The sequence below is a fragment of the Hippopotamus amphibius genome, chromosome 4 (genome assembly GCF_030028045.1).
Source record: "Hippopotamus amphibius kiboko isolate mHipAmp2 chromosome 4, mHipAmp2.hap2, whole genome shotgun sequence".
NCBI classification, from domain to species: Eukaryota; Metazoa; Chordata; class Mammalia; order Artiodactyla; family Hippopotamidae; genus Hippopotamus; species Hippopotamus amphibius.
This window is the reverse complement of record NC_080189.1, coordinates 14,978,199-15,248,001: the sequence shown is the minus strand read 5'-3', so window position 1 is coordinate 15,248,001 and position 269,803 is coordinate 14,978,199. Positions and strand designations below refer to the sequence as shown.

At 47.5% G+C, this 269,803-nt stretch overlaps 2 protein-coding genes, 1 non-coding gene and 1 pseudogene across 4 annotated transcripts; 3 read left to right on the top strand and 1 right to left on the bottom strand.

Moving 5' to 3' along the window:
* The first annotated feature begins 26,729 nt into the window (after positions 1 to 26,729).
* Positions 26,730 to 41,443, top strand: CLEC2L (C-type lectin domain family 2 member L). The gene is made up of 4 exons (XM_057733515.1): positions 26,730 to 26,919; positions 38,539 to 38,705; positions 39,573 to 39,673; positions 41,241 to 41,443. The coding sequence occupies exons 1-4, from the start codon at positions 26,730 to 26,732 to the stop codon at positions 41,350 to 41,352; spliced, it is 570 nt and encodes a 189-aa protein (XP_057589498.1). The 3' UTR covers positions 41,353 to 41,443.
* A 12,978-nt stretch (positions 41,444 to 54,421) lies between these two features.
* Positions 54,422 to 242,010, bottom strand: HIPK2 (homeodomain interacting protein kinase 2). 2 transcript variants are annotated; one of them, XM_057731960.1, is made up of 15 exons: positions 241,826 to 242,010; positions 183,171 to 184,254; positions 114,250 to 114,373; positions 113,851 to 113,970; positions 111,984 to 112,070; positions 109,704 to 109,888; positions 104,415 to 104,577; positions 100,767 to 100,974; positions 99,545 to 99,666; positions 91,280 to 91,422; positions 88,346 to 88,525; positions 84,427 to 84,708; positions 72,629 to 72,873; positions 67,615 to 67,775; positions 54,422 to 66,481 (listed from the first exon to the last, which is right to left on the bottom strand). In XM_057731960.1, the coding sequence occupies exons 1-15, from the start codon at positions 241,842 to 241,844 to the stop codon at positions 66,020 to 66,022; spliced, it is 3,585 nt and encodes a 1,194-aa protein (XP_057587943.1). In that variant the 5' UTR covers positions 241,845 to 242,010; the 3' UTR covers positions 54,422 to 66,019. The 2 variants fall into 2 exon arrangements, with proteins under 2 accessions (XP_057587943.1, XP_057587944.1); XM_057731961.1 differs by having other exon boundaries at positions 100,767 to 100,893.
* On the top strand, positions 130,672 to 131,132 carry LOC130851518 (cytochrome c oxidase subunit 5A, mitochondrial-like; annotated as a pseudogene).
* Positions 242,011 to 250,183: 8,173 nt separating the features above from the next.
* On the top strand, positions 250,184 to 250,256 carry TRNAW-CCA (transfer RNA tryptophan (anticodon CCA)). Its single transcript has one exon. It is a non-coding gene; the product is annotated as a tRNA-Trp (tRNA).
* Positions 250,257 to 269,803: the final 19,547 nt, after the last annotated feature.

Here is a 269,803-nt window from a genome sequence, read left to right as displayed (position 1 = left end):
CACAGGGGGTGGGGAGAGGGTTCTGCACGGCCAACTCCTTGGCACTGTCCATCCTCAGCTCACATTCCACCTGCTCAGAGGCTCGGGGGCACCCAAGCCAGTGTGGCTCTCCCACCCCAGGGTCCCCGGTCCCTCACCTGTTTTCATAGCACTCAGCACTGTCTTCGGCCTATGTGTTCACATATTTGTTTTGTTGTTTAACATTTGTCTCTGGCCCTCTAGCAACCATTGCTGTATCCCCAGAACGGTACCTGGCAGGCCCATCCCCAGTTCTTGGCCAGTGTCACCTTGGTGACATATTATGAATATTTATGAAATAAACATCGCCTAATGGGGCGCTGTGAGGGATGCTTGACATACCTTGTCTCATTTATTCTTTTTCTCCCCCAATATTTATTGGCAAATTTTCTTTCTCTTTCTTTCTCTCCCCTTCCTTCCTTCCTTCCTTCCTTCCTTCCTTCCTTCCTTCCTTCCTTCCTTCCACCCTTATTGGCTGTGTTGGGTCTTCACTGCTACAAGCGGGCTTTCTGTAGTTGTGGAGAGCAGGGGCTACTCTTCGTTGTGGTGCAGGCTTCTCACTGTGGTGGCTTCTCTTGTTGTGGAGCACGGGCTCTAGGTGCATGGGCTTCAGTAGTTGTGGCTCATGGGCTCTAGAGTGCAGGTTTAGTAGTTGTGGCACATGGGCTTAGTTGCTGCATGACATGTGGGATCTTCCTGGCCCAAGGATTGAACCTGTGTCCCCTGCATTGGCAGGTGGATTCTTAACCACTGCACCACCAGGGAAGTCCCTCTATTTGGCAAATTTTAAGCATTAGGAAAAATGGAAGGAATTCCCTGGTGGTCCAGTGGTTAGGACTCTGAGCTTCCACTGCAGGGGGCACGGGTTCAATCCCTGATCAGGGAACTAAGATCCCACAAGCTGTGCCATGGTTCGGCCAAGAAAAAAAAAAGAAAGAAAAATGGAAAGCACACACAGCAAACACTTCAAGACCCTCTGCCTAGACTCCACAGTCAGCATTTCATCACAGTTGCTGGGTCTTTCTCTCCTGCTAATGTACTTTTTGTTGTTGTTGAACCATTTGAATGCACTTCAGACCTCGCAAAACTTGTGCCTTAAATACACCAGCATGTATCGCCCACAAATATAGTATTCCGCAGAAGTCCACACCATCCTCACACCAAGAAATGAGCAAGTATCCATACTAGATGATATTAAATACAGAGACCATATTTAAATTCTCCCAATTTTTTTCAAACTAGGATCCAATCAAGTTTTATACAGTGCATTCGGCTGTTATATCTATTTACTCTTCACGATAACTCTGTGAGGAAGACACTAAAATTCCTACTTTACAGAAAACTGAGAGTGAGAGAGGTTGAGGAACTTGCCAGGGTCACAGGACTCCTAAGTGGGAGACTCACGATGCCATCATACATCTCTGACTCCCAAACATGTCTTTTCTCTCCATTTCCTACATCTTGCTCCCCTCATCCGCTGGGCTCTTGGAGGTGTCTTTCCCAGCCCCTGGAGGCTCTGGTCCATGCAAGTCACGGGCTGGGGCCACGGTGGAGGAGTTGACCCAGTTACTCAACAGATGGGGTCTTGCTTTTGAGTTTCTCCAGCCACCTCCTCACCCCAATCTTATATCTGTTGTGCTCTGAGACATTAGCTGTCGGCTGGGAGCGACAAGGCATCCTGTTTCTGCCTCAGTTATTTGGTGGAGGATCCACTTGCAGCTAGAGGAGAGACAAACGTGCATCCAGTGGAAAACAAATGGTGGCCTTCAGTCAGGTGTGCAGGTAAAGGTAAGGCTGCAACGGGGATGAGAAAACATTCCATCTGGATGCATGCAAACTCATCCAAGGAGACTTAGAAGTCATAAAAGGACAGGAAAACAGCTCCCTGAGTCATCGGCTGCTTGCTCCCAGCATGTCAAAACAAAGATCCTCCCTTGCTAGGAGCTCCACTCCTAGAATCTGTTCCTCTACAACCAGTGCACGGAATGCAGTGCACTCGGGCTTGTAAGTGACCCGTGTGAACAGACAGCCCTGATGAACAGACAATAGCATGTGGGGCAGGCCCAGCTCTCCTATGGATTAGTGTCTCCTCCTCTGCTGATCTCTCTGGGCCTGGGGCTCGACACCTGGAAAGACCTGGATGGGGGCAGGTACAGGGAACAGGAGACCAGGGGCAGAAACAGACAAGGAGGGGCAAAAGGACATGAGACCAGGAGAAGCAGCACCCACCACCTCACATCACTGGTATGGAAATGACTCTTCATCAGGCCGGGTGGGACCCCCATAGCCACAGTCTAAGAGCAGCAAAGGGAGAAGATACCAGCGCCCAGGAGCATCTCAGTGCGGAGGAGCCGCATGCGGAGGTAAAGTTACCTTCCTCCTCTCCGAGCCAAGTTATCCCCACTGTAAAGGAGATTTGCTAGTGGGTCCTCAGGCACCGGGTGTCTCCCAAGTCAACGCAGGCCTTGTGAAATCTAAATAAAGGCCTAGAGTACGTAACTAGGAAGCCTGACTAAATGTGGAAAACCACAGTCTAATCTAAGATACAGCTGCAGAATGTGTGTTTCAAGACAAAGGCAGTAACTAATTATATAATCAGAAAAAAAAAGCCATTTTCAGAGAAAAACAGAACATAAGAAAATGTCTCCCAAATATAAGAATTTGGCAAGTTTTTCCAGCATGGCTTGATATAGAGACACACCAGACATTCCTGTCCCTTGAGATTTGGGGTCCCCCTGCCTGCCCCATGCTACTTGCTGCCAATGGGGGTGAGAACCTATCACTGCTAGCCCCCCACCCCCAAACTGAGGCCTGGAATCAAGGTGGGGAGGCCCAGCTGGGAAGCATAAGGGGTCCCTCAACACTACTGTGCAGGCGGCTGGTAAGTCCGGGGCATGTCTCTCATTAGCCTCCCTGTCTGACCCCTGAGGACAGGGCTCTTCTGCACCCCTGGCCTTCTGCTCTGTTTCCCACTGAGACCCTTCTGAGGCCCTCAGCCTCACTCTCAAGCTTGGCCCAGCTGTCAGTGCCTCGATGGGACCTGTCCACCCACCCCCCTTATGGACTCAGACAGCTGAGCCCTTTAGCCTGTGATGAGAACTCACCATTGAAAACCATCTTGGGACTTCCCTGGTGGTCTAGTGGTTAAGCCTCCATGCTCCCAATGCAGGGGGCCTGGATTTGATCCCTGGTCAGGGAACTAGATCCCGCATGCATGCCACAACTGAAAGATCTTGCACACGGCAACAAAGATCCTCCGTGTCACAACTAAGACCCAGCACAGCCAAAAAAAAAATAAAGAAATAAACAAACAAATAAATAAATAATAAAGGACCTTATTAAAAAAGAAAAAGAAAACCATCTCACCCCCACTTAGATTGGATCCTGCCTGGTCTAGAGTTTACCATTCCCTTGTGGTCTGAGTGGCCCCATCACTAGGGCTCCATCATCCATCGGATGGCCCCAGCTCCTATTCTGCCTGTTCCTGGCTTCCTCCCTTCAAGGAGGTAGGAGGGGGGAGCCATGTCCACAGTACCTCCCTCACCGTGTGTGAACAGTCTTGAATTCTGGTATATGTGTGATTTGGTGATCGTCCGCCTGTTTTTTTCAGATGAGAGCTCAGAGAGCTCCAGGTTCGACCACTGTGTCTGGGGAAACACCATCTGTGATATTGCATTTTTTAAGAAATATATATTTGGTCTGTGTTCCCATTTCTAGCACATAGTTCCTAAAACCCTTGGAATTTCTTAAGTGATGAGAATGATAAAGGTGTCTTCCGTTACGTTTATAAGGTGACTTTTGGACCATACCAAAGGATGGGTCTGGTTGCCAGGAGAACCAACCTCATGATTGGGAGGCTGAAACTTTTTTTAAAGAATTTCAATTTTAAAAAAATTAATTAATTAATTAATTGGCTGCATTGGGTCTTCATTGCTGCATAAGCTTTCTCTACTTGCAGAGAGCAGGGGCTACTCTTTGTTGCAGTGCACAGGCTTCTCTTTGCAGTGACTTCTCTTGTTGCAGAGCACAGGCTCTAGGTGTGTGGGCTTCAGTAGTTGTGGCCCATGGGCTCAGCAGTTGTGGCCCACGGGCTCAGTAGTTGTGGCACATGGGCTTAGTTGCTCCATGGCATGTGGGATCTTCCCGGACCAGGGCTCAAACCCGTGTCCCTTGCGTTGGCAGGTGGATTCTCAACCACTGCGCCACCAGGGAAGTCCAGTATTTATTTATTTATGCTGCTCCAGGTCTTAGTTGCGGCATGAGGGTTCTTAGGTGTGGCATGCATGCAGAATCTAGTTCCCTGACCAGGGATCGAATCCAGGCCTCATGCATTGGGAGCGTAGAGTCTTACCCACTGCACCACCAGGGAAGTCCCCAGGGCTGAAATTCTCAGTCCCACCCTGACCTCTAGGGACGGGAAAAGAGCAGGAGGTTAAATGAGTCACGAATGGACAATGGTTTAATGAACCATGCCTGTGTAATGAAGCCTCCATCAAAACCCAAAAGGATAGAGCCTGGAGGACTTCTGGGCTGGTGAACACGTGGAGATGCAAGGAGAGTGGTGCCCTTGGAGAGAGGGGGCATGGAAGCTCTGAGTCCCTGCCCACATATCTTGCCCCGTGCATCTCTCCCACCTGGCTGTTCCTGAGTTATATCCTTTATAATAAACTGGTAATCTAGTAAGTAAACTGGTTTCTTGAGTCCTGTGAGCTGCTCCAGCAAATTAATTCAACACGAGGAGGGAGTCATGGGAACCTCTGATCTACAGCCAGTTTATTAGAAGCACAGGTGACAACCTGAACTTTCAATTGACACCTGAAGTGGTGGCAGTCTGGTGGGACTGAATCCTTAATCTGTGGGATCTATCTCCACGTAGACAGTGTCAGAATTGAGCTGAATTGTAGAATAGCTAGCTGGTATCTGAGGATTGCTTGGTTATGTGGGAAAACCCTCCCACATGGGAACTGATGACCAGAATCCTTACCATCCTTGACCTCTGTCTCATGTTCTATAAAATTCAACCCCTCACCTTAGGTAATAGCTGCAGAGATTAACTATTTGCTAGTTGAATTCTATCAACTTCCTTTCTTATTTCTGCATCATTTAAAAAATTTTTTATTTATTGGCTGTGTTGGGTCTTCATTGCTGCATGCGGGCTTTCTGTAGTTGTGGAGAGTGGGGGCTACTCTTCGTTGTGGTGCACAGGCTTCTCATTGAGGTGGCTTCTCTTGTTGTGGAGCACGGGCTCTAGGCGTGTGGGCTTCAGTAGTTCTAGCACGTGGGCTCAATAGTTGTGGCTCACGGGCTCTAGAGCACGAGCTCTATAGTTGTGACACACAGGCTTAGTAGCTCCGCGGCATGTGGGATCTTCCCGGACCAGGGCTTGAACCCACGTCCCCTGCATTGGCAGGCAGATTCTTAACCCCCATGCCACCTGGGAAGCCCTGCATCATTTTTTAAAAATTAATTAATTAATTAACTTATTGGCTGCGTTGGGTCTTCGTTGTTGCACGCGGGCTTTCTCCAGTTGCGGTGAGCGGAGGTTACTCTCTGTTGTGGTGCATGGGCTTCTCATTGCCGTGGCTTCTCTTGTTGTGGAGCACGGGCTCTAGGCACATGGGCTTCAGTAGTTGCCGCACATGGGCTCAGTAGCCGTGGAGCATGGGCTTAGTTGCTCCGTGGCATGTGGGATCTTCCTGGCCCAGGGCTTGAACCCATGTCCCTTGCATTGGCAGGTGGATTCTTAACCACTGCTCCACCAGGGAAGTCCCTGCATCACTGTTGTGATGGACAGGGCTCCTAAAAGTTCATAACGGGTAGTAATTGTGCTTCTCAACATTCAAGTACAAGAAATGTCACCTTTCTTTATTTTCCTAAGTTGCACTATATCCAATTCAAGCTGTCACTTATGAGGATACATGAGAACTTCACTATGAGTCAATTTCCAGGGCCTCCTCTCTCAAACAGATTAAAAAAGGACCCCAGGATTTATTGGTGCCTTGAAAGAGAAAGCCCATTCTTAGGTTTTGGGGCCTGATTGTAGCCTCCAGGTGCTGGTCTTCATCAGGCTTAACCCCACCCTTCTTTACAAGTGGGTGCAGGCAGCTGGGACACGGGTTTTCTCCTGCCCTCAGACTGGAACTACACCATCAGCTCTCATAAGTCTCCAGCCTGCCGACTACAGATCATGAGATTGCTTGGCCTCTATAATGGGGTGAGCCAGCTGCTAATTACACACATATGAAATACACACACACACACACACACACACATATCCTTGTTGGTTCTGTTTCTCTAAAGAACCCTGACAAATCCAGCCTTTGTGTTACAGATCCCCTCCTCCCTGACCGTCCATCCAGAGCTGCACCTCTCAGAGGCAGCCTCCACACACGTCTACTCATGCCTTCCCTGGGCTGAGGTCCTGCCCCCTTCTGGTCCCAGGGCAGGTCTCAGGCACTGTGAGCACACCTGTCCCTACCCAGTCTCTTCCATCCTTGACCTGTTCTTTGGACTCAGTCCACAGAGTCTTCCTCTATCCAAAACCTCCTGTGTTATGATTATTTTATGAGTCTAGGCTTTTAAAGACGAAAGCACTCAACTCTCCCCTGGGGCCAAGAACATTTCAGTTTCCAGGACAAAAAGTCCAACAGTCCTCTGAAGGGAAAGAAGCAGAAAATACCTCTCTTCTTGGGTAATGAGTCTATAGGAAACTGAGATGGCTAACTTCAAATCAGGCGATTCCTATGCATCAGCTGTGTCTCTTTACTGCCGTCAGGAGCAGAGGTGATGAGATGCACAACTCCAGGGATGCTCAACCTGCACTCACTTCAGAGTCCAGGGGAGGGGGACCCTGGGCTAAGCAGTTCACAGTCTGTGCTGTTGCATGCACATCCTGGCCAAGAGACCCTCTGTTAGACCCTGTGCCCAGGCCCCAGTGGGTGACTGACCATAGAGGAAGATGTGGGGTCTCTCCTCAGGACTCCAGCTACCCTCTCTAGGCCTGGCACTGCAGACTTCAGTGAGGTCAAAGAGCTTGCTCTTCCCAGGAAGGTGGTATTGGAGCCAGCAGGCAGCCCAAGGCTGCTCAGGACAAAAGGTCAGATGCAAAGACCCAGCAACCCCACAGCCCACTAGGGATCCCCTGGCAGTCTTTCAGGCCCTGGACTTGGCTCTATCAGGATTGCACTGACCTGGTGGATCGCCTGTCTGAGGCATGGAATCATCTGCCCTCCCAGGCCCTGGCTCATCTCAATTCTGTTCTCTGTGATGCTTCCCTCTCACCTGCCTCCACCTGTCCCCCGAGCTCCTTCAGCCACCTCGGGACAGGTGGGCCTGCTTCCTGAGACCTGTCTCAGATATTGGAAGGGCCCCAGACACTCAAGGACTTTCCATGTGAGAAAGAGGAGGGGTCTCACACAAACACTGAGATTCCCCCAAGGATACCCACCCCCATCAAGAGGGAGAATCCAGGGATTCTCCAAACGCTGCCCCCAGGCCCTGGCCATGCCTCCTCCCTGCCAGTCTGATGCCAGCGCACCTCATGGCCACAGAAGCAGGAGTTGTGAGGCTCTTCCTTGGCCCAGGTTAGTAACACTGCTAATGACCATGGCCTTTAAGGGAGACTAGGAGCACACGACACTGTGACACACTAGCACTAACACCTGTGCATGAGGCTGGGCTGGGGAGGCGGGTTTCATCAGGCTTCCCTCTCGATGACGTCGTACAGATGCTTTCCAAACAGTGAGCATATCTGTGCAGACCCTATCCAGTCCTGCACGGTAACGAGTGTAACATGACTGCCAGCCTGTCAAATACTAGGAGAAGGATGGGCAGAGAGTGATGGTCACAGCTCAGAGCAAGGTGGAGATATTCCCAGGTGCTGTCCATGTGCATCAAAACACCCCAGCTTTCTAGAAGACGTTAAAGCAAAAATGCAAGCAAGTAGAGAAAAAGAGGCTTCTTTCCCCCAAATAAAAGCTGAATTCATCAGTTGGTGAAGAATTGATGTCTGATGGGGAGGCTACTGAAGATCTCTAGCTGTGAAGGAAATCTATTTAAGAAAATAGTTTACATAGTTTGCTAAAATTTCTTTTAAAAATTTATTTATTTATTTATTTATTGGCTGTATTGGGTCTTCGTTGCTGCACACAGGCTTTGTCTAGTTGTGGCGAGCCAGGGCTACTCTTCTTTGCGGTGCGCGGGCTCCTCATTGCTGTGGCTTCTCTTGTTGCAGAGCACTGGCTCTACGTGCATGGGCTTCAATAGCTGAAGCACACAGGCTTAGTTGCTTTGCAGCATGTGGGATCTTCCTGGAGCTGCGCTTGAACCCATATACCCTCCACTGGCAGGTGGATTCTTAACCACTGCGCCACCTAGGAAGCCCTAAAATTTCTTGTTTTGTTTCTGTAAAAGTTGATATCTGGCTGTCCCTTTTGTAATAAAGCAGACTGAGAACTTTCCCTACCGTGTACCGTGAATGTACATGTATCTATCTAACATCTATCTGTCACCTCTCTATTTATCAGAGTAGAGTGGTGGACGCAGGTCAGACAAATGAGACAGAGAGTTGGACCAACTTCCATCTTAAATACAAACATCGTGAGTCCTTTGGTCAAGTAGGAGTTGTCTGCCACTCAGCTCTGGTTGATGTGAACAAAAACCCTCTAGAGAGGCTAACTTCTGAGGGAAGGGGTCTTACATCCCTAACAACATTGGGGCCAAGTTCATGGACTCCATCAAGGTCCACCCTTCTCCATAAAGGAATAGACACTTCTATTACTGGGGGCCCATCAGAGAGCCCAGGCCACAGGGGGCCACATTTTATGCCACTCTGTGACCACAGAACCTAGCCTGTACATTCCAAATTATAGATCCACATGCATAACCTTGGCGGGAACTTCAAGGTCCAGACTGGGAGATAACCATTGTCAAGTGTAAAGGTCTTGCTCCCATCGTTAACAATTCCAAATTTCATGATGAGCTTCTATGCTTTAGAGGAAAATCAAATTTACTCATTTACCATAAAGATGTGTGAGGGGATGGGAGTTTTTAGGACAGTACTTCTTAATTGGTTTATATAGAGATTCCTTTGAATCTCCAATGAATGCTGGGAACCCTCTCCCTAGTGAAATACATACATTTTACAGTTTTCAGCGTTAGTGGGTCACAGATTCCCTGGAGCCCACCCATGAGCAGCAATGTAAGGACCTCTGGTCTAGTCTACGGGCTGAAGCTCTAACCGGCTGGCTTACTGATTCCACTGCATTTTTGCCCATGAAGCTTTCACAGGCCATTGGAAGGCTGTTTTCCACCTGTCTCATCAGAGCCCCCAACTGGGATTATGTGGCTTTTATATGCGGCAGATTTAAATGCCATGATTCAGACAGCAAGAGAGCCAGTGGCCATGGTGCTTAAGAATTAGACGCTGTGATTTTGAGCCAGAACTATGCCATTTCTGCAAGCAAAATACAACAACTAAAACAGGCCTTTAAGCTGTTTTTAATTCTGAGGAGACCTTCACAGTGATGATTAAGACAATGTATAATTTCAAAAGGCTAAGGGGGAACTTCCCTGGTGGTGCAGTGGTTAAGAATCTGCCTGCCAATGCACGGGACACGGGTTTGATCCCTAGTCTGGGAGGATCCCACATGCCTCGGAGCAACTAAGCCTGTGCACCACAACTACTGAGACCACGTGCTCTAGGGCTTGCGAGCCGCAACTACTGAGCCCGTGTGCTACAACTACTGAAGCCTACACATCTAGAGACCGTGCTCCACAAGAGAAGCCACCGCAATGAAGAGTAGCCCCGTCTCGCCACAACTAGAGAAAGCCCATGCGCAGCAATGAAGACCCAACGCAGCCAAAAATTAAAAAAAAATTAAAAAAAAAAAAAGCCTAAGAGGCAGCTTCCTGCAAGGACGATGATGGCTCTGGCTGAGCAGGCCAGCCTTCCACAGACCTGCATTTCTCTGGCCGCTGAGACAGCTCAAGGTCTGTTTGGGCTACCAAAACTTCCCTCTCCTTTGTGGTCTGGAGATGCATAAATATGAGACCTTCTGGCTTGTCTTAGAGATTTTATCGGTTACCTGGGGATCAGACCAGCTCCTGATCCCCACCTGACAGAGATAGAAAAGCTTTCTTGTAGCTTTTCTGAGCTAAATTTCCCTGTCCCTCCAGGCTCCCCTCCTCCCATCACCACGGCAATGAGTAGAAGATGAGGGGTTTAGTGCTATCTTTCGGGAGGAATCTCAATGTCATCCATTGAATTGTGTCCTCCCAAATTCATATGTTGAATTCCTAACCCCCAGGACCTCAGAATGTGACTATGCAGAGATAAGGTCCTTGCAGATGAAATTAGTTAAGGTGAGGTCATTAGGGTGGGCCCTAATCCACTATAGAATGGGGAGATTTGGACACAGACACACATGCACGGAGAACGCCATGTGAACATGAAAGCAGACTGGGGTGATGTGTCTACAAGCCAAGGAACACCAAAAGTGGCCAGCAAACCACCAGAAGCTAGAAGAGAGGCAAGGTTCCCCCTGTAAGTCCTCAGAAGGAACCAACCCTGCCCGACGCCTTGATCTTAGACTTCTAAACTCCAGAACTGTGAGATAGTACATTTCTGTTTATGGTACTTTGTTACAGCAGCCCTAGGAAACAAACACACGGACCGGGGCCTTTGATAGGCCACAAGGAAATGCCTCACTGCCCCATTTCGAACATCAAAAAGTGCTAAACTACCCAGGTTTTATAGACCAGGTGGTAGAAGCATAAACCCACCCTTGGGCCCACCTAAATCTCTGTCCACTGGAACTGTAATGACCCTTCTGTCTATAGAGGTGTGTCTGTATCTGAGATGCTCTGGGAACAAGAGAAATGAAAGTGAGCCATTCACAGCTTGGCTTGAGGAACTAGGCTAGACTCAGCAGAACGATGTTTTCTGCCTGAAAAGCCTGTAATCAAATACCAAGCTTCTGCAAGAGTAGTACTGACCTTCCTCCCCAGCAGCGTCCCCTGATGGAGACCACAAGCACCAGTAAAGGTTTGCCACTCCAGCTAATACACTGAGCACCTCAGGGAGAATGTCTATCTGTAGGAGAACAGAGGTGAGTTGGGGCGCACAGAAGTCAAGGAGTCCTGGGGTGGGGCTCCATGTAGGAGCCTTGTGTCCAAAGAGAGTCCCCTAACTCCCCAAAAGCTGCAGCTGGCCCCTATCTGTAAGAATTAGGAAAACGGGCCCCTGTGGGCAGGTTCACCAAGGGCAGGGGAATTTGAAAAGTGCAACCCTTTCTCCAGGTGGCATGGCTTTGTTATGAGGTAACAGCTCAATTCCAGATTCTAATGGCCTTCCCAAGGCCAGGCACTATTGTGCAGTGTGCAACTTGCACAAATGTACATGGCAGCCTATGCACAGGGCTTGAGTGGTGCCTATCAAGAACTTTCCTTTCCCCTCTCCCCATCTCCCTCAATATAGGACAAGGAGGGAAACAGGTCAGCAGCCTTTGGGAGCATAGTGCTTGTGGAGAGAGGCTATTCTCTTAAAGAATGGTGGTTGGGGGGTGCTTTCCCTCCATGAAGCCAAGTTGGCAGCTACAAGAAAATCCCTAGTAAAGATAAGGGGGTGTTTAATAAAAGGAGACTGGAGTCTCTTTCCACCTGAATGTTTGCTGAGCTGCAGAAGGCACTTGCCCCCTGGGTCTGTGCTGGAGCAAGTGGGCACGGTAGCGGTGAGGTAGCTCAGAGCCAGACTGTTCCAGGAACCTAGGAGGTCGGCCCTCTCCCCTCCCCCATCTTCAGAGTCTCTAACTGGAGGTGCACGCAGGGAGGAGGGCATGAGGCAGGCCTCACTTGGCTGCATTCTCTCTGGTACCCTTGTCTCCCTGAACACCCTTTCCAGTGCTGAAAAATAGGCGGGTATCCTAGGCCAGAATTCTTCCAGACAGGTCTTATGCCGAGTGTGGCTCTCAGAGCCCGTGGGGCCACCCGCCTCCCCTTTTTGAAGAACAAGGCATTGTCAACACGAGGCCTGACAACGTTTGGAGCAGACCTGCTTCCCTCTGCGGAGACGGCCCCAGACCGCGTGTTGCAGGGCAGGGCAGGGCAGAGCGATCCCTCATCTCACCCCCCCACCCCCAACAAGGCCTGGAACTGGCTCCAGTCCCCACCACAGAACTTTCCCACACTCACCAGAACGTTCCACAGCTGTAGCATTAGCCATCCGAAGTCAGAACGTGGCAGTGTATCCTTGTTGTCACTAGATGGCGACGCTGTGTAAAGGGAAAGCAAAATGCCACTGGAAGCTGCTCCCCGCCGGGATGCCTCTTTCTGCCGAGGCGGGGTCCCTGGAAGGAAACAAGACAGCAGAGGCTGAGCATGGAAGGTGCTTGCTTTCGGGTCCGCCCAGGGGCTCGAGAGACGTGGCTCCAGAGGGCAACTCCTCCCCCAGCCCCGGGGATGGGGGTGGGGGTGGGGGAGGGAAGGGGGGTGGGGGGGTCCTTCCCCAGTAGGGGACCCAGGGGCCACCCCAGCTCCCCGGCGCTCCGGGAGCCGTGCGCGGACGCGAAGTGGCTCCTCGTTTCCGGGTTGGAACCTGCTTTGCCCCCTAAATGCTGTTTTCAGGTGAAGCGCTATCTCAGGGCGAGGACGTGAGCCCTGCGAGAGGGGGCGAGAACACGCAGCTGCTGAGCGGGGGCCTCCGAGACACCGACTCCGGGCTCCAGGCCACGGCGGAGGCGGCGCCCGCGCGCACGAGCAGCGCTCCAGCTGCAAGATCAGACCCCGGGCCGTTTCCTCGAGAAACCAGAGTGGGTCTGTGTGCTCGCAGCTGTACAATTTAAATAACAACAACAACAGTAAAAGCTCTGCAGTATGCTTAGAAGCTTGTGAAGTTGCTCCACAGTCACGCAGATCACGGCACCGAAATCACAGGGTTCGAGCATCCTTGAGTTTGTTAAGGCAGAAGAAACGGCCGTTGGGGGCGAATTTTCTGTGCGCGGATTAGACCTCACGATCGATGCGAATTCACTCAGCTCTGAGGAAATGCCGAAAATGCCGGGCTCAGGCGTTCTAGCACATGCCTGCCCAGGGCTTCAGGCTCGAGGCTCCGCGGGGCCAGCGATGTTCCCTGTGGGTAACAAATAAAACGAACGCGGGAGGGGGCGAGGCTTCAGAGAAACGTTCACTCGTCGTTTCCAAAGCCAAACCAGGGAACATAAAAATGTCTCAAAGGCTGTATTCTTACCGCGTTCCAAATGAAAAGTTTTAGTCTATAGGAAACAGGGTTTATTCTCACAACTTTGAATCCCTACTTAAGTGAATCGTAATATGTTTGTGAGAAGAAAGAAATGTACCTAACTTTTTTAGCCCCTAAAATGTACACTAATGTCTGGGCATAGTTGAAAAGTCACAACTGGAGGCCACTTTCTAATCTTCACCCTTTACATTAATTCACAATACTATATGCTATGTGTATGTTTCATTTCAGTCCTGAAACAGCTGCAGCAGGGAGATGGGGAACTGAGGCTTACAGCAAGGAGGTGATTGGCCCAAGCCCAGTAGTAAATTAACAGCCCAGCTAGGGCTGAAATTGGCCTGTGCCATCTTGTAAGAAGCATCTGCCAAGACTGCTTGTGTGCCAGGCACTGTGTAAGATTCAGGGAATCCAGGGCTAAGTGAGATGCTTGGTCCCTCACTTCTCTCAGGTTGAAAGTTATTCAGAGAGATGTTGGGCCCCCACCACCCCATCTAAAACAGCGCCCCCTACCTGCCAACAGTCATTACCTCTCTCCTTATGCCTCCTCATAGCAAACTACCCTACCTGATAAGGTTTATTGTCTATCTCCCTCCTGGCACTATAGCATCCATTCCAGGAGCACCTGTGCAATTAACACTTGGCAAGCACAGGAAGATGCCTACAATTCTCCAACCTGCCACCTCACCTGGGCTTTCTCGCTCAGCTCTCTCTGGGAGGGCAGGCCCAGAACTTCCAGTTTTCTAGAGGTGTTCCCTGCCACCACATGCTGTTGCTTCAGAAACCAAATTATGGGTTTCTTGTTTGGGGGTCTTCCAGCCCCCAGAAGACACTCCCCTTTCTTTTTTTTTTTTAAAGATTTATTTTATTATTTATTTATTTTATCTTTGGCTGCATTGGGTCTTCGTTGCTGCCCATGGGCTTTCTCTAGTTGTGGTGAGCAGGGGCTACTCTTCCTTTTGGTGTGCGGGCTTCTCATTGTGGTGGCTTCTCTTGTTGCAGAGTACTGGCTTTAGGGGCGTGGGCTTCAGTAGTTGCAGCTCGTGGGCTCAGTAGTTGTGGCTTGTGGGCTCTAGAGTGCAGGCTCAGTAGTTGTGGCACACAGGTTTAGTTGCTCTGTGGCATGTGGCATCTTCCCGGCACAGGGCTCAAACCCATGTCCCCTGCATTGGCAGGCGGATTCTTAACTACTGCGCCACCAGGGAAGGCCCACTTCCCTTTCTTGTTGACTACTCACTGTGCCGCATGGTGGCCGACTTCTGGCTTTGGTCTGGATGAGGGAAAACATCTCATAATAACTACCAAAAGTCCAAAGCAGTTCCCGTGGTTGGGGGCAGAGTTCACAGCAGCTGCTTAGTCTCGAAGAGAGATATTTACCAAGAGCTCCTTAAATCTTGAAGTGTTCAAACAAACATTAAATAAATTGGGAGTATGGGATTAACAGATACACACTACTATAAATAAAATAAACAACAAGCATTTACTGTATAACACAGGGAACAATAGTCAATGTCTTATAATAACCTATGATGGAAAATAATCTGAAAAAAAAATATATAATTGAATCACTTTGCTGTACACCTGAAACTAACACGATATTGTAAACCAGCTATACTTCAAAGAAAAACATTTCAATCCAGAGTGTTCTTGTGCTTATTCTCACACTACAAGTGAACCACTTGTTAACTTGTCTACTTGTTACTAATTTCTTTCTCACCTTGTGACCTTTTTTCAAATGATCATGCCAGTTCGTGTCACTAAATGTTCAGTGATGTAGGGACAACAGCAAAACTGCAGTGAGAGCTGGATGCTGGCTAGCCGGTGAGGCCCCCTTACTAGATAATAGTCTACACTTTTGTCTGAAGAACCAAACATGACTACGTATCACGGGCCTTTGGTCACACAAAATGAGAACACTAATACTTATTCAGACTCACTACAACTTACCCAGAGTTTTATTATGTTATATGGTATTAATTTCCTTTTTTTTTTTTTTTTGAGGGAGGTACTTTTTTTTTTTTTTAACAGACAATAAACAGAATATATTTAGAGTGTACAATTTGGTATCCCAATTCCCCCCCAACCCTCCCCGCTTTCCTCACTTGGTGTCCCTGTGTTTGTTCTCTACACCTGTGTCTCTATTCCTGCCTTGCATTTCCTCTTTCATAGTTGTTAGCATTTGCCTTATGTATGGAGGTGTTCCTATACTGGGTGCATATATATTTACAATTGTTATCTCCTTTTCTTGGATGGATCCCTTGATCTTTATGTAATGTCCGTTCTTGTCTCTTGTAATATTTTTCATTTTAAAGTCTATTTTATCTGATATGACTATTGCTACTCCAGCTTTCTTTTGATTTTCATTTGCATGGAATATCTTTTTCCATCCCCTCACCTTCTGCCTGTATGTGTGCCTAGGTCTGAAGTGGGTCTCTTGTAGACAGCATATATATGGGTCTTGTATTTGTATCCATTCAGCCAGTCTGTGTCTTTCAGTTGGTGCATTTTGTCCATTTACATTCAAGGTAATTATCGATATGTATGTTCCTATTACCATTTTCTTAATTGTTTTGTTTTTGTTTTTGTAGATCCTTTTCTTCTCTTATATTTCCCGCTTAGAGAAGTTCCTTTAGCATTTGTTGTAGGGCTGGTTTGGTGGTGCTGAATTCTCTTAGCTGTTGCTTGTCTGTAAAGCTTTTGATTTCTCCGTTGAATCTGAATGAGATCCTTGCTGGGTAGAGTATTCTTGGTTGTAGATTCTTCCCTTTCATCACTTGAAATATATCATGCCACTCCCTTCTGGCTTGCAGAGTTTCTGCTGAGAAATCAGCTGTTAACCTTACGGGAGTTCCCTTGTATGTTATTTGTCATTTTTCCCTTGTTGCTTTTAATAAGATTTCTCTGTCTTCAATTTTTGTCAATTAGACTACTATATGTCTTAGCGTGTTTCTCCGTGGTTTTATCCTGCCTGGGACTCTCTGTGCTTCCTGGACTTAGGGAGCTATTTCCTTTCCCATGTTAGGGAAATTTTCAACTATAATCTCTTCCAGTATTTTCTCTGGTCCTTTCTCTCTCGTCTCCTTCTGGGACCCCTATAATGCGAATGTTGGTGCGTTTAACGTTGTCCCAGAGGTCTCTTAGGCTGTCTTCAGTTCTTTTCATTCTTTTTTCTTTATTCTTTTCCACATCAGTGATTTTCACCATTCTGGCTTCCAGGTCACTTATTCGCCCTTCTGCCTCAGTTAATCTACTATTGGTTCCTTCTAGTGTGTTTTTCATTTCCGTTATTGTGTTGCATATCTCTGTTTGTTTGCTCTTTAACTCTTCTAGGTCTTTGGTAAACTTTTCGATCTTTGCATCCAGTCTTTTTTCAAAGTCCTGGATCATCTTCACCATCATTATTCTGAATTCTTTTCCTGGAAGGGTGCCTATCTCCTCTTCATTTAGTTGTTTTTCTGGGGTTTTATCCTATCCCTTCATCTGGTACAAAGTCCTCTGCTTTTTCATTTTCTCTATCTTTCCATGGCTGTGGTTTTCATTTCCACAAAACGAAATACTGCTGATACTGCTTGATACTGCTGTCTGCCCTCTTGTGGAGGAAGCTATCTAGGAGGCTCAGTGGGTGCTTCCTGATGGGAGGGACTGATGGTGGGTAGGGCTGGGTGGGCGAAGCTCAGTAAGGCTTTAATCTGATTTGGTGGGTGGAGCTCAGTGAAACTTTAATCTGCTTGTCTGCTAATGGGTGGGGCTGTGTTCACACCTTGTTGGTTGTTTGGCCTGAGGCCACCTAGCACTGGAGCCCACAGGCTCTTTGGTGGGGCTAATGGCGGACTCTGCGAGGGCTCACACCAATGAACACTTCCCAGAACCCCTGCTGCCAGAGCCCCTGTCTCCTTGGTGAGCCACAGCTGCCCCCCACCTCTGCAGGCAACCCTCCAACACCAGCAGGTAGGTCTGGTTCAGTCTCCTGTCGGGTCACTGCTCCTTCCCCCTGAGTCGTGGTGAGCACATTTTTTTGTGTGCCCTCCAAGAGTGGAGTCTCTGTTTCCCCCAGTCCTGTGGAGGTCCTGCAATCAAATCCCACTGGCTTTCAGAGTCTGATTCTCTGGGGATTCCTCCTCCCATTGCTGGACTCCCAGGTTGGGAAGCCTGACATGGGGCTCAGAACCCTCACTTTAGTGGGTGGACTTCTGCAGTATAACTGTTCTCCAGTTTGTGAGTCACCCACCCAGCATTTATGGGATTTGATTTTACCGCGATTGCGCCCCTCCTACCGTCTCATTGTGGCTTCTCCTTTGTCTCTGGATGTGGGGTGTCTTTTTTGGTGAGTTCCAGTGTCTTTCTGTCGATGATCGTTCAGCAGTTCGTTGTAATTCCGGTGTTCTTGCAAGAGGGAGTGAGCGCACGTCCTCCTACTTCGCCATCTTAATCCTATCTCCGGTATTAATTTTCTTTAAGAAGAGGTTTAGACAGCAAGTATTTACTGGGTGAGTTTAGAGTAAGTGAGAAACTGACTGGGGGCTTACTGTCTAAGCAGGAAGAGGACCAGCCCCGCTGTGTGAGGACAGGTGCTGACACCCAAACGCCTCTTGGCGGCGCTGTTTTCTCTTCAGAACAACACCTAGGAGTCTGAGGGCTCTCACGCTCACGTGTGATCCATTCCTGTGTGTGATTAACTGCTGTGTTCAGTCCAGGGATGATTCTGCTGCTGCCATCAAAACCCTTCCCACGTTCCTGTCAGGGGATCAGGGAGACCCTGGCTCAGGACTCCTGCTCTGCTCATTTTCTGTCCTCATGAGGAAACTGGAACATTTCTGACCGGGCTGCCCAAAGGCACAAAGTATATACCCTTTGGCACATTTCAAATTTCACTCTGAATAATTCATCTTGTGCAGTATTTTATAACTCTCTGCTCTGCAGAATGTTTACTTACACAGTGTTCTCCCCTCAAACTCGAGCTGAATCACTTCAGAGAACTTTTGACCTAGTAATAGAAACATTTGTACAGTATTTCTGTACAAGTGCTAGAATATTCATTGCAACTTTGCTTGTACTATTAAAAAATTAGAATCAATTTAAGTGTCCATCTACAGGAGAATAATAAAGTAATAATAATTATGGTATCTCCATACTGTGGAATTCTATGTAAGTGTTAAAAAGAAATGCAGTAGAGCTATATGATGTGATATGAGGCAGAATGTATTAACTTTTGTAAAAAATAATTATAAATATTTACTTTATATATATTAAAAAGTGCTTCAAAGCACATGTAGTATACCAAACTCAAGCGAAAGCTTAAAATTTAAACATTTATATATTGTTTGCTTGAAAACAGCTTATGTATTAGCTTTATAATTTTTTATTTTTTTTGGCCGCTCAGCTCTGCGTGCAGGATCTTAGTTCCCCAACCAGGGATCAAATTTGTGCTCCCTTCAGTAGAAGCACGGAGTCTTAACCACTGAACCATCAGTGAAGTCTCTAGCTTTATAATTTAAAAAATGTGGATGGTGGTTTCATCCTCAGCTGGTGTGAGTGTTTTGTGTCACTTGTGTGTTCCTGTTACCCTCCAGGAAGAGGGTTAGTGCATGAGACAGTGGTTTGGGGCTGGATTATTATTGAAGACATCATTCTCATCATAAAGTCAATCTCTTGGCCAGGAACAGCTTTTCTAGACTGCAGAGGTTGTCTCTATCTGGAAATGCTGAGCATAGTTGCCCTCTCACTCTCAGAGCTGGTACCCAGGGTGCTCACCAGCTGGCCCAGCTTCCGTCCACCGGTGAGGCCCTCATCATGAAGCTCCGAGGGCGGGACTGGGTGTGTCCTTGGCCTCTACATTCCCAGCACCTAGCAGTGTGCTCGGTGTGTATTTGATGCTCAATAAAAGAATTTGTTGGACTTCCCTGGTGGTCCAGTGGCTAAGACTCCGTGCTCCCAATGCAGGGGGCTGGGGTTTGATCCTTGGTCAGGGAACTAAATCCCGCATGCTGCAGCTGAGAGTTCACATGCCGCAGCTAAGAGTTCACATGCCACAGCTAAGAGTTTGCATGCCACAACTAAAAGATCCCGCATGTGCAACGAATATCCCACATGTGGCAACGAAGACCCTGTGTGCCACAACTAAGACCCAGCGCTGCCAAATAAATAAATAAATATTAGAAAAAAAAAGAATTTGTTGAAGGAAGAATTCTTGATCCCTGTCAGCTTGATTTTCAGGTCCTGGGGAAGTGGGATGTCTGTGAAGGTGGCTGGCAGTTCCTGGGTCACGGGTCTCGGGGTGTCTCCTGGGCTTCTGATTTTGTAAAGCTGTAAGCAGATGGCCCAGCCACCTGAGCAGCACCTGATGAAGTCAACATGCAGGAGCCGATGCTGTCCCTGGTCTCAGAAACATACTGCAGGGTTGATTCGACATGTTTTAGCAATTTGCAGAATGTTTCTGCCACACAATATCTAGATGTAAATGGTAATCACCTTTTATAAATAATGGTTTAAGTGGGTTCATGGCCAAAGCAAAATCAAGCACTTCTGGGGCATCTTTGGGGTCATGGTGCCAAAGAGGGGCCTAAGTGGACTTGTAGCTGCTCTGAGATCTTCCAAAGATGCTTTGGATCCCAAATCCAGGCCCACCCAGATGCTAGCGCTCTCTCTGTTTCTGAAAAAGGAAGACAGTCCTTAGCAGAGAGCTCTCAGAGCTGAGCCCCAAGCTCCCCTGTCCCTCTGAAGGGCTCCCCAGCCTCTGCCCTGACATAGAAAACATAACAGGTGGCTCTGCTTTGCCCAGCTCCTGGCCCAGGGCCCGGGGGCCTTGCTATCCCAGGCCCATTTCCTCTCAGTCAAAATCTCAGCCAGGCCACAGATTCCACACACCCAGTGATCTTGCCCAGTCTCTGTGAGGTAATAATTCTAACACAGATGCTCTGAATACAACTTAAAGGTGGGGCCTGGTAAGTTGATATTTACATGTATTCAGCTAAATATTCAGGACAGAAAACAAAAAATGAGTCTCCTTTCCCCCCCATGCCCCCCAGTTCCGCTGTACAGAGATGAATACCCATTAACGGTTTCTTGTGTGTTCTCACAAAAATCTTCATGCCTGAACAAGCACACATACACACACCCTCATACATGAACATACACACATCTTTTGGGGGCCAGAGATGGACATATACTCTGCTACTCTTCTGTACCTCGCTTTCTTCTAACTTAGCTTGGAGATTGTTCCAAATCAACAAATACAGATTTACCTTATGCTTTACAAAGGGTTTTACTATTCCACTGTCTATATGGCAAATATTTGCTGTTTTTTCCTGTCCAGCAGCCTGTCCCCTTTCTTCCTGTGACAGTAGCAGTTTCTTTGTCTCTTCCCCACTCTCAGTCCTGTGATTTGGGTGAGGATGACCCCAACCTTGGCTGTAGGCTTGGACATGCAACTCAGACCTTACCACAGAGATTGGTTCGGGGGTGGACACATGACCTGAGTGCAGGCGAGGTCAGTCAGGGCCAGGACTTTATCTGAATTATTAAGGGAAGAGAAGCTCTCTTTTTCCTGCTGACCTTGCATCTGGGAAGATGTAGTTCTGGAGCACTTTCCATTGTGTGGCGTCTGAGAATGAAGCCAATATAGAGGAGAATGGAGCCAAAACATGGAGCTGCTTGCCTTGATGACATCGTTTAAGAGTCTGGTTCAGGTTTACCTGGAGCCTTCCCTCTCCACCCTGAACTTTCAGTTACATGTGCCAAAGGATTTCTTTTTTGCCTAAGCCAGTTGGGCAGGGCTTTCTGTAGCTCACAGATGCTATAAGCTTTCTTGATGCTATAGAAACTGGCATCAAGAATAGGGGATGGGGACTTCCCTGGTGGCGCAGTGGTTAAGAATCCTCCTGCAGGGGACGTGGCTTCCATCCCTGGTCTGGGAAGATCCCACATGTCGTTGAGCAACTAAGCCCATACACCACAACTACTGTAGCCTGTGCACCCTAAAGGCTGCAAGCCACAGCTACTGAGCCCGCATGCTGCAACTACTGAAGCCCATGTGCCTAGAGCCCATGCTCCACAACAAGAGCAGCCACCACACTGAGAAGCTTGCACACCACAACGAAGAGTAGCCCCCGCTCACCACAACTAGAGGAAGCCTGTGCGCCACAATGAAGAACCAATGCAGAAGGAAAAAAAAAAAAAAAAAGACTGTGGGATGGCAAGCGACCCTGCGATATCTGACTGAGTCAAGGAAGGTGGAGATCCTTCTCTTTTTGGCAGCAAGTTGGCTGCTGTCATTACCCAGTAATGAAGCAACTAATTCCATTGTGGCCACTCAGACTAGGTGTGCTATTCTACTTATATGAGGTACCTAGGCTAGCCAAACTCATAGGGAGAGAGAGTAGAGCAGTGGTTGCCAGGGGCTGGGAGGAGATGGAAACAGAGAATTGTTTAGTAGGTACTGAGTTTCAGTTTTGCAGGATGAAAGGAGTTCAGGAGACGGGTGGTGGTGATAGTTGCACAAAATGAACATACTGAATGCCACTGAAAAATGGTTAAGACGGTAAATTTTACATTGTGTGTATTTTACTAGAGTTAAAACATATACAGAAGGAAGAAGATACAGCTTCATTATGAGAGGCCCTTTCTGCCTGTGACCCGCAATCTGATATGGCTGAGAGTCTGGTCAAGCTCTACTGGAAAAGCTGAATTTTCTGCAACAACCTGAGGGCACTGGGAGCACAGGCTGAGAGGCAGAAAACAGCAAGAGAGAAGGTCAGGACTTAGGAGGCTGATAACGTGACCTGACATTTAGGTGTCTCTTGGAATTGTTCGCATATATGAACTCATTACTCATAAGAACCCCCGGGGTAGGTGCTGATTTTCAGAGGAGGAAAATAAAGGAAGGAGGAAATTAAACAAATAGACCCCGACGAAGGAAGGGACAGAGTCAGGACTGCGACCTGGGCAGTCAGTGGCTCTGTTCCTACTTCACAGCACTGGGAAACAAATAGCCTGGAAGCCCCCTGAAATCCCAAGCAGATCATGTCAGAGAAACCCGCACTGGCTCACGAAGCCTTGGTCCCAGGGCCATCTCCAGGCCCCGCTGCACCAGCACAGTGCCTCTGACCCTGGGTGCAGAAAAGCCCAAGTGACGCCGCAGGGATTTCACAGCTGCCGCCTTGGCCACCGTCCCTTCACTTTCACGTGCTTTAACTTCTGTGGACTCTCCTCCTTCCCACGAACAATCTGTGGAGCAGCTTTGGGAATCCACTGGCCGTACAAAATTATTCGGTGCCTCTCAGATTTACTCACCACAATCCTCTTTTGATGTGCACATGTCCAGGAACTGACGCTCATTTCCTGGGCCACAGTACCACTGTTCAGAGTGTCTCACAGTTGGCTCTGGGATTGGAAAATCTCTTGGCCAAAGTCTTTTGACTCCCCTCACTACTTCTGCTTGAACAATCTATTTGTGTGCACCACTTGGGGTCGCACCCATAGGCTGTGTACTAGGGTGAGGTTGAGGATGCGACAGAGTCAGAGTCATCATCTGGCCTGACAGAAGCCAGCAGAGGACCTGGGAATCCCCTGGCAGGCCGGTGGTTAGGACTCTGCGTTTCCACTGCTGAGGGCATGGGTTCAATCCCTGGTCAGGGAACTAAGATCCTGCAAGCTGCACAGTGCAGCCAAAACAAAACAAAAGCCAGCAGAGGACAAATCACATCACTGGGGGCTTGTGACAAAGAAGGACAGGACAGGGGAGTGGAGATTTATTTCAGCAAGATGAGCCACGCTCCAGAGAGAAACAAAGGTCAATGTGACAGAGGGGAGGCTCTGCCCCAGTAGAGAGAAACTTCCTCAACAGAAGGATGTCTCCTCTGTACCACAAAAAGGACAGTGTCTTTCTGAACCCAAGGAAGAAGGACCTTGAAGACCCTGTGGCTCCAAGCAGCGTAGTGAGTCATATGGCAATACTCATACAGACTTGGCAATGAGAATGTGATTGTTGACAGCCAAGAATAGACTTTGTGAAGGAGACTATGCCAGAATACAGCCATGTAACAAAATATCTGCTACTACCAGGACTTAATTTGTCTTCTCCTTGCGTTAGTTTCACAATTTTTTCACTTTATTAACTTACAGACAGTAAAGTGAATTATTTATGTTTGTCATTATAAATGACCTGTTCCTACTCCTCTTACTGCCAAGAGCGAAAGACCTTCCTGGTGTCCCACAATAATATGTAGTCTGGTGGCAGACCTCAGGTCATTTCACTGACTTATGGGGAGAAGGCAGTGTGATTTCTCAAGCCCAGTCCAAAGGAATAAGCAGAAAAACCTATAACCAGTACATAGGTTCAGCCCTCATCCACATGGAAATACCTCTCCTAATATCCTCCCAGTTCAGCACCTGCTCGTAACCATAGGACTCACACCCTATCCTCACATAATAAGCAGTGAGGAAGTTTCCTTCCAGGTCGGGGAGACAGGCCAGCAAATGAGGCCCTTGCCTAATTAGAAGATACTTGTCTTTAGGGGTCTCATCCAGTGACCATTTTTCCTAAGGGTTTGTGATGTCTTTTGCTATATGGGGTCCCTGACATCAAGCGTATCCTTAAATCAGAGACCGTTAACTGGTAGCCCAGAGGCTGAATCAATCCTATAGATGTGTGTGTGTGTGTGTGGGGGGGGGGTGGTTGTTATTTTTTGGCTTATATGAGTTTCCTATTAAAATAGGAATTATATGCCAGAACTAAAAATTATGAATTTTCATATAACTACTCATATTTCCAAGCTCTTTGGAAAAATGCCAAAATGCTGGGAAGCACTGGTAACAGTAGAGCAGAATTCCCCCTTGGCAATGACCCACTGACCTGAGTGAGGGGGTCCTCCACAGCCCCCACTGGTAGGACTGACTTCTTCCTTCCTTCAAATGTCTGTCCCTGGACATTTGGGTTCACAACTCTGTGCCCTCCTGGTCTAGTAAACACCAACCTCAGAACTGCTCAGTGCACGTGGGGATGCAGGACAACCATCACACTCCGGCAGGTAGCAGGATAACCTCTTCTACTGAAATGTTTGTTTGGCTCTCTACATAGTTCCTAATTGTAAGCAGTTCGCCAAGCTTTTTATGTCCTTGCCTTAAGAACTGTGGTAGGGCAGAGAGCAAAGCAGCCTGGAAATGAAGCTGATCTGTACTGAAAACCTAAGGCCGCTGAAGGGATGAGGGAGTATCCTGGAGGGGGGTGGGCCTTGGAGAAGTGGTGAGGTGGGGAGGGCGGGCCTCTGCCCGGGAAGAGCAGAGAGGTCTGGGGGCTCCCCCAAGGCAGCAGGGCCACTACCACTCCATGAGAGCCTCTGGAGCCACATGGCGGGGTGGCCAGGAGAGGCAGCTCTGGCTCCAGAGTCCCAGCACCAGCAAAGAGTCTATATCCCAAGAAAGCCAGGAAGCAGGACCTGCTCAGCTTGGAGGACAGGTGTCAGCGAGGATTTCTCTCATAAGCCTTGGGGACTCTGATATAACCTTGGAAGGACAGCAGCCCTCAAAGCAGACTGAGATGAAAAGGAATGAAGGACTGATACACGCTAGAACATGGATGTCCCTCGAAAACATGCTAAGTGAGAGAAGCCACGCATGAAAGGCCACACAGTGTATGATTCCAGTGACATGAAACATCCACAATAGGCAAATTCATAGAGACAGAAAGCAGATTAGTGGTTGACAGGGACTGGGGGAGGGCGATGAGGACTGACTGCTTGATGGGTACCAGGTTTCTGTTTAGGGTGGTGAAAATGTTCTTGGAATTAGTGATGATGGTTGCATAATGTTGTGAATATATTGTGAATATACTAAAAGACACTGAATTGTAGACTTTAAACTGGTTAAGATGGTGAATTTTATATCAATTTAAAAAATGAGCTAGGGACTTCCCTGGTGGTGCATTGGTTAAGAATTCGCCTGCCAATGCAGGGCACATGGGTTCGATTCTTGGGCTGGGAAGATCCCACATGCCACGGAGCAACTAAGCCTGTGTGCCACGACTACTGAGCCTGTGCTGTAGAACCCATGAGCCACAACTATTGAGCCCACATGCCATAACTACTGAAGCCCACATGCCTGGAGCCCGTGCTCCACAACACGAGAAGCCATTGCAATGAGAGGCCCGTGCACCACAACGAAGAGTAGCTCTTGCTCGCTGCAACTGGAGAAAGCCTGTGCGCAGCAATGAAAACCCAATGCAGCCAAATAAAAAAGTAAATTTATAAAAAAATTAAAAATAAATGAGCTGGAATGTTCTACCTGGTGCTGAGACAGGGGCTGGATTGGAGGGCAAGAGTTGAGGGAGACCATAGGAGGCTGGGGCTGTGGTCAGACAAGAGATGAAATGGCCTTGTACTTGGCAAGTGGCTGAAGGAAGGGAGAAGAGTGGACAGACTGAGCCTCTGAAAGGGAGAATTCGTAGGAGTTGGTACCTGATTGGATGTGGTAGGGGGAGAGAGCAGGAAGGTTGAGGATGAGGAATCATGGACTGAGATAGGAAACAGACGTGGGATTGGGACTGGAGAAGGAAATGCAGGCCTGGGCGTGGAGTCTAAGGTGACCAGTCTTGGAAAGAGTACTGGAGTGAAGACCATGGAGGGGGCCGTGGCCTGGGAGTCAGAAAAGCGGCCAACAGCGGGCTTGCATGGTGCCGCCTTCAGCAATGCCCTTGACCTCTCTAATTCCAGCTCTCAACCTAAACTGGGGATGTTGTCAGTTACGGTTTGTGAAAACCCCTGGCATCCCCTGGGGATGCTCAGTCAACGTCAACTGAATCTTAAATGCTGCTCCACGCGTCCCCTTGGCCCTTTGCTCCCTCATGCTCACCGATTCTGTCCTTTCATCTGCCAAGAGTCTGGGCCGAGACATAGCCCTCACCCCTCTGCTGTGGCTCCAGGGTAGCCCAGAGGAAAGCCCCTCATCTTCCTTGAGCCTCACTGCGTCGTGTACGTGAACCTATTTCCAGTTTTAACAGAGGACAAGCAGGAGGCTGGCAGGTGGACCTGGATTAGAAGCCAGGTCTCCCGGCTCCAGGATCCGCGCTCCGCGCTCCGCAGCATCTGGACGCTTGCCGAGGGGGCGGGAGGCCGGCGGGCCAGGGTTGTGGGGCCGTCTGCGCGCCCGGCGCCTGCTCCATCCCTGCCCCCGCCCTGCCCCGGCTCCCGCGCCTCCCCGCGCTCCTCCCCCGCGCCCCGGCTCTGCACGGAGGCTGCGGCTCGGCCGGGCAGGCGCGGCGCGCGGGCACCCAGGTGGCGGCGGCCACCGGGCTCAGCGGGTCCGGCGCGGGGAGCCGGGCTCAGCCCCGGCCTGCGCGAGCCCCGGCCCTCGCCCGCCCGAGGCCGGCCTGGGGGGCCCGCAGGGCGCGCGGAGCGCCGAGTGCGCGTCGGGCTGGGCCGCGCATCCCGGCACAGGAGCGCGGGCGCGGCGCGGCGGAGCGCCGGGCATGGAGCCGGCCCGGGAGCCCCCCGCGCGAACCCGGCCGCCGCCGCCCCCCGCCGCCCGCCCCGCGCCCGCCCCCGCCGCGCCCAGGCCGCGCTCGCCCGCCGAGGCGGAGGGCCGCGGTCCCGAGGGGCTGCTGCGGCGATCCGGGTCGGGCTACGAGGGCAGCACCAGCTGGAAAGCGGCCTTGGAGGGTAAGCGCCGCGCGGCTCTCCATCCCCCGGCCCGGGAACCCGGGAGGCGGGACGGAGTCACCTTGGCCGGTCTCCCGGTGGGGAGAGCCGGGAGTACGACTCTGGAACCCGGAGGACTGATGTCAGGGCATCAGATGCCACGTTGTGGGGCAGTGGGGAAGAGGTAACTGGGGACCACCTATAGTACAGCCTTGACCCTATCTCTGCAGTAACTCACGCTTTGACCTTGGGAGCAGGTTTCAAGCTCTGAGCCTCAGTTTCATTGAGTGAAGGAGGACAGTTACTGTCCATCACTCACCTCATAGGCATATTGAGAGGATGGCTTGACTCTATAGCAGTGAAAATGCTTCGGGCAAAGTGACAAACTCTCTAGACCCCGGACATGGTGCTAATGCCCTGTGAGAAGCGGGGTGGGTGCCTGGTGGTGATGGGAGGGAGAAACTACCCCAGAGCCTTCCTTGCAAATCAGGGGTCCCGCCTACCTCTTCCAGTCAGAGGGGCTCAGGGCCTGACCCCTGACTGGCCAAGGGGGTGGTAACCAAAGTGGAAAATAGATTTCAAGCTCCTGAGTTCTTTCAGTCAACTGTGTGGCCACTGGTGGTGTGTGGTGTGGGAGGTGCTGGAGTTGGCCAGAGGGCTGGTCCTCTGAAGGTTTCTCGGTACTCTTGACACCCAGAGTCCAAAGGCCAAGGACCTGGACAGCATCAACTAGGGAAGCCCAGAACCTGGATCACCCAACCATTAGGGAAGGAGTGTCAGAACAGGAGGGCTTCCTGGAGTAGGTGACCTCTTAGGAGGTGTGGAAAGAGAAGGATGGGTGCACCAGGCTCGAGGAGTGACATGTTCAGGGATCAAGTGGCGAAAGCCAACCTGTCCCTTGTGGGGAACTGACCTCCAGAATACCAGGGTCAGGGAGGGGGTGAGAAGAGAGGAATCTGGAGGACCCAGACCGTGAATGGCCACCCAAGCCTTGCCAAAGAGTTTGGACTTTGTCTGAAGCAGCTGTTGAGAGATTGGAAGCATAGAATGAGACAGTGGGTGGTCCTTGGAAAAGTGGTGGTGGCCCAGAGGGGTCAGACCAAGGCCAGGTCAGTGAGGAAGGCGGGGCTGTCGTCAGGGGAGAGACATAACCAGCGCCAGCCAGGGCAGGTGCCTGGCCGAGGAGGGAGAGGTGGGGACAGTCGTGTCAGCTTTTGGCCCAAAGGCTGGTGGGCAGGGGACACGGATGGCCTGAGGAGGGGCTGTGCAGACTCTGAGGGGAAAGCTGGACACCTGGGTGATGATTTGGGACAAAGGAGGCAAAGATGTTGGAACTCAGAGTAGAAGAGCCGCTGCAGAGGAGCTTCGGGCTGAGAAGAGCCGAGCTGAATCAAGGTGGATAAAACCCTCTCTTTGACCCCCTGCTTCCCTCCCGCCCAAGTTATTTCTTGAAGTTGCTCATGCCTTTTGCCTGCATTTCTTCACTCATTCATTTGTAAGCATTTCTCCAGGAGCTGCCCTAAGCTCACTCTAACCCCCAGTGCTTAGGGCCACTTCAGGGGTGGTGCGGCCTCTTTCAGTGCCCCCGGCTTGCTGGCTCCTGTCTTACCTTCCATCCTGACCTTGGCCCCTTCTGCTTCCTACTCCCAACCCTGGCTGGGCTGACCCCCTGCAAGTTAGGCTGAAGAACAAGCCACACACCCGGCAGGAAATGGCCCGGGGGTCTCTCAGGACACTGGGTCTTCCAGGCCCTGTGGAGTCCAGCCCACTCTGCGCTCAGTGCCTACCTGTGGCCCAGCCTCGTCTCTCCTGTCTGGGCATGGCTTTCTGCCTGGCCTGGCTCTGTGTCCTGTGGCACCTCTGGCTCATGCCCTCATTCCCGTGGTCCACCAGGAGCAGCCTCACCCTGATGCCTGTGGACCTTGGAGGCTTAGCATCTGGGTCCTGTGGGTCTTTTCCCAAAGGAGTTTTAGGATGTGGGGTCTGTGTCCCTGCCAGGGGCCTCCTCTCCACTGGTCCCCTGAACATCTCCTGAGTGTTCCCTGGGTGCCGCGACTCCTGGGGGAGAGGACAGCTCTCAGACCGGGATGGTGCTCTCCAGGGTCCTGCCATGTGCTGGTCCTCCACATTCACTCATTCTTCCTCACCTCCCACAAACACTCCTGGAGGGCCCACTGTCCCAGCTTAGCTCTAGGTACTGGCAACATCCCTATCCTTGCAGAAATCACAGGACAGGGGCTGAAGCAGCCTGCTGAGGTGCAAAGAGCACGGATTCTGGAGTCAGGTAAGCCAGAGGCAGATCCTTTCACTGCCAGTGGGATGGCAGGTTTTTACACTTGTCTGAGCCTCAGTTTCCTCATCTGCTAAGCTAGATAAGGATTTCTGCCTCTCAGGGCTACACAGACAAAGGTGCTTGGGTGTAGGCTGTGTGCAGGTGATCCCTTTCCCCAGTCCCTAGAGCCCTGCATTCCTGATGGGGGAACCCAGGGAAAATGTGTGACGAACTACTTGATTGAAATACTTTGACTGCTGGTCTGCCTCCTGTGAGTCCACTCCCTGCCCTAAACTGAAGTCCACATAGCGAGCCCAGTCCACAGACCCTGAGAAACACCCGGGATGGGATGAAGGGTCTGCCAGGTCTGGGGACCAAGGGGTTTTGCAGCCCTTGCTTAGCTAAGCATCTGTCCTGAGACTTCTTGATTTGACCAAGTGGAGCCCTCAGGGAGCCTGTGCTCCTTCACTACCATGTGCTGAATATTTATCAAGCGCCTACTGTGTACCAGCCCTGTGCCGGGGCTTCCACACTAGCCATCTTGTGTAACCCTCACATCTACCCTTGCAGGGGCTTGGTGAGTGTTGTATCTAGTTTATACATGAGGAAACAGACTCAGAGAGGCTAAGTGTCTTGCTCAAGGGCACACGTTGCTCTCTCACACGTGAAACCCCATCGGGTTTGCCACGAGGCCTTCTGACGTGAAAGTTCTTACTCTGTCCTGAGCTGACCAAGGACATGGGGCTTGGTGAGGCTAATTGGGGAGAATCAAATTGTGCCTCTGACACAGGTAGCTCTCCTCCCTGTGCTCCTCAGACAACCCTGCCACCTCCAGCAGATATTTTTTCCTCTTCGCAGGTTAAGTGACGTGGAAAACATCTTAAATCTAAAGCTGGGATTAGAGCCCAGGTCTTTAAGACTTTCCTTCGATGAACAGTCAGCTTTATAAATAGGAAGCCAAACAGAAATTCTCCTAATCGAGTCCTCTCCCCGTGGATATTAACCTTTCCTTCCACCCTCAGCCTTGGGAGACAGGCTGGAAAAGTGATCTGAGCTCCCACCTGGGTTCTGGAAAGACTGGAGGTGACTGGAGATGGGAATATTTCAGGCACTGGGGGTGGGGGGGGGAGGGGAGGAAGAGCAGCCCGGGGGTACAGGAAGGGGGACAGTGATTCTGCAAATCTCAGGCTATGGATTTTTCAGGGCTCACCAATTCTGAATTTTTAATGTTGAGAGTTTCTTGATTAGGCATAAACCCACAACTTCCTGCTGAAAACCACACACACGCATTTAGCAAAGCCTCTTAAAAATTTAAAAATGACCGAACTCTACATTTGATAGTTTTTGACAGTCCAGAGTTTGCTTGCCAGGCTGTGGTCCTGGCATCTTAGAGACGTCAGCTATGAGTCTCTTTTGCTCTGTGGGTATGAGGGTGTTGGGAGATTTGTCTGGGCTTGAGAACCAGGTTTCTTTCCGTTGTTCCTTCTAACATTAGGCTAAGTCATATACATTTATAACATACATAAACTTCACCCTCAAACTCTATCTAATAAGGGCCATTGCACCGATGGAAGGATTGCTGAGTTAGACATTTTTATGGCTTGAATTGTAGCCCCCCAAAGAGATGTGTTGAAGTCCTAACTCCCCAGGACCTCAGACTATGCCCTTATTTGGAAATATGGTCACTGCAGATGTAATTAGTTCAGATGGGGGCATACTGGAGCAGGTGGGCTCCTAACCCAATATGACTGGTGTCCTTATAAGACGTGGTCACGTGAAGACAGAGACACACAGGGAGAAAGATGTGGCGAGGAAGGCAGGGACTGGCATGAGGCAGCTGCAAGCCAAGTAGTGCCTAAGACCCGCAGCCAACCAGCAGATGTGAGGACAAAGCAAGGAAGGACTTCCCTCAGGTCTCAGAGGGAGCACGGCCCTGCTGACACCTTGACTGTGGACTTCTGGCCTCCAGAACCGTGAGACAACACATTGCTGGTGTTTTAAGCCACCTAGTTTGTGGCGCTTTGTCACGTCAACCTAGGAAACTAACACAACATTGTTTTGGGTTGTCCAGCCCCACAGCCATCTTCAAGGGTGAACAAGGAGTTGGACTCTGCACTGTGTCCTCTCTCTGTCCACAGTGCAGCCCCCAGGGCAGTTATCTCCAAGAAACTATGAAGAGACTCCTCGGTTCTATGATGCTGGAGATGCAGGCACAATCTCCCCTTTCCCTGAGAGCAGGTGTATGCCCACGTGGCCAAGGGCATGGTCATTCAGGGGAGCTAGAGTCCGTTTGTGCTTTTAGTACCAGTGGGTGCTCTGTAACATGCAAGGCAATGTCTGAGCCCTGTTATAGGGAACCCAAAGGTGAGTAAAGCACAGCCCTTACCCTAAAGGAGCCCGTGGGCCCATAACCATCATGATGGCAATTGCTGACATTGAAGGAGAGCTTGCCATTCCAGGCACTGCTCTAAGCCCTATGCATTGAATTCTCATACAATTCTAAGAGGGAGACACTATAATGACTTCATTTGAAAGACAAGGAAAATGAAATAAAACAGAAGCTAAGTAACTTTGCCACTAGAAAGTGGCAGGGATGGGATTTGAACCCGGGTGAAGTGGTTTACGATGCTATACTCTTATTACGGTGCCAGGGTTATAGAAGTGGATTGAGAGACGTTCAAAGCAGGGAAAGGAGGGACTTACCTGGTGGTCCAGCAGTTAAGACACTGCATTCCCAATGCAGGGGGCCTGGGTTCGATCTCTGGTCGGGGAACTAAGATCTCACATGCTGCAACTAAGCCCACAAGCCGCAATTAGAGAGCCCACACACCACAATGAAGACCCAGCCCAGCCAAAATAAAAAAAGAAGGGAAAGGAAGGATTCATACAGTGTGCTTGCCACAGGCGGCCACCATGCAGCTCAAGGGGACCAGCCTTATAGCAAGCTGCCCCTGAGGACAGCAGAGCAGATACAGAAGGAGCCCAGCCCTCGAGGGCAGGTGTGAGCCTCTCTTCTTACCATGCCCAGAGCCACCTGCCTCTGGACTGCTGGTCGCTTGCCAGTAGAGACCGTGCTCAGAAGAAGGACTCCTGAATGTTTGTTGGACTTGCAAGTAAAGATAGCAGACTGATACATGCATTTATTTTCTTTCCCTTCTAAAACTCATTAATACAACAGTAAAGGGATTTTTAAAGGGCCACAAGGATAACAAGAACAGGAGACAACACAATAGCAACAAAATTGGGAGCTAGGGATCAATGATGATGTAACTGACACTGAATCCACTGGCCTGAGAAAGTTCGGGAAGCAGAGGAGCAACCTGAGTCACAAACAGGACCCCCACAGTGCAGAGACGGGGCACCAGTCAGCACGGCCGTGAGTGAAGAGAGAGCTGAAATCAGGAGGGCTGAAGGAACACGTGTTAGGAAGACTTCAGATCTCCAGATCCTCTTCCCGCTCTGTGAGCCTCTCCCCAGCCCTCTGCCCTGGGGAGAGAGGGCCTCCAGATACCAACACATTTGAGAGCAAGCAGTTAAAGCAACATTTACATATTGCGGGCTGAGGTTAACCTCCTAGCTTCTTCTCCAGGCCAAGCCTACACCCTTCAGGGGGGAAAACAGAAGAGCAGTCTCCAGGGATGCTGACCCAAGAGGAAAAACCCAAGGAAGTCACATCTTTGAGGACCAGCCCAGCCAGGTCACTCTGCCAAGCCCCCTTTATGGTCTCAGAGGCACCAATGAAGTCTTATTCCTCCTGCCTTAATCATGAACAAATAACCAAGGAGCTCCAGACATCTGAGGAGGTCTCTGACATGGAAGCCAGAGATCAAAACAAATGAACAGGAAAAAAAAAGCAGTTTGGAGAAAACATAGATTATACAGACTAAACTTTCTGCCCACCTCCCCGCTCCCCCCACCAAAAAAAAAAAAAACCCCACAACTAAAAAACTATCAGTAATATCCTCAGAGAGAAGAGAAAATTTCACATGGTTAAAATAAGAACAGGATGCTTTAAGAGGAAGTATTCAGGGAACAGCAAGCAACAAACCCAAAAAAACCTTAGCAGTTAAAAATAATTGTAGAAATGAAAGATTCAGTAGAGAGTGGGAAGACAAAGTTGAAAAAAATCCTCAGGAAACAGAGCAAAAAGGCAAAGAGATAGTGGATATGAGAGCTTCCTCTCTCCGCTCTGGTATCTCTTCCTCTCCTTATAAGGGCACTAATCCCATCATGGGGGCCCTCACCAAGAATGAATCTGCTGGTACCTTGATCTTGGACTTTCCAGCCTCCACAACTGTGAGAGAGAAGTGCCTGTTGTTTCAGCCACCCGGTCTATGGTTTTTGTTAGAGCAGCCTATGCAGACTGAGTCAGAGGTGAAGTAGGATTCCTGATTTTGCCTCATCAGCTTAAAGGAGTTTTAGAGTTGAAATAATGATGGGCACACAGAAGTGTAAGCAAAGGAAAAGGATTAATTATGGGAAATAAGAAGTTGTGTAGAAATAAAGATCATAGTACATTGTATAGCTTTGCTGGGAGCAGGATCTACATTGCTATAAGAAAAGAACACCAGATTATCAGTCTAACCAAACTATGATGTTGAGAGGGCAGGTAGTGTGTGACTGGTTGGGGCGGGGGGTACAGTGATGCAGAGAAGACTTCCTCGTAATTAAGGGAAGTTAATAAGTAATATCTTAAATAAAAAAGCCAAGAAGTATTGACGTACACAAAGCTTTTAGAGATTTGGAGGTAAAAATCAAAAGAATTAGCTAAGAGAGTTGGAAGTGCTTCCTCTGTGGAAGGGGCGATGTTCTTTGTTTTGTTGTTAGTTTGTTTAGTCAATCCTGGTAGAATTTCTTGACTTTAGATCTGTTGCTTTTCAGATCCTTGATAAGGGACCAGATTTCTTTTCCCAATCTGTGGTAAAGTATAATACAGATGAATTACCAGAAACAGTACCAGACATTGGGATGTCACAGCAATGCTGAATTGCTATAAAAGTTTCTAGATACTTCCTCTCGATTCTGGTACCTTAGCTCAGCATGGGTGAGTAAGGGTGGACAGCCCAGCACTGGGCTGTGGAGGTGCTTCTTTCATCTATGCACATATATAACTTTTAAAAGGTTTTAAAAAAGAACTTAAAAATAAAAAGGGAGTTCTCATCTACTAGGATGGCTATAACAAATAAAAATGGAAGCTAACAAGTGTTGGTGAGGAGATGGAGAAATTAGAATACTTGTGCATTGGCATTGCTGGTAGGATGCAAAATGGTGCAGCAGCAGTGGAGAACAGTTTCGTGATTCCTCAAGAAGTTAAATGTAGAACTACCATATGATCCAGCAATTCCACTTCTAGATAAATACCCAAAAGAATTGAAAACAGGCACTCGGATATTTGTTTGCCAATGTTCATAGCAGCATAATTCATAATAACCAAAAGATGGAAGCAGCTCAAGTGTCCATCAGTGGATGGATGGATAAACAAAATGTATATAATCATACAATGGAATATTATTCAGCCGTAAAAAGGAATGAAATTCTGATATGTGCTAGAACAGGGATGAAGCTTGAAAGCATTATGTGAAGCAAAAGAAGTCAGACCCGAGAGGACAGGTATTGTATAATTCCACTAACATGAGGTTCCTAGAACAGGCGAATTTATAGAGACAGAAAGTAGAATCGAGGTTCCCAGGGTCTAGAGGGAGGTAGGAATGAGGAATTAATGCTTAAATGGTATAGAATTTATGTTCGGGGTGATGGAAACGTTTTGCAAATAGACAGTGGGGATGGGTGCACACCATTGTGAATATAACGCCACAAATTGGAATTGCACGCTTGACCGTGGTTAAAATGGCAACTTTTATGTTATGTATATTTTATCACAATTAAAAAAGCTTTCAAAGACCCTATGTCTAAAGTCTAAAAGAGTTCTTTCGTTACATATCAAATTAAATGCCATTTGCAGCAACATGGATGGAGCTAGAGCTTGTTACACTGAGTGAAGTAAGTCAGACAGAGAAGGAGAAATTTCACATGATATCGCTTATATGTGGAATCTAAAAAAAAAGAGAGATATGAATGAACTCATTTACAAAACAGAAACAGACTCACAGACTTAGAGAACAAACATGGTTACTGGGGGGAAGAGGGGGAAGGGATAGTTAGGGAGTTTGGGATTGACATGTACGCACTGCTATATTTAAAATGGATAACCAACAAGGACCCACTGTATAGCACATGGAACTCTGTTCAATATTATGTAACAACCTAAATGCGGAAAAAAATTTGAAAAAGAATAGATACATATATATGTTTAACTGAATCACTTTGCTGTATACCTGAAACGGACACAATCTTGTTAATCAACTATACACAATATAAAATAAAAAGTTAAAAAGACTGCCATGTAGAATTCCATTGAATGAACGCCCAACCTTTTATCCATTCTCTGTTTGATGGACATTTGGCTTGTTTCCATTTTGGCATCATTATGAATAAACCTGCTATAAACATTAAAAAAAATCAAATTAAAATTTTAGAGAAGAATAATAAATAAATAAAAATTTAAAGGGAGAAGCCAGAGGACTGATGAAGCGGATGGAGGGTGTGGGGCAGGATTTCAAGAGGCAGCAGTGGAGGAGAAGAACTTTGGGAGCAAAGACCCAGCCGCAGGAGTGTGAGGGTGGACTGGGGTATTTCAAGAAGTCCGTCTGGCTCAAACCAGGGCTGAGGTAGAGAAGCAGCAGGAGATGAAAGAATGGAAAGCGCCGACAGCCACAGGAGTTCAAGTGCATAGCCCCGGAGGGAGGGTTTTTAAGCAGGGGACTTGCAGAGTCAGACAGAGGTGTGCTGTAGAATGATGCCTCAGACTTCGGCATCAGAATCCCTGGGAAGGGCTTGTTCAAACACAGCCCCAGGGGTTCTCACGAACGGGACTTGGGGCTGGCGGCGGGGATGGGCTGGGAATCAACCCCTTTCTCTCTCCTCAGACACCACCACGCGTCTCCTGCTGGGGTCCATCGCAGTGCTTCTGTTCGCCATCCTGGTGGTCATGAGCATCTTGGGTGAGTATGGATGTCAGAGCATTTATGCAATTCAGTTCCTACACACCATGTCAAAAGCATATCTAATTAGGTAAAGAAAGGTTCCAGACATACCACCAATTCTGTGGGGGTCAAAATAAATAGGAAATAGAGTGTTGGTTCTAGATGGCATTTTAGCCTAAAGTAATATATTCACACATCGACTGTACCCGTCCCCTTTACGAAGCCAGGCAGCAAAAGTGGAGATGTTACTTAGGTATGAATACAAAGATGCTTTGAGAATGCAGAGCAAACTTGGTGTGTGTTAGATTTCCTGAAGGAGATGATTTGGGGTTAAGGGGCTGAAAGATCTCATTCACTCACTCAGCCAAACATTTATTGAGCCCAGCTGTGTGTTAGGCCCTGGGCTAAGTGCTGGAGATTTTTTTTTTAAAGTTTTGTATGATATCAACTCCCCTGTCCAGTGATAGAGGTGTTACTGCCTGTGGGCTTCCTAGAGGGGGAACACATGTACTAAACCCTAAAGAATGAATAGTTTCCTAGTGACCAGGGGGTAGAGGGACCAGAACATTCCAAGGGGGAGAGGCCTGAAAAACACAGAGGGGCAGGTAGGACTGAAAGGGTTGAAGGAGGAATAAAAAAAGAGGAAACTGCTACTAAGTAAGGCAGGCGAGGCTATATGACCCAGGGATTTGCTACTTTTAATGGATTCAAGTTAAAGCACATCATGGGTTCTGAAGAGTTTGCAAAGTGTTTTCAGAACCTCTGTTTTTAATCTTTGAAAAGTGCCCTAAGACCTCAAAATGGGAGGAAAATCCACTGATAATATCAATTCCTACCAAACCCTCACTTGTAGGGCATTCAGGCTAAGCAGGGCATTGTGAGTGCTTAGAAAAGAATATGGTGACCACTGGGGTCAGCTTGGATTCACCTAGACTAATTGTTACTAATTAAATTGTTATTTTGCTAGGCTGGGAGGGCAGGGCAGTGTGTAAACATAGCCTGTTGTGATTACAGTAAAGCACAACAGAGTCTCTGGAGATCCTCGTGGGAAAGCATGGCCTGTACTTCTAAGTGGGTCTGCAGCGCATTGAGCAGGAATGCCAGAGTGCCCATTAATTAATTGGTGTTGGCGTGGCGGTCGCTCCCTTGGGGGCTTGAGTACCATGGGCCGTTCTTGGCTCTGTCCTGGTCTACATTTTAATCAATCTCTTGCATGAGAACAAACAAAAAATATGCTTTGGATTGTAGGTGGTACAATCCAAAGAGGGATGCTCAGTATGGCAGATGAAAAAGAAGTCAAGATTAAAATTTATCTTCAAAAACGCAAATGAACCAAGGTGAATGAGATGATTGTGGAAGAAATAAAACAGAAGATCCTGCATTTGGATTTAAATGTGATTTATACACGTTCTGGACAGGGGAGACCTGGCTTGGAAAGAGATCATAGGAAAATAGTTGAAGAGTATGGCTGAATTCCTTTTGGCAAGGAGGCCCTTAGAGAATCTCATGGAAGCTCCAGGCTTCCTTCCTTCCCAGAAGCATGCACGTAGACATATACCCGCAGATTCTTCTCATTGGAGCGTGTGCAGACTGGACAGCCCACGGCAGCTGGAAGGGGTATGGAAGTCACTGCTGGTGGTGGACCACAGAGGACATGTCCCAGTCTGTTCTGGTGGCAGCATTTTAGTAGCAATGTGGGCACACCACAGTGAGCCAGGCAGGATGGAGAAGGGTCTGGAGGGCACCCCCTGCAAGGGACTGTGGAAGAGGGGCAGCAGGGGTCCTTCTTCAAGTAGGCGATGGAAGACAGACCAGCTCTGCTCCTGGTCCCTCCAGAGGCAGATCCTGGACCTGCAGGCGGGCTGGGACTCAAAACTGAAAAGGAACTTTCTAGCCGTTCAGCCGCGTTAGCTGATGAGGATGTGGTCGAGGAGAGCGGGGCCATGCAGCCTGCTGGTGGTTCCCACCCTGGCTGGAGAGAGAGGCTGCGTGGCCCCCAGGTCCTTTCCAAGTCCCAGTTTCTCGGGTTCCACGCCTCGGGGAGTTCAGGGAGAGAGAGAGGAGAGCCTAACCCCAGGGCTAACCTGCTGTCACGTCCCTCTTGGTGCTGTCCCTGCCAGCCTCCCAGATTCCTTTCCCTTATTCATTTAGTCACCAGCCTTTTACCTGCCAGGCACTGTGACAGGCGCTCCCCCAAGGCGTGTGGCTGATGGGCACCAAAGTCGAGGCAGGTGGAGGGAATGGAGGGCGCTGCATGGGATTCTTGGGGGGCTGGGCAGAGGCCCACTGGGCTGGTGGACACTGAGCCCCTTGTCTTCCCTGCAGCTTCCAAGGGCTGCATCAAGTGTGAAGCGCCCTGCCCGGAGGACTGGCTGCTCTATGGAAGGAAATGCTACTTCTTTTCTGAGGAACCGAGAGACTGGAACACGGGCAGGCAGTACTGCCAAAGCCATGAGGCGGCGCTGGCTGTAATCCAGAGCCAGAAGGAGCTGGTACGTGCTGGGGGCGGGGGGGGGGGGGGGGGTGACCTCAGGGAGAGCCATGTCCCAAGGACCTGGTGTCCCCTGTGACCTGTTTCTGGGGCACAGCTCGGGGTGGGGTATGCAGGTAGGCTCCACGGGGTCTGAGTAGGTCCACGAGGGGCTCTTGTTTCCACTGCTATTGTCAAGGTCAACTATGTCCATCCAAGGCTGGTTTGCTGAGCTCAACTCAGTATTGGAATGTGAGCGTTACAAATTATACCCGTACTTTTGAAATGTAAGAAGATGCATGGGCATCTTCTACCAGCCCAAATCAGGGTCTGATCTCTTATTAAACACTCCATAGAAATGTGAAACACAGTTAATGGGTCTTTTGGCCATTTTGGATTTTGAAGTCAACAGTTCATGCAATCCAAAATAGCAGAAAATCTAAAAGTCACTTCTGTTTGTCTCTGATATGCGGTGCGATAGCTCCTTGCTGCAGAGGAAGGCCCAGCAATCCGTGGGTAGAAGGACATCCAGCCTGAGCTTTGAGATGTGTCCCAGGTAGTCCATCGAGTAGGCAACTCCAGGCTTCCTGAAAATCAGGAACACTGGCATGCTGGGCCACTGAGCTAGGAGATGAACCCTGTTCCAGGCGTCCTGACCCATTGGCACGCTCCCAGAGCCCGCGTCCCTTGGAGGTCATTGCGGGCAGCTCTGTGTGAATGCAGGGCTTCTATAACCCCAGCTCCTCACTCTTGGGATGCAGTGAAGGGTCCTTCTCTCCATGTCTACACATCTTGGGAGCCAGTCTTCCAAGCTGAGGTTAGTCTGGGAATGTGTGAGCAGTCAGGAGACCACACCTGACTCTGAGGTTTCCCTCTTTCCTTGGTGCAGGAATTCATGTTCAAGTTCACACGGAGGGAGCCCTGGATTGGCCTGCGCAGAGTGGGGGACGAATTCCACTGGGTCAATGGGGACCCGTTTGACCCGGACACGTGAGCTGAGGCTTCATCTTCTGGCCACCAAGCTTAGACCGGGGAAGCCCTAGCCTCCCAGAAGCACCTCCTGAGGGAGAACCTGGTTTTGTGCTAGCTAGAGCCACTCACCTCTAGGGTCAGGGGTGTGGGACAGCGACCCAGTCATGATAATGGCTTTCCTACGCTCTCCCCTGTACAGTCCAGCCTGGTTTGGTGGCCCCGCTCCATGTAGGCATCAGAGTCTCCTGCTGCTGGAAGGGGCCCGGGCTCTTTCCATCTTGTGACTCCCCAGTCCATGTGCACAGCTCAGTGTGGCTCAGAGGAAGGGAGGACGTGCCCTGCACATGCCTCTGCGTTGGCTGGAACTTAGCCGCACGACCACACCTGACTGCAAGGGAGGGTAGGAGGTGGGCCTCTGTTCTGGGCGGCTGTGGGCCACCTAAACACTGTTACTACGGGAGAAAGGGGAGCTGAGCCCTGAGCACCAGGATGGTTCTTAGAGAAAACACCTCTCGAGGGTGTTGGTGGCGTGTGGTGGTGGTATTATTTGTGTGGCCCACATGGTGTGGCAGTGAGTGTGTGATGGGGTGGCGGGCGTGCAAAGCCAGGACTGGTGTGTGGGGTGATGGTGGCAGCAGTCATGGGGGTGAGGGGCAGCTCATGCTTAGGGAGATGCAGAGCCGCCCACACAGCGGGATAAGAACCTCAGCAACTGATCTAGACTCTAAGGCAGTGAGGACGTCAGTGAGGACGAGGCCCGGGGAGCCAGGCAGGGGCACAGCTGCTGACCTGATGGGAACCTTGACCTGTGACAATGCCTTCCCTGTTCCTGCTTCTCCCTGCCTCCTGCACCTGTCTTTGTCCTCACTGCCTCTTCCTTTTTGCCCCATCCCTTGACCTGCCCTCGTCCCAGATCTGTTCTTAGAGCTGCTGAGAAAGTCTTGCCCTTGCTGCCCCTGCCTCTCCCCTTCTGGAAGTTTCCTGCTCCCGGAACCCAGGGAGCCCTGGAGGCTGGGGTCTCCAGAGTGCTGACCACCTGGCAACCAGTGGGTGTTGGGGCCACGCTTCTCTGACACTGAGGTGGTCCTGGCCCCCCTACTCCCTCTTGGGGTCCTTCTGATATCCTCACTTATGAGACCCGCATCTCCAGCCTCAGCAGGGGGCTCAGCTCAGGGTGACCAAACGAAGTTAAGAAGAAACGTGGAGATTCAAAAGGGATGATTTTAGGCAGGGAGAACCCCGCCCCCCGCCACACTGTGCTAGATACAGGAGGTGCAGGCAGGGGGCTGCGGGGAGGGTGGTCCTAGACAGGGCCCTGTGCTCCTGGGATGAGTGAGCTGAGCCCGGCAGGATGGGGAAGCCAGATGGGGGAGTGCAGGGTGTGTCCAGGAAAGATCTGTGGGCATCACCGGGGCGGCTGGAGCCGTGATGCAGTCGGGAGACAGTGGGAGCCACACTAGCAAGGTCTGTGGGGGCCGGCTGTCCTGGAAGGCAGCTCCAGAGGAAAGGACAAGTCACAGGGCCTCTGGGATTGCTCAGTGTCTGCCAGGTTGTGAATGCCTGGTCTCTTCTCTCCTGGCCACAGATTCCCCATCTCAGGCCCAGGGGAGTGTGTCTTCGTGGAGCCCACTAGGCTGGTTTCGACAGAGTGTCTGATGACCCGGCCCTGGGTGTGCAGCAAGATGGCCTACACGTGAGGTGGGTCGGGCCAGAGGTGGCCCTCCAGCCAGGCTGCAAGACCTGCCAGCCCCGGGCTCCTCTCCAAGGCAAAGCAGTGAGGAGGTGCCCTCTGCCCCTGGTCACTCTCTCAGGCTCCAGAGTCCTGGTCCTTGGTCTCCTTGGCCCCAGGCAGGTCCTGTGGCTCAGCAGTCAAACCCCATGAGCTAGTAGAATGGTAGGCACCTGTCCGCTGACGAACTCACACATGCACACGTGTGCTCACGGCCCCTGCTCAAGTTCAGAGCCCACCCGTACTTACCCCATCAAGTCCCTCCCTGGCCGCACCTGGAACTTTCCTTCCTCTGGAGGCCCTGGTGCTCTGAGGAAGGCTGGGGCCTGACAGGCTGTGGTACTGTCTGCACAGACAGGCTCCCTTCCCCAGGCATCTCTCTCCTGGCTGCTGGAGAGGCAGGAAGGGGAGCCCCGCCCCCCTCCCCTGGGCCCTGCATCCACCCGCCTTGCCTTGCCTGGGGTCTCAGGCAGGCCCCTGCTGTGTCCGTGGTACTGCTGTGTTGGTCACTGATGGAATAAAGAGATGACTGGTGTCCAGAGAAGTCGGCTGCCATTTGTTCTAGGATCATGGCTCAGGGGAGGGGCACGTCTCTGGGTGCCCGTCTGTGGAGGGACACCGACAAGGGGCACCCGGGAGGTAGGCGGCATGGGGAGGAACCAAGGCCAAAAACACACTCTGTGGCCTCAGGGCACCGTTTAGTGTTGCCAGGCCCCTGAGTTATTCTTAGATGCTTGAGGGGCGTGCTCCATCTGCCTCCTTCATTACTATTCACTCAACATGACAAACATTTATTCACACCTACCATGTGCCAGACACCACAGCAGGCGTGGGGATTAACAGCTTTATCCCCCAAGGAGCACACAGGGAGCAGAAGAAACTGCTTGGAAAGCACCAGAACATTCTGGAACCACAGTTGAGAGATGCTTATTTGGCCTGAGGGGAGGATGGGGTGAAGAAGGCGGGAGGATGAACCAAGGGGAAGAGATGGTGTCCACGGCGGGCTGGTTAAGAGTCTGTGCAGGCGCTAGGGCCCCTTCCCGTCCCCCTCGGCGTGCCTGGAGAGGAAGCGGGGGCGGAGGCTGGCAGTTCCCCTGGGCCTGCGGGGGCTGCGTGTGCCACCCTCGCCAGCGCACGCACACATGTGGAGCCCAGAGCAAGCTGCGGCGGGGCCGAGGCCTCCCCAGCCCCAGGCCGGGTGAGATACAGGCGGCCTGCCTGGGAGCGGCGTGTGTGCATCTGGGTCCTGGCCCATTTTTGGAAAGTAGCTCAGAGGAAAGCAGGGCCTACTCTGCTCTGCTCAGTCCTTTTACTGTCCGTTTTCAGACAGCACTGTCAGCTTGGTTTTGTTGACCTTTTGAAAGCTTTCCAGGTATTTACTGGTTTCATATTTTACCTTTATGGGGAAGCCAGTGTGGAACCTGAGTGTGCAATGAAGACGTTAAGGGAGTTCAGTGTGGCCTGTGGGGGTGGCGGAAGCCCACCGCCTTCCCAGCCCCTGCGGGAAGTGTGTAGGGGGGCTGAGGGTTGAGGACGTGGTCCACCGCCGCTGCTGCTCCTTGGGTAGGGCAGGGGTGGGGGGCGGGTCTCTCACACCGGCCGTGGTTCTCACCAGTATCCTCCCCGCAAAGATGGTCTGGTTGCTTTCCACGTGGCACCTCATTTAATTCTCTCAGAAAGACCCTGAAGCGGTTAATGCTGCCACAGGTGACAAAACTGGACCTGGGCAGGGGGGCAGGGGGAAGTGGGGCACGCTCTCATCCTGTCCTGTGGGTTGAGGTGGGGAGAAGGGAGCCACGAGGGCGGCCGGGAGGAAGCGCTGAGGGAGGGCAGGGAGCGAGGAGCCCGTGCCATCGGGAGCTTATTTCTCCGTCAACTATCCACAGCCTGCCACCTCAAAGCACACTGGCAGAGGAGCTCTCTGACCTTGGGTTTGCCCTCGGACGGTACAACAATTCTAAGTCAGTTCAGTAAAGCTAAAGGAACTCTGACCCAAGGTCATGTGATGCTTGAAGAGCTTTCGCATCTGTTCCTACCGAGGAAGGAACACAAGACCAAAACAAAACACTGGCACGCCAGACTTCAGAAGTGTTGAAAACCCTTTCAAAGGTTATCACATCAACCAGGCACCCACGTCTCCCACGCAGGCGGAGCCAGGCTGGGTGGGCGGAGCCAGGCTGGGTGGGCGGGGCCGCGGCACCGGGTGCAGTTGCTCCCTGCGGCTACAGGTGGCAGCACGGAGGCCGGACGCTCTGCTGGTCCCTGAGCTATGAGCTCAGAGCTGTGTCTCCCTCGGTGTGGGGGCGGGAGGAGGTGTGTGTGTTGGGGGGAGGTCCAAGGGACCGTTCTTCCTCCAGCCCCACTCCTCAGCCCTTTTCCAAGATTTTCCCTTCGGAGGCGACTCTCCTGGAGTTGAGAATGCGTTTAGCTAGGAGTCTAGGCGGCTGCGCCCCGGGTGGATTTGAACCCACACCGCAGCCCTGTCCTCTGCGTAGCCCCTGGAGCGGGCAGGATGTGGGTAGAAGGCTGGAGCACGCACACTAGGTCACCCTCAGACATCCTTTGTGAAGATGGACGGACGGGGGATTTTTTAAGGGGGGGCTCATTGGGAGGTAGCGTTTGTTGCTGTGCTGGTGGGTTTCACCAGTGTTTGCTTAGTAAATTCTCCTAACCTTGCAGATGAGGAAGCCATTTGAGGGAGGTTAAGGGATTTGCTCTATTGCTCTACATCACATGTCTAGAAGGTGGTGGAAGGGGTGGCGGGGAGGAAGGGGCCACCTTGGGAGAGGACGTGGGGTGTCCACAGGCGATTTTTCTCCTGTGTGCTTTGATCATCGTCATACGGTTTTCAGGTGAATCTCCCATAGAGAGAGTTACTGACTTCTGTCCTCTCCCTTCAAGGCCCAGCTCGAGCTTCCTGGGACTCCTTCCAGGATGGCAGTAGCCCCCAGTGACCACTCCCTCTCCCAACACCTCCAGCACTTAAGACTGAGCCTCTCACATGGCCCGAGTCTGTGGGAGCTTTTCATCTGTGACTCATCTCTTTAGTCATCTGACTGCTCTTGGCATCTGATTATAAGCCCCTGGATAGCAGGGATTATGTACCGTTGGCCTCTTTGTGCCACATAGCATGTGCTCAAAAAAAAAATCGTATAGGACAGTAAGATTGCCCCTAGATGTCATCTCTGAACTCTTTGCCACAGTGGGAGACAGCAGTGGCCGGCCATCAGAGGCTTGTCTTTTTGGCTTTGGTGGGTGTGGCATGACTTTAGAGGCCCGGCCAAGATGAGCTCTTTAATTTGTTTTGCTTCAGCTAAGCGAGCTCACTCACATTCCCTAAGCATATATACACTGGGCGGGCTGGGGGGGTGGGGGTGGCTTGGAGCACACGGGCCATGAGGGAGAGCTGCCTCTGCCTCCACAACACCCTTTGCATCACACACAGAGCCCAGCTGATGAGGGCGAGGAGATGGCTGGGTGGAAACCAGGCCCAGGGAGGGTTTCCATCAGTGACTGGGGTTGGCGGCTGAAGATTCCGGTGATCACTAGGATAATTATGTTAATATCACTGTGCTGTCTGTGCAAGACGACCTGGTTTTCAGAACTGCCCACTGTCTGCTGTGTACTTACACCAGAAAGGGGTGGAAGTGGAGGATGTAATTGCCTCTTTCCTTGGTCTGTAAAGAACTCCAAACTGGGAGCAAGTATGCGATTCAAACAGGGGCATCCAGAAAACCTCCTGCCACGCCCATCAGAGATCCCACCTCTCAGCCTGGAGTGGATACACACTCGGCCTGGCTCTGAAGACCTGCCTGAGTCTAGTCTGGGGCCAGCTCTACCAACAAGCAGGTGTGTAGCTCAGGCAGCTGTGCTCAACCTCCCTGACCCCAGGCTTCACCTCTAATAAAGTAGAAATCGTGCCTGCACTGCCTACCTCACAGGGTTTTGGGAACTGTAGATGTTAGAATTTCAGGGATTAGGAATTATCGACCCCATTCACACTATTCATGAGGCCCAAAGAGGTTAAGTAACACGTCCAAGGTCACACATCTAGTGGCAGAGCTAGACCTCAGGTCTTGTGGCTCCCGTGTTCCTTGTTGATCCTCTTATTATTGCATGTATCATGCTTTATTTGTTTACTTGCCCATCATCCACCCAGAAGTGTAAGCCCCTAGAGGGCAGGGATCCACGCTCACTCCTTTGTTTCTCTAGCGCCTGGTACATACTGAAGGTGCTCAATAAATGTGTGTTGACCTAAACTGACCTTGACTCCTAGTTCAAGTGCTTCTTCTTCTACACGATGTTGTCTCTGATCTCAGAAATCTGCACTGCCAGTCCAGCTGCCCACAAAAAGTATGAAAACTTGGAGATGTCTTAGAGAAAAAGATAAGATGCTCAACCGTCTTGCAATGTGCATTAGGGTCCTATAGTCTAGAGCACAGAATCCGTTTGAATAAAGACATACACATCTACGACAAAACTGAATAGCAATGAACACTAATTAAGAGCTTGTTAGGGCCAGCCATTGTGCTAAGCATTTCACATACAAAGTGCCTGGCCTATAGTAAGTGCTTAAAAATTATTATCTTGTTTCACTATGATGTAAGTTGAATAGGGTATTAGAGTATGCTAGCTTCTGTAATACCCGCATTTCAGAGGCTTACCCAAGTAAAGATCCCTTTCTGGCTCACACCACAGACTAATGCAGGTCAGTGACAGGGAAAAAAAAAAAATCGTTGCTCCATCCGGGGCCTTTGAACATAGAGGCTCACACAGGATGTGTTTTAGGGTATGTGGTAGATGCGGCTGTCATGCACTGAGAATTTTCCTTTCCTTCTGAGTACATGGTAGGATTGTATTTCCTGGTCTGTTTGAAGGTAGGTGTCAAGTGACACCAGAGCTTTAACTGTGGAAAAGTGACAGATGTCATTTCCAGGCGGAAACATTTAAGAATCAGGGCACACTTCTCCATATTCTCCCTCCCCCCAGTCATGATGTTTTGATTTGGAGGCTTCATAAGACTGAAGCATCTTGGGATGCTGAGTCAGTGTGTGGGGGACAAGTTTCCCAGAGAGAATGTCTGAATCTGCAGCAGACTGTGTAAGTGAGAAACAAAGCCTCTGAGATTTTGGGTTTGTTGTGATCATAGTATATCTTACCCTAGACTAGACAGGGGCTAGGCCTGGAGGTGGCACATATCCCATCCACAGTCCATTGGCCAGGATGGAAGGCTGAGAAATATCTTCCAGCTGTATGCTTGGATGCATGAGATTCTTGATTCTAAAAGTTGAGGATTTTCATCAATTTTGGAAGATTCATCACTTTTTTCTCTAAATATTTCACCTGCCTGACTCTTTTCTCTCCTTCCAGGACTCCAATTAAGGCTGTTTGAGATTGTCACACAGGTCTCTAATGCTCAAGTTTTTTTGTCTTTTGATCAATTTTACAAATCAATTTAATGAACTATGTGTTTTTAGCAATTTGACTCTTCCAACCAATGTCTGAGGTAGATCTCTCCATTTAATTTTTTAAAAATTTCAGCAACATTTTATGTTTTAAGGGTAGAGTTTTGCATATATTTTGTTAAATATTTTTATTTTTATGCTACAATAGATGAATTTTTAAAAAATTTCATAGTTTGTTGCTTAGTAAAAGAATATTGTTAAAATGACCACACTACCCAAGGCAATCTACAGATTCAGTGAAATCACTATCAAAATACCAATGGTATTTTTCACAGAACTAGAACAAATAACTTCAAAATTTATATGGAAACACAAAAGATCCCAAATAGCCAAAACAATTTTGAGGAAAAAGAACAGAGCCGGGGGAATCACACTACCTGACTTCAGACTATACTACAAAGGTACAGTAATCAAAGCAGTGTGGTACTGGCACAAAAACAGACATAAATCAATGGAACAGGATAGAGAACCCAGAAATAAACCTTTGCACTTATGGTCATATGGTCAAATAATCTACGACAAGAGAGGCAAGAATATACAATGGAGAAAAGACAGTCTCTTCAATAAGTGGTGCTGGGAAAACTGGACAGTTACATGTAAAAGTATGAAATTAGAACATTCTCTAACACCATGTACAAAAATAAACTCCAAATGGATTAAAGACCTAAATGTAAGATGGGATACTGTAAAACTCCTAGAGGAAAAACATTGGCAGAACACTCTTTGACATAAATAGCAGCGATATTTTTGGGATATAAAGTAAAGGAAATAAAAAATAAACAAACGGGGCCTAATTAAATTTAAAAGCTTTTGCACAGCATAGGAAACCATCAACCAAACAAAAAGACAACCCACCGAATGGGAGAAAATATGAAATGATATGACCAATAAGAGATTAATATCCAACATATATAAATAGCTCATAAATATCCAACATATATAAACAGTTCATAAGAAACAGCAACATCAAAAAAACCAAACAACCTGACTGAAAAAATGGGCAGAATAACTGAATAGACATTTCTCCGAAGAGTAAATGCGGATGATCAACAAGCACAGGAAAAGGTGCTTAACATTATTAGTCATCAGGGAAATGCAAATCAAAACTACAATAAGATATCACCTCACACCTGTCAGAATGGTTATCATCAAAAAAGAACAAAAACAACAAATGTTGGCAAGGAAGTGGTGAAAAGGGAACCGTCCTCATACACTGTTGTTGGGAATGTAAATTGGTGCAGCCGCTGTGCAAAACAGTATGGAGGTTCCTTAAACTAAAATAGAGCTACTATATGATCCAGCAATCCCACTCCTGGGTATGTATCCAACAAAAACAAAAACACTAATTCGAAAAGATAAGTGCACCCCAGTGTTAATAGCGGCACTATTTACAATAGCCAAGACATGGAAGCAACCTAAATGTCCATCAACAGATGAATGGGTAAAGAAGATGTGGTATATATATACAATGGAATAGTACACGGCCATAAAAAAAGAACGAAATTTTGCCATTTGCTGCCACGTGGATGGACTTGGAGGGCATTACGCTAAGCAAAGTAAGTCAGATAGAGAAATAAATACTGTATGATACTGTTTATATGTGGAATCTAAATACAACAAACTAGTGAATATAACAAAAAAGCAGCAGACTCACAGACAGACAACAAACTAATGGCTACCAGTGGGGAGAGGAGGGGGAGGGGCACCCTAGGGGTAGGGAAGTGGGAGGTACAAACTACTGGGTGTAAGATAGGCTACAGGGATGTATTTTAGGACATGGGGAATATAGCCAATATTTTGTAATAACTATAAATGGAATGTAACCTTTAAAAATTGTATTAAAGGAAACGATCAATTTTTGTACAATGATCTTTTATCCTGTAATCTTACAGATTGACTTGTTAGTTGCAGCTTTTTGTAGACTTAACAGGGATTTTAATTGCATGTGTATCCAATGTTTTTATTAAAGCATAACATGGGCCACCATGATTCCAGCTCCTGAAATCAATTTCCTTATTTCTCTGTCCAGCTGCTAAGCCAATGCCACGTATTTTATTCTAGCTGTTTACTACAACAGTACCTCACTTTCAGGAACCAAGGTCTATATTAGTCAGGATAGGCTAATTGCTGTGATAAACAATCCTAAAATTTCAGTGGCTTAAATATAATAAAAAGATTTCTTTCTTACTTTTTGTGGTTTTGTCCAATGTGGTTTTATTAGGAGGCCATAAAATCATTCAGTGACCTGGGCTCCTTCCATATGGTGGCCTCACGGTTCTCTAAGCCTTCAGAGTCCTTCATCAGCTCTCTCACACCTGGGCAGAAACTGAGGGGAAAGAGTGTGGATCAGGTCTGGCTCTATCTGCAAAGAAAGCTAGGAAATATAATCTAGCTCTGCGCTCAGCCAGAACAGGAAATGGCTTTGGGAAACATCCAGGCAGTCTTTGCAACATGTGGCAGTATTCCCATTTTACAGATAAGAAAACTGAGGCTTGAGAGGTTAAGTGATCTCCCAGCTTTTTACAGTCATAAACAACAAAGACTCAAATTGAACCCAATATGGCTGTCTCCAAAGCCATGCTCTGAATTGCTCTGCTATGGACAATGCCTTCTCTCCTACTGCCTCACTGGACTGTGCTATCTTAAGACCTGTAGCAATTTTTCCCCTTTAGAGGGGCTTCTTCCAAGGTTCAGGTTCTGACTTTTATTAATGGGTAATTTGTTCTCTTATAAGCATCCTGGTCCAAGGGCTTAGTCAGCAGCAGATAAACAGTCTGAGAGCCACTACAGTAAGACATAAGAAGACACCCAAACAGAATACAAAAAGACATAGAGGCAGATAACAAGCAGTTTATTGACAGGGTACCTGCCCTCCAGTGTTTTACAAGTGCTGTCAAATGCAAAGTGTCTCAGTAGAAGGGACCGGATCTATGCATCAGCGCGGGTAAAGAGAACAGTTGCAAACAGGAATTAGATGGTCTTCTTACCCAACCAACCTTGTCTTGCTGACTGATGCACAGTGAGCCAAAACTCTGAGATGTGGAAGCTCACAGCAGAGGCTTTTTCACAAGGCCGCCAAGCAGAGAACATGGGAGAAGAGTCTCAAATCTCAAACCTGCCTCAGGGAAGACGAGGGGCTTGGGATATTTTTGGGATGGCGAATAAAGAAGCACGGAGGTATGAGGCGTGGGTGCGTGGGGTTAGGTGATGGGGAAAAGGCGCAGGGCATCAGCATTCTGCGCAGGCGTAACTAAACTACAGGCCTCTGCAGGTGCCCAGCTGGAGCGTCCCTGGTCCTATCCAGTTTTAACCCGCTAAGTTGAACAAGACGCAGCTGCAGCTCTAAGTTCCTAGAAAACAACACTGACAAAAATCTTGCCGTTTAGGCTACGGATTGCTTGGAAGACATGCAAGCATTAAACGACCTTGATTAGGGAAGGCAGGTGGAATGGATTTGACTAATCATGGACGGTTTCAGTCTCACAAAACTGGAGGACTATCTGTCTCCTGGCTGTTTCTTTCCTGCAGGATGAGGATTAGGGTTGTTGCTGAACAGTGGGTTTTTTTTCCCCATCCTCAAGCAGTACCAGGCAGTGTAAGGAAAATGATCCTCTAAGGAAGAACTGTTAAAGGACGTTTGCATGCACCAACTTGGACATAAAGCGTGCCAGGTGGGGAGGGGGGGTCCAAGGCTCCTTCCTTAAAGCTGAGTACTGGCAGAAGGGAGGGACCGAACACCGTGAAGAGGTCATGAGGACACGCGCCCCCACCAGTGTTAACGTTTACACTTTGCTCTTAGTGTATTCTCTGCTTTTATACTTATTTGATATTTGCTTAAGCTTGGCTATTCCAGGGAAGAGTTAGAAAACATGTAAGTCAGACTCTCACAAAAAGTGTAGTACACCTGACTATTTGGAACAGGCTCTTGGGCACCATCCACTACCCAGCAACACGCCCCCAAAGCAAGGGGAGCTTGGTGACGTGGGAGTGCAATGGAGCAGGACTCTGTGGTCCTTGGCCCCCACCCCTGCCGTGTCCTCAGCCTGCCTTTCATCTGTGGGAAAACTTTAGCCAAAGAATACGTTTAATCAGAGAAATGAGAAAATGCAGAAACAAGGAAAACAATCAAAGGAGACCAAATAATCATAGTTTAGTCACTAAGCAGACTCAAGGACCTCTAGTTCCTCCTCAAGGGCTATAGATAATATTCTGAGCCACGTCCTGTGAGCTGTCTCATAGAGACCGAAACCCCCACCAGGTGGAAGACGTTAACCACATGATGACCAGGCTGTAGCCATGGCATAACCTGCCACAATTCCAAGGACTGGCCTCAGATAAATGGAAACAAACTGACCCCGGAGCTGAAGATTAACTGTACCTAAAACAATCAAGAGGAGGCTGGTCAGAGCACTGATGACCAATTTCAAGATGACCGTCAGAGCTGACTGTGCTGTTTCTGCATGCAGCCCCCTCCCTCTGTCTCTAAAAACCCTTGCCCCCTGATTGTCCAGGGGTGGGGTGGGGAGGTGGCCTTTGGACAGGCATGCCCCCCTCCGCCCCCTGCCCAACACACACACCAGTTGCTGGCATCCAAAATAAAGCAAACTTTCCTTTCCTCCAACCTGGCCTCTTTCATGGCTTGTGAGCTGCAAGCAGCCAGACCCCCCCCAACCTTTGGTTATAGGAGCCCCTCCCCCCAAAGCCGAAGCCCCCGTGCGCAGAGTCCTGAGCTGGCTGCGGGGGGAGAACACCATCTCTCTGTTGGCGTGGCCCTCCTCTAGGGGCTCTGCTGGGGAATAGTACTTGTTATGGGCGTCTGGAATTCGGCTTCCTGTTCATTATCAGTTCAAGCAAAGAAATTGTTTTTTTATTTCCCCAGTATTGAATATGCTTGGAGGAACATATTGACAGCAGTAAGTTTGTCTTTTCACTTTAGATTTAAATAACTTTCCAGAGACACTGGTGGTGAGATCCTTAAACATAGCTGCACTGCATTCCCCTGTTGACATGCTCTTGTCTTACTTGGAATATAGGGTCCACTTCTCCCTCCAATTCCATGGACTGGGATCCCTGGCAGTGAATTTCTAACTTAAAAAAAAAAAAGTATGTTGGAAGAGTTCTGAAGTTCTGTCAAAATCTTTTGCATGGATTTTTATGGAACTTGAATTTTGGCCGAGTTGCGTTTAACCTTGGCTGCATTTAGCGATTCTTACCTGAATTCTGGGAGACATGGAATTTGGAGGACGAGAAGGTCGGCTGATTGGATAATGAACACAGGCTGGTAGTTTGTTCATTTATCCAAATATTTCTTGACGTCTTACTCTGCCTGGCAGGGTAACAGATGCCCTAGACATAGAGATGAAAGACACATCCTTACCTGCAAGGATTTTATGGTTCCACGGGGAAGAAAAATCAGGAGAGAAAGGTTGACAGTATGGCACAGTGAGAATTACGCACAAGGGTTTGGGAACCTTGTGCCCAACCCTCCTGGGCAAGGGACAGATAACTCAGGCTGGTTCTTGGGGGCACAGGTGTGAGAAAAGCAGGAGGATCCCAAGTAGGGAGCGGATGCTTGACAAGAGGGAGCTCTGGATACAGGAAGGGGTGGGGTGGGTGGGCGCACGGCCCTACTTCCTCTGGGGCTGAAGGAAGAAAGATGTGCGAGGCACAGGTTTGTGGGAGGGGGTGGGGTTGAGGGAGCCTTGCGGTGACCTGGATTTCTCTAGGTTACTCTGGAGGGTAGGGGTTGGGGGTGGAGAGAGTGGTGCGTTTCCAATGAGCCACAGATGGAGCCGATGAGCACAGATGCTGGCCGGAGGCCCCTGCAGTTCTGGGAGTCTGGGTGGAGGAGCAGAGCCGTAGATGGTTGAAGTGGGTGCAGTAGGGAGCTGAGGGTACGGGTGAGAAGGTGGGTGGAGTTTAGGCTAGTTGGGGACCTTCTGAACCAGGAGGCACAGAAAATGGGGGCTCAGGAGCCTGGCAGTGCTCAGGCCCAGGCACACTGGCCATAGAAGCCAGGATAAGAGTGCAGGGTGAGGAAACTGGAGTTGCTGGGAGTGTAAAAGGGTGCAGCCGCTGTGGAAGAGTTTGGCAGGTCCTCAAAAAGTTAAGAATCAGCGTAGAATCCAGCAATTCCACTTTCAGGTGTATATCTTAAAGATTCAAAGCTGGGACATGGATGCTTACACACCAGTGTTCACAGCAGCATGACTCACAGAAGCCAAAAGGTGGAAACCACGGGCATATTCATCAACAGACGAATGGATAAACAAAATGTGGTATCTACATACCGTGGAATGTTATCAGTCTTAAAAAGGAACAAAATTCTGACACATGCTATAAAATAAATCGATGAACCTTGAAAACACTGTTGAGTAAAATAAGCCAGACATAAAAGGGTAAATAGTGTATGATTCTATTTACATGAGGTAGCTAGAAAAGGCAAATTCAGAGACAGAAAGTAGAAGGGGGGTTGCCAAGTAGAAGGGGAAATGCAGAGTTATGGTTTAATGGGTACAGAGTTTCTGTTTGGGGTGATGAGATTTCTAGAAAGAGCTAGTGGTGATGTTTTCACAATATTGTGAATCTAATTAATGCCACTAATGGTACACTTTAAGACATTTAAAAAATATTTATCTTTTTATTGAGGTATAGTTGATTTATTCATTTATTTGGCCATATAGTTGATTTATTCAATAATTTTTATTGAAGTATAGTTGATTTATTCACTTATTTGGCTTGTGGGATCTTAGTTCCCTGACCAGGCATTGAACCCATGTCTGGTGCATTGGGACTCAGAGCCTCAACCACTGGACTGCCAGGGAAGTCCCTCTAATGGTATACTTTGAAGTGGTTAAAGTGGTAAATCTTATGTACATTTTACCACAATATAAAAACTATTTTAAAAAATGATTGCTGGAAGGGTGAGGCCAGTGGGATGCGGAGTTCCTCATGGTGATGAAACTTCAGTGGGCAGTCCTGGGGAGGCCCTGGTGGGGAGGCTGGTGAGTGAGGGGCTGCCTCGCACTGAAGTCTGGGGAGAGGGCTGGGCCTGGGCGCAGAGGATGGTGACTCCACACCCAGGTCCGGGATGAACTTGGGACGCTCTTAGGATGGCAGGATGACAGCAACGCCTTAGGCCTCAGGGATGGAGTTGGGAAGCAGTGAGAGTTGGAACAGCTCAGAAGAGTCAGTGGAAGTGACTCCCCCCGGCCTTGGCCCAGCTGCCTGGGAGCAGGCAGTGAAATGACCTCAAGGCCGTCCCTCTATAGCCACACACAGTCACGTTGGCAAGTTTTAAATGTAGTGGTGGGTTGTGAATGTGTTCAGAGGTATTAAATACTTTCCGGAGGGCTAAATAACTCACAAGTGACCTGTAACAATGGCCTCTGTAACGATAACCAGCAACAGACCAGGGCTTCCATAGGGTGAGTGAGCTGAGATGACCCGGCAGAGAAAGATCTGGGTGAGAGGGCCCTGGGGAGGAGCCATGGTCCTTGGACCAGTGACTGAGCCTCACTGGGTCTTAGAACTTGTCTGGTTCTAGAATAAATAAGCGTGCCAGGCTGAGTGTACAGTGATTCCAAACAGTTTAATGTAATTCCAAGACAAAGTGTGATTACATTTCTACACATATACAATATGCATATGTGAGTTTACAAATTTTAATTAATAACTCGTTTCACCTCAGAGACCGAAAAAATGATCAAAAAGAAACTGTGAGTAACAAGCTATAACATAGTTCACCACAACGGGACCCCCCTTTCTCACCCTACAGTTAGTAATATTACAATTAAAATAACTATATTCTTCTATATTTTTTTCTGTTAAAATCATCTCATAAATTTACAATGCTATTATTAGTTTCCAAGACTAATATAAATTCACTCCATTTTTCTACAACGAAAATGATCATTAATGTAGAAGCACACGACGTCATGATGAAAACACAAGCATTTTAGTAGCAAGGACTTGATCAGTTAAGAATTATTTTTCTTGTAAAACATTCTAAAGCCAAGTAAAATATCCATTCTTATAACATACCTATAATATGAGACTAAGGAATAGGTTACATATAGGCCTACAACACATTGGTTTGTCTTTAAAAAAAGTAGACATTTATAAATAAAAAAGAAAAGAGGGACAATTCACATAGGAAAAAGAGGTACACGAGAAAATACTGTTGCACGCAATAATTTTCACAAAGATTAACATGGATTAACACTTTTTATTACAGAAACCGTACAGTGAAGGAACACAACAGACCAGGGCTTCCATAGGGTCATTGAGCTGAGATGACCTGGCAGAGAAAGATCTGGGTGAGACGGCCCTGGGGAGGGCCACGTTCCTTGGACCAGTGACCGAGCCTCACCAGGTCTCCTCTTCCCTGCTCTCGTTCTGGGGAGTGAGTCTTTCTATCCAGAGTGTCCTGAATTTGTGGGCAGTTGAAAGGTAAACATTTCTACAGATCCATTCTCTTTCCATCCTAATGGATACCATTTTTGGAAACGTGATATAATATCAGAGGCTGCAGCTCAATACATGTGGTCAAAGCAAAACGGGATGGAAAATTCCAGTCATTCTGATGTGTTGTCCCCCCTCACTCATCTATGCCCTTGTCTCTGGGGACCCAGAGAGAGCAGCGGCACCCTTCAGGGCCACCTGCCTCCACTGTGGCAGGGTGGTGCCCGGGGCCCGGCACCCTGCTCAGGCCCGCGTGCGAAGGTGCAGCCTGGGCTCTCCCCGGCTCCTCCGATACACCAACCAATGCTGACTCTGACTTCCAAAAGCTCCTCTCCCTCCTCATCCGTAAAGCTATACTTTTCCTATCAGAAATTTGGTTTGATATATATATACACAAACATATATATCAACATCTATATCTATACAGTGATTCTACTAGACTAGAAATTCTGCTGCCCCAAAATATGACGTCCTGGTCTACTTCATTTGGTTAAAGAAATGCACACAAAGAGGATGAGGAGATGCTTTGGGGGCCAGAAATGATTGTGCCCTGGAAAAGCCACGGAAGAAAGCTTTAAATGAGCAGTAACACAACAGTGAAAGGGTGAAAAGTGACGGGGAGAGTGAGACGGTGGGGAGAAACCATGCGCCGTGGACGCGGCCAACAAGAGTATCTGCAGGAAGGGAGGAGGGGGGATGGGGTGGCGGACGCTTTAGGTTCCATTCAGAAGTCCCAGAAAGCTACGAAAGATGGGCATGGTCAAGTCTCTTTCCATTTCCCAAGTTCTTCCTTATAACCTGAGCCAAACTATCAAAACAACAACAACAACAACAGTAATAATAAATCCATTGCCCCTTCAACCAAGCAGGCGAACATCTTAACAGGGAGGCAAGACCACCGCTCATGAGGCTAAGTGGGTCCTTCTTCCTGGCTCTTGAGAGCTTCCTGGGAGTCCTGGGTGCCTGGGCTGGGGCTGTGGTGACAGCAGGGTGGAGGCCAAGGTGGCCAAGGGGACAGTGACCCAACACAAGAAGGGGGAGGGGGCATCAGGAGGCTCGTGTGGAGGCTGGCTGAAGGGAAACTAGAGAGCAAAGGCAGAGCCCTTTTCAGATACAGCATATTTACTTTAAAAAAAAAAAGACAATTTCTATACCTCTATTTTTCAAAAATATGATGAAGCCCCAAAGACAATGACATAAAATTCATTTGGTTAATTAACGCAAAGGGAAAAAAACCAAACAGAGGAAAGCAGGGGTATAATTAGGAGGGGTAAGATGAAAAATATTTTACAATGACATTTCTAACCAAAAACTATGATAAGAACATACTGTCGACAGAGTTCACAGGGAAAAAGCAAATGCAATTCAAACCACCACCAGTTCCCTGGTCCCACGTGTTTTGCAGTTTTCAAGGTGTTATCTGCTAAAGGAATGCCCTTCAGATCACAGCAGCTTCTCTGTGCTAAGGTTGTGGCACGAAAGAAAAGAAGAAATGAACCAAAACTCTTAGGGAAACTGGCACCTTCCAGGCTGCTCCTGCATGATGATGGGCACTCTCAATTATGACCTCTACTTGGACACATCTCACTGTGTCCCCCCAACCTCTGCCCCCGGCTGCCCCTCAGTCCCCAGCCCCTCCTCCCGCTCAGCAGCACGTACAATCTCTAGAAAAAAATCTAGATCCCACCTCCTCATGACCTAGGGTTCAAAACGAAGTTTGACAAAGAGTAAAAAAGTAAACACATCCTTTTACACTGTCTTTGTTTTAAAGGAGAAAAGGAATAAATGACAGCAGATATACGGAAAATCCAACCAATAAATATGGGCACGGGGTGTATGACTCTCCCCTGCAAAACACCAATCAGAATATCGCTGGGGGCCCAGAAATAGCAGCTGTACCTTCGGGGCCACCTGAATCCCAGTGTCTTCTACTGCCTGGCGACTGGAATTCAGTGGACCGATTAATAAATTAAACATTCAAATCAAGACAAAATCAATGAACCAGGTATCTGTTCTCTCTGCCTCTTCCCAGATGTCAAAGAGAAGGCCTTGACAACCAGTGTGGATACAACATGGCACGAGATCTTCGCATCTGGCCCAGGCTGTGGACTCACCCTCTTCCCACTTGACCTGGAAATCCTTTCACATGCTCTTGCGTTCCCATGGAAACCAGTAATATGGAGGGCTACACAACAGTGTGGGTAGAATACACCTGCCTTGGGGGAACGTGACCTCCAACTAAAGGGGCAAAATTGCTGGGGTCTGAAGATGTCAGTTATAAACAGAAACTTTCTTTAAAAAGTACCAGTTTAAATGTAAACTATAAAACACTTTAACTATAAAATGTAGCCAGAAATATGCTTAAGTATCCACAGTCAATTATTTTAGTTTATGCATTTTAAAATGTGACTCTCTTGAAGTCATATCTTAGAAGGCTAACAGCATTTTACAGTAGCTAAAAACATATATAATTAACATGTGCATTTGAAAATCACATTTGATTACAAAATACAAAGAATAATCTCATCCTTGGTTTAATTTTTGTTGTAAAGATTACCTGTTTTCAGAGTTCACTTAAGTAACAAGGACCAGGGTGTGCACTAATTGCTATTTTCAGCCCACACAGAATTCATAGTCTTTTAACTCCCAAGATCAAGCTGGCTACATGATTTCAAAAAAGGCTAAAACCAGGATGAATGCCCACATTTGAGGTAATTATTGCCATCAGGTCACAGTTTGTGTAAGATAATGTATCTAAAACCTTCTAAAAAAAAAAATCTTCAGGTGTTCTGTCAGAATTCCAGAATACCTATTGAAACCAACCAGGATCTCAAATTCTGATTAGTTGGGTTTGCTTGCAATGGAATTAAAGTTCTAGAAGATTCTAGAACTTGTGTAAACTACCTAAGAATTTAGGCAAACATGCCTGGAGCCAGTCAATAAAGTCTTTTTAAAGTAAAAAAGAAACGAAAACCCCACCCCAAACAACCGAGGAGATGTTTCATAACAAATGGTAATAGTTTTCTAAAAAATTAAAAATCTAGTCCTAAAGCATTCCTAAATTCTTGCCACCTTTCAACCGAAGTCAAAATCTTCTGCGATACTAATTAATCTCATACCTTGGCAAGAGACTCTCCTTCCTTATATCCTGAAGGTTGGCTAGTTTTTCTCAGTTTACACAACTGTTGCTTTCCACTTCTTTGAGATGACTATCTCGAAAGAAAACTTTGTCCCTCTTTCTAAAAGTCATCTTGTCTTTCTCCTTCTTTTTTTTTTTTTTTTTATTTTTAGAGAAATTTTTAAACACAAAGAAAACAGTTCCTGGACACCAGACCCACACACGGTATTTACAAATTTGGTGTGAATCCCGCATCTGGTTCTACCCAGAGCTGAAGAGTGGATCAACTACAGAGACCAGAGATGTCATGATGTTTACCAGTGCAGTAAAAAATAGCATTTTGAAAAAAATATATACCTTTAGTATTGCCTTTCTAGAATTAACTATAAGCAAGAAAAAAAATTATTTTTTTTAAAAAGAAAACACTTTTTTTTTCTTCACTCTTATAAGAGTTTGTTGTAGCAGCAGCACTACTAAAGCTAGTTGGTACACTGGAAAGGAATTGAAAATGAACTCTACTATGATTCAAAAGAAACTCCTCTAAGATTTTCTCTAAAAGTCAAACTAATTCTACCCCTGCTGCTTGGGTCCAATTCAGGATTCCCTCCACACACAGACCTTCTGCAGAGTTCCACGCACGGGGCAGGGGTGGCGCAGGGCGACGCTCCTTCGAGGACTTTCTTCGCATGTACACCCAGGAGACAGCTGAGGCTGGTGTCTGTGAGCTTGACTCTGGAGCCAGGCAGGCCCAGGTTTAAGGCCGGGCTCCCCTGCTAGCTGTGTGACCCTGGTCTGGTTACCAGCTCGCCGAGCCAGCTGCCTCACGGGTAAAGGGACTAGTACTGCCGATTTCACAGGGTTGTTATGAAGGTGGAATGGAACAGGATGAAGATGAGCGACCTTCAACACATTGGCGCAGTCAATGGGAGCATCATTAGATGGTTCATCAGAAACGTGAGGCCACTCCCTGATGCTAATTTAGGAAGTGAAACAAATTCAAATTTTAATAAAGGTCTGATTAACAAAAAACTTCACTAGAACCTTGGGGATTTCGGGTCACCACTGTATTTTCTTTCCTTTAACACATGCTACTTTCTTAGGGGGTCAGCTGTCTCATCACCTCCCTCCTCTGTAAACTGGGGGGAGGGCAGGGGGGAGGATGTTGTAAATGGGATGGATCTGAGGGCGCCTGAGGTCATGCTCACAGAGGGCTTGGGATGAGCCTGGCGTGCTGAAAGCATGCGACAAATACTGGCTCTTACTCGAGGGACACGGCAAGTTTTAACAAAGAAGGGACAGTCGACGTGAGGTTCTAATGCAAGGGGTCTGCAATTAGGGGCTCTCAGAGGCTCGCGACAGTCAAGCTGGGGCATCGGGATGCTCCCTTCTGGTAGAGGTACCCTGAGCAAGCGTGCCCTGCAGGAGGGTCGCCTCTCTGTAAATTCTCACTGTGTCTTAAGGGAAAAAGTGGTTTGGAACTGGCTCTCCTGGACTTCTGGAAGCTGCAAGAAGGATGTGTGAAGCCTCTCCTAGGATGCGTCGCTCTAGTGAGCGAGGGCGCCAAAAGCCTTCAAAAGGTTTCTACTGTGTTTAAATGTCATTTTGCCACCTCCAATTCTCCACTGAGTCCAGTCTGTGGAGATCAGAAGTGAGGGTCCTAAGGCATCAAAGCAGAAAAGTACCGACACCCCGAGCCCAGCCCCAGTGTGCACCTTAGCCCGACGCAGCCACACCCCTGGCATGTCTGCTTTGGCCAATATCCGAGGTAACAGGAGGCTCGTTAAGCCCACAGAACCGTGCGGTGCCTCCAGTCTCCCAACAGCAGCAGCATTTAGGGTTACGAACCTCCACGCCTCTTACAAGATGAGCACAGTTTTAAAATAAATGAAAAAAAAAAAAAATCCAAGTCAGGATAGAGGGGAAGGAGAAAGACAAATGGGATCGCATCTCTGACAAGTCGTTATTGCCGGGAGAGGAAGGAGAGGAATGCCATTCTGTCTGTATCTGGGGGTGCCTTTGAGAAGGGTTCTTTGGCTAAAGAAAGGAACACTTTCACTTTCCTTTCCAATTTGGTTCGGACAGCTCTGACCTGCTCAACTCTGAGGCTTCCGCATCTGAAATCTTTAAGACACACCAGAAAGAAAAGACAGAGACAGGGAGAGAAGCAGGTGCGGTCCCTGGGCCTGGAATATTTCATGGCAGAATCGCTCAGGCTGGCGTTCAGCAGAGCCCGGAGAGACCTGCGACCTGCGGGAGGAGTCCCCGCCTCTCTGCTGCGTCCTCTCCGCTGCGTGAGGGCACCTTGCTTTTCTCTTCTGCTTTCTGTCTCAGCAGCTACTGAACAGGCCAGCGAGGGTCCCGCATCCCACCCCGCCCCCAGCTTCAGAGAACCCGGGATGGAAGCTGGGGCTAGCCCGTCCCCGCACCGCGTCTCATCAACCACAGCCCATCAGCAATAGCGCCTTAAGCCTCCTCTCCTTCCTCCAGTTTCCAAGAAAGTCTGCTCCACTCACTCACACACACTCACACGACCCAAATCCTCCACTGCAAGCTTGTTCAAAAATGAGTGTTTGCAATTCCAAAGATCTGGTCAAGGGAAATCCGCCTGTTAGCAGCTGGGCCGATCTCACCTTCCCTTCCTTACATCTGACAATCTGGTGTTCAGGCAGCTTGAGTCTTCCAGGGTGAAGAGGACAGAGCCAGCTGGCTCCCACAGCCCGCCAGCCACTCACTGCCAGTAAGGCCAGAATGCAAATGCAGTCCAGGACACAACCGCCAGTTTGCCCCAACTCTTCTTTTCCCTCTGAACTCGATCACCCACATGCTCCACTTCACAGTATTAGCTGGCACCAAGCCTCAGACTCTCTCACCCATCAGCCTGCTCACCCCTTGCCTTGGAAACCACCGAAACATCACGAAAGAGGCACTAAGCGCAGAGATACAGGTGCAGACACCCAGGTGGGTCTGCAAGATCCACCGAGCAGAAGCAAATCCACCTGCGGGTCCTAAGGCTCCAGGTATGAGGTTCTCCTTGACCTGTCCTTTCAATCTTCCTGTCTTAGCCTTAACCACGTTTCTTCAGTAAAGGAGGATGGAACTAATTCCAGAGCAGAGGATGTTCTAGCTTATTTGTGGTCTAAGTAAGTACTAGGTTGGCATCCCTCTACTTGAGAGCTGAGTCTTAGGGACGGGCAGCCTTTATTTCTCCTATTTGCCAGGGCGGCTCAAAGTTGGAGGGCGGGGTGGGAATTCAGAAAGGCTCTACGGAGCCCATGCAGGAGCTGGCCTCTCCCACTGCGGTCTTCTGCTAGGGCTTCCAACCCACAGCTCTTGTGCTTGGCTGGAAGAGGAAGGCAGGTGGGGACTCGGGGAGGGCGCTCACGTTTGCTGAGCGGCTCTGGGCTGGGCATGGCCTGGCATCTCCTTTCATTAGCTTCAGTGAAGCCTGTCATGCCAGACCTTCCTTCACCTGTCCGGGGCCCAGTAGTTTCTGGGTTTGGTGGGCAGTGTGTGGGTACCTCAAGCTGATTAAAAAAGGCCATGGCACATGGCACTGTGCCCTGAGGGGCACAGTCGGAACCCAGTGGGGCTGGCTGCAAGGTCCAACTGTGCCCCTCCGTTGGCCAACAAATTTCAGGGGGGCAGTAGCTGGCAACCTCCGAGGAGCTGCTGGACTTGGCGTTCCTCTGGCCTCCTACTATCCCTCCATCTTTTTTTTTTTTTTTTTGGCTCCACAGTTTGTCCCTAGAACTGTGTGCTGAGAAGATGTACTGGGGGCGGGGGGAGATGGGGGACTGAAGAGGTGGGCAGTGCGGTTAGTGAGGGGAAGGGATGCTGACATTTCCCAGGGGAAGGTACCACCTGCCTAGCACCTTCCATCAACTCATTACCTCCAGTGGCTTCTAGGAGGGGACAATTATCTCTGCACCGAAGGATGTAAGCCACACTCCTGGTGTGCTGATGGGAAAGGGGGGAGGCATTTGGGAAAGGGGCTGAGTCAGCTCTGGGAAGAGGGGTTTTTGTTTTTGTTTTTCGCTTGACAGTTCAGTATCAGATGCGAGATAAGGCCAGGATCTCTGTAGCAGGTTTCAGAAGCGCAGGGAAGGTGGGAGAGGACCACGGCTAAGGGTTTAGCCCATGAGATGCCTCCTCAGATCTCCTCCCAGGCCACTAAGAATCTAGAAAATGCAGTAATGATGGTGATCATGGACCATGCTGTCCAAAGCCCAATTTGGCCTGTACAGAGATAAAGGCTTTGATTCTTCTTCAAACTTTTGTTCTGTGGTGGATCTTTCTCGACAGGTTTTTCCTAATTCCTGGATCCTTCTTTCCTTTCTTTTTTTTTTGTTTTTTTTGGTCTGACAAAACTGGACATCTGGATGTCCCTCCTGTCTACTCAGATACTCACAGATATAATAAAATAAATTTAAATATTAAAGAGAAAACACAAAGATACTGGGAATAAATGTGCATTCTAAAACCCCAACTAAAATATCAAAATGATGATTAGGATAATAATTACACTGGTAATAACCAAAATAATTAGTACAATAATATTATCTTTATGAGCAGCATGAAACTTTCATTCCTGATCTGGAAGAAAAGGGAAGAAAATGTCAGGTGAAAGAGCAATTTCTAACGTAAGTAGACAAAGTAATTTCCTTACAATGGAAGGCTATGTTGTCTTTTCCTGTAAAAGAGCAGATCTAGAAAGGGCTGGAAGTGAATTGTACAGGGGGTCCAGGATGCTACCCAATAAGGCAAAAATGCTGGCTTGTCTGCCGTCAAGAATTCTGTAACTGGGCACGGGAAGATGGCACGGGGCACTGCTGCCCTCTGGGTGCCGACAGTCCAGAGCAGAGCTGGTTCTCCAGGCTGGCGCGGCTCTGGGAGCCCTCCGGCTCACGAGGCCTCCAAAAACCTTCCTCCCCCCACCCTCTCTGGATGGGCCATTTTCCTGTTTTCTCAGGACGACGGTACTTCCCCACGGCCGGATAAAGATGTATTGATCGTGGCACCACGAGGACAGCATCTTGTCCTGCTGGACACGGCTCCCCGGTGGGCCCATTGGGTACCTGGGGCTCTGCCCAAGGCTGCCCCGCCTCGAATGGGACACGGTGTCCTTTCCTCCTTCCGGCCTAAGGCCGGGACTAGGCTGGCTCCAACCTGGGGACTGATTTCTTTGTAGGATAAGTAGAATTTACGCTTGGAGGGCGGAAACTTCCAGAGTGATTTCACATTTCACAGCTAAGAGCTAAGGTAAGGGCTTGGCTTCGTTACTGAATTAGGTTGGGTATCACAATAAAGACGCCTTTCACAGTAGATCTTTAAGGGAAACCGTAGAGAGAGGGAAGAAAGTGAGGGAGGATGAGGACGGACTGCTGTCCGAAACTGGGAACGATCTCTCTGCACCTTGGAAACTTGGCTTTGGGGTCAGTTAAGGACGCAGCATCAAGAATCAAACAATTAGGACCACCCTTTCAAGTTCCATCTATGACCGGAGAGCGTCTCCCAACATTCACGTGTTTAAGAGTAATTTGCTCTGGGTGGACACCCCTCCACCCCCACCCCCATCAGTGTTCAAAGCCTGAGAAAATTTCCAGAATGTATCAAAGGTGCAAAGAGGGCAAAGGGCAAATTTCCTTGGAAACTTAACTGCCCATGGGAGCATTTTCCAAAGTGCCGTATAAGATCACCTGGTTACCCTCACGGGTGTCCCTCCAGCCTTCTGCCCACCAGACCCCTCAAAAACCAAAACCGAAGGTGTGCCTTGGGTAGGCCTGGGTAACGCGAGGAAAGATTCAGCAGCAAACAACGGCCGATGGTTGTCTCCAGAGGGAAGGACCTGGCAAAACCGTCAGAGCAAAATACAGCTGGTGGGGCCAGAGGAGAGGGCGCAGGGCTATGAGAGTGAATCGTGGGGTGAGTCTGAGAACACGGGGCTGGGCCGGGCGCCTGGCCTCCTCTCCACCCCACGGACGGCGACAGGAAGGCTGTGCCAGGCCTGGGGGCTGAGGGCGGCTCCTCTCCTTTGCTCCTTCCACATCAGGAAGGAGGCGGCGGCTGCCCGGCAAGGCCGACGCTCCTAAAACAGAGATGGGGCCTCTGGTCCCAATAAATGGCAGAGCTGGTCCCCCCAGGGGCAGGGCTGGGTGAGGGTGCAGGATGGGGAGTCTGTCCTGCTCTGTCTCCAAAGGAAAAGTCATCCGAAGCCATCACCACCGTCAGATGCACCCACCACCATCCGTCTCCCACACGTCTCTCCAGACCCGCGGGCACTCCCAGCCCCTGCCAGCTCCCTGGCACCCACCCCTCTGCTAGCAAACAGCCCAAGAAAGACAACAGGTATTAACATAACATAGAAATTAAAAAAAAAAAAAAAAGAGGAAAGACCAGAGCAAAATGTTGCAACGGCACAGAGGAAGGGCTGAGATGACGTGACCCGCCTCGGCCGGCTTCTTGGAGTACCGTGGAAGGAAACCCTCAACCGCGTCCCCGGTCGCTAAGGCACTAGGAGGGAAGGATGTAAAACCAAGTCTGCGAGAGCCGGTGGCGCTGCTGGGGACAGGAGGGCGGCACCACTGGCACCGCGCGTGCACCTGGACCACCGCGCGGGGGACGTGCCTACGTGAGATCACTTTTCTTGTGCAATTACGTTGAGGAAGAGTCTATTGGCATCGTTGGGGGTGAACACTAAGTAGCACAGACGGGTGCAGACTGCTACATCCACCAGGGTGTCGGCGACGCCGTGAGCGCTACGCTATGTGAGGAGGGGTGGGCTCAAAGAGAAAAGAGGTCTTCAGAAAAGAAAAAAAGCTAGCGTTTGCAACACACATCATGAATGACGTCTGAGGAATATCACTGCCTAGGGATTTATCCAGAGGGCTCAGAAAGAGAAGACACGCCCTCTCCCAGGGGTCCTCCTTCAGCCCGGCCGCCCCCATCAGTCCCGGCAAGCGGGCCAGAACCAGGCTTCGCCAACCCCGGACCCACCCCCAGAGACCTGCCTCCTCCGGCCACGGCCTGACCTTTCTAGAGGGCTGCTGACCCTTTAGAGTTCTGGAAAAGTCCCTCATTCTTACGTTCCATCATTAAAAATCTACTGGATTTCCGTATCAGGTGTCCCCGACAGCAAATTCTTCAACGTCACTTGCTGCCATATGAAAATAATCTTTGAAAAGTTCATAAAGTTCTTCAAAAACCGAGGCCCCCCCCCCACTTCTGGAATCTTCCATGGCTCTCTTCTTCTTCTTCTCCTTTCCAGTTTGGTGCAGAATGGATTCGTGAGCTGTGGTTTTTTTTTTTTGCTACTGACGTTTTCTTTTTTTTTCTTTTTCTTTTTTAAAATAAAAAGCATAGATTTCCCCCCCTCCTTAAATCCCTTCCTTTTTAAAATGTTCTCTTCTCCGCTCTCCGTCCTCCTACTTCCTAGTTCAAGTTTCATTTGTGTCCCGTCCCTGCCCCCGCCCGCCTCCCCTGCCCCGTTTGCATTGTTTCTGTGCGGCATCTTCAGTATAAAAAGCCCAGCTCCCCCCTCGTCCCTCCTCCCTTCTGGCCGTCCTCCCTCCCCTCCCCTCCCCTTCCAGTGTTTATATGTAAGGGTACTGGTTGACCTTGGCAGGGCTCAGTGGGTATCCAGTGTAGACGGTGGAGGCTGGAGAGGCGCTGATGTAGGTCTGGTGGGCGAACTGGGCTGGATACTGACTCGGGTGGATGGTGGGCGAAGGCAGGACCCGGGGGCCCATGCTCACGGGGACCTGGTGGACGATGCTGGCCGGGTAGGCAGGGTGCTGCACGGTGTGACGCGCCGAGCCTTGGGAGGCCACCAGGTGGGCCACGGTGCCGGTGGAGCCCAGGGCCGCAGGCGCCGTGTAGGTGTAGAGGTGGGGCTGGGCGGGGAGGTGGGCGGCGGCGGCCAGGTGGGGGTGCACAGTGCCGTGGCTGGGGCTGTTGTGCGGGAAGGAGTATGGAGCCTGGGCCATCGTGGGGGTGATGTAGGCCTGCTGCCGGCGGTGGCTCCCGGTGCGGTCAGTGGTGATGTGCTGCTGAGCCTGGAGGAGGAGAAGCACCGGGAGAGGGTGCGTCGGGGGCTGGACTCACACATGGGAGAGGACGGGGAGGAGGGAGAGGAGAGGGAGGAGAGGAGGGAGAAGTGGGGAGTGGGGCATGGGGAGGAGGGAAGGGAGAAGAAGAGGAGGGAGAGGAGGGAAGGGGGGGAAGGAGCAGGGAGAGGAAGCCAGAGCAGCAGGAGTAACGGAAGACGCCTCCCTCGTGAGCTCGGAAAGTATAAAGTAGCCTGGGCTGAGAAGGCAGGCCATGCCCTGCTGTTCTCCGCGCTGGGTGACACAGGGACAGAGCCAGCTGCAAAGGGAACAGGAGATAGGACGTCTCCCAAGGACATCCCGCAGCTGTGAAGTGTCAAAAGGAGCCCCTCTTTGAGTGTGGACTGCTTTCTCTCTCACTGTGAAGTCCTGCCCCCTGAATAGCAGGCTCTCAGAAACGTCGCTGCCTGAAGTCACAGGTACAAGTGAAACGGCCCTCTCCACCCGGAGAACCCAAGTCACGACACAGATGCGGCCCGGTTTACAGTCCGGGGCACTGCTTCAGGTGAGGGGCTTCTCAACACAAATTCCCCCTTATCTTACCTCCGAGCTTCTAAGGAAACAGGGCCCGAGTCCGCTTTGCAATTCAGACCCGAGTGACCTTCTACACACACGCCAAGCGCTGTCCCTGGAGACTCTGCCTCGTTCACGGCCCCCCTGAACCTCACCCACCTTCTCCGAATCCCCCGGTTCGTTTCCTGGATGTGGAGTCCCTGTGTGAGGTCTCTTCACTGTAATGACTCGCTAGGTCTGGCCTGGTTGGACCTGGTGTCCCAGCCCAACTGGGCCCGGACGCAGCGTTTTATCCTTTGCTGGGCTGAAACAGCAAGACGTGGGCCAGCCTATTTTTAAGCTCTGGCACTACGTCACTAAGTGCTTCGGGACATCAGACACGTCACTTTGCTTTGGGTTGGCTCTCTGTGACTTGGGGCTCCGCCTTCCCCGAGGTGACCCACAGCAGAATGAGAACACTAGAGGTCACTCAGGGCGCCTCCTGCCGCCACTGGAGGGGCAGAGGCTCTGGGAGGCGGGCAAGGGTGCACCCCGGTGCCCCTGGCGAGCGGCCGTCGGCTGGGGCTTACCTGGCTGAGATTGAGCGGCTGCTGCTGCTGGAAGTGTGGCCCTGGTCGCTGCTGCCGGTAGGCGATGGCTCCAGACGAGCTCCCTGAAGAGTGACCGCTGGTGGAGGTCACGTTGCTGGAGGACTTGGACTTGTAGGAGGACGCGTGGTGACTGGTGTTGACTGGGTCGGGAAGAGGAAAAGGCCACAGGTCAGTCGCAGGTCCTCAGCTGCCCGGAAGGCCCTATCCCTTGGGGGACAACGGTGGTCTTCCAAGAACACTTTCCCGAGACTGTACGATCACTCCCAGACCCGGTGACGACGCTGACTCTGGACGGGCACCCGGGCTGCAGCTTATCCCACTGGTCAGGAGCAAGCCCTGCTGGACTTTAAATGACTATCTGATGACACTGAAAAGCATAAGGAGAGTCTAAGAGACGGAAGGAGAGCTCTCTGCAGCTTCTCGTGTCCCAGCCAGGGGTGCAGTGGGGGGGCCATGTGCCAAGACACAGAGACACACCGTCAGATGCAACAGGATACAGGAAACCGAGTCTCCAAAAAGGGGCTACACGTCCCAGGGCGGAAAACCACTGGAATAAAATGAACAGGGCGAGGAGGTTTATATTAAAGAAACCATTTTAGTCAGTTTCGGTGCTGAGTGGTCTGTGAACACCAACTCCCAGTGGAGTGGGACTCGAGTCCCCAGAGGGCAAAGTCAGAGGACCGCACGCCCGGGTACAGGACGTGCGGAATCAAGTGAGACAGCTCGCCTGCCTCTCAGTGTCTCTCTTGACGTCAGACAGAAGCTTTGTCTAGATCGAGAGGAAGTGATCCACACTGAATGCCAAGAAGCCTTTGGCAGAAGGAATCCAGACATCTGCCCAAACCTGCGCTGTCCCCTGCAGACTCCCCAACCCTAAAACTGCCCACCTTTGAGGGAGCTGCCCAGAGTGGAGAGTTCAAGAGAAGACCCTGGTAGTTAAGGGAGAACCAGCAAGACATACACAGGACCCCAGAAGGTACGTCTATTTCTCCTGCCGTTCAGCAGCAAGAATTCAGAAGATTTATTGGGGCTGAGCATTTTTGGGAAACACAAAAGCTTAATATGGTGTCAATTAGGTACCCCAGGGTTGCGCGGGTAAAATGGGTACATCTGACAGTTCTTGGGGGTGAAGGATGCTAAGAATTAACAAAGCACACACAGTAAGAATCAGGCCCTTGATGTAACTGGGTTGGACCAATTCCATTACAAATCCCAAGGTGATGAGATCAAAGTCAAAGAGGAGATGCCTGAGGCTGGGGCCGGCAAGAGAGAATGCTGATTAATTGCTGATGGAGAGAAAGCTGAGGAGTGAAGGCAAACCAGCAACCTGGGGACAGGAGGCTGGGGAGCACACTGAAGTCATGGGGTGCCTCCTTCCCCCCGAGGCAACAGCCCCCTCGAGTAAAGGGAGAGCTACCTCACTGGGAAGGGGGCAGAGGGCCCTAACAGAGACCCCAAACCCAGCAGCCTTCCCATCTCACCCACTGAAGCATAACCCCTGTGGGGGGTGACCAGGAGCCAGCCAGGCCCTGGTAGTCACAGCCGACCTACATTGTGGAATCAGGACCAAGCTTGGTTAGACTCTCAAAGGCCCTCCAAAACCTGGGGGGTGGAGGGAGGGGTTCAGGGGACCCGCGGTAGGGAGAAGGATGGAAAGCTGCACATGTTGGCTATCAGGGGAACTTCGTCTCCGTCAGTCAGCCACGGTGCCACTGCGCTGGCGTCCAACTCCTAGTGCCCCGCAGCGGATCACCAGCTGTGCCTCTGCCTGGGCCCAACTGTGGATGGCATCTCTCTGCTCCTATTTCTACTCTCTGGGCATTTTGTGGTAATTATACTTGAGGGAGAAACTCTGGGTGCAAGGGATCCACAGCTCGACTCTGCAAGTGAAAAGGTTAGAGAGCTTCAGACAAAGTGGATGTGACAGAGCAGGCCAGCACCACTGTGAGGACGGGACATGGGGGCTGGGTCAGAGCTTGTCAAGTCACCAGAGCAGGGGATCCCAGAATCAGGGAGGGGGTCCTGAAAGGGACCAAGAGATTAAAATAGTAATTTCCTCCTGCAGAGAAGAATAAAGTGACCATGGAGTGGAGAAGACAAGTGTTGACGGTCAAGTTCCGGAGGCGTATTTTGGAGCTGGGAGGACAGTACAGAGCTCTCTGCCCGAGCCTTGCCTAGCTGCTCTCATAGTTCCACGGCCCGGGAACAGCCCTGGCTTCACGGGTGGCCCCTGGTGGCCCTGTCTGCACGAGGTGGGTGGGAGAGTGCTTCGGATCCCGACTGAGCCCTGGAGGGCCAGCCTCATGGCTGTGGTGGAGTTAACCTCTCTTATCTGGAAAGCTGGGCGAGTGATGGTAACTACATGTAGGTCACTGTGGGGATGACATGAGTTAATGCTCGTAGAATGTTTAGTCTCTGGCTCATGTTGAGCTCTTAAAGGTGTTAACCGTGTTAGCTATGGTTGATGTCTTTATTACTGAGCCCTGTCCCCTGGCTAAAGTGGATGCTCAAGGAACAGGTGTCTGCCCCAAGCTGGGACCCGCACGTCCTGTCTCCTGGAATTGGGAAACTGGGAGTTGCTGGGTCAAGGTGAAGTCGTGTCCAGAGAGCAGGTGTCGGGCCTCCAGTGGCTCAGATCAAGGAGTTCTGGCAACCATCCTGCCTGGGACTTAGGCGTTGAACTTTCCCTCAGCCCTGCACCCTTCCAATAAATTCTTTATTTGCAGAGCTCATTCTGTTGCCTTCCAGAAGAACCCTGACTAACCCAAGAGGCCTGAGGAGGCTATATGAGAAACAGGGATCCTTCCTGAGCGGAGACCCACTGAGGCGATGGGCGCTGAGAGAAAATGGGCTGTCACCTGCACAGCCTCCATCCTGACCTGAGGGGGCTCAGGGAACCCTGGGACCCCAGCGGAGGTGGCTGAAATGGTTTGCACCTTGGCCATAAATGGGACAACTGGGCCCTAAGAGGCTAAGGAAGGTCGCTTTCCTGATTCTTCCGAGCCTTGGACGACTGTGCAGCTACCGGGGGAGAGCAGTGTTGAGAAACACCCTAGTCTGGGGGCGGACAGGCACCAGAATGAAGCTCCTTCCTGCCTCCCGCCTGTCACCAGAAAGACCATGCAGCGTGTCCTTCGGGCGAACATAAGTCTCTCTTTACATCAGGAAATGACACCACGGGCTTCCCCAGAGACAGTGGCACTAGGTGCTTCAGAACCAGCAGACTTGCTGAGAATAACCTCTCTCTCTCTCTCTCTCTTCTATTCTGGTCAAAAACATCCCTGGGAGATTCTCGGCCCTTCAGCTGTAAGAGTCCTTGCGGAAATGCAGCGGGGTGAGCGCTCAAAACCGCCGCGGGCGGCCCACAGCGCGACGGACGATGGTGGAAACGGGCAACGGGACAGGAAAGGCGCGACCTGTGGGCTCCACAGAGCTGCCTCCCTCCACCTCGCCGTCGTGGTGCCCGACAGAAAACTGCTGTGTCATGCGGGGCAAAGCTGGCCCTGAGTCTCCCCACCTGTCTCAACTAGGGGTTGCACCACCTAGTCTTAAAGTTTCGGTAACTCTCGATTTTGTCACCTTCCACAGAGTGGAGCCAGCACCAGGGCCCACAAAGCTCCGAGCTGGAAGACGTCTAACCTGCGACCATCTGGCCACTCTCTCACCTGCATCCTCCACCGTGTTTAAAAGGCCGAGGGAAGTTCAGCACCAGCTATATTTTTTCCCCCTTTATCAATTCCTAGAGGACCTGCGTCAGGTCTGTCCTGAGCCAATTCTTATAGACCGTTGTCCTGACTTGTAAAGGGACTGTTACTGCCACAGAGTTCCCCTGAGACGTTCTGGAACACGCGCATCCTCCATTCACAACACGCATCGTCCCATCCTGCAGGTCTACAATCTCTGATCTGAAATCCCTAGGGTCAGACACTCTTGAAATCAAGAATTTCGGATATTAGAAGTTAATCTGGTACATATTCAATCTATTAGGTTATCCCCAGTGGACCCCTGGGCACTACCATGTAATAGAAAAAAGTGAGTATCTCTGCTACAAAATACTGGGACATTTCACTAAGTGGCACAAATATGACTCTGACACAAACAGGCATATGATAAAGGGACTACAAATAGCCTCTGGGTAGTTCAGGTCACGTTTTACCAATTGAGTTTGCTATGAACTTAAAATCTGGTTTCCAGGGCTTTTTGGATTTTGCATTACAGATGAAAATGAATTTTTCTCTCTTTCTGCTCAGTAAAAAGGCCGGTCTTAAGGTTTTCAACAACACAGTCTTGAGACCTTCAATGGACCGCCCTTCACACCAAACTGTGTGCATTTAGGGCTGCGATCTTTATAACCGGGGTGGGGTGACCCAAGGACTTGAGGGTATGCGAAGGCAGAGATTTGAGGGGTCAATGTCCTGATTCTCACCTTTCAGATGTGTCTTTTCCTAAACGGATGCACCATGCCCTGGCCCTGGGACCCACCGGTTCCCTTACCAGCCTTCTCTCTCACATCACCCTTCTCCCATTTTACAAAAGAAAAGCTCCTTTCTCCTGAATGTTAAAATGGTGCCTTGCCTGCAGGTGTGAGAACCCTAAGGGACGCCCAAATGGGCTAATTCCGGAACACATGGCTCCTGAGGGACAGTCCCTAGAGGGCAAAGATAAGCCACCTTCAGCAGGAAACACTGAGGGCTCACCAGGCTTGTTTTCACTAAGGTGACAACCTCTTTGCAAACTCCCTACCCCATCCATCCACACATTCATGAGATAGAAGTGAGGCACCCGTCACAGGGAGGTCTTTTTGTGACAGATGTGAGGTCAGCTCTGGCCGCCTGGGCTGACAACAAGGAGTCTTCTTGAACAGGATCCTCGCGTGAGGATCTGCTACCACCCTGGGCTTACGAGCTCTCCCAAAACAAGATGGCGGGCCAGCAGCCGGGAACCAGAAAACCAGCCTCCAGAGATGCTCCTGGCTGCCCCGGCCCCAAATTACCTGGCCCCAGGCTGTCACACTCCACCAGCACCTCGCTGGCCTGGGTTTTCAGGGGGGGCACGATGATGGTCCGGGGGTTTCCAGGGCAGTGCGACTCCAGGCTCCCCTTGGTGTCGAAGGTGGTGGCGTTGTGCCCAGCACGGCGCTGCACGGAGTAGGGGCTGGTGTCGCTGGAGGAGTCGGAGTAGGGGGAGTCGTGGACCGTGACACAGCTGATGACGTTTTTTCTCTGCTTGGAGACGGTGCTGGAAACAGAAAGGGAGAAAACAGGATTGTGAGAGGCTGTGAAGTGAGACACCAAACTGACAGGGAAGAGCCCCTCTGTGCCGCGGGGCAAGGGCAGGCAAAGCCGGAGAGAGGGTGGGAGTGGGCCTTCTGCCTTCCAGAACCCCAGTGGGGAGGCACACGCATCACCAGTCTAACCAGTGGGGGTGGGGGTGGGGGACACGTGTGGACGGGAGAAGGGCTGGTGTGGGGCCCACCGGAGCTTCTGGAAACAGGGGCGAGGAAAGCTTCTGGGCAGGCCTGGGCTCTGCCTGTGCAGCAGGGCTCAGCACACCTGCAGGCGAGGCACCTGCAGCCCAGAGCTGTGTGGCAGCGCCCTGAGCCACCACACGCACGTGGACGCCAACAGAGAACCCGGCCAGACCCGGGGGACCTGAGGCCCTGGCGTGGGAGAAAAACACATCCAAGAGGAACCGGGTCGCCGTGAGAGGGCTGGGAGAGTGAGGCTCTGAGGATGCTGATCCCACACACAGCAGCGGAGACAGAGGCACTGGAGCTGGACTCCCCAGCCCCGGCCACCTCTTTGCTGTGGGGGTGGTAGCGGGGATGGTGGCGCGGTGCAGACCACCCAAGACCTCTGAGTCCGCTTCTCCAGGGAGGCCTGGCCCTCCTGCAGCTTCCCCACTGCCTGGCCGAGGACGGGCTGGGGCCGGCACCCCGTGCGGGTGAGGGCAGACATGCCGCTGAGGGCGTTGCTCCGCATCCCCAGTCTTCACCCTATAACTGAGACGTAATACACTGATAGGGAGGAACTGGCATTGGATGGCTCTGGGCCAGCACATTTTTTTCCTGAGATATTTATGTTTGGTACTTTGGGAACCAATTCTGTCTGCCTCCAAGCTCAGTGAGAGGCTGGTGGGATGACGGATATGGAATTTGTTGCTTATTGTGAAGGTTTTAAAAATGGATTTTCATCTATTTTTGTATATTGATCATCTATTTTTAAGAAATACCGATTGCCTAAGTAAGATGGTCAGTTTCCAACTACTTTGCTAAGAGAAGAAGCTGGTATTTATAGAGCGTCTCATGGAGCCACAACACCCCCTCCAGGTGTCTTGCCCAAGGTTACATAGCCAGTCACAGGCCAGATTCCAAGATTCATCTCTACCCCCAGGAAGGGCAGCAGAGAAGTGAGGGAACTCAAGCCCCAGGCAGTGGGAGGACAGCAGCACTGCTAGCCTACAGAAGGTTGAGGGGCTGGGAGCCGGCCCGCAGGAGGCCTGAGGCCCTGCTCCCTGAAGCCTGCCCTGCTGACCTCTGGGCCGGATAATTCCAGAGGCTGCACATTCTGTCCTCCTTGGTTCAGGGTAGAAGGGACCCTCCCTAGCTATGTCTGTGGGTAAGGACACAGGCGCGGCAGACAGAGGTCTAACTTCAGCATGTGCTGGTGGTGTGGCCTTGGGTAGCTGTTCAATCTCTGAGTAATTCAGTCTCCTTATCAGTGGGATGTATAATAACAGTACCTACATCACAGGCTCGTTTTGAGAATTAAGTGAACAAATACATGGAAAGTGCTTTGAATGGTGCCGGACACACAGTAAGTATTCTATAAAAGCTAGTTTCTATCATTATTATTACTATTAGCGTTACCTCATTTAAAAACAGGTATAAACAGGTTTGCAAAAAACATCTCTAGGCAAAATGAGTTCTATGAAAGTACAGACCTGCTGGAAGTTTCTAGTCTAGGAATAAACCAGAAGATTGATATGAAAGAAGTTAAAACTCATCAGTTAGATACCTTAGAGATCTATGCTAGGTGCTATGGGGAATTTCTGTACAAAGAAATATAACACATGTCTCTGCCCTTGGAGGAGATTAAAATCTCAGTGGGGGACTGTATAAAAACATGACAAGTTAAACAGTAAAAGCTTTAAAATAATGAGTTACAGAGAAAGGATGTCATAATGCCTTCCACGGTGAACTGTCAAATGAGCCGTGCAGATGATAAGAGCTCGAAAGAAGGTGAGGAATGAATGGATTGCATATACTTATAGTTCTTCACGCTAACGTTGATGAAATGGATATATCTTGATTAATAAAGAACTATACTTCCTACTTATAACAGTTTAAATGCAAAAAGCCCATATGCTTGTTGCTCAGAGTTTGAGGTAAACAGTTAGCATATGACCCAGCAATTCTGCTCTAGGTAAGTACGAAAGGGAGTTGAAAGCAGAAACTAGCAGATGCTTGGATGCTAACGTTCACTGCAGCATTATTCACAATAGCCAAAAGGTGGAAATAACCTCAGTGCCCATCAACTGATCAATGGATAAATGAAACATGATCTATCCACACGATGGAATACTATTCAGCCGTAAAAACGAATAAAGTTCTGATACATGCTACAATATGGGTGAACCTTGAAAATCTTATGCTGAGTGAAATAAGCCAGACACAAAAGGACAGATATTGTGCAACTCCACTTATATGAGGTTCCTAGAACAGGCAAATTCACAGAGGCAGAACGTAGATCAGAGATTACCAGGGGCTGGGGGAAGAGGAGTTTGGGGAATTACTGCTTAATGGATAGTGAATTTCTGTTTGAGGTGAACGAAACATTTTGGAAATAGTGGTGATGGCTGCACACACTGTGAGTGTATTTAATGTCACTGAATTGTACACCTAAAAATGGTTAAAATGGCAAATTTTATTACATACATAGTACCACAACTTAAAAAATTAATGTAATAGGCCAAAACCCACTTAATCGTACACTTTAAATGGGTGAATTGTATGGTACGCAAATTCTGTCTCAACTTTTAAAAAGTCCATCTGCTTATTCAGAAACAAGAAAGCAAATGGGACTATCGGGGAGGGGACAACTGAGATGTGGCAGAAGAACTGGAAAGTGGGGCACCAGGGAAAGGTGTCCATGCCTGGAAAGTAGGGACACGGGGTCCGAGGGCAGCTAGAGTTGTGAAAAGCTGTGGGATTGGGAGGGAGCACTGGGAGGAAGGAGAGCCGCCTTGAAAAAACCCAGACAGGAGAACCCTGCAGCTGCTTTCTGTGGGGGGTGGGGCTGGTCTGCGAGCAGTCTGTTGTGTAATAAGATGTTATTAAAGGGAACGCCCAGCCCTCTACCCCCACCCCCGGCACCATCACAAAGTGCTCCCAGGACCAGAGTGAGAGCCGGGAGGCCATGAGCACGCAGCTCCCAGCGGCCTGCCCTTCACTCTCAGCTTCGGTCACAGTTCTCCCTGATTAAATGACACACACATACAGGGACTCATCTGGTCATCTCACAGGACACAGCGATGCTCTGCTGCAGGTGCACGGTCTGTGGGTGGCGGGCCCCACATGAAGAACAGAGGCTGGCTGCTGCCAAGTGTGTCCTGGGAGCTGGTGCTCTAGTCCTTGCGCTGCTGTCCATTTACTGGTGTGACCTCAGGCAGTAGCCTGGATATTGGCGATGTCCCTCCAGCTCTAACCTGCTTTGAAATCCGCCAGGGAGAGTGGCCTTAAAGGAGCCATTGTGATGGCCCCTTAAAGATTTATTATTAAAGACATTTAAAACAGGATTTGCTTTACTCCTAATTTGGAGAGAAAATAAATCCTTTTAGTAAGCATACCTTACATGTAGACCCAGACCCAGACAATTCCTGCTGACTATATATCCTCCTTAGGTTCTGAATAGTTTAGAAAATGAGCAAATAAAACACCCCCCCCCCCCCCCCACTAATTTTGGCCAAGCTGCAATAAAAGTCAAGTTGGGACATATTTGGAATTCTTCACTCAATTTTAGACATTGTGGAGAAGCTTCAGCTCAATACGAGTAGGAATTTTCTGACAACTGGAATTATCTGAACATACAATAGGCCACTTCATGAGTCAGTGAGCTTCTTGTCACCGCAGGAAGGCTTTCTGGCGAGAGTCTTATGACAGCTGACCCCCTCAGAATTGAGAGCCATCTCCCTGTGGAAACCCAAAAGGTAGTGAGCCTTTCCACCTTGAAGAATTCTGTGTGTCAGTTCCTTGACATCTACACCAAGGAGTGTGGAGAAAACCTCTCTGAACTTTTCACGGGTCCCATCCCTTTTTTCTGAGCTGGAAGTCTCAATGCCTGGTGAGCAAATAGGTACAACACGGTCTAATGCTGATTTACCTATCTTTTTGGATTTACATGTGACAGGCTTGGAAAAGGTGAATTAATTTGATAGCTCTGTTTTTAATCTTTTCTATTGCTAGAAATCTCTGTGCTCTACCTGATGTACTATACAGATTAGAGAACAAACGGGAAGCTGTTAAATGAGTCAGTTTAAAAATGAGCACACATTTGACATTACTACTACAGATTCTTTTGGCTCCTACGTATTGATTCTACTGGGATTCATTCCACTATAGTGTCTAATTATTATTGATAGCTTGTCAATCCCATTATGAATTGGTTAATGGAAGTGAGAGAGACAGTGATAAGAGCAGAATGAGAAATACTTGCTTAAATGGCGTTGACAGAACACCACTTCGGAATAAAGAACAAAGCTGCCAGAGTTCACGATTGCATTGTGTTGTCATGGCAATAGATGATTTTCATCATTTTAAAATGATGAAAAGAAATAAGGAGCTAAAGAAGTAAGGAAATCAGCCCCAATGGTGAAAACTCTGCTGGAGGATCAGACACAAATCTGTGACTCCCTTCTCTACCTGGAATGTGCTTCTGATTTCTATTTGCCAATCGCAGTCAACACCATCCTCTAAGACCAGAGTCAAAACTTATCTCCGCTAATGAACTTTCCATGACGTGTTTCACTCCTCTGACGCCATAGTCAATGCTATATGTGAAAAATACTGCTCTTCTAGTACTACGACGTTGATTACGAAATATAGGTAATGTTTATTGAATGCACTCCTGTTCAAAGCTCTTTACATGTTTCATCCCCTCTAATGCTCACAGCAAGACTATGAGGTGAAGAATATCACCGCTTTCATTTAAAAAAAAATTTATTTGGTGGCACCAGGTCTTAGTTGTGGCAGGTGGGCTCCTTAGTTGCAGCTCGCTGGCTCCTTAGTTGTGGCATGTGAACTTTTAGTTGTGGCATGCATATGGGATCCAGTTCCCCGACCAGGGATTGAACCCAGGCCTCCTGCATTTCAAGCTCGGAGTCTTAACCACTGGGTCACCAGGGACGTCTCGCTGCAACTTACTTTCTTTTCGGAATAAATTTATTTATTTATTGGCTGCGTTGGGTCTTTGTTGCTGTGTGCAGGCTTTCTCTAGTTGTGGCGAGCAGGGGCTAAGCTCCGTTGCGGTGCGTGGGCTTCTCATTGTGGTGGCTTCTCTTGTTGCGGAGCACGGGCTCTAGAGCGCAGGCTCAGTAGTTGTGGCACACGGGCTTAGTAGCTCCTCGGCGTGTGGAATCTTCCTGGACCAGGGCTCGAACCTGTGTCCCCTGCACTGGCAGGCGGATTCTTAACCACTGCGCCCCCAGGGGAGCCCCACTGGCCCACTTTTAAATTAGGTTATTAGTTTTCTCGCTGTTGGGTTGTCCAGGGCCTGCACTCCGCGTACTCACTAGCTACACCGTCTTGTTCACCGCAGCCCCCTCCTGCCCACGAGCACTGAGAACCTAAGGCAGCTGAGACTCCTGCTGCTGGTTCCTGCAGGGGCACAGTCGGTGACAGCGGTCTTCTCCAAGCATGGGACATGGGGCTGTTCACATGGATAGCTGTCCCAGCTGATGGAGGTGAGCGCTGCCGGCCCGGCCACCTGCACGGGGGGTGTGCACTGGTCGCCGTGCTCTTCCCACTCCCTCTCCACCCAGCTGAAGATAAATACAAGGCCGACTGCTTCTAACCAGCCCTTCGTGTGAGGAGAGGGGCCAGATGCCGATGCCGCCAGGCCAGTGTGTTCCATCCGATGCACCACGTGGCTTCCAATTTAAAGTCATTAGTGAGAACAACAACAAAAAATCTACCTTTAAAATTTGGTACATACATTCCGTTAGAGTTACATTATCTGCATGTTTATATCTATGCGTATGTCTCTCAGTACACACACATGTACATACACGTCACCATTACGGTCACTTTTTACATGACTACCTCCTAGAGAAATCTGCAACAGGGCCTAGTAGGAGCATCGCACAGCAGCAGCGGGTGTTCACTCTCCCTCCACCTCCTGTGCTCCAGCCCCGAAGTCTCTCCTGATCACTCTGGGTCCAACCGCTGGGCGCGGCTCTGCCCTGTGCTTTCTGACCTGCTCCCGCCCTCCTCTCTCTGCCCTGCAGGAAGGCAGGGAGGACACCAGGAAGACGCTACGTGTCAGTGACGGCTCTGTAACGTGCAGAAGTGTTAGGACAGGTGGCTGGGGACAGTCTGGTGCGGTGTCTCCTCTCCAAATGCAGCCTTTTCATAAAATGCAGCCCCTTAACCACTGGGATGTCTTCAACGAAGCCCTGTAAAGAGCATGCAGTGGAGTTCCAAAACATCCTCGCACCACCTGAGAAGAGTCACATGATTGAAATCTGCTCTGTCTGCGGGGTGTAATTTAACACCACAAAGCACCAAGCTCTCCAAATGACACTGTGTGTTGGGTTTCTTTGCCTTTTCCCTCAAGCTTGACTCTGACGCCACCAGCACAGCACGATGTTGGCCCAAGTGGGTGTATGTTCTTTTCTCCTGTTAAGTGGATGTTAATTTTTCAGGCCGGCTTGTGAGCAGCAGTCCATTGGCCTCCTGACTGTGCCTTTTTTCTAGTAATTTCTCTAGATTTTCAATTTAGTATAAAGAAGAACATCTGGGGTCACATTTTTTTTGGACAAACATTTTCAGAGTGATCCTGTCTAAAATACTGAGTGATCCTGATGAATCAATCTTCGATTGAAGTTCACATTCTGGTCACATTAGCTGTAAAACCTGGAGCAGCTGCTTACACTTGCAAAGTGATGCAGAATATAGCAGTGCCCCAATGTCCTAAGTAAACGAACCCCGTCTACCAGAAGTGGATAACTGAATGAACAGATAAATGAATTAATAATGGAGACTGGGCAAAATGATTTCTAATTGATCAGCTGAAATTAGCCACTCTGGTCACACACTTTGGAAGACTGTATGATATAGCCTCATGGCCTCTAAAAGACAGTTTCAGCACAAGGCAAGGTTGGCAGCAGAGTCTGAACAATAAGACATATACTCATAAACTTTCTCCAAGGAAATTTCAAGGGGGAAAAGATGGCTTATTCGGCACATGCGGACAGTCAAATGCTCCTCTAATCAAAATTATTTATATATATTTGAAATAAGACTGGTTCTACTACCTAATCCCGGGGGACCCAGACAAATATGTTTTCTATCTTTATGAAAATTCTCTAGCCATGACCACAGAGCCCCCTCTTCCAACATTGAGAAAGAGGAGGCTTCTGGGTGCTTTTTCAAATCTTCTTGAAGAATTTGAAGAGCTGACTTCTGCCCTGCCTACAACGAGAGCCCCAGCACTCTGACCAGTGCCTAGTGCCAGTCGGGGCTCAGTGAACATACTCCCTGCTGCCCTGGCCCGGCACCCTATACACAGTGGGTGTGACCATGGGTGTGGGTGTGGTGGTGGTCAGGGGAGGCAGAGGACAGAATTTATAATGTGCTGAATTAATGACTGAAGAGAAATCAGTTATTTTTGCCAGTAATTAAGACTGTCATTTCCAGGGAACTCTACTCAATACTCTGTAATGGCCTATTTGGGAAAAGAATCTAAAAAAAAAAAAAAAAACAGTGGATATATGTATAGGTATAACTGATTTACTTTGGTGTACCCCTGAAATTAACACAACACTGTAAATCAACGATACTCCAATAAAATTTAAAATATATATATAATCATCAAAAAAAAAAAAAAAAGGAATGCCATTTCCTCCATGTCACAGAACCTGAATCCCAATTCTGCTACTTAGAACCTCTGTCAATCTGGGTGAGCCACTTACCTTGCTTGGGCCTTAGTTTCCTCATCTATCAAATGGGACTACAACTACCAGCCTTGTATATCCCATCAAATGATGTACAGACAGTGCAGGTGAGAACACCTGGGGAATGTATGCTAGAACCCCCTCCCCTCTACTTCACTCACCCCCAGGCTGCCCCTCACCCTCAGGAGTCCTTACAAGCAGGAGCTGCTGACCATCCATCTGCATGGGCCACTAACAGTGCCACATACTGGGGTCAGGAGCAATAATTCTGCCTTGGCATCCCTCTGAAAATTCTAGGCAATGTCACCTGGTCCCGGAGATTTTGAAACACGCTTAATTAGTCCTGAAAACGGTGGATTTACCATCATTTGTGTCATGTTGGCTCTAAAAGATGCTGCCATGTGACCAGCGCTCACCATCCCTGCGAGCATCATCGGCTCCCCTGAATCTCCAGCTGCTGTGCTGAGCCCGAGTCACGTGAGGGGAAGTGATCGGCATTTCAGGCAGAGTTACAGGGCCAGCACTGGGGGTGAGCCGCAAATAGGAAATGAAGTCGAGAACACAGAAGATCAGAATCAAGATGCTCACGGCAGGGAGAACTCAGGTTTGGGAATGAGAATGGTCAGGGTCTAGGAGGGAAGTCTCCATGGTTCACAATGGAGCACTGATGGGTAGGGAAGCTTCCAGCCGGATGGTGGCCGTGTGGCTCCCCTATGGGCTGTACCCAGGGGCATGTTCTTGTTTTCCCAGGACTGATGCTTTCCTGTGAGCTCCTCAGCATCTCCTCGCAAAGCTGGCCACACCCACCTAAATCCCCCTTTCCGGTCTGAAATCCCTTCTTCCTTGCCTCCTGCTTTCTCTCTGCTCAGCGGCCCCACATGCTCTTGATCCCCTCTCCGCCCACCTCTGAGGCTCCACCCACCACCTGTCTCACCTCCTTTACCCACCGTCCACACCCATCAGGACCTTTGGCCTTGAAAAGCCCCCTGCTATTTCCTCAAGCCATTTCCCCTTCGAATCCCCACAGTCCTCTACTAGTTTTTAGGGGGCTGCTATTCTGTTTTGTGTTATGATGATTTGTACGTGTCTTATCTGGCTTATTACCCTGCAAACCTCCCGAGGACACAGACTGTCTGCCTTATTTATGTAGCACCTGCGGTTCCCAGCATAATGTCTTACCAGTGGGGCCAATAAATATTTACTGTGTTAAATTTTATGATAATTCTGATTTCTAAGAACGAGTAATCGTATTTCCTCCCTTTTTTTTTTCTCATTACAAAATGTAGTCACATTAATGTGGTCACATTACATGGTGGTTTCTCTAAAAATAAAATAGCTACTCGTTTCTGTTTTATCCTCCTCAGACTCAAACACACTCTCCTGTCTTCCTGGGTCCTAAAACGTTTCTTTAAGGCAACAGTCATTTGATCTCTTCAGAAAACACTATTATCTCATTCTGCACACTTCCCAGCGTGCCTGGGGACAGCTGACACCCTTCCCGATTATGCTCTGGCCTCAGCCTGCAGCTTCCCCCACGTGGCGGAACGTCTCTGGTGCATCTCATTACCCTGGGCAGGCAGGCTGTTCCCTGCATGTCCCACTGCGTGAAGCTCTGGTACTCAGCAGCCCATTGTCACTAACTGTGGTTGTCACTCACATATGCACCTGCCTGTTGGCTCCTTCCTTGCCCTCCCCTAAGTCTGGACTCATTTGTGAAGACACCAAGGTCTTCACATGCTGCCAGGTACTTCAGTTCTGCTCTTTCTGGGCCCTGGAGCTGCTGCACTGGCTGCCTGTGCTTTTGCTCGCTTTGCGCTCGCAGATGGCACCCTCCTCCTCCTCCTCAGACCCACTACAGTAAGTCCCCTGTACACGAATGAGTTTTGTTCTGAGAGCGCATTTGTAAGTCCGGTTTGTTCCTAAGTCCAACAAAGTTAGCTTAGGTACCCAACTTTTACACATAATGCCAGACACGTGAGAACTTACGTGACTGGACACCCAAACGTGCGTTCGCATCTTTGAAAGTTTGCAACTTGAAGATTAGTATGTAGCGGACTTACTGTATTCAATTCTCTCCTGAGCACATATGTTGAGATTCTGTGTCAATTCAAATGTCAAAATGATATTCCAATCTAGTCAACTGTCAGATTTTAAAATTGCTTTTTTCCAGTTGCGGCAAAGGGCTGTGTGAGGTTGTTGGTCCTTCCTGTGCCTGATGCTACAGATGTGTGGACAAGCTGCTCCAGGCCAGGGGCCAGGCTGGGGCTGGGAGGAGCCTTTCTCTTTGGGAAGGGACTGGGAGGCATGAGGCACTGGGCAGGATGGGGTATTGACTCAATTTGCGACTGTTTCCAAAAGGAAACTGAGGCCAGTCTGGAACAGGCAGGCTGGAGTGAAGCACTGGGCCCCATCTCCCCCGCCCCATGGCCCCTCTGGCACCTGGCCCAATGCGGGGACCAGAAATGCTCCGTGCCATCCTTCTCTGAGATGCACTGAAGACCAGGCTAGGCCACGAAAGACGACACTGGGATGAGAGATACACTAGCCCTGTCATGAGAAGACAAGACACTGAGTTCATTATAAAGATGGGAAGGGGATGCCCCGTGCAGGAAGAAATAACTGTAGTGAGAATGTTTTAATCAGTCTATCTGCACATCTTGTAATAATTTCAAATGTACGAATTTATTATCTAATCAAAAGGATTTGTGATTATAATCAGGGACATTGTATCCAATCAGGAATTAGTAATTCGGGGCTAACTGTGAACGTTATCTTCGCATCAGGTCACAGGATGTGTGCTGACTGGCAGTGCGGGGCTCCGGGGCAGCAGGCCTCCCTTCCCAGGTCCCGGGTCCCAGTGGGAGGAGCTGATCTACAAGACACTAAGGCCTGGGGGTGCTGAGGGCCGGGGGACCACCAGACCGCCCAAGCTCACACCATACTCTGTTGAAGTCTGGCTGGAAAGGGAAAAGAGGCTCTGGCACTGGGGTTAACAGTCTCGCAAATATAATAAATATTTCTTTCCTCTCCCCAGGAAGCATACAGAGAGTAAAATGAGTTCTTACTACTTTGGAATAAATAGTAATGCTCTCTGGGTGAAGAGCCAACTGGCAGTTTGAAAGATTGGATTAATCAGACACAGGGAAATTTCTGATTAATTGGACAATTACCTCAAATTCTGAGAGAGCCAAGGCAATGTTTGAGAAATAGCCTGACCAACTGGGAATAAACTCAATAGCCTGAGGCAGAGATTTTTAAGTGTGTGAGGGCTGAAATACACTGGCATTGTGTGCCTGATTTTTATGGTTTCATGTCCCCCCAAATATAAAGGGCCTATACCTGTTTTTTTAAGACCAAAGTGACTCGAAATTATTTTGGCTTTGAACAATCACAGAAAATCTGTTTGACATTCCCCTGCAATCACTTTAGGGCTCCAGGACATGGCAAAGCCACACTTCGGGGGCCAGGAGAGAGGGATCATCACGCCGGACGACGGAACGCGGTCCAGAGCCACCAGAACTGTCTCTGTGTGAGCCGCGCACACACACGGCGCACCCCCGCCCCGCTCCCTCCTGGGGTCTGGAGGGGGCGGAGCCTCACCTGGTGGGGGCGGAGCCTCACCTGGTGGGGGCGTGCTTCTGCTCCTCCTCCTCGTCCGTGTCGCTGCTGATGGTGATGACGCTGACCGTGGGGCTGGGGGTGTCAGGAATGACGATGGTCTGCCGCTGCCGCTCCCTGGTGGTGCCGGAGGCCCCGTCGCCCCAGCCGCACGGGACGGAGGAGCCGCAGGCCGGGCTGCTGTGCACCAGGGCGCAGCGCGGAGGCGTGTTCTCCTTGACGCGCTTGGACCGCTGCGGGGAGCTGATGGCCTGAGAGGAGGACACCTCACAGGTGGAGACGTTTCTGGAACGACAAAGCCCCACGCACTCATGGAGAGGGTCAGACCCGGCAGCTCCTTCCAAGGAGCCCGACTGTCTAGAAGCACCAGCTTGGCCAACTCTCCATAAAACGGGTACAGGGCCAGGGTGCTCGGACTTAATGTGACTACAGAAGTGGCTGCCTGTGGCGCTGTCTCCTTCAGTGAGCTGCGACAGGGACAGGGGCAGCAGCCTGGCCTTCTCTGGGCGCTGGCCTGGCTCCCTGTGCCCGCCCCCAGCGGGACAAAGGGAGCATCCAGGGCTCTCCAGAGAGGGCAGAGGGCTGTGCTTGAGGACTGGGCTGCTCTCGTGGGGGCAGACGTGATGCCTGGGATTTCAGGGGTGTCTGCCCCAATGCAGCCCCCTGTCTTCAAGGTCAAGGCCCAACTTCCTAAGCTCAATCTTGTCATCCTCCCCAGGGTATGTAGGTCTTGTTTTGAAGGGAGGTGGAAGAAAAGGTATTTGCACATAAAGCTTTAGTTTCCTCGCTAATGGCTGGTTTACCACTGATTATAAACTAAAACACTCATTTCCTAAGAATTCCTGGATCTAAAGAATCTAATGTTAAAGTTTAGCTTTCTCGTCTTCCTCCTTTTACGGACATGACCATAAAAGTAGCTGTGTGGGTATAATTTTTCAAAAAATGATTTTTCTGGATTTTGACACATGAGCCTTACAGGAGGCTTACCAGTCGGTTTCAACTGTAATGAAAAATCAGGAAAAATGCAAGAGGAAAAGGTATGCTGAAAAGGAACCTTTTAATCTTGATTTTGCTCAACCCGAAATTACTTATCAAATTAGCCAATGTAGTTTCTGGTAAATTTATAGAAGAAATACCTTACCTTTTCCCTCCACATCAACCCTTGCCAACCTTGGTCGTGTCTATACACTGAGACCAAAGCCAGCCTATAATGAAACTTAAGACTGTACGTACTTAGAGATTCTAGCACCTTCCAGGTAAAGGGATGGCAATAAGATGAAAATAATTCCACAAAGGCGGATCTATTTAATTTTCTAATTAGTTGATATCATATATGTTGCTTGTACCTTTTGGGGGGGCTTCTAATAAGAAGTTTTACTGATAAGGTTGTTCCATTGTTTGTACTTGCCATAGAACTATGCATTTGTTATTACTAAGATGTTACAATTTTTTTTTTAATAAACTGGTGATGGCCTGGGTTCTTAGGAAGATTGTAATCTTTACTTATTTATTTATTCATTTATTTATAGGCTGTGTTGGGTCTTTGTTGCTGTGCGGGCTTTCTCTAGTTGCAGTGAGTGGGGGCTACTCTTCGTTGCAGTGCCTGAGCTTCTCATTGCAGTGGCCTCTCTTGTTTCAGAGCTCAGGCTCTAGGCGCACGGGCTTCAGCAGTTGTGGCACACGGGCTTTGTTGTCCGGCGGCATGTGGGATCTTCCCAGACCAGGGCTCGAACCCGTGTCCCCAGCACTGGCAGGCGGATTCTCAACCACTGAGCCACCAGGGAAGCCCTAAGATGTTACAATTTTGAGATTATGTTTTCACTACTCTGGCAGTTAAAATACATCCGCTTGGCATTGTTAAAGTATGCCTGATGGCACTGCCTGACAGGGGAGAGCCTTCTGGTCTTTCCCACTGTTTTGCTTAAGGCATTGGTCTTAAAAATAGGCAAACACATAATTTTCACTGTAGTCATACTGATCTTGAAAAGCACTGAGAATGAGCCTTCCTAAAGCTAGCTGGGTGGTGAGGAGGCAGCAAAGAGGGACTTGCCAATAGGTCAGAGGCTAAGGGTTCTTCCTGCCCCTACCTGGCCACGGTGAGCCACAGGGAGGCTCAACATCCCCCATCCCCCGCCCCGGGTACCGGTGACCACCCACCAGGCTAAGCATGACAGCACATCGAGACAGTGGTCTCTGTTGCCACCCCATCTAACAGACACACTGGTGTGCTGTCACAGGGCTGCCAAACAAAAGCATTCTGAAAGCCTGCCACTGATCTGACATGAATTTCAGACATGTTAGAAACATCCAAATGAGAATCGTGTTCAAGAAGGATGACAACTTAAGGAAGTCAGCTCTTGGATTAGTTTTCGAATGAAAAGGAATGAAAAAAGGCAGGCCTAATTTCTGGCACCTTGCTAGACAAGGAGGTAGAAAACCAAAATTCACTAGACATTTCCTATACTAGACTTCTGTTGACTAACCTATTCCAAATAAGCAATTAGGTGCCTCCCGGCCAGTTGCCACTGGAGAGAGATGTAAGGACAACTCCGGCCACACAGTCTTCATCTCGAGTTTTTTGTTTGTTCGTTTGTTTGGAAATCTCTATTTTTTAAAAGTCAGGTCTATTGAGATATATAGTTTACATACAGTGTGAGACATGATTTTGAAATGTTTGATGAGTTTTGACAAATGTACAGTCATGTAACCCCCACCACAATCTAGATAAAGAATTAAAAAAAAATATTTTATGGACTCTGTTCTATTTTATGGGCTCAGGCAGGAATATGGAGAGAGGAAGAGACATGTCACCCCTGTATGAGAGATCAGTTTTACGTTTTCATTTTCATGGGATATTCTGAGAGTTGTCATTTTATTTTATTTTATTTTTTTATTTATTTGCCACGCAGTGTGGCATGTGGGGTCTCAGTCCTCTAACCAGGGACTGAACCCACGCGCCCCTGCAGTGAAAGCTCAGAGTCTTAACTACTGGACCACCAGGGAAGTCCCAGATACAGAAAACTTTGCCCTCATCTTGAAAAGTTTCCTTATGCCCTTTCCTTGTCAATCCCCTCCTCTCCAACCCTAGTCCCTGGCAGCTCCTGATCTGATCTCTGTCCCTATAGTTCTATCTTTTCCAAAATACCATATAAAAAGGGCATTGATATGCCCTTTTGTCAATCTTGAACTTTAAGAGTTCATGGAGATGAAGCTGGATTTAAAGGGAATGGGAAAGATTACTGTTCTGCTGGTTAGTGTCTAGCACTAACCAAAGTTATTGCTTATTACAAATGTATTGGTTAGTTATATTATCTGCTAGTCTATAAATATTAAAAGTACATAAGGTCAACTGCAGAGATTCTTGACTAATAGTATATTTGGCTAAGGTTTTTTTAAGCAAGTAGCTAAATGAGTTAAATTTCTCACCTTAGATTTCAAAGAAAGCACACTGCTCTACTGGGTTTTTTTTGTTTTTGTTTTTGTTTTTTTTGCCACACCACAAGCAGGATCTTAGTTCTCCCACCAGGGATTGAACTCAGGTCCACTGCAGTGAAACAGCCAAGTCCTAACCGCTGGACTGCCAGGGAATTCCCTCCACCACTTTTTAAAAAAAAGTTATTATAGTTTTGACAATGCAGCTTCAGAGGTCAGTCTGAGTGTTTTCTAGAGGAGTGGAAGGGGACAGAATCGCTCAAGGCCTGGACACTGAACACCATGGTCCCATGCCGCCACCCTCAGGGTGCTGGCACAGCCGGCGCTCACACAGACCTCAGAATGAGTGCCTCCTTCAAACACTAGCGCTCCCCACATGGTGGAGCAGGTTCTTCCCGCCACTCCGTGTCCCCTTCCAGGGATCCAGATCTTTAACTTCCAATCTCCTCGAGGCTTCCTTCCTCCACGAACAAACTCTCACACCACCTACCTCGCAGAGGACTGGTGCTGCTTACTCTTCCGGGAGGAGGTGGTGCTGGTAGGTTGCTGCCGCATCACGTGGGCCACGCCCACATTTAAGGGTTGAGCTGCTGGAAGGGTCACATGACCAGTCAATAGCGCAGGCTGCTGCATGATGGGATTGTAATGGCTGCCGTGAGCATGCGTGTTCCTGAAAGAAAGATGGGAAAACAGACTCTATGTTGGTGTTATAGAAACAGAGCTCCTTTATAAGATAAAGTCCCCTCCCCAATTAAAAGGCAAATTAAACCCCAAAGGTGGTTCTCTCACTACACGGAGAGTTGTTGAAGAGAGGAGCTTCCCCAGGTGACTTCATCAGGTAAGTTTCCCTGGTGCAGTAACATTCAGGTGGCAGGGACCCAATTTGTGGGTGAGTGAGAAAGAGGACATTTCAAGTGGGGAGAATGCCGAGTGGGCAGACTCAGCTTAAGTTCTGGGGAGAGGAAATAAATATTCCCCGAGCAGGTGACTGTGCTGTGTGTTTTATTTTAGAATTTACAAAGTGCCTTCTATGGGTGATTCCACTCTGTGAGGGAAGCAGGATATCTTAGTAATACCATTTGTGAGTGAGGATATTGTAGTTTATGTAAAAAACAAACTTTGAAGACTGGGAGCCATATGTTTCTGGCGTTAGGAAGTGTTAACAGTCTTTAGAATCTTCTCTGCGGCCAGCGCAATGCTCAGGCATGTAGCAGCTGATGGATGAGTTACATGCTTCCTGAATGAAAAATTAGACTAACTGAAGGTTGACTAGACGTGTAAAGAGTTTGGTACTAAGTGAAAATTAATAACAGACACATGTTGATAGAAATACTGGCAGCTGTTATCCTGAAAATGGGTTGTATGGTGCTCAAAGGCTTGTTTTCCCACAGAAATATTAAGACTAGTGATAAATTCTGAGACTTGCCCATAAAAACCCATTTAATTCAGAATAAAAGGAAAAGCTATAGGAGAATTCATCTGAATTTTTAAGATATTATGAAAAAGATGAATAGGGAAAAAAGTAGGGAGACACTTTTGTAGAGATTTTGATAGTCTTTTGGATGTTAACATGAACTTTAGAAACTGATGCTGTAGCTTCTTTGCTTTGTTGCTATTTCTTCTACAGACATGGCATTCTTTCCCCTTTGATGCAGGTCCAGCGCTGGTACTTCTCTTTTGCTTATTAGCTGTGATTACGCATGTTCTTTGGACCACACATGAAATGGAGAACAGATTGAAAAGAAACTGTGTTGGCTTTCGCTGTCTTTGGTGGTAACCAGGTAAGAGATGAGGAGGGAGGAGGGGTAAGAAAATATGCATGAGTGAGTGAGTATGTGAGTATTGCTGGAATTCAATGAGTTATAAATGCTGAAAGACAAAAGAAAAAAGGAGTACAGCCTGCCTGTGGTCCTTTAGGAGGAAAAGGGGTGAGAAAAAAACAAACAAACAACTGGTCAAACAGCTTTCCACTTGGCTGCTGTTCCTAATGAGCTGGAGAGGGAAGGTGGTCTTGCTGAGCACCAACCAGTGTGAATGGGGGCAGGGCAGATAACAGATTTATTTACTGCCTGTCACGAGCCAGGCTGGTACAGTACCTGTTAAATCCAGTCGAGAGCGCTTGGTTTTTTATCTTAATTTAAACCTCCCAACAATCCTGTGAATAGGCATTATTATCCCCACTTGACCGAAGAAGAGCCGAGGCTCATGCAGGATAAGTAACTTTTCCCAGGTCACACAGGGCCAGAAAGGAACCCAGTTTTACCTGGTTTGAAAGTGCTTCCAATGAGTGGGGGTGGACGAGGGGGGAGCGCTGTCAGTGGGAAGTGAATGGGGCTGTGATAAACAGCCTGTGTTCCTCTCTTCTTTTTACTAAATTAAGTTAGAATTAGTAAATTAGTAATTAGAAAATTAAATGGCGGAACAGAGGAAGCTGCAGTTGCGGCTGGCCGGGGGCCTGTCTCCCTGCTTTTATCCAGAGCTCTTCATTCCCAGTAGCCTTTCAGGTCAGAAAAAGAGCTGTCCGGAGGCTCCATGGGTGGTATGGAGACTGTCAGAGGGTGAGGGGTGTGACCTGCCCTGACATTTGGGCTGAAAGAGAGACAGCGCAGAGGGCCATGGGAAGTTGGGGACCACTTGGCGGGCGGGCTGCCATTTGGCTCTGCACTGGTGTGGGGGGCATTGTGGTGGTGTTGGGATGGTGTGGGTGGCGGGTACAAGAAAAAGTGGAAAGTGGCCATAAAAACAACAGAGCAATGTGTCAGTGATGAAAATCGGTGAGTAGGATGGGGTGGGGGGTTCTGGAAACAGATGCAGGGGGTATGGCATGCTGGTGGCTGTCAAGTGGATGCCTCTGAGGTCTGTGGAAAATGCACGCTGATCTCGAAGATATGACTATCAACTGAAGAGACACACTCAGCAGACACACCAGAGTTTAACATCCCAAATAAAGCCCTTTCTGTCAAGCCTTCCCCTGGGAGGTCTGCTATGACTTCAGCGTGCCCACGTCTCAAAACACCTTGAGAACACTTTCTAGAATTGCGTAGGAGCCCCGGGGACTCTCTTCCACGTCCTTTCACTGGTGACAAATCTTTGTTTTCTGGGAGTGGAATTTAATTCTGAGAAAGCAACCAAAAATCATCCCAAGCCAAGTCTGGGGAATTACACCAGTGATCAAATAATGGAACTGAATTTTGGGTTGAAAATGACAACTGACTATAAAGTAATGAAGCTGACGTTCTAGTGTCCTGGTACACATTTATTTAAAACTAACCTCTCATTACACTGTAGTCTTATTCCACACAGTACTCTTTTTACTTTAAAAGCCCCCCACACAGCAGGGAATTCTGGCGCAGACCAGCCCGGCAGCCCCCAGGTCAGCGGTGGACTCACCTCCCATCCCAGCCATGCCTGCTGCCTTGCTTACCTCCAGTCGGCCAACTGCTGGGTGCCGGCCATGGTCTCGGGAATCACAGTCGCGTGCTGCACCGACGTGTGGGTGGCCACCCCAGTCAGCTGCTGCCACGCCGGGGGAAGCAGGATCTGCTGGGTCCCACTTGGCCAGGCCTGCTGTAGGACAGAGGACGTTTACTATCACCATGCCCGTTAATCATATCACCAATCTGCATGAGTCAGGCATTTATTCTGTGCCCAGGGTTGGGCTAGACCCTGTGATAGGTGTGAAAGTAGAGACCGGCTCTTTGGCCTCAAAAATCAGGGGAGAGGGACTTCCCTGGTGGCGCAGCAGTTAAGAATCCGCCTGCAATTCAGGGGACACGGGTTCGATCCCTGGTCTGGAAGGATCCCACATGCCCCAGAGCAGCTAAGCCCATGTGCCACAAATACTGAGCCTGCAGTCTAGAGCCTGTGTGCCACAACTACTTAGCCCATGTGTCACAACTACTTAAACCCACGTGCCTAGAGCCTGTGCTCCGCAACAAGAGAAGCCACTGCAATGAGAAGCCTGCGCACCACAATAAAGAGTAGCCTCCACTCGCCACAACTAGAGAAAGCCTGCTCGCAGCAGTGAGGACCCAACGCAGCCAAAAATAAAATAAATAAAAAAAACCCCCAAAACCCAGGGGAGATAAAATTAACACATGTGAAGTCAATGAAAGATAATAAATATATGGGCAAAGAACTGTATGGAAACAATTGATTCACATTGAAGAATGATTTATAAATTTGCTCTAATGAACAATGCTTAAAATTTCCAAAAGTTCATTTATTGATTTATTCTGTCACACAATTAGGTGCAAGAGATTGAGGTAGCTGAATTGGGCCATACAAGAGTAACTCCTTGTCCTCAAGAAGTTTTTTGTCTAGTATCCCATATATAATATTTTACTTTTTGTTTATCAGCTAGATTCTAGAGGTCCAACTTGTGTTATCTTCTGAATCTAAGTTAATATAATTCTGAGATCACCAAGTATCTGATGCTTGCCTGCATCTGAGGGCAAGCAAATGTGGAATAAAATTCTTAGCTGGGACCTCAAACTTCATTGAGATTTACCTTGACTCCTCAAAGCAAAAATGAGACAGTAAGGAAGTCAGAGCTTCATTCTTCACAGATACTAAGCTTTTTCTAAGAAGTCTAAAACGAACTTTCCTGATTCCTCCTTGAACAGACTTACAGGGGTGTGTGCACATGCGTGTATTGTGTTCTGAGCTCTCTGTATCTTCAGTCACTGTTCTGCTTGCCTTTGGTTATTACACGATTCACACCGGACACAGCTATCCAAAGTTGGACCCTTGAAGGAACACCACTAAGGTAAGATCCCTCTTGGGCAGGTCAAGGATTTAAAGATTTGGGATCGTAGTCATATCTCTCTGCTTCCATCAGGCTGGAGATGACTAAAACTGGGTGATTTATAAAATGTAGGGCTCCACACACTGTGCATGTGTTTAATATGTGTGTTTTGGCTCACATGTACGAACAAGCACTTCTGGCAATGCATTGCAAATTGGAGTCAAGGCTTAATAAACAGTGATGTGTACAAAATGATACAGCCGCATTTTAGATCTGAGTGGATAGTTCACTTGGTCCATCCTGTCGGCTATCCTATTGCGGGTGATACCCAGTGAGATCTCTTATACCCTGTAGATGTTCCCTGTTTGCTTACTGATCTTTTTTTGATAGAGACAGAGAGGCCTCAGGGACCACAGATTATAAACTAAATGCTTAATAAATATTTGTTGATAAAATGAAGGAAGCAATTCTACCAAGGCAATTAACTATACTTAACTGTATTTCAGGTTTACTCAATTCAAACACAGTAAGCAGAAAAATAATTTAATTGATTGAAACAGTTAGGAGCTCAAAAGCTTAAATGAGTAACAGTTTTGGACTTCCTAGGTGGCGCAGTGGTTAAGAATCCGCCTGCCAATGCAGGGGACATGGGTTCGAGCCCTGCTCTGGGAAGATTCCACATGCCATGGAGCAGCTAAGCCCGTGTGCCACAACTGTTGAGCCTGTGCTCTAGAGCCCGTGTGCCACAACTGTTGAGTCCATGTGCCGCAACTATTGAAGCCCACGCACCTAGGGCCTGTGCTCCACAACAAGAGAAGCCACTAAATGAGGAGCCCGCGCACCACAATGAAGAGTAGCCCCCGCTCGCAGCAACTAGAGAAAGCCCGTGTGCAGCAACGAAGACCCAATGCAGCCAATAAATAAATAAGTAAATAAATACATAAATAATTTAAATGAATAACAGTTTCATTGGCAGTAAGATTTCTACTGATTTTGTCTGGAACTTATTTCAGATCTCACGAAAAGCAAGTGTTTTGACTAGTGTCATTTTAAAATAGTAAATCTTAATGTCAAGCTAAGGATATTATTTTTTCCCTATTTCCCTAAAACGAATATTAACATTTTACTTCAAAGAGAGGCGGTTAAAGGCTATTTTGGGATCTCTATCACTGATTGATATATTCAACTCATTTGAGACAGCACTTCATCAGATATTTCTATAATTTATTACTACTTTATAATTTATAAGATTAGTGCTGATATTTCTGGATGCATATTGTGTGCCAAGCATTCAGCTAAGACGATGCATAGATTTTCTGACTTTATCTTAAGACTAATCCTGTGAGGTAGGGAACGTTCCCCCCTCCCTTTTCTCCAATGAGTAAACTGAAACACAGAGAAGTTAAACAGCTTGCCCGGAAATACGGTAAATTAAACATACATTTACTGCTCTCTCTCTTTAAGCCCAACTAAAATGACAGTGAAGGAATGAAAAAATATATAGATCCATAAGGACAAAGAGAACAGGGAGTGACGATAACAGTTAACAAAATTTTAGAAGCTGAAAGGGCAATTACTGAGTTCACAGACTGAAGGAATGTAAGGTCAAGTCTGTATATTAAACCATGAGATTCCTTCACCCCCAGATCCCTGGTCGGTGGGATTACTAGGCGTCCCCCCCATCCCCCGGGCCCGAGTCTCAAACAGAAGCTTGGAGGGTTCTCTCAAGGGAAACTGACTATTCCAAGAGACAAAACTACAGCGACATTTGACAGGAGGGGAATCTTCCAATAAAAATGCTCAGCTCACTCCTTATTGGCCTATAGAGAAGCCCACATTCAGCTATAGAGAAGTCCACTGCCCTGCCCCTGAAGCCTTCCAGTTATTTCAGTGCTTCAGTCTTAGATATGAATGAACAGCCAAGAAGCACCAGGTTTTAAAGGAAGCGTCTAACATGAAAGAGACTGAAACAAAAAATGAGACTCAGAGGAAACAACAGTGTAGGAATCAGAAGAAAATTTCAAAAAATATGTAATTAATGTCCTCAGGGAGGTCTTATATATCTCTCTCCATGAAACAAGATCATATATAAGAATATGTATCTATATTTAGAGAACAAGAAAGAACTCTTGGAAATGAGAACTATGACAAGAGAGAGTAACAATTCCATAAAGTTGAGAAAATCTTAGAAAGCAGCATAGATAGAATATATACAGCGAAAAGGTAGGTGGGGCGGGGGGTAGATATGAAAGTCATCAGATCAGTTCAGCAGTACCAGCACCCAATTAATAAGAATTCCACAAAGAGGGAACAGAGGAAGTAGAAGGGAAGAAATTAACAAAGGCAAAAATAAAATTCTCCAGATAAAAAGGACAAATAGGGTGTCCAGGACAATGTATTCTAAAAGACTCACAAGAAAACACGCAGTCATGACATCTCAGACCATTGTGGACAAGCAGTCTTAAAAGCTTTCAGAAAGAGAGAAAAGTAACAGCTACTGAACTTCTCACTGTGTTTGAACACATCAACACATCAAACACACAGCCTTTTGGAGTTCTGGAAGAGTCTGGGGCTGCATAATAATAGTCACAGAGAAAACTAACCCAGTGGAAAGATGAGACAACCATTAATTCCAGGAGAAACAAGTTGTACAGGAAAGGAAATAGAATCATAGTATATTATGAGGCTCAGCTGAGAATAATATAATATTGATGATAGTAATTCAATTTAAATTCAAAAATAACTTCCCCAAAGTCATACAGCCAGTAAGTGGTGAGGCTGGCATCTGAACACGGGCAACCGAATTCCAGAGCCCATGCTCTCAGCCAAAACACTACCTCTTTTTACGGAGATGATACATAAAAATGATGGCCCTATTCAGGATCAGGTGCTGGTGGTAAACCGCATAAAAGTGGTATGAAAAAGTCTTCCTTATTCATTAACACGATCAGGCACCAAGCAAGACACACAGACAGCAAGACAGAATGGTTGGAAAGACTGGTTGCTGAAGATTACCAGAGAAGGTTTTGAGAAGCATTGAAGTTTTGTATTTTGGACAGTTTAAAGAGTCCACGCCAATGGTTTATCCTTAGGGAAACATTTAAAGGGGTTCAGGTGACACGCGTTGACTGGCTAGAGAAATGCACAAAACCTCTTCATGGCAGGGCGGAGTGTACAAGGACCTGGCAACAGAAATCTCCATATCCTGAGGGCTCTGGATGCTCAAAGGGGGTCTGGGACCCTGCCATTTGAAAAGTGAGATAAATTCAATACTGTATCAGTCAAAAACTGTACGTCCCATCCCTCTACCTTTACCTACTCATTCACAATTGCTGATGGTGGTCAAGATGCCAGCTCTGGGCTGGTGCTTGGAGGGACAGAGGTGACAGCTCCTTTTAGGTGGTACCAAAAAAGCATAACTGGTAAGGCAATCCATCACCCTCGTGCCACTGAAATGAGAGGGTGTGATTACACCCTCTTCTTCCACGAACACATCTTTGGGGTGCCTCAGAGAGACTGTTTCCCTTTGAGGGACGTGATGCTGCTGGGAGGTGGGGCGGAAAAGGGCAGAGCAAACAAAGTTAACATGAGGGATGGATTCAAAAGACTATCTCTACACTTTCACAGATAAACTCCTTGAAAAGGTTTAAATATTTAGGTAAAAAGAAATGTGCAGAATTTTGATATATATTTAAAGTAATATTCTTTGGAGGGCCTCTGCCTGATACCTAGAAATTTATCCCAAGAAAAATGAAGACATCATTTTCAATGTTTAATTACTGCTTTTTTTTTTTAAGCTGCCATACTAGTTTTAGAAGTTAGCTTATTTTTGTCCTTTGAAGGGACCATTAAAAAATATCTAGGAGAGAGCTCGACCCTGGTAAGCTAACATTTTGGCATAGACTGAGTGACAGAGAGAAAAATCAAAAGCAGCTAATAAACAAAAAGACACATAGTGATACTGGATAGGACAGGACAGTTTTGTTTTTTAAACTTAATCTCTCTTAGATGTCTCTGCATGTCAAGACACTTTGGTCTACCATATCCTTTTTTTTTTTCTTTTTTTACCATATCCTTTTTAATGGCTACATGGTGTTCCATTTTATGCATGGATCAATTTATTTAACAAATCTTCTACTGATGAACATTCAAGTTGCTTCCAGCAGTTCCCTGTTATAAACACTGCAGCAATTAAAATCCTTGTACATGTATTTTTTGTTCACTTTCCCACTCAGAGCTTTAGGTTAAATCCACTTGGAGATTTATAGCACTCTAGGGACTCTTTTTCAAGTACGAAATAGGTAAAGCCCTTCCCTGCTATGATTAAAGGACTGAAACAAATTCAGAAATGCTAAGCCTGTTCGTTTCCACCAAACTGAACAATGAAGAATGCCTTTTTTAGCTAGTTAGAGATGCTACGTATTACTTCTTTCCGAGAGGGTTCCTGGCTTACTTAAGTGTGCAGACACAAAAAAGGATCTATAAGTACCCTTTTAAGTACAGGTGAATTCTACAGGTTTTGGCTCACAGAGGAGCAGCACTGGGAAACTGGCCTGGATTTCTGCCAGTCAGGTAAAGTATGAGCAAGCTGGAGTGAGCTGTGGTTCTCTTGATCTACCAGGGCCTTTTCTGAACTCCCTACTACCAAACTGTGCAAACAAAAGGGAGCTATGAGGACCAGAGAGAGAGGGAGGAGTAGAAGATGTGCTTTATATACTGAAGGTTCTCTGTTTACAAACTTTTAGCAAGACACAGCTTTGTGTGCCATCAGAAGCTGGTGTTAGTGGTCATTTGCAGTCTCAATTTGGACAAAAGTACAAAGAGATGAAGAATGGCTAATATCAATTTCAAACAAGCTGTCCCAGAAAACATAAGAAGAGGTAATAATATCCAACGTGTCTTATGAGACTGGTGTAATCTCGATGTCCAAAGCAGATAAAGAGTCTATATGAAAGAGAAATTCATGCCACTTCTCACTTACGAACATAGATGCAAAAATACTAAATGTTGTATTCACAAACAACCCAGAACTGAAAAGCATACAGACACATCAAGCACAACGTGATTAAATAAAGTTCACCTTGGACACACAAGGATAGGTTAACATTGTAAAATCTGTTAAGCAACTTGGTACATTAACAGATTAAGGAAAAAAACACAGGAGCATTTCAACAGATGAAGAAAACATTTGATGCAATTTAATATTAATTCATTAAAAAAATCAGCAAACTTGATGAAGTGTCCCTATCAACTCTTCAGAGTAAACAAAACCCCTGATGGCAGGCAGCTAGAAGAATTTCCTTTAAAGTTAGCTTCAAGTTAAGGATGACCAATATTAACACTGTGGTTAAATGTTGTTTTGGAGGGGTGTCAGTACAGTGATGTAAGAACAATAAATAAAAGTTATAAAGATTGGAAAGGAAGAAACAAAACTATCATTTGTAAATGAACAGATAGTTTACATAGAAAATCCAAGGGAATTCACAGAAACAATCAGAACTAATCAGAATTTGGAAGGATTGCTAGATAACAAACTCAATAGAGCAAAATCAGTTTTATTCTTATGAACCAAAGACAAATAATTAGAAAATACAGTTAAAATTATTAACAACAAAACTGTAAAATATTTAGGAATTATTCTAACAAAAGAAAACTTTAGTGAAAGGAATAAAAGGTAATTTGTATACAGTTAAACCATGTTCAGGGATGAAATGACTTAATATTATAAGGATGTCAATTCTCCTAAAAGTAAGTACAAATCCAATGCAAGTCCAATGGGTTTTGTTTTCGCTTCTTTTGGAATTAAAATTCTTATGTAAAGGTGATGATAAAATTCACATGGAAAAGTGAAGGAATAAGAATAGACAGTGAAATTTTGAAGAATAGTATAGGAGCAGGGCTTTCCCGACTAGATACCAAGACATATTTTAAAGTTATAGTAGTTAAAACTATAGGATATTACAGAGGACAACAGAATAGAATAGAGTCCAAAATAGACCTATGCGATTTGACTACATTAAAATTAAAACCCCAAACTTCTGTTCAACAAAAGACACCATAAATAAGTATCTTTGGGAACCAACTTTATATAAAAACAAAAGTGCTTCTAAACTAACAACATTTCGGTCAAGCTGTCCTTGCAGCCCAACAGCAGAAGGGATTATAAAGAAAGATCACAGCATGGTGGTTAAAACACAGGTGCTCGTGTCAGACTTCTTGGGTTTGTGTTCTGGTGCCGTCACCTGATTGCCCTGTGACTCTGAGCCAGTGCTTGTGCCTCATTCCCGTTTGTCAAAAGGAGACAAATACCTTACTGTAAAGTGCCTGGCGTCACGAGGATGCATTTGTTATTAAGGTTCAAGTGACATTAAGGATTGAGTACTATTATCATTACACCACTTTGTTACCTAAAATTTCCACAACATTTTACAAACTTTCAACCAGTTTCACCTCTGTGATTTCATTCTAAGAATCTATCAGAGTACCTACGTGCACAGAAATGGAAGGTTCCAACCCAAAGCGTCTGTGATCCTGGTTTTCAACTATAAAACAAAGAGATAACCTCCAAGGCTCTTTTTGGCTTTAAAAAAGTAATTTCAGTTTTACAAGAAAGAAATGCTAACTGACTTGCCTTGGGTCACAGAGAGTTATCACTAGAGTTAGGATTAAAACCTAGGTCTCCCATATTAATTTGCATTACAAAGATACAATAATAATAATTTCCCCAGACTCTCCCTGTGTCTAAATTCCTTCTTGGAATTGTACACTAGATACTTAGGAAGGTAATTCACCTGGGGATCATTCAGAATATTACCGATATATTCTAATGACTTGAAGTATCTAACTCATTGCCAGGGAGGGAAGTAGCGGAGAGATATCTCTTTTGTGAACAACATTAGCATGGATCATGGTAATACGAGTAATAATAAAAGAAAGAATTACCTGGGCAAGCAGACCTGGTTGGATCTGAAGAGGCTGAGCTCCTGGGGCTTGAGTGACGATGGGAACTGCGTTTTCCATTCGCACAGAGTAGCCAGCGTGCTTAGAGGGAGAGGCCTGCAATCCTAGTCCAGACAACAGGCCGGGGGGAGAAGGGCTGAGTGAGTGGAAACGGCTGGATGGGAGACCCTTCTCGCCCTCTGTGTCAGCTCGCAGCTTCTTCCCTTCGCACTAGTCCCCGCAGATACTGCCTGATCCTTTGGAAGTGTCTCCCCTTTAGTTTCTAACTTATAAAAAAAAAAACTTTTTTTTTTTTTTTTTAGCCATGCCGCATGGCTTGCGGGATCTTAGCTCCCTGACCAGGGATTGAACCTGGGCCCTCGGCTGTGAAAGCATGGAGTCCTAACCACTGGGTTGCCAGGGAATTCCCTCTAACTTAAAATTTTTAAAACACACAGAAAACAGCCTTGAATATTTTCAAAGACTCGGTCAAATTAAGGAGTCTTTAAAGCCAAAAGTGGAACAGTGATGCTGACAGATTACAGCAGGAAAACGACTGCTTTTGACATGAAGAGATGTCTGTGTGGGTCAAAGCCAGGTCTCGGGGGAGAAGGAGTGAGGCGGTTAGAATTGCACTGATTCAGACTGAAGCACACAGACGTACACCCGGCGGGTTTCAGAAACAGATTCTTGAGCTTTCTGTGTAAACTGTAACCAAGTACAGAGTCAACTCTAGCTTAGAATTTTCAGAAGACAGGGTCTAGGGTGCGCAGCCAAAGGATCGTTTGGTGGGGGATGTGGGAGGGCGGTGTCCAGGAAGTACTTTTCAGACAGATTTATATGCTTCACAAGAACTGGGACTCGTTGGCTGCCAGAGACGGGCCGTTTTCTATAGAGAAGCCACACAGAGGGTATTCCACGTGAGGAAACGCAAGAGCGGACATCAGCATAACAAAGGGAGCGCACACAATGTGCTGATGTACGGGCCTGGGACAAAACCACGGGCCGGCGGGTGAGAATAACAAGGAACTGACTTGGTGCCTGAGCACACACCCACTGTTTCCAGGCTGACCGCTGCGGAACGGGGGCCCTCAAGCTCAGCGATGCCGGGGCGCTCACGGAAAGAGACGAAGAGGGCTTTGGCAGGACAGCAGAGTGTGGGGGCCGGCGCCCCAGAGGTGGTCCTGTCGGAAGCCGGTGAGAGGCTGTGTCCGCTCAGCCTTACCTTGGAAGCCGGGCGGACACACGATGAGCGCTTGCTGGAAGGGGTCGGGCCGGGCGCAGATCTGGGCCGCTCCCGTCTGCAGGGGCATGCTCCGCTGGGCCACCGCGGCCATAGATGCCGCTGAGGGCTGGTAGAGTGCAGATGGGTAGTTTAGTATGGAGACTTCGGGATTGGCTAGGGAAACAGTGGCACTGGTGGAGGTGGGAGCCTAAAGGAATGGTGGGGATTAAACAAAAATAAACACAAATAAAAAGTGAGGGAGGTGGCATGCTGGGGGACACACATCTAAATCAAATAAATGAACTCAAAGAAGAGCAAGCAAACAAACGAAAACCAAGAGAAAAAGCAAAACCAGAGCGGGGTGGAAATACAGTTGGAAAGTCTCAGGGGCAAACAGGCACCTGCGGCCCCATGAGACACAGAATCACCTGTGGTGCTTACATTCAGGCCTGTTCCTAGTATCTGCGGGGCCTGGACAAAAGTGCAAATGGAGGCCTGCAGATGGTGTCTAAATACGGCAAAGTTAAAAACTGGCTAGAAACGATCTAGGTTCTGCCCTTCCACTTGGACACATACACCTTCATGACCACCTCGGAGGCTGGGTGTGAGTTTGAATCCCTCTGGGATTCCTTGGCTTGGCCACTGGAACGTGGAGCTGAACACCTGCCTGCCTTCTCTCCTTGCCCCAGCTCCGTCCCACAACTTGGGGGCCTTTGGGTGCACGTATTTGGACTTGGTGGTGCAGTCTATACTGGGGAGGATGAAACCAGGAAGAAGCCCCTGCAGGTCTGGGGTCCCAAGTACCCAGGGCTTGGCATGGAAGCACATGTACCTGGCGAGGGCCTGGGCAGGGGCCCCTTTTGCTCTGGTCTAAGGGCAGCACTGTTACAGATGCCCTGAGATGTTTGCAGGGCACCGTTACTGTGAAGAAATACGCTACAGAAGTAGAGACAGAGAGAGACATGCTGAGACTGGGGCTGCTTGTTGGAACTCAGTGCATTCTCATGCTGGCATTCAGCTACTAAGACTGGAAGGCAGGCAGAAAAGATGCCAGGGGGTCAAGAGAACTTAAATGGAGATGGGTTAGACAGATAACTGAAGTTATGTCCTCTCTCCTTTCTCTGCCAGAAAGGGACAGCATTTGAGATTGAACTGCCACGTGAAGCAAAGCCATGCATGGAATGAAAAGAGATTCTAAATTGGGAATTCTCCAGTTTCACCGCATCTTAGTTTTCTGCACATTGATGCTTTAGCAAGCTAGGTGGAGTTACCCGTGGCTTCAAATTCAACATTGTTTACAGGAGGTTTTGCCACTAGAGGTTACAGGGACTGAAAAAGTAAGGTGGGAAAGAGCCACAAAGGATATCATGGACACATACAAAATCAGAAGGGTATGCCTGTGTGTCAAATTTGTTAAAGAGGATGAAGTCTCGTTTTACATGTTTTTTATATTTTATGCTGAATTTCAGTGCAAAGCAAAAGAATCTGTTTGAAAGTAATCACTAAATTATGTGGTGCCCGTGTTTAGACTTTAAGATCTTGCTGTAACAATACGTTTCTGTTCTTGCCGCACCACAGAATCAGCCTCCAGGTAGTGTGACTGGGAATGCGCTTGTGACACATCTGGGCCAGCAGCTTTTATTATTATTGTTAATTTTTTTATTGAAGTACAGTTGATTTACAATGTTGTACTACTTTCTGCTGCACAGCAAAGTGATTCAGTCATATACATATTCTTTTTCATATTCTTTTCCATTATTGGTTCCTGAAAGGTACTGCATATAGTTCCCTGTGCTATACAGTAGGTCCTTGTTGTTTATTTTATATGCCGTTGTTTGTACTGGGCCAGCACCTGTGCTGTTACTGATGGCATGGCTTGTGTTTCCTCTGTTCTCTCCACAGCCTCACCTCTCCTGGGGGCTTCCCCACATACACACTTCCCACGACCTGCTTGCGCTCCACACACCAGAGTCCAGACCCTCCTCACATCTTCCTGCCTCTGGGCTTCCCTCTTCCCGGCATTAGCACCAGTCTCCTCCAGGGTCCCACGCTGGTGCTCAACTACTCTCCCTTCTGGTCAGTCACTGGTCCTGCTGCTCCTTCCTTCAAAATGACCCAGGAAACCTCTTTTTAATCACTACATCCTTAGCTAGGGCCTTCTGTCCTGGTGCCTGGGACCTGCAAGACTCTGACTAGTGATGTTCTGGCCTCCACTTCTCTTCCAATTCTTCTTGGACACAGAGGCTAGAACATTCTTTACAAAAGACTACTGCGTGCCTGTCACCACCCTGCTCAAAAATCTCCAAATACTGCCAAATGAACACTGTATACGCATCTTACTCTGGCCCCTCCTCATAGTTAGGCCAACCTTCCCATCTCAATGTATCCCCTACTCTCCCTGCTCACGGCACCAGCCAGATAGTCCATTCACTGTGGTGGGGCTCTGGCAATGAAGAACAAAGCCCCCTGACTGGCTGCGGCTGTCTTAGCTTGAGGACTGAGCTAGGCACTGGGTGGAAATGTTTATTATACTGGACTCCAGGCTGTAGAGAACATTAGCTCTTCCCACTAAGGAGAATTGTAAGAACACCAGCGGCCCCCAGGGGGCAGCAGATTCCGGGCGGCCACCCCTAGAGTTTAGGCAGAGGGAGAAGAGAGGACAGGCTGGGAAGTAAAGCTGGGCCTTAGCAACCGGATGTGCCAGGAATGGCCTGGAAAACAGGGTCAATGACTCTTCAAGTGGGACTAGGGGACCCGTCAAAAAAAAGGAGATGGCCAGGCAGAGTAGTCACACTTCAGGATGAGAACATATACACTCCTCTGCTACCCCCCCCCCCCCCCCCCCCCCCACACACGAGTGTTGTTGTCATTAAAGATTTATATGGACTGAAGAAATCCAAGGACATTTCTTTGGGGGAACTGGTAAGACTGGTTGGTGGGAATAAAAGTCTCTTAGCTACCAGAGGCAGCCTGAGCGAGGCCCTGGAGATTATTCATTCAGCAGCTATTTCCTGGGTGCCATCCATATTTCAAGCAGTGTATTAGGTGCTGGATTCTGCTAATTTTCTGCAAAAGGTTGGAAAGCTGTGGGAAGAAAACCTTAGTTTCCTGGTCCCTTTTTAGTTCTAACTGCTGGAATTCCAGTGACAAGACTGATGAGTTGATTCTTCCCAAGAACTGGTAAGGGCAGGTTTTATCTGTCTTGAAAGGAGATCGTGTGGACCCAGCAGTGTGGACAGGAGGAGCAGGGGCCTGAGCTGGGGGACTGCCAGCATTCCTTCCGGTTCTAGAATTCTTTATCAGGCAGATGTCAGACATAAAAGGATCACAGCATCTCCTTTACCATATTCCCACATTCGAACAGGAAAGCTGTAAGAGGTTCCATCTCAGAGATAACTCCCTCAGTGAGTCATTTCTAGGACCTTTCGACAGGCCAGCAGTCAATACAAAGAGTGCCTGGGACTCTCAAAGGAAATAACCTTGGGAACAAACACTTTCTTAGAGAGTTGAACGTAACAGTGGAGGGATTTTGTCTGTAGTATATGATATCGGAGGAGTTCTGTCTCCTGTCTAGGTTTGGTGGGAAAATATAATTCCTGATGCTCACACAGTCAGCCCCGCCAGCCTTCCCCTCTGCTCCCCTCTCACCTGGTTGTGGACAGTGTTCAGCTGGTTGTTGAAGGTCATGGTCAGGTTGGTGGATGTGCTGGGGGCCACGTGCGTGATGAAAGGGGTTTTGCTCTGGTTCACCGTGTCATACATGTTCACTCGACGCTTGCAGATCTCCATGTTCTGGAAACATGATTTGACGCTGTACATGCAAAAGGCAGAGACAGAGGCATCAGGGAAAGAGAAGAGGGTAACATGGAATAAATACAGGGGAGAAAATGGAAGGAGAAAATCTAATAAATAAAACAACCGGGACCCTTCACTTTAAGTCTCAATTTCCTGGATTTCTCGTGCAGCGGCTGCATTTGCAGGAGTCAGTGGTATTTAGATGAATCCCCCATTGTCTCACTACCTCTTCTCCCGACCTGGGTGGGTAAAGGTTCTCCATCAGCACAACAGACCTCTTGGCCCTCACTGCATTTCCTTAGGCTGCTGTTCTGCCTCCAACTTCACTGTTCATTCTCAGCTTTTAAGGTGGTTTCTGGCCCATAAACAAACGCGTAAGCTCTCTGACTGGGAAGAATGAAAAGCGGTTTGTGACCTGCCTCTACCTTCCTGGCGCTCACCCCTTCCAGCTAGTCTAGGGCACCAGTGCCATCTAGGGGTCAGCCAAAGAACTAGCCAACCCAATATCAGGACCTATTGCCACTCTTGTTCCTCCTTGGATTGTGCATGGAATGAGAACAATAATTTTAATAATTACTAAACAGCGGCTAACTTACCAACAGCATGGTAGTTGCTGGCAAGCACTCTTCCACTCAGTCCTACAACCACCACGAGGGGAAGATATATGATTGCTGCGCCTATTTTACGAGTAACGCTGAAGCAGACAGAGGATGGGTAATTTGCCAACATCAAGAGCTAATAATTATGGGCAGTCTTCACATACACGTGTACATTCTCTTTAACTTTCTTCATTATTCCTTTCTGTTTTCTAATTCTTGTCAAGTTACATGAAATAAAAATTCTCTCCCTCTTTTACTTCCTCCATTGCACTTGTGAATCAAAACAAAACTCTATAATTATGAAAGTCAAGTATAAAAATGTGTTGCTGACACCAGCATCAAGGACAAGGAAAGCCACGAGTGGCCTTGACCAACTTCTTGAAAATCCACTATATAGTGTCCTTTAGAATTTATCCATTGTTTTTCATTCACTTCTGTGTCTTCTAATTAAACTTACTTTTTCTCAAATGCTAATATTCAAGATAATAAGACCCCAATTATATTTCAGTTTAAAATATTTTAATTATAAATAGTATAATAACAATATAAAATTCTACTATTTTAAGATGACAAATGCATACTGTTTCCACATGCTATAGGTAAGCTATATTCTGGGCCAAGCAGATGCTTGAGGGCTATCCCAAAACATCCTCTCCATGAAAGATGTTCTGAACTGACTTAGACGTTCTTTCTGGTTTAATGACGGCTTCCGTTGGCCGCACAATGCACACTAAATAAACATTTACTGACTGACGACCCTGGAGAGGAAGGACAACATTCTCTGGACACCAAGAGCTAAAAACACTATTACTGCTACTGGTAATGCCAACATGTTTTGAGCATCTACTGAGTACCAAACCCACTGCTAAGTGCTTTCACATGGAGGCTGAGGGAATAAAACAATAGATTTTGTGTTCTTTTTGGACTGTATTTAATGCCTCAAAGGTTTCCTGACAATTCAAAACAAAGCTTTTAGCCTCAGAATTTTCTAAGTGGAATGGTCTGAGTGTTAAGTTTCAGTTAGAGGAAAGCATGTTCACGTTGGGTTAATTCTGAGAATGTGTTTTTAAGGAATTTGTGCAGTAGAATCCCGGCATGGAGAAATGCGTGGAGTCTCTTTCAGTTGTTAATCTAGATTTTTTGGCAGCCCTGGCCCAGCCCCAGGGGTGGGGTCTCTAACAGGGTGGGGCGGGCTGGGGCGGGGGTGGGCTGGAGGTTTCTTCTAGCCCCAGAGTTCTCCATGGTCTGCCCAGCAAGTTCTAGGGTTCCTTGGGGATCAGGCCTATTCTCGGGTAAGCCTGGGTGTGCCCAAAGGCCCTTCTTTCCTTCCGAGGCCTATTTTCTGAAATCTAAGTTGTCAGTGCTTCTCTTGGTCCCACACCAACTTCTGAGCTGGAAGCTGATGCCCATGGTTTCCATGCTTGGTCTTCATTAGACAGTTTCCTTACAGAACCCAGAGACTAAGGTCATTCAAGCAAGCCCCCAGCAGGGGACAGTCTCACTCAGTTAGTGCAGATGGCTAACGGGAGTCCGCGGGCCTCCATCCCCTATCCACAGCTGTTTCTCAGTCACCCACTTCATCCCTGAATAGGCAAAGACTGATCTAATGGGGGCCCTATCCAGTATATCATCAAGTGTGTCTTTCTCCTGTGGTACAGACTGACACCCCCTGACATACCGCTACCACACCCAGAAACAGGACAAATCCTGTCATAAGAGTTTGCAAGGGATGGGTCCAAGTTCCTTCTTTGTACTGGAGTCTGGCTGTTTCAAATGTGCTTCTAAATTAGAGGCAATGTCTGGTTGTTGCAATACAATTTGACTTGCTCAACAACAGCTTATAAGGAACAGACCTAAACCAGAGAAAGCACCATCCGTGGTGGGCACCACACCCTCCTTTCTCATATGCTGGTTAAGCTCAAATCCAGCCTTGAGACTCGGACCACTCTGACTGTGGCCGTGGCAGGGCCCACGGTGACCTGCAGCTGTCTGTGGTCCGCAGCCTCTTCCCGTGTATTCCCTTTCCCTCCTGACCGCCTAAAACCTGCTGCTGTCTTGAGCACCCTGCTCCTCCCTGCAGACACCCAGGGAGGTGACTGTTTATTCGTTCCCATCCCAAGTGCCTCGGGGTTGAGAGGCTGAAGTGGTCTCTCTCATTACCCTCTGTTATAGGCTGAACTGTGCTCCCCAAATTCACGTTAAAGTTCTAATCCCTCAGTACTTAAGAATGTGACTAAATTTGGAGATGGGATCTTTAAAGAGGTAAAACGAGGTCATGAGGGTGGGCCCTAATCCAATTCCTTACAAGGAGGAGGAAATTAGGACACAGACGTGTATACAAGGAAGACCATGTATAAAAAGCCAACTCTGCCCAACACAGGCAGGAGACATCCATGTGTGAGGCAAGGAGAGAGGCCGCAGAAAAAGCCAGCTCTGCCAAACACCTAGATCCTTCTAGAATGGTAAGAAAATAAACGTCTGCTGTTGAAGACACCCAGCCACTCAGTGGTACTTTGTCATGGTGCCTCCGCAGACTAATGCTCCCTCCCATCCGCGGGCCCCACAGCCTCGCTTCACCGAGGCCTGGGCCACTAGCTCAGTCCTGCCCACCTGGGAGACTTCAGGTCACCCTGACTCCCCGTCAGAGACCCTGGCTCCTTAGTTCCTTCTCAGCTCCAGTGACCTGTTGTCAATTCCGGCCACGCATGCCTTGGACTGTCAAACCGGAAGCTGCTCCACTTCCCCCAACACAAATTCAAGCCTCCCACCTGGTCACAGTTTCTACCCATCTATCTGGCTTATTCTACCATTACTGTACTAACCATTCTTTGAGCTGATAAGACCACTCAGTCTCTTTGGACCCCTCCCATCTTCACTTACGTTCTCTTTTAGCTAAGCCTCCCTTAGCCATCACTTTGGATTACAATTGCTGCACTGCCAACAGCATAAATCTGTGTCAATCGTTTTCTCTTAGCAGCCCAGCAAAACTCCATCTGGACGGACGCAGCTACCTGTTCTCTGCATGCCTTCACCTGGGGAGTTCAGTTACACCTCACACTATTCACATCCAACCTTCACGCTCAATGGTTCTGCTCTATTTCTCTGTTCAATCTGCTCTGCCACCTTCTGCTATCTGAACTTTTCTACCCTCCTTAAACCCAAATCTTGCTCTCAATAAGAGGAGACAGAAGCTAGCTGAAGAACCCCCCCTCAACTGTCCTCCACCACACGGGCACCCCTGTGATGGCCACACGCCCCTCATCCATCCGCCCTTCTGGTGGTGCTGGCCTAGTCTTCCACCTGCCCTCAGAATCCTGGTCCTTCCCACTACCTCTGGAAACATCTTCTAAGCATCCTTTATCTTTAATCTCTTGCTACCAGACACTTCCCATCAACGTCGTAAATTGCTCGAGTCTCTTCCATGTGAAAAGAAACCCCTGCCTTGGGCTTCTCTTAGTCACCCCTGTTTCTTCCCTCCCATTTTACATCCTTCCTTCTTAACTGTACTATCTATGTCTTCACCTCTCAACCTTTCAACCTGCTAAACTGGTTTTTGCTCTTAGCAACCACTGAAACAGCTCCCACGAAGTTACCAACAACTTCCAAGTTGCCACATCAGATGGGCCTTTCCTTCAAGCTCATTTGCCTTGATGGAGCGACAGCAGACAGGTACTTGTTAAACACAACTCCCACCAGCCATTCCCCTGCCGTCAATCCTTTAATGACTTCCCATAGCTCTTAGAAGAAAGACCGAAATCCATAACACGAAGGCCTGGCCCTGGCTTATCCTGGGGCCTCATCTCTCTCCCCGTCCTCCGGCTCCTGTGCTGGTCCTGCCCGTGTTGGGGTCTCCGCACGGCAACGTCCCTTCTGCTCTCGCCGGCCTTTCCACCAGCCACCCCCCTCTCCTTCGGCAGTCGTGTCCTCGGGTCTTCCCGCCCTTCCCGAAGTGAGGCCCCCTTGTCACATGCTCTCCCTGCCCTATGCATCCCGACAGATACGTGGGGATCCCTGGCTTAGTGCCTTCCTCACTCCTATAGACTGTAAGCTCCAGTGGGCAGGGGTCCCATCTGCTTTACTCCCCACTTACTCCAGCCCCTGGCACAGCTCACAGCACAGTGAATGAAGGAATGGATGAATGAAAGGACAGACCCAAATCCACACTGGACCGAGTCCACTCGTGACCTCTGGCCTCACACGTGGCTTTGTGTCACAGACGCTGCTATTCTGAGCCCCTCCCTTGGTGCACAGACACCCAGGATCTGGCCCACCCAGCCTCGTGCCCTCTCACGCTCCACTGTTCTCTCTTTTTTGACGTCAAGAAAACTCTGGCCCAGGGTCCCAACCTGGCCGCCACCTGTTTTTATAAATACGGTTTTACTGGAACACATGTATCGTCTACCACTGCTTTCAGCTCTAACGGCAGCGCTGTGTCGCTGTGACAGAGGCAGTACGGCTGCAAAGGCTGAAACAGTTAACGATCTGGGGCTTTAAGGGAAGAGTCTGCCGAGCCCCGGAATAAAGCATCGTGCGGGACACCTACTGTGTGCTGTGGGGGAAATCGAGCAAGTGTGTCATGGTGGCAAAAGGGTGGTTCAGGGTCTCGATTGGGGTGATTCTCTTGTCAGCATCTATGGTCAGCATCTTCTTCAACAGGTCGATGAACTCCCGCCGGTCCGCCTTTTCCACCAACATGTCACTCCCTTCCAAATCCGTCGTCATGTTCACCTGGAAGCAAGCGGGGACAGGTCACCAGGACCCTGCGGGGCCTCCCTCGCCCCGATCCCTCTTATTCTGCGCCCTGCAGCTCCATCCTGATCTCTCGGTCACCTCTTTCCACCCCCCAGAAGGCTGTGTCTGCACCGTCACGCTGCCGCCTGTCAGCACTGCCCGCAGGACGTGGCTGTTCTCTCAGCAGCAGAGGCAGAGGGAGGCCGTGCGGGGAGGGAGAGGCCACTGCCGGCACCTGCAAATGTATAAACGTGCCGGGGGTATCCTTCTCCTTCTCAGCAGTGAGGCTGAGATGCTCCTCACATCACACCTCCCCGAAGAGAACCACAGGCTGAAGAGTGTTCTGGAGACGGCGTGCGTGACAGTGTGAGTGTATGGGATACTCCTGTGTGGTACACTTAAAAATGGTTTAAATGAGAAATTCTATACTACGTGTATTTTCCCACAGTTAAAAAAACAATAATTACAACCAAGCAGTAAAAAATAAGATGCAAAAAGTTTTCTTTATCCTGCCAAGGGAGGTGTCGGGGCCTAAGTGCCCTCTTCCCACCTGTGGCGTGTCATTCTTCTCGAGGCTCCTGAACTAGGGCTGGAGTTATTCAAGTCCCTGGGTTTGCTGGGATCACCTCTGGCCAAGGCAGGCAGGACATCTGAACACAGGATTTTTCTTCCAAGAGCAGGTCTATACTAGGTAGCCTTTAACAGCCTTGTTTTGTGGTGCTTTTTCCATATTTTCCAAGACATGCACTGGAAAGCACTTTCAGTTTTCTCAGACAATCTAAGCTTCTAATCAACTGACAAGTATACTTCACTCAGAATCATGACTTTTGGTTACACTTATCTTCAGTAAGAGGTGTGCTAAGTGTTTATTGGTCTGTAGCTTTATTTCTTATTGCTTTGTGAAGAAAAACTCACTTTGGGTTGCCCTGATTTCAGACTAGTTTTTAACCCTAAAAATAGCTGAAGTTCTAGAATTTTCTCTGGGCACAGAGGTGAGAGCCTGTGGTCCCTCCAGGGAGCTGAGAGAGACCGAGGGCAGTGGGCTGAATTGTGTTCTTGCAAAAGATGTCAGTGGAAATAGAGTCTCTGCAGATGTAACCAAGTGAAAGTCATACTGGAGTAGGGAGGGCCATAAATCCAATGACTGGTGTCTTTACAGGAGGAAGAAGGGAGATTTGAACACAGAGATAAGAGGGAACATGGGATGAAGACCACGTGAAGAAGGAGGCAGAGATGTGGGGATACAGTTACACGTCAAGGGACCCAGGACTACCAGGGGCCACCGGATGCCAGGAGAAAGGCCTGGGAGGGTTCCTTCCTAGAGCCTGCAGAGGGAACATGGCTTGTCAGTACTGTGACTTCAAACGTCTAGCCTCCAGAATTGCCAGAGAATAAATGCTGCTGATAAAAGTCACCCAGTTTCAGCCCTTTGTTAAGGTGGCCCTGGGAAACTGGTCATGGGCGTCAAGCTCCCGTGTACTAACGGGCTGGAATTCCTCTCATGAAGACATCGGTAAGACTGGCCAGTACTATTTTATAATTGGGGACCAATACACTGGAGCTATTTTTAAAGAGCTGGTGTAAGGTTTTTTGTTTTTGTTTTTTTTTAATTTTTAAAAAATTTATTTTTGGCTGTATTGGGTCTTTGTTGCTACGTGCGGGCTTTCTCCAGTTGCAGTGAGTGGGGCTACTCTTCTTGCGGTGCGCAGGCTTCTCATTGTGGTGGCTTCTCCTGTTGTGGAGCACGGGCTCTACAGCACAGGCTCAGTCGTTGTGGCGCACGGGCTTATTTGCTCTGTGGTATGTGGGGTCTTCCCCGACCAGGGCTTGAACCCGTGTCCCCTGCATGGGCAGGCAGATTCTTAACCACTGTGCCACCAGGGAACTCCTTGGTGTAAGGTTTTAAAAATGTTCTACAAACCAAACAGTATTCTTGCTAAGGTTGGCATATCATTGTTTAAGGTCAAGGTCAACCACCACAATGGAGTAATGTGGACTTCTACTCGCCATCCTATATTAAGGACTCTTACAGGAGTCTCGCTGTGCTTGGTTTTTAAAGGGCTAACATTGCATACTCACCCACGGAGCTTACCTGGGCCATATCATCTAAACAGTTGAAAATGTACTTCCTTGCTTCTTTTGACTTAATCCCCGTCTCTGCTTCATGGTCATCTGGTGTCTGCTCAAGAGAGGCAAAAGCCCGTTGGTAACGTGAATTATTTTCTAGTCACCATGACTCAACCCTGCCAGCGTCTGCTTCTCCCAGAGGGTCTTCCCCTACCTTTCCGAGAAGGAGACTAGGATTCTTCTTAAAGTGCATGAATTCTGTCCTCTCTTCATCCTCCACACTGACTCATCCCTCCTCCTTCCTTCCTTCCTTCCTTCCTAGGAACACCTGTTGGGGCCCTGCTCTGAGTCAGTCTGGAGGACCCCCAGATGAGCAAGACATGCCACACCCCTGACAGCCCCACAGTCTCCCCTGAGTTTAAGGGAGAAGGTCAGGTTGCATATGTGGAAAAGCAAAAACCCTTTTCCTACACGTTTGAAAACTTTAATTTATCAAGCTCACATGCATAGAGCTCTCCCCGTGTGCTAGGTGCTGTTCTAAAGCATGTGAACTCGTGTGCTGCCCTTCACAACCAGCAGGGTGATGACCAGCCCATTTTCCAGAGGGAGAAACAGGAACAGAAAGCTTGAGGAGCTTGCCAAGGTCCCAGGGCCAGTGAGTGGCCGCTGGCTCCGGAGTCTGTTCTGTGTGCCCCCTCTGCCTGGGCCCGGGGCACACACACCCAGTTCCTGAACTGGCCTCAGTCTAGGAAGCTGCTGTTTCCAATTTCTGTGGGTTTCTGGACTCATCCATGGATCACAGGTAATGAATCCTCCAGATCTCACTCAAGGACAGCACACCTGGAGCTGCTAAGATCCAGGCTTCGATGTGGGAACAGCCGGCCAAGTAGGCCTGAGGCTCTTAACTAAGACACAGAGGTGAACCCCACCCCTGTCCGGCCTTGGCCTCCTCCCCCCAGACTCTTTTTCACTGGACCTGACCTTGAGCCGCTCACCCTCATGGCTGCCAATCGCCAGCCTCCCATCAATAGCCTAAGATGCTTGCTTAGCTTCCAGATACCTTTTCTAAATCTTTTGCCACCATTGGCCACGCATTATCTTTAAATGTATTAGAATATGGCTGTGGTTTCTGTCAAAAAAATACCCACCCACACTCTTGCAAAAAAAGAAACACCTAAAATGAACACAAAACACACGTAAGACTTGTATTATTTTCTCCTTCCCAGGAAAAAACATTAATTTTAATGACTAGGCACAGATCAAAGTGAAAGCAAAATATGTTTCCGTTAAAGTCAAACCACCCGAGTATAGGGTGTGCAACGGTGCGTTACACCACCTGCCGGCTGGGACCAGCAGACCCCTCCCGGGAGCCTTCGGATGCCGTGTTGCTTAGGCTGCTTCCTCTGCCTGGAAGGCCCTCTTCATCCCGTAGGGCCCGGCTCAGATACTCCTCCCTGACCTTCTGCCACAGCAGGAGCAAAGGCTCCCTCCTCCGGCCTCCCACACTCTGTTCCTGCCGGGAACAGGGCGCTGGTCACAGGGAGAGGCAGGGCTGGCCAGGCTCCCTCTGGACTGGAAGCTCTTTGAGGGCAGAGGAGTGGTTCATTTCTCTCATTTCTCTGTCTAGTAACCAACCAGACAGGTCATCAAGATTTACTGGATTAAATCTCAGAAGTTTAGCCATCAGAATGTGAGCTGCAAAGGCAGCAGGTCAAGCAAAGTGGTCCTTTTTGAACATTCAAATTCATCCACACCATGTATCAACCACAGTCGCGCCTCCCCCGTGGCCGGATCAAAATCAGACCCGGGACCAACGTGCCGCTGTCAAAGGCTCCCCACTGATGGGACCTTCTTCCCCAAGTGCCGGGTGTTGGAGGGGATGCTCTTCCTACCTTCAGCCTCCACAGAGGATACGGCGAGTCTGTGTCACGGTTGAAAAACCTCGTTGTCTTTGTCCCCGCGCTTAATAAATATTCTGCTGGCAAACCCTGTGTTTGTGAAATATACCGAATCTGCAAGAAAAGATGAGAATGAGGTCAGGGCTTTTCCTGTCATCACACATGGTATACTAATGGCTCTAGCGTCTTGGAGAAAAACAATTTTATAGGGAGGGAAAGAAGTAATCAAAGGAAAAGGGCAAAGAAAGAGTAATAAAAGCGAGGCAGAGGGAAGCAAGGCTCGGGAGACGACATCACACCGCGCAGCCCCATCCACACGCCAGGTTATAAGTGAGGTGCTGATCCAGACGAAGAAGGAGGGTCTGCTTTGGACACCTGTGCATCTGGACCCACCTGATCGTACTCTGAAGCTCCTGGATACAGCGGCCAGCCCAGGAACAGCTCTGCAATGACGCAGCCCAGGGACCACATATCAATTGCCTCGCAAAATGGTAAACCAAGGATGATCTCAGGGGCCCTGAAAAGGAAGAATGGAAAAAAAATCATTTGCAATTTGGAAATGCAGGCAGCTCTTTCTATACGAATTCTACATAAGGTTCAGTCTTTCAGACCTGGAGTACCATTACTGACCCCCTCAAGGGCCTGTTGTTGTCGAGCCGGGTTGTAATGATCCCTCCATCCTCTGGCTTGGTCCTCCCATCAGCAGGAGCCCGGATGGGTGACTGGCTGAGATGAAGGGTAGGTCTGTGGCTCTAGGACAGACCCACAGGGAACCACAGCTGTTGACTTCATAACCATTACTCTCCAGCCAGATGAGCTAAGCACCACTGGAGAGATACTGGGGAATTACCTCTGGTAGCCGAAAACTCGGGACACCAACCTTTAGAGAATGCCCGGTTTTCACCAAGGAATTCTGAAGTGCAGGTATTCTGTCTTCAGTAATATATGTAAGACAAATTGCCTCCACCCAGCATGGGCTTAAATCCAATATCTGTTTATGCCAACAATCCCTTTCTTAGGAGTTTGTATCACTTTCCCAAGGAAACGCTATTTTTTCCATTAGCTTCTAAAAAGTTCTCTACTATGACAATTATAGAACCCTGTTTGTGATACACAGTTTGGGTATCAATCAGAATTCCATTACAAACCCTTTCCTAACTGTAAAATTATGCTCCTTCACATGATAAGCCAGGTTACATGCTGGAACTTCTAAAGGAAATCACCTAAACTCAAAGAGAAAATTTCATATGTAGTTGGCAATCAAAACCAAAGACCACAGAGTACCTCTTCTTTTCTAGGAATTGGTCATGATTGCTGGGGGTACATTTGGAGAAAACCCACGTTCAGAGTATGAGATACGAACACGGTTTTCTTTCTTTTTTTTTTTTTAAAAACATGGCCCAGGGCACTCTGTTGATGCACTAGCCTAACTTCTGTTTTCTCTCTAAACTGCTCCCTTGATTAAACGATCTAAGAAGACGCTACTCTCCACACTTTCAGCAGCCTGGAATGGGAGTGCAGGGAGCTGGGGGACCTTTCTCTATCTAGGTTATCTTTGCCCAGCTAGCACGAGAGGAGGGAGGTGGAGAGGGAGGGGGTGTCAAAAACACCTCTACGCGTCGGAGCTTCAAGCTGAATTTTCCCTGCTTAAAAAGCATCTCCCCACCTGCTCCTTTAAATCTGCTCTCATTGCTAATCTTTTTTTCTCTACATAATGGTATTGAAAAAACAAAACAAACAAGAACCAAAATGTCTTGCTACCAAGTCTTTTCATTTTTCAGATGTAAAAAGGAGTCTCTTCACTCCCTTGGAGCTGGAGAGTCTGCACTGCAGCCGGTGCTTCTAGAGTGCCGCAGTCTTGGTCTGAGAGGCGAGAGTGCTTGTCCCGAAGCCCAAGGCTGGGTCCCCCCAGGCTTGGGAGGAGGGAGTTGCTGCAGAGGGCGGGGGAGCGAGCTGTTCCTTAATGGGTCTTGCTTGTCCCCATCCCCTCACTGCTGAGCATCTTCAGCTGCCAGTGTTCTGCCTGGCACGTCCCCGTTCTTTGGTCTTTTTCTCCTCCAAGCCTAGCTGCTGATGGTTCGTGTGAACGTGGGAGGCTGCTTCTTGCCCTATGGCACTGATGCCCTGGGGATGCTGGTGGTGGTTTTATGACATATCACTGCTGGACTGTCTTGTGTCCTGGGGCCTTCCATCCCACAACTGGCCTAGGTCACAGTGTGCCGCGCTGCCCCCACACACCAGGGCTTCCAGAGCCACCTGATGGTTGCATGTAACTGACCAGGTTCGTGCAGGTTGCCTCTAGCAACGCAATCTCTTCAGAGGTGGTTTTGGTTTATTTAAAAACAAAACCCCGCGTCTTTTAGAAAAAAAGGGAATACAGGAAAAGAACATTATAGAGAAACCAACACGCTTTTCTTACGCATGTGTCAGAACCTGCTTTGCTTTCTGCCCTCTCTGTTCTAGGGTCAGATACGTCCACCTGCCTCCTCTCACATGTAGGCTCGGGCCTCTCCCTGGGAGAGGCCTTCTGGTCTGGTCCCGAGAAGCCCCTCCTGTGGCAGCTGCTACTGGCTCAGGGTCAAGCATCTTGGCACCTCTGTCCCCTGTTCCTCTGACCCGTCCCTTTGCCCTTTGCAGCCTGGATACTCCAGTCTCCCGGTCGGGTCTTAGGAATAGGCCGCTCTGGTTCTGTAGGGACATCTTTGGACGTGACCATGGGGCTGCCCTTCCTATCAGGTTAATCAACTGGTCTTCATGCCCCTAAGCGGGCCACTGGGAACCTCTGGAAACCCATTTCCCAGATTCTGTTCCCAGTGTTCTGCCCAGCAAAGTATAAGTCCGATAAGTAAGATTATCATGCAAAGGGCGCTCTAGTGATGTTCTCTGGTAAGAAACACTAGACATGGATTTCATCGTTACAGGGAGAGGGCCTGTGAAACTCATTTAGCGCTTCCTCCATCAGAAAAGGAAACGGGAGCGATTCGTGGTACCGTGATAGGTACAGCAGAGGATTTCTCTGGCTATGACCTTAGTGAACAAATGCTTGAGTGCCATGCAGGGGGCTGAGAGACAAAAGAAACACCCTGTCCCTGGAGCCCCAATACTGGGAAGGCACCATTAAAGCACAGGTGACAACTGAGGTCGAGCACAAAATGTACACAACACACGCACACATATGAAAACAGAGCTAATCCAAGCATACAAACACTCTCCAGCATCTCCCGTTTAAAAAAAATCAAGCAGAACAAAACACGCCAAAACCAAAACCAAACCTTTCCTAATCCCTTCAGCTCCCTGCAGCTGTTGCCCTGGTTCTCTGTTCTCCTTCCAAAGCCAAGTCTCTAAAGAGTCATCTCCGGCAGCTTCCACGGCTTTGCCGCACGCATCTTCCCTCCCTCCTCTAACTGGACTTGCCCCTCCGTTGCACTCAAGTGCGAAGCTCGCCAAGACCAGCAGGGACCACATCACGTCCCCTGGTCAGCTTCTCAGATCTGGAACCCGAGAGCTGCATTTCTTCCACACAATTGACCTTTCTGTCCTGTTTTGAAACACACAGTCTTGGTCTTCATGACACCACGTGCTCCCTCATCAGTCCTGCCCCTCTGCTCGCTGCTTGTCTTCCTCTATCTACCTGCTACTGATGGCAAAGCCCTAGGACCCCTTCTCTTCTCTCTTTTCATTGTTTTTCTAGATAATTCTCATGGGTTGAATTGTGTCCCCAAAAGACATGTCGGAGTCCTAATCCTCAGTACCTCAAAATGTGCCCTTATTTGGGAATGGGGTTATTGCATATGTAATTAGATAGAAAGATGTCATCCTGGAGTAGGATGGATCCTTAATCCAATATGACTGGTGTCCTTAGGAGAAGAGGGAGGGACTTCACTGGTGGTCCAGTGATTAAGAATCTGCCTTCCTGGGGATATATGTATAAATACAGCTGATTCACTTTGGTATACCTCAAAAACTGGTACAAGAGTGTAAAGCAATTATATTCCAATAAAGAGCTTAAAAAAAAAAAAAAGAATCTGCCTTCCAATGCAGGGGATGCAGGTTCGATCCTTGGTCAGGGAACCAAGACCCCACATACCGCGGGGCAACAAAGCCTGTGTGCCGCAACGAAGACCCAGCGCAGCCAAAATTAAAAAAAAAAGGAGAAGGAGAAAAAAAATCTGTTATTCTGAGTTATGCATTTTGTGGTACTTGTTTCTGCAGCGCTAGGAAACTGAGACAGTCATCTTATCCATTCTTACAGGTTTAAATTCCATTTTGTGTATTTCCAAATGTCTATCTCCATCTTGGACCTTTCTCAGCTCCAGCTTTATGTTTCTGATGGCCTGGGATCTCCACTGGAATATCTCACAATCATCTCAAACTTATCTTTAAAAGGGAACTCGTCTCTGCACTCCCCCCCATGTAACTCCTCCCTCTGTCCTCCCTGTTTCACTAAATGGAATTACCACCCACCACCCCCCACCCCCACCACTATTCATGTTGGAAACCTGGAATTGATCTCTGATTCCTCTCTCTCCCTTTCCATCCTCACCACCCAGCCCATCAATATGGCAGCTCTGAAGTACGTCTCAAATTGGCCCCTGATTCTCCGCTTCCGCCGCCACCCCGCCCTGGCCCTGGCCACCCGTCTAACCTGGAGCTTCCTATCTGGTCTTTCTACTTCGTCCTCCCTTCCTCCAATCCACTGTCTACTAGCTCAACTGGTCACACATCCCGCAGCTTGAAGCCCTGCAGAGGCTCCCTGCCACACTTAGAATGAAATCTCAATCTCCTGTGGCCCACAGGGACCTCTGCGTCCGGGCCCTGCCCAGCTCGGCACTGTCATCCAATCCACTCTCCGCGTTCAATAAGCTCCAGCCTAACCAGCTTCCTCTCAGTTTCTGGACCCAGAGCCCCCATGCCGTGTCGTTGCTTCTGCCTCAAATGCTCTCTCCGCTGGCTCTTGGTGGCAGCCTCCTTCTCATCCTCCCAACCTCAGCCTAATTGTCACCGCCACAGACAGGCATCCCTGGACACCAGTTAGTCCCCATCTACAGTGCCATAAATGTCACTTTACAGCACTTTCCCAATAACCTGCTTACTGTCTGTCTCCCGTGCTAAGTCCACGAGGGCAGCACGGTGCCTGGCATTTAGTAGCCACTCAATCAATAAGGATTTGTTGATTGAATAAACCTTTATTAAATATAAGAAAGTGCTAAAATATGTGATTCAGATGGAATGTTCTAAGGCAGCGTACACAAAGGAGGGTGGAAGGGGCAAATCTTCAGGAAGGAATGGAAGCCTGGGCACGAGGCTTCTGCCCGGGGAAGACTGGGCCTCCACGTGGGCGGGACCAGCAGGAGCGGAGGCCCAGAGACGGGCACGGGCGTGCGGCCCCGCTCAGCCGTGCATGGCGCCCGCAGCAGGGCCAGCACCGAGGAGCAGAGGGCACCTGCCTGCAGGCAGCTCACAAAAGAATTGCAGCAAAAAGCCAGCAAACATAGCAGGGGGGCCGGAGGTGGCACCAGGAGAATGAAGGGTCAGGACCGCAGGGCTGCAAAGGCCCATCTCTTCTCACCTCCCTCTTGCAGCCGTCACCCACTCAGCCCCACGGCTGGAGCCTCTGCAAGCCGGGCCTCTCCTGTAACCCTCTACTGCTCTCCTGCCTTTGCTTTCAACCTTTCCCAATTTACCGGGAAACTCTCCCTCATTCAAAGGCCGTGTTCTTTTCTCTGCATGTGTGACACGTTAGTCATATTTCTAGTACAGCCTGTTCCCCTCCCCCCCACCCCCACTCAAACACATCATGTTCTCTGTGCTGGTGGATCTCACGAACATATCGACACGAACCCCCAGATCGGTCCAATACATATTAATTGACCATGTACTATTGTACATATACGTCCGTGTGTCGGCCTTGACTAAACCTTCCCACGGGCGGGATCTGTGTCCCATGTGTTTTGACCCTCAGGCTCACAGCAGATGCTCCATAAACATCCGCTCAAAACCCAGGCCACGAGCCCTGGGGTAAGGAGGGCATTTCTCTGGCCCCTCAGTAATCTCTGGGGGACTGAAGACCCTTTGGCTGCAGTCTGGCAGGTGCCTGGCCCCTGTTTCGCTGGTCCATAAGGCCCCGAGCTCCTGCACGTTCAAAGTCGAGTCTAAAATAGGTTTCTTTTTGTTCAGCACACCTGAAGCACATTCCATGGTTGCTAAGGTGCGTTTATTCATGAGTGAAGAAGAAACCATTCTTACCAAGGGTTATTCTAAGCCAGAACCTAGCGCCAGTCATTCAGTCATGAGTGGAACAGTTCAGCTGCCATTTTCCTAAGCGTCTACTACGTGCCAGGCACCGTGCTGGGTGCTGCAGATCAGAAACCAGAGCTCCTCCAGGAGTTCACCAGCTTGTCGGAGGCAACAGCAGGCCGACAGCTAACACGCAATGCGCGCCCAGCACATGAAGGAGGGGCTGTTGCGGGGAGGAGAGGCAAAGCCCAGGGGGCTTCTCAGGAGACGTGGACAGGTGGGGTGTCCTCCAGGCATAGGGCAGGGTGAGCGCACATCCTTCCCTGGCCTCTCGCCCATGCCGCTACTGTACCTCCAGCGCCCAGCACAGCGCCTGGGCATGTAGGTGCTAACCACACATCTGTAGAAGGAATGCGTCTTTCTGTTTCAACCCCACACCCTCAGTAGGCTCCAGTTTTCCCTGAAGTTGGCACCATCTCCTTGGCCATACCTCCTATGACAAAAGGCAGACAACTCGGCCTTTCTGTTTCAAAGTTTATATGCTTAAAAAAAATCACATTCTGGTTTCCTGCATGGGGGCTGTTTCTGTTCCCCATTCAGTTCCATAGCAGGTAGGATGGCTGGCTTGGGAAACGGCCTTTCCCTCTGGGCTCAGAATCGCCCAGGCCCTGTCAGTGACTCATGTGTCACTGTCCGGCCCATGGAATCATCTTACAGAGGCTCCTCAGTGCTATTTTGGGACATCAAAAATACTTTAAACATACATGAAGTGTCAGACAAAATGTGCATCTAAGAAAGAGAGAGATTGTTTCCTTCCAGCATTCCCATAGCAAGATATGGAAAATTCTATTTTTCTACAGAAGGAAAATGGACAACTGTCATTTTCGACACACCAATGATTAAGCTTCGATATTTCACTCTGCTGGCTCTCCTGACAGCACACATGGCTGGTAAGGCATTCCCAGACATCCAGATCCTGTGACCCTACAGGGGAATGACCCCCAACAGAGGGGTGGACACCATCCGAGCTGAGTGGAAACACTCAGGACCCCGTGTCCACAGGCAGAATAATCTAGTGCCGTCAGGTTGTGGCTGTACACCGATTTCCTGACGTTGGTAGGAGGATGAAACGAAAGAGCGTCATAAGAAGAACCTAGCCCAGGGCCTGGCACGGAGCAGGCAATCAACAGATAGTACATCACTTATCTATAATGTGTCTACGTCCATGTGGCAGCAGTTAAATAAAGAGCATCCCCTTTCCTCATTTTTAAGGTCCGTTTTCCTCCTTATAAGTTGAAACATTAGGAAAACTCTGTTTAAATATACTAAAGCATACACATTAAACATTATTGTTTCATTTATTTATATGAAAAAGGTACAAAGATTAATATCACCAACAACTAAGTCCCTACCATTTAGCTTTAGAGAGGAAACTGCCCGTCCACAACCGCGCCCTCCCCCCACCCCTTTCCTCCTACTGGGAAGCACGGCCCTAACTCTGCATGGCCTTTCATGGCACAATCTCTTCCTCACCCAACCTCCGCGGCCAAGTCAATGTCTCCATCATACACACAGCACACTAATAAAACAAGTGCAAGGTTCACAGACACTCCCAACTTGAGCAATAAATCTGCAACACTTATCAGAGAGCACAGGAAGAACTGCGCGTTTCTCGAAAAATGTTACTCAATTTCTCTGAGTTTTTATTTCACCATCTATAAAATGTGATTATTAATCTTGCTTTTTTTCTTGTCTCCACAGCAGCTTATGAAGATAAATTATGGTTGGTAGAATTATAAAGCAGTTTGAACTCCTTGGAAGCAAGACACTCTGTTAGTCCACGGTATTTTATAATCACTGATATTATAAGGTGTACTTGAATTGAACTGCAATGAAAAAGCCTGTTCCCACAAATATATGTAGATTGAAAGTAACCTCGGTATGGCTGGGGCAGAAGCAATCAAAATGTAAAATTGTATTTCAGATGGGTTGTTAAATCTTATGTTTCCACCGCAAAAATAAGGAGACTTGGAAATGCTGACACGCGCTCGGAGCTGCAATTTGAGCTGGTGACCTGGAGTGGGAGGCAAAGGATTACATCAAAGCAACACAGGACCCTAGAAGTGGAGGAAATCTGAGGACTAGGAGGACGTTGTTTTAGAGAAATTGGACCCCAAAGCCTAAAGGATCTGCACAGAAGACAGCCTGAAGCCTGTGGTGGAGAGCACCTCGGGGCAGCACCCCTAAAAGACGGGTTCATACCATGTCTGGGGGACCCAGAAGGGTCCAAGTGGAGATCTGCATAGCAATCGAGGCCTGGCTAAATCCAAGGTCAACCTGGGATTTGATTCTGAAAAAGACACAGCTTCCCTGGTGAACAGGAGATATGAAAGAAACAGCTCTGTCTTTGGGGTGCTAGAAAGATGAGGTGAAAGACATAGGGACTCAGAGATGGAGCTCCTGGAACGAAGCAGAGGGTGAGGTTGACCAGGAGCCCACTCGTTGTGTGAACCTGCACTGAGCCAGGGTGATGAGGAGACTGTCCTTGTAACAGCCTAGCCAAACACGGTGCACCCTAAGAGCTCCAGACACACCCCACAGAAGAGTATTTCTGCCCTGTAATAAGCTGAGGATGACACTGTCATCTGACAGTGCCAAGGTTCTGACTCCAGAAGGAAAGTCAGGAAAGACAGCCTACTCATGCCCGTGGTGGTCCAAGCTTGATATTATTACACATGCAACAAAATTGTTGCAGACAGGTTCCAGAAGGTATACCTTGTGGCCACTGCTGATATCCATAAAACTGTGTGTGATCTGGTAAGGATTCAAGACCCTCACCGGTGATTCTGCTGTAATTGAGTATCTCCCGCTCTCACCAATAGAAACGCTCAAGCCATCAGAATGAAGCATCACATCCATACGGAGAGCTGATTATATATAATCAGGGTTTGGTTGTGGTGTTAATGTCATTCTCATGCCACAGTCTCCCAAAGGAACTGAGCTTCCTTGATTCAACAGACCATTTTCAGTATAATGTTAGAATCACTGTGGAAGTTTTTTGGAAGTGTATTGGCAATGAACATCCTGGCTCTGAATAAGACTTTCCTGGGGTGCCCTAGATCAATGTAGATCTCTCCATGGCCACCCCCCGCCCGCATGCTGACACCCTTGGCTCCCAGCACTGCTTCAGCTCTGCAAAGTGCAGCGCCAAAATCTAACCTTCTTGCTTATATCCCAGAAGAAAAGGCTGGATCTGGAACTCAAACGACCAAAATCTCCAAAGGCTTCTAATGATGTTGCTGTAAACCGGAAACCAGTTCTCAAATATCTGGAGGATAATCTGATGTTAGCCTCTAATTCCTTGTAAATCTCAATAAGAAACGTTCCTACGGAAGAACAACTTGGACTCCACAACGGGTCATTTCAAAGACATGCACGCTGCCCCGGACTTCCTTATCCTCTTGATACGTACCCCTGCACTGTGTCTACTTGGCCCGTCCCAAGCCCTTTATCTCCCAGTCTGGTCTCTGGGGCTTTTACCATGAAGCTAAGGGTTGCTGGAGAAAGGCGGGTCTTGCTTTCCAACACCCCGAAGGACTATAATATTATCAGGTTTCATGCTCATACTTTTGGCCAAAGTATGTGCTCAGTAAATGTCTGTGGAAGCACCCGTGAGCCAGGGAAATGGAATCTCAGGTTTTTGCATGTATCTACACATACTGATTCTTTTTACACATGTACTGCTCCAGGTTCTTTCCTAAGTTAAAGAAAAAATCTTTGATCGATTGTAACAGATAACACACAAAGAAGTGCAAGTGCACAGAGCAAAACCATCAGCTCCGCGACGGATCAGAACGCGGACCCCAGTGTCACCCGCAGCCGCTGGAGAGCCGCGGTCAGCATCACGAAGCCCCTCCCGCACACTGTCCCCTCTCCGCATGCGGCGGCGACACGTGGCCGGTACAGGGGTGTGCGCGTCGGAGGGGCAGACCCCACGCCTCTGCCGGGCTCTGCCTTCTGCCGGATCAGGCTCCTAGACCAGAGGCCCAGCTCGCATCCACGGGGGCTCTGCACAGAGGCCGGGGCAGCTGGCTGAGGGAGGGAAAGCGGACAAAACCTCAGGCATTCTTGTTAGTTCCTACGGTTGATGGTTGATTGTTTCTTCTGCCTGTGGTGAGCCTGCTGACGCAAACTAAAGGTTGAAAGCGTGCATTTAGAGCTTCCCTGGGAAGCGTGCTGACACCCGGAGGGCCTAACCCCCGTCGCACGGTCACCCTCTGCTTCCTGAGGCCACTCCTCTTTTCTCTGCATTGGAGAGAATCTGTAATTTCAATTCCTGTGGACCAGTTGCAGGTGCAGCCCCTCTGCTTTATTCAGAGCGGTGACGTGTCGCTGCCAGTGGAGTGAAAGGGGGATGTCAGGCCGGGAAGAAAGGCGGGCCTCCTGACATCTTGAGTCAGTTCATTCAAGGCTCACCCTGTATCCCAGACGAAAGCACACTAAGCAGGTACTAATACTTACGTGCAAATTATTGATTTAAATGTAAAACCTTCCATAGGTTAACACGTCGCTTCAACTGGCTGGTTAGTGAGGACTCAGAACCAGCACAAGGCTGGAGAATCAGGATGCTGTCCTCCCGGGGGCCCCGGGCCTGCCCTGCAGAGGCCCCTGAGCGCCCAGCTCTCAGCAAGTCAACAGTACCAAAGACAAGGCTCATCCTCGGGGTATTTCCTTTCCTACAGCCCCAGCGGATCCTGTGGCTCACGGCGCTAAATCAGGAGGTGTTATTTACGGCTGATGGGTGGGGGTAAGGAAGACAGGGCCTGAAGACAAAGTCTGCTCCTTCTTTGAAAGGGAGATGCATTCGGTGTCACCGATTGGAGACTTACTAATTGAGAGAGCAGGGGCCGAAACCTGAGACGTAAAAAGGAATCCACTGAGTAAAGATGCCGAACAGGCGCTGGAGGGTGAATTTCTCCTGCAGCCAAAGGGATATTCCCATTTCCTCAGAGGAGGCTTCCCTCCCGGTGTCGCGCTGTTGGTAGAGAATTACAGAGAAAGAAGGGCCAATGCCAGCTGATAGGCTCCCTAAGCAAGTTTTCAACTAAAGCCAGGGGACATCCTGGCCGATGGTGTGGGTTCTGGCCCACGAAGTGCAAGATGCGTCCTGTCTCCAAGTGGACAGGGTTGAGTGGGGGAAGAGGAGCCAGAGGAACGAGGCCAGCTCTCCTTCCTGGGGAAGTGCACACCGTCCTGGCTTTGCCAGGAGACCAGATGGGCAAAAGAGGACCAAGGACACATCCTTCACCCGATTCTACAGCAGGACACACACAGAGTGGACTTAACCCCTGTCTGTTGGGATGCACCGTGGTCAGGACAGGGAGGTGGCCCCCATGGCGGCTGGTCGTTGGTTCTGGCAGGAGTTAGGATGACAGAGTTCTGCCAAATAAAGTGGGCATACACCCCAGGTCTCCAGCCAAGGGCAGCTGATTTAGGAACTACCCCCCCGCCCCGCCCCCATATTCAACTCTTCTTAAAGGAACTGGAAAAAAAAAAACAAAGCAAAACCCAAGTTTGCTCTCTTGTGCTTGCTTGGGTGATGGAGGAAAAAAGAAGCTGGCTCTTTGCAGGTGACATCAGGGCTGCTGGAGTGCAGTGGACGCGCTGCCTGAAAGGCCCCTGCACCTTCGGACCCTGTGGGACAGAGGCATGGGGCCCGCTGGGGACAGCCAGGGACCTCACGGTGACAGATCCACAGCACACTGCAGACCAGAGCCCGGAAGACGTTTCTGTTGGTGGAAGGGGAGCAGGCTGTCCCCGCAGATGAGGACACCACTGCTCATCTGCCCAGAAACTGTTTTTCTCAGCCGAACAATGAGGCTTCTTTGTAATCCAAGGGCTGGGACTCTCGGATCTTGCCTCTGGAATGGAGCAGCCTTCAGCAAAAGAGATGAGAATGTCCACTTTGTTCTCCTGAGCACCGAACCCCACTCCAGCCGAGTGTGCTAACCCGAGCATGGAATCAGGGCGTTGCATGTCAGTCAGCAGGGGCTCGAGAGGTGGAGTAAAAGGAAAGGGAGAAAGCACTTGACAGGGAGGGAGGAACCAAGGCTCTCTCCTATTCTGGGTCCCACAACACATCTATCTGCTGCCAATCCCTGTCTTTCACTCATCCCTGCCCTGATAATTATTTCTTAAAAATGAGAAAAATCTATTGGCAGCTTCTCAGCTGGATGGGAAGCATCTCGAGGGTGTGGACCACCCACTGCTCATCTGTGCACCTGGCACAGGTGCTGTGGGGGCGAGTCCTCCACAGATGTGCGTGGCCACGCTTCACACTCACAGGCCAGGAGAAGCGATGGTCTCGCTCTCTTTTTCCTACCGCAAGACCTGCGCAAGACCTAGTAAATGCTCAACATATAGATGCTTGCTGAACGGAAGTGATTCTCTGAGGAAGAAGTAAACATAGGGACTTCTGACAATTTATTGTTAACGTATTTACGGAGGTATGTGTTTATGTTTAAGGAAAGAGAAGGGGTAGAGCACAAACAAGCCCTTTCTAGTACTTCTCTGACAATGGGGATTTCCACGGAGAAATCCAAAGAGAAACCTATAAAGCTTTATTTATTTTTAATGGGAGAAGCTTGACATAGGACGTTTGTATTTTTAAAAGATACGTAAGTGGAGGAATGCTGGGAGAAAAGGAGAAACTATTTATCTGGAATTGGGGAAAGAAATAACAAATGGAGATGGGAAGAGAGGAGGTAGCCAGGGAGCGTTGAAAACATACAACTACAAAAACCACAAGCAGTTAGGGGATGCGTGAAAGAACCGCAGTCATCATTGGTATAAAGAGCTCAGTTTTTTTGTTTTTGCTTTTATTTGCTGAAGAAGGAAAGTTTTGAAAAATCATTTAAAGTAACCGAGGGGCTGCTTGTTACACCTGCCACTGCAGAGTGTCAGCTATGTAAGCAGGTCTTTGTATGTGTACATTTAGGCTTGTCCTGGATTCCCCCATGAGATCAAAAGTTCCTTGAGATGAGAGGGCCTACATCTGCTGCCTAAGGAAGTGCTCAGCTGCCGGAGTGTGGCCTGGCGGTGCTTTGCACACAGCAGGTGTTCAGTAAGCATTAACGAACTAGATGGAACTAACCAAATTCCGTCCCATTTGAAAGCTTCTGACACAGAACTGTCTAGTTCCTTTTCATTCAGTTTCAAAAAGGGTTTGTTTTTCAAGAAACAAAACAACCCCAAATATCCCAAAGATTCAACTCTAGATTCAACTTTGAGGCTAAGTGGAACAATTCTGCCTGACTCTTTAATGATGCTTACTTGTGTGAAAATCAAACAGATGTCTTCCTTGTTCTCTCTTCTGGGGTCCCCTGACTTCACAGAAGCTGATTGGCTTCAGATGATCACAGAGCCCCAAGTTACGGGCCATCACCGGGGGACTCACAGTTCAGACTAGGAAATCAATACCAGCAGAGGAAGTGTGGCGTGTACAACACCGAGTATTTTGGGTTGCACAGAGGAAAGATTGATGAAAGAAATACGGTACACATTCCCCAGGCTTGTTACGTTTTTTTTTTTCCTCTGCGATTGCATCAGTAGTTTAAGTGTGAGTCTCATTCCTGTGTGCACCTTAACATCTGGTGAAAATGACTCTATTCTGCAAGCTGGGGCTTAAGGTCCATCATCGGTTCCGTCATCCTTCCTACTGAGAGGCTGCATCCCACACATGTCTCTCCTGCCCATTTGTATCATCCCTGAGGACCATTCTCAGGCCTGTGTTGCTTGGCTGGGGGAGCCAGCTCTGGGCAGGAAAGGCAGGGGGCAGAGGTGGGGAAAAGATGCTGCAGGGATATTTTTCTTTCCCTGTGCATCCTGTATTCAATATGGACAAATATTTGTGTAGCCTCTGTATTTACCATTAATACAGGGATGAAGTAATTAGTGACCAGATTTTACTATGGGAAGCAGCAAAACACGGGCTGGGGGGTGGGGCCAGGAAAGCAAAACCCCAAATGGAAGAACACAAACGCTAAAAGCTGGCATCTGAAGGGATTATTCAAAAACAATATGGGAAAAGGCAGAACTGTATTTCCTCTGTTCTTCTAAAGGGAAGTTCAGAAAAAGGTCAGAAAGAGAACAATGCAGGCCATCTATCACAGCAGCCTCGAATCTACAGAGGTTCCTTATACGCCTGCAGCCTCATCCCTCAATTCTGTAATGACCACCCCCCTTTCCCAGATCGCACGCCGCCACAGGCCTTAGGAATTAACGCATTTCATTTCCCTTTACCAACACCCTTCTGGGTAATCACAGCTAAAGCGGCGTGGACGGGGCGGAGTGGGCCCCTCCCTCAGGTGCACTGCAAAGGATCCGGCCGCAGGGCACCTGCCGGCCCCAGGGCTCCGCGCACATGCCTGGATTCGCCTCGTGCTGACCTTCAATTCCCAGCCTAAGGTTTTGTTTATTGAACAAATAAGCACTAGCTACCAGTGGGGATTTTCCTGGGGGAAATCACAGTGGGGCACTTTTCCTTCCCCTGATCATCTGTATTCAGACGAAATGTGGTTAAAATGAGTATTTAGGGCGGTCTTAAAGGAGGCAAAGGCAAGATGCATTGCGCGCACGCGTGTGTGTGTGTGTGTGTGTGTGTGTGTGTGTGTGTGTGTGTACGTTTGGAAGCAGCAGCAGCTCCCACTCTGTTGGATGTGTGTGTGTGTGGGGGGGGGAGGGGATTTGCACAGGGGGTACCTGAAATAGATACTGTGGCAGGAACTGGAGTCACCCCTCTCTCTGTCCGACCCTCTGATAACTGGCACCCCTCTCCTATCAATTCAGAGGGCCCCAGGGAATCTCTGGGGGTTATTTGTCTTCACAAATGCTATTAATATATCAAAGCGGGAACTATTCTTGGTTCAAGACATTACTTCTTGGGGATTTTCCTTTCAAATCTTTAAAAAACATTAGGCTCAGCAGAGAAGTGTCATCTCAGGCAACGGAGAGAACCTGAGAACAAGGAAACCCCGTGAAGCAGACAGAGGGAAGCAATAATTGAAAGAGCTTCCTTGAAAAGCAAATGGTACACCTGAGTCTATCACTCTAAGAGGTGAGACAGGTAGAATTTTTAAATCTACTTTTAAAAAGTGATTTTTGACACATTCAGGGATGACAGTTCTAAGATGGGCTACAAAAATAGGATATTTAATTTCTGAGGTTGATCTCAAGAACACAATAGTAGATGAGATGAATATTAGGTATAAGTCACCAGCACATAACTGTTATCCCCGTAGGCTTTTCTGAAAACTGCTCTGTGTTTGATCATTTGTTTAAGAGGGATTTAGTGATCCTTGTGAGCACAGCTGTGGCAGAGAGCCTGCAAGATGGCCTCTAGTGACCCTCACCTCCTGGTATTCAGTGGTGAATCCCTCCCACACGAATAGGGCACATGTGTGCAACCATTGGAATACTGCAGAAATGATGACAGGTGACTTCTGAGAGGAGGTGATAAAAGACGCTGCGGCTGCCGCCTCGCGCTCTCTTGCATCCCTTACTCTGGGAGAAGCCGGTGGCCATGCTGTGGGGATGGGAAAGCGGTCCTACGGAGAGGCCCACACTGCAAGCAACTGAGGCCCCCTGCCAACCGCCAGCACCAGCTTGCCAGCCATGACAAAGAGCCACCGTGGAAGACCCTCCAGCCCAGGCAGGTCCTCAGACAACTGCAGCCCCAGCTGAGAATGTGCAGCCTTACGAGAGAGAACTTGAGCAGAACCGTCCAGCCAAGTTGCTCCCAAATTCCTGGCCCACAGACACTGTGAGGTAATACGCGTTTACTATTGTTTTAAGCCAGTGAATTTTGACGTCACATGTTATGCAGTGACAGGTAACTAATACCCGCATGTGACCCTACCTCTAAGAGAGGCGGGGTCATGCAAAAGAAGCTTGAGACATGTTCTCTCGACAAGCTTTCGCTGAGCATCGGACTGGTGCCCGGCGCTGTGCCTGCCCCTCCACCTGGTCCCTTCCCCGCAGGGACAGACACTCTGGGTGTCAATCAGTGATCACCCTCTTAAAAAGGTAGGTGGCAAAGTGAAAATGATGCCCAAGGACGACGTTTAAGTGCCCAAAGGCAGGAAGGCCTGAGGGACAGAACAAAGGTTGCAAACTGCTGTCCCACAGGCAGCGTCTGACACAGACACGTAAATTGGCCTGCAAAGAGTTAAAACTGTTTTTGAATTAGTCATTAACATTTAGAAATCAAGGGATAGTTCCTAAAATTTTTGATTTCCAACTTCTCTTGAAAATCCAAAGCTCTGGCAACTCCGGGCTACAGGGCTGTGCTTGGCAGCAATTGGCTGGAGCCGGGCAGCACTGCCCCCTTAAAAGGCACACAGGTGTGCCCCCGGCGGCGCCCGCACAAGCTCACTGACCTTACCCGCCCGGCCTACAGGCATGGGAGTCTGCAACCTCTAGGAAAGAGGGGAGAGGCAAGACGGATGGTGTAGCTAAGCAAAATGACTGTTTTTGACCCTGCTTCTCCGCAGCCCTAACCTGCGCGCTGTCATCGTCGTCATGCTAGGCGCCGCTGTCCGCTGCGGTTTGGTAGCAGCAGCCGCAGTTGCCCGGGACCAGCCCTCGAGGCCTCCTGCGCCCCACTCTGGCCCCCGGCCCCGCCGCTGCTATCCAGTCATTTCGCTGCTACTCCCGTGGGTCAACGTGAGACAGATGAGGAGTTTGATGCTCGCTGGGTGACATACTTCAATAAGCCAGATATTGATGCTTGGGGATTGCGTAAAGGGATGAACACGCTTGTTGGCTATGATCTGGTTCCCGAACCCGGAATCATTGATGCTGCTTCGCGGGCATGCAGACGCTTAAATGATTGTGCTAGTGCAGTTCACATCCTAGAGGTTGTCAAGGACAAAGCAGGACCTCATAAGGAAATCTACCCCTATGTCATCCAGGAACTTGGACCAACTTTGAATGAACTGGGAATCTACCCTCCAGAGGAACTGGGCCTCGACAAAGTGTAAACCCCACAGATAGGCTTCTCAAGGATTTATTGATAATGCTACTTGATTGTAAACAAATACCTGCAAATACTGGTGATAACATATGACCTTATTTGAACAAGTTTTCCTTTGTTGAGTACCAAACTATGTAAATGTAACTTGGGCTTTAATAAAAGGGAAATGAGTTCGAACTGAAAAAAAGAAAAAAAAAAGACTGTTTTTAGCTCTATCCTGGGGACTTTCGAGTGGTATAAAACTAGTTTTCTTTTATTAAACAAAAAAGGTTTAGTCAACATCTACCCCAGAAGCAAGGGACACTTTAGAACTTAGAAGGAATATAAAACAGTTATTACACTTCACACTGAACAGCATGAACGTTAAAAGGATCCCACGTGACGTGTATGCAGGGCGTGTTTATGAAGGTCTCCATTTTATAAGACCTCAGCTGAGAGGAAGTGTGATGCTGGAGTCTCACTGTGCTGACCTGGCTTTCGACTGTAACAATAATTTACAATAACGGAAGAAAGGCAGGCTCTGGCGCCATAACTCAGGGAGTATCTGCCGGACCCGTCCCTCCTACGAGATATAATAATATATCCTTTTCTGGCCCTCTCCCAACTCTCCATTTGAAACAGGATTATAATCAGTTTTCAGAGTGGCTTACTCAGGAATTGACTAGCCAACCCCTGGATAACTGTCTCTTGAACAATTCTATACAGTCCTTTGCAAATTCATAGAACAAGAATGCAGTGTTAACAACATCACATTCTTAAGAATATCCTTCCTAAACAGTCAGGTGCTGGGTGGGAGGACAGGGGCCCCGGGCTGGCTCAAACAGCTGCTCAAGGTGGTTTTACATAAGAGCAGGAGAGACACTCTGCCTGCCTCCCCGCCTCCGCCCCACCCGTGCTCAGGGAACATTACCGAGTGATTATGTTGTAAACGCAGTCACCAGTATTTATTGAGCTCCTTAGTGTGTTCCAGACTCTGCCAGAGGGTGATACAAAGTCATGGATTCTGTCCTCAATAAGCGTAGCATCTGGTGGACATGTGCAGAAGGGTGGATACAGACAGAAGGGACCGGTGTCAGATGGCCACGGAGTCAACAAGAGAGCAACCACTGTCTTTCACTCAGCAAAACTTATTGAGCATCTACTCTGTCCTGGGCGCTGAGTATCTGGCAATGAACCTAAAAGACGGTTTCTGCTCTCTTGCGGCTTACACTCTAGTGGACTTCAGTGTCTCACTCCAGGCTGGGAAGAACAGCGAAGAACTCAAGGAAGTAGGATTTACGATGACTGCTACGGGTGGGTAGACTTATGGCTGACTTTAGATGGTCCAGAGAAGGGAGACGGCCTGCAGGTTGGGAAAATAGCATAAGTGATGGTGCAGAGGCAGGAGAACACAAGGAATGGACACGGGCGAGGCTGGCATGAGCGAGGGGCAAAAGACGCCCGGGCAGCAAACGCTAACCCTCCATTTCTGGGGCACCAGCCCTGAGGTGAGACCATAAGCTATTCTTCGATTCCTTTACCCAGAAAGTAGAGACACAAAGGTATCTGTCTCTCAACACGAGTAACCGGAAAAGACAGTACTGGGGTTTATTAAACGTTGTAAAATGGATGGTGGGATTACAGATTTTATGGGACAAATCACACCTCCCACACCGCTAGCACTCTGACCTTGGAAGGAGGCCTCCTGCCTCCTGTTGGGGATGCCACTGAGAGGTGAGAAGTGACAAAGGAAGTGAGCCACTCTGCCTCAGGGAGCACAGCCCAGGACCCCTGGCCCCGCTTGATGAACGCTGCCAGGTTTTGGGTCACGTTAGCAAAGCTTTTCCACCTGTGCAATGTTTTCTTCCCTCCCAAAGTTGTGGAGGGGGGAGCAAACCACCCTCCACCAGTCCCAAAGACTGTGTCTTTAATAACATGAGACCGTTTTATACACGTGCAGCCCAGCCTGTTGGATGACAAAGAAGCAAAACAGGGTCCCAATGGCACAGAGACCCAAAGGGCCCACGTTTGTGTGGGCTTAATGGCATGGGACACACAGAAAAGTGGCTGCTGCACGACTGTGGCTCTTCAAGGTACACATCATTCAACAACACACATCTTTGGAACTGCATCGTGCATTTAGGAAGGGGTGGCTCTGGTCTGAACTAGGGCATCACTGAACCTGTCATCTGGTCCCCCTCCTCTGCCCAACCCACCGCTGCCCCCATGACAGCACCAGTGCTGTCTCCACGGAGGCGGTGGCAGCCAGCGAGATGCAGATTCTTAAAAATTCTGTGAAGTTCTGATTTTTTAAAAAACGTGCTCATCTTGATATTTCTGGTACTATCAACTCCCAAACCACTCCTTGGATCACCCACCCAATATTTATTTTGGGAACAGTTTAAATCAAGAGAAAAGCTATTTATTTAATAAGTTAAACAAAAGCTGTTGAAGGGATTCCTTGTGAGTGGGAGGCTGGCTGGGGTGATTTCTCAGGTCCCTGCCAACACTATGTTTCTAGGATTCCGTTCTGCTTTCCTTCCGATCACATGCAATTACATAGGCGCAGGCAACACAGAGCAATGGGAGATCACGCATGTGCATGAAGGAAATTCGCTAGGGTCAGAAAGTGTCTCTGGGAATGTGGGTCTAGGGCTGGAGCCGAGGGCTGAGAGCAAGTGACTGAACTCCAGGTGCCCACAAGGTGCAGAGCCAAGGGAGCACCGTCATGCTGAAGGCAAACCAGGGAACCGGCGGCCGGAAGTACTGAGAAGGCAAACAAATCAAGAGCGAATGAAGCAATCTGTGATAGATAAGCAACTATCAACCTTCCCTCATCACTAAGCTGTAAGCTGCAGTGCAGAGGAGCTTAGCAGAGCTTCGTGGGGAGACGCGGTGGGAGGTGGCAGCCGGTCCCAGGTTCTTGGAGATGCAGGAAGGAGGGACCTGCAGGGCTGTCTGTCTCCCTCTGTAGTCCCTGCACCTTATCCCGGCTGCAGGGTCTTTGCTTCAGGTTCAGACGTGTTCATTTCCTCTTTCTTTTCTTCTCTCCCTTCTCTCCTTCTTCTGTTTTTGTCTTATTCTATTAATTTTTTGGCCGTGCAGCCAGGCATGTGGGTTCTTTGTTCCCCCACCAGGGACTGAACCCATGCCCCCCGCAGTGGAAGCACAGAGTCTGAAGCACGGGGGAGTCCCTCCTTTTTTAAGCAGCGGTGCCGGCCCTGCCCTCCCTCTCATGAGCACGCTCCCCTTCTCCCCACTGACCTAGAGCCCACATGACCTTCCTCCTCTGCCCAAGTAACTCAGCCATCCAGTTTAAGATGTATGATTAGATCTGTAGTTTAGAAACGTAACTATTAATTGCTTATGATTAAGATTTTAAAGCAAGAGCACTCTCCTGACAGGCCCCCGGAGAACCAGTCAGAGCTGAGAAGGCTCAGGGGCCGGGAGTCTGGAGCCTGGCAGATAATTCCAGGCTAGTGGGGAGGTCCACCCTAAGGAAACTAGGGAAGCTGCTCTCATACCAGCCCTGACCTCCTGTGCAGACTCACTGGCCTTTTCCTCAGTTCCCATCCTTAGCCTCCCCTCTCTTTGATAACAGACCCTTGATGGTCTTCAACTCACTTTCAAATTCCATTTAGATTTATAATGTGTTTTGCTGGTCTCCACTGGTTTCTCCCATCACTCTTCTCTTTCCTCTGCTGCCTCCCCTTCCTTCTCTCTCTTCCCTCCTCTGGATCCCCATCCCCTCCTGTGGGACTCATTCACTGTCAGTCATCTGCCGTCAGAAAGATGCATCCCCGGCCCCAACCTCTCAGCATCCTAGTCCACATTCTCAGAGACGGAAGTATCGCTATTTGGATGCCTCAAATTGAACGATCACCCTCCCCCTTCAAAATGGGATTCCTTTCCAGGCCACCCCATTTATGCCAGTAGAACTATTATTTTTTCATCTCCAAAATTAAGACCCTCAAGTCAGCTTTGCCCATGGCGTCCTCCCTTAAATCCTAAGTCTCCGCTTTCTTTGTTCCTCAGGGTCTCCTTTTCCTCTTCCTTCTCAGTGCCACGACTCCCGTGGCTTTACTCAGATTTCTGACAGTCTCCTGGGTGGCTTCTCTGCCTCTGATCTTTCTCCCTTCCAATCCCATCTAAGATGCTGCCAGACTCGGTTTCCCAGAACTGCTTTCATCATACCAACTTCCTTCCTCCAGAACCAATTTGCTTATCAATCCAAGTTCTAATTACTTCCCGGCCCCTGAGCAGCCATTCTCATCTCTTTATCCCATCCTGTTTCTTTCTTTTCAATTCATGACTTCTTTCAGGACAGAATCTTCCCTTCTTACTCCATACTTTTGTGCGTGTTACCTTCTCCACCTGAAATGCCTTCCCCTCTTCTAGTCAAATCCGAAACATCCTCGGAGTTCAGCTCCGCCCCCTTTATTAGCCGGCCCTCCACGCCATCAGGAGCCCCAGACTGCTCTTGGCTTCCACCCCCGGCCCCAACCTCCCCACAGGAGGCATTACACCAGCCCCGAATCTTTTGTGAGATGATATTTGCTTTGCCATTGCAGGTCAGGATCACGCTGTTTACAGTGGCTCGAGTTGACCCAAATGTCCCTTCACATCTCATCTACTCAATTTTTCCCTTTTCTGGTCCAAACCCCCGGGCCTGACCTCTGTGGAGCTTTCAGACCTCATGTTTAGCTCCTCATCTATAGATATGACAGGACCTGCACATTCTGCCTGCATCCAAATGACCCCTGGCCAGAATGCCCTGCTTGCTAGACCCTCACTCTTTTGGTCTCTGGTTACACAGTCCTATCTCTGCCCAAGATTCCATTTCAGTTCTTCCCCCAGGAACTTTTAGGTGCATTCCAGAACTCTCTTCTTTCCCTCCGCTCACCTTCCATTAAACCTAATTGTTTTTAGGTGTAGCAGTTTGATCCCTCCAATTAAGCTGTAAGCTTCTTGATGAAAAACCATGGCATCTTCTTTTCCTGGACACCCATGTCAGTGGACCCAGTGTTATATACTAGGTACTCACCAAAACACAACTGGTTGTCTTATTTTGTCTCACACCATGCACCTGGCCACCATTCTTCTAGATTCCCTTTAAAAGTGCTGGATCAGGGATCAGGAGACCTGAGTTCTACATCCAACTATGCCATGTACCTACTTTGTGTTCTTGGTTGAGTCTCTTAATTGTTATGAGCCTAAGTTTTCTCAATTATGAGATGGTAAGAACAATTCCTACCTGGTCACCTTATGTACTGGGGTCAAGGTTAACGGAGTGCCAATATATGTGAAAGACTGTTGATCGTAAGCTTAATTCACTCACTCACTCAATTATTGAGATGACCACGCTGTTAAGCGATGATAAACCAAGAATTTTCAATTCCATGGAATTATTTTCATGGAAAAATTTCCACGAGAAATGGGAAGGCAAAAGCAAAATCTTCTTCATAGAAACTAATTCAATGCCAACACTATTGGAATCAAGTACTCGAAGTTTTGACAGGGGAAAGCCTCTGGAAGTACAGATTTGGTTTGTTAATAAAAAACTTCATCTTGGGTAAAAGAGAGGGGACAATTGGGGTTCTGATGGGGATAGCAAAGCTGGGAGATGCTTCAAAGGCAGGTAGACTTTGTTGTGTACATTTCCCATCCCAAGTGTCCGGTAGGCCAGCCGCTTTCTGCAACCCTCTTCAGACATAATCCCAGTAGGTTGCTAAAATACTTGATGATTTTATATCAGAAGGCCCAGCACTGCCAGTCCTTCTCAAGGAGGGTTCTCCACCTGAACCACAGAAGACAGAAAATGACCTGAGTCACTGCCGCCTTCCTAGGCAGCACCCCAGGTACCCAGGGCAGAAGCTGACTCATCACACACAGTCTAGGGCAGGTCGGCTTCATTCTTCCCTGAAACCCTGGCTGAAGAGGCAAGATGCTGACCAGCGCACATACGTCTCAGTGAAGCCAACAGCGCGTGGCCAACCAAAACCAACAGGGCCCCTGTTTCGTTGCTGCCACCAAGGGCAAGGCGGCAGGAGGGACTTTTTTTACTCAAGAGCAGTACCTTAGGAACTCAGTCACTTTTCTGTACCCCTTGTGTCCACATTTCCCTCGCTGCCCAACTTCTTTCCTCACCTTCTTCCTGTGCATCACAAGCAGGCCATTCACACCAAACTCTCTACTCAACACTCAGGTATGCATCTCATGCAGCTGAAGATTTTCACGGGCACAACTGAACGGCACTCAGTTTTTTCTGTACTGATCGCAAATCTTAAACATCTTTTTTCAAGTCCATCCTTTTGCGAGGTTCTCCAGGCCCTGAGCCTAGGGCTAGGCAGAGCTCTGACCCTTCCTGTCATCCTACAGCTTCTGCAGTAGAAACCCATTTTTCTCTTTAGTCCCTGTTCTTGGCCTATACCTTTCTAAATGTGTATCCCTAGCCTGTGACCTTGTGGTACTAGAGCTGCATTCTCTCTTTCTTGCCCTTTCTTCCTGTCTTGTCTTTCTTCCTTTATTCAGTTCTCTCTGACTCCTCTTTGCACTCCATCTCCTTACAGGGATATAGCTCATCTTCACTGGGTTTAGTCACTTCTAAAACGGACCTCCTTACAGCTTCACAACACATCACTACGGGTTAAAAGCAACCCCTATCCTTCAACTTCCTTGCTGATAATTTGGATACTGAGATTCAGAGTAGTTTGCTCCACGGCTCAAAAATCACCTTTGGATAGTTTATTTGGCAAGAAAACTTTTTTTTTTTTAATCAAATATGTACTGTTCACTGGCTGGCAATATGAATGTTACTGGAAGGGCCACCCCCTGGTAGAGCCTAACCATTCCTGGGTGCTATTGTCTGTCTGCTGGGGAACCAGTAACAGGTCGGAATGGGGAGAAGGCAGCACTGGGGAAAACGGAAAAGCATTTGGGGTTTCAAGTGGGACACAGCAGACATATGAGAAAAGTAAAAACAATCAATTTTTTGACTTAAAGCTTCAGAAGAAACCCAAATAGTATTTGTGTGACCATAGCTGACTCTGCTGTCATGTCTACCACAGGACATTTGCTTTTCCCTTACACGTGACTCAGACTTTCTTCACATCCTCTCTGTAAAAGGAAATGAGAGAAACGAAAGAATTAAAATCATTGTTTGCTCTCTGCCCACGAGCCATGGGGACAGAGGCTGATCTGAGGGCTGCTGTGGCCGTATGGCCCGCAGGGCTTTGTTATACTCATGGGTTGGACCTTGCACCTGTGATCACGTGTCCTCCACTGCCCAGGTGTTTCCAAATCCTGTTTCAATGGCTGAACTCATTTGTGACTCAGTTCTTTAGGCTGGTGCTGAGAACAGAGTGGGGCTGCCTCATGCCCGAGGCTAGCCAGTCTAGATCCTTAACAAGGAAAGAATTATTCCAAGAAACAGAAGGTATCTGAGTTTTCCTGGCAGATCCGGTGACAGAGAAACTCCCAGGCCTCAGATCTTGGCGGGAGATAGGAAGTGGTTTGAGCACCAGCAACGGGAGCTGCGTACAACGGTGGGAAACAGAATTCGAAAAGTCCTAAGCACGTGAACGTGGACGTTCCCTTCTCTGATCTGCTGTCTCACATTCCACAGGCTCACGGCTTCTCACAGACACTGCTTATTCGGGACGATGCCGGGTGTGCTGGCACACTGGCGCTGAATGGGGTGGAGCGGGTCATTGGTGATAACGGCGGACTTCTGTGGTGTAAAGACTGCCCCCGTAGCTGGTTTCAAGCCACCAACTGTTGAACTCCTGGCTTGCAAAATTTCTGATTATCGAACCACCAGGCCCTGCAAGCTGGTACAAGCCATCAGCACACCACCAGATAACAGAGATAACACATTGGAAACCATGGAGTGTAACCCTACAACCAATACCAGAGTCTCTTCTACAGAATCCCTGACAACTGTTCATCAGAGCTCTGTTTAATCCTCCATTGATAAGCTGCTCACTGAGCCCAAATCTGTTTACCCCAGAATTCCCTAAGTGTGCTCACTGGAGGAGGGCAGGATAAATCTACCTGTCTAGGGTGGTGTCTTCAACGTGGCAACCCTCTGCATATTTTAGACAGTTACCATAAAGCTAGAGGTGTTTCTTCTCCTTGCTAAACAAACATCCCCAGACTCTTCAACCACCACCCTTCACACTGAAAGTAAAACCAGCTCCCCACAATAAAATGAACAGAAAATGCTCCATGTGGAACAGGACCCAAATATGATTCGATTAAACTATTATGTCCCTTGTTCTAAAGACTACGTTTTTCTTACTCTGTCCTAAGATTGCATTAACTCTTTTGACAGCCTTCCTATACTGACCACTCATCCTTACACAACTGTCTCCCCAAAGCCCCCACCCCCTTGCATCCCAAAGTCTTTTAATATAATCCACAACTAATTCAGGTTTCCTCCACTAAATGACTTTTTAAAAACACCATGCTAAGACGGTATTATTCATACTAAATGTGATATGGTGAGCTTGGCTAGTCCTTCTGTCCCACTGAGATCTTTTCCAATTTTGAAAAGACCCAAGAATGTAGTTATTCTTCCAAAGTTTGTGTTACCCGCAAACTTGATAAACAAGCCTTTTATGTCTTCATTCAATTCACTCACTTGGACAGAGTTCTACGGCAGCTATAAGAGACCTCCTTCTACACTGAACAATTCTTTAACCCATGATCTTTGAGTGTTCCTCCCACCAGCTAAAACCCACCACCGTCCTGTCCGTATTCTCCATCTTGCTCCTGGAGTTTCAAACACCTGTCAAATGCTGAGCTGAAATTTAGAATGTACTTTTTATCAGAAAAGCACTATATAAAGGTAAGGATTTGGCTGTTATCCACCCCTCCCCTCTGCAGATCTATACCTCCAAAAACATTACGAAGAAAATAACTGGGACCTTATAATGGGTCCACAGTAGCTTATAAACCGCTTGCCAGTTAATCCCTCTTAAAATCTCCCTGGGAATCAACAACAGGTTCACCACCCAGGTGCTTACCTGGGTTCCTACCAGTCTCTCTAGCTTGCTCTCCTGTATGTTACTGCCAAACCAGCAGCTTTCTTTATGTTGCCCTGTGTTCAAGACGTTCCTGGCCCCACCAACCGCCCTGGCCACCACCCCTCTTTGGCTCTATGTCCGGCGGCTCCTGTCTGTCCACTGCTATACTAACTGCTGCTTCCACTCTCCTCAGCCCATACTCTCCCTGCTTTCTGCCCCGCTCACTCCTACCTATTCTTCAAGGTGCGCCTCAAGCCCCTTCCTCCATGAAGCTTCTGCTCTCAATTCTGGTCCTTACTGACCTTTGCCTTCTTTATACGACATTCATTTGAAGGTTTACAGCCATGGAGTCATAGAATAATGGCCTTTACAACCTGGGCGGCTGGGCTGGAGACCACCAGGCTGAGCTCTCGCTTCAGCTCAGAAGGGAGTCTACACCCGCAGAGACAGGGGCACGTGGAGCGGGAGAGCCCCAGGACCTGGACCCGAGTGACAGCACTGCCACTTGGGAGCTGGGTGAGACACCCCACGGGCTCCTCAGCTGCCTGAGGTTCAGATGTGAGACTATATAGGGAAGTTCTTGAGGAGACTGTTATTGCCAGTACCCTGAGCTAGAGGGTGAAAACCTTACAGATAACGGTGGGTGGAGAGGGGCGTTCTTTAGCTCCAAACGGTGCTATTTACATGCATTAGGGACCAAACAAGCTTTAAATAATAGCTTCAGGTAAAACTGGGTTCATGAGACATTACAAACAAAGAAACAGGCAAACAGGAAACATGTAAAAGCTAACTTCAGTTAGACTCTGGGGTACAGTTTAACCTTGAGAGAAAAGCACTTTCCACACTCCAACCCTGGAAACCAGAGACAGAGTAACTGGTAAGAAGCAACGAGCCCGGAAACCTCCTACACGCCATCTCCAGCTTCCCCTCCAGCCCACCTTTGTTTTGAGAGTGCTCTGTCCACCAATGGTCACCAGCAGAACGACGTGGCCCCTGGGCGTCCCTCCCAGCGGCTATTCCCATGGGGACCCTCTCCTCACCCTTGGTCACTGGCTTCACTGCCACCCGCTTCATGCCCAAACACCCAGGCTTCTCCTAACCGAAAAAACCCTCACTGCAGTCACCCTGCTTTCACCTTCCTTTTCTCCCTGTCATCTGCTTTGTTCTTGTCCTCCTTTCTCAACTACTCCAATAAACTTTCTTTTCCTTTTAGATTTTTAAAAAATATTTATTTTTATTTTATTTATTATTTATTTTTGGCTGTGTTGGGTCTTCGCTGCGGCACACGGGGTATTTGTTGAGGCGTGTGGGTTCTTTGTTGCGGCACATGGGCTTCTCTCTATTTGCGGTGTGCGGGTTTTCTCTTCTTTAGTTGTGGCGTGCAGGCTCCAGGGCGTGTGGGCTCTGTAGTTTGCAGCACTCAAGCTCTCTAGCTGAGGTGTGTGGGCTCAGTAGTTGTGGCACGCGGGCTTAGGTGCCCTGTGGCATGTAGGATCTTAGTTCCCCGACCAGGGATCAAACCCGTATCCCTGAATTGCAGGGCGGATTCTTTACCACTGGACCACCAGGGAAGTCCCTCCAATCAGCTTTTTCCTCTGAAAACTCTCTCCCTCATCCCTACTGCGTGGTTTCTGTCCACACTGCTGTGTTAGAACATTCCCGTGGAGGACACAGGGCGTCCCCTCTGATGGTCTCTGTGGCAGCAGTGAGGTGGGTCTGAGGCCACACTGTGGCCCTATTTCTCTGCTGTCCCTTTTCCCCTCTCTATCACTGACTTAATCCTCCCCATGACTTTCAACTGCCTCTTCCTTCTGCATGTGAACTCATCCAAAGCACACAAGACTGACATAGCTACTCTCTGGTCCTAACTGTGCCCAAAGTCTATACCTTAATTGTCCAAATGAACACCCTACTGATATCGGACAGAGACAACGCACCAAACAAGCAGCTCGGAATCCCTCTTCTGTCTTATTATAGGCACTCTGTCCCCAGCCTGTCATCAACACCAACACAACAGCAGTTTCCACATGCTTAAAATTCCTCTCCCTTGGTTACCCTTCCTTCTTCTTATCTCACATTCAATACTTTATGAAACCCAGCAGATTCCTTTTCTGTAAAAGATCTGACTTCGCTGTGTCTCCCCTATTTTCTCAGCAGACGCCCCAGCTATGCAGGCACTGACCCAGCTCTCCTGGCTGGACTCCTGTCTTCAGCCCCCAGCCACATTCATCAATCAATCCACCCCCCAGTCACAAGTTTTATTCCATTAGCCACTTTCCAGAAATGCTCTTTATTCTCAGTACATTACCAAACTCATCCCCTTTTAACTTAGTACCTGGTACTTAACTTTCTCTTACAGGCACAGTCACTCCAGCTGGGACAGCCAGGGCTCAGCTAATCTGACCCAGCTGCTCATCTGAGGATCACCCAGGACTGGGGTGCCATGCTTACAGTGTGACCTTTGAGAATGTTCTTCAGTTGTTCTGTTTCCAACTAGACTGTAAGCTCTTTAAAATCAGTAAGTCAGTAAACAGATCTATTTTTTTTTAAAAAAAACTCTGAGATGCCCAGATTGTGCTTTCAATATAGCTACTACTCAATAGACGCTGATGGGCAGTGACCATCAGTAGCCGGAAGCCAGTTTCTATGAGGACATCTAGGAAAGGACAGACATGACATGGTGAGCATGTTTCTGGACACGGCAATTTTTCCAAATAATTTCTTGGTATATGTGAAGAGCAAATATTTAATCTTTGGGCCTACCCTCCTTTAATTAAAAAGGTCAAGATGAGTACTAGGTAAACCAGTTTTTATGAGTTTTAAATGGGACGAGAATGCCAAGCTATCTTTAACCTGCAACTCAGCGACCATGAGTTTGGGCCTTCTGAGACGGGGCTGGCGAAGGTGTACCTTTGCGAGAGGGGCTGTCACTGTGTCACTCCAATAACAGAAAATCCAAGGTTCACTGGAACCATTAAAGACCCTCTGGCACTTTTTTTTTTTTTGTAATATGATAAAGATATCTGATTTTAATTGAAAGGGATTCACTATATATTCTTATCCATCTCTTTAAGTCTTATTAGCCTCTGGCACTTCTTAAAAGTCACAGATCAGGTGGCCAAATGTCATTTTATGGACTGGCAAATATCATCTTCTTCCTTGAGGTTTTAACTAGACAAATGAGACACTCCGGAAGGAACTGTCCCACTGGGTAAACGACTCTCTGGGAGCTGGTAAGGAACTCTTAGCAAGTGCAGTCATTCCTTGAGGATGCCACAAATGGATGCAGTTGTCTGCTCAATGGCACCTAGAGACACCTGATTTCTGATGATATGACCTGCAGTCATTTTGACTGATCCTTTCAATTCCTCCTTAAAGTGCTATGGAACAAAAACATGCTAGAAAATGTACTCAACAACTTGGCAGCAATATTAAAAAACTACATTAAAAAAAATCTGGGGACTTCCCCGGTGGCACAGTGGATAAGACTCTGTGCTTCCAATGCAGGGGGCCTGGGTTCAAACCCTGGTCAGGGAACTAGATGCTACATGCATGCCGCAACTAAGAGTTCACATGCCACAACTAAGAAGCCTACATGCTGCAACTAAGGAGCCTGCCACAACTAACACTCAGTGCAACCAAATAAATAAATAAATATTAAAAAAAAATCTGTATTGCTACCCTAACACAAAAGTTTTTCACTTAAAATTTTTTATATAGTTGTAATCACAGACCACGTGCTATTTTTGCATTCTTTTGTCACTGATAGTTTGTAATTACTCTTGTATACTTTTGATCTTTATACTTATAATCCAGACTCCACCCAACTATTAATATTCCATTTTCAAACTTTTATTCTTCATTGCTCATTCGCTGATTCTGTTGCCTCTAATATTCAATTTTTCAAAACAATAGTTGGATAATTACATATATGCATACAGCTCTTAAAAAATCAATTAGTTGTCATTTTAAGGGCTGAGGTTATCAAGTGAAAGGATATAAAAATATTTATGGCTGCTGCTATAATTTGCTAAGTGGATCTTTAGTAGGACTGTACAAACATATAGTTTTAAATTCAATTTTACAATTTTTGATCTACCTCTTGTGTTAAGTCACTGCTGCAGGACCCTAAAATAGTGACTGCCATTTCAGAAATGGCATTGACTTGTTGGCCTTTTTTTTTTTTTAATTTATTTTTGGTCTCATTGGGTCTTTGTTGCTGCACGTGGGCTTTCTCTAGTTGCGGCGAGCTGGGGCTACTCTTCATTGTGGTGTGAGGGCTTCTCAGTGCAATGGCTTCTCTTGTTGTGGAACACGGGATTCTAGGCACTCCAGCTTCAGTAGTTGTAGCGCATGGGCTCAGTTGCTCCATGGCATGTGGGATCTTCCCGGACCAGGGATGGAACCTGTGTCCCCTGCATTGGTAGGCGGATACTTAACCACTGTGCCTCCAGGAAGTCCCGACTTATTGGCTTTTATAATAAGAAAACCAATAAGAAAGGGTAAGCTCTTACAAAAAAAGTCGTATTTCCTGGAAAAAATTTGTGCATTTGTACAACATACAAAACATATCGGTTAATCTCCTTTACACATGGAACAATCTGGTTTCATATATAATAGGTAGTGAATACATTCTATTTTACCTCGGTTATCTTTTAGGTAAGAGGGAAGAGAGCATTTATTTACACAGCAATTAAAATCAACAATAACTTATGCAACAATAGTCAGATAACTTACTGTTAACCAAGGAAATCTGATTAATGCTACATGTGGGAAACAGACATGATTTACTTTTTATTTAATTGGGTGTCTGGTGAGACATCACTCAGGTGAAACACTGATAAATGTGCTTATCACATTTATTTCTTCTAGACTGACTAGAAGAAATTAACAAATGAAATCAGTTCTATTAGGGTTTAATGCCATTAATTTTGTGATCGAAATTACAAATGTTATTCAGATTTTCTGGGACTGTCTGGCTAATGTTAAAATTGCACATTTGATTGGATATTAGCTGTTCTATTTGGTTGAGACAAAATCCAGCTTTGAATCCAAGTAGTTAAAAATGGTGGAAAAAGGGCTGATGACTATTTTCTGTTCTTCTAAATGTAACTATTTACATTGATTGGCTTTTGTCTATATGCCTTTCAATTGTCAAGATATTCTGAAAATAATCAACCGTGGAAGAATTCAAGTGGCAGGATCAACTCAACCGGTGCTTTCTAATGTGAGGTGCGGAATTTACAGAAGGGCCAATTCAATTTTCTTATCAGAAACAATACCAAGAATATGGCCTTAGAAATCCCTTCCTTTGGGTTAATTAATCCCTTTAGCTAACAACTACATTAAAAAATTGAGGTTTATCACTTTGGGTAGGGAGTGATCTTTCTGGAAGACTCTCAGAGCCCTCCTCCCACTTGGGAAGCTGCAGTCTATCCCCTAGGCCAGGGGGTCACTGTTCACCCAGTCTGCTCTCAAGTCATTTAAAAGGATGAACCATAAACAGAAGCCATGATCTCTCATTTTGAGGGGCTGGTGATGCGGCAGGGGAGACAGCTACACTGCCTTCACATAATTAAAGACAGAGGTAACATGAATAAGCCCATGTTTTTCTTTTGTAGACAGAGAAAGATCTTAAAAATTATCTTCTCAAATCCAGCTTTTCAAGACTTATTTGTGAACGAGAAAACAAGACTATAAAAGGCTCTCCATAAATTATCTGATGAGTATGGTTCTTACACAGATGAAATCTGACAAATGGAGAGATGGCCTGAAACCACATAAATGCAATGGGAAATTCCTGGGTCTCACCGAATTGTTTCATAAGCAACAATGCTACCACAGTCACACACACACACACAAAGTAAAATAAAATAAAATTAGGTGATGAAGTAGAAAGGCACTAAAGCCTAGGATAGTCAGATTATATCTCAAAAAAGACTTCAATGATGCAAAACTACATAAACGATGATGGAAAAAAATAGTCCACAAACATAAATGTGTTAGTGTGGCTTTTAGAGGAAATGGATTAAATATAAAGAGCTATTGATGGCAGTCATATGGCAATGAGGTCAACACAACAGCCAGGCACAGGCATACCCGTGGCTGAATTTTAAACTGGGATAATTAAGCTTTATTTATCTCTTGTCATGCCCATCATTTTAATCTTTTATTTATGGAGATTCTAAGAGCAAAAGGTGGCACTATTAACAGGTTAAATGTATTTTATACTAGCTCTACTAAAAGATTTGGTTTAAATTACTCTCAAATTGCTTTCAGACTCTGGGCAAGTGAGACATGATACCGTAAACGCTAAACATTTTTAACTCATGGGTTTGAGAGGCCGGCCTGAGAAGGTTCAGAAGTCATACAGGAAGCTGTTCTTCCCTCAGTGGACAACGCTCCCTGCACAACTGGTGGAGGGGTGCAGAGTTAAAAGAGGCCCCCCAGGTCTGCACCCTGATTAAGATTCTGGACTCTTAGGTGGCAAGAGCGACGTGATGTAATTACTGATCATTCTGCAGTCATCAGGGAAGGGGCGGCGGCGGGGGGACTGCACTTCTTATTCCTGATTCAAATCGGATTGTTCTCAGCCCAGTTTAGGTATCTTCCAGTTATGATTACGACTTGAAAAGTAACACTCTTAAAACCCACAATTTGAAACAGTGAACCAAAGGAGTAATCTGCTACAGAAAGGACATTAAAGTGTTTTCCAAATTCTTGAAAACAAAGTATTACAACGGGAATTCGGTGAAGTGAAACTGGCACGTCAAACACAATAGAAGATTATAAGAGTAAAAGGTAGAAATGATGAAAAGAAATAGTAATTATACCAAAGACAGGTTTATAGAAAACCACGCTGGTTAACTTTGTATTTATAGACTTGAAAAGAACTGTGAACGTGACATTTTCTCTAATATTGTGATTGCTCTGCACCCGTATTTACGCCAGTCTCTATAAAGAGCGCTGAATGCAGATCAGAAAATCAAAGCCGATTAAGAACTATTTATACGATCTGTGCGCCCAAATGGATTGGACTCCCTTGCCGTGCTTTCAGTTGTGAGTAAAGTTTCAATGCAGTGACTTCAATACATTTATTAGAAACGGGCATTACCAGACTCCGGGCATCGAGCACGGGAGTTCAGATGGGCAACGCAGACTACTGGAATTATTCCCACGTGTTCACTATGGGTAGACCTCAGAGATATTGCAGGTTTGGTTCCAGAACACCGCAACAAAGTGAGTCACATGAATTTGTGGTTTCCCAAGGCATATAAAAGTTATTTTTACATTGTACTGCGGTCTATTAAGTGTCTTAAAAAAAAAGTACTTTATTGCTAAAAAATGCTAACCATTATCTGACAATGCAGGGTTGTCACACACCTTCCATTTGTAAAAGCTGCAATATCTGTGAAGTGCAATAAATCAGGGTAGGCTTGTATTTATAGTTCTAGTTAAAAATGACACATTTGAGATTTAACATCATAATATATTGTTCTGGATTTTTGTAAAAAGATTTTTTAATTAATTTTTTATAGTTTGTCTATAGCTCATTCATTCATTCATTCAATACTTATCTAGTGACCACAACGCATGCTGGGAATTGTTTTAGATGCTAGAGATACACAGCAAATAGAATAGACACACCCCCTGCTCTCATGGAATCTACATTTAACCTCATATGACACTTGAAATGTTAACAGAATTGATTAGCCATTAATCAATTATTAGCTATTAATCAATTGATTAGCTATTAATCACTAAGTAGCTATGAGTGATTTGAAAACGTTACATTTATGTAAGTTGGCATGAAATTATACAATATCTTTGATATGGAAGACCAGTCAGGTTTATAAGAATAACTGGGACAGTTTTAAATATGTCATATCAACTAGCCATTAACTCCTGTAGAAAGGTCAGTTCAAGTCCTGACTCCAGGACATAAGGACTTAAAAAAATAATTAAAAGTAACATTTTTATTAATTCTGGGGTCAATTAAGATTAAACCAGAATCATGATTTATTTAATCACTGTGGGTTGTCCTCTACATGACTACCTCATCTTTAACTCCTATCATATTTATAAAGAATTTACACTTTTACTATCCTCCGTTATGGTATGATTTAATATTTTATAACTTATTCAGTATCCTCCCTGCAAAAAAAATAACGCAGGTTGGAACACAGCCAAGAAGGCAAAATTACCACCTGCAACAATTAAGACAAATATTTTAGCAGCCATAAATCTGTCTAGAACAGAAACAGTGGTTAGAACCGTGGTGATTAGAAAAGCAGTGGTTAGAATATTTTTCATGAAAAAAGTGGGGGGGAGGGGAGGTGGGGGGAGAGGATGGCCAGTAAATGATATTAGAGACCTACAGCGTCACCCCACCTGCTCTGGGGCCCGGGCACGAGCGGAGAATGCAGAGACCGAAAGACTGTCAGTCAGGAAGAAATAGAAGGCGCGTGCTGGCTGGCAGCAAGGGAAGAGAGTGGCGGCAGGCTTCTGACCTTGACAGTGATGCACTCTCGCTCTCATTCATATTCTGTCAGTCCCCTCTCTCCCTCACAGAGGAACAGTCAGTCAGCCACCGGTGCTTCTGAGCACACTGCCAAATTCCCCCTCTCCGAGCAGCAGCCAGCATCATCTGCTTCTTTTTGTAAGACTAAATGGACGAAGATGAGGTTGGGGAAGCCCCTGGGGACTGAGGTCTGCGGGGCCATCTGTGTGAGGCTCTGGGCGGGTCAGGTTGGGGGTGGGGGAGATGCTGTCCGGGCTGGCCCTAGGTGTTTGCATTCGAATTCCCTCTCACTGTTTCAAGTGGGTCTTCGCTGTCCTACCTGCGAGGGCAGCTGGTACCCTAAGGAAGTCTGTTTTTAGAACGTTTACTTCCAGCACATTGTCTGGCACCGGGTAAAGCCTATTCATAAAGGGTGGTGTTCAAAAACTTGCTGTCTTTCGGTTTGGGGACCTTCAGTATAAAGGTAGTAGAGAACTATATATAGCCCAAAATAACAAGGATGCTGATAACGAAAATTTGTGTGCCCTTCACAGTTTACAAGGTGTCTTCCCCAACACCTCTCCTCTGACCCTCAGAGCTGTGCTGAAGGCACACTATGCAAAGTGAGGGGAGGTTTTTGTTTTACATCTTTTAATCCTCTTCTGTTATCTCACATATAAAGCAACAAGAAAAATTAGATGAGAAACTGCTTGGTATTGGGTCAAATGGCGACTTAAAGAAAGGCGAGATCTATAAGGACCAAGGCAGCTGGAATCCATCCATGGGGTGGGGGTGGGGTGTGCACTGAGCCTGAGCACGTAAAGTGTTAGCAGGAACGTGGTAGAGAGAGGGCCTTCACGTGTGGATGAAGTAGGCACAGGGGCCCAGAGAGGGGACCAGACGGGCTAGAGGAGAAGAGCGAGAACGGACCTCAGGCAGACTGATCCAGTCTGGCCCCAAGTATCAGACCTGGCATGGGCCGAATGCTGGCTCCTTTCCACGAAAGGAAGAAAAAGGGACACAATAACCATATTAATCCATTAGTCTTCTGTTTTCAACGTCAATTGCCAGAGTGAACTAATTACTTCATTAAGTAGTAGATTCTCCCTTGATTTTGGCCATTAATGAATATTACCAAGTAAAAACCGGATTTGTATTTCTCAAACTTTTGCTTTTCATACCCTTGATAGGGCTTAGGGTCAAGGCAAGAAAGAGGTGCTGGATGTGAACTTGGGGCTCCAGCCCCGGCCGCCACCCTCTCTCCATCCAGCCAGGCTCTTCCCTGTAAGAGCCGTCGAACCAAACTATCCTTGGAGTCCAGATGCCTTAGCATCTGCCTCTATCAGTCTTAAAACTAACACAGGGATAAATACTCTCATCTTTTCTGCATTTGTGCTGTGTCTAATTTTAGTTTTATTGTACCAAAATGACTGACGTGGGTTTAACTGCTTTATCTGATGGATGTTGGTTCATCAGACAGACAGATGCTTGCTCTTACGTTTGTTGGCCTGATGTATTCTGACTAATTTATGGAACGAGATAGGGTACGTTTTCTCCAACAACACATCCTGTTCCGTGACTGTATCATCACCGAACATTTTGAAGTGACTAGTTATGTTAAAAATATGAGCTAACCACTGAGAGAGGTGTGTCGGGCTGAAGTCCCTGGCCTCAGGGTATGGACAGGTTGTGAGACAGGACACACGTCTACCAACAAACAGCACTAGAAGTCAGGGCATGTTCAGCTGGGTGGGGCTGACTTGAGTTTTTTGGAAGGAGCTTTGAGGTGGACCCTCAAGCGAGTGCTAAGAACTAGGAGAGGGCGAGGGTTTCCAGTCCAGGGACAAAGTGTGACAAGCCAACTCTCAGATGAGACTCAAAAGGATGTACTTCCCTCAGCAACGCCTCAACAGATGGCTGGACGACGCTCCTCCTCGGTGGTTTTCCTGCCCCCAGTTTCTTCCCTGGTATGAATCACTCCTGCAGCCACGTTCCCAAACCACCCCTCACATCAGGTCAGTCCGCTGCTCAGGAGGACCAAGTGTAGGCTGTCACCCTACAATATGGACATAAGGTAACTGTACGCATCCTGGTTCCTTCCTCTGAGGTCAGCAATCTCCTTCTGCAAAGGGACAGGTAATAAATAATTTCAGCTTTCAGGTCACAGTGTTGCAACTATTCACCTTGGCCAACCTGGCATAAGCGTAGCCCGGCAATGAGTGGATGAGGCTGGCCCGCGGGCCGTGGCTGGCCGACCCTTCTGCAGACATCCCAAGGCTGAGGGAGCCCTTGGCCCGTCCCCGCTGGGCCTTCCAGCCAAGAGACCGACCTCCTTACCTGGAGTCTTCTCACACTCATTATTGGCTGTCAACGTCCTACACTCTCTTCTGCCCACCTCACAGGCCCCTCCACGGCTCCACCCACCTGCCCCACAGCTAGCTCCTTCCGCAGACGTATGTCGGCCACCCACTGGGTGCTCCGCGCTGGGCATACAGAGTGAAGGCTGGTCCTGCGTGTGAGCGTGAGAGTCTAGCAGGGTGACGGGCAGGTGAGGACGATTTCCCAGCATGGATGAGCCGGGTGACGCTCCCCTGCCTCTGATTTGCCCTGGCACCTTCTCTCTACAACCAGACACCTCATGCTTCTGTACCTACACCCTGGGGTAGAGGCCCCTCCGGAGAAGACACCCCACGCAGTTCCTTGCTCACGAGTACTCAAAACACAGTTACTAAGGTGAATTAAAGAAAATTTAAATTAATAGTGCCTTATGTCTACCTGACACACGCATACAAATTTTAGAACTTTAAACAAGAACCTACTGTATACCACAGGGAACTCTACTCAATACTCTGTAATGACCTATATGGGAACAGAACATAAAAAAGAGTGGATACGTGTATTTGTGTAACTGATTCACTATGCTGTATGTACGGCAGACACTAATACAACACTGTAAATCAACTATACACCAATAAAAATTAATTTAAAACAAGTGTATAGAACCCATTGTACACCTTAAATTTACACAATGCTACATGTCAATTATATCTCAATAAAGCTGGAAAAAATTTTACTAAAATAAATTTTAAAAATAATTAAAAAATTTTAAAACTTTAATATTTCTCAATAAACACGATGTTTAAGGTGAGAGGACTGGCTTCTAAAGAACAGGACCATAAAAGAAACCGGAAATAAGGTGGAGCTGGAGGCTGACATATGTATTTTTTTTTTTAACATATATTGGATTGGCCAAAAAGTTCGTCTGGGTTTTCCTGTAAGAGGTTATGGAAAAATCAGAACGAACTTTTTGGCCAATCCAACATATCAAACAACAACAATAACAACAAAACAACAGCTCTGTGACCATCCTTCTAGCTGGGCGAACTGACTCTTTATTTTGCAGACAAGCACTTGTGAAGATTATATACTAAGGAGATGCGGCCACTCCGAGTAGATCAGAGAAGTGGAAACGGGGCTCTGGAATTGTATTAGGAACGCCACATGCTTGGAGGGACCATCTTTAAATTAAACCTCCTATCAAAACACCTTCATGGGGCACTGCCAGTTATAAATGTGCTATACTTGACTGGGAGAAAATTCCATGAGAGCTTACAAAACCTCGCTAGAAGCATTAAAAATTCCTAGCCGTTTCATTATTTGTCATTCGGCAAATGTTAATATTTCTCTTTGTATTCCTACTGAAGCTTGAAATTAACATGGCTTTTTGTTTATTTCTCCATTTCTGCACCCTTGTCAGCTCATCTCAGGAACACTCTTTGTTAGCTGGCTGCTGCAGAGCCAAATAAAAAAAGCCTAAAGACACTCGCAACCCTGACTAGTAAAAGGTTCTGCATGAAATTACATTTATTCTTTAACCTCTCAGAAGTAGAACATTCTGCTTAAAATAAATATTTAACACCTAGGACGCCTTTATCAAGAATCATTTTGACACGGACGTTAGTCTCTCTCGGTCCCCAAAGCCAGAACCCTGGAGGGGCAAAGCTTTCTACAGATGATGCTGAGGGAGCGTGTGTATGGGGTATGAAGGCTGGAAAGCAAGGGTGAACACGGAATTTTCTAATGCAAATTGATCTCTGAAAAACACCCCTCCCCCTCCACAAGACTCTTTAAGCAGAATTTAGCCTAAGTCTTGTATTTTCAAACCATTTCCGGGACGCAGGTCCCAGGGAAGGTCCCCTCTGCTCCAGGACTGTTTGTGTTGGATTCCGCCTGCTTTCCAAGGACCTGACTCAGTAAAGCCTCCTCCCCAGCAGGAACCTTTTACCCCAGCTTAGCTGGTGCCCGACAGCTCCAGTGGGCATGGGGCCTTAGGAAGGAGAGCCCTGCCCTGGGGCACTAGGAGCCTCAGGCTCAGGTACCCAATATTAAGTTTATGTTGCTGACTTAAAACCCTGCCCCACAGGATGCCTTGGATGTTTCGGGGACGCTGCTTTATGAAGGCTTTTGTGGGGGCAAGGGATGTTTTGAAAAGTATAGACCGTGACAGACATGGGTATTGAATTTCCCCATGAACAGAATTATCAGGGACTATATCCAAAACTGGTTTGAAGAATGCCTCAAATGTGGCAAATCGTTTCTTGTTTTTTTTTTTTTTTTTAATTTTATTTTTTTAATTCTTTAGGCAAATCGTTTTTAACTTGATGTTAAGATCGGCCAAGGGTCTTCAGAAGACAGAATCTTTCTCATGTCTGTGGGCATGTGTATGTTTAAATGTGCTTCCTGAACTTCCCAACCAGGACAGAAGGGCACAGCCCTTCCAGTTCAGAACACAGCACCTGATAAAGCTCGGAGGACAGCCCGATAGTGGCTCTATGTGTCCTTTTAAGGCCAAGGCCATTTCTATGGACTGTGTCTCCCGTCTGTCACGAGGACCCTGGTTAGACACAGATCCTCTGGGTTACACTGCACCCCCTGTCCTGGGGTGCCTGCCCGTGAATTTCCCGTGGAGAATATCATGATGCTATATTCATCCTTCCTCTCGGCTGATGTTGACTCACTATATGATAAAGCCACTCTTCAATCTCTATTTCGGGTAGACTGCACTTCGGGGGAGCTGGTAACACACCTCTCCTATTATAAATGTACAGGAGAGGCCATTAAATGCAGCCCTCTGAAGTTTTAATTGGGTCAATGTCTTCACTGCCACGTCACATAACCAACTTGAAAACTAAACTTGCGACATTTTCTCTGGCTTTGGCTTTTAATCATTCTCTTTCTTGGCTTGTTTTGATAATGAAAGACCGCTGCCACCCCCCATAAGGACCAGGGACAGGATGGGGGTGAATGGGGAGGAGCAAGGAAGAAACCCTGCTTTTCGGGTCCTTCTGAGTTGTCCTTATTAAAAGTTGATTTTGAAATTTTGTGGTGAATTTTCAGAACAGCAGGCACCTCTATATATGAACAAAAGCACACATCCACTTCCACAGCCAATTTCTGGATTACACACTGAGCCCCAGTGCTCCACCCGCCCTCCCATCTCCTCATCCTGTCAGCCTGGACCATCAAGAGGTGACCATGAAAAATAATCTCCAACGATTGCTAAACGCCACTTATGAAAAAAGTCACATTTTCTGTGAATCCAAATGAAGCCCTGTTTGCTCTCCATGAAGATTAAGGATGCTGCAGCTACCTACCACCAGGAAGCACATTTAAAGATTCTCACATGACATGCCCTGTTACTCCAGGGACAAAAGGTTCTCTCTCAGGAAAGTCTCAGAATGCAGCCTGGACTCTCCACTGGCCAAGCCCAGTCTACTGCAGCACTCACTGCTCCTGGGCGTAGACGGCCTCAGGTTCTCCAAGCCGGAATCTCCCCATACATCTTTGTCCAGTGACCCAGGGCCTCGCTTGAAGGACAGCCTCCCCCTGGACTTGGAGTTGCCCCAGCCCACAATGGCTTGGCCTAAGTGGGCTCTGTTCTTTCTAGCCCAGGAATCACAACTGCATCCTTCAGGTCTGCTTCCTTCCCTTAATCTGCCACCTCTTTTGCTGGCACACAGCTTGTGCCACTTTTGGTACAGACCCTGGGTGAGGCTGGGCTCACGGTAACACACCGATGTGGCCACTGCCCCAGCTTCCACCTCTCCTTGGTGCTGCTGACTGCAGGCCACGTTGCTTCCACCCTAGAAGGAATATGCCCTTTCCTGCCAATTATTAGCTCAATATTCATGGCATCCCAGGCCCTTATAATTTGGTCCAAGTTACCTTGCCAGTCTCCTCAATCACCACTATGTACATTCACTCACTCACTTCTTCCTCTGTTCACTCATTCATAAAGATCCCCTGAGGCCAACCATGAGTCCAGCCCTGTGCCTGGCGCCAGAGACGCTAAATGACACCCATCTCTAGAGGACTTGCCTCAAGAAACTCCTGCTCGAGAAGCGGCAGTCGGACCTATGAGCACGTATGTGCAGTAAAGGGTAGGGACGAAGGGTTCTATCCGGGCACCAAGGAGGGAGATGGCAGTTCTTGGTTCCTTGGGGCCCAGCCTGGATGCCACCTCTGATGGGAAGCTTTCCCTCCTCACCTGCCCTCCTCTGGGTCCTTTTGGGGGGCGGGGCAGTGATGAATGTGCTCAACCTCGGCCCGCACAGGCATGGACCGTCCTTGAGAGCAGGAACAAAGCTTCGCTCCCCTGTGCTCCCGCTGCGACCGGCACCCTGGCTTGTACACGGTGAGTGCTCCGTGCACGTCCACGGCTGACGCAAATGCACCTAATGGTAAATCTTAGGATCGGGGTCAACAGCAGCCTTCCCAAAGTACTGCAGTAAGAACCCACGTCCCTCCTTCTTCTGATGGGGGGGGGCGGCGTGCACAAGTGTGCCAGGCAACTCCAGTCAGGAGCCTGCCAGCCCCAGCTCTCCACTCTGAGCCGTGTGCTTTCCAAAGACTCTCCTCGGACCCCTCCGGCCCTTGTCCCGCATGGGTTTCTGCAGGACAGTAGAGGCCCCAGATGGGGAGCAGGGGGGAGGAGAGGTCCAGGCCTCAGGGGGACGAGACTTTCTGGTGGTCGGTGGAGAATGTACCTGCCTCCTTAGAGATGAGGTATGTTCGCCACTTACACACCATCCCTACAGTAAGGTCATGCGCTAATTACTGCACAAAACCTTGGGGTTTGTGCAATCCTGAGCCTTACCCAGGGGGGGCCTGGCTTTCAAACTCAGAGTCTGGACGATGACCACCGCGACCACATCGCGTTCATGTGTTTCATATACACACATATGCTACGTGTGTGGAGATAAAAATACTGTAAGCGACTGTATTGGCTATCTGTTGCACGGTGACAAATCACCACAAAACTCAGTGGCTTAAAATAACAGTCATTATCTCATCGTTCCTGTAGGTCAGAGATACAGTGGCGGCTTAGCTGTGTGGTTTGGTTCAGGGTCTCTGGTGAGGCTGTAATTAAGATGATCTGCTTATAAGCTCACCTGCATGGCTATTGGCAGGAAGCCTTCGTCACTCTCTGGCTGTTGGCTGGAGGCCTCAGTTTCTTTCTACGTGGGTCTCTATTGGGTTGCTCACAATACACACAGATAGTTTTTTTTTTTTCCCTCCTGTGATTCTGAAGGCTGTGCATGCTTTAGAGAATGGTCACGAAATATTTCGTAGGCGCAGAATCTGAGGAGGGCTATCTTTCTATCTATCTATCCACACACACACATAAACATAAACGTATGTTTTTTTTTCATACAGGTAAGTGACATGAACCACTTTCACGCTGCTGTGCAACCACCATCACCATCCATTTCCAGGACTCTTTTCATCTTGCGAAGCTGAAACTCTGTACCCCTTAAATAATAGCACCCCACCCTCCCCTCTTCCCTGTCCCTGGCAACCACCATCCTTTCTGTCTCTATAAATTTGACTACTCTATGTACCTCATATAAGAGGAATCATACAATATCTGTCCTTTTGTGACTGGCTTACGACACGTAGTGTAATGGCCTCAAGATTCATCCATTTTGTAGCATGTGTCAAAATTTCTCTCCTTTTTAAGGCTGAATACTATTCCGTTGTACACATATATCACATTTTGCTTGTCTATTCATCCATCTACGGACACTTGGGTTGCGTCCACCTTCTGGCAATTGTGAATTATGCTGCTATGAACACGGCTGTGCAAAGATTATGATGACTATTTTTTTTGGCTGCGCCGCATGGCTTGTGGGATTCTTAGCTCCCAACCAGGGATTGAACCTGGGACCCCGGCAGTGAAAGCATCAAGTCCTAACCACTGGACCACCAGGGAATTCCCTACAAAGATTATTTTTAAATGTGTTAAATATGTAAACATTTGAAACATGTTTAAAACATTTTTAACAATCCATGTCACTGATACAGTATCATTTCAAGACCGCAGTAGGAAATATTCTTGTTTCTGAATTAGTGCCAAGGTTAGTGGTTGGGAAACTTTAAGGAACGAGGGTAGATCTTCTCCGGACCCTCCCTGGGCTGGGCTGTTCTCCACCTGGTCCAGGTTGGGGCATGGCAACCTGGTGAGTGTCAAGAATGACCATAAAGAAACTCAGGTTTAACTCTATTAAAAAAATGTGACATTTTGGTTCTTTAAAAAATAATGTTCCATATTAAAATATATGTGTTCTTCCAAAATTGAAACAAACAGATCTAGTGAAACAAGTTTACAACAGATCCTGAGTTAGAATCTCTGCAAAGGAAATAATTACAACCAAACTTTGGCTCTTATAAAACTCAGGTAATAATTCTAAACAGCTGGGGTGGGAAGTTTAAAATAAAAAAATCGATAAGTATATAAAGATAAAAGTTCTTCCCTTCTCTCCAGTAGGAAGGCCAACTATGGCTGTCTGGCCTGTGAAACAATTCCTTTACTAGGCCACGGGTACCCATCACAAGGTAAAAGAGGGCTCCGCGCAGATGAGGGGGGAAAGAGCCGCTGCCTGAGAGAGCTCCTGAAGCCAGACCATCCAAAGCCCTGGGGCCATTCCACAGAAGATGGAGGGGTGTCTAAAGATGTATCCACTCATCTAGGCTTTAACCAAGCTGTCCATGATAAGGACTAAATATAAGTGGCCAGTGATGGAATTCTATGTTTCAGAGTTTTTCAAAACTCTAAATGCCTACCACTTAAAAAAATTAATTTGTAATATTCAACAACATATTTGCTGAATTTTTATAATGTGCCAGGCACTGTTAGGTGCTTGGGGTGTGGGGCACATTGGTAAAGAAAACAGACAACTGTGCTGAACACAGAACATCTGATGTTTATTTAAGAATTTCAGCTTTAATTTTAACAAAGGGTGTGGGTGCTAAGTTACCCCCAAGCTTAGTCTCAATCCCCCCATCCATGTGTCAAGTCCACCACCAGGCACCCTTGCCAGGACCAGCAGGCCGGCCCTGGGGAGGAAATATCAGTTCCCTGGATTCCTAAACTTGCAAACATCAAGCAGTACAGAGCGGGTCTAATTATCAGCCTCTCCTGCTCCAAACTAAACAAAATTCTGGCCAAAACAGCCCAGCTTTGCGCTCAATAATGCTCTGAGGCAGTTCTGGGGCTGGTGGATGGATGGGTGGGTGGGAGAACAATCTAGATATGAGACGAAACAAAATTTCCCACAGAGAGGGCAAAGACCTCTGAGAAGAACCCGATCTAGGGCCCTTCCTAGCCATGCTCTGCACAGCTGAGTTTCAGCACCTCCGGGGGTAAGTCTGTCCTTGTTCTCCAGCAACACGGGTTGCTGTCACCCCAACCCACTGTAAGGTGATGCCAAGGTTGGCAAACACAGACGTCCCACTGTCCGGAGGAACAAGCCCAGTGCCCACTGCACGCGCGCGCGCGCGCACACACACACACACACACACACTGCCCCAGCAGCCTGGCCAGACCCAGCCGGGCAGGGCCCTGCAGCTCCTGGACAGTGTGGGTGCGGCACGGATGGCTCTCATCCTCCAGATGCCCTCCTGCTCTGCAGGCTCCTCACACTCCTCCACGTCTGTCCTCTTCAGCTCCTCTCTGGCTGCTGCCGCTAACTGCGAGTGAGTGTGGAGTGAGTGATAACCTGACCTTTGAATGTCACAAGCAGTTGAGGGTAGCCCGAGACTGGAAGACCCAGGAAGGTCTGGGAGAACTAGTTTTTCACCCTCCCACCTCTAGAATCTGGGTCAGATGCTAAGAACCAGAAGGTGGGAGCTGACGGCTGCCGTCTGGTTCTCTTCGGAGGGCTGTGCTGGGGGGTGGCGTCTGCTCCCAGCTACAGGTACATGGTCTTCTACTTATTTTCAACTACAGCCTATAATTTTAGCATTAAATGCTCCCCAGAATAACGTGGTATGAGACTATATTTGTCTATCATTTGTTAGCTGTCGTTGACTGCTTTTTTAACATCAGAGATGAATGCCCACGTACAATCACTTTCCCTCTTCCTACCTCCCACCCAGCCCACACCCGGACAGCAAACTTAAAAATAGCAATGTTCATTACAAGGGGAATTCTGCCTATGTGTATGTTTAATGTTACTCGTAAAGAACCTGAAAAAAAAAAAAAAAAAAGCTAGTGAAAAGGACCGTTAACTCACAAGACGTCGGGGTACTTTCAGAAGTGTTCGTGTATTAAAATACACCACAATTGTACTTCTAGTTTTATTAAGAGTTCATGTCTTCAGGTATCACTGCACGTCAAACCCCAATATTCACAAGGCATATGAAGAGAAATTCTCAAAATGAAAACATAATTGTCAGAGCAATAGCTAGAGATGAATCCTGTTACAGCTAGGGGTGCCTGTTGAGTGCCAGATCTGCCCGGGGTGTGAACGCAGCCACGGACCCCGTGGTCTCCTCCCCAAAGGCTGGGGAATTAAGGGACTTCTGTCAGGGTGGCCTGCTCTGCTACAGGGGAACACTGACCAAGTTGGGCTCAGGCAATCAGACAGGAGTGGCCCCATTTTGCTGGTGTTAATGTGGCCGCCTAATCCAATCACCATGATGAAATTCACGCACAGAACAGAACCCTGAAGTTCTCATGAGTAAGGTTTAGCTAGTACAACTGCATCACCTTGAAGTTATTTATGTCACATCTTCTCTTATGAGGAAGAATCAACTTGCTATCCAATCTGGAATGAAAATAAATATTTCCTGTGAGATGGTCCCAAATTATTTTCATATGATGTCATTTATATGTATTCACTAAACTGTTGAAGGTACCCAGTACTCTGCCTGCTGCAGGGGAGCTGTTCAGAACTGCTTCCACCTAATGAGCCCAGACCACAGCTCTCCCTGTACAAACCTGCCCAGCCCTGCCTGTCCCCTGCTCCCCACTGGTCTAAGAGGGATGCCTGACCTGCACTGAACCATGTGGCTCAGAACTCCAACGACATGGCTTGAACATTGCTAGAGACTACTTTGGGGTCTAGAGATACTTAACTTGAAATCAGAAAAAGAGGAAGAGGAGGAAAGGGTCAGGAGAAATGAGTCAGCAACGCTGAGAGACACAAAGCTTCCCTGATGGGGTCAGAGACAGAGGGGCCACGGGGCACAGGAGGGTCCCATGTCAGGGACCTGAGGACAGGGAGCAGCAGAGATGGCAGATTTCAAAGGGGACGGCAGGGTAAGTGCTTGACCTGCGCCCCTCGGGCCTCTGAGCACTGCAGAGCACATGCTGGCCAGTGGAAGGAGCAGGGACCACGGCAACGCGGCAACGCCTGCCTGTGTTTAGTGTCACGAGCACAGGGTAGGGCATCAGGGGGGCAGGGCATCGGGGGAGCCGGGCCGTGGACCAGCTGGTCCTGCGCGCGCGCGCGCGCACACACACACACACACACGCGCGCGCACGGGCCCTTGAGGGATGCTGGGCCCCCTCCCAACCAGGGGTCTGATCCCGGCCAAACTCAGCCACATGGACCTTCAAGCTACTCCTCTTCAGCCCTTGGCCGGCTGCCCGAACCCTGAACCTAGTATGTGTTCAACATAAATGTACTGAATGGGACCTGCACCGAAGGAGGTGGGATTACATAAGCGTCAAGATGGCTTTTGGCGCCACAGTGCTGGGATTCTGTGGGAAAGGTTCTCTTTCGACAAAAGGAAACTCCCCTCCTTGTCCTCACCATGCAGTACCAGCTGTACACAGGGTGAGCTGCAGAGCCGCTACGGTTCCACGGTTTCTACTGTGCAAATATTTGGCACCACTGCGGATAAAACTGAACATGCAACAACACGGCAGCAGCTGGTTGTTTAGCACTCGGACGAGCCCTTTACCATCTCATCAATAAACTTCAGTGTCCAGCTCTGTGGAGGGAGCGCCAACGAACTGGTTCTCTTTTTATACAATAAGACAACACACTAGATAGCCAATGTAACCGAGCCTTGCTCCTTCCAGGTTTTTTTCGCCCCTCGTAGTAATAGGTTGCTTAGAACCATTTAAACTCTGACCCGGCACCACTGTAAGGAACACAGTTTATGCACGAGAAACTGGATTAAAATGAAAGCCTGGGCATCAGGGTAGGGGGGCTGGGGACTGCTGGCTTGCCTCCTTCCTGGCTCTGTGTCCTGGGGCAAGGCAGGTTCTCAGCTTCCACATGTGTAAGTGGGGATGAAGAAACGGAGCTGTTCTGATGATTAAACGAAATCGTATACAAGATCGTGCTCTCTAAAGTATATAATTATATTTATATATTAAAAACAAGCAATAAATTAAGAACTGTGTCCTATGAAACAAATCCAGATAGTCTTTGGAATAGCAATATGTATGTGGTACACTTATTTCTTCTTTCAGGGAAGGTATTGAATCTATCACAGCCAGGTTGTATAAAAAGAGAAGTTTTAAGAAAATTCTTCACTCAAAAATAAAACTTAAGAAAGGTAAAAGGTATTTAATATACCGACATGCATATCTACTTTTTTAAAAAAAAAATAAACCAGTGCTCAGAGCAATGCCGGTCTGATGCAACTTCTAACTATAAAATATCTGAAATAGTGTATTTTTTTTAGTTGAGATATATCAATGTAGTAACGGTTGGAGCTCATTTATTTGGCTTCAACAACAACCTAGCATATAATTCAGAAACTGGAAGTAAACTTCAAAAGGCCTTAGAGCGTCACAGACAGGTGTTCTAGATCCACGCATGAGGGTAGAGCACGCTGCGTGGCGAGGGGTCAGGCCCTCCCCGAGAGCCTGCTCTGCAAATACCACTGGGCAAGGGCAGAGCCGTGGGGCTGGCTCGGCGCCTCCTGCAGTGTCTCCACATCCTGGACACACGTGGCAATCCTGCTAAGGCTGTGCAGGGCGGGTGCTCTCCCCACGGTGGGGACTGTGGCCTCGGACATTAAGGAGAACTCCGTCCTCTTCTGTAAAATGGGGGTGAGAGGTGGGGTGGTAAGAGCCACGTGACAGCAGTTGTACTTCTATTATCTTCCAGCTGAGAAAATACACAATGCCAAAAAGCTATGGTAGCCATGTCAGGTTTTTCAATATATCAATCACAAGAACGTCTATGTATGCCTCAAAAAAAAAAAAAAAAAAAAAAAAGCTATGTGCATCTGTACCAAACATAACTTAGTCTACACACACTATGTGGAGGGAACACAGAGAGTTCTCCCATACTTGTGACCAAGGCCCAGGCAGGGAAGCAAAAACTCCAGGCCTCCAGCTATGAAATTCCAGGAGTTAATGCCTTGTTCAAGGTCACAGGTCTGGCCTTGGGGCTAGAATCCAGGTCCTTTGACTCCTGTGCCAATATTTTTTCATTACCTTTAACAAGTTGAGGTTGTTGGTTACTTGACTCTGCAGTCATGGACAGATTAGAACGTCACCTTGGAAGGGCGCAGGACTCAGCACACGGTCAGCAGTGAGCATAGATGCCCAAACCCTGGGAGGACCACGGGACAGCCGCCGTGAGAAAACGTGAATGCTTCGGAGGTAGAAGGATCCGGCTCTATCACTTAGTGGTTATACGATCATGCGCAGTTTTCTTAACCTCTCTGAGTCTGCATCCTCATCTATAAAACCGGGATAATACCTAGCTGCAAAAGTTGTGCAGAAAATAATGTGTGTAAAGTTCCCGGCACATAATAGGCACTTAATAAATGGCAGCTCTAGATATTATTTTAAGAACTCAGTGAATATGGATAACAGGAGCCTTTTAACACTGGAGCAAAGAGAATGAGACATCCACATAGAACACGTAAGTGCATCTCTGTAGTTGAGCCCATTTCATCACAGCATAATGATAACCCTGAGGGGTTCAGAAAAGGCTCAGCTGGGGAGAGAGCACCCTTTGGTAGGAGGAACGTGCCTTTGGGAGTCCGACGCTCTGGTCCCAATCCCAGCAGCGCTAGTTACTAGCCTTGGCGGTTGGCTTCCTGAAATTCAATTTTCTCATCTACTAAATGAGGATAATAACGGTTGTCGTGAGGATTAAAAAGTAGGCCCCTGGCCTTTAGTAGGTGCTTATTAACTGTCAGAGCCGTTCCCCCTTTGTCTTCTGCTCTGTATCAGAAGGCAGTGGGTGCTTTGATGTCTTATTGTTAGATTTCTGTCCAGAAAAATGAAAACATTTTTAAGTGCTGTGTTGAAATGGGTAAGTTTCAGTCACCTGGAAAACTTATACACATAGGATATTCTTTAGTCTCTAATATTGTGTGACTTGTGTGAGCATTTCTAAAAAAATCTGCATTCATCAGAGCAGTAAAATACAGTATGCAGCAAGCAGTAAGCACTTAATGAATACTTGCTGCAAACTGAATACATGAAAGGAGTGATAATCCAATCGAAATAATTCAACCTAAAAACAGCAACTTTTATGTGCATAAACAGTGCAGTCTTTCCTTGAAATAATTCATCCTAAACTAAGAAAAAAATCTGGAATTGAAAAAGCAGGAACATACTTTTTTTCCTATTCAATAAATAATCAAGGATGGTTAAGTCTAGGTGTTCTGCATTACTCAGTCTCAAGTTTCTCTTTTGAGCTGGCTGAAACAGACTATTTAATTTCAAATTAGCAGAAATTAATTTCACTTTCCTGACTCATAAAAGAGATATATTCAGTAAAATCTCCACCTCCACAACTCTCACACAGTTGGTCCTGCCCGGACACACGTGCACTCACGGTGCCACCAGATACCAGATGTGGGGCAAGAGTGACGTTCTATCACCCAGCCCAGTGAAGAACACCCCTATTTCCATCACAGAGACAACGTGGACTGACTGTGACACCCCAGGCACACTTGGCTCAGAGCTCCGTAGGCTGTCCTCCCCCAGGGCAGGACCAAAGGCACATTCTTCTAGTGCAGGACCACCTCCTGTCTCCGCAGACATGTGGGAACTCTGCTCTGGTCTACCTGGGTCTCAAAGGGCACAGGCAAGCGTTCAGCAGTCTGGCTTGATAAACCTACGCATCACCTGCCGGCCCAGTCACTCCTGTACATTCCAGTGCTGTCCACGGTCACACAGGAACAGAGACAGATGGTGAAACGTGAGGGAGGCAGGAGGCAGTGTCTGCTCTGGGTTGGTGGAAGGATGCTGATGAGCAGAAGAAGATGGGAGATGAGGGCTGGGAGGAGGGCGATGTTCCCATGTCAGCTCGGGGTGAGTGACTGGGAATCACTCACGGGGTGAGATGCTGCCGCAGCCACATTAGAAATTCCCTGCAAAACTGCTGAATGATGGTACTCATCTGCCGCAGATGACAGTTACAATATAAAAATTCCCAGGGTCACCCCATTTTATAAGCCAGCTTCTCCCGGTTAGCTGCTCCTAAACACATCCTCCTCTGGCTGCGACTTCGCCATTTTGTCAAGAAAACAAAATGCCCGTCTTCAGCTCAGTGCATGGGCTTCACTCACCAACACCATCTCCATGAAAACCTAATGAAAAAGTAATAAAAGTGACATATAGTTTATTAATATTCACACGGCCTCCCACTGGCCTGCCAGCAGCCACACGTGTTCTAGCATTAGAGGTGGAGGCTGCTGGCGGCCAGTTCTCCGGGAACAGCGGTCCTTCTCATCAAAGTGACCATCACAGCGGGCAGCTCCAGAGCCAAGGGTGAGGCCTACATATAACTGCACGGCCATCGAGAGGTCCGGAGCCCCCTTTCATCACCAGCCAGCTGGGTGGCCTTGAGGGGTTCACCATACCACCTGCTGGGGCACCCCTACCACGAAATGGGGCTGAAGATGTCCACCCAGCTACCTGACGTCACTGCTACCAGGACAAAAACTTCTGTACTCAGGACACAGAGATGGATCTATCTGAGCTTGAGGACATTAGAAACTTTCCCAAGAGGCCAGAGGAAAGCAAAGAACCAGAACGAATCAGAGCTGTTCTACTGAACGATTTACAGGATGGACAGTGTGTTACAACCAATACAAACTTCCAGGAGGAGGAAGAATGTACACTCAGGAGAAAACTGTAGGGAAGGGAGATGTACAAAGAGTCACTAAATATCCTTCACAAAAGACAGTTTGGACAAATTACCTCAAATCATGGGGAAGCATGACTGGGGAATAAAATGGCTGTAAAAACAGAGTTTAGTGAGAAATCTTATCCCACTTAAGACAGCTTAACTCTGATCACAGTGGTTTCTAATTTTCCTCACTGGATTCTCCTTGAGAGAGGGGTCTACTTCCGAGGCATGATGGCGTACCACCTGGCTTATGGCAGGCATCTGATAAATGTTTCCTGAATGAAGGGGGAAAGAAAAGCCATAAGTCAAGATTTAGACGAGAGCAGACATATTATGAATGTTTACAACTTGGGACAACTGGCCAGAAGGGGAAAGTGCATTGAGGACCAGCAGACACGGAGGCAAGCAGCAGGTTACCTAGAGGGCCATCAATAAGGTAATATTTGTGGAACTCTGGTTGGTCGTGTGGATAGTAGGGGGGGATGGCAAATATGTAAATTACATGTGGTCATATGCAAATTTCTTTCTCATCGAAAGGCCTGAGAACAAAATCTAATTATCTACGTGGCAATCCAGGGGTGAGGGAGGGTGAAACGCAGAGTCTTTATCGATTAGGGAAGACCGTTGATGTGAAAACGAACAAAACCCAGGTACGCTGCACTTCCTCTAAATGGCAGGGCCAAGAAAGGGTGTGACACAGAAGGGGCACAGATATAAGAAAGGGCAGAAAGGGCCGGGGGGAGGCACGCACGAAAGGAAAGTACGCATGTGTCTCCCTGGCGTCCACACTCTCCAGGGGACACACTCTCAGCATTTTCCTCTTCCGAGAGGCTGACATTTCCATGCATTTCTACAGGCCAGGCCCTGCATGCAGGGATTTCATTTAATCCTCATGCTTTTCTAAGGCAGTGTTGTTGTCCCCGATGCAGGGATTAGGAAGGGTAAATACCTGCCCAAGGACACAGTCAGTAAGTTGCAGAACCAGAATTTTATTTCAAGTCTGCCAGCTCTAAAACCAGCAATACCATTTACTTCAGGAATACTAAAAATGTCATAAACAAAGGTCTTTTTTTTTTTTTAAACCAAGATTATTCTCCCTTATAAGACAGAGAGAGCGAGTGAGACAGTGAACGCCGCACCACAGAGGCGGCCGGCCTGGCTATGGGACTCCCAGGTCACTGTCCACACTGCACCTGCTCTGCAGGTAACATCATGGTCCTCAGAGTAGCACCGACCTCCACTTTTACACACAGGGTGCCTGGGGATCTCAAAGAGAGTGAAGATAAAGCTGTTCCTTTTCTTCCCAAGTCAAGGAGAAAAAAAACAAAAACAAAATGCATTTTAGTGTTTCAGCCTAGCACCAGAAAAGTAGAAATGATCCTAAAAAATCTGCTTTTGTAAGGATTTTAAAATCAGCTCCCATAGTTACCACACAAATACAGTTCTCAAAGCTAATCACACTCAAGCTGGCATTTTTAACAATTCTGGATCCCCTGTACAAATAAACCAAAAAAAGCCTAAATCTCAGTTTCCCAGTAAAATCTCATCCTACTCCAACTCTTCAGCCTGAAAAAGTTCTTTTTTTTCTTTTTAAAAAGTAATTTATTGAGGTGAAATTCACATAACATAAAATTCACCAATCTGTGGTATTTAGTGTATTCACGATTTGTGCAACCACGACCTCTACCCAGTTCCAAAACATTTCCAATCACTAGGAAGAAAAACCTCTTTCCCATTCAGCACTTTCACCCATTTCTCCCCCTTCTCTGCCCCTGTCAACCACCAATCTGCCTTCCGTCTTTATGGGTTCATCTGTCCTGTTCACATAGAGAATCACACAACATGCAACCTTTTGTGTCTGGCTCCTTGCACTCAGCACGGTGTTTTGGATGTACACCCACGTTGCAGTGGGTGTCAGTACTTCCTTCCTCTTTACAGCTGACTAATATTCCATTGTAGGGATCTACCACAATTTGTTTAAACACGCATCCACTGCTGGACATCTGCGCTGTTTCCACCTTTGGGCTATTGTGAAGAAAGCTGCCATGAATGTACAAGTATTTGTTTGAGTCACCTGTTTTCAATTCCTTTGGAGTGGAATTGTGAATATCAAATGGTAATTCTACATTTAAAATTTTGAGGACCCGCCAAACTTTTCCACAGTGGCTGTACCATTTTACATACCCATAAGCAATGTATGAAGGTTCCTGAAAAAGTTCTTTTAAACATACCTAATTTATGAAAAAAAATTCCTTAAATGATTTTTATTAATGCTGACCTTTGTGGCTCATGAAGGCTTAGGGGATTTATGTAACAGCTTTCCTTTAACAGTCCTTGTGAAACCTCTAATCCCCAACCTCTGCCCCCCCACCCCCCCATCAAGTATGGAGAATATGTTAATCACCAGAACAGACACTCAGGACATTTACAATCTAACTAGCTGCCCAGGACACAATTACAAAACAAATGTAAGTCATAAAGTTCCATCAAATGCCAGAAGGTATAAATACAGATTTTTAAAATGCAACAAGACTTTATAGCAGACAAGGGAGAGATGCACCGAGAGCAAAGTGGCCAAAGAAAGATGAATAGAGAAATGAAGCCTGAGTAAGACCTTGAAGGACAGGTATAATATCGAATAAATAAGAAACACCATAACCCCTGGCTTCTATCCAATGCCTGCCTTATGGACTGGGGGTGCTCTGCTGTGTTACTGCAAGGTAACTTGGGCAGCAAGCCCCCAGAGAAGGAGACGAAGAGCTGGGATTCTCGATCTTCCTCGCCAGCACAGGGCAGTATGTCACTTCCCAAGGGCGGCAGGGAGCAGATATCCTGCATAAGGCCCCCGCCCCAACCTGCTAAGAAAGGCGACTTTGTCATGTTTCGTTAGAAATGTTCAGTTTCTGTGGCAAAACAAACCCAGCGATTCTCATGCTGAGTGGGCAAAACTGAAAAGTACTTAAGTTTGGTGAGCCTCGCTTGCTGGATGGAAGGAGGGACCGCATGAATATGTACAAGGTCCCTCGGCGCTTCCTCCGCAGCGCCTGGACACCCCCACCGCGCTTAGGCTGCGTGTGCCTTCCTTCCACAGCAAGAAGTTAGGTTTCTGGGCGGAGGGCGCCTTCCCCAAAGCGCAGGTCAGCATGACACTCGGGCACTCTGCCGCCCGAGGGCGAGGCAGGGCCCGGGGTGCAGGGGAGCGGGTCCCTGTGCCCCACGCCCGTGGCCGTCCTCCCCAGCGCAGAAGCCCGCAGCACTTGAACTTCAGCGAGCTGATGGACCGACTGCTCTCCACCCGGCACTGCCGTGGTCTGCACCCACCCTGTTCACATTTTTAGGGGCAGGCTCTTGGGGCCGAGGCTGATGGGTCCCTGAATGCAACGAGGGGGCGAGGGGCCAGCGCGTGCGCCCCGAAGGATGCGCATGCGCACCGTGGCTGCGCGGCTGCGCTTGCGCGGCGGGCTCTCCCACCTGCACTCGTTCATTTCTGAGCGGGTGCAGGCGCCGTCCCATCCAAGGTGTCAAGGACACCGCCTTTCACTGCCACCGGGACAGCCGGAGAACAACAAACAAAACCAAGCCGTATGCAAATCCCAGTGTCCTGTGGAACCAAGCACGTGACGGGAAAACAAAGCAGGGCTCCGTGGCCCCCTCCAGCGGACAGGTCGCCGGTCTGTATGAGGGTGGGGAGGGCAGGAGGGCGGACAGGAGCCTGTGTGCGGCCCCGGCCTGCGCAGAGGAGCTGGAGGCTGTCCCTCTGCACCCGACGTTCCAGATGCCTTGGACGGGGGCCCTCAACCAGGGCAGGAATCAGCTGCGCGGAGTGCGACTCGCAGGCTGCACTCGTGGGGCTGGTCACGAACACGTGGATGACCCCCGACAAGGCCCTGACCGCGCGGTTACACGGGGACAGCAACGCTGCCTGAGCGACCCTCGGAGTTACGATGGTCACACAGAGCCACGTTCAGCATAGCCCGAGGCCCAGGCAAATACAAACCGTTAATTCCCACTCAGGCAGGGTCTGATCCCCTGGGCACTTCTGCTGATTTCTTTGGTGGCTTCATGTCCCTAAGTCTTCCGTATAAACGGGTGTGTTCCTAAGAGATGCTCTTTCCAGAGAAGCTGCAGCACATTTCCCCAAAGGGGGTGGTGTGTGTCCCCACCGTGTCTGCAGTGTCACGCACACAGGTGTTTGACATCACTTGCTGAACTGAGCTTGTAAAGTAGAGCAACGTGATGAAGATATGGGTCTTTCTACACACTGTGACAGAATACGAATGGGAAAAGCTGGAAAAATAATTCTAATGGCTCATTTTCAGAGAAAAATCTATCTTCAATCTTACTGTTTCTGTCAGCACCAGAAGAAACCTCGTTTGGGTCCACGTGGCCCCAAACTGAGAGTCACACATGAATACATTTCTTTCAGAGGCAGCAAAGCAATTAACTGGCAACATTCTGAGAGCCCAGCTCTTGCTTAACCAAGTCCCCAGTGTCAACGGATGGCGATGTCTGGAGACGTCCCACTGCTGATGTGTCCACCTGGATTAGTGTGGGAGAACCTTGGGAACACAGGTAGAGGAAGAGAAGAAAAGAAAAATCCAGGGATAGAAAGGAAAGGCAGGTTGTGGTTAGAAATAGTAACATTTTTACAGTCTCCGCTATGCCCAAGGCTAAGCACAGTGGAGCGCACTCAACACGTAGACCTTCGAGGTGCCCACAGCCCTGGTGCGTTACATCACCTGGTCCAGGTAAGGAGATGGCATGTTCAGGGAGGTTAGGAGATTCACCTGAGTCACACAGTTGGTGGGACACTGAGACCCAGGTCTCTGTCTCCACGTCACCTCCCTAGACGATGCCAGTGGTGGCTGGTCATTTCAGGTCACTGTAAAGCAGGTTGATAACATCAGCCCTGGTTCTTTCACAGGATCTCAGAGCCAGACTCTGGCCCCAGGAAGTGTATAATTTCCTTGGAGGTCAAATGCACAAGTGAATGACATGCCAGATTATACAATGTCGGCATGTTTCCAGAGGAAGAAGCATTTCCGGTTGTGGTGAATTTGGCACTTGGGTTCCTTAAAAGGAGTGGCACAGGGCTGGGTTTTGGGGTCTGGGTGCGGTAGAGGGCCGGGGAGGCATCCTAGGCCGAGGGAACACTGTGGGCTTACACAGGTGCTGAGGGTGTGGGTGGGGGTTAGGGGCAGGCTGGGGCCTTGGAACAGGACTCTGAATCCCAGGCTGGGAACTGGGATGTGGAGCTAGAGCAGGAGACAGAGGAGGGGACACAATCAAGGAAGGAGCTGTCAGGAGTATCTTCTGAGAAGGAAAAGGGCACGTGGAAGATCAAGGAAAGATGCCCCAGAGCTCCTTGGAACTGACACAGAGAGGGCGGCCTGGGTGGCACCACGGGGCAAGGCCAACAGGGGTGTGGTGGCTGGGAACTCAGATCTGCAAATGAATGGACCTCTCACTGGCAGAAGGGTCAGAGAAACCCGTCTCCCACCGCCTGTTCTGAGCTGCGGAGGACACTGTGAAACGACACTTACATGCTGTGGGCTCTCTGGTTTCTTCCAAGGAAATAAGTGCAAAGTTTCTGTCAGTGGGGAGGGAACGGAAGGAATGTGGCTCTGTGCCCAGCATGTGGCCTTGGGCCACGGCCCAGTTATTGGGGTGAGTGGCCCAGGTCGTGCTCCTGGGAACCGGCCTCATCACACCCGGGAGCACCGCTGGGGATGGGGCCCCTCTCCAAGGCCTGTCACTCAGAACACAGACAACACAACCCTTTGCATCCAAGATGGCACGCAGGTGCCCTCTCCTTAGAGGGGATAAAAGACCTTTCCTACAAAACCAGCTACTTCTCTGTAATAAGCACGAATGTCCCCACAGATGCGAGGCCTACTGTTGGGAAGTGCTGGTTTTAGGAAAGCTATTTTATCGAAAACAATGTTGTTTCACACCTGGGTTTGCTGGCCATGGCCATAATAATGTAAGAGCTGAGGGCAGGGCCCTGTAGGCACAGTAAGGCTGGATGACCAAATTCCACAAAGACTTCATCTTTCTGGACTCTGGCTTTTCAGAGGTAACAGTTCTTCACTTCTCTGTTTCTAGTGGTCACTGTCCTTCACTTTTAGAGGGCACGTCCATGACCTATTCATGAAACGGCACATATAAAGAAACTATGGGATCGAAATGCTTCCGTCATCAGCAGCTGTTTATTCCCCAGAGTTGTTTTCACAGTTCCCTGGTCCAGCCCTTTCCAGAAATGACTGTTGCCCTGCTGGTCATCCTGTTACAGGATGAACAAAGATATCTCTTTTACCCAAACACAACACAACAAAAACAGGAAGAAAAACTAGGCAAGATAAAGTTGAAGGGTTTAATATTACCAACAATTTCCTTGGAGATCTTTAGGAGTAAAGAGAGTCTCAATTTTCACTTAGAACTTTTTAAATTTTATTTTTTGACGTAAGTTCTAGCCCGTTACCACCACGATAGTCAGGACACAGCAGTGCCGTCTCCCAAAGATCTCCCTGCCAGGAGATCAGGGTGAATATTCACCTTTCACAGTGAGACCATCTGACTCTCAGTGCCAGAGCTGTTTCTATTCTGGGGGTTCACACAGTGCATTTTTATTTGCCAATATAAGTTCTAATTTACAAAGAGAAGAGGACCAGAAATCCTTCACTGGAGGTCAGTGGATGACAGAGAAGCAGCACCAGCAGTCCATCCCTCATGTTCTGGCCAGAAAACTTTGATTTTTAGAGTCAATAATTATATAAATCAGGTTGTGACTGGAGAGTACGTGTCCCCAGGCACAAGAAGCAGGATCAGAGGGGCTCCAAATGTGGGGAATAAGGACCAGCCTACCTGCTGCCAGTGAACTTGCACACCCACACCCTCCCCATGTACCGACACACATCACATATACAATACACAGTAACATACACACCATACAACTCACACACCCCACACATCCAACACACACACCAATACACACCCCGAACACCCCCACACCAACACATATCACATACATAGCACACAGTAACAGAGACACCACACATACAACTCCCCCCACATACCAACACATATCACATATACAACATACATCAACCACACATCACATATACAGTATACACTCACATATACTCCACATATCCAACACCCACACCCACATATACAACACCCCCCCCAACACACACGCCACACATACCAACACATATCACACATCCAACATACACCAACCACACATCACATGTAAAGCACACAGCAACACACATTCACACATCCAACATACACACCCACACACATACACCCCCCTCAACACGCGTGTGCCTTCAGGGAGTCCTTGAGCAAAGTCCTGCCCGTCACTCCAGTCTTGGCTCCGGGACCCTCTGCTGTTGGCAGAGACGGAGAGGGGATGAGGGAAGCGTGGCACGTGGCAAAGGCAGTGCAGCTTCCTGAGGCTTCTCGTGCCCCACTCCCCACTGCCCTGCGAGCCCAGCCCGGGTGCAGGATTCGTAGCGTCCCTGCAGGGACCTGAGCCAAGGCAGGAGGGTGTCGGAACTGCACTCTCAAGTCAAGCATGCTGCACCTGCGTCTCCTTCCCAACTCAGAGGAAGAGACGTCACTCCTCTCCTCAAACGCTAACCCCTTCACTGCTGCCCTGGACACCGTCCCTTCCTGACGCCAGAGGAAACCCACCAAACACACGCCGTTAGTGCCTACTGACTGTGACGTCTGTGCCGGGCCTCCACATGTCCACACAGACGAAAAAGAAACGACGCGTGATCCCAAGGAGCTTGGGAATCCTGGGGATGTCGATGGACAACAATGATCCCAGGCCAAATAAAACAAATGCTAAACCGGAGGCAAACACACCGGGAGGGGAGCCCAGCAGAGAGCATGATGTTACGCATGGCAGAGGCGAGGTGCACACAGGTGAGCTGCACACCAAAGCCATCTTGTTTAGCTGTCAGAACCACCTCAGGAACTGCTGTCATACCTCCCTCGCAAGAGAAAGAACGAGCCTCAGAGAGGTCTGGGAACTCGCCTGAAGTCACACAGCTGTAAAGTAGCAGACCTGGAATTCAAATCCAGGTCTCTGCCGATACAGGGAAGATGAGAAGAATGGTGCTGATAGCGGCAGCAGCAGTGGAAGCAATGACAGCAGCTGACACGGGCTGAGTGCTTGCAACGTGCCGGGCACATGCTGAGCCGTGTGTGATGAGCTTTGTCCTCTTCGGGAGATCTTCGTTTGTTCCGCTCCTAAGTGTGAAGACAAAGTTACGGGGCACACAGCTAGCACGTCCTCTGTAACGTCTCAGAAACGGAAAAGCAGATAAGGGGTTAGCGGCCCAGGGGGTGGCACTGTCTCCGCACGCGCAAGGTTCCCCAGTCGGGCCTTGCTGTGCCTGGGCCCTTCTTCATGCTGGGAAGTCATTTCTAATTTTCTGCAGAGGTATAATGGGACATGACAGATGTTGGCTGATTTCAGGGAACTAATCTGTTAAAAGCCGAGTCAGCTGTCTTCAGGTTTTAAATTGAAATCTCACAGGTGGAAAGGCAAGACGGAATGAGTATTTTTGGTGAGATGTGCCTGTTCCCCAAAAGGCTGATTAAGGGGGCCCGTATGATCCAGGGCTTGGAGATGCTGGATGCCATGGGCCCAAGGTTTAGGGCGACAGTGAAAGGACTTGTAGGAAAGACTAGAAGAAGCTGGGCATGTGGGGGTTTCTGGTGTGTGACAGCATGAGTTGAGCTATAAACATATGAGGCCACGGATACCATCCATCCATCCATCCATCCATCCATCCATCCATCCACCCATCCATTCACTCACCCATTCATTCGGCCAGTTAGTCAGCTGCTCATTCAACAAAGGCACCTTGGGGAAGAGCACCTACAACAGCTACTGAGCCTGAGCTTCCTGAGGTTTTCTCCCAAAGAGACGCGCTACACCCAAGCCCTGCCCCGGGCTCTGCTCTGGGGACACCTAACCTATGATAATTGCTTCTACAATGTCACCACCTCTATCTCTGCCCAGGAACAAGAGCCACAGCCCAATACTCATCAGCAAGAGCCCTGCCCTCCATCCAGCTTTAAGACCCTGTGAGCCAGCAGCCGGCGGGACCAAGGGAGAAAGGGAACACCAGGCTTGAGCTGCCCTGGCAAGGCTGTGGCTGGGTGCTCCCTCCTCCTCTGGAAGCCTGGTGAGGGGGTGGGGAAAGGATGGCCCGATCTGTCCCAGCTGTGATGCAGAGACCCACTGCCGGGGGGGGGGAGGCCAAGGGCAGGAGGGGACGGGGCCTATTCAGTGGGGAGGGCGCCCAGGACTCAGAACATACAAGCGGCCCAGGGACCCGGCAAAGCGATTCGAGGGTGGCACGCTCTGCCTGCTGGGTTTAAGGAGAGACGTCCACGACAGTGGAGCCTGACACACCCACCGCCTGCTCCCCAGGGACAGCTCATCCCGTGACAGATTCGGGGGCAGAGCTGCATAGCTGAGGGCATTCCCACTTGCTTCTTGGAACCTCAGCACAAAGCACAGTGTCTGGCACATCTTCAGAATTCAAAATATTACTTGTTCGATGCATAAATGAGGATTACGGCTCCAAACCCAGCTGTGGCTACGGGAGAGTTCAGCAGCGACTTAGCAGTAAGTGCTACGTCGATTGAAAATTATGCAAAAAGTCACGTGTATTAGTGTCTCTGATGTCCACGTGCTTCCCAACCCCACCCACCTCCACCACGTCCCTCCCAGCCACCCACCTGCCAGTTCACCAACCCACATGACCACTCCTGGGGCTGGATATTCCCCATCAGCACCACTGAAGCGCAAGGGGTCCGACCACAAGGAACCTAACAACTGGGCCCCAGGGAGGGGCGATCAGCCACGCAGGTGAAAGGTCAACAGCTCCATGCCAGGTTGTCCACAGTGACCCCACTTCTCCCATTTTGACGGGGCAGGTAGTAACCCCCTCTGCGGGGCGACGGACTCAAGGATCCAGGCCACCTCGAGCAACAGTTCTCAAAGGACAAAGTAATAACACTTTTAAAAATATAAATAAATACATAAACCAGGAGGAAACGCCTCTGGAGGTGGTGGATCTGTTTAAGGCATAAACCGTGGTGATGGTTTTACCTCCAGACTCATCAAATTGTACACAATAAATATGTACCGCTTTTCGTATGTCAATCATACCTTAATAGAGTGGCTTTAAAAAAAGAATCAGCTGCAGAGCCTGTTTAAATCTATGTCATCTGGCCCCACCCCCTGAGAGCCTGTTCCTTAGGTTTGTTTTGCACCTCAGGCCCCTCCCTGTTTAACAAGCACCTGGTGACACTGTGGCAGGAGGGTCCTTGGACCACACTTTGAAAGCAACTGGTTTATACCCTGAGCTCAAGAGTGGTTCCAGCCCTACTGTCCTCAGGTCTGGGGTAATGTAAATGGCAGTTCTACAGCAAGGCAGAAAACTGGGCCACGTTTCCAGGTCATCAACCCTGCTTCTGCACCTGGGCCCCAGACCTCCGGGGTCACTCTGACTGGCTCACGTGATCTGTGAATGTACACGATTTTTCAATGTCTCTGAAGTTTTGTGTGTGTGTGTCCTTGCATGTATATGCATGTTTGTTGCGTGTGTCTGCGTGTATCCCTCCATGTGGTGGGTATCTATGTACATCAGCATCTTTGCTAGAGCTGAGCTTTAGCTTCTGCCACGAAGGTGCTGGAGAGCACATCTAGATCTTGCAAATGTCATGCATGGGCTTGTATTATGTTATCTGGGTTTATTCATGTGACTGTGCATGTGTGTGTGTGGGGGGGGGGACTGGAACACTGGGGCAGAGATACATTCAAATACACAGAGAGATTCTCTACTTATTTCATACTAAAGAAAAATTTAATTTCAAATTATTTCACCACACAACTCAAGGTCGTAGAGACAAGTAAGGGAAAACTAAAGGTAATCTAACAGCCCAGATAACTTATTGATTACTTCTCCTCAGAAAAGAAACTGCAACTCTAAAAGCTTTTACATATTTATAACCACCTCTCTTGTCTGGGTGAATGAGACTGTCAGTGGGTTGAATATTTCACTCAATAGTCTCAAGGGTAAACTAGCACCCTTTCCTGTTGTATCTGCTAGTAATAAAAGACAAATTAACTTAAAAAGCTAATGCCTGCAATGCAGCTGCTTTCAGAGCTCTTCTTTTCAATCAAACCTAACTTCTAGTCAGGAATCTTTTATAGTTTATAATCTGCACAAACTATGCAATTTTGCAAACTATTTCTATGGCTTTATTAAGCTATGGCCCTTTTTTGAAGTGACCTAGTGTAAAGCATTTTAGAAGATGACGTGTTCGCTGTTGATGGGGAGATGATGGAGGGTCCCCAGTTTGAGCTAATGAGGCCAAGGTCAGCCCACAGGAGAGAACACTGTCCCCTGGCCGTGGACTAAGCACAGGCCTTGGTCATGATGGAATCCAGATGCGGGAGTGTGGGTGGTTTACAGTTGACCTTCTACCAATATACTGAGTCAGTGGAACCCAGCTGCGGACGGACGGATGGGGCCAGGACTGGAGCTAAGGTCTCTCAACTCTTCTTCCAGAGCCTATTACCTGGTAGTAGTGGTGGGACTCGAAACTGGGTTCTGGAGGCCAGAGCTTCACAACTGTGCCTTAGGAAAAGCAAAGTCCATAAACAAAAGACAGCAAAACAGACAAACAAGATAACCTATTCCCTCTAAGCCGACTCTGCAGTCGCAGTACCAGAATTTAAAAGCATTAAAAGTGGTCACATTTATACTGGTCGGGGGATCCCCCATTATACGCTGCGGCCTCTCCCCTTTATTTGGGAATAACTACTGTTGTCGCCTAGCCTCTGGGTTCTCCCCAACGTTTCCCCCCCGTTTCAATTGATTAGCTTCACCAATATCCTTAACTTCACTGAATCCCTCCTTTGTTAAATCCACGCCCCTCAAGCCTCCATCAACATTCTCCATTGTCAGGCCTCCCTCACCTAACCCTCACCTTTCAACCCAGGCCTTCAACTCCTAGCAGGTGTCACCGTCGTCCCTCCTTCCTCCATCTTCCTTTATTTATTCCAATCTCCGTGCCTCTCAGGCTCCCCCCACTCCCAACTCACATTTCCTTTAAGATGGACCTCAGGAGTCCTTCCACACAGGCTCGTGCTCTATAAACCTTCCCATGGGGCAAAATCTTTCATTGACTTTGAAACTCTGTAACTGGTTTTCTCATCACTGGTTCCCTAGAGTCTCCATGAATATCTGCTGAGTGATCAAACATTTGCAATATCAAAGTATCAGAATTACACTCTAGGCAATTTGTCTGTGTCTTTTAATCTCCTCAGAGAAATCACAAACTCCTCCAGATTGGAAATCTTGTGCCTCATCTTCTACCCTCCGGCACATCTACCACAGGACACACAGTAGATGCCCAATGAATGTTTGATGAATTGAACTAAGTTAGACTATATCTCCACCCCCACCTAAAACAACCATGGAATCAATCTGGAGATAGTGTCTGAAACCAAAAGAACCAGGCAAAAAGGTTAGATTATTCTGAAAGAGTAGATTACTAGCCATTTTTAATATCCTAAATTTTTATGCACCTCCCCCCCCCCTTTTCTTTGGTCCCGGTTCTTTGGTCTTAAGTGTTTCAAATTAAGTCTAGACAAGAGTATTATGAATAGCCCGGAGCAGGAACAAAAAAATGCACACATTTGAATTGCTGACTATCTCCTGCCTGAATGGCATGTCTTTTTGTTTGTGTTTCCTGAGTAGAGCTTAATATTTAGTCTTGTTTTCAGTTTGCTGGTCACGCTGACAGTGGAAATACCCCAGCATCAACTTATTGCTTGCTCCAAAAAAATAACTGGCATCAATGTAGAATCAAATGCAACAGTCCGCTCTTAACCACGGTCAGCCACAATCCAAAAATATTAAGTAAAAAATTCCAGAAACAAACCATTATTAAGTTTGAAATTGCCTGAGAGGCGTGATAAATTGTCCTGAGGAGCGTGATAAAATCTCACGAGGTCCCATTCTATCCCACCCAAGACAGGAATCTTCCCTTCGTCCGGCACACCCTTCCTGTTGGTGTCCTAGTAGTGTCTCCCAGTAGCCGCCTCTGCGGTCACACTGACGACGGCATCGCGATGCTTGTGTTCCAGGAACCCTTATTTTACTTAATAATGGCCCCAAATGGCAAGAATAGTGATGTTGGCTATTTGGATACGCCAAAGAGAAGCTGTAAGGTGCTTCCTTTCTCAGTGAAAAGGTGAAAGTTCTCCAGGTAACAAGGAAAGAAAGGAAGTATGCTGAGGTTGCTGAGATCTACGGTGAGAGTGAATCTTCTATCCGTTAAATAGTGAAGAAGGAAAAAAGAAATTCCTGCTAGTTTTGCGGTCACACCTCAAACTCCGCAGTGTGTGATAGGGCTTGGTTAAGATGGAAAAGACACTGAATTTGTACAATAAGATATTTAGAGAGCGAGAGAGAGCACCGTCACACAGCTCGTACTGCGGTATACTGTTACACCTGTTCTCTTATTAGCTATGGGTGTTAATCGCTTACTAATCTGCACCTTTCCTACGCATGAGTATGTATGTGTAGGAAACACACGGTACACACAGGGTTCAGACCCGCTCTCAGTTTCAGGCATCCAGTGGGGGTCTTGGAACATAACCCTGAGGATAAGGCAGGGCTGCTGTGGGGAAACGAAAGGCACTTCCAAGGTATGTTCACTGAAGTTCACAGGATTACCTCCAATTCCATCCCTTAGGGTGTGAACACTTGAAAGGGGACACCGTTAAGGAAATCCCTTTCTCCCTCAGGGGGCCTCTGACCGCCTGCACAAGCTCACCTCTGATTCCACGTGGTGAGTCCTAGGGTAAGTGCAGGGGGAGGACTTTCTCTGGGGACCCCCCCTCGGAGACTGGGGTGCAGTGGGTCTGGGGCAGGACCGTGGCAGAAGTGTGTTCTTAACACACTCTCCAGGTGATTCTTAATGCACAACAAAGCCTGAGGACCAGCGTGGGTTGACAGTTTAGCTAGATAACTGACCTTCAAGTTGGAAGGTCAGGTTGGCAGGGACTACCCACGCATCAGACTTAAACAATGAAAAAAGCAGCCTCGCTTCCTGAGAAACACACGGTCAGGCCTGCCTCACAGAATACCTACAGCAACGTGCCCGACATCGACGGAGCACGTGCCTGACAACCGTGGAAACCGTTCACGCCCTGCGACACACCTACTCTTCCAGGTGCCCCCTACGAGGACAGGAACGTCTCTTTACACCACACTGTTTCCACGTCACCAGGCGGGGACGAGAGCGGGCTGAGACATTTAACACTGTCCATTTAAAAACAGGACAGGACGCGTCCACGTTCTCCCCTCTGAAAGTGAGGTCCCCAGGGGATGACGTGCACAGCTCGGATACAGGGGGCCCGGGGGACCCAGGCCCTGCCAAAGCCTGGATCCGCAGGGTGGGGACGCCTCTCCTCCAGGCGGCTCAAAGCAGCGACAAGTCTCTCACCGGGCAGCCGAGAACCTCTTCCTTCTCAGATTAACAATGGACCGCCGAGGAGCCTTCCCCACCCGGCTCCTCTCCCCTGTGAGGGGCACAGCGATCAGGAAAAGCAACAGGGCAAATGTGCCGGGAGCGGAGACGGTCCGCAAGCCCTCACACCGCTGTGTGCGGCAGCAAGCAACTGCGGGGTTCAGGTGAGACCCGGGGGAGGAACAGGGCACCGTGGCCAACTGAGAGACGAAGCATCACTTCGGGCAGAAACGCCGGGCTGGCTCTCATGTGGACCATGCCCTTGAAAGCAGAGCCGGGCATGGGGGGTGGGGGGCCCCCACGAAGACCCGAAGGACACTCGCCTTCCTGGCCAACGTTTCCACAGGAGGAAGAGGTCCTGCTCAAAATTTCAGGCAACAGTCACGTAAGGTCTAAAGAAGGGGGTTACATCACACCCAGCGGGCGTTCCAAGGGAAATGGGTGGGCGCCAGGGCGGGAAATGGAAGATGGAGAGGGGGCTCACGAGAGCCCTGGACTCTGGGCACATGAGCCTTCCATCTGGTGGAGCAGTTTCTCCTGCCGCCCAGAGCTGCGGGGCTGGGGTCCCCAGCACCCAGGCACCGGGGCCGACTCGAAAGCGCAGGAAGCCTGGAGAGTCTGTCTGCTGGGAGAGGGGTGCTGAGTGTCCCATGGGCGCAGGAAGGTGAGAACACAAGAGAGCTCAGGCATCCAGAAGTCCGCTTACGCAGTGCATCGTGTTGCTCTAAGCACGCACTGCCTTTTAACCAGAGTTTTCAAAAGGCGTTCTCTCTTTTTTTAAATTTATTTATTTATTGGCTGTGTTGGGTCTTCGTTCCTGCACACAGGCTTTCTCTAGTGGAGGCGAGTGGGGGCTATTTTTTGCAGTGTTCGGGCTCCTCAATGCCATGGCTTCTCTTGTTGCGGAGCACAGGCTCTAGGCGCGTGGGCTTCAATAGCTGCAGCTCACGGGCTCAGCAGTTGTGGCTCACGGGCTCTAAAGCGCAGGCTCAATCGTTGTGGCGCACGGGCTTAGTTACTCCGCGGCATGTGGGATCTTCGTGGAGCAGGGATCAAACCCGGGTCCCCTGCATTGGCAGGCGGATTCTTTACCACTGCGCCACCTAGGAAGCCCTTCAAATACCTTTTTACAAGCTGCTGTGCTCAATTTTTAGTAAACACGCGTAAAGCCAGTATCGTTTTTGAAACAGCACCAAGTTAACAAAATAATAAAACCCTGAGCAGCCTGACTTCACTGCAGTTCATCCTAAATTCAGGCCAAGAGCTAGGAGGGAGCGGCCTCTGGCATGCTGAATCGGCAGCCCAGGTGCAGAGTGACAGTGGCGGGGGAGCTGGCCACGGCGCTGGCTGTGGCCACCCCCGGACGGGTGTGACCCTGATGAGGCCCCCCAGAGCGCGCCTTCAGACAAGGGCACTTTCCGAAGAGAAAGCCTGCTGTCCCAGCCCCCGCCCAGCCTCCTCCTTCACCCCCTCCCCTGGCGTCCTTCTTCCTGCACCTTTAAGCCCAGGCTCCCTTCCTCAGTGGCCACAGCACCGGCCTCACAGCCTCCCTCTCGGCCCGGCTCCGGGGCTGCGGGCCGACAACAGACTGCAGAGGTTTAAGACGCGGGTGCGTGGAGAGGATCCCGGTGAACGATGTAGATCCGCCCCTCCCGGAGCCCAGCAGGGACGCAGGTGCGAGGCTCCTCCCCGGATGCTCAGGGGTGGTGGTGGTGGTGGTGGTGGCAGGAGGACAGCGCTGATGGAGAGGCCTAGAAACCGGTCTGATTCAGGAATGAGATGAGGGAGCTGAGGCGGCAGCGGAGACGCGTGGCGTGTGGCCACAGACCTCCCGGGGAGGGGGTGCGAGGTCAAGGACAGAGACCCGTGGGCCCAGGGCCAGGCCTGGGGCAGCCCTGAGGCGCAGACACCTGTGACGGTCTGTGTGGAGCTGGCCTGGCGGGGGAGGCAGGGCAAATCGGCAAACAAGGGGGGCGGGCGCTGGGCCGGCCTCAGAACGCGTGGCGGGCCAGCTGTGCCGACGTGGCTCAAGCACATCCCCAGCCTTTCTCCGTGGCCTGGAAGGATGTGTGGGCAAAGCAGGGGCACACGCGGCGGTCGGGCCAGCGGGGCTCGGGCACGGAGGAGTCGTGGGATTCTGGTTTCACTACCGACGTGTCAGCCTCTTAAGTGTGGTGTCAGTCCCATCTTCTCACGTGAGTTTTAGTTTCACTTCTCGCCAACTTCCATTTTCACTGGACCCTTCAACATCCCCTCAAACACAGCCCATCACCATCTCCCTAGGACAAACCCACTTGCTTTGCATTTCCATCCAAGCCCCGCGCTCCCACCACGCGCCAGACATGGAGTCAAGAACCCAGCTGCATGCCAGGTCCGTCACCCAGCAGCCCGACAGGGCTGGTGCCCGGACTCACCCAGTTTACGGGTCAGAAATGAAGGGGTTAGAGAAACGAGGCAACCGGCCCAGTCGCCCAGCTTCGCGAGTGGAGGGATGAGGCCTTCCTGACCCCAGAGGCAGTGCTCTCATCTGGGTCCCACTAGAGCAGCGACTCCTAACCCAGGAGAGCTCTGACAAACACCCACGCAGGACGCCGCGCCCAGAGATGTCGATGATTCAGTCTGTGGGGACGGGGACCTAAATCAGGTTATTTTTTAAAGCCCCCTCCGGCCCCCCATGATTCTGACGTGGAGCCAAGGGTGGGAAGCAGTATGCCACAGACTCCAGGATGGCGAGGGCCTTGCCTCTGCTGTCCTGGCTGCGTCCTGGTGCCCGGCGCTGTGTTAGAAGTGAAATAAATTCTTGTTGAATGAGTGAAGGAATGAGAGTGTCACGCCTTCCCACCAAGGGTGCTACAATCCTTCATCTTCCTGACCCCAAACTGGGAGTTCTCCCACCACCGGAGGAGGCTGACTGGTCCCTAGGCTGCAGACCCCTCCTCCTCCCATCCCCTTCCACAGGGACACAAAGTCATCTTCTCAGAGCATCACTTTCACCCTGTTACCCTCTGTTGCTCAAATGTTTCAGTGCTTGCTCCACGTTTATGGACACAGCTGCAACCCCTCCATCTGGTACTTAAGACCTCAACATCCTGGTCCCAGCCTATCCTTGCAATCAGATTTTTCACCACGCACGGATTCTCTGTTCTGGCCAGACGGGCGTCCTCCTGGTCTGCTGTGTGAGTCTTGTGCATTCTTGCCAGAGCAGCTTCATAATACGTGTCCCTCTTTCTCCCTCATCCGTATTTGTTTTTGTTTGTTTGTTTGTTTCCTCCTCACCCGTGTTTGGATTCCACCCGTTGGTGGCGACCTGACTCCCCTCTCCACGCCTTTGCTCTTTGCCCCCAGGAATCCCTCCCAACTCTGAACCTCTACACCAACAATCTTACTTGGCTCCATTCTTACAGAGCTTCTAATCATCATTTCAATGTGCGAGTTTCCTAATTTCCCGACCAAATCGTGATCACTTGAGAGCGGTAACTTTCTCTCCCCCGTGGCTGACCAACACTGCCCATGCTCTGAGAATGCTGCTGGGCATTCAGCATCTCCTGTCTCGGGGTAAACGGCCTTACCTGTAATATCTGGACTGCAAGTAGGTGGAGCACACAGCCTTGGACACATGACTGGCTGAACCAAAGTCGATGACCTTGACTCTGTACGGCTGTCTAGACGGATCCACCAGCATGATGTTTTCTGGTTTGAGGTCAGCGTGGATAAGACCTAGGCTTTTTAGTTTCATCAGGGCTGTGGCGACCTGCTGGAGGACTGGGCGAATGTATTTGAGGGGCAAGGGGCTGAACTTGTTCTGCTTCAGAAAGTCATAGAGGTTCTGCTCCAGCATCTCGAAGACCAAGCACGTGTGATTCTTGTGCTGGAAGCACTCGTAGGCGCGGACGAAGTTGTAGTCATCGGCGCTCTCTGTGCTCAGGCGGGCCAGGATGCTCACCTCGATCTGGCCTTGGCGGGCATACGATGGGTGGTTCTTCAGGATCTTGATGGCCACAATCTCGTTGGTGCCCCGTTTCCAGCACTTGACCACTTGCCCAAACGTCCCTCGGCCCAGGAACTCTAAGACCTCGTACGTGTTGGTCATGGAGCACAGCACCTCATGCTGGACCAGCTGATAATCCCCCTCGCTGTTGGAGCCACTGTTTTTGGATGTGGCAGTCGAGGTGGTGGCAGTGGCTACAGTGGCCCCACTCGCATTGTTCTGGATCATGGGTGGATGCTCTTCGATGATCTGCACGCTGCTCGTGTTCTCGATCTCCTCACTCTTGCGCTTGAGGCCGCATTTTTGGTAGGTGTCCAGGAGGCTCACAGTGCTGCGACGCATGAGGTTGTGCGGTCCGCCGAGGACGGGCCCGGCGCCGGAAGTGCTGCTGGCTGATGTCACGACGATGTGCCCGGTGCTTCCTGGGAAGATGATGGTCTGCTCGTACGGCAGGCTGGGGTTTGCGATGGGCAGGGAGGCGCTGACGGTCGCAGTGGCTGGCTGGGACGGTGGTGCGTTCTTGCTCTGGCCGTACACTTTGCTGTGGGAGCCGTACCCGGTCATGTCCCAGTTGGAACTCGGCTCTACTTTCAGTTTCTTCACGCTACAGAAGGCACTTGATTGAAGGGTGTGAGGGGAGAAAACTTGCACATGTGAGGCCATATCTGCGAGGAAAAGAAAGGCGAAAAGAAGTGTTTTAGTCACCCTTGTGCGAATGAACGGGACAGCGCCGCATCGGTGCTGACCGGCGGCGCGGGTCCTGGAGAACGTTGTCTTCCCACTTTAGAACAAGATGGGAAACGCGCATCTCTTCCACCCAGAAGCACCGTCTGGTTGCTCAGTTTGTGGGCCCCAGGAGGGCGTTCCGCCCGCCACCATCAGCCAAGACTCAGAAACACAATGAGAATACCAGAACGTAGTTCATTACGTATTTTTTAAAAAATAAACACTGTTTGTAACAGAAACAAATTCTTCCTCAATTCTCACGGGGTTGCAGCCCTATTAAAACTGAAGACTGTATCAGGTGGCCTAGCCAACTGTCATATACTTAGTTGTCTCACATGATCGGCTACTGTCACAGGCCCTAAAACAGCAGGGCTTACTCATTCGAGGAAACAGCTTCCCATACGGGTCCAATCACGGAGCCACTCATGACCTGCTAGCTTCTGGATGAACCATCATCACCCCTGGCACTTTAGTCACCTTGAGTAATTCTGTAGGGCTGAATCGACCAGCACCTGGTCTGATGTTTCCAATCAGACAGCCTGAGTCATTTTATCAGTTTTTTCTGGGGTGGGGGTGGAGGTGGGGGAGTGGGTAGCACAATTCATGGGCTCTATTCACTCACTCTCCCCGCGAAACTCATGTATCAATAAATTTATCTAGAAAGTACTATTATTGCATATCAAAACCTCACCCACAGTTTAGATCACCTCAGAAATCTGTGACACCATAACTCTGGAACAGCTGTACAATGTGTAGTTACGGCGATACTGGAAACAAAGAGCCATTCGTCAAAATGAATTAAGGAAAAGTAACAAGGTGATGAAGAAGGGTAAGTCCTTACAGCTAAAAGCAGAAATAAACACTGCCCGTCTTCTCACGTGCATCTGAGCAGCATTTCCTAAGAAAGCACAAGGAACGTGGGGTTTCCATCAAGCACTGCTGGTGGCTGGCGATCCCGGTGTGCGTGTCTCGCCGACCCCCTGGCGTTACCTAGGGTGCTTGTTTACCGTCTTCTCTCACCTCATCGCCCGTCACCCTAGTCCACCCCCTCTCTCAGCAGCGACCCACCTTCTACTTGGTCCAGAAGCCTGAGGCCAGAAGCCTGGCTGCCCACCTTTAGTCTCTTCATTTCAAAACACTCCTGAATTCACCTCCGTTCTCCGTCCTCTCTTCCACCTTTCTGGTCTCCGGGGAAGAGGTGTCTCTCTGTTCTAACACTAAGAGCGCCCCTGTATTCTCACGATTCAGCCTCTCTCAGGTTTTCTTGACTGCTACACTCGCTCGGCTGTCCACTCTGATGGCTTTCAATTTCTCCCTGTTAGTGGGATCCAAGTCCTTAGTAGGTACTTTAATATTAAAGTTTTGCCAAAAGAATCAATGACAGTCTTTTTCTTCTGCCTTCACATGTGCGCACGGAAACTCCCACCTTGGAAAGTAAGAGGAGTAACGGCCATATTCTTCCCTTTTAATCCTTTCCTTCTTCTCACCTGTAATCAATGGTTTATGCTCCCTTTTCTTCAAGGCTCACTCCTTAATCCATCTCCCCCGACACATACACACACTACAGGACTCTGTTCTTAAATGACTTCCTAATTGCCTAATCCAATGGCCTTTTTTTCAGCCTCTATTCTCTTTGACCTCTCGGCAACTGACCAACCTGATACCGCTGACCACGACTTCCTTCTTGATGCTCTTATCTGTGCTGTGTGAATCTGTAACCTCCCCACCCGTGTCTGACTGCACACTGTGTGCTGACGGGTTCCTCTTCCTCCTTTAAAATGTGGGCACCTCTAATGTTCGGACTCTGTCCTCTCTGGATTTAAGCTGTCATCTCTATGCAGGCGACCCCCACACATTCATTACAGGTCAAGTGCTCCCTCGTGCCTTCCAGTGACATCTTTCTGGCTCCTGCTGCAACGTGAGAGATGACCTTCCAAAGATGAACTCCTTATCTTTTCCTAAAAATTTAGCCATTTCACCCTCCATGATAGTGTCCCCATGTCTGTTCATAAAATATTCTTCTAGTCACTTGGTTCCAAAGCTGTGGATTTACCTTTGATGGTTCTTCTTTGCCTCCACGGACAGGAAGGTGTGGAGTCTCATTTCTCTGTCCTCCAAGATGTCTCTGTTTCTGTTCTTGCTGCCACTTCCATAGTGAAAGCACTCACCACTCTCTAGTAGACCAAAGCAAGCGCAGACATCTGGTCTACCTGAGCACCCTTTCTTCCCCTAATTCATCCACCAGATTATCTTCCTAGAACATTTCTAAGCATGTCACCCCTTGCCCAGAAACTTTCAACGACTCCTTAGTGTCTAGAAGATAAATTTGAGGGCTCTTAACACCTTCACATTTTGATTTCAACTGCTTTGTTGGCTCCAACTATTAACCTTCCTGAACCCTCAATTTTAATTAAGCTCTTTTACTCACTGTTTCTAGAATGTCTCTTATAGTTCCTACCTCCATGCTCTTACACAGTTTCCCCATCTGGCACGCCTTCACCGCTTCTCTCAACTTATCCAAAGATAGGACAATTCAGACGCCTCCTCTTCCTGGACAACTCCAAGGCCACACTGATATTCCCCACTCTCCATCCTTAAGGCACGTACCATGTGCACTGCCCATTTGCCCACAAATTGCATTTCTGCCTTACAGAATCTCATCTTGAAGTGAATGACTTATCTTTTGTGCTATATAACTTCTTACACATTTTAAGTCATGGTTCCATATGCAGGCTATATTCGGAAGGCACAAGCTACAGTTTATACCTCATACTTCTTTTTTTCCCCCAGCATTAAGCCAGGTTTGTTACATATGGGAGGTGCTCAGTTGATGGAATAAAGCACTCTAACTGGTAAGGCCTCTAAGAGAGCTTAGTTTTCTAGCTATAGAGCAATTACCAGTCACAAGCACCTATGGAACCTGGCCTCATTATGGAGAATAAAGAAAAACCTGCCAATCCTTTTCCACCCAAACCAAGGCAGAGTCCAGGCCGCTCCTGTCCTGGGGTCAGCAGTCATCCTCATTCCGGATGTGCTCTGACTTTCCAGGGGCAACCTCAACCTGTCTAACACCCAACACTTGCTCTGAACCCTACCTTGACCCTGATTCCACAGATCGGACAGAGGCTTCCTTTCTTGTTTGGTTCTGGAACTCCAATATCTACTTGTGTAATACAACTGCACGTCTGTACACAGCCTTCTGCCTGACAAGACTATTTTGGCTTGCTTATTCAGAATTCAGGCTTTACCTGTTTCTTCCTATGGTACTTTTTGTTCAAGTCAATCTCCCCTTAATTCTCTAACAACACAGAAAATAGCTTTTCTACATTTATCAGTATTAAATAACCACACTGTTCTGGATATTTTATACAATACAGAAATGACCAATCCCTCGGCTTTCAGTAACTTATCCACTGAAGACGCAAAGCAATAAGCATTTCCTTTATTCTTTGGTATTGAGCTTGCCCCTGACTCCTCCATCCTTGGTACTTTGAGGCAGGAGGATGGGAAGGGGGGCGGTAGGGGTCAGAGGTGGCAGAAGAAATATGCTGATGTTTCATAAAGGAGATGCAGCTCTATTCCCTATTTTCACTGTTTCAAAAAAATCTTTGTGGAAAAATCAGGGTGTAGAAGTGGAATTTTACAGAGGGGAAGAGAATGACATAACTTATTTGCTACTGGGATGACAGCCAAGGGTCATAAAAATGTGGAAATTGTCACTGGGTACCTCTGGTGACAGATTCCCAGGATCAGAGTGGAGACCTGCGTGGCTAGAGATACCCTTTGCCACACTGGCTGCCAGACTCTGGCCTGGCCACTGCTGCTCCTTTATAAGCTCAGAAGCCACTATTCTAAGAACCAGATGCAATTCCCGATACAGCCTTCTTTTACCCCTGGCTTTATTGAGATATAATTGGCATATAAAATCGTGGAAGTTTAACGTGTACAATGTGATGATTTGATACGCCTATATGTGGCAAAATGGTGATCATCATAAGGTTAGTTACCATTTCCATCACCTCACATAATTACCTTTTGTGGGTTGTGTGGTGAGAACATTTAAGATTCACTCTCTTGGACTTCCTAGGTGGTGCAATGGTTAAGAATCTGCCTGCCAATGCAGGGGACACGGGTTCGAGCCCTGATCTGGGAAGATTCCACATGCCATGGAGCAACTAAGCCCGTGCGCCACAACTATTGAGCCTGTGCTCTAAAGTCCATGAGCCACAACTATTGAGCCCATGTGCCACAACTGTTGAAGCCCACGTGCCTGGGCACGTGCTCCACAACAAGAGAAGCCACTACAATAAGGAGCCTGTGCACCACAATGAAGAGTAGCCCCTGCTCGCAGCAACTAGAGAAAGCCCGTGTGCAGCAACGAAGACCCAATGCAGCCAATAAATTAAAAAAAAAAAAAAAAAAAAAAAAAGAGCTCCTGAATTTAAAAAAAAAAAAGATGCACTCTCTCAGCAACTTTCAAGTATACAATACAGCACTGTTGACTACAGTCACCAGGCTGTACGTTACATCCCCAAACTTATTTATCTGAGAGCTGGAAGTTTGCCAATTCAGTCTTATGACCTTTATTCTGTAGCAGAGGCCATTTTGCTCTGCGAAGCAAACTGGTCAAAGAAAATACAGCTAAAGAAAGTCTTCAATAATAATAATTATTATTACCACTACTATTCTTTATTTTTAAATCTCTAAACTATCTTATAGGCCATAAACCACTGCTGGTAGTTGTGTAGCTTAGTCTTAAAATAATCTTACAGAAATAACCAAACTTACTTCCAAACATTTCTCCTTGAGAGTATTTTTCTGGAACAAATCCTCCTGATGAGTGGAGCTCCCAGTGAGCCCAGCCCGCACCCTTTGCATCCTATTTATTCAGATCCCCAAGGCTGAGGATGAGGAAGGGGAGGACCTTTATGTTTTCCACTCTAGGAAGAGCTGTTTCCTCTCATTTCTTTCTGTGTTGACCTTTGCACGCTCCAAGGCCTGCTGCCCTCCTTATCTGTCAAGTTTCTTTCCAGGAAAGGCAGGGGGTTTAATGGGCACTTTCAGTTTGACCCCATGGCACCATGTCAATGGCTTTTTTTTTTTTTTAGGGCAGGGAAACTACTCTGCCTGATGCTATAGTAGTGCATACACATCATTATATTAGTCCAGTTTCATAGAATATACAACACGAAGAGTGACCCCTGATGTAAACTATCAACTTTGGGTGATAATGATGGTTTTTTAAAAATATGTATTTAGTTAATTTACTGGCTGCGTTGGGTCTTCCTTGCTGCATGCGGGCTTTCTCTAGTTTCCGTGAGCGGGGGCTACTCTTCGTGGTGGTGCGAGAGCTCATCGCGGTGGCTTCTCTTGCTGCAGAGTACGGGCTCTAGGCGCGCAGGTTTCAGTAGTTGCAGCATGCAGGCTCAGTAGTTGTGGCTCACAGGCTCTAGAGCACAGGCTCTAGAGCACAGGCTCAGTAGCTGTGGTGCATGGGCTTAGTTGCTCCGTGGCATGTGGGATCTTCCCGGGACCAGGGATCAAACCCGTGTCCCCTGCATTGGCAGGCGATTTAACCTTAACCACTGCACCACCAGGGAAGTCTGTCAATTTCTTTTTAAATCACTTCTGCCCATCCTGTTTGGTTCTTGGAAGAGAAAGTGAATTTTTCTCCTCCTTCCTTGGGAGACTGGGAGGCTATTACCATACGTGTGTGAGGGTGGGTTTTGAGCCCATGGGAGTGAGGCACCCAGAAAATCACTGTAAGATAAATCTGCAAAACTCACACCTGCTCCCTAGAGCAGGGGCACGAGATCCAGACCGTTCCACAAAAGTCCGAGTAGCCTCCCAAGATAACTCCTGACACGATGGCTGCACTGTCACTCATATGAAAGCACAGCAAGTCACCACAATTTAGAACTAAAGTTTCTAGAAGGCACATCGCTGTTACCGTCTGTCTCATAGCAGGTCAAAATCATAAATGTTGATATTCATCAGGGCCTTGCATGCTTTTTAATGTTACTGATACAAGTTTATGTGGTTGTTATAAAAGTGACCAATAAAAAGCATTTAAAAACTAATTTATTAAAATTTAAGTCAACTTATACTACACAACTGTAAGTAACATGTCCTTCCCTGCATTTGGCAAATGAAATACAGCTCCTGTAAAATGGGCATTAAAATACATCCTATAGTTAGCAGAATTAAAGTCTATTATTTCTAAGAAGTCATTTCTCATTACCACAAAGACAAAAGACCGCCTCTTTTATGCCCCAAACAAATCCAGGTTCCTGGCTACCGAGGATGCATTTTGGACAGCATCTATGCCAAAAGGCAGTGAAAGCACTGGGCCCTCTTTTGGCCACTTTATTCACACGCTCATTTTGCATTTTTAAAAAGATATGCATGAAAGCCTGCATTTCAAAATACTATTTTTAAAACATATGCTTTCTACTCTTTATTAGAGATGCCATTTATGTCCATAAAATGCTATCACACTTGAACTGAAATCCTATTACTCAGGAGACTCATGATTCTCCAGATTTTAAAATCTTGAGCACCCAGTATGCACCAGGCTCTGGGCAGGATGTTTTACAAACAGGGTAAACATAATATGACTTTGTGACAATCCCAGAATTACCCTTGTTATGCCAACTCAATTAGAGCACTCTCCCCACTTTCATTCTTACAAGGGTCCTAGTTTGAAAACTAGGAAGTCAAGTGATGGGCTTAGGCACCTATGTTAAGTGGAAAAACCAGACCTTGACCCCAAAAGTTCAAACCCAGGTAATTCTGTGTGCCTCTTTGTCTTAATAGTTTAATGAGAAATTTATTTTTCTAGGGTTAAGAATAATTCTTTTTCCACCTAAAAAAAAGGATAGTTAAAAATCTTCATGATCTTCCTGAGCTCTTAAGTCACAAGGATTTTTAAAAGGTCATTTGTTAAAGGATTGGCTCATTTAGTTCATTTTTTCCCCACTTTGCTTAGTTTCTTCATAATTTTATATTTCACAATTAGATGAACTGAAAAGTTGCTTCACATCTGAGTACATTTCCTTTCCATTTCACCACCCCAAAATTATCTACTGGAAGATCAGACTCTGGTGAAACTACAGGGATGAGTGAGGGTTCAACTATGATTAAAAAAAAAAAATTAAACGGAATTCAGTTTCACTGGACTGTATCAAAGCTCAAGAGAAGGAACTATAAGCAAAACAGTGGCACCATTTTTATCAGTGTGTAAAGTTTAATTCTGGTGTTGCTCATCCCCACTCAGAATCCAGTTACACTATTAAAGAGAACAGAATCACGAACACCTTAGTTTGGGAGTTCCCTGGCAGTCCAGTGGTTAGGGCCCCGTGCTTCCATTACAGGGGGCACGGGTTTGATCCTTGGTCAGGGAACTGAGATCCTGGCAAGCTGCACAGTGTGACCAAAACAAACAAACAAACAAACAAACTTAAAAAAAATAAAGAACAACTTAGTTTAAGAGGTGCTAAGTTTCCCACTTCTTATAGTCCTTTAGCCACACACTTCTACCAAATAGTATAGTAAGTATTTGATAGAAACTACAGATCTTCTTCTTTTTTTTCTTTTTTGTAATCCAGAATTCAAAGGATGGATTAATTTCCATACCTAGCTGACTGCTATATCTCTCTTACATATCACATTATGCACATAAGATATAATAAAATTATAGAATATTTCAAAAAATATAAAAAATATATGAATGTTAGAAATACACATCTGAATGGACATTTAAAAACACCTAGAAAAGGGTTAATCTGTATAATCCTGATTACCATAATCTGATGCCTCAGGGGGTTGAAAAGTAATAGAAAAAATTTCTTCATTGACATATGTAACAATATTCATAAGATTTTAATGACAGTAATCCTGCTTGTCAAGTTTATATTTCACAAGTAGTACAAAGATAATCTCAGGTTAGCCCATTTCTAAATGATACATTTCCAAAACAGTGTATACTAAATGTCTGCCGGGGTTTGTATATCATTTTCCATCAAAGTCTACTCATCCACTAGTTGTGTAATGGTTAACTGTATAGTATATCCCACCAGAGCACAGTTTAGGATCAACCACGAGTTCTACAGAATTATTTATCAACAAGAACAATCACAATGCTGTTGATTCCATTAAGGACCCTCTATATAAAAAGACTGGAGTTGGGGACAAAAGGAAGCAGAAGACAGCTAAGACAACCGGCACTAGGCTAAAGGAGCTTACCATCTCATGGGGTTGCCAAGTTCAACGCAAAGTAAAAAGGACAACCGGCAATTCTGGGCAACATAAGCAACTTGCTGAAGTAAACACAACAGGAGTTCAGAGGCAGGAATCACGAGGGCTGTGGTTAGGCAAGGGTTTCCAGGGGAGGTAAGTGAGACTTGAGCTGCGATTAGAAAGATGTTATGTCTTTCGAAGGGCAGAATTTCAGCGTTCCGGCTCTCCTCACTGGGCGTTGGGGGCTTGCAGTCAGCACTAGGGTTTCTGCCCTCAGGAAACTGAGACTTTGCTTGGAGACAACGACTTAGGACCATTTAACAGTAGTCATACGTTAATAAACGCTGACCCTCAACGTAACCACCAGTCTACACCATGTGCACCTACAGCCTACTCATCCAGAACTGTCATCTTCTGATAACTTCAGTCTTCTAGAAGTGATTTTTAAAAAATATTTATTTACTTATTTGGTTGCGTGGGGTCTTAGTTGTGGCAGGTGGGCTTCTTAGTTGTGGCATGCATGTGGGATCTAGTTCCCTGACCAGGGATTGAACCCGGGGCCCCTGTGTTGGGAGCGCAGAGTATTATCCACTGCACCACCAGGGAAGTCCCTCTAGAAGTAATTTTTAAATACTGAAAAAGCTGGTGTGAAACCCTACCACTAAAGCCACTCACTTTACTGTCATCTAACACTTGAGTAACAAGTCATAGAGGGACTGTTGTTAACTGGGTTTGCCCTCTGTCAGACTCCAGGCGCGCACACCCCACAACTGTAAGGTCAGATGCATTTCCCATTTTACAGATGGGTAAGTGGAGTGCAGGGAGATGACAGTTTGTCCAAGCTCACTTTGCTGTTACCAGCAGGGCTGAGATTTGAACTGAGTTCTGTCTGACTCCCAAATCCGTGCTGTTAACCCTTCTTCATTCTTTAGGGTCTTGGAGTCAAAGCACCAAACAAAGAGACGGGTACCATAGCAGCCAAAGAAAAATGAAAGCTGGTGTGTGAGAGGAAACCAATCTAAAGTATGAGACATACCGATTGCATGCCACCCGGTAAAACAATGGACCCCACACCAGCGCTCCCAAGTCACCAGGCATTTCTTCTGTCCTCTGGTTATGATGACATTTGAGAAATATAACCATTCAAAACTGCTCAAATAAAATAAATTTACCTCCTGAAAGAGGTAACCTTCACTTCTCTCATGCACAGTGGCACAGTGGACAGAGCACTGGTCTTGGGTGAGCTGACCTGGGCTGTCCCAGCAGTCCAGCGGGGAGGTAATGATGACCTGGACTAAGGAACTGCCTGAGAAAACAGAAAGGAAGCAGCAGAAACATAACGGTGCAGATAAGCGAGGCAAGACGCACCGACGGACGGGATGCAAGGGCAAAGACGAGGGAGCGATCAAATACATCTGGGGGCCCGAAAGGAGTGGGAGTCCACGGATGGTGACACAGAAGATGGGAGGTGGTCTTAAAGTGTTGTTTCTCTTGGGGGATGGGATAATGGAATGGGTTTTCAACAATCTGAATTACAAGCACTGACAGGCGACCCAAGTTGAAATATGTACCATTCAACTATTCATACTGAAACTCTGAGGCAAGGAAGTACCTAATTTACCAAAGCTGGTGTCAGGAGCCGCTGGTCACTGACAATCGAGCACCTAGTTCTCATTTGCTGAACTGAATCTTGAATGAAGATAAACCATTTTGAAAAGAGAATGGAAATCAATAAGATGGGCTAAGCTTGTACAGGATGAATCGGAGGGGGAAGAGGGCAAGGTGACCCTGAACCAGTCCACGTACAGGGCCAAGGCCAAAGGGGCGGAGCCAAAAATATAACTAAACAAAGATCGGCAGGACAGAGTGACAAAAATACGGAAAGGGAAAAGGACTGAAATAGAAGATTCACATCCCAAAGAGACTGGAAAAGGAACGCTGTTGCCCAAGATGAGAGCAGAGTCCAGCCTGAGGAGCTCAATGGTGGGGAGATTTCTCTGTAGGCATGAGTGACAACAGAGAGGAGATGTTCTATATGTACCAAGAGAAAAACCAGGGCAGACGAACGGGCAAGGGGTTGTCGACCTGAGGGCTGTCGACAACACCTAGAAGAAAATGGAATCCATGTGGGTAAAGCTGTTTCCCAGGAGAAACAGCGTAGAAAGCAGAGCAGATGGCAAAGTAATCCTTGGGGCACACACGCTGTCAGACAGCGTGAGGAGGACAGTCTGAGTCACAGGGAAGACGTCAAGGATAAAACGATGAAAAAAAACCCAAATCAATTCAGGGATTGATCTGGGAGAATGAAAACAGAGAAAGCGCTACTGGGCCTGGCTGGGATAAGCCACCAGCCCTCTTCTCCTAGGAGGAGGGTCAGGTCAGGAGGAGAGAAAGAAGGGGCGCCCCCCTGGGAAGAGAACCAAATGCACCATGTTATGCCCCTCGCTCTCCCAAGAAATATGATTCTCCTGAGGACTTCCAAAATCTTACGTCATCTTCCTTGAATCTGCAAATTCTACCACAAGCTGTGTTTCTCCAACTGAGGAAACATCCTTTTCCTACCGTTTGCAAATTCTCCACATATCTATCTACCTACTGGCTCATTATTTGTCCAAATCAGCCCTTGTCCATGTTCAGACTTTCTTTCTCTTTCTGAAAGTCGCTAACTTCACCAATTACAGCTTCAGGCCTCTCTCAATTCCCCTTCCTGTGACTCTGCCTGGGACTAAGCCACAAATCACTACGATGCACCAGCCTTTCCCTGCAGGGGGTAAGTACATGCAGCCTACACACTGATCATCTAGAGGCCATGTTACCAAGTGTCCGAAAGCAATCTGAGAATTACCAATCCAAGATAATTCTGGTGAAGAAAAGGATGATACCATTAAGGGACTTCCCTGGTGGTCCAGTGGGTAAGACTCCGCGTTCCCAAGGGCCCCACATGCTGCAACTAAGAGTTTGAATGCCACAACTAATAAGTCCTCATGCTGCAGTGAAGATCCCAAGTGCCACAACTAAGACCTGTTGCAGCCTAAATAAATAAATAAAAAATAAGTAAATAAATATGAGAAAAACAAACAAACCCACAAGCTATAGCACACAGTTCAAGTAAAAATTTGGAAAAAAAAATGATACCAATAAGACATGCTTTTCAGTTTCTCCAGGAAACTGGAGAATCAATGAAAGGAAAATAAGTATATATGTTTAAAAAAAACCCCAAAACCCAAAAACTCCGTTTTCAAGGGAACTCCCTGGCATCCCAGTGGTTAGGACTCTGCACTCTCATTGCCAAGGGCCCAGGTTCCAATCCCTGGTTGGGGAACTAAAATCCTACAGGCCACATCGTGCAGCAAAAACAAAACAAAACAAAACAAAACAAAGCAACAAGCAAAAACAAGAAAAAAAAAACCCCTCTGTTTTCAAGCAATAATTGCATTAATTAAGAACCTTAATTATTAAAAAAGGAATTCTCAACATAGGTGTATGTGTTTGCTAGGGTGGCCATAACATAGCACCACAGACTGGGGGGCTTAAACAACAAAAATTTGTGGTTTTGGAGGCAGGAAGTCCAAAATCAGGGTGTCAGCAGGGTTGGTTCCTTCTGAGGACTCTAAGGGAAGGATCTGCTTCAGGCCCCTCCGTGGTTTGCAGGTGGCTGTCTTCCCTCTTGCATGTCTCTACGTCCAAATTTCCCCGTTTTAAGGACACCAATCATACTGGATTAGGGCTCACCCCAATAATCTCTAACTGAACTTTCTCTGTAAAGACCCCCTCTGTAAAGACTCTTCCTCAAATAAGGTCACATTCTGAGGTACTGGGGTTAAGAGTTAAATGTATGTGTTTTTACAGGCGAGGCAGGTGGGGAGACAATTCAACCCTTAACGGAAGGTTTAAGGAAAACAAAAGCATTTTACTAAAGCATAACTTTCTCAGGATATACTGCCATGATATTCTAAACGAACTCTGTTTTTCCTTCCTTGGAGATAAGACATTTCATGCTGTAATATCCCTGTATCTTGCCTCAATGGACCCAGGAGGGAATTTCATTAGTCATATGTTATACAAGCAAAAGCAAAGTGATTATTTTAAATTAAATTCTGCATAAGTTTATGTTATTAATGCAGTGCTTCTGGAAAAGGCCATGCAGGAATGTCTCTGCAATGTATATCGAGGAATAACTATAGTCATTTTGGTATAAAAGAGAATTGAAAGTCACATATTAATAACACCAAAATGGTAAAGTAAACTACATTTCTAGCTCTCGTTCTGAGTGCCCCAAACATTTCTGAAGGAGACAAATGAGTTGTGGGCTGGGTGAGGATGAGGAACTTTCCTTCCTCAGGGCTGCTCTTGCATTAATAAAGAGCCTTGGATCGGTCTTTTCTCAGACACACTCTACTTCCTTTCTGCTACCCATGTTGTCCTTTGAATCCAAAAGTGGCAGAGGCTTACATTTTTCAACTTTGCATCTTCTTTTAAACTGAGGATCTCAAGAAGATAACCTTTAAACACACCTGGTGGGATGAAAAAAGCACACATCCTCAAACCATAAAAACAAAATCAGCTATACTTCTGGTTTCAACCCAGAATTTCATTTAAATGCACATTTTCCAAAGATCTAGCAGGCTGCTCATTTTGTCCCTGACATATTCTAAATGAAGCAAAATCTCGACAGTATTCATTTTCAGGTGTTTGAGTCACAACAAATCTTTACAAAAGCATGGCGTCCCTGGATCTTTCAGCCACTTCCTATCACTGGCAGACCAATCCCCCTCCACTCAATATTGTTTCCAAATCATTACTGACTGCCTCAAGAAAGCAGTGAGCTAGAGCTGGGGCAGGTTCTGAGGGGTTAGCTATGTGTCTGGCAATGCTAGGGTAAGCCTCAGATTGAATTTTTCTACCCTTCAGAAATGGTTTACAAAGTCCAAGTCAAGACTAAAAATCTCGTAGGCTTGTTTTCTCTTGTAGGCAGTTATTCTTAAATTCCTCTCACCAAATTATGTGTTTTATTTAACCTTACCTATCCCATGCCCAGCCCACAACTAATTCGTCTTGCGAACTTAATCAGCTCCTTCTTCAGAAATGGTTGGCGCACTCAGAACCAGAACTGAAAACCGACTTTACCCTTTACCGTTTTGGTGTTCTTATTACTGTGCCACTGCCAGCTCTCTTTCATACCAACAAATTATGTGAATCTATTACTCTCTATTACTCTATTACTCTGGGTAAATTCTATTAATAAGTGTCCCCTCAAAAGTTATGCTGGAGTCCTAATCCCCAGTCCCTGTGAATGTGACCTTATTTGGAAATAGAATCTTTGCAGGGGTAATCAAGTCAAGGTGAGGCTGTAGGGTGAGTTCTAATCCAATATGACTGGTGTCCTGGTAAGAAAAGGAGAAAAGACATAGACACAGAGAGAATGCCACATCAGGACAGAGGCAGGGCCTGGAGGGATGCAGCTGCAATCCAAGGAATGCTGAGGACGGCTGGGCGCCACCGGAAGCTAGAAGGAGGCAAGGAAGGGTCCTGCCTGGAGTCTCGGCGGGAGCAGGGAGCATGGCCCTGTGGACACGTTGGTTTCAGACTTGCAGGCTCCAAACTGAGAGAGTACGTATCTGTTGTTTTAGGTCACCCAGTTTGTTGTACTTTATTACAGTGCCCTAGGAAATGAATACACTCTGTAATATAATTCAGGATGTATTTCACTGAAAAAACATGTTTGTACTCAAGCTGTGATCAAGTGTGTATAACAATAGCAGAGCCATGCTGGCCAAACGACAGTCTGGCCTGACAGCCTATCTTTGCCGCCTCTCCGTTGAAAGACAGTGGAAGCATCCTCAGCCTTACGCCCCCACCACCCCAGCTCAGCTCCAAGTTCTGAGGTGCAGAGGGCGGCGGTGCCAAACGCCTCTTCTCTTTGTGCAAGTCTACTTGTTCTTCGTGACCAACAAATGGCTTCTCCGGAAGGCATGGGACAGCTCAGTCCGTCCTCACCAGCTCCAGCAACAGCCAGCACGCCCTCAGACCTGCCCTCTCCAAACCTAGCTTCTTGCTGTTGTACAGAGAAATCAGGACGAGAGGCCACCATCTGCAGCCCACTCTCAGTGCAATACCTGTTGCTGCCTCTTGTACTCATGCTTATGTACTTCTTAGAACATTTCTCTTGCGGGCTGCTACCTACCTGCAAAGAAAAAAGGTGTGAAGATGTCATACAGACCCAGGGATGCCTGTAAGGCCACGCGCTTAGAGCTCTTTCTCTTGGGTTCTCTTGAGAGACAAAATTCCTTCCTTCCTCCTCTTAAAAGCACAGGAATATAATCCTTCTTACTTGATTTAAATGGTGACTGCTGTTTACAACAGTAACTCTACATTACAGCTCCTCTGCTCCTTGGAGAATTTTTTCATTACTCTCAGGTGCCTTTAACTGACGTCTGACGAAACTCAACGCGCGATCCATTTGGGAAAGGCAGAGGAAGCGCCCCCTGATGGGGTACAGGGAGGCAGGAGGGGGTGGAAAGACACAAAGGAAGGAAAGCCAGAGGAATGCGGGGAAAAGCAGGCGGGGATGCTGGGAGGGAGGAAGGCTGGGGAAGAGGAAAAGGAAAAAGAAATAAAAGACGGGAAAAAAGTGAGAAAATGGGACGCAAGTGAAATGGTATTGTGAGCACACGCAGAATAATAAGGTAACACTGTGATGTGTTCTGTAAACTATAAAGCACAATAAAAATGCCACATGGTATTATTTACAATATTTAAGCGGGTATTTGTGTGTGGATGTTGTGGACGTAAAAGTCAGCTGGTGCAGGGATCCCTTGGCAGGGCAACCAGTAGCCTGTTCTGAGCTGGGTAAATGAAAGCGGGTTCTCTGGGTGGATGCAAGGACATGTGTATGCTGTGGTCACCGTCATCAAAGCAGTCCTGGTGCTGCTGTGGCCCAGCAACCCCACAGCACTGGCCGCTGGCACACAGCCCGAGGGGAGGCACCCCCTCCAATGAAGCCGGGTCGGGCTCCCTCTGCCTAGAGCACAGTGAAGACATCAGAAAGCTCTCATGTGTCCTGCTCTGGGGCACAGAGGATGGCAGCTGGTTACATAGCTGGTCCCAACTCAACAGCCGTTTGTGTTCCAAGGGCTCATTTCAGATCGGTTCTCAGTTCCCAGCCCTGTGTCAGATGTGGGCTCTGCCCCTTGCTGGCTGCATGTCTCAGCAAGTGGTACAGCCTCTTTGCGCCTCAGTTTCCTCATCTCTGAAATGGAGACAGCATCTCATGGGGTCCTGGTGCAAAGGGAGTGAGTGAGTGTCTATCATGCCCTTAGAGCGGCACCTGGCGCAGAGTGAGCTCTACGTAACTGTCTGGTGATGGGGGCGGGGTGGTCAGCTGGTTCACTGAGGCCCATCTAACACTCATCACGGCCAACACGCCAGCTGTGTGCGATGAATCGAGTTTTCAGGGTACCAGGGGTCCCCCTGGCACCACACCTGGCCGGACGAGGGACTTGGTACCCTACTTCTGAATGACTGGATGAGGGAAACAGAAAGACAATGAAATGGGACAAGAACTCATTTGTCACTTATCTCAAATGCTATTCCTCAAGGAATGGCAGGTTTGGTCAGGAGGAAGCAACTTCCAATGATTCTGAAGAGGACACTGGGGAAACTTGGAGGGGTGCAGAAGATTCAGATACAGACTCTGTATTTTACCTACTACACCTTAAAAATGTATGTACTTCTTTTCCATGTACATTTTAATCAAACTCACTACTTCTGCACATTACTATATGCAAAACAGATAAATAAGGAACTACTGTCTAGCACAGGGAACTATATTCAATATCTTGTAATAACCTATAATGGAAAAGAATCTGAAAAGAAAATATAAATGTGTATATACATGTATTTATGTTTAATTGAATCACTTTGCTATACACCTGAAAGATTGTAAACCAACTATACTTCAATTAAAACTTTTTTTTAAAAAAAAAGCATTACTCCTCGTCATAAATGGTACTCAGTTTCTATATACAACGTACTCATTGCACATATGTATCTACTGTATAAACTATGATCTAAGCATTTTTGATTGACACAATCAGTAAAAAAATTGAACACTCCTAATACATGTGACATTTATTTTTAATAAATTTTCTATGTTTTACTTTACTATTGTTTATTAAAAACACAAAAAAAGAAAATTGAAAAGGATGGGATAAAATATACATATGCTCATATTTTCTTCTATAACCCAGTAAATGGTCCTGAGCCCTTTACTTTGAAAATCCCTGTTATAACTCAAGCAGCTAAAGCCAAGTACCTTGGAAGCAGTCTTGGCCATATGATTAAACTTGGCCAATAAAGAGTGAGTGAGAAGCGTCGCTTCTGGGCAGAAGCTTTTGACGGCCAGTGTGCAATCTGCCTGTTTGATCCCTCTTGTCCTTTGCGAAGGTAACCAGTGATGATCCAGCGGCGGGAGTAGGAACTGAATGAGGATTAGAAGGAGCAGAGACCCCAGCTGACCCAAGGGGGGCAGGCAGCAAGACGGTGGAGCAAACCTCTGTTATTTTAAGCCCCTGAGATGTTGGGGGGTGTCTGCTGTCACAACAGAACTTAGCCCATCCTGACCAGCACTGTGATCTTCCTTGACGCCGTGATCTCTAAGGAGTCCGGATGAATGACACGGAATATAATTACGTTCTGACGCTCAGCACCCTCACCCATCAAAATCAACGCACACATTTTCTGGGGCTTTAAAAAATTCTAAATAGTTCTATCCCTAGCTTCATATTTCAGCATCACTTCTGTGCTTTGTGAAAATGCTTCTTCCTGAGATCAACGTGTCGAATGATGGAACAGCTCTGACCCTCACAGCTATTAGTGACTTCAGGTGTGCACCCACGCATCCCCACCCAGTAACTTTCTTGAACAAGTGGAGGGTATAGGGTCACCCATCACAAATGCCTCTCATTTGGTTTGGAAATTTTGAGGCAAATGACTTTCTGGTGACAAAAATTGGAAGCTGCTCTCCAAATCCAAACGGGAGTTTGGCGCTGCAGAATTTAGGCGTACGTGCCCTCGTGGGAGAACCAGCTTATGCCCCGCGCGGCTGTGTCCTCTGGGAAAAATGGACTTTTCACACCCTGCCCCCAGTTGCATGATGCAATGGTTATGTTCTCGGTAAAGAATAGTCAAGTTCTGACATCATAATAACCATGGGTATTACTCATGGAAGCTCACAAGCCTGGCAAGGCACAGTCTGTACCCTCTTTATCACTGAAGTCAGCAATGGGTTTAAATATAGCATTGCTCACACACCCAGGGTACCACTGATTCACTAATGGCTGAACAAACACTATTCTGGACTCCTTACTTATATGGGATTTTGGATTGAGACGCCTAGAATTGAGGCACAGCATCTGTCATTCCCCTAGTGGGAGTGTTACGCTGTACTATTTTATAAATAGAGATCTGCAGATCCTAAAAGAAGGAATCCTCAAAAATTACAAACCAGGGTTTAAGATGCCATCTTATTTGTGCCTCAAAAATGATGGACCTAAAATATATATAACCAAAATATCTATGAATTTGGGAACTGAAATGTACTGAACATACCAAAATAAAGAGGGCTGATGTTACAATGACAAGTGGCAGTTGTCTCAGTGAAGTCTATAAAAAAAAAAGTCTGAGATTTTTCATTGTTTGCCGGGGAAAGAAGGTATTTGAATCTAGATGCTGGATACAGGTTCTTTAGAGAGAAATATCCCTGGAGCAGAGAATGTGTTCATAATTTATAAGTATCCGTAAAAGCACATAATGCCTTCTGCTCCAATTCTGTGCTCAGTAATAATCTCTGATCTCTAACTGGGACTCCAGAAAAGACCTTCTGACTAAGGAGGAAATGCCCTTGTGTATGCATGTCTAGGACTCTTTCTCTCTTTAAATGACTCAGATTAATCAGTCTTCTATAACAGCAGTCCCCAACCTTTTTATCACCAGGGACCAGTTTTGTGGAGATAATTTTTCCATGGACCTGCGGGGGGTGGGATGGTTTCAGGATGATTCAAGTGCATTACATGTATTGTGCACTTTATTTCTATTATTATTACACTGTAATATATAATGAAATAATTATACAACTCACCATAATGCTGACAGGAGGCGGAGCAAGGCGCCAACAGGAGCCATGGGGAGTGGCTGTAAGTGTCAGGAAGCTTTGTTTGCTTGCCCGCCGCTCCCCTCCTGCTCTGCGGCCTGATTCCTAACAGGCCCTGGACGGGTACTGGTCTGCAGCCCAGGGGACGGGAACCCCTGTTCTATAAGATTGGTTAGTAGGAATCAGTCCTTCTGAACCTCTGAATTTATGAAGTCTCATTTCCAAATCTGCCAAGCTGAGGGTTCTAGAGGCCATGGTGGGCACCCAGGAATATCGGCTGAGCGCCTGCTGTGTCCAAGCACCACCCCAAGCCCTGTAGGAAGGCGACGGGCATCGTGAAAAGCAGTACTACTGCTTTTCAAGAGACCAACAAGACGAGATGGGCGATATGAGCAAAGGTAACTGACCGCAGAAGGCAGGCGTAGCGGTTACTGACCGACTGCTGCGGGGGTCGGAGGGAGGGCGGGGCACAGGAGAGCACCTCAAGAGGAAGAAGCACAGAGGCCAGGGGACACACAGCAGGCTCGGGGAGTAAGATGACACCTGGCTTTAAGTTTTATAGGCCATGGACTTCCCACAGGATGGGGGGTGGTTTACAGGTACAATATAAAAATAAGACAATTTAAGATACGGCAGAATGGAAGCCGTTTAAAGGGAACACAAGGAAGAAGAAAGGGTCTGACTGCAGTGAGGGCTCTTTCAGGGAGACTGCAGATGAACTTGGAAAGGCTGGAGTCAGGTGTGGAGGGCCTTTGGCGCCAGGCTTCGCCCGAATCCAGGATGTGGTGAGGCGGCGTGGGGGTGTTTGGGGGCGGGGGGAGGATAGGGTTAGTCGGGCTTCCGGATGGAAAATGGACTCGTGGCAGAAGCCTAGAAGCAACCTGCTCACCTTGGAGGTGCATCTGGGAGGGAAGATCCTGGAGGAAATGGGGCATCAGTGGGAACTAAAGCAAGGCCATAGACAAGAGCAGAAGGAACAATTAAAGACCTCGGCAACTGACGGGGAAGTCAGAGGGCAGGAGAGGAGTCTGCGATAACGTGTAAATCATGGTGACAGATTCAGGGGAAGGCTGGTCCCTTTCTTGGCGTGGCAGACAGAGGCACGGAATGAAAACACAGAGAAACCCTTACAGAAGCACGTGGATCAATCAGAACAACTCGGCCAATTAGGGCACCTCCTGTTATACAGAAGGTATGAATGGAGAACATCCGAATGCATGTTTTCCTCCTGATGGCTGGAGGCAGCGGAAGTGCTCTGGTTCTTTCACCAGCATCAAGTGCACTCAGTTTACTCCTCCAGATGAGGCCAGGGGACCTGGGGCTGCAAGTCCTTTCTATGTCAACTGGCAAAAGGCAGAGAAGGGCAGAGACTTCCCTGCTTGCGCTGCACCGCACAGCTCTCAGCGGCTCGCCTTGTGGTCTTGACCCTGCCAGCCAAGCCCTCTGCATTCTTTTTTAGTTAAGCAGAAAATGAAGCTATCAGCTCCATTTCCACTCTCCCTGCATGAATCCATTTCTCCTTTCTTTCTTGGCTCAAACTATATAGCTTATGTAAGATTCCCACTGAGTTCTTCAGTGACTCTTTGCTAAACATTTTTCTAAGAAATGCTGAATCAAAATAAAAGGTGGGAGAAGGTATGAGGATACATTCTAAGGGGCAAGTGGAAATAGAAGAAAGCTTGAAGAATAAGCCTTTCGATCTGTGTTTCCCAGCTTCTACTCCCTCCACATGTTCAGAGTCATGGGGCTGGTGCCCTATGGAAGTGAAGGCAGCCACCCAGGAACCTGTTTTCCATACTTACTCCTGCCATAAAATTCCATTAAGTCACCAGGAATCCCTTGGAGGACAAGCTCTAACATCAGTTAGCTCAAAAGTGGAAACCACTGTGCAATTTGCTCATTTCCCCCACATTTCATCGGAAGTATGGCTAAAAATCACTGGAGTCCACTTTCCCCTGGACTGGAGGAAAGTGAGCTGACGATGGCTCAGGGCTGGTAGCACCTGGGAATGCGGGCTGGGCAGCCTGGGCCATACCCTTCTGGGCTCCACTCCACGAGGAGTCCGGGCAGGATGCGCCCGTGTCCCATCGGTCCTGGGCCCCACAAAGCAGTTCAGAGCCATGGGAGCACGACCCAGCCCCAAAACAGAAAATGAAGGGGAACAAGATGAGCCTTTCTTTGGTTGCAGGCTAGAATTTGGGAGAAGTTATCAAAACAAAGCAAAAGAGTGTGGTTGCTGGGGAGGCCGGTTTCCTTTTTCTCACAGGAAATCTTTCCTGCTGCTTTAAAAGCTGAGCCACACCTGCTCAGACACCAAATATCGGTGCAGAATGCAGGGGGCTGGGGCGGGGGGGAGCAGAGCTGCACCTTGAGTTATTCAGCCGGTGACAAAGACACCAAGTCACTTTGGAGCTAAGGGAATGCAAGCTGATCCCAGCACATGAGTTAGAGAAAGAATTCAAGTTTGTGAAAAGAAGGGCCACAGTGAAGGATCCCCCGACTGAAAGCTTAAGCATCTATATATAGTCCATATGCTTCCCCTGAGGACAAGCCAAGCCGATCTGGGCCACAAACAAGACTGAAGACCTCATTCTGAAAGGAATGAGAACATCTCTGGGTCAACTGACAAAACTGGAGTATGAACCATGGGTTAGATAGGAGTTCTGAATCAGGGCTAAGTTCTCCGGCGTGGGGAACCACACGGTGCCCTGTTCTCAGGACGCAGGACGCATGCAGGGAGGGTGGGAGAGGCAGTGCTGTCCACTTGAACTCTATGCGATGCTGGAAATGCCCGTAACTCCTTCTGTGCCACACAGTAGCCACGAACCACAGGTGGCTACTGAACACTTGAAAGGGTGGCTGGCGTGACCAAGGAATTGACTTTTACATATTATTTGCTTTTAATTTAAATGGCCCTTTGTGGCTAGTGGTTACTATATTGGATGCCGCAGGAATCAGGGATCATGACATTTATAATTTACCCTCAAATCATTCAGAAAAAGTAGCATTTACGTATACATAGGTACGTATGTACACACACACACACACACACACACACACACACACACACGTGACAACAGAGTAGAAGTGGGAGCGAGGGCGCATGTGGGTGGACGCAAATGATAAAGCAAATGGGGCAAAACGATAACTCGTGAACCTGGGTGAAGGGATGGGGCTATTCTTTGTGCTATTTTCCTTTCTGCAAATTTTCAGTAAGTTTACAATTACTTCCAAATAAATGTTCTTTCAATATATGAGGGTGAACATTTATTCACTGATCACTGAAATCTAACGGGGTCCAACTGGAACTTATTTGCAGGTAGGGGGTGGGAACCAGGAAGTGCAGGGTATCCCAAAACCTTGAACAGACACTGTGGACCCCAGAGAACACGCGATGTGCCCCCACAACATGGCTCCTCCAAACCCACCACCTGGCGCTTCTCTCCAGCGGCAGGATCAGCGCTTCTCCTCTCCCGCACGGCTGTCCCCCTCTTTCCACTGGGTTCCTGGCCTATACGTCTACGTCCACAGAGGACTTGGCTGCAACAGCAAGCTCAGGGCAGTCTTCTAAATAACAGCTTTATTGACCTATAATTCACATACCATAAAAGTCATCCTTCTAAAACGCACAGTTCCATGGCTTGGAGTATATTCAGAGTTGGGTAATTACTGTCACTGTCTAATTCCAAACAGCTTCACCCCCTCAACAGAGATCCCACACCCATTAGCAGTCCCTCCCGTTCCTTCTCCTCCAGAGCCCGGCAGCAGCTGATCAATCTTTCTTTCTTTCTTTCATTCATTCAATAAATTTTATTTATTTATTTATTTATTGGCTGTGTTGGGTCTTCATTGCTGCGCGCGGGCTTTCTCTAGTTGGGGAGAGTGGAGGCTACTCTTTGTTGCGGTGCATGGGCTCCTCATTGCGGTGGCTTCTCTTATTGCGGAGCACAAGGTCTAGGCGTGTGGGCTTCAGTAGTTGTGGCACATGGACTCAACAGTTGTGGCTCATGGGCTCTAGAGCTCAGGCTCAGTAGTTGTGGTGCACGGGCTTGGCTGCTCGGCGGCATGTGGGATCTTCCCAGACTAGGGATTGAACCCACGTCCCCTGCATTGGCAGACGGATTCTTAACCACTGCACCACCAGGGAAGCCCCAGTTGGTCTACTTTCTATCTCGACAGATTTACCTATTCTGGACAATTCATATAAAGGATATCACAATATGTGGCCTTTTGTGTCTGGTTTTTGTCACTTAACCTAATTTTTAAAAGTTCATCCATGTTGTAGCATGTTATCAGCATTTCATTCCATCTTACTGTCCAATATTCCACTGAATGGATACAGCACATTCGTTTACACATTATTCAGCTGATGGACACTTGGGTTGTTTCTAGTTTCTGGCTATATTTATGAACAACGCTGCTGTGAACTCGTGTACAAGAGTCTGTGTGGACAAATGTCCGCAGTTCTCTTGGGTGTGGGCCTAGGAGTGGAACTGCTGGGTTGGGTGGTAACTCCAGCTTGAACCTTTTGAGGAACTGCCACACTGTTTTCCAAAGTGGCCTCTGAAGTCTCCAAGAGTCATGCCAGACAGCGGTCCCGGTTAAAGCCCACGAAGGCAACTCCACAGACACAGCTGCCCTTCTGTCAACCTGTGAAACAGCACGGTCTCCATTCAAAGCCGGAGTCGGGGCTGTTTGATTCGAGGTAAATAAATTAGAGAAGCTGTGACTTGCTGGGTGCCAGCAGCACGCTTAGCCTCATACCATCGGGAGGCCGAGCCAGCACCTGGCAGGGCAGGCGAGGCTGGCACGTCTCGCGCTGGTGCCAGATGAAGAGGCTCTCTGTGCGCGAGCAGCTGCAGCAGGACGCAAGCTGGCGCCCTCTCCGCTGGTCCCCTCGCCGCGGTAAGGCTGTCTGTGCTACCGGTCAAAGCCCAGGGAGAGTGATTTACTGTCACCCGGAGCCCGTGCTCCTAAAACTGTCTGCCGAGAAACTGGCAGAGAGGAAGACGTGGAGAGGGCCACGAGGGATCCAGAGAGCAATCAGATGGGGGGACATCAAAGGGACGGGGCCTTCGGGGCCTGTCGCCTTTTCGTCCTGATACGTTTCAGGCTGAGGGCTAAGACCGAAGCTCAGGAAAGCAGCCAGGGCCCCACCAACGCCACTGGCGACTCAGTATCAGGCCTGTGGCCCCTCCAAGCTGGCAGTAAACAAATGCCTGAGCTGCACATTAGGGCACCAGGCTACATTCCTAGGCAAAAAATGCAAATTCCGAAGCTACACCGGCAAGCTTTGAGGTTGGGGTGATGGGCTGGGGAGGTGAGGATGATTTCTGTAGCTCCGTCACAGCCCCAGGGAGCTCCTGGGTCCCTTCTGCCATCCTGAACTCCCGGCCCTGCAGCATCCCATTCTCTTGCAAAGTATCACTTGTCCTTTTAACTTTCCCACCTTGGGACAAACTTTGTTGCCAAATGTTTTAAAATAAATGCTATTCCAAAGGCAAATTGCTATCTATTTAAAAAGAAACCTCAACCACATTTTTGTATTGTGGGGATGGAGAAACGGAAGGAGGTGGCTTAGGAGCCTGAATGGGTCCTACCTTGGACAGAGTCTGTCCACTGGGCCCCACACAATCTACACGTTCTAGCCTATCCCTCCATCAGTTTCCCTTCAATTTCATGAACAGTGAGCCGTTCAATACAGATCTGAATTTCCATAGGTAACTACTCCTAACCTATGTGCCTTCACTCTTTAAGTCAGCATTCAATAAATATCTACTACGATCACCATTATTAATTTCTTCATGTCTATAATATGCTTACTCTTTTAAAATCACACGAGGGTGAGTCAAAAATTATCTGCACGCCAGTTATATTAAAACTTCTGCTGGCCACACTGTCTTATCAACGCTTTCCGTTCAAGGCTACTGTCTCCCAAGTCACTGCTGTGCAGGTATGAACGTGTTGCATCAGTTCATTTGTAACTGCAATGTGAGCAAAAATGGATGCCCCACTTGTGACGTGCACGAAAGAAAAGCAGCGTGAAGTGATTTGTTTTTTGTGGTCTGAGGGTGTGCACGTCTGCACACTTCTGCCCACACTGTCGACACCCTGCAGAAACTTCGTTTTGAGGTGTTCAAGCATCCCCCATAGTCCCGATCTTGCTCCATCGGACTTTCACCTGTTTGGTCGCCTGAAAGCAGCCCTACAAGGACGAAGATTCACCCACTTCTGAAGAAGAAGTGAAGACAGCGGTGCATTCACAGCTCGCAGCTCAGCCTAAAACACTTTTAAATGAGGGAATACAAAAGCTTGTTGACAAATGGACAAAGTGTATTGAGAAGCAAGGAGATTATGTCAAAAAATGATGTATCTTTCTTTTCTAAAGGTTAATTAAATTCCACAGCCAGAGTGCGGGTAAAGTTTGACTCACCCTCGTAGGTAAGTGGGCCCAGCACTTGGTCTAAGGAGAAAAGTCTGAGGAGACAATGAACACAGACTCAAGCTTTACCTGCACTATCTCACCTCATCCTCACACCAACCCTGTGGGGCCGTTCCCGTTACCCTCTGTTTACAGAAGAAGAAACAGACTCAGAGAGATTCAAAGGCTTAGCTGTCGAAGGTTGTAATCTAGTAAAAGGACAGAACCAGGGTTCACATGCATGTCAATATTACCTAACGCCGGTGTGGCTTTCATTAACAACATAAATGACAACATTTTAAACATCACATACCCTCTTTCAAGCATGGCATGGTTATTATTTGTAAAAACGAGCAACGGAGTAGGAGTTAGAAATTTTGGCTTCAAGTCTTGCTTTGTGTTAACTTTGAGCAAGTCACTTAGTATTTGTGAACCCAGGTTTCCTCGTGTGTGAACGAGGCAAGGTTTCCCAAAGTGTGCTTAGTGACCCGGGACCTGTTAATATCTGGTGTGGAAAGAGAAGAACAAAATTTAAGATCAAAACCATTTAAGAAAGGCCAGGTTAAATCCAATTAAGCTGCTGCCTTTACTGCAGGACTTCTCAGAGCCTTTAATGCACCAGTGCACACTGTGACTCTCCAAGAAGGCCACACAATATGCTGCACAGCTCAAAGTTATCTATCAAAGGGAAACTTTTTCTTCCTTTTTTTTTTTATGAACATTCTAATAGGAAAACTTTTTCTTTTCCACATAAAGCATTTACTGGTCAAGACGGGAGATTGGAAAATATTGGATTGGCTAATCCCCAAGGAATCTTCTAGCTCTAACAGTGAATAACTTTCTGATTTATCTTACCCTTCCAAGTAGATGACACTTTCTGAGGGTAGAATGTGTTTTTCTGTGAAATCAGGAAGATGGCAGTCAGGTAGAGGCAGGTCCAAATGTTCAGAGAAGCATAGGGAGACAGAGATGGCTGCATGATAATGGACTTGCATGTCTGGAGGGACCTCCTACTCTTTAAAAATAAGTAACCATCATCCAAATGCAATTGGACTGGCTTTGTCCTCCAAAGCAAATTTTCTGGGCATTAAAAAGATTTGAAGCTGTCCTGACTGCCTTAAGAAGAGGAATCAATAATGTCTGTCCACAACCTTTCAAATCCACATCGAAGGAAAGGCTAAGTCTTCAGGGCAGATGTTTCACAAATTGGTGGTGCTGGTTCTCTAGGGGATGGTCCAGACGGGACTGCCAAGGCCTTTGCTTTTCTGGAGGCTCGCTTCCCCCAGGTGTGTGGGGAGATGGGGCCCCAACGATAGAGGCTCAGAGACCCCGCTGGGCCTTGAGGGATGATTTGGATTTGAATCTGCAGAAAGGGGATGGTTATACACGCCAGGTTGGGGGGATGGAGAGAGAGGATGATGGCTGCAAAGGCATAGGGGCAGCAAGTACAGAACATGTCTCGGGGATGCTGAGTACAGTTCTCAGAATAGAGAGTAGTTTCCAGGTCCTCTCAGTAGCTTTGAGGGTTTCCCATAAAACTCCCTTCTCCTTAAAATAGACCCATGATTTTCCGTGGGACATTTTTTGTTGCTGTTAAATTTATTTATTTTTGGCTGTGTTGGGTCTTTGTTGCTGCACACGGGCTTTCTCTAGTTGTGGCAAGTGGGGGCTACTCTTCATTGTGGTGCACGGCCTTCTCATTGCAGTGGCTTCTCTTGTGGAGCGTGGGCTCTAGGTGCACAGGCTTCAGTAGTTGTGGCACACAGGCTCAGTAGTTGTGGCTCTCGGGCTTTAAAGTGCAGGCTCAGTAGTTGCAGCACACGGGCTTAGTTGCTGCGCAGCATGTGGGATCTTCCCGAACCAGGGATCAAACCTGTATTCCCTGCATTGGCAGGCGGATTCTTAACCACTATGCCACCAGGGAAGTCCCCGGGACATTTTTATATATGACTTAAAATTGCCAGATCACTCTCAGAAAATTCGTTACTCATCATGGCAGTGGCACTGGGGAAGGAAGATGATGTTCTCAGGTATACCTCCATGTGGTCTTCAGCCCCGACATCTGGATGCCCATGAACAGGATGGAGGAACCCTGGTGCCGCAGCAGCTAAAAAAGCTGCACAATTACCCCCTAAGTTCTCCATCTAGAAGAAAACAAGACTTAGAAACAGCCACTGCCCCAAAGAATCTGCCAGAGCTCCCTTCCAGACCCTTGCTACCCTTGCTGTTTTAGGTTCCAAATTCGGGCTCTAGGATCACAGAGGCTGAGAGCTCTGTGCTAAGAAGAGTGTGCGACGACAAGACATAAGGGTAAGGTTTACGACTCAGGATACTGGGAATTCAATATTTGGGCAGTTAGTTCTAGATGTCACTTGAAAGGTTACAGATTTCTGTGCGAAGCCTGGTAAGAGCAATTAACATTGACTGCATGCCTACTTAAAAGCCAGGCACGGTATCTAGAATATATTAAGAAGTCTTACAACTCAACAATAAAAAGACAAATAGCTCAATTTTTTTTAATGAGCAAAGAATCTGGGTAGACATTTTTCCAAAGGAGGTACACAAACGGCCAATGAGCTCATGAACAACACTCATCATCATCAGTCAGTAGAGAAATGCAAATCAAACCCACAGGGAGACACCGAGAGAAGGGAAAACACACGTTCACGCAAAAACCTGTGCGCCGATGTCCGCAGCATTGCTCATAACAGCCAGAGAGTGGAAACAACCCAAGTCCACCAAGCGATCCGTGGATAAACAAAACATGGTGCGTCCACACAATGGAATATTGCTTGGCAATAAAAAGGAATGCACTGTTGATATCTGCTACAACATGAACGAAATGTGAAAACATTACGCTAAGCAAATGAAGCCAGACGTGTTCTAGAATTCCATTTATATGAAATGTCCAGGACAGGCAGATCCATGGGGACAGAAAGCAGATGAGTAGTTGCCAAGGACTGGGGGGTGGGGAGAACGGGGAGTGACTGCCACTGGGTATGGGATTTCTTTTGCGGGTGAGGAAAATGTTCTGGAACCAGATAGCAGTGATCAATGCACAACTCTGTGAATATGCTAAAAACCGAGCTGTATTTCAAAAGGATAAACCTTCTGGTACGTGAATTATATTTCAATAAAGCTGAAAAATAGGCACAAGGGTAAATGCTTGATACATATTAACACCCAATGAAGCTGAAATGTGTGTTATCACTCCCTTTGCGCAGGTGAGGAAACTTGAGGACTGGCGAGGAACAGCTAGCTAATTGCCAAGAGGTGCCCAGCTAGCCGGGCGATGGACTGAGGATTTAAACTCAGGTCACTGACTCCAGAGGCCACATTCTAACCACCTCGTTAGGCTGCTTCTTGCCAAGATGATAAGCTAACTGGCAACAGCAGAACGCTTCCTATGGAAAAAATAGCACTCCCTGGACAAAGAATCACTGACCGACATAAAATGCTAGTGTTGGAAGTCACATTATGGGGCATCTCGCCAACTCCCTTCATTTTACAGATGAATAAGTAGAGCTTCAAGGCAGTCAACTGACCTGCCCAACCAAGGCAGCAAGGCTGTGGGAACATTCACCCCTCTCTTTTACAGGAGACGAGCTGGTATATTGTTCGCTGCAATTAGTCAGGAATGAAAAGGCAGACGGAGTTCACCCCGTTGGGGCACACAGGTCAACAGGTATTCAGCAACCTTCAAACATGCTGGCCTCACACCCGCATCCCAGCCAGGAGATCACTCAAGCTGGTTATAGCTCATGCTCTTCTACGGTTACCCTGAAATTTCTCTCTCAACCCCAGGAGTGCTCTGAAAAGTCCCACCAGGGTGCGAATGTTCCAAGGATCCCTCGGAGCTTTTGAACTACTTAGCAGGAATGGAGAGTTCTGGATTTAGCATTCAAGTCAGGATAAAGCACTGGGAGACTTAAGAAACTTCCTCCCCCCTAATCTGAAGTGACTCTATGGGAAACCACTTGAGAAGGGAAGGGGAGGAAAGCGGAAGCCAAAGGAATTCCCGCTGCAACCATGGGGTCTTGAAAACTCTAAGGTGGGGGTCTTTTCAATGCCTGCTTAATGGCTCCACAGGGATGTCCTGTCTCAACCTTAAAATGTCCCAAATCAAGCTCATAACCGTGTTCTCCATTCCACAAACCTCCTCCTCCTTCTGTTTTCCCTTTCTCGCACGAATATACTGTCATCACCATTCTCCCTGCGGCCCGAGCTAAACACCCTGCTTGCCTTTCACACGGCCCTGGGGCCGTACCTGGCGCCCCTGGCTCTAACTCCCCACCCACTCGGCGCTCGAGTCCACCTTCTCCTGTTCAAGCTCTCTCCTCAACTCGATAAATGTTCACTGAATCGAGAGGTCACTCCCACCCATGACTAGTTAAGTCCTTCACAGCAAGTGGCAGCCAAGACTATTGAAACACAGAGAAAGAGGAGATGGGTGACCTCACGTGAAGAGGTCACAGAAAGGTTATTAAAGAAAAGACAGAGCTGGGAAGAGCAGAGCAGATGGGGCCGGGAGGCGCTCTTTGCATGTATTCTGCTGGAAAGGAAAGGCACACCGAGACACCGGGGCCACGGACTGCACCTGCAAATTATTAATTATTTCAGTGTGGTCCCTCTGAACTCTCCATCTGCCGATGGCTACTACAGTCAAATCATTACAGTCAAATGGAAAAACCTGTGACCTGTAACGTGTGCCGGCTGGACCAAGTCAGACCCCCACTGTCCCCAGCCGAGCCCCGTGCACCACCACCTGGAGCAACCTCGAGCTTCCCGCCGCCCATCCAAATCAAGGCCATCCTTCAAAGACCAGATCAAATCAAACATCCCTGGTCGTTCGGGACCTCAGGGTTTTTCTCTTTGTGTCTCTCGGACAGTGCTCATCGTATCGCACCTGGTATCCCTTGATCTCTTTTGCTGCTTTGTCTGATCTCATCTGCAGTGAGTTTATGAGTTCCTGGAGAAGAGCAGCCGTGTGCCTCGGCGGGCACCGCCACGCTGTGTGAACGTGAGCCACGGTGAGCTAGCACTACTGACTGATGTCCCCGAGCCCCCAAGCATGAGGCTGTGCACAGGGTGCAAGCTACCGAACGTGCTGCTGACAAGCAGGTTTCCCTCAACCCCGCTTCTCTCCCTAAGCTCGTCTCAAAGGAAAACCCCTGGCCGCTGAGGCCCAGGCATTCCCCCTGAGCACCCACCAGCTCACTGCTCAGTCAGGAGAAGCCGCCCCTTCCTCCCGCCACACCCCCCACACAGTTAGAGTCCAGTCTGCTGGAGTGAAGGGGGCAGGGCAAGAGGCGGGCACCATCCCAACATAAAGCATCTCCGCACGACGCCCCTCCTCTGACTCAGGGTTTAGAAAAATCACAAGACGTGATGAGCCATTTGCTTCTCTGTGAAACCAAAATGACAGCTAAGTGGAGTTGGAGAAAGGAGCAAGTTTTAAATTATATGGGGCCCTGAGCCAAAGCCAGGGGTGAGACAACGACGAGAATCATTTGTCCGGGGCTGGCCAACACAGTCATGGGGACCCATGCCTGTTCGGTGTGAAACTGCATCTGAGAACTCCCGGCTGTGGTTTCAGTTTAGGTTCTGAAACCTCCCACGTGCACGCTCCCCAAGCCAGCATCCGCTGGCCACACGTTCCACGCCGCGGACGTCAGGGCAGAGGGGTGGGGCGGGGGGCTGGGCTGCAGGAGCTCTTCCTGGGCGTCTGCACACAGCGAATCTAGTGCAAAACACTCCAGGCACGACGTTCCTGCCTTCAGAGCAGGTGGTCTAACCTGGACATCCTCGACTTCCTAGTGCTGGGACTACGGGTCCCTCAGGGCAGGGCAGGGGTCGGCACACACAACGTGAAAGCAACTTCCCGGCCCACCTGGACCCACAGACCCAGCTTCCCCCTCCTCTCCTGTTTGTTCACCTGCCCCGCCTCTCTACTGAGTACTGGACAGTCCAAGATGATCTGAGCTCCGAGAAGAAGCCCTGTATTAAGCATCTTTTCAGTCAAGCATCTAGAAATGTCTGTGTATTACTTCAGCAAAAACCAAAACCTGGACTTCGACAGAAGTGCTAAAGGAAAACTGTCACAACTGTCATGGTCCCAAAATCAGTGCTGGGAAGTTCCTCTGCGATCATCCAATCGAGCCAACTCACTGTACAGGTATGATCTCCAGGTAGTATGACAAACATAGACGGAAAAAAAACTCTCTCCTCACCCAGACTCCTTAACACAGTGCTGCTTTTCACAATCAACACACAAATCACTGCCTGAACTTATCAAATGCGATCGTAAAGGACAGAAAATCATTCACCAGCACATGGACCCAGAAAGGCACTTTGGTTCACAGCCTACACATCTGAGTTACAAGAAAAGAGAGGGTTATCTATAAATCCAGGCAGCATGGAGCAGAGAAAAACAGGCTTTAGTGCTACAGAGCCTGGTTTGAATACCAGTTTTGACTCGTATGAGATGAAAGATCTTGGACCAGGTAATTAACCTCCTTACGCCTCAGTTTGCCCACCCGTAAAACAGGGAGCATGAGACCCGCCTCACATTATGTTGAGAAAGACCTGCTGACGGCCATGATTCTAATAATGACGCTTCCTGAGCACTGACGACGTATTCATGATGCCTCCCAAACGGTCTGTGGGGTAAGATGCCACCTCTCCCCATTTTTGAGTGAGCAAACTTAGGCTTAGAGCCTAGAGCTAGACTTCTTTTTTTTTTATTATTATTATTTTTTGGGGGGTACACCAGGTTCAATCATCTGTTTTTATACACATATCCCCGTATTCCCTCCCTTCCTTGACTCCCCCCCCTCGAGTCCCCCCCACCCTCCCCGCCCCAGTCCTCTAAGGCATCTTCCATCCTCGAGTTGGACTCCCTTTGTTATATAACAACGTCCCACTGACTTTTTTACAGTTGGTAGTATATATATGTCTGTGCTACTCTCTTGCTTCATCTGTTTCCCCTTCACCCCCCGCCCCCTGCTAACTCACATATACGGAATCTAAAAAGAGCTAGACTTCTGATGGCAAAGCCACGCCCCTAACCATTTCATGGCAGGCCTGGTACACAGTGGGAGCTCCACCAATGCTCGTTCCTTCTGCCTCCCAGCCCTGCTCTCTTCCGTGGTACTGAACACACTGTATCACAACCCGGGCTGCGCTGCTGGCCACCACCCATCACATCTGCACGAGGGTGAAAGATCATCAAACGTCATTTAGAATAAATGTCACCTCTGTCAGGACACAAGCATTATCTCACGTGACACCTGCCCAAACCCTCCCTCCCGCACAACCTCTTACTCACTACAGAACACTCCTGGCAGTTAGGGGTGGTGTCTCTGCCTCCTCCCCCTCTTCCGTACTGCCTGCCTCGGTCTCCCGGCTCGTTCCCACCCTCCATCTGCACACCTGAGACGACAGGATGGGACTGAACGGTCTGGCTTTCAACATCCCCACTCTTTGTAACTACTTAGCCTGTGTACAGATGACACTGTCCCTGCGTGAATGGTGGTTTCTTAGTTATAACCTCATGGTTTTAACTGTTAGGCTTCGTCCTTGGGAGTGGTTAAATAAAGACAGATATTAGCACAGTTTTCCACCCAATTATCCTATTTACAAAAATAGAATTCTCCTCTGTGAGTGTTTCAAATAGAGTTCTTAATTTCTACAGAAGATGTCAACCTTACCAGGTCGATTCCTAAAGACTCAGTCAGTGAGCTAGAATACAACATGGCAGGCAATGGAATACAACCTCAAACTATCTCTTCATATATATATATATATATTACAGTATACAGTATCTTACATACGTATACACACACTCATATACACACACACACCCCAGTTAAAAGAGGTAATGGTTGCAAAGACGGTCTGATGGACACGTAGACCAGCATCTCCACTGGTTGTTTTGGGCGCTGCATCACACCACACCAGTAGAAGGCTAGAATTCTGTTTGCTGAGTTGCATTCTGATGTTGTGCCTCGCGCTTCCAATGGGGACTGATGTGAGAGAGAGTCGCAAGAGCCCAGCTGTTCGTTTGCTGTGGGATGTTGGACGCCCCTGCTCATGATACCACTCAGCTCTTCCTAGGTGAAAGTCCACATGCAAAATTGAGTTTAAAAGAACAAAAAACTCTTTGCTTCTCTTGAGGACATGGTATGTCTTCCTTCTCTGGCTGCAGAATTACTGAAGTGACCATGTCTCTTTGATCCTATGAAGCTCAGAGACGACGTGAGGCCCAGCAATGCAGGGGTCTCACTGTCGGCATAACTGGGATTCTTTTTTCCTTCTGACGCTGAACTTCTATACTGATTTGCATTTTTCCTTCAATTCTTTTTTGTATCATATGGGTTATTATAGTCTATGTGTTTATACCATAAAGCGAATCATAATTTGTAGAACAAGATGAGATAAATAATTAACTGAACTCAACTGAAATAATTACCATAGTAAATATACCCACACTTAGGGAATGCTTTAGTTAAAAAAAAAAAAGACACAATCAGAACAAAACACTAAAAAAAATTAACATGTTGAAGAAGATGCTGTAAGTTGCCTTCCTAACAGCCATTTCCACCTTCTCCTCTGGCAGAGCCTGGATTTGGTTCAGACGTCACCTGCCCCCAACCCCCAACCCCCACACCTCCAACCACCTCCCACCTTCCCCCTTGTGACTCAGAATCCAATCCTGATGAGCCTAAGCGGACCACTGCCTGTGCCTGGGAGTCAGCGATCTGGGTGGAGCACACATCCAGCTCTGCCTGTAAGAAGGGAGAGGAGACAGCTGGGGGCCGAGGGGAAGGCTCCTCCTCTGAGGAGCGGTTTATCTGGATGGATGGACTCACAGACGGATGGATGGATGGGTGGATGGAAGAATTTCTGCTGGGCCAACCACACACACTAATTGTTACCGTCACCAAGTGGGAGGCACTAAACCACACCTGTTGGGAGATACGGGGATAAGTGAGACAGGACGAAGGGCTGGAGGAGGCAGACGCCCTAAGAACTGGGGCACTCCTGAGAACACTGCTCCAAGAGCAGCTCTCCAGGGCCTCCTCAGAACTGCCAGAGGCCTGAAGACTCATCTCTGATCAGCGCTTTCAGAAACTCTACACAAGCACCAAATTCCCTACCACTAACAGGTCAACAGCTCTTGCTCTTCCACAAGAGGAAACAGAGGAAAGGGACAGGGGAGGCCAGGAGAGCTTCGTACCCTGCCGGGAAGGACACGCTGTGCATGCTCTGGACCAGGTACAACCGCCCCCACGTTTACATCAACTGCTGTCAGGTCACCTACGTCATTGCCTTTTCCATCTTTTCCACACCAGACACACATAGGTACACACACACGCTCCGAAACATTCTAATATTTTAAATGTTCGCCAACCCATGCACACACCCACCCCTCCGGCACACTGATGTGTCTTCCTTTGGTTGGGTGGGGGCTGTGTCTTCTTCCTCGCTGTTGCCCTACATCCTCTGCCCCCAGGTGTCGGTTGCTTCCCACTCTGAGTCTTCGCCCCTCTTGTGGCCCGGAGGAGGCTGCACTGTCTTCCCGGAGACATCTGAGAGCTAGTGCATCACACAGCTTTTCTTCACTCCCCAGACGGCCTTGCACATAGCAAAACAAATGTTCCTGTGTATTCCAGTAACCCCGCTGCCAGACCCTCCCTGCCCTTCCCCTGGTGTGGAGTCTGTGCATGATTTTCTCACTTCCACACTCACCTCTCTCCCTTCTGCACCAAACCACGTCCTCCTCCCTTCTGAACTGCTGAAATGCCAAAAACCTTCCTGAAGGCACCCAAAGCTAACTCCTTGGGGTCAGGACCATTACACCCAGTAGCCCCTCAGTGCTCATACCTTTAGGCTTTTGTGTTGGAGGAAATGATTCTCCAAAGTCATCTTCTGCAAAGCAAATCCTATTTCTCATTAACCTGTATTTCCTCACAGCAGAAAAAAACAAAACAAAACAATAAACTCTGCCAAAGCACGTTGGGTACTGGCCACACCTGCTCAGCTGAAATGTGAGGGGTTTTTCCTTGCCAGACTTGCCAGGCTGCAAATTACTGAATTTACAACATTAGTCCAATGCCACTGCTACGGGCTAAATGTCTGAATATTTGACTTAATCACAAGGGGACGCAGGTGACAAGACAGCAGTGAGCACAGGTTTGTTCCCACAACCAGGAAGTCAACTCCAAATCCATGTCCCACAAAAGGGCATCTCCGTCTATGCTGGGAGAGCACAGGTGGGCCTCTGCCCCAAGGTTCCTCTGTCTCTCTTTAGGTGACCAAGAAAGGAAGGTGGTGTCTTCTGTTCCTGGCTGAATCACTTAACACAGGCGGCTCAAATGGTGCTGAAAGGTTGACTTCTGAGAGTGAAGTACTTGCAAATAACCGGCTGCCTTGATGGCACAGAGGGTAGCAAAGCAGACATTGGCACGCCCTGCGAGAAGCCTCTGGTCTAAGCTGAGTGGCAGGTAATAAAAGCCCAGGTTCCAAAGGAGCTCAGTTGAAGGGACTGGCTTGTCAGCTGAACTGGGAATCACAGAGAACCCAGAGCAACCACTTGGGGCTTCTCCACGTCATGCTGAAAGCAGCCCCGACTCTCTCTCTCAGATGGAGAACGGTAAGTGCAGGAGGGGCAAGGGGAGAGCTCACTGGACAGAGACACCCGGTGTCATGAGTGATGGAGCAAATTCCGACCTGGGACCATGCAGACAGAAGGGTATCTCTCAGCTCAGCATTCGGTTTTCCCAGCGAGATACAAAAACCCTTGTGCATCACAGCAGCTAGCCTGCTTTAAAAAAATTTTTTTAGGTTGAGCCCAATAGGGAAAGTGCAAAAGTAGAGCTTATCTATGACTCTTAGCACTTCTGAAAATGACCACTTTGAGGGTGGAAGGATGGCGTGCGTGTTGGTGCACGTGGGCATGCACGCACAGGCAGGCATGAACACACACACACACACACACACACACACACACACACACACACGGCCCCCAGCCACCCACCCCAATCTAGCACAGTCCAGGCAGTTAAAAAGGTGAAACTGTTGCTTTAATTGTGTCAATCGTGGGATGGGGAAGGTGCCAGGCGAGAAGCCATTTAAAGCAGATTGCCCCATTTAGGGAGATACGATTCTTGGAAACGAAGACGGGCACTTTTCCTGGACTAAAGGTTGCACTGAATAACCAAGGAGCAGGAGGGCAGCAGCCCAGGCTGCTGTGCTTCAACCCGACTTCAGAGGCGGGCGCCACGCCGGAGCCAGACGGGGCGGCACGGACAGCAGAGGGGAAACGCTCGGGGCCGGGCTCCCTGCTCTAGTTCAGGGTCGTGTCCTGGTTACCCCTGCGTCTACACCCTTAGAGTGGGGGAAAGCTGTGGGTCAGGCCTGAACTGAGGGCCGGAAAGAGGACACGGCACACCAGGCCCTGTCCTTTCATTTCGGAACCATTTTAAGAGCAATAGTTACTTAATCTCAGTCTCTTACGGTAGAAGGAGCGTGAACAAGAGGTGCTCAGTGTTGGCACCTGGCTTTGGGTGAAGGAAATGCCCAACTGAAGCTTCATTTGTGCTGGCGGACAAGAGAACCAGGGCCTTGGGACCTTTCGGTGGAGGTCATGAGAAGAACTGGACCCACACACTTCAGATACGTTCCCTCCTATCAGGACTGACACCTTCTCTCTCAGAAGGAATTTTAAAGGTCACCTAGCCTAACTGTCCCGCTTACGCTGGGTCCTACTCTCCAGCAGTCCCATCAAAAGGCTCTCATCTCCAACACCTCCAGTACGAAAGGCGTTTCTGATCCCTGGGGCTGACCATTTGTAGAGAGATTTCAGCATTAAAACGTTCTTCCTGACAGTTTGATTAAGTCTGCTCCCTGCGGTGCCTCAAACCGTTGGTTCCAGGTGGGTCCACAGCTACCTTTTTTGAACCTTTCTGCCCTTCAGATACTGCTTCTATCTCGTACAGTTCAATTCTCAATTAGTGCCTTTTAGACAAATGTTTTCTTACAGCAAATGCAGATACTTTAGAACCTTATTCTACCATCCCTGTTTCTCAGGTTCAGATGCTTTAGGGAAATCTATCTAAATGAAGGAATCAGTGAATTAATCAATCTCTTTCTCCTATCCTCAACCCAAACATGCCTAATAACATAAGGGTAATAATCTTGTTAAAAGTCACATCTTTTGAACAAAATTGGGGCCATATAAAATCCAGTACTGTCAGCCTCTAAATCCCTGACCAGTGATCAAAAGTCTCCTGCAAACACATCCACACACACACACACACACACACACACACACACACACGCAATCCCTCTCTCTCACCTATTTCTATAATTAAAATATCTTTCTTCATACACTGACATTAAAGAGAAATAATTTCTTATTGAATCTTATTCTTCTGACAATTATTTCCACTTTCCTACAAAATATATGTATTTCAGCTATGCCATTTTTTTCAAAATTTTTATTATACTTTATTTCTTACAGCAGTTTTAGGTTCACAGCAAAATTGAGCAGAAGGCATAGAAATTTCCCATATATCCCCTGCTCCCACACATGCAGTGGCCATGAGCTCTTTAATGTTCTCTAAGGCTAGCTTGAGACCATGACCTTAACTAGTACCACTTTTTTTCTGTTGTTAAATGTGATGTGTCTACACAACCACCTTATAAAAGAAATTCTGGAACACAGTCCTTGGTAAACTTAGGACTTCTTAAATATACCCAAGCTGACCTATCTCATTCAAAACTCCCTGTTCCCAGGCTCAGAACACCTTTACCTAATTTCTCAGGTTTATCTTCTGTATCTTACCAAGGAGTCTCCAACAACAATAGAATCTAGGGCTGAAAATCATTCTCTTGCAAAGATAACGAGTCTCCTAGACATACGTGCCAGCGACTCTCGGTCATTCACTCTAATGTAAGAGAAGGTAGCTTTGGCCGTCACAAACCACGCATCACACAAAATTGTTTTCACAGGGCTGTTGGATGTAACACATGACTTTCTTTCCTATATGAAAAAAAAAACCACCCTCTAATTATGTTCTGCCTAGAGTAAAATAATTAATTTATGTGTGCTAAACCACACTGTAATTTTAAAAAGTAGAGGTGGCCTAGAAATATAATAGATCCAATCATTCATTCAATAAGCATCTAGTAACACCAAATATTTGCTAGGCACTATTCAGGCATTGGGGATTTAGAACTGAAAGCCCACTTCCTGCCCGCATGAGGCCTCACTCAAGTGGGTGGCAAAAGGAAACTAAATACATATAGAAATTGGCAAATTGAAGCCACAATGAGACAACACTTCACACCCACAAGAATAGTTATGATTAAAAAAAAGACAGACACGGGCTACAACATGGTAGAACTTGAAAACATTACACTAAATGAAAGAAGCCAGTTGCGGAAGTCCATCCATGCATTGTATGATTTCATTTATATGAAATTCTGTAACAAAAAGTATTAATAAATCAGTGGTCTCCAGGAAATGAGGGGAGGATGGAACTGGGGAATAACTACTAAGGGGCACAGTTTCTTTCTGGGGTGAAGAAAATGTTGTAAGATTAGATAGAGGTGATGACTGCACAACTCTGTGTATATCCTAAAAACCACTGAATGTACCCTTTAAATGGCGAATTACAGCTCAATAAGGCTGCTAAAAATACATATGGAAATCAATAGTTTTCATACATGCAAACAACCACCAATTAGAAGGCAATGAAATACTATTTACAAGCATAAACTTAATATATATGTAAACTATATACAGCAAACTTTAAACATCACTAAAGTACACACAAAAAAAGAACACATAGAAAGAACACATGATCTTAGATAAGAGTCAATACCTTGTAAAGATGTTAATTCCCTCTGAGCAATTTATAAAATTAATGCGATCCTAATGGAAATACCAACAGATTTCTTCTGAAATCAAGACACGTTGATTCCAAAGTTCATATGGAAAAACAAACAAAGGGGAATAGCCAGGAAAACTCTGAAAAGAAAGAGCAATAAGAGAGAACTAGTCCTTTCAGATATTAAAAGACAATATAAACCTCAATAATTAACAACAGATCGACCAATGGAAAAATATAGAGTCGAGAAATAGACCCCCGAGCCTACAGGAATTTAATAAATGATAAAGTAGACATTATGATACAGAGGAAAAAATATAAAATTTTTAATAAATGGTGTTTGGACAATTGAATATTGGAAAAATATAAAGTTGGCACCAAAATCTCAGAACATACCCTAGTATAAATACCAAATGAATCAAGATGTAAATGGAAAAATAAAATTACAGAAGTACCAGAGGGAACTTAAAGCCTGAAACAGGAAATGTCTTTCTAACTCTGACTCAAAATATAGAAGCCATAAACAAAAAGGTAAAAGTGATCACATAAAATTAAAAAGACTTCTGAAGGGCAAAAGACACCACCATCGGGCAAAAGACACCACCATCAGTGAATCAAAACATACATGACCAACTGGGAAAAATATTTGCAATTCATATCACAAACAATATATAAAGAGCTCTTAGAAACAAAGAAGAAAAAAGACCAACAACAAAGTAGGAAAATGTATAAAGTTCGAAACAGCATAAAATAAATATCAAATGACATTTAAACAAATGAAAAGATGCTCAACCTCACTTATAATAAAAGAAATAGAAGTTTCTACTACACTGAAATACCATTTCTCACCTACCAGCAAAAATCAAAAAGTTTGATGACAGATTCTGTGGGCTGTGCTCTCGGGAAATAGGCACATTCATATACCGCTTGTTCTAGTGAAACATGGCACAAATCCTAACTGCAGGAATTTGTCAATATCTTTTAAAAGTTACAGGTGTATTTACCCTTTGACCATACAATCCCACTTACAGGATTCTATCCTACAGCCTCACCTGCATGAGTATGAAATGACATGTTTATAAGGTGACACACTACAGATGATTTGTAAATAGCAGAGCACTGGATACATTCCAAGATTATGTTAATGTTCCATAAACCTGATATGCCAACAAAATAGGTACTTTATGGCTATAAAAAAGCCTGAGGATAATCTCTATGTACTAATATAGAGAGAGCTCCAGAAGATATTGTTAAGAGAAAAAGTTAAGATGTAGAACAATATATACGGTATGTTACCTTTTGTATAAATGAATGAGTGTACACACACACACACACACACAATTTGAATCTGCAAAACGAAAGACTCAAAGGGTCAAGCAAGACCCTCATGAAAATGGCTATCTACGAGGGAACAAAGTAAAGACTTCATTGTGTGTATCTTTCTATATGGTTTATTTTACCTTTCAAACAAAAAGAAATGTAGAAAGAATAACTTAAATTCCCATATACCTGTCATATACATTTAACATTGGTATCGTTTTGACCTTTCAGTCATGTAAATGCATTACCTCTCTCAAAAAAAGCTAAATTAAAAATTTTCTTAAACTGAAAACAAGGTGAAAGATATGAACCTAACCATATGTCAAACTGGTGACACAGTCACTCTGAGGAAGAATTGATCTGTAGGGATTTTAGAACACACTTTTTAATTATACAGGTAACCCCTGAACAACATGGGTTTGACCTGTATGGGTCCATTTATACACTGATGTTTCTCAGTAAACATATTGGATTTTTTTTTTTGGAGATCTGCGACAATTTGAGAAATTTGCAGGTGAACTGTGTAGCTCTAGAAATATCAAAAATAATCAAGAAAAAGTAAGGTCAAGAATGCATAAAATATATGTAGATATACATGTAATATACAAAATGTGTGTTAATCAATTGTTTATGTTGTTGGAAGGCTTCCAGTCGACAGCAGGCTATTAATAATTAATAGTTTTGGGGAAGTCAGAAGTTCTATGAGAATTTTTGACTATGCAGGTGATGGGGGTGGGGGTTCATGTCCTAACCCCTGTGTTGTTCAGGGTCAACTGTATATCCTTAGTTGGACGCATGCTAAAGAGAAGACAAAAATTACAAAGATGTGTTAAAGTTTCTTTTGTAGTTTCAGCATTTGTAATAATAGAAACATTGTTTTGAAATTTTATTCTTATACTTATAGGTTATAGAAGAGAAAGGCATTACAATGATAAAATTGAGGAAAGTAAGTGAAACCACAGGGTAATTAAAACTAAACATGTATCTAAACTCTTAATTTTTAACAACATGTATTTTCTAGCTGTCTACTGAAATTCTCTAGAAAAAAGTCACCTCGGTAGCAATAACCACCCCTAATGCCCAGATCGTGGTCTCTAACACCACCGTCCAATACCACTGCAGACTCCAAGATGAGCCTGGGACATTTGTGCCATTCATCAGAACAGTTTTAAAAGATGGTGGAGGTCCTGCCAAGAGGTCATAGGAGCTAGCTGAAGGGGTCTCACTGCCTAAAGTGGTAACGAAAAGATTAATGTTCAAAGCATACCAAATCAGTAAAAATCCATGACTATACAATGATAAAAAAAGAAAAGGCAGAAAAAACTCATTTCTCACTATTTGAAATGGCTACCATGCAACTCCCTACTTTGAAAATTAATCATGAAAGGGTGAGTATTAGCAAAGATCCTGCCTTTCCAGTGAGAACTATTATTTCAGGGTAACCAGATGGCCTCAACTGAAGAGGAAAAGCTCTACTTTAAGAAATGAAACAATGAGGAAGACATTATTTTACAAAACCTGATGAAACGTATGAGTTCAGGCAAGAATTATCATTTGGTGCTAAAACCATTCAGTAAATGGTCTGAATGCCAAAGTTATATCTCACAGATCACTTTTTGGTCTCAAGGGGGAAAGTGGAACTGGACAGTGAAGGGTCCGGGCTGCCATAACCATCATCCAGTGGTCAATCTGAGCTTCACTAATAGTGGGTCCCTGAACAGTGAAGTACCCAAAATCATGTCTGGGGTATTCTAGCCCAAAATGAACCTGAATCCATGGAACCCCTAGATACAGGAAACACAGATGAAGAATCAAGCTCAGCACCGCCCTGAGGAAGCAGCCCCACACATCTAGAAGGCGACAGCTTCTATGGGCAACTGGCCCATTTCTTTAGAGAGAGATTGTGCCAGGTTAGGAGATGAAAAGAAAGTAACCACCACATGCAGTGTGTGGTCCTTGATTAGATACTGATTTCAACAAACTGGCTTCAAAGGACATTTGGGGGCCAATAATGGAAATCTGAATATGGACAAGAAACTAAAGGAAATAAAGCTTACTGAAATAAAGGCTGGAAATTGTTCACTGAAAAAAAGCAGACTACAAAACAGTACTACCTAATTTTGGTGTGGAAAAAAAAAAAGGATATGTACATATATATGCACAGAAAAAGACCTACAAGGATAACAGTGGTAATCTCTGGAAACAGGAAAGAGAAAGGGTGTGTGTGTGTTTTGCTTGCCTTTATTTTGTAACTTTTTTTCTAAGACACAAGTAGTGTTTCTATAATACATTTCTTGAAAAAGTAAAAGCAGTTAAATAAGACTTTAAATTTCATCACTGCTAATCTACAGAAGCCCATCTAAGAAGTGATGTATGATCTTCCTAAAATATGCTAAATAGTCCGCCTGTTGAGAGCATACAGGAGTCTTGGGATGCTCTTCAATCTGGGACTTTGTTGCTTAGATGATTCTCTGACAATTAGATTTCTTCCCCAGACTATGGCAATGCTTTAGGAAAAAAACTAATACCAGTTAAGCTCTCAGAGGGATGGGGTGATGGTTTGAGAGAAGAAATGAAAGTCAGTTTTTAAAAGGGTACCAAAATGCCTTCTCAAGCACCACTTCACCTCTACTTCCCTGTGTGAAAACGTTACCAGCAAAGTTCAAAAAATCTTTAGGAGAAAAGGGAGACCAGCAGGACTAAACACAGCACTCAAAAGTCCCTGGGAGAAAGCCCTGGACTCGGTGTACCTGATGGCAGAATCACCCTGACAATAAAGACACATTCACACCCATTTACAAACTCACTCAGGATGACCTCTCCCTTTAATAACCACTCTCAAACTGAGAAGATATCCTAGAGACTCTAAAAGGGTGACTTTTCCAGGTTTCTATATTGTAGCTTCATACAAAGATCTGTACGAACAAAAGTAGGCTGTACAATCATGTGCTGATTTAACAAGTCTTGGGAAGTGTCTACAATGCCTGTGAAGGCGACAGGAGCAGAGAAGACAGAAACGACAGACTTGGTCCTATCCTCTGAGAGCCTACAGTCCGATGGGGGAGGCAGGTGGAAAACAAATACATCCAAACACATGGGCACCTGAACACTGTCAGGAAGGAAAAGAGAGGGGTGCCCTGAGATCAGAGGACGGGCATCTAATTTATAGGAGGAAGTGACATTTGGGCTGTGACTGCAGACTGAGTGGGTGCTGGCCAGGCAGAGGGCAGATGAGCATTCCAAGCAGGGAGATTGTGTGCAAAGGTGCAGAGGCAGGAAGGAGCAGGGGACAGTCACAAAGGAGACAAAGGGGAAGACTGACCTAAAGTGAGATTGCAGAAATCAGCAGGGGCCGTGCTGTCACCGTGTTACTCGGGATTTGGCATTTTACTCAAAGTGTGATGGGAAGCGGCTGGCTCTCTGAAGTGGGCGAGTGATTAGATCTAAGTTACGCTTAAAATCAACATGGAAATTGGCTGGAGGCTCAAGAATGGATGGGGGGCGGGAGGGGGGGGCAGGTCAGGAAGGCAGTGCAGATGAGACACAAAGCTGGGTTAGACTAGGCTACAAGGGTCCAAGCTGCAGCCTGAAGGCCAAATTCACCCCAAAGCCTGTTTGTGTAAATGAAGATTTACTGGAACACGGCCCCACCTACTCATTTATGTATGGTCTATAGCTGCTTTCACTACCACGGCAGAGCTGAATAGCTGTGACAGGGACCACCTGACCTGCAAAGCCTAAAATATCCACTATGTGGCCCTTTACAGAAAGTCTGCTAACCAATGGACTAGGGAATGGCAGTGGAGAGAGAAACACGTTCACCATATACAAAGTTCATCGTCGTTATTTGCGGATTCCGTATCTGCGATTCACCGCCTTGCTAAAATTTCTTCAAATTGGTAACTTCAAATCCAATCCTCAGCAGGTGCTTTCACAGTCCTCCCTGGGCACGCGGAAGCTGCCAGGAAAAACCTGGGCTGCGTGATGCCTGACGCCTGTGTTCCCAGCTGAGGTCAAACGAGGTCGTGCTCTGCCTTCTTGTTTCAGCTCTTATACTATAAGGAAGCATACTTCCCATGGTCTATTTAGTATCACGTTTTTCACACTTTTTGGTATTTTTTGTTGGGGATTTTTAAATTACCTCCCGAGCATAGTGATGAAGGGCTGTCTAGTGTTCCCAAGTGCAAGGAGGTTGTGATGTATCTTACAGAAAAATATGTGTTTTAGGTAAGCTTCATCCAGGCATGAGTTATAGTGCTGTGGGCTGCGAGTTCAATGCTAACCAATCAACGATATATATTAGGTGTCTTTAAACAAAAATACACACAAAACAAGGTTAGACACTGATCAGTTGATGAAAATATGAGCAGAGGCTCGCAGGAAGCTAATCCTAGGAGCGGTAGCTCATCACCCCCTAGCCCAGCATCTGTGGTGCCTTCACAGAACATAACTACAGCAAAAAACAAGAATGGCTACATTTGGGGGGCAAAAATCAATAAAATTTGGTGATGGATTAAATATGAAGTAAGACAAAGTCAACGATGACTCTCAGGTTTCTGATGTGAAGTACTGGGTGGAAGGAGATGCTGTTTATGAAGATAAAGATTTCTGGAAGAAGCACGTATTTCAAGTGGTTGACCAAGATGTTTTTCCTTTGTACACGTTAAGTCTGAGATGCTTGCAAGACATCCAAATAGAGATGTCATGTAGATTGCCGGTTTTATGACTCTGGAGCTCAGAAAAGAGGTCTAGGTAAAGGGACCACTTTGGGAGTCACTGACATACAGAGATGGTGTTTGAAAGCCCCTGGGAATGGTATGTCCTCCCCCTGCCCCGACCTGCCAGAGCAGGAGGAACTCTGTGCCTTCCTGAATCAACAGGCTGGTGAATTTAAATCTTATCTAGGTGGTTTGATTTGTTTAATATAAAAACACTTAGTGGAGGAAATCAGTCTGGTGGTCTATATCTAGAACAGGATAAACGTTCCTACCCCTTGACTTAGCAAGGCTTCTTTGAAGAACCGATCCTAAAATTCAGACACCCCTTAATGTCACAATGAATGACACTGAGAAATGAGTCGCGATAGAGAAGCCAGAAACAACCTCAGCGTTTGGGGACTGTTACACTAACAAAACTGCTGATATTTTCCTCCGTGATTTCTTCCACAGATTCTAAGCTTAGAAATTTCAATCCCTCCAGAGGTTTAACAAACATCCACTCCTGTTTCCTTCAAGCTTTCTTAAAAAATGGATTTTTTTAATCCATTGATAAATTTACCTTTATTCATTAAAATGCAGGCTGCTTCAGGGTAGGGGTGTTCATCTGCTTTGCTCATCGCGGTACCCCGGCACCCAGAACAGTCCCTGGCATACGGAACGTGCTCAACAGACTTCTGTTGAATTTAACATTTTAATCACATGGAATTTATGTTGGTATAATGATGTGAGGTGATAATATCCGTTGAGAGTTTTCAAATTGCTGTCACGTGGTCCTATTCCCATTTGTTAAATCAGGTTTCCTTTCCCCACTGCTTCCTGAAACCTCCTTCATCATCTATTAAATGCTCACAGACAACAGGATCTTAAATCTGGCGCACCTTTTCTGCCCACTGATGGGTCTGTCAAGTTTCGTGCCAAACCTGAAGCTTTATGGTTTGTTTTAACACATGGCAGGGCTGGCCCTTCCGTGGCTCTTATCTATCAGTCCTGACTGTTCTACACAGGCCACCTTATCTTTCAAGAACACCAACAGAAATCAGTTTCTCAAATTTTAAAACATTTATTCAGATTCTGATTGAAACAAAGAACATTTATATTGGGGGGCAGAGCTGGCACATTTACAAATTTCACTGTCTTATCAAGGAAGGGATTGGGAAGACTTTCTGCTTTGCAGCGAGAGCCTGGTGGGCAGGGGTGGGAGCCCTGGATCCAGGTCACCTGTGAGCGGCTGAAACTTCCAGAGCCTCCGGGAGTTTAACACAGCGGGGGCAGAACCTACCATTACTCCAGCATTACTATAGGATTCAATGAATTAATGTAACTGAAACCTCAGAACAGAATTGGCAATACCAAGGGCTCGGTAGGTGTTAGCTGTTATCTTTTCATAACTTTTTTCTTAGAGGTCTCAGGAAGGTTACTCTCAGATTTCTGTTTCAGCTGCTCAAATGGGCTCACGGCTGGGCTGTCCCTTACTATACCCTCCTACAAGCCAGCTACCTGACCAAGTGCACTTGACACTCACCACCTCACTTGTTCCTAATGGATGGAGAGGAGGAGAACAGAACAGCAGAGCAGGCAGCTGTGGGGTGGTGGGACGGGTGTCTGCGACATTAACGCTCTAGCACATCAGCCTCTGCCGTGGCTGCCCCGGCTCCAAGAAGGATCCCGGATCCTTCCTACTGGGGTTAACTGTGCATCTCCTCGCTGTCTGTGGCACAGACCACTCCAACTGCCCCGTGAGGAGCTGGGCGGTCGGCTGGTCGGTCAAGACAAGAGCACACTCCGGCATTTGGAGGGCTCAAGGCCTGGCTTATGAGACCATGGACAGGTTATTTAATATCTCTAAGCCTCAATTTCCTCTTCCGTAGATGAGGAAAATCACAGAGCTCTTATGTCAATTAATAATAACATATTATTGTGAGAATGATACCTGCCCATTCTATTCTGGGGCCCCAGTGCCAAACTGGATGAACTACAGACTGGTCGGCCCTGGAGAGAGAACGAGAGAAAGTAGCCCCTGCACGAACCAACGGGCCCTGGAGAAGATGGGGCCTCGTGCCTCCTGGAGCTGAGTCAGGAAGGCTGGAGGCCATCTCACCCATGAAGAGCAGTAGAGCAAATATTGCCCCGCCAGGCCTCCGACTCCCACAGGTCCAAGGAAAGTTTTCATCAAGCAACTGTCCTCTGATTTTAAATACACACTGATTTCTCATTCTGAATGCATTCCTCTAAAACAGGGATTCTCAATTAGAAATGTAAACTCTAAAGCCCCACCCCAGACCTAATGAAACAGAAACTCTGAGGGTGGGGCCCAGTGATTTGTTTTAACAAGCCCTCCAGGTGACTGATGGTTTCCAAAGCTGGAGAAGCACTTCTCCAAAACAGCTCCCTACACAAATACTCCCCAAAGAGAGTCCCAGTGTACCTGCACTTGAACCCTGACGCCTACGTGTATAACCAGGCAGACACACAGCCAAGATACACAAAGTCAAACAATGAGCAGGTAGGTAAGGAGCCTGGCTAGCTGCGGGGAGGTGAGTGGGAAATAATAAGCAGGTGGAAGCAGAGGTGCCATGACATCAAGGGAGGACAGAAGGAGGAGAGGCTGCCTCTGTCAATGGCTGAAACAGACAAAACAGAAGAGCTGCTGGATTGACTAGGCTCTCAGACAAGTTTCACTGTGGGAGGAACATACTGCCTCCTGAGCTTTCCTTAGCCAGCAACAGGAAATGGGCAGTTTCATCAGCGGTGCTTTATGGAGCAACCGTAAGTACAAGATCAAGGTTGAGGAGGGAAAGAAAGGAGCAGAGTATCCAGTGACGCAATCAGCAGCCATAACTTGTATAAACAGGAAACATTTCGAGTTGCCTTTGTTGCCCAAGTTTTTATAGCAAGAAGTCCCCTTATCAGCCCTGCCCTTAGAACAGGGTAACAGGGGTTCCAGCCCTAAACCCTATACTTTCAAGGCCCCAGTCACACCCCTCACCAAGGGAGACGTGTCCCCAGGGTCACCGGCTGGGCCCCTGTCCTCTTCCAGACCATGCTCCGGGTCCCTGGTAATCCCTGTCCAAAAGGCCTCGCACTCACTTGCAGGCCTTCCCCAGGTAGGGCCTTGTGGGTGCACACAGGGGCCAGGCAGATGGCCAGAAGGCACCCCTAGGTCCGCAGGGAGGTGGAGGTGGTCGTAGGTTGGACACACAAACCAGGAATCAGTGGGCTGCAGGCTGCCCTGCACCATCGCCCTGGGATTCACCAGTGTCAAGTCGAGCCATCCCTTCCTGTGAAGGTCTGTGTGTTCAAATACATGAAGGGTTACTCATCTGGATGGAAGAACTTCCAAAGGAGGCAGGGAGCAGCACAAGACAGAAGGCACCCCGACAGGATCCTATCTGGGGTCAGAATGGCATCCCTGACAACAGGGACGCGTTCAAGTTTTGGTCACATCAAAGGGAAAGAATGACTCGAAGCTCTACCTTGGGAAATCAGCATTTTTAAAAAAGTTTATTTTTTTTTTTTAATTTTTATTTTTGGCCGCACAGTGCAGCTTGTGGGATCTTAGTTCCCCAACCAGGGATCAAACCTGGGCCTTCCGCAGTGAAAGCATGGAATCCTAACCAACAGACCGCCAGGGAATTCCCAGCATTTTTTTTTTTTTAAAAGCCACTTAATGACTGAAAGGTGCTCTGAGGTTCTGTGAAACTCATCACAATTATACTGGTTTCTCTCCTGTGATTTTTTGTTTGTTTTTGTTAATATGGAGTTCATGGTGACAAGCTGCAAACTTTCTCAGGAAAACGTTAAGAAACAACTTCCTAACAGAAGGCTCTTTAAACACTGGAGCTGAGGGCATGTGGCCTTGCTCTGCTCGGGATGGTGGGAAACAGCCCCCCAGGATGGGCTCAGGGAGGCGCTGTGGGCAGTAGGGCACCCAGCAGGACCAGAGCCCAGGACCTCCCCCAGGCCTGGGGAGAAGGTCTGTAGCTCTGAGAGCCTCACGGGACCCATCACCGTGGAGCGCCTGCTGGCGGTGCAGCCCAGTGACGCCCCACTCAGTGGTCAGTGTCCTGGAGTTTCTGGGCCCACAGCCAGGACGGGGGTGGGGCGGCCTCACTCTGCCCCCCTCCAACTCTCAAGGCGATGCTGAGGCAGCCTCTCCACTGCTCCGGGCCTCAGCTTCCTCAAGTGTCAAAGGTTGATACGAATGTGTGAAGACTTCCCTTGGGTTATATTGTGACCCAGTAAGATCCTGAGATACTGTGATGCCAGTGTAGAATGTGAGACAGCCTATAAAAAGAAGAGATTCTTTAGAAAAACAGAGTATAGTCACCCCTTGGTACCTGAGGAGTATTGGTTCCAGGACCCCTGTGGATACCAAACTTCTCATATGCTCGAGTCCTTTATGTAAAACAGCGTAGTATTTGCATATAACCTATACACATCGCTTGTTTACTATAAATCAGCTCTAGATTACTTCTAATACCGACAATGTAAATGCTAGGTAGATAGTTGCCGGGTGCACAGCAAATTCGAGCTTTGCTTTTTGGAACTTTCTGGATTTTTTTTCCCCAATATGTTCAATCCATGGTTGGTTGAATCCACGGATGTGCAAGCTGTGGATACAGACGGCAGACTGTAAGTATCATGGTGCCGCTAACACCAGCAAGCTTCCCTGGTCCTAGGTCACCGCCATAGGGGTACAGAGGAACATGGACAGGAACAAACACCCGGGAAGCCCTGGATCAGGCACGCTGCTAAGTGCTCTACCATGCTCTCCCATGTGACCCCAGCAACAGCCCAGGGCGGTCATCACGGTGCACACGCCTTCCCCTGCACCACGTGGCTCATCCTCCGGCTGCCTCACTCCATTATATCCAGGCTGGGAAAAATCACCTTGTGCCAGTACCACCTTGATTATATTGGTCCCCTTCTCCACAACCATAGAATGTGTCTCGGATTAGAACCCATTTTAAGCCTTTCAGCAACTGATCCCAAATACTTACCGTTTGCGTCTGCTGGTCTATTTTGCGCTTACCACTCCAGCCAACCAAAAATGACTTTGCAAATGAATTCCATCATGCACTCTGCTTGTTCACCTGGTTACGCCAGCACAAGAGCTTTGACGGTTTCTGTTGTCGCTCCGGCCGGGAAAACCTCACTAATCCAACATCTTTGGAAATAGGTCGATCCACAGAATTGATCTATATAAATTAATTTCCCCTCTTCCAGTAATTTAACCCTTTAAGAGGCCTTAAATCCTTTTTGGGGAGTAAGTCATGGTATAATTAAATGAAACAGTTTCTTCATTTTAACCATTTTCTAATGGAAACATTTCTGTAATACATTAGAGAAACCCCCAGTCTCAGTTAACGGAACATAATAAGTATCGATTAATCTTTTCCTGATGGTGCAGGTCACACTTAATGAATAACAGTGATCACGGTGTGCTGGAGCCGCAAGTACACATGCCTCAGGGGTGTGTGCCCCCTCCCCAGGCCTGCCCGCATCACGAGTTTCCATGAAATTCACTTTCCTGCAGAAGCTCCTACTATCAGCCTGGATTCTGGTGAGGAGGTGCAGTGACACAGAACTCAGGAGGGTGTAACTTGCTGGCTTTCTGCACAATTTCAAGAAGTTACACGTTGCTTTTTGTCAGAGCTCTATAAATTCTTTATGAGAGAAAAAAATAAGATCAAACTACCACAACCAGCAATGAACCAGTTTTCCAACTCACCTTACCACGTGACTTTTAAAAGGATTCCAGACACACATATCATTAAAATGTGCTTCCTTAATGCTATGAAACCAGAAGTTCTATATACAACCAGTATGATGCATCACTTTTCTTATGATAAACCCTTGGAAAATCATTTTATGTTGTGAATAACAATTCCATAGGGTGAATCAAAAGGGTAATAATGATATAGAGGAAAACAGTAAAAACATAGGGGAAAAAACCTTATTTCATCAGGATGCAATCACTAACTATGAGAACCCAAAGTGCTTTTCTACCCAATGTTATGGTAGGTTCTGCTGGGATCTTTCACTGAGGACAGAGAGCACAACTTGGGGGAAAATGCCCTTGTCCACTCATACATTAAACTGCATTCTTTCTGTGACAATGAAGGTTTTATAAAGTCTGCAGCATTAGCACATGCAAGAGTCAATCAATCTTAATTCTGCTTAAACATAGTGGCATTTAATTAATCAGAACCGACTAGAGCAAAAGAAGTTAGGCAAGAATTGCTAAAACAGACCACTTTCAAAAACACTACAAATCTCTTCAATGCCATGTTTAGAAATAAGTGGCTGTAAAACCACAAAATTATCTTGCAGTTTTAAAGGTCTGCTGCTTTTTTTTGCTGGTTAACTGTTTCACTAGCTTACTTTCTAATGGCAGAGTCACCCATCAGAAAATTGTGAGTTGAATGGCTCTGCCTATCATATCTTCTGCCTTTTCCATTGGCTCTAGACCGAAGATGGAGGAATATGGGCTGCAAGCCTGACCCGCAGCCACTCTCATGAGCACCTCGCTGGAAAACAGGTATGGCCTTCGCTGACTCAGAACCTCTAAAGAATCTGACAAACTCCCTTCTAAATCTGGATGAATCAATATGACACTGAACTGTCAAGATTCTTCTGTGCACTCTCTCCTCTTCTGAGAGTAGTTCAACTTTTTTTAAGACATGTCAGCTGTACTCTGTCGGATCTGGTAAGTGAAATAAGGTTCTGAAGAGCTGCAAGGAGAGGGGTGAAATCCAAAGGGTCAAGCGGAAGATGGCATTGTTGGGGTGAGGGATGGTTAGACACAAGCATGTACAAGAGAAATAAAGACCCAGGACCGAGAGGAGAGCAAGCGAAATATGAGTCACCAGTCCAGGGCTGGTGTGACGTAGGTTATTACTTAGATACATGAAAAGCAGGAGTCAATTCAACAAGTACTTACGAAGCACCTACTAGGTTTAGGAGCTGCACAGCTACTACGGGGGACACAAGGGTGACTCAGACTTGGTTCTCGCCCTCCAGGGGCTCACCATGAGATGAGAACCCTGCAGTTGATTTTCCTGTATATGTTGTACTAATGAGATCGTTATTAAAGAACTGCCTTCAGTTTTGATCACCACCATTATTTTCTCAGTGTGGAGAAACTAGACATATTTCAGAGGGAGTGGACCCAAAACAGACTCTGTGAGGAAGAAGTGACAGAGACCCAGTTATTATCTCCAAGTATATGAAAGGTTTCAGAGAAAGGAACTGAGTAAAAGAGAATAGGTTTCAATGACAGCAGACGAGATCTCAGGCCGGCCCAGGAATTTCTTGACAATTGGATTAACAGAATACTGGAATTGGTCACTGAGGGAGTTCCCAGTGTGGCCTTTTCCTGGAAAAACTTTTCTTTGGGTGAATGGAGAATTCCAAGTCACAGCCACTCACCTTCCTGAAGGCAAAACGGTGAACTAACTTCTCCCAAGGTCCTCTCCTGCTCTGGGCTCCATGTTCCCCAGAGATGGAACTGGGTTTTCTTAATCCACAACTTTCTTCCCCAAGGGATCTGCTGAGTGACCACCCGCTCTACAACCCCACCAATAAGTACCACAAAGCTACCTGGAATTAAAGATCTCAGCCAGGCAGCAAAGCGAAGAATTAATTCTCCCACAGACACATAAGATGAATGGATCCACTGGCCATGGAGTTGGTAACGCCAAATGCTAAAACCAGAAAGTTCCAAGCAGCATGTGCAAATTAGAAATGTAAGGCGTTTACAAAGATATGAAATGTAATAAAAGAGGAAGACAGAATCTTCTGTAAATTAGAGATGGTAATTTCCAAGGAAATTTCTAAGGAAATTTGTAACAGGTATTTTCTACATTCAGAAATAGTTTTTCAATTCCAAATAAAGGAAATATTTCAAGAGAAAAAAGGGAAATGGGGTCTTCCCTTTACACCTCAAGAAACATGAGCATGTAAGAATTAAGAACTGCCATGCAGACACACGCGCACACGCGCACACACACACACACACACACACACACACACACACACACACACAGGCATTCCATCTTGAGTCAGACCACGGTCCAGTAAGCTCATGCTTAGTTTTGACTTTCACTTCCCACGCACCCTGAACTCGAGGACAGGGACCCCGCATAAATGTCTGTGAAATGGATGTTTTAAAGAAGTGCCCTGCCTGCAAAGCAGGGGTGATGGTCCCCACTTTCTGGGTCTGTTAGGGGGACAAGCGAGTCAATGTGGGTAGAGGGTGTGCCACAAACTAAGTGGGGTCTAAGTCGCAATTACTGCCATGAACTTCAGGCATCTTGGTTTCTTTTCGGGGAAAAATAAAGACCTTCCTCTATCCCAGATTTTCCATTTTCCTTCTCTACCTCCAATCCCTCCCCCCTCCCCAACAGGGTACTGCCATACGAAATGGAACTATTATGAGTTTGGGCCTTTCAGGTTCACACTCCGTCGGAGGTTATAAAACATCTGCTGGCATTACCCTGAACCTTGCCTTTGACAGCAATCTGAAGAGCTCCAACTGTTGTCGTAAGAGCACCAGAAAGCACTGGCAAATGACCCTGTTCAGAGAACAATAAACAATGTTCACGTATCATACCCTCCTGATCGTCTCTGCTTTGTTCCATATACACCTCAAAGGTGGTTCCTTTAAGACGGGTCTCCATGGGAGGAAGGAAGAGAGAAAGAAACATAAAAAATAAAGTATGCAGAATATGAGCAACTGCAGCTTGCAGAAGCACCAGATTTTCTTCTGTAGGAAAATTATGTTTGATGCCTTGATCCCAGACCCTGGCTCGTGGTCGGGTGGGGCCCTCCCCTCCGAGGAGGCCCTTGCTGGGTAAGCCACCTCTGGGCGCTCCCTCTCCCGGCCTGCCGCCTGGGCTACGAATGGATCCTGATTAAGGGCAAAGATTATCTTTCACGCTTTGGGATACCTTTCCAGAGGCACAGCTGCAGCCCCTGAAACTCCGTTCTAACGGTCTGCTGCCTCATTTTTAAAGTGGCAGAGAATGTGCCGCTAGAGAAGAGAAACCCTCTACCTTCAACCAGCAGCAGCTCAGTGGGAATAGAGAATCTGGAAGGGTCACAGAGGGGGGTCAAAAAAGGCTCTTTCTTCTGTGGCCATAGGGGGTTTATGGTTGCTGGTGCCCAAACTGGAAAAGGAAGAGCAAGAGATTCATAATTGAAATGTTGTTATTATTGGTTTTCTAAACTATTTGTGGGTTATTCTTTCCCTGGAGTCATCATGCCTGTAAGCAGCTCAAAAGATAGAGGGATTTAACACGTACTGAGAAAATGCCTACTACAGCCAGGCGCTTTACATACACTCGTTTCTAATGGAGCCCTGGCACAATCGAATAGGGCTTTTTAGAAAAAACCAAAAAGCTCAGAGAAGTTAAGTAACATGCCCAAAGCCCTATTAGCTAGATTCAAACCCTAGGTTTCTCTGATTCAAGTATTTGTACCACACCGTCCGGGATAAGGGATAAAATTAATGAGCCTTGATTCACTCCTCAAATGTGGTGAGAATGAAAACAATATTTATACTTACTAATTTTAAAAATATAAAACATAAACACAGGAAAAGATATTTTTGAACATGTGTCATTAAATTCTGTTAATGGAAAATGATTCAGAATCCATTTCTTGGTAGGTGTCTTCAGGCCCATCTGATGACAGACTTCAGCACTACAGTTTTGGGAAGTCTGACTATATACGCCAACACTAGTGGACACAGCCCAGCCCAGGTATGGTGGAACATAATTAACGTGGGATTTAGGGTCCACTAATTCAGAACCTGTGGCACTACAGACCTGTGTGGTTGGCCTTTGCACTACATATTGGGAAAAGCCTTGCTAAGCAAGTTGATGGAGTAAACATAATCGCAAGGCAAATGTTTAACCTTTAAAGAAGTTTAACTTGATCAGTACCAAGCCACTGAAAACTAAGGTGCTATTTATAAACCTATCCTTAAAAGCAAGTCGCGGAAGACTGATTATACTTTCCTACCCATTAATCTGTATTATCAAACATACTCTGTTTCAAACTGGACATTTCTCTCTAAAAACCTGGCAGTTCAGAATGCTCCACTAATGCACTCACACCTTCATGCCAAATCCCAGCCTGCAGCAACTACACCCCATTTAAATAAATGAGTACACCCCCAAATTCCAGCTGAAATGCCTCACCTGTCATTATCCTTCTCCTGAGAAGAACCCCATATTCAATCTTTTAGTAGCTTGAAAACTATTAGAAATCACTCTTCTTGGAGAATTCCACCGGAAAAGCCCTGCTCCTTCAGGATACACACAAGGAGTCCATGTGCTCCGATCAGGATACAGTAAAAATCACGTTCGCTAAATCCAGAGGACATCGCCAAGGAGGGAGAAAGGAGGTCACTGGAGTGTTAGAGGCACTCATCACAGGAAGTGAATGTGGGTATGGCAATAAACAATGCTCGATTATAGAGGCCACCTGTCTGCTTTAGAACATGATCAACAGTCTCCCTTAAAAAAGACCCAGGCCTAAGCTTGTGCAGAGTGATGCTGGGACTGGCTGAGGAAGGGTGAGGAGGAAGAGTAGGAGAAGAATTACAGAGATGTGCAGAAACTCTCACGGAATCCAAGGGCACACAGCACAGGCATAATTAAGGGAGCACACAGACAAGACGGAGGGAAACCCAGGGCTGACAGAGACGACCACGGAGGGCACCCGGGACACAGGAGGCAGGCTTGCAAATTTAAAAAGGGAGCTCCTGAGACCTTTGAGATCTGTGATTATTCTTAAACCACAACATCTAACACACCCACAAGTGTCATGCACGAAAAGAACACTGTAGGAAGAACAGGAGTGCCAAGTCTTGGCCCTGGGGGTATGGCCTACATTCCACATGGATTTAGAATGAAAGGAACAGGAGGAGAACAGCACGGTTCCCAGGATGGCTTTCCACAAAGTTGACAAAATACATCCCAACCCACATACCCAGCCCCTTGTGAAAGGGAAAGCAGCCGTTTACTATAGTTCTGAATTCAATGCCAAGTTCCTTCTCCAATGCTCACCCGGAGCGTCCAGCAGAGGGAGTCTCAAAGAGGTACTTAATAAAGAGAAAATTGTTTCATTTTAACACTCCATAGACAGTGGGAGCATTGACTGTAGCCCCCTCCCAGAGACACAGACGAACAATGAATGCCCGACTGAGTCCTCCTAGCATGTTCACAGAGCCACCGGCTCGCTCTATTCTGCGTGGTGGAGTGATCAGAAATTTCGTTTTGTTTTGTTGAATGGTTAAATGGACCTTGTGTTCTTCAGAATCAAAGAGGAAAGCCCCTGGAATAACATCTCTCTGTTGCCTTCTAAACAGGCCCCTTTGTTTCTAAGAGAGTCTGAAAAAAAATATTTACAGTCCATAGGTTATTTACAGCCTCGTTATCCAGGGCCTGACTGGTAACTTTATTCCATCCAGAAACCCAATTCATTTGGAGCCCTGGAACTAATAACAGATTTTCTTTTCAGATAAGTTTTTTTTTTTTAATCTGCCTTTATAACAGAGATAAAACTACTAATGCGTTCCCTGTCTCAATCGCCCGGACTGGTCTCCGGATTTACAGGGGATTAAAATCTCCTCGCCCCTCCTCTCTGTTCCCCACAAACCCCTGCCCCTCTCATCTGCTACTTCATCCACAGAATATCTGAACAAAACCGAAAGAAAGCCAGATGGACTGACGCTAAAAAGTATGTAAAGACTGCTACTTCAATGATTTCATGAGAAAAACATTTTCACGATGAAAATGACGGGAAAAAAAAAAAAATCAGGCACCCTTTGGTTCAAAATCCCTCCTACTACAAGCACACAAAAAACACACCGAAGTGTAAAAACTTAGTTGATTCCGGTCTGATTTCTGGCTGGAAGCTGACAGAGCTGACTGAAGAGAAACGAAAGAGAGAGGGAGTGCAGGGGACACGGAGTGCGTGCCTTCCGTTCTTCTCTTTCTTCCTACAGACAGTCAGATGGGAAAAAGGACCGAACGCCAGGTGAAGGTGCACGACGCAGGTTTCCCCGGACCGATGGAGGCGAACAGACGCCCTGGCTGCTTCCCCGACTTGAAACCCTAAACTAATGCGGGGAGACTGGAGCCTCTCTCATTGTTCTGCCCGGGTCTGAAATGGACTTTTCCTCTCTACCCCGTCTCGTCACCTAGCCCCGCACATTCCGATCCGACAGCCCCCCAAAATCCAGAGCCTCGCGAAGGATAAAGGAGCGTGGGGTGGGAGTGGAGGGACGTGGGAAGGTAGCTGCGAGGACGGAGTGCAAGGCAGACTCTCCTAAAGGTAATCTTCCTGGGGGGGGGGGGAGGAGGAGGAAAGCTACCCCGCATCACCTTTATTTACTGCGAATCAATAAAAAGCACCGTCATGGGTCTGTCGGTTCCCCGGAGCCCCCCTCCCAATTTCTTTTCTTCGGCCGGTGGCCCACCCTCGCACCCCACCCCGCCCCCGCCTCTTTCTCCAGCCTGGAAATAAGATCTGTGCGATCCCGGATCCCGGCCGTTCGCCGGGCGCGGGAGGGGGCGGCGGGGAGGGGGCGGGCGGCGGGTCGGAGCCCCGGGGGTGGGGCGCGGGGGCGCGGGGGGCGCGGCGGCGGCGGCGGGCCGGGGGCCGCCCGGCGAGGGGCCGCGGGCAGAACAAAGCTGCGGGGGCCGCGGCGGCCGGGCGGCGCGGGGCGAGCGGGGTCGGCGGGCGGGCGCCGCTTACCTTCGTACACGGGGGCCATCGGGGCCGGGGTGTCCGCGATTCATGGCAACGGAGAAGGGAACGCGGCGCGCGAGCTCGGCCCCCCCAGCCTCAGTCGGAATCTGCCATCTTGAGCCTGTGTCTCCGCGCTCGGCGCAGCCGGGGCCGCCGGCGCCCGCATCACCGCCTCACTCGGCCGGCGCCGGGGGAGGGGGCCGGGCGCCGCCGCCGCCGCCGCCGCAGCCGCCGCCGCCGCCGCCACCGCCCGGGCCCTGCGCGCGGCTCCGGGGCGGCCGGCCGGCCGGGCGGGCGCAGCGGCCGAGGCCGAGGGCCGCGGCCCCCGAGCGGGTCCGCGGTGGGGCGGGAGCCGGGGCGGGCAGCGCGCGGCCAGTCCCCGGCCGGGGCTCAGCTCAGCATGGCTGTGCGTGGGGGCTCCGGCAGAAAAGTTGCACGGGAGGCGGGGGAGGGGCGGGAGGAGCCGGGGGAGGGGCGGGGGCGGGGGGCGGGGGCGGGGGCGGCGGCCGAGCGCGAGCGAGCGAGCGAGCGAGCGAGCCCGGGGAGCGGAGTCCGCGCGCAATCGAGCGCCGATGGCACGGATGCGAGGCGGGGAAGGCCGAGCCGAGGGCAGGAGCGGGCAGTGGCTGGGGGGGGGAGGGGGGGGCGGATGGGAGGAAGCGAGCGCAGCGAGGGAGGCTCCGCGGGGCCGGGGTGCGCACGCTTCAGTTCTGATTGGCGAAGGGGAGCCGGTCCCCGGGGGTAGCAGCCAGAACTTTGTGTGCGCGCGCGAGCCGGGCGGTGGGGGGAACGGACGGGACGGGGAGTCCCGGCCCGCAGCGGCTCGCCCCTTCTCGCACCTGGTTGGCGCTCGCCGAGATCGGGGCGCAGTGAATGAATGGAGGAGTGGGCGCACGCCGTCCTCGGGGGGAGGATGAGTGAGCGGAGGAGCTTTTGAAATCCAAATGAGGTCAGAGATGCAGGAGCCATTCCTTGCACGCTTAAGAAATGCAGACCCCGGGTGGTCGCTGGATTCCTGCGGGAATCTGGTTTCCGCCCTGTCCTCACGTCTAGGATGTCCTGCGGGCAGCCTGCAACCCCCATAACCTGCACGGGTGGTTCCCACCGACTCGTTCCCAGGCCTCTGCCCTCCTCGACGCTCTCTTGGAACCGCGCTTCAACTAAACACTCCAGACTCTCCCCAGCCCAGAGCCTCGCCAGTTCACTCCTGCAGCTGCGTCCTGGATTCTTTGATAGGCTGCCCTGCCATCGCCCCCAACTTAAGAAGACTGGAGCCTTCTCTTAGGCAGTGTTTTTGAAACTGTAGATCGTGACACATAAATTGATGGTAAAAGATATTCAGTGGATAGCAACCAGTTTATTAAAATAATGCAGTGTACTAGAATAGAAAATATTAGACTCATTGCCCTTAGTAAGAGTAACTGTTTGTTTTATAAACCTTTTGTTTCCGTTATATATACTGGACAACTGTGCTGGACCACGATACAAGTTGTATTTCCTGCTGTGGGTCATAGGTCAAAAACAGTTTTAAAATCTGTATTTGGGGAATGTAAAATAATAACCAAACCCATTATTTTCCCACTACATCTTATCTTTTCCAACCTCCAAACCCTGTGTCACACCTTCCGCCCCCCCCCCCAGGGCCAAAAAAAAACACCCCAAAACCAGCCCTTTCACGTACTTACCTAGTTTTGTTAGTAGCACATCATTCCCCCTTTGTCTCAGGATGACCTTTGACTCTGCCATCTTCCTTGCCCCCATATTCAATGTACACTTTGCCCTGCTTCTCTTAGCCTAATGTCACTCACATTTGCAGAATCCTAGACGACCATTGCTAACCAAGGTTTCAGAGAGCATCTGGGCTGGCCACGCCCTTTTAGAATTGGAAAGGTGAGGCCCAGAGATTGCCCAGTATCACACAGTATTATATCTTAGAGTTCAGTATGGAAATTCCTTTAAAAACTAAAAATAGAACTACCATATGATCCAGCAATCCCACAGAGAACCATAATCTGAAAAGATACATGCACCCCAGTGCTCACTGCAGTGCTGTTTACAATAGCCAAGACACAGAAGCAACCTAAATGTCCATTGCCAGAGGAATGGATAAAGAAGATGTGGTACATATATACAATGGAGTATTACTCAGCCATAAAAAGGAACGAAATTGGGTCATTTGTAGAGATATGAATGGACCTAGAGACTGTCACACAGAGTGAAGTAAGTCAGAAAGAGAAAAACAAATATTGTATATTAACGGATATGTGTGGAATCTGAAAAAATTGGTACAGACGATCTTATTTACAAAGCAGAAATAGAGACACAGACATAGAGAACAAACGTATGGATACCGAGGGGGAAGAGGAGGTGGGATGAATTGGGAGATTGGGACTGACATATATACACTATTGATACTATGTATAAAATAGATAACTAATGAGAACCTACTGTATAGCACAGGGAACTCTACTCAATTCACTTTGCTGTACAGTAGAAACTAACATAACATTGTAAAGCAACTATACTCCAATAAAATTTTTTTTAAAAAAAGAGGAAGAAAACAAAATATCTATCATCTGTCATCTATCTATCATCTATTATCTATCTATCTATCGTCTATTATCTATCTATCATCTATTATCTATCTATCTATCTATCATCTATTATCTATCTATCTATCTAATCTATCTATCTATCTTAGGGTTAAGCTCTTGGCTTCCACTCTGGTGTTCTTTGCTTCATACAATCCATTGATTCCTTTCCTTCTGTCCCCCTGCCATCCTTTACTGGTTTCAGCCCAGTTCACCCTAAGCACTTCCACCTTCAAAACACACAGTTCTGACCATGCCATGCTCCTGCTAACATCCTTCAAGGAGTCAACCTCTGCATGTAGGGCTGAGTTTCCTAGCTCCTTGGCTCCTAATCAAGGCAGGCAGGCCCTGACTTACCTTTTCAAGCACATGAGTTCAGCAAGTCACTGCCTCTCCAGCCAGACTGGTTTACTCGCCGTCTTCTGCCAGCCTTGCCCATCTGTGCCTTTGTCCAAGCTGCTACTTTCCCACCAGGGATTCCTTCTCCATCTTCTCTCTTTAACCAGATTCTACCTGTGCCTGACTCATTTCCCCCACAAAACAGCCTGAGGTAGCATGAGATTCAGACAGACCTGGATTCCAATTCCAGCTCTTCCATTTAGTAGCTGTGTGAACTTGATCAAATTATTTAACCTCTCTGGGCTTCAGTTTCTGCATCTTGATTATAATGAGAATAGTAATAATAAGAATGTTCTTGCCTTGCACCTGTAAGTCTCTTTACCATACAGGTATTATGTCTTGTTCCCTGTCCAGTGCTACCTAATGGAACTTTCTGCAGTGATGGAAATGTAGCCATTTAAGGCTGGGGAGTGCATGAAATGTGGCTGGTGTGACTGAGGAACGGAAATTTTCATTTTAATGAATGTTAATAGCCAACAGATGGCTAGTGGCTACCATATTGTATAGCGCATCTCTCAACTGTAGGTTCAGTGGGGGCAGAGACCATCCTGGCTGACGTTATATCCCCAGCAATGAGCACACGGCCTGGCACATGGCAGGTACTGTGCAAATATTTGCTCGGTGAATAATAGCTGTCATTTATTGCATGCTGCCTGTGCCAAGCACGACTTATTTCGTACAGTCCTCCCTACAGCCCCTGGGGTGGGATTAGATTAGAGACAGAGTTTGTATAGAGGGCTGGCAGATAGTAGAGCTCCATAAAAGGTGGTTATTATTCCCATGAAAACCTCCCTGTGACCAATCCGACTGATTTTTATCTCTTCTTCCTCTAGGCTTAGAGAACAGTTCCTGCCTGTCACACACTCTGTTGTACTCTGCATACCCCAATCTAGATGGCTGACTCTCCTTTTCTGTACCGGCGCCCTGTCCCCACAACTGGGTTGGCAGCATCTTGGGGCAAAGTCCATGGCATACTTGTTTGGATGCCCCTCGGCTCAGGGCTTGCGCTGATTCACTTTAGTCATTGCCTCTAACTTCGTCCCGACGGCTGTCCAGCCATGCGTGATCCTAGGCAGTCTCACTCTCTGGAATACCTCCTCTGTCCTCCCGAAATTCATATGTTGAAACCCTAACCCCTGGGAGCTCAGAATATCACTGTATTTGGAGATGGGGGTCTTTAAAGAGGTAATTAAATTAAAGTAGCTTTTTTTAAATATAAATTTATTTATTTGTTGGCTGTGTTGGGTCTTTTTTGCTGTGCGCGGGCTTTCTTTTTAGTTGCTGTGAGTGGGGGCTACTCTTCGCTGTGGTGTGCAGGCTCCTCATTGCCGTGGCTTCTCTTGTTGTGCAGCATGGGCTCTAGGCGTGTGGGCTTCAGTAGTTGCAGCCCATGGGCTCAATAGTTGTGGCTCACGGGCTCTAAAGCGCAGGCTCGATAGTTGTGGCGCATGGGCTTAGTTACTCCACGGCATGTGGGATCTTCCTGGAGCAGGGATCAAACCCGTGTCCCCTGCATTGGCAGGCGGATTCTCAACCACTGCGCCACCTAGGAAGCCCCAGAGGTAATTAAATTAAAAGGCGGTCATTCAGGTGGACGCTAATGCAGTAGAGCTGGGGTCCTTATAAAAAGAGAATTAGGATGGAGACACACAGAGGAAAGACCATGTGAAGACACAGGGAGAAGGAGGCTCTCTGAAAGCTAAGCAAAGAGGTCTTAGAAGAAACCAATCCTGTCTCCGCTTTGATCTAGGAGCCTCCAGAACTGGGAGAAAATTCATTTTGGTTGTTAAAGCCACATGGTTTGTGGTACTTTGGTATGGCAGCCCAAGCAAACTAATATACCCCACTAGAAGGCAAACTAAAATGAAGAAAGATCACCAGCGTCAGCTGAAAACATCTTGAGGATGGCCTCCTTCCCACAGGAAGGGAACCATCTTGGGTGTGGAAACAGAGTCCCATGAAAGGAGAAGATGGAGCCAAACAGACAATGCCCCACCTGCTCTTCAGATGACCGTGACCAGAGCTGACCCATGTGATGCCCAGCTTCAGTAGAAAACGCTCAGCTGAGCTAGCATACTTGGCATCATATAGGTGGGAAGTGTTATTTAAATGAATTTCAATATGTTTTCATGAACTGGCAGATTGAGTTTATTTACCTGTCTTGCTTCCCTCCAGTGACGGCAGTCAGGTGAGAGCAGGATATAAACCCAGCAGTGAAATGCCACTGAGGGAGAGCGTGAGCGCAGGAAGGGAGAGAATCTGAGATGGAGCTCCAGGGGCACCAGTATTTGACAGATGGGAAGAGGGAAGAGAACAGGAGACAGCAGGGAAGGAGCAGGACAACCTGGACTGATGGTCCCTCGACATCCTAGGGCAGAGACCTTTGCAAAGGGAGGTGAGGTCAGCAGTGCTGTGTGCTAATCAGAGGTCTCACAAGATGCAGATGGGGAGCAACAAGAGTTACATTAGTGCCCTTAGTGAGACTAATTATGGGACAAATGTAGGGTTCTTAAATTCAGCCGGAAAAGAATGCCTACTGTTTGATAGGTGGAGATGGGAAGAGGGTCAGGGAGGTGCCAGAAGAGGGCACTAGAGAGCATTCCAGATCCAGAGCACGGCAGAATTCCTGGGGTAAGACATGAGATGGGCCCAGGAGCTAGCACATTTGGCTTAAAGATAGTATGCATTGTATTTAATTTATTTAATAACACATTAGCACCTAGACAGTGTTCTAAGATGTTTACAAATATCAGCTCATTTAACAAATCCAATATTTTACACTACATAGAACTCTAGGTTGCCCAAAGACTGTTTAGCTTCAGTATGCTATGAGAAACACAATAAAGGCAAGAGAACTGGAAAGAACTTAGTAACACCTACAGCAATTACCTCTTCTTAATTTGCCTTTCTACAAAATGGCACGAGTAATATCTTTCTCAGGGGTTAGTAAACATGCGGGAGCTTGGACCTCATTTCAAGCTCAGTTTGCTCACAGGACAAGTGATAGAGGGTCTTTTCTTCATTTATGCCTGCAGTTGTGAAAATGCACAGCATCACAATACCCTCAAAGCCACAAGATGGAGATATTTCTCTTTGTGGCGTATATATAGCAGGTGTACGTGTCTTGTTCTTACGCTCAGGGAGTTCACCGTCCCATGCCTGTGCAAGTTGCACCTTGTTCAGACTTGGTGTGTGTTGCCCTCATTTTCCTTCCTGGTCCTTATTTCTAGGTGGGAGCCTGTGGCTTTGTCTTTGAGGATGTGGCCAGAGGGGGGTAATTCGACTTTTAAGATCATGCCTCTCTCTTGGCCTCTTGCTCTACACGTGTTTTCCTCTCTTCCTTTGACAATGTACGCGTCGCATCTTTCTCTCTGTATCTTTCTGCCTCTTCCACACATTATTTCTTAACAAATCACAATACAGGCCTATATTTTAGTTATTCTTAAGAAAGTACTTCCTATCCTGCTTTAAACCTTTGATCATCTTGATACATTTTGCACGGAACTGGTGTTTAATAACTACAGGAATCCTTAAACAAAGGCTTCAGCGGCAGGGTATTACACCACAGAGGATGTGAAAGACTGGACACTGCATTCAAATCAGGAAAAACAGGAGCTATGGCTTTAAGGGCAAAGGGTAGAGCGAGGCTTGGCAGGGTGAAGGGCATCTGACTGTGGAAATGGCAGCCTTGGAGGAATTACACCAGCAAAATCGGGGGAATAGGGAAACATCATTCATTTTCTGCTTCTGCTCCTAGAAGAAAAATGATCAGATACCTGAACGGGGATACAGGAAAGGCAAAGAGAGCAGGAACAGCATTCAGCGGAAAAGAGTTATGCAAAAAAACAACAAACAAACAAGCAAACAAACCAAAAGCCCAAACCACAATCAGCCTGTGAATGTAAAAGAATCTCTGATGTAGACACACAGAAGATAGGGTGATTTTGTTGGAGGTTTCAGGAATGGCAGATTAGGGTGGATCTGCAGGAGAAAAAGAAGCAATCCAGCCCTGCAGGGGAATTTCTGTGATGGGGGGAGATGGGTAATAGCCTGACATGCAGTCCAGGCTGAACTTGGACAAACTAGGCAGACAGCACATAGAGAGGGCTCTAGCTCAAGAGTGGATATAGAAAGGAGGGTAGACACAGGAAAGCTCTTTTAAAAGCCTGAGGGTCCCGTTAAGCCAAGTTAAACCTAGCTCAGTGATTAATCAGTGGGATTGAGCATTTCTGTGCTGTGCACAGTTTGTATCATAAAGTCTCCTCCCACTGGCATGAAAGAGCCTGCCCTGTGTGGCAACCCCCAGGGGGAGATTGACCGGAATGGCAGAGGGCTGTCAGGGCTGACTCTTTGCTCTGACGTTGCCATGAACTCTTCGATGCCAAATCTAGTGCCCTTTTCCAGCCCCTCCCCTGGTTGATCTCTAGACAAACATTAGTTAGATGCTATTAATTCCTTCATCCTTCTTAAATCAATCCCCTCCCTTTTCATAACAACACACTTCTAAATTTTCCCTTCAACTTTCCTGGTCATTCTCTCTGTCTTTTTTTTTTTCCCACCAAGAAATTCAGTTCATCAAATGTTCAGGGCTTCCTTACTGTGTGTTAGCGTCTATAGCAGGAGCTGGGAGTAAAAAGGGAATAAGCCACAGCACCGCCAACCCCCACCCCTGCCCCCCCCGCTTTCAAAGAGCTCAGGTTTGAAACCTGCAGGTAAAGAGTACAACGCATGGTGAGTATAGCACTTCAAGGATGCACGTGGTCAAACGCTGGCACAGAGGGACAAATGGCAAGGAGTGTGTTTATACAGTGGGGGGAGGTGGGCGTCTGTACCCAGCAGCATAAATTCTGGCAGGGAGACAGTATGCAGAAAAGCATGTGTGTTCCGGATCTGTAAGAAGTCAGAGTATTGCTAAACACAAAGAGCGAGGCCCAGACAGCGATCAGGGCGGAGGCTGAAAACAGAGGCAGAGTGCTGGGTGCCAAGCCGAGGAATCTGGGCTTTACTCTACATGTGCCAGGTGTGGGGAGAAAACGAGTTCCATTTGGAACTGTTGAGTTTAAGGCTCCTATGAGATATTCAGAGAGGGATGCTCAGTTGCTAAGTGGGCGTAGGGGGCAGGGGCATAGAAAAGTTTTTGAGCCAGGAATATGTTACGGGAAGCTAATCCATGGGCGTGGGAGATCACACAGGGAGGGGTTTTATATGCATGGTGGTGTTTTTCAAAGTGTGGTCCTTGGGTCACCTGCATCAGAACCCCGCAGGGGCTTTCTACAGAGGCAGATTCCTCAGGGGGAATCCCAAGCCTACTGACTCAGGAATCTCTGAGAGTCATGCCTGGGACTCTGCATTTTAAATTCATTTCCTAGAGACGTCCCTGGTGGTCCAGTGGTTAAGACTCCATGCTCCCAATGCAGGGGACCCAGGTTCGATCCCTGGTCAGGGAACTAGAGCCCGCATGCCACAACTAAGAGCCCACATGCCGCAACTAAGAGCCTGAACGTTGCAACTAAAAATCCCTCGTGCCTCAATGAAGATCCTGCGTGCCACAACTAAGACCCGATGCAACTAAATAAATAAATAAATAAATATTTTAAAAGAATAATAAATTCACTTCCTAGAAAATACAGTTACAACCGGGAAGTTCAACAGCCTCTGGTGTGAGAAGCTAAGAGTTTAAAGGATGGAACACAGAAGGGGGAGACCTTATCCTTTAAGAGGCTGTGTAGGACTTCCTAGGTGGCGCAGTGGTAAAGAGTCCACCTGCAAATGCAGGGGACACGGGTTCGAGCCCTGCCCTGGGAAGATTCCACATGCCACGGAGCAACTAAGCCCGTGCGCCGCAACTGTTGAGCCTGTGCTCTAGAGCCCGTGAGCCACAACTACTGAGCCCATGTGCCGCAACTATGGAAGCTCACGTGCCTAGGGCCTGCTCCACAACAAGAGAAGCCACTGCAATGAGGAGCCTGCGCACCGCAATGAAGAGTAGCCCCCACTCGCAGCAGCTAGAGAAAGCCCATGTGCAGCAACGAAGACCCAATGCAGCCAATAAATAAATAAAATAAATAAATTAAAAAAAAAAAAGAGGCTGTGTAATTTCCTCTGGGATTAGCTGCCAACCCAGAGTCCTGACATCTTGGAGATGAACTGACTTGGAACCACTAATTTCCAAGCTTCTTGTTAAGTGAGAGGAGTGAGGTCTTTAACAAGCCACCTTCAGCTGGGGGTCCCATAACTTATAGCTAACAGCATCGTAATTTGTATAAGGAAGAATTTAATTTTGTGATTTCCAGATAGCTTTTTAATCACAGCCCATGTGTAGATTTTTAAAAACTATTTCAGTAGCCTCAAAGTGTAATTTTTTAAAATAAACAAAGGATCTTTTGTCATAAGATTCTGAGGACTTTCACTGTAGTGTGAGATAAATTTGAATTTTTAAAGAATTTCTTTTGAAATATGGCAGTATCTTCTGCTCACATTCCATTTGCTGTAGGTGATACACTTAATCGACATTCAGAAACTGCTGATTTGCTTCTCTTTTCTTGAGGAGACGTATACTGCCTGGCTGATTTGAGCTAGTCTGTCTGGTTGAGTTGAATGTTTCGATAGAAGGCAGAACAAGAGCAAAAAGTAAGATTTCTTTTTAATATTCCTGAATTTCCCTGTGTTCTTTCAACACTGTGTTATTGATTCTAAACTCCTGAAGATTAAGTCCTGTGTTAGATAACCATTGAGATGGGAAGGAGGTGAGTAGCAGGGAGGGGTCAGGGTTCTTTCATCAGGAAAATAGGCTGGTGCATAACAAGAATACCTCACTGGGCACCTAAATCTGAACTTTGGGCAAAGCCAGGGCCATGCCTGGGGCAGCCCAGGAGAGCATGTGCTAGAAGCAGGCTCAACAGGGCATTAGGTGTGAGACCAGCCCGCCCCCAACCCTCCCGTCCCCGCACCCAACCCTCCCGTCCCCGCACCCACATTGTCCTTCACTACACCCCGTTTCCCTTACCCAGTGTTCTTAAACTTTTTTGTTCCATGAACTCCCTGAACAGTCTGGTGGAGCCTAGGGACCCCTTCTAAGAGAAATGTTTTTATAGGCATTTAAAAAAATAATGTTACAATAGTATCTAATTATATTAAGATACAGTTACTAAATATATGGGTTTTTGTTGCTACATTAAACAACAAGATCTAACTGTGGTCCCAATAATTACAAAGGAGTGCTGAATATGAGATACCTATAACAACCATCAATATGATATAAAAATACCCGTGAGTTCCATTAACACAATCACAGGTACTGCAATTACTCCTGTAGTTAGCTGCCTGCAGTCAGATTTGAAGATTGAAGGTCCATGAAACTAAAGTCATTTTTCCCCATCTAAGTTCACAGCTTCCTTGAATTCTATCCATGAACCCCTCTGGATACAGAATTCCAGGATAAGAATCCCTACCCTTATCCTATTCTGCTATCTTTCTGCATGGTATTTATTATTTTCTAACATACATTATTTACTTCTTTTTAAGTTCATTTTTTATTGTCTGATTCTCCTTATTAAAATGTAAGCTCCACAAAGTCAGGAGTCTTTGTCTATTTTGTTTGCTGTTGTGTCCCAAAAATCTAAAAGAGTGTCTGGCACTTCCTAGAGGCTCCATAAATACTGGTGGTGTGAATGAGGCCAGAAGGTACAGCTCTGAGTCTAGGTGGCAGGGAATTCCCTTGTTTTCTCTCTTATTTCCCTTCCTCCTTTCCTCCTTCTCTGTTTTCTATCCTCTTTCTTTACCTTTAAAGTCTCTCTCTCCTTTACTTTCTCTTCTATTAGCCTCTTTTCATTTCTCTCCCATTCAACAACTCTACAGAGTCAACTTCCATACCCACACGTTCTTCATCCTCGGATTCAACCAACCACATTGGTTTTTATTTCTAAGGGCCTTGAGCCTCTGCAGATGTTGGTATCTATGGGGGACCCTGAACCCAATCCCCCATGGAGACTGAAGGATTATCGTACTGACAGTACAACTGTGACAAAGCAGACAGACCTAGCCCTGGGGTTCCTAGAGCTCATCACCCCCCTGGGCAATGGCTAAGGACCTTTAGGCCAACCCAGGTTCAATGCCTGCCTCTATATCTTACTTGTGGTCTGACCTTGGGCAAATCTCTTAACCTCTCTGTGACTTAGTTTCTTTTACCTCATTTATTCACTCATTAGTCTATCATTAGAGGGCTTACCATGTGCCTGGTTCTGTGATAGGTATTTGCAGCCTAGTGGGGAGAGAGACAGGTAAACAAACAACTATATGGTGTGATTAATGCTCTGATGGACAAAGGGCAATTGCTGTAGGAGGATAACTTGTGAAATCCTAAGGCCCATGAATTTCAGTCTTAGAGCCAGAGTCAAGGACAGTCCATTGGCTCCAAGTGATTTCAAATTTTGTTTGTTTGTTTTTGGCATTTCTGGAACAGCACTAAGGTGGGTTCAAACTCATAGTGCGTGACGAGAAGAATTAAATCTCCTTTTATTTTATCCCCAGATTTCATTTTCTACTCGCTGGCATCCCAAGATTTTGTTGTGTGGATTGACTTAAACCTTCGCCTTCATTTTGGGGTTGAAGGAAGAAGACAGGGCAGAAATCCCATGGCTGGCAATTTCAGGGTTCTCTTTGGTAGATAACAAAAAAGAGAGGCTGTGGATGCCCGCTTAGTGCTAATTTTGCCCAGACATGCCAGCGAAGTGATTTGTAAGCCAAACACTGAAGAATGAAGAGAGCAGGGAAGTGTTCCTGGCAGCGTGGGCATCTGGAGAATGAGAACTCATGGCCCTTAACTAGGGGAATTCAGTCTGCCTGGAGCATAAGCGGTGAGTGGAAGGCTGGCAAGAGGAAGGGTGATGGGGAAGGTGGACTGGAGGGAGATTGGAGGGGAGTGGGGCCAAGTCACACAAGGCCTTACAAACCTCATCAAAGCATTGGGCTGCGTCCAGAGATTATGGGACGTTTGGGAGTGACAAGATCAGAGTTTTTAAAAGCCTTTATTGGCTGCAAAGTGGGACTAGATCAGAGGCCATAGATTAGGAGGCAGAGGATGAGGCAGACCTGGGCCGTGGTGATGGCAACAGTTAGGAGAAATGGCTGGTTTCAAGAGACATTGCAGGGCTGGAACCTATAGGCCTTAATGACTGTAGTGTGGGGGGCAGGGGGAGTGCTACAGGTTAAATTGTGTCCCCCACTAAAAAAAAAAAAAGATATGTTGAAGTCCTAACCCTCAATACCTCAGAATGTGACCCGATTTGGAAATTGGGCCATTACAGATATAATTAGTTCAGTTTTGATGAGGTCATAGTGGAGTCGTGTGGGCCCTACTCCAATATAACTGGTGTCCTTAGAAGAAGATGGCTGCGTGAAGGGAGAGACACAGGGAGAAGGCCATGTGAAGACAGGGAATTGGAGGGATGCATCCGCAGGCCACGGAATGCCGAAGATTGCCAGAGAACCACCAGAGGCTAGGAAGCAGCAGGGAAGTATTCCCCTCTGGGTGTCAAAGGGCTCGTGGCCTGTAGACACCGTGATGGCAGACTTCTTGCCTCTAGAACTGTGAGACAACACATTTCTGGTGTTTAAGCCACGGAGCCTGTGGTGCTTTGTTACAGCAGCTAAAGGAAACAAATACAGGAGGCAGTTAAGCCACACCAGAGTGGTGAGCATGTAGGCTACTCTGAACTTTCATTATTATAACCATTACAGAGCAATAGGCACTGGAAAATATGAGTGCAAATTAAAAGGAAAACCCCCAAATGCTCCAGATCAATTCAGAAATGTCTAAAGACCCACAGCTGCTGCTGGAACGCAGCCTTCTCACTCCCTGGGTTTGCCTGGTGGTTTAGATGAGGTGATGCGTGTAAAATTGCTTTGCACACATAAAGTGCTCTGGGTGTGTTAAAGCTTTGTCTTCATTTTAATTAAATAAAAACGCAAGGTCATGTGTTGGAGCTGTCCACACACATAGTTCCTACCCACAGGCCTGGTGACATATTGCGTGGCGCCCTGTGCAAGTTGAAAATGTGAGCCCTTTGTTCAGAAGTTATCGAGAATTTCAGGACCGTGTCAGCAAAGCATCAAGCCAAGCACACGGTCCTGTGCACCTGCCCTTGAAAGCGGGGAGCTAGACCTACAGGGAGGCCTAGAACGCTGAGCTGTGCCCACATCACCATAGGATCGGACTGGAGGAAGGAGGAGAGGCAAGGAGGAAAGGCTTAGGGATGGAAATGGAGGGATGAATGTGGTGTATTGAATGGAGAGTGCCCTGCCCAACAGGGGACAGAGGTTAGGAAAGAGTGAATACAAAATACGTGTAGACAGGCCTGCACTGGGGATGGCCTTTAGTGCCAAGCAGAGATGTTCGACTCTATTTCTATAAGCAATGGAGAAGCACTGAATATTTTCGAGCAGGAGTCCAAGTTGGTAGAGAGTGAAAAAGTGGAAAGGAAGGGTTGGGAAAAAAAAGCTATAAGGTTTTGAATTCGGATCAATCCCACCTTGTAAACTATTATTGAAAGAAGACTTAAACCCTCTCCCCGGCTCTGTATGTGTGATACCCACCTATATGATGAATGATGGTTCTTGGGGTGATGGTGTGTCATTCTGACTGGTTTTAGCACACCACCCACACCACCCCCCTCCCCCCGCCCCGACATACATATACACCTTTTGGTCTGTTTTGTATTAGAGAAATTATAGAAAATGCTTATACTTTTAGTATCTCTTTATTAATGAAATGTTCAACCCAGTGACTAGGATTTGGTGACCTTTTTACTATGGTCTCAAATCACCGTATCCCGTAAGAATATTTTTTTTGTCTAGAGTATTTTTAGGTCTATACGTGTAGTTCTAGGTCAATTCCTCCTTCAGCCCACACTGAGCTCTAAGGGCTGCTTTGTAATCTGAACACTATGGTTGGTTAGGCCCATGGGTGAAATGCCAAGGCATCTGTTTATATGTTCCTTCATTCCCTCCTCATCATAAAGTGTACTTACCTCTCTACCATAACTTCACTTTATCCCACATACCTGTGACCGTGTGGCAATCAATTCTATCCCAAATGGCTGCATCGAGATCTTAGGCTCACTAAATTATTTGTCTTAGCTTTAGAGTCAATGGAGCTTTAGTTTAAAATGCAAGTAAGGGGCTTCCCTGGTGGTGCTGTGGTTAAGAATCCACCTGCCAACACAGGGGACATGGGATCAATCCCTGGTCTGAGAAGATCCCACATGCTGCGAAGCAACTAAGCCCATGAGCCACAACTACTGAGCCCTCAGTCCACAAATTCTGAAGCCCGTGTGCTTCAAGCCCGTGCTCCACCACAAGAGAAGCCACCGGAGTGAGTAGCCCACGTACCGCAACGAGGAGTTGCCCCCGCTCTCCGCAGCTAGAGAAAGCCCCCATGCAGCAACAAAGACCCATGCAGCCAATAAGTAAAATAAATAAAAATAAAATTTAAAAATTTTTTTTTAAATTTTAAACAAAACCAAAAACAAACAAAAAAGATGCAAGTAGGGACCAGGAGGATCCTTTGGGTTTCATGCTTGAATAAAATATACAAACATCCCTACTTCTACTTCTACTATGAAGAGTAGTAGTGATTTTTGACAACTGATTTTTGACAGTACAAGTCCTGCTAATTTCCTTTCATCCTCTTTTCTTTTTATTCCCCAACTGTTTTCTATTCATCCTTTTTCCTAGCTTTAAAGCAAGAAAAACTGAAATATCGATTTAGAAAATCTCCCTCCCCGTCAAGACAACAAAACTATATAGTATGAATGATCAGGCAAGAGCAATTGACAAAAAGACAGTGTTCCCACAGAGAAATGACTCCTTCAACTCTTGGAGAAAAGAAATCAAATTTGCACTGTGATCAAACTAAATTCAGTTACATGGTAGTAAGGAAAATGTTTAATGTCAGACCATTTTTCTCCATGCTCCTGTGTATTCGTTCTCATGGATAAGGTGGGACGTTTAAGTCTCCATATGACATTTGTGTGAATTAGTGGATATTAAGAGAATGGGTAACAATGATGGCACTATTGATTGATATAGGTTCTGGATTTTATATCTGGTTGTTCATTTAAAAAAACCCAAACAGAAACCCTAATACGTGCAGTGAAAGCCATGGCCTTGGTTACATAACACAGCTGCTGTAACAGATCAGAGCTAACAATGACCTCACACAATGGAAGTTGATTTCTCAGAATAGTCCAGAGTGGGTGTTCAGCAGGTGGCCTTCCAGGCAGTGATGCAGGGACCCAGGCTTCCCCCTCTGGTGTGTGGGACCTCGGAGTCCTTTGCTTCCAGCTGGCAGAGGTTTTCAAGGACCAGGCCTAGGGGTGGTGTCCCTGTCTTCTGTTCTCACTCCGAGGGCTACAACTCAGTCACGTGGCTCCGTCTAATGAGAGGGGGCTGGGAAACGGGTCTACGTGAGTGTCCAAGAGAAGGAGAGCAAGTTACAGGAACACCATAGAGTCCCTGAACCGCCAAGGACCCAGTTCTGCCCTGGGTCACGTTCACAGAATCACAGGTTCAGCCTCAAGAGATCATCACAGTAAGAAAGTGGAAATTAAACCCTGGCTGCTGTCACTCAAGAAAACTTCAAGGCAGAGTTATGTCCTAAATGCACAAATTCTGTGTCATTTTGTGTCTCAACCTTTGCATGTGTGTATCCTGGATACATGGGAGCCACCTCCCAAAGTCCTCTCCTTCCTACTCCAAGCCCCTGAATCTCTTTGCAACTTAGATCGCTCGGACTTATTCCCCCCTTTCACCCCAACTGTGCCTCACTTGACCCTCTGGGCTTCCATTTCCCCATCTGTGAAGTGAGAAACTTGAACCAGATGACCTTCATGTATTCAACACTCAACGAATATTTATTAAGTACCCACTGGGCTAGGCCAGCTCACACATTCTCAGATGCTATGAAAAGGGCACAATGCTTAAATCAGGGACTTTCTCTCAAAGTGGCAGACGTCTTATGAGAATGCCTACCCCATGAGGTTGTTTAACAGCCTCTTCATGTAATAAGGAGACAGATTTTTCAGATGAAAACAAGGTCCTATCTTTGTGTCATTAAGAAATGGTCAACGAAATTCACTGCAATTCATGAAAAGTGCCTTATAGAATTGGAACTACCATTTCTTTAAAAAAAAGGAATTCCCACTTTGTGGAATCCAATTTATAGACGCAAAAATATCAATAGCTAACAATATAGACACAGGAGTGTTTAACACTTTATTGTTTAATACTTTATTGTTACTGTAGTGGCCAAAGACGAGACTTGACCTAAAGTAGAACACTGGGCACATCTACTCAAACCAGGGGATGTGATGCAGCTACTAAAAGATAATGAGTTTGAGTTATATTCATCAACATGTCAAGTGAGAAAAGTAGGTTTCAGAGTAAGATGCCTCATGTAAGCCCACACGTATAAAAAGAATTTGGAAATCCCTAACTGTGCTGTGTATTTTAGTATGATCCTGGCGAAAGTTGCAGAAGACTGCTAACCCCAGTCTATTATGACAAGGGTCAGGAATGGAGATGTGAGATTATTAACCTTTTTTTTCTTTCTATTTTAAAAAAACATTTATTTATTTATTTATTTTTGGCTGCGTTGGGTCTTCGTTGCTGCACGCAGGCTTTCTCTAATTGCAGCGAGCGGGGGCTACTCTGTTGTAGTGCGTGGGTTTCTCATTGTGGTGGCGTCTCTTGTGGAGCATGGGCTCTAGGCACGCTGGCTTCAGTAGTTGTGGCACATGGGCTTAGTTGCTCCACGGCATGTGGGATCTTCCTGGATTAGGGCTCAAACCTGTGTCCCCTGCATTGGCAGGCGGATTCTTAAACACTGAGCCACCAGGGAAGTCCCCAACTTTTTCTTTACTCATTTTTAGAGTGGTTTTTTTTTTTCTTCTCTTGTAATGATTGCATACTTTGGAATCAAAAGAATTTTAAGTATGATTTAATGATACTAAACAAAGATGCATTTTATAATATCATATGTAAATGGGTGGTAGTTCTCATGAAATTTAGAAAAAAGAAGTGAAGAGGAAGAGTGTGTCTGTGTGTCTCCACGCTATAATATTCTTTTCCCTGGGAAGGCAGTTTCCAAAGCCTAGCAGGGCTAGTGTGTGTATCAGGCTATACTATTCCCCACACCAAGTACAGCTCGAGACTCTGATTACATGCTTAGCAAGCTCTCTCTTCTTTGGAAATGACATTTATCAGTTTCGTGTATATCAGAAGGTAAGTGCCCTGGACCTAAATATTTGGACTGTGGATCTCTCACTCTAAATGAATACACTGGTGCTGTGATTTGGGGGAGAAACAAAGCTAGTCTGTGATTTGGTTAGGGTGAATCAACTTATCAGATCCTGATGACTCGTGGGTAAACTGAAAACACAAAATTACCAAAACCACAAGGCTGAGACCTGGACCCTGGCTCCACAAGATACCATCCCTATGAGGCCAAAGAGCCAATCAGCCTCACCCATGATCCGTCTGGTTGGTTTCTGGCCTGTGTTAGCACCCACTCTTTTGTCTTTATTCTCTCTGCAGTTCCCAGAGGTTGAAGACGCAGTCTTCTAGGTCAATTTACTAGAGAGCTTAGCCCAGCATCTACATATAGTTTATTGACAAAACAAACAAATTCAAACAGTGATAGCCATGTAGATGGTTATGCTTCAGGAATTCCATGAAGCAACGTTTGATGAACGGTTAGCTGCTCCTCTTCAGCCACCAGGGATGTGGGGTAGTGAGAAGGATCAGGCACCTCATCTACTTAGATAGGCACAGGAGCCGAGTCTGCTCTGAGCCAGGGCTTTGGCCACTGGGTTAAGTCTGCTGCCAAGGATGAATGAGGGAGGAGAGAAAGGATTACTTTCACTCCTCTCCTCCAAAAGACATGTCCTGAAAAATGCACTGTTTAATTTGTAAGCCTCATTTGGTATTATTTGAGGCTCGGATAAGAGACCATCAATAGGAAACAAGGCAAAATGGTAAAGGAAGAGAGGAGCAATGTGAATGTTTGGTGCAACATTATCTGACCTACACCAAGAAGGGTCATGTGAGCTGTTTGTCTGCAGCCTGCCTAATCCATGGCTAACTGGGCAAGATGTTCAGATCAGATCACCAGTTTCTACATATGTAATCGAGTGGTTATCTACCATGTGAATGGCATAAATTAAAAATAGCATAAAACATCCCTGCAGGTATCCTATTAGTCATCGGTACATTTTAAAAATATTCATTGCACACCTACTACGTGCCAGACACTGTTTTAGTGCATGGCATACATCAACGAACACCTCTGTCTCACAGGTTTGTAGCACAAGATAAAACAGAAACCCAGAAGAAATGCACAAACAAATAATATCCAGGCAGTTTGTGGTATTGGATATTATTCAAGTGAAAGATTCATATTATAAATTCTACTGACTTTCAGGGGATGGAAAGATCACAGTCTGCTGAAACAGTCAAGAAAAGCTTAAATTTTGAGGCAGACATTTAGGGATGGATTTGATTTAGAAAAGCAGAGAAGAAAAGGAAACATATTTCACATGAGGTGGGACAGCATAATAGCGGGGACATTTGCAAAGTGCTTTACAGTTTGCAGAGCATTTTCTCATCCATGCTGTAGAGGTGGAAATGAGCAAAGTTTTTCAGAGCCAAGTGCTGAGATGAAGTTGACTTAGCAGAAGGTAACCATCCCTGCTTTCCCTTCTACACTTCTTTCCTGATCACAGTTCATGGTGTCATGGGGACTTGCTAATCTAAAGCCCTTCTACAGGGGAACTTCTTCCCACAGAAGTGGCAAAGGGAACCAGGAAGCTGTATTCTTCTGGATATGGTGTTTGTGTGCCTGTGCGCGCACACAGCAACTAACAGTTGGCCTGAGACACTTCCTATTTGGGGTGAATGAGACATTTTACACCTTATAATCCCCAATTAAGTAACTCCTGGACTTTGAGGGACTTCCCTTTCTTAGCCAACCTTACTTCTCATCCCTTCCTGGTTCAAAATAGATCTATTCTTCCTTCCTATTTCAAAGTGGCTTTGCTACTTCTACTCTTGTTATACGCTGCTTGCTCCACCAAGCCAGGTCCTACCATCACCCTTCAGTTTTCAGATCAAGCCCTACCACCTTCACTAGCTCCTCTCCATCTATAAGTGCCACTGGTGATTATTTTCACCCTCTTCATCTCTGAGATGCTTCTTACTATTGGGAGGAGATGTAACATATCCCTTTGAGAATCTGATGAATGCTTTGGACCTTGGACACACACACATACACACAAAAAGTGTCTAATTTCAAGAAACTCATGTTTCTCTGAAAACATCAGTTCTATAGAACACATTTGGTGCAAACCATATACTTCAATGCTTTCACATGTATTGTTTTTGTCTAATATATGTCTTATCGTCATAATTAGACTAACCTTGAAAATAAAGATATTTTAGAATTTTCTTGTAGCCCTCTTAGAGCTAGGTAGGATATAGAGCATACAGGAGGTATATAGTCATGAAAAAAAGAATGGATAAACAAACTGTGGTACATCCATACAATGGAATATCATCCAGTGATTAAAACAAACGAGCTGTCAAGCCACAGAAAGACATGGAAGAACCTTAAGTGCATACTGCTAAACGAGAGAAGCCACATGCTATATAATTCCAACTATATGACATTGTACAGTGGGCAAGATTATGGAGACATTAAAAAGACCAGTGGTCTCCAGGGATCCAGAGGAGGGAAGGATGAAAAAGTAGAGCACAGGGAATTTTCTTTTTCTTTTTAAGCTCTTTATTGGAATATAAATGCTTTACACTCTTGTACCAGCTTTTGAGGTACACCAAAGTGAATCAGCTGTATTTATACATATATCCCCATATCCCCTCCCTCCCGCAACTCCCTCCCACTCTCCTTGTCCTGGCCCTCTAAGGCATCTCCCATCATTGAGTTGATCTCCCTTTGTTATACAGCAACTTCCCACTAGCTATCTATTTTACACTTGGTAGTGTATATATATGTCTATGCTACTCTTTCACTTTGTCCCATCTTCTCCTTTGCCCCCCACTCCCCCCAACCCCATGTCCTCCTGTCCATTCTCTGCATCTGCATCCTTATTCTTGCCCTATCACTGGCTTCATCAGTACCATTTTTTTTTTTTTTTTTTTTTAGATTCTGTATATACGAGATAGCATACAGTATTTGTTTTTCTCTTTCTGGCTTACTTCACTCTGTATGACAGTCTCTAGGTCTATCTACCTCATTACATATAGCTCCATTTCATTCCTTTTTATGGCTGAGTAATATTCCATGGTATATATAGCACAGGGGATTTTTAGGGCAGTGAAACTATTCTGTCTGATACTATAATGGTGGATACCTGTCACTACACATTTGACAAAACCCACAGAATGTACAAACACAAAGAGTGAACCCTAGTATAAACTGTGGACTTTATAATAACATATCAACATTGGCTTGTCAATTGCACAACAATACTACACCAAGGTAAGATGTCAATAACAGAGGAAACTGGGGAGGGAGTAATAATGGGAACTCTCGTATTTTCTGCTTATTTTTCTGTAAAATTTCTAAACCTATCCTAAAAATAAAGTCTATTAATTCTTTAAAAAAAAAAAAAGAGTTTCAGATTTTAACTGTAGCCTCTAATGACTATTGGGATAAAGAATAGGCAATGACTAATGCAATGCGTGTATTTTAACTTTTCAAAGCTTGTATCTATTGGTGTTAAGCTCAAAGTTGCTGCTTGATGACATGATGCAATATCGAGGATTTTTAAATGAACTCAGCGAATTAGTGAGATATGTTCTCATGATATAGACTCAGTCCAACCTTCATGGCAATGAAAGATTCAACATTCAACACACAAATTTCAACGTAAAAAAAAAATCCACTAGCGTATAATTAGTGAGTCTTAGACGTAAACGAAAAGAAGCCCCACCGAGACGTGGTAGTTATTTAGAAGAGTTCTTTTTTCTTGGTCTGTCTCTATATTCCTAACAGCAGCTTTGAGGAAAAGCCATATCTGTCTGGAACAAGATGAATATGTGGAGCCACAGAGCATCAGTTCAGTGAGCAAACGGCCAAATTCAGTGCCTGGTTCTCAAGTTAGAAGGAACACAGTTAGGGGTGACTGACCCAAAAACTTCTCCCCCCGGGTTATTTACGCCTGAATTGATTAATCTAAGGTCAGCCAAGGATTCTGGCCACAGTACTAGCCACTTGCCCCACATTGATTCTTACATAATATCATCTTATTTTGTGTTTAAAAAGCTCGAATTGATGGAGTAAGCCATTCCAAAGTCCTAGTATTCTGTCCATCTTAACAAATAGTTAAGCAAGTGGTGATTCAGCTGTTGAGTTGAAAGTGATCCATTATGAAAGTTTTTTCACTCTCCTTGGCCATCCTTTTCTATCCCAAACAAATCTCCCAACTCTTGACCTTCTTGTTTGCTCTTTGGCTTTGGGGGGAAAGGAGGGAAAGAGTCAAGGGTCAGCAAATGAAGGCGGCTAGGTGGTCCGTGGGTCGCTCTGCAGTCCCCCGGGTCAAAGCTCACAGTCAAGGATACAGAGGACACAGTATTATTCAAGCTTCCCAAGAAGGGCCATGCTGTCCTCTCAGTGACTCTTTTGACCTCAACCACGGCTCTGGCCATGCAAAGCATTAATTTGATTCTGCTTATTATCTTCTTCAATAATTATAAAAACAATGTTTTCCACATAAAACAAAGAGACGACCTGCTTCAGCTCTTCTCAATCATTCATGATATACATTCAAAGTGCATAGCCTGGGGGTCGCCATTGTGTACACACAATAAATCTTGGTTTATCTGGAATCTGGGCAGTCATGAAGCTTGGATGACAAGAATTTTTTTTTTTTTTAACAGACAGAAGTCAGGGAAGGCAGTCATTGCTCAGACAATGCAATTCCTGCAAGTGCTGTTCAGAATCTCTGAGCTCTGCAGGGAGAAGATGGGTGGACAGGCAAACTGAGAAGACAAGCGAGCCAGGGGGAAGGGAAAGAAAGAAGTTGTTGAAGCAGCAAGAGAAAAAGGCATTCAAGGGGAGGAAGATAAGAAATGGAAGCGAGCGGAGGGGAGAAGGGGATTGTCAGCAGGGGGAGGAAAACCAGGGAGAGACCTGGGAGAGAGCAGGGAGACTGAGTGGGTGGAGCCAAGTTTTCCCTGTGCTGTGAACAGGGGCGGCCAGGTATATTGTTCTGCAAACCACATTATTCGCTGCCTATCATGTGGCTTCTGAGATATGTGGGGGGGGGGGGGGGAGGGGGGGAGATTGTCGGGGGGAAAGCAAAGGCAGGAGATAAAGTGTTAGTCAGTTGTGCTAACACTGAAAATGAACCTGTGTAAATTTTGAGAAGTGTGAGAATAGGAATCCTGTAAGTGGGTGATCCGTGCCTTTGCACATTTCATATATCGAGGCTCAAAGAGGACGTTTTCCCAAACTATGGTAATTCTGTTTCAAATGAAGTTGTTTCAAACCAACCATAACTCATGTTCCTGATGGTGACCCTGAAGCATGTCAGGAACCTAATGGAAACTTCTGAAGTTTCAAAGGTGAATTATGTTGAGTGCAGTTTGACTAGTGAATGCAGATTGAACTTTAAGTGTGTGTTGCTGTATTCTCATTTTTGGAAGATTGTGAATCCACATGTGAAAGATAGAATCACCCTCAATTACCTAGCACGCAGCCCATTTGGCAACCGGTCTGGACCTTAGATCCTAGTTCCTATTCTGTAACTATATGTATTGTCTGATGGGCATTTCCGTCTGGGAACCCTGTCATCATTAAAAAATATTATCAGAAATAGCTTCATCTCTCCACCTGTCCATTTCTGGAACATTGGCACCATTCATCTCTCATCTCACCTTTGATTCTCTCTTCTTTATCTCCACGGGCTCCCAATTATTTCTTCAAAATCTCTCAGCCCCTGCTCACCATTCTCACTGCCCTGAATTCTGGCCAACCTCTCCACTCCTTTTATTTACCGGCGCACATGTCCTGGAACAACTTTCTCAACATTGCTTTCATCTGGATCCTGTCTCAGAGCCCAGGCTGTCTCCCAGTTGCCCTGGCTGCCAGCCTAGCCTGCCCCTCCCGACTCATTATCAAGCCTTATCTGCTCATTTCTGGGCACCCTGTAACCACATCTCCTCCAGTGGGGAGCAAGGGTCCCCACCAGAAACTTGTGGATCATCCTGTACTCCTCCCTCTCCCTTAAACCATCTATCACCAAGACCGCCGATTTTCCTCCAGCTCCCCCTTTGCATCTCCAGGGTCACCACTGGGGTTCGGACAGTCCCGCCTCTCCATGAGGCTCCTGAGAAACCCTTCTCACTCCTCTCCCTGCTCCTCTTTGACTCCCAATCCATTCTGCACACAGTGGCCTGAAAGTAATCTTTAAACGTGCGAGTCAGGAGGTGCCATCTCACCAGTGGCTTCTCACTGCACTTGGGATAAAAATCTAAAGCGCTTGCTGTCGCCTCCAAGGTCCTGCGTGACTTCCTCCCTGCCTCCTTCCACCTGACCTCACCGCGCTGTCCCACCTCACTCAGGCTCTCCGCCCAGGCCTGTGTGGACCACCCTTCTCTCTGCTTAAACAGCAGCCTCCTCTTCACCTCTGGGCTCTGGGCTTCAATACCACATCTTCGGGGAAGACCTTCCAGGCCTTCCTAAGTGCTTCTTTCCTACCTCCCACCATTATTCCTATTCCTATGTTGATTTCCTCCAAAAGGTTCATCATAATTTGCAGTTATTTTGTTTGCTTACTTGCGTTTTGTCTGTCTGCCCACTGGACTCCAAGTTTCAAGAGGCTCTAGACCATGTCTATCTTGTTGACCGTCATTTCCCCAGCTTCAGCGTGATACTCTATACGGTAGCTGTTATAATACTATTTTATTATTTATGTTATTTCGAATTGTTATATTATTGTGTATTATTGTTATTGAATCATTATTTATGTTTCTTGATGATTCCAGACTTTGTGGCTGGAATATCCTCCCCTCTAGCTAGAGCTATCTGTGCCTTTTTCTACCTCTCCTTGTCTCCTCTAGGACCGTCTCCAAAGGGCATCTTGACTATCCCACATTTTCAGCCTTTTCACATTGACTGTTTAATTTTTTCTTTCACTTAAAAAAACTCTCGTATGACTCAATCATGCCTTTTCTCTTCCCTGTATACAAACCTGCCATAGAAATAGTCTATACCTAACTGTATTTCCTCACTCTCATTTATTTCTTCCCTGTATGCAACTTCTTCCTATCAAGTGTTTTTAATCACTCCAAATTAATTTCAGAAGCAGTTTTCAGAAAGTTTCAAAAATAATCCCACTGGTATTTTGCTTGGGATTACATTAGCTTTAATTAGTTAGTTTTATTAGTTTGAAGGGAATTAATACCTTAAGTAACATGGAATTCCTCCTAATCAAGGACACGTTACATATTTCCATTCAAGCATTTTTAAATAAAATGTTTTCTTTGTATTGGTGCTTTTATATTATTGCTAAATTTCCCCTCAATATTCAACAGTTTCAATAGAAAATGTCTAAAACTTTTTATTAATTTTGCCTGACACATAATGAGCTTTGATCCATGGATGCAGGTCTTGCCTCAACTTAAAACGAAAAGTTTTGGGACTTCCCTGATGGTGCAGAGGTTAAGAATCCACCTGCCCATGCAGGGGACACGGATTCGAGCCCTGGCCCAGGAAGATCCCACATGCCTCGGAGCAACTAAGTCCGTGTGCCACAACTACTGAGCCTGCGCTCTAGAGCCCGTGAGCCACAACTACTGAAGCCCGTGTACCTAGCTCCCGAGCTCCGCAACAAGAGAACCCACCGCAATGAGAAGCCTGTGAATCACAATGAAGAGTAGCCCCTGCTTGCCACAACTAGAGAAAACCCGCACACAGCAATGAAGACCCAATGCAGCCAATAAATAAATAAATAAATTTATAAAAAAGTTTTCTTTCCTAATAGCCTTATATTATCATATATTATCCTTATATTATTATTAAAAACTGGATTTCTATTGTTTATCCTCTATATCTAGGCCATGTTTCTGATCATTTTGATCTGTTTGTCCTTTTCTTCTCTATTGTAGAATAAAGTCCCAAGCTTGTCTTTCTTTCCACTGCTTGAATTTTCTTTTGTGTTAGTTCTAACCATAGTTTATGCTAAATTCATTCAAAATTACACTATGTCATTAGAGGTTTTCTTTCATTATTCTCTTAACTCTGACAACTCTCCCGTATCATATCGTTGACTTATCTCATTTTTACCTTTTAGTTCATGGAGTCTATGATTTTTATTTTCCCCTCTACCAAATGTAGTTTAAATTGCTTCCCTTTCCTACAGTAATTTTTTCTTTAAAATATGTAATTTTAACATTTCTTGAGTGTTGTGTTTATCTTTGTTCACATTACAGAATTATTTCATCAGTCACATGTTTTTTCTTTTCTGCTTAATTTATTTTGGAATGAGGAAAGATCTATCTTGACTAAGCATTTACCCAAAATTAATGTGGATAGATTTTTCAGTGTTTACCTGAAAGCAATTAGAATCATCTTTTAAGATCTTAAATTGGTGAATGGGTCGAGACCAGGTCAGTGATCTAAGAGCCTGGAGGGTGTGGAAAGGAGGCCAGAGCTGGGGGGTATCTGGACAGGGAATCATGATCATTGATAGCTCCAATTATACATTCAATACCAGGCCTTGTTCTGAACAGCCACCTGTATCTCCTTATTTAACCCTCACGATATCTCTATGAGGTGTATTTTATCACCATCCCACTTTATGGATGAGGAAACTGAGGCTTGGTTAGGTAAATTATGCAGGCAAATAATTAGTAGAACCAGGATTCAAACCCAAAGAGTTTGGTTTGGGAATCCATGCTCCTAATTTTTATCTTATATTGTCTCACTTCTGTATATTTTCTTCATTTATGCCTGTTTCTTTTCTGTGTCTGTTGTTTCTGGTACATGGAGGGCAAGGAGAGACCAAAGAGATTGGTAGGTAGCAGGGTGGCTAAACAAGGGAACTTCTGTGCAAGGCCCTGCAGGATGAGTCCATCTCCGCACCAGCCCACCAGAATCTCAAGTTTATAGAAAAGCCGTAACATGATTCATTTACGTATTCAGTCCAGATGGCTTCAACAACAGCTCACTCTCTCAAGGCTGCATCCTTGAAACAGCTCTTAGTTTGGGAACAGTGGGCAAATGTACATTCCAAGGACAGAGGAGTGGGTAAGAGCCACCCATTGCCCCTGTCCAGCTCACAGGTCAACTTGTGGTCACATCCTCCATCAGTGCTGGTTGAAGTCACCAGGTCTGCTTTCTCAGATGGACTTAGGAAGGGTCCCTGCCACGTCTGGGAGGAGCCCAGCTGCCCGAGGGCTTCCCTTTTGGGGTGGCCACACCTCATCCCTGGGCCTGGGACTCAGATGCTGCTGGTCATGGGCGTGGAAGGATGCGTCCTTCTCCAGCGGCTTCTTCCTGACACCATCACTCAGCTCCAGAACGAGGAGGCTCTGTCCCTGGCCATCCACTGACACACATCATTTTTGGTGAGTCTAATTTTAGGTCTTCTTTCTCATTTTGTTTCTCCCTTGCCTTAATATCTAGAACAAATCCCTAGATTTTTTGACAATTACATGGAAGATTTTAAGCATTTCTCTGCCATGAAGCAGGATTTCCCCTATTTTTATTTAAAAGATTTTGCGGGTCCTTTCAGCAGTTTGGGGGGGCTGGGGTTGACTGCCTGTGCTCTGCTGCCCTCTTTCCAGGTCTCCCCCTCCTTCTTCCTTTCCTCTCTCTCTCCTGCTTCTTGAAACACTCTTCTCCTTTGCCTTCCATCATGCTTCGTCCTCAGAAGAGGTCCTCTGGATGAGCCTCCCCTACACTCCTTTCCCATCGGCGCCTTGCTTCTCCCCTTTGCTCCATCCTCAGCCTGCTGATCGTTCCACTCTAGACACTCTCTCTCCTCAGTGAGCTCACACGCCCTGAAGGCTTCACTACCATCCCCATGCCAGTGGTGTCCAGCCCAGGACCCCAGTCCGGATGCCTCTGAAGCATCCTTTAAACAGGGGACTTCCCTGTGGTCCAGTGGGTAGGACTCCAGGCTCCCAGTGCAGGGGGCCCGGGTTCAGTCCCTGGTCAGGGAACTGGATCCCGCATGCCGGCGCAACTAAGAAGACCGCATGCCGCAGCTAAGACCCGCCGCAGCCAAATAAATAAATATTGAAGAAAAAAAAAAAGCCAGTTGTCTGTTGGATATTCTCCTCCACGCCTCTGGCTCTTACAGACCAGACATCGCAAACTCAGTGTGTCGGAAGCTGCACTAGTCACCTCTTCTCACAGAACATGCCTCCCGCACGGTGAGCAAGGCCACCTAGCCCAACAGACTCTAGTTCAGCCACGCTCCAGCCAGACATTACTCCCCACTTTTGCATCCCCTCCTAGAGTCCGCGGGAGCCTCCAGCCCCAGCTCCTCAGGGTGGCCTGTAAGGTCCCGCGGGATTTGGCCTCCTGCATCCCTGCTCCCTGCTGCGTTCTCTTCCCAGCTCTCTGCACAGCTTGGAGGGCCCTGCCTGCTGGTAAAGGGTCTTCTGGGGAGGAAATCATCCCTGATCTGTAACATCTGTGACTTTTCTGGTGTAAATACTACCACCACGGCCAATTTCAAACTAACACGATGTGACCGAATGTGGAGTTGGGAAGAGTAGCCACCATTACACGGTATTTCCACCGTATACATACAATAGCCTTAAAAAACCTCAAGGCATAGGCAATAGTAAAATAAAGAGGGAGTAATATATTTTTAGTATTTGTTACCTTTGCTTTTAACATGATTTATTTAATTGTACACAAATTTAATTTAATTGCTAATAATGGCCATGTTTCACAACCAGCTTGCCA

Excerpts from the sequence above, each read along its gene's own strand:
- CLEC2L (XM_057733515.1), top strand. The coding sequence starts at position 26,730 with ATGGAGCCGGCCCGGGAGCCCCCCGCGCGAACCCGGCCGCCGCCGCCC. Across the intron at positions 38,706-39,572 it reads TCCAGAGCCAGAAGGAGCTG|GAATTCATGTTCAAGTTCAC; the intron begins GTACGTGCTGGG and ends TCCTTGGTGCAG. Across the intron at positions 39,674-41,240 it reads GACCCGTTTGACCCGGACAC|ATTCCCCATCTCAGGCCCAG; the intron begins GTGAGCTGAGGC and ends TCCTGGCCACAG.
- HIPK2 (XM_057731960.1), bottom strand. Across the intron at positions 67,776-72,628 it reads GTGTGACAGCCTGGGGCCAG|TCAACACCAGTCACCACGCG; the intron begins GTAATTTGGGGC and ends TTCCCGACCCAG. Across the intron at positions 66,482-67,614 it reads AGCCGCTCAATCTCAGCCAG|GCTCAGCAGCACATCACCAC; the intron begins GTAAGCCCCAGC and ends CTCCTCCTCCAG.